The 288,358-nt window shown below is 38.8% G+C and overlaps 3 protein-coding genes across 10 annotated transcripts; all 3 read right to left on the bottom strand.

Annotated features, from left to right (window-relative positions):
- Nucleotides 1–82,488: 82,488 nt before the first annotated feature.
- On the bottom strand, nucleotides 82,489–169,799 carry ZC3H13 (zinc finger CCCH-type containing 13). 8 transcript variants are annotated; one of them, XM_068526636.1, is made up of 21 exons: nucleotides 169,452–169,799; nucleotides 166,105–166,276; nucleotides 163,415–163,540; nucleotides 162,975–163,084; nucleotides 160,211–160,322; nucleotides 141,713–141,821; nucleotides 132,626–132,765; nucleotides 131,881–132,041; nucleotides 126,401–126,598; nucleotides 115,201–115,511; nucleotides 112,076–112,540; nucleotides 106,200–106,391; nucleotides 102,037–102,120; nucleotides 101,150–101,684; nucleotides 96,574–96,677; nucleotides 95,044–96,225; nucleotides 93,855–94,373; nucleotides 91,416–91,568; nucleotides 89,482–89,682; nucleotides 84,763–84,926; nucleotides 82,489–83,343 (listed from the first exon to the last, which is right to left on the bottom strand). In XM_068526636.1, exons 3-21 carry the CDS (start codon nucleotides 163,529–163,531, stop codon nucleotides 83,173–83,175), a joined length of 5,028 nt encoding a protein of 1,675 aa, XP_068382737.1. In that variant the 5' UTR covers nucleotides 163,532–163,540; nucleotides 166,105–166,276; nucleotides 169,452–169,799; the 3' UTR covers nucleotides 82,489–83,172. The 8 variants fall into 8 exon arrangements, with proteins under 8 accessions (XP_068382737.1, XP_068382736.1, XP_068382740.1 ...); XM_068526635.1 differs by lacking the exon at nucleotides 166,105–166,276; XM_068526639.1 differs by lacking the exon at nucleotides 166,105–166,276 and having other exon boundaries at nucleotides 91,416–91,565.
- A 658-nt stretch (nucleotides 169,800–170,457) lies between these two features.
- CPB2 (carboxypeptidase B2) lies at nucleotides 170,458–216,674 on the bottom strand. Its single transcript, XM_068526474.1, has 11 exons — nucleotides 216,481–216,674; nucleotides 203,574–203,649; nucleotides 201,819–201,943; nucleotides 200,211–200,319; nucleotides 196,754–196,855; nucleotides 194,349–194,453; nucleotides 186,014–186,124; nucleotides 183,461–183,554; nucleotides 177,604–177,806; nucleotides 174,781–174,868; nucleotides 170,458–170,803 (listed from the first exon to the last, which is right to left on the bottom strand). The coding sequence occupies exons 1-11, from the start codon at nucleotides 216,552–216,554 to the stop codon at nucleotides 170,619–170,621; spliced, it is 1,272 nt and encodes a 423-aa protein (XP_068382575.1). The 5' UTR covers nucleotides 216,555–216,674; the 3' UTR covers nucleotides 170,458–170,618.
- A 9,633-nt stretch (nucleotides 216,675–226,307) lies between these two features.
- On the bottom strand, nucleotides 226,308–264,085 carry LCP1 (lymphocyte cytosolic protein 1). The gene is made up of 15 exons (XM_068526429.1): nucleotides 264,022–264,085; nucleotides 263,250–263,413; nucleotides 262,952–263,081; nucleotides 260,888–261,020; nucleotides 258,505–258,586; nucleotides 256,493–256,658; nucleotides 255,007–255,149; nucleotides 252,171–252,266; nucleotides 246,414–246,609; nucleotides 244,244–244,322; nucleotides 243,550–243,664; nucleotides 242,166–242,299; nucleotides 234,300–234,423; nucleotides 230,895–231,019; nucleotides 226,308–228,147 (listed from the first exon to the last, which is right to left on the bottom strand). Exons 1-15 carry the CDS (start codon nucleotides 264,083–264,085, stop codon nucleotides 228,015–228,017), a joined length of 1,884 nt encoding a protein of 627 aa, XP_068382530.1. The 3' UTR covers nucleotides 226,308–228,014.
- Between the last annotated feature and the right edge of the window lie 24,273 nt (nucleotides 264,086–288,358).

Raw genomic sequence — 288,358 nt, 5'->3', positions numbered from 1 at the left:
TAAGACCCGACGTAGCCAAATAAATAAATAATTTTTTTAAAGTGTTAAAAAAAAAAGAATCACCTGGAGCACTTAAAAAAAAAAAAATTCCTGAGTCCCAACCCAGGAATCTCAAAGGTGCAGCCTAAAATACCTTTTTCATAGGTATTATGAAAAAAAAAATCTTCTCAAGTGACTTTGTTATATAATCAAGGAGACAACCACTGGCCCATTGGAGAAAAAATAATTACAACACTATGTGATGTATGGACACAGAATGGTGTCAGCAAGGAGGGAACTACTAATTCAGTTGTTGGAAGGGGGTTGGTGGTCAGGGAAAACTTCACAGAAGTAATGCTTGAACTGGGTCTTGAAGGATAAATAGGAGTTTGCTAGGGGGTTACCAGGGCAGGTAAAAGCGGGATGGGGTGGGAGAGTCCCTTTAGACAGATATGTACACTTGAAAGGAAAATGGCTCCATGCAGCTCCACAGGGCTGGAATGGGCTAGACTAATAGGAAGTGCTTTGAGGAAGGGCCAGAGGGATGGCTGGGGCCAAAGGATGCTAGCTTTAGAGGTCTTGCCAACTCATTTGTATGTTTTCCCTGCAAGCCATAGGAAAACTTTGAAGAGTTTCAAAGAAGACACGATAGAATCACATTTACATTTGAGAAGGATAAACCAGGGGCCGCGTTGTTGAGGCTGAAGCAGGCAAGATCCGCTAGGAAGTTCTTACATTAATTCAGAGGACAGACCCGGCATCTCTTATGGCCCAATACTGTCAGGACAAGAGGGCTTTGTCAGACACCCAAGCAGGACCCATCAGATCCTTTACAGGTGTGTCCAAATTCTTCAGTTTCCATTTGTTCCCATGGAAACTTAGTGCTTTTTTTCTATTGCCCCATTGCACCATTAACCCCACACACCTGGTGTGAGATAGGGGTTTATAAGCCTCAACCAATGCCTTCCTTGCTTCTCAAAGCCAGGCCCAAGATGGCAGCGTGGATGGAGCCGTGGCCATGGAGCCAGTCTGGACAACGTTTACCACGGATTTGTTGATCAACTCTGGCAGGTAACAGCGATGGAATAAAGGCCTTCATTTTATGTGAAGGATGTTCTCAAGGCAGCACAAACTTTCGTTTTATGGTTAAATCAAAAAACAGCTAGTTAAGTTTGCTGTCTTGTGACCACATCCCCTACTTTATGTTCTTTACCCCCAAACGTATGGAACTGATAAAATACAAATGAATGAAACATTCAGAAGAATTCCCATAGAGTAGCATACAGTGTCCATAAGTCACTGCTAAACGGCCCAAAGATAACTTTTAAATCAAATGCTTGCTTAGATCCAAGAAATTTGAGTCTGCTCCAAAAAGCTTTGTGACCTAAAAAGTAAGCAAATGTAGAAAGAGCAGCTTCAAAACCTCAAATGAATGAGGTTAAAGCAATGTTTAAGAAAGATTCTAAATGGAAAAGCAGATGTAAGAGCCAAATACTGAGAGAAACAACTAAAAATTACAGGTCAGACCTTGTGATTGCATGTTACAAATGAATGCTTTAGAGTATAACAATAGATAGTGGTATTTACAATTTGTAAGCCCAGCGTATATTATATCTCCATGATTTTGTACTATTTTGTGTTGCTTATTGAAAAAACTTGTTGTGAGAAGGATTTAGAAGCCTCAACCAATACACTCATTGCTTTTCAAACCCCTGGTCCTGTATTTTAAATGGTATCAAAAAGCAAAAATGGGCTGAAAAATGCTTGGGAGACTTAACATTAGGCATGTGAGCCTAATTGTGATTTTTATATGCATAAACAATGATGAAATCATCAAAGAGGTCGGAACAAGCCACAAGACCCTAGAGAAGCTATTAACAATTTAGTATTTCCAGATCATGTGGAAATTTGAATTCCATTTGCCAAAGATACGTGCAGAAATGGTTTTCATGATGATGAAGACCTGTAACTGTAAAAATGTGAAATTTATAGTATCGTAAAAAGGTTCGTATAAAATGCAAATATCTCAGCTGAGGGTGGGAGTTGGCCATGGAAATCTCAGCTGGGTTCCTGTCTGAGCTCATTACCATTCCGAGTTCAGCATGGGCATTGGTTTTTTTTTTATGACAGCATGTTATTCTTAAGTAGCTTCTTTGATTATCTTCTGAGCATTGTGATGCCCTCTTCAAATAGTGAACAGCTGTGCAAGGCAAACACGTACACCAAAAGTGTATGAATTGGGGGTAAATTAGGGCGTTTTCCTGCGTTCTTATCACTATGAAATAGCTCGCTCAAGTTTCAGTAAACTAATGTTATCTGGTATGCAAGAGGAGCCAGAACCGCTGAGATCACGTGTTTATGGATGTAAAGGTTGGAGGAGGCATAGACAAGTACAAGATGAGAGAAAGTGGAAATGGAGAAAATAAAAAGTGGGGGTGAGGTTGCGTTCGAAGGAGAAGGGAAGGGAAAATAGGTGATCTGTGGGCTTTGATTTGAAAAGCATGGTGAGATACTGAGCACTGTCACTGGGGCCTGCTGAGCGAGTGTAATTGTCTCTGAGAACTCCTTCCACTGGCCCCATCCTTAGCTGATCTAACAGGCTGATGAGGCACAGTCCCCTCTCTGGGAATTATCCCTGCCCTCAGCTTCCACGGAGGGGACAGGTCTTGGCAGCCTTGCGCGTATCCTGTGGTTGTGATTGACCGTCACGTGACCGTTCACACTTCAGTCATGGCTGGGTGGACCAGGGTCCAGTTCAGTGGCTGCAGAGTGGTCAGTTTCTCTCCTGGGAATCTGAACTGAGACCCTGGCACTCTGTTGGAAGTGGATGCTACACCTATATTATCATGTAGTTGGGGGTGTTTGGAAATGCACGGAGGTATTTTAGGTTGTAACAATGAATAGGTAAGGAGGTGCTACTGGCATTTACTGGGCAGAGGCAGGAGATGCTAAATATCCAGCAACTCTGCACCAGACAACAGGCTCAGTAAAGAGCTGTCCCACCCCAAAAGTGCTACAAGAAAAGGCTTGGTGGAAGACATGGACTGTTTAAAGGGACAGGGAAGAAAAAGCATTCCGTATTAAAGGAATATTAATTGACCCACGTTGTAGGCCATGCCAAACCATGAACACATGCCAAAAATATCCTAGCATCCTCTCCTCTCTCCCTTAGTCCCATAGATTACTTAGCTTTCCCAAATTGCTATAAGCCAGAAATATCCCAGGGAATGCTCCTCTACTTCTCTTTTCACACCTGAGCCTAGAGCAGGCTTCCAGGTAGAGAAAGGGAAATGGGAAGAAATGACCTTTCATTGAGCACCTACTGTTTGCCAGAAACTTTTGGGTACTCTACAATTGTTGTAACATTCAATCCTCACAATAGCCCTGCCAGGTAAATATTTATTCCCCATTTTGTAATAGATGAAGAAGCTGAAACTCAGACTAGTTGACCTGCCCAAAGCCAAACAACTCACAGGCTGAGAAACTCTGATTTGAACCCAGGATGGTCAGAAGCCAAAACCAGGTCTCTGTAGGTAGCTCCACACTTGAACCATATTATTACCCAGCCATACATCAAGAAGTATCCGTTCTGTGAATGACTGTGAGGTTGTGAGCAAATAATTCAGCACCTGGTGGAGAATCAGCAAGTCAAGAAGATCTAAAGTAGATTTAAGCACCTAAATCACTGGGAAGGGAAAACAGGGAGTTTCTGTTTAATAAGTTGCAGCTACGCAAGACATAAGTTCTTGATGTGCTGTACACCATCGTGCCTATAGTAAACCACACGGTAATGTACACTTAGATATTTGTTACGAGGGTAGATTTCATGTTGTGTGCTTACCATAATAAAGCAAGCAAATTAAATCACAAAAAATATTACAAATAAAAATACACCGAAAAAAACTGTCCCACCCAAGCTGCCAGGGGTGTGCCCATAGGACAACCACAAAGTATAAAAAAGAATTGGTTAGGAGTCAGGGGTACAGGCATGGAGAGGAAGCAGCTGCAGAGAAGGGAGACAGAGGCACAGTGATGAGGGGACCGTGGGCTCGCGGAGTAGCAAGGGAGTGCTTCCCCCATTCCCATTGCACTCAGGCCTGCCTGCAACTCCTGTACTTGGTTCCGCCAGATGTTCCTGTAACCTTCAATAAGGCACTTTTCAACCTGACCTAGTTTGAGTTGGATCCTGTTTCTTGCAACTCGATGATTCCAGACTAAGACAAAAATACACGACATGATCCCTTCCCTAGAACTGGATGGTAGCTGCAACAGAGTGGGCCCCGTAAGTGAGGTCACAGTTATGTACCTGTTGTATCTGCAGAGTTATTAATAGTGCCTCCTCTCCCCATCTCAAACGCATCCCAGTTTAAACGCCACGGCCATGCTACCCTCGAGGCACGAGGACTCCAGGCTGCTCTTCACTGACTCAGAACCGGTAGACAGACTAGACGTCATGCACTAGGAAGGGTCTCTGGGCCCTGGAAGCAGCCATCTAGTCTTCATCTGATTAGTAAACATTTGTTTTCAGCTTAGCCTCAGGCTGAGCTGGGGGCTAGAGGACCATCAGAAGCACCCCTGCCCTTGTGGACTTAATTTCCAGTAGGAGACAGAGTAAACTATATACAAAATAAACTTGCATTACATGTTAGGTGATAAATACCATGCAAAAAAAAAAAAAATAGAGCCGGGCAAGGAGACTGTGAGGGTGGTGGCGTGAGGGATTCAGGTGGTAGGACTAAATAGGGTGGTCAGGGTAGGCCTTTCCCCTCCCCTGCAGCTGTACTGAGATATAATTGACATATGATATTGTGTAAGTTTAAAGTGTACAACAAAATGACTTGATACATGTATAGAGTAGACCTGATTCAAAAGGTTTTAAGTCATTTAGAAATCATCTCATTTGACTGTCCTATATGGCCGATGGGATGTTGGTGAGTTTTATGGTGCTTCTCAAACTGTAACGTCCATTCCTATCACCTGGGGATCTTGTTAAACTGGAGATTCTGATTCAGTAGGTCTGGGATGGGGTCTAAGATCCTGCCTTTCTAACAGGCTCCCAGCTGCTGCTGCTGCTGCGTTGTGTCTGTCAGGTCAACGTTTGTTAAGTGTAGAGCCACAGGGTGTCGATGGTGAGGTTCAACAAAAGACCGCAGGGGAAGTTGAAACAGAGAGGTTTACTACCCACAGGTCCTGGAGGAGGTACCCAGCATGCCTTGCCGGGCCAGGCAGGGGAGTCAAGGCAGGGTGTGGGCAGAGTGGCAGGACCTGGGCCACAGGCCTTTTTAGAGTGGGTGGGGGGAGTGCTTTGGGGTTCTGTGGCTAAGGCCAGATTGGTGAGTTTAAGCCAAAAGAGCAGGGATTTGGTAAGCTTCTTGGGGGTCTTACCTAAGGCGCACACAAGGGGAAGGCCCTGAGAGGCAGAGACACTGTTTATCGCAAGGGTCATCAGAGAAGTCACAGGGAACTTAAATTTACTTGTGAATCTATGGGCTGTAATCCAGGGCATGCACTTGCATGAGAGGCTGATGTCAATTTAAGGCCCCCGCGGGCCACTTGGCCACACAAGATGGAGGCCAAGGCAGCAAAATCACGGAGCAGTTTAGCTGAACTCTCCACTTGCTGGATCTCTGCTCCTCTTGGGGCAGCGAAGACCTACAGAGCAGACTTACATTTCTGTGCCGGTTCCCCAGCACCCGGCCCCCTGCATTGTTTAAACAGGTGCTCCGTAAAAACAAGAGGAGTAAATGAACTGAAGAAAGAGATGTAGGGTAGAAAATGTCAAGCAGTATTAATGAACAGCTAAGCTATGATGATTGACTCACTTCACAGATTCTTTTTCCCAAAGCAATGCCTCATCACACCTGTGTTCGTTTGCACTCCACTATAACAACATTTAAACCATACAGAATTAATTCAGTTTTAAATGGGGATGTCATTAGTGCTCCTGAAAGATTTCTTGCCCCGGACTTTTTTTTTTTTTTTAACTTTTGGGTTTATTTATTTATTTATGGCTGTGTTGGGTCTTTGTTTCTGTGCGAGGGCTTCCTCTAGCTGCGGCAAGCGGGGGCCACTCGTGCGCGGGCCTCTCATTATCGGGGCTTCTCTTGTTGCGGAGCACAGGCTCCAGACGCGCAGGCTCAGTAATTGTGGCTCACGGGCCTAGTTGCTCCGCGGCATGTGGGATCCTCCCAGACCAGGGCTCGAACCCGCGTCCCCTGCATTGGCAGGCAGATTCTCAACCACTGCGCCACCAGGGAAGCCCTGGACGTTTTTTTAATGAATTCATCATGAATTTAAATTTGTTCTATCTACAGCCCCAAGGACTGGCCCTGTACTTAGAAAATGACCGATGTAGTATCATTTGGGTGCCGGAATGGGCCATGTGTTCAAAAAAACTTCCTGCCCCGACTCCAGGAAATTCACCATCATAACTTCATTTAATAAATCAACAAACAATTTGATTATCAAGTCAGTACATATTTACAAAATACCTACAACTTGCTGAGAACTGTAGGTTGTACAAAGATGAATGAGACATAGTTCTGGTCTGCGGGGACCTCTCAGCCTGATGTAAAGATAAGAAATAGACATTGAAAGATGTATAGTTGGCATAAAATTATTTGTTAGAAGCCCTAAACTTCTATGCAAAGGAGTAATTGCCTAGTTCCCTAAGCTTTGCAGTCACCAGGGAGTTTAGCTGGGGAATGAGATAGAATATGATGATACGTAGAGTGTGATTATAGGGACTTTGGAGTTAGACAGTGGTGGGCGCTAACAGGGTGACTTTGAGTAAACTCTTTCCCTCTCTAAGCCCATTTCCTCATCTGCAAAAGAGTAATAATAACCTCTGCCTCTGTGTTGACCTAAGACTTACTGAAATAGCGTATTCAAAGCACTTAGGATAGCTAGGTGAGATTCCTGGAGTAGACATAACACAGGTGTTCGTTCCCTAGTCATCCAGCTGGAGTAGAATAAGCTGTGAGCGTCACCCTTCGCTTCAGCTCCTTCATCACTTACCGAGCACTCACTAAGGGCCCGACACCAGGTTAGATGCTGGGATCACATGACTGTGGCTTAACTAGAACTGTGTTCCTGCCCTCACACACCCCTCCAGACTGCACAGTGCAGTCGGCTCGGTGCCAGGGAGGGGCTGAACCTGAGTGGGAGGGTCAGAGCTGAGTCTGGAGGATGACCAGCGTTGGCCAAGAGAAGGCAGGAAGGGCACTTCACCAAGAGGGAACAGCATAGCCAAAGGCCCCTAAGCTGAGGAGAGCAAGGCACTACGGGGTTTGGCGGGGGCGGGGGGCAGTGGGAACAGGCTGGAGGCAGGGAGACCAGCTGGTAGGTACTTTTGTCATCCTTCTGAGAGGTGATTAGGACGGGAGGCCAACAGTGAGGATATTCCCCAGGTGGGCACAGGAGACACCCCAAGGAAGAGGTGAAAGGATCCTTGAGGGGGGAAGCTCTGGTCTTCAGCGCTGTCCAGACATCAATGCCTCTAACAGGAATAGCGAACTGCGAGGGGAGCTGGCTTGGGCAGGCGGCAGTGGCCTCAGCTTCAGACCCGCTGAGTTCGCAGTGGCCCCCAGGAGAAGACTGTGTTCTCCCAGACTCCCCCCAGGAGCCACCCGCCCAGTGCAGTATACCCACAACCAGTAACAGACTTTGTCCATATTTTTACCTTGTGCAAGAGTCTTTTCTCCCTTTTCTAGAAGGGAGAAAAGTGGGAGCACAGAGCTGTGGATGCCTGGGACCTGTTTTAATAGGAAGATGGGAAGGATTCTGGTCCCAGGTGTGGATATGCAGACAAAGCGAGGTGCCTACCTCCCTCTAAAGCCCAAGCTCACCCCGACCCCTGGTCTCTATGCTCTGCACCAGAGCAGAACAAGGTCATTTTTGAGGTCGCTCCAGGCTCTTCCCCCCTTCCTCCTCTCTACCTTGGATCATCTCAGGAAAGAAAGGGCCCTCTCCCCTCTAAGACCACCTCTCCCCGTGCTACTGACCTGTCCCTGTGGCTCTGGTCATTCTTATGAATTACTCTCCCCTTTGGGTCTTCAGTTTCACCCTCCCTATTTTATTCTTCTCTGTCTAAAATGGTGGTTTATTGTACCATCTTTAAAAAATAACCCCAAATCAAGCCTTGCCAAACATTGCTACCCCTTGAATTAGTTTTCTTTCTTTCCCCCATCCCTTCAACTGAACTTTTTTTTTTTTTTTTTTAATTAAAAAAACATAGTCACCATGCTGTATATTATACCACTAGGGCTCACTCATCTTATAACTGGAAGTTTGAACCTTTTGACCACCTTTGCCCGTTTCAGCCACCCACTCCAACCCCCTGTGTCTGCCAACCAATCTGTTCTCTGGGTCTGAGTACAGGTTTGTTTGTTTGTTTTTAAGATTCCACATATTAGTGATAGCATACAATATTTGTCTTTTGCTGTCTGACTTATTTCACTTAGCTTAATGCCCTTAATGTACATCCACATTGCTGAAAATGGCTTGAGTCCTTCATTTTTATGACTGAATAATCATTATATAAATATGCCACATCTTCTTTATCTATTCACTGTTAGTGGACACTTAGGTTGTTTCCATGTCTTAGCTATTGTAAATAATGCCGCAGGGAACATGGGGGTGCGAATATCTTATCATGACAGTGATTTCATTTCCTTCGGATAAATACTCAGAAGTGAAATTACTGGATCATATGGTAGTTGTACGTTTAATTTTTTTAGGAACCTCCATACTATTTTCAATAGTGGCTGCACAATTTACATTCTCACTGACAATGCACAAGTGTTCTCTTTTCTGTACATCCTCACAAACATTTATTATTTCTTGTCTTTTTGATAATAGCCTTTCTAACAGGTGTGAGATGATAGCTCATTGTGGATTTGATTTGCATTTGCTTGATGACTAATTATGTTGAGCATCTTTTCATGTACATGTTGGCCATCTGTGTGTCGTCTTTGGAAAAATGTTCAGATCCTCTGCCCATTTTTTAATGGGATTGTTTGTTTTTTTTGCTAATGAGTTGTGTGAGTTCTTTATATTTTTTGGATGTTAACCCCTTATCAGATAAACGACTTGCAAATATTTTTCCCATTCAGTAGACTTCCTTTGCATGTTGTTGATGGTTTCCTTAGATGCGCAGAAGCTTTTTAGTTTGATATAGTCCCACTTGTTTATTTTCTGCTTTTTTTTTTTTTTTGCCTTTGCTTTTGGCATCAAATCCAAAAAATCATCACCAACCAATGTCAAGAAGCTTACTGCCTATGTTTTCCTCTAGGAGTTTTATGGATTCAGGTTTTACATTCAAGTCTTTCATCCATTTTGAGTTGATTTTTGTTGTGTGAGACAGTGGTCTGGTTTCATTGTTTTCCATGTGGCTGTAAATTTTTTCCCACACCATCCATTAAAGAAATTGTCCTTTCCCTATTGTATTGTCTTGGCTCCTTTGTCATAAATTAATTGACCATATATTCATGGGTTTAGTTCTGGGTTCTTTTCTCTGTTCCATTGATCTGTGTGTCTGTTTTAATGCCAATTTCAAACTGTTTTGATTGCTATAGCTTTGTAATACAGTTTGAAATCAGGGAGTGTGATACCTCCAGCTTTGTTCTTCTTTCTCCAGACTGCTTTCGGTATTCTGAGTCTTTTGTGGTTCCATGTAGGATTAGGATTGTTTGTTCTATTTCTGTTAAAAAAAAAAAAAAAAAAAAAAAAAAAGTGCCATTGGAATTATGATAGGGGTTGCATTGAATCTGTACATTGCTTTGTAGTATGGACATTTTTACAATATTCTTCCCATTAATTTGTATCTTCAGTTTCTTTCATTAACGTCTTATAGTTTCACCTCCTTGGTTAAATTTATTCCTAGGTATTTTATTCTTTTTGGTGCAATTGTAAATGGGATTGTTATTAGTGTATAGAAATGACTAATTTTTGTATATTGAGTTTGTATCCTGAAACTTTATTGAATTTATTGATTAGTCCTAATAATTTCTGAGGGAAGTCGTTATGATTCTCTGTGTATAATACGTCATCTGCAAATAGAGACAGTTCTACTTCTTCTGTTCTGATTTGGATGCTTTTATCTATTTTTTTACCTAATTACCCTGGCTAGAACTTTCAGGACTATGTTGAATACAGGCAGCATGAGTGGGCTTTCTTTCCTTCTTTTTTTTTTTTTTGACAGTTTGACCATTACTTTTATTCTATATTCACAATGAACAACCAGTATAAAATAACTGGCAGGTTTATTACAAAATGCCAAATGTTGGGGTTTAAAAAAATTGTTCAAATTAAAAGTAGACCCTAAATTGATACTAAATTGAAGTATTATGTCAGCAAAAAAAATAAGTCAAACAATTTTTCTACTGGCAAAATCCTCTTGTAGGTATTGTCAACTTTCTGCTGGTTAGAACTTCATTTCTTGAAACAGAATTTATTGTTGGCATGGACCTTAGAAACAGCTAATCTAACTCCTTCAGGGAAAACTGAAGCTAGGAGAAGTTGAAGTGAGTCAAAAAAAAAAAGCTGTTTTTGTTTGGATTATGGCTCCAAAGTTAGTAGAAAAAAAATAACATGACCAAAGCAGGAAATGACTCACCTCAGTACCTAATGCACAGCCATGCTTTTAATAGAAATTTGACCAGGAAGCTTTTAAATACTATTTCCTTTTTTGTTAGGGTTGAACGTTTTGTGGCAATGTTTATTTCTTTTCTCTGAGAAAAGGACATGGTTATTGTTTAAAACAAAAAAAATGTAAAACGTAAGAAAACACAAAGAAGAAAAGAAGTCATCAAAAATAGTTTAGTATATTTCCTTCAGGCTTTTTTTTTTTTCTATACAGCAAGAGTAACTGCCATTTATTTTTTACATGGAACGCAACAGTTATTTATTTTTGGAAAACAATCACAGAAACAGCAGCGGTGTCGGGTTCCTCACCTAGAGGGTCATGCTGCAGTGATTCTCAGGAGGTGGTTGGAGAGCTCAGTAGCCACGGAACACAAACTGCCGGCAAGCAAACTGTGAGCCAGTGATGGGTAGGTGCCGCTGACAGTGGCACTGGGAACAAGGTCTCTGTATGACCTTTTTTATTTTTCCACTTTATAACATAAACCCACCAGAGCAGGAGCCTGGATGTGGGGTGGGGAGGGAGAGTAGAAAGAGAAGTAAAGGGAAAGGTCAGAGTGACGCTTGCTGGGTCTGCCCGGAACTGAGACCATTCTTTTGCACAGTCTCTTGGCTTCCTCTTGAAATGAAGGCTGATCTTGACTGGTCAGGGGCTCTGATTTGGCCTCTCTGGAATTGCAGGACTACCTCAGACAACTTTAAACAATCTTGTGTAAATGGCATGGTGTATGGGTCCTTTCAGATTCTTTATAAGAACCTATGCTTGTTGTGGGACCCCCTGAGAATTACATTTCACCATAATCTTTAGTATCTATAGGCTTTTAACAAATATATAGGGGCACAAAAACCATCTCTCCCTATTAGGAACAATTGGCCACTTCAATACATTCCACGTGATCCTCCTCAGGTATGAACTGTTGGACTAAAGCCACCCACTCCAGCCAAGTCCTGATATAACCACTATTACTTCCAATCTTGGTTTGGTGACCTCTTAGGTACACCAGTGATCTCCCAAGTATTAAGAAATTCTGCATTTAGGAAAGCAATTTTCTTCCATTTAATTGAACTAAACCAGAAGGTGTTCAAAAGAGCTGAAAATTTCTGGTTCAAATAGCTTTTCTCACCACCAATGAGCTGCCATATTGGTTGACTAGTTGAGTCATTTTAAATTTTTATGTTGGTGATTATGTGTGTGCATCTCCTTGTCCTACAAGCATTAGGCAACAGAGAACATAGGTAGGGCTGTGGAATTCATGAGTGGGCTTTCTTGTCTGTTTCCTCATCTTAGAGGAAAAGCTTCCAGTTTTTCACCATTGAATATGATGTTAGCTGTTGGCTTGTCATAGATGGCTTTTATTAGGTTAAGGTACTTTACCTTTATACCCAGTTTGTTGAGAGTTTTTATCATGAATGGGTGTTGAATTTAGTCTAATGCTTTTTCTGCATCTATTGAGATGATATGATTTTTAGCCTTCATTTTGTTAATATGGTATATCATGCTGATTGATTTACAGATATTGAACCATCATTGCACCCTGAAATAAATTCCACTTTATCATGATGTATGATCCTTTTATGTATTGTTGAATTCGGTTTGCTAGTATTTTGAAGACTCTTGAATCTATGTGCATCAGGGATAATGGCCTATAATTTCCTTTTCTTGTAGTGTCCTGGTCTGGTTTTGGAGTCATGGTAAAGCTGGCCTCATAAAATAAGTTTTGGAAATGTTTCCTCCTCTTTTATTTTTTTGGAAGAGTTTGAAAAGGATTGGTATTAATTCTTCTTGAAATGTTTGCTAGAAGTGAAGCCATCTGATCCTGGACTTTTTTGGGGAGAGATTCTTAGTTGATGATTCATTCTCCTTATTAGTAATCAGTCTGTTTAGATTTTCTGTTTCTCCATGATTCAGTCTTGGTAGGTTGTATGTTTCTAGAAAATTATCTATTTCTTTTAGGTTCTCTAATTTGCTGGTATATAAGTGTTTATAGTAGTCTCTGATTCTTTGTATTTCTGTGGTATCAGTTGTAATATCACCTCTTTTTTTGTGTGAATTGGGCTGAAAGTTTGTCAATTTTGTTTTTTTCAGTAAACCAGCCCTTAGTTTCATTGATATTTTCTATTGGCTCTTTGGTTTGTATTTCATTTATTTCTGCTCTGATCCTTGTTATTTCCTTCTTTCTACTAACTTTGGGGTTCATTTGTTCTTCATTTGCTAATTCCTTAAAGTGTAAATTAGGCTCTTTTATTTGAGATCTTCCTTGTATCTTAATGTAGGCATTTATTGCTGTGAACTTTCCTCTTAGAACTCCTTTTGCTGCATCCCAGAGGTTTTGATATGTTGTAAATCCATTTTCATTTGTCTCAAGATATTTTTTGGTTTCTTTATTTCTTCTTTGGCCCATTGGTTTTTGAATAGCATGTTGTTTAATCTCCACATATTTGTGAATTTCAGCAGTTTTCTTCTTGTAATTGATTTCTAGTCATACCATTGTGATCAGGAAAAATGCTTGACGAGATTTAAATCTTCTTGAATTTATAGACACTTAGATAACCAACAAGAACCTACTGTATAGCACAGATAACCAACAAGGACCAAAAAGTGTAGCCCAGGGAACTATACTCAATCTCTTGTAATAAACTATAATGGAAAAGAATCTAAAAAAGAATATATATATATATATATATATATATATATATATATATATATATATATATATATATATATATATATATATATGACTGAGTCACTTTGCTGTATACCTGAAACTAACACAATATTGTAGATAAACTATATTTCAATAAAAGTTTTTAAAAAATAAAATATAAATACTTGTTTTGTGGCCTAACATATCACCTATCCTGGAGAATGTTCCATGTGTGCTTGAGAAGAATGTTCCTTCTGCTGCTTTGGGATGGAATATTCTGTATATGTTTGTTAGGTCCATCTGGTCTAACATGTAGTTTAAGTCCAAAGTTTCCTCATTGATATTCTGTATAAATGATCTATCCATTGATGAAACTGGGGAACTGAACCCCCATACTATTATATTGCTGTCTCTTTATTCCTTTAGGATTGTTAATATTTGTTTTATATATTTAGGTGCTTCTATGTTGGGTACATAAATATTTACAAATGTTATATCCTCTTGTTGGGTTGACCCCTTCATCACTATATAATGACCTTTATCATCTATTATTACAGTCTTTATCTTAAAGTCTATTGTCTGACATAAGTATAGTTACCCCAACTTTCTTTTGGTTTCCATTTGCTTGGAATCTCTTTTTTGATCCATTCACTCTCCATCTGTGTGTGTCCTTTAAGTTGAAGTGAGTCTCTTGTAGGCAGCATATGGTTAGGTCTTATTTTCTTATCCATGCAGCCACTCGATGTCTTTTGGTTGGAGACTTTAGTCCATTTACATTTAAAGTAATTATTGATAGGTATGGACTTACTATTGCCATTTTGTTAATTGTTTTCTGGCTGTTTTGTAATTCCTTTGTTCTTTTTTTCCCTTTGTGATTTGATTTCTGTAGGGGAACACTTAGATTCCTTTCTCTTTATTTTTTGTGTATCTACTATAGGTTTGTGCTTTGTGGTTACCATAAAGGTTACATAAAATATCTTAGAGTTATAACAGTCTGTTTAAGCTGCTAATAACTTAAGTCCAAATGCTCTGCATTTTTATTCCCCCTTCTACCCACATTTATTTTTGATGTCACAATTTACATCTTTTATCTTGTATATTTATGAAATTTATTGTATAGTTAGTTTTTACTATTTTTGTCTTCTAACCTTGATACTAGATTTATAAGTGATTTTATTCACCATCATTACATTAGGTTATTCTGAATTTAATGATATATTTACCTTTACCAGTGAGATTTATACTTTTATATGTTTTCCTGTTACTAATTAGCACATTTTCATTTTAGCCTAAATAAGTCCCTTTAACATTTCATGTAAGGCTGTCTAATGATGAACTCCTTCAGCTTTTACTTGTCTGGAAAACTCTATCTCTCCTTCAATTCTGAAGGACAACTTTACCAGGTAGAGTGTTGTTAGTTGGCAGTTCTTTTGTTTCAGCAGTTTGAATATATCATGCCACTTCTCTCTCATCTGCAGTTTCTGATGAAAAATCTGCAAATTATCTTATGGGGCTCCCTTGCATGTAACAAGTAGTTTTTCTCTTGGTGCTTTTACGATTCTTCCTTGTCTTTAAATTTGCAGTTTAATTATAATTTGTGTTGGTGTGGATCTACTGGATTTATCTTTTTGGGAACTCTCTGGGGTTCCTGGATCTGTATATCTTTTCTTCCCTAGCTTAAGGAAGTTTTTCAGCTGTTATTTCTTCAAATAAGCTTTCTGCCCCTTTCTCTCTCCTTTTTCTGAGACCCCTATAAAGCAAATATTGGTCCACTTGATATTGTCTCATAAGTCCCTTAAGATATCTTCACTCTTTTTCATTCTTCTTTTTGCTGCTCTGATTGGATGAATTCAACTGCTCTGTCTTTGAGTTCACTGATCCTTTCTTCCACTTCACATAGTCTGCTGTTAAACTCCTCTTTAAAATATTTCAGTTGTTATCATATTCCTCAGCTCTGTGCTTTTACATTGTACTTTTTAATATTCTTTGTCTCTTGATGAAATTCTCACTTTGTTCATGGATTGTTCTCTTGACCATGGGGAGCATCTTTATATTTTTAACTCTTTATCAGGTAAATCACTTATCCATTTCATTAAGGTCTTTTTCTGAAGTTTTATCTGTTTCCTTCATTTGAAACATATTCCTCTGTTCATTTTCCTTCACTCTCTGTGTTGGTTTCTATGCAGTAGATAAAACAGCCACCTCTCCCAGTCTTGATGGAGTGCTCTCATTTAGGAGATAACTTATCATTCATGGATAAACAACAAGATCCTACTGTATAGCACAGGGAACTATATCCAATCTCCTGGGATAAACCATAATGGAAAAGAATATTTTTTTAAAAAAGACTGTTTAGGGAATTCCTTGGCAGTCCAGTGATTAGGACTCCATGCTACCACTGCAGGGGGCATGGGTTCAATCCCTGGTTGGGGAACTAAGGTCCTGCAAGCCATGAAGCATGCTGAAAAAAAAAAAAAAAAAAAAAATGTTGAATCTGTTAAGATGTGAGCCCTCCAAGTTATTCTTCGTTTTCTAAGAAGATATAAAAACAAACATCGTATTTTAAAAAAGATTATATATATGTGTATAACTGAGTTACTTTGCTGTACAGCAGAGATTGGCACAGCACTGTAAATCAACTATACTTCAATAAAAAAAAAAAAAACTTATTCAACCTTGCCCTAGCTCTTGGTTGTCTCTCAAACCTTTGTGATGGTCTGAGCAGCCTTCTTTGTTCTTAATGGCTCCAGTAGTTGAGGGTATGCCAAGATCTGTCAGTGTACTAAAGGGGAGGATCTCAGTCACCACCTAGATGCAGGCTGATTGGAAGCTAGACACTTAGGTGGCAGCTTTTAAAGTATGCTAATATACTTCTGTCAGGAGAAGACTGGGGATGGATGTTTCTGTTTGCTGTCTCTGCTGTGCCCTGGGGGTGAGGGGATGGCCAGTTAAGTACTGTTTCTCTGCTTGTTATAGTCCAGTGAGACCTGAGAATGTAAGCCCTGTTGGCCATCAGAGCCAGGCAATCAAGGGGTATCCCTCAAGAAGCAGCAGCAAAAACTAGGGTACCAGACATGTGCACAGGCTTCTTTCCAGGAGATACTGATGACCTGGAGCAAGGCAGAGGGGGAGCACAAAGATGGTGCCTACTGGCCTCTCCAGTCTCTGGAGAGTGTTGTGGTGTCCCCTAAATGTGTGTTAAATTAGAAGCCTTCCCCTCATGCTTAAGCTTTTTTTTAAAATTAATTTTTATTGAAGTATAGTTGATTTACAATGTTGTGTTAGTTTCAGGTGGACAGCACCTGAAAGTGAATCAGTTATACGTATACATATATCCCTTCTTTTTTAGATTTCCTTCCCACTTAGGTCACCACAGAGCATTAAGTAGAGTTCCCTGTGCTATATACAGTAGGTTCTCATTAGTAATCTATTTTATACATAGTAGTTATATATGTCCATCCCAATCTCCCAACTCATCCCAGCCCTCCTTCTCCCCTTGGTATCCAAAAGTTTGTTCTCTACATCTATGTCTCTATTTCTGCTTTGCAGATAAGTTCATCTGTACCATTTTTCTAGATTCCACACATAAGTGATACTATACAATATTTGCTTTTCTCTTTCTGCCTTCACTCTGTATGACAGTCTCTAAGTCTATCCACGTCCCTGCAAATGGCACTATTTTGTTCCTTTTTATGGCTGATTAATATTCCATTGTATATAGGTACCACATCTTTATGCATTCCTCTGTTGATGGACATTTAGCTTGTTTCCATGTCCTGGCTATTGTAAATAGTGCTGCAGTGAGCATTGGGGTGCATGTATCTTTTTGAATTATGGTTTTCTCTGGGTATATGCCCAGGAGTGGGATTGCTGGGGCATATGGTAGTTCTATTTTTAGTTTTTTGAGGAACCTCCATACTGTTCTCCATAGTGGCTGTACCAATTTACATTCCCACCAACAGTGTAGGAGGGTTCCCTTTTCTCCACATCCTCTCCAGTATTTATTGTTTGTAGAATTTTTGATGATGGCCACTCTGACCAGTGTGAGGTGATACCTCATTGTAGTTTTGACTTGCATCTCTATAATAATTAGTGATGTTGAGCATCTTTTCATGTGTTCATTGGCCATCTGTATGTCTTCTTTGGAGAAATGTCTATTTAGGTCTTCTGCCCATTTTTTCATTGGGTTGTTTGTTTTTTTGCTACTGAGCTGCATGAGCTGTTTGTATATTTTGGAGATTAATCCCTTGTCTGTTGCTTCATTTGCAATATTTTCTCCCATTCTGAGGGTTGTCTTTTTGTTTTGTTTATGGTTTCGTTTGCTGTGCAAAAGCTTTTAAGTTAAATTAGGTCCCATTTGTTTACTTTTGTTTTTATTTTCATTACTCTAGGAGGTGGGTCAAAAAACATCTTGCTGCAATTTATGTCGAAGAGTATTCTGCCTATGTTTTCCTCTTAGAGTTTTATAGCGTCTGGCCTTACGTTTAGGTCTTTAATCCATTTTGACTTTATTTTTGTGTATGGTTTTAGGGAGTGTTCTAATTTCATTCTTTTACATGTAGCTGTCAGGCTTAAGCTTTTAAGATGAGCAAGCAGGTCTCTTTCACAGAAAGACTGGCTCATTTCAGTCTCCTGCCTCTGCCCTGGGTCCTGGGGGGTTAGCCACAGTGTGTTCACAGGAGCCCTTTAAGAACTGTGTCTTAGTTCCGCATGGCTTTGTGTTTTATGGGTGCAAGCCGCACTGGCTTTCAAAGCTAGATGTTTTGGGAACCCATCTCTCAGGTGGCAGTCTGAAAAGTTTGGGCACCAGATGTGGGGTCCATACCCTTCACTCTTTAGGGAGAAGCTGTGAGTTCCCTCTTAGCTATGGGTCACTGCATTTGGGGTGGAGTTTACGGTGAGACTGTTTCTCAGCCTCTCCTACCTAAACCCTACTGTGGGTTTTTCCTCATTTGCCATATGTGTAAGAGCCACTAAGCTAGTTTCCAGATTTATTTCAGAGGAAATTGTTCCATATGTAGCTGTAGATGTGGTGTTCCTTGAAAGGAAGTTAATTCAGGAGCCTCCTATGTTGACATCGAGTCAAAACCCTCTTGTCTCTTCTGAACTTTTTAAAAGATAATCTTCATTCCTTCCTTCTACTTCCTCACCACAGTCTCATTCTATTTTTACAGCAAACTTTTTACAGTATCCCTGAGTGTAAGCATGACTCATAATTAGTACAGAAATCTGGAAAATACAGAAACTATAAAAAAAGAAAATGAAAATCACTTATATGCCCACAATGTAGATATAACCATGACTACTAATGTTCTAGCAAGTTTCCTTTTTAGTCTTTTTATCTATGAGACTAGGTGCCTAAGTGGTAGGTATGTAAATTGATCAATAGATACCAATTTTTTATTTTACAAAATTTGACTCATACTAAATATGTTTTCTATTCTGAGCTTTGATTAAACATGATGTTGTAATCCTAGGTGATTAAATGTCCTTTGTACGCATAATAGTGGTAACAACTAATATTTCATCTTTGATATCCAATTTTGGACATTTAGGTAGTTTTCATTTTCTCATGGTTGTAAGTACTGTTGTGATAGACATTCTTATGCCTGCATCTTTGTCTATAGCCATGCTTAGAAACGAAATTCTGAGCCAAAGGGTGTGAATATTTTTAAAGCTCTCAAGACATGGTTACTTAAATTTATACTTGGTGAGCTGTGTTTGAAATCTTACAAGATACCATCCTTCGTTCACTTCCTAATGCCTTTTAATCTAGCTTTTTCTTGAAACTATGCCAAAATTGCTCTTCAAGTTCTCAGGTGAGTTTCTAATTCTTGAATCCAAAATCCCCTTTTTTGTGCCTTTCTCTGTCTTCTCTCTCTCTGTGTGTGTCTGCTGTGTTTGATTGCCTCATCTCCCCTTGAAGCCCTCTTCTTCCTCAGCATCTTTCACTCTCTACTGCTCCAATTCCCCATGACCCCTCTGGTACTTTACTGAATACAGGAAGGGCTTATGAGGAAGTGGAAGAGGCAGATACTGTCCTCAAAGAAGTCAGGCCCATCTTAAATAAACATATGGGATCTTAAAAACCTGAAAAATAAAATCACAGAGGGAGTGTGGTAATCTAAGTCAGATAGATTCATTAGAAGGGGCTACTTTGGAGGGAGCATATGGCTTAGTGAAGAGGAGGGGGGGAGGACAGACCACACTGAGAAAGGAGGTGTGATTGGCAAGTACCGTCCTAGTGGCACCAGGTGGAACCGCTGCAGGGCCACACCCTGGTCCTTTTGACTGACCTCCTCTGGGCTGGATCTCTTGCCCCTTCTTCCTGTCTAATCCCACTGCTACTGCGGGGAAGGTGAACAGCTGAGCCTGGCAAAGCACAAGCAACTCAGCCACAGTAGAGCACAGGAAACTCAGAGACCAGGACATAGTTTGTGTGTCATGTGTAGGCTTTGGGAACCCGAGGGGAGCTCCAAGCCACAAGTGGAAATTCCTAGTTCCTGGGTCAAGCACCATGAACCTGAGGGTCTGTGTCATATGGCTCATGGCCGTGCTTTCCTGTCCCCCCTCCACCCCCACCCCTCCAGTTAGCTCTACTTCAGTCTCAGGACAAGGTCTCACCTTTCTCTGTTCAGTTTTCAACCAGTAGACATGAAAATAGTAAAACCATATGTAGCATTCCTAGAAATTCTGCCCCCATTTGTGGTGTGTTCCTATGAAAACATCAGGACCAAGGACAGCAACGCTGATTGGCCTCTCACCCCATCTATGTAGTCAAGCTCCTCTCTTTTTCCTTTCTTCTCACTACCTAGAGCATTTTTTTTTACACCAGGAGAAACCATTACTTAGAAAATCATAGGGCTTTAACATCTTAATGGAAAGAAAATTACCAGTGTGATCACAACCAGAGACCTTGGTTAATGGAATAGTAACCCTTCCCTGACCATCCCAGGACTGTGGAAAGGGTGGAGAACCTGGCATTTGCAGAGTTAACATCTGAGTCTTAGACTCTCTGCAAGAACTGGTGAGCCGGAGTCAGTCACTTAGCGAGCATCTCAGTGTGACTTTGTCTTTAAAAAAAAAAAAAAACAAAACTGTTTTTATGGGGAAGATAATATGCTTAGGAGAATTGTGAAGGTCACAGAAGATTTCTTACAAATATCAGAGTTATATATACATCCTTATAGGGTATTTATATTTTATTCAATCAGTCAAATCGTCTGAGTGCCTACAACTCAGTGCCTACAATGTGCCAGGCATAGTTCTAGATGCTAGGGCTGGGCTGTGATTAAGACAGACGAGGTTCCTGCCCTCACTTAAGTCTACTTGGAAGAGAAGGAGAATAAACAAGGAGACAAATACGTAAGGTAACTTTAGCTTATAATGTGCAGAAAGTAAAACAAGGCTAGAAAATGATTAGGGGAAGGGGTGGCCAGGGTCTCTGCGGAGGTGGTGTTGGGCTAAACCCTGGGGAGTGAAGGGCCAGCAAAGCTCACCTCTCTCGGCTACAGCCTGCTCATCTCATAGAGTGAGGGTGCTGCGGTGACAGGGCCATGTTACATAAGGAGGTTGGTTACACCACTTCCAATAGCAGTTCAGGGCAATAAGCCCCTTGCCAGAGGCCGGCCTCACATCCTCTGTGGAGGATACTGGTGAGGTTCTCAGATCCCTGTTCTTGGTGAACAAATCTTAGGTAGATTAAAGTCTGGAAAACCGTATGGTGGTTCCTCAGAAAATTAACATTGAATTACCATATGCTCCGGCAATTCCACCTCTGGGTATATAGCGCAAGGAATTGAAAGTACGGCTCAAACATGTATTGGCACAACGCTGTTCATAGCAGCAGCATTCACGGGAACCAAAAGGTGGAAACAACCCAAATGCCCAACAACAGATGAATGGATACACAAAATGTAGTACATACATCCAACGGAATATTATTCAGCTTTAAAGAATAAAGTTCCGACACATGCTGTAACACGGATGGACCTTGAGAACATTACGCTAAATGAAATAAACACAAAAGAACAAATACAGTATGACCTCATTTATATGAGGTACCTAAAATAGGCAAACTCATAGAGATAAAAAGTAGAATGGAGGGGAGTGGAATGAGGAGTTACTGTTTAAGTACAGTATTTCTGTTTGGGAAGATAAAGTTCTGGAAATTGGTAGTGGTGATGGTTGCACAACCATGTGAATGTACTTACCGCCATTGAGTTGTACACACTTTAAAATCAATCGAAATGGTAAGTGTGTGTTGTGTATATTTTACCACATTAAAAAAAAAAAAAAAAGCCCATGGGAGACTGAGAAGAGACTGGTCAGGCAGTGGCAACCTTGCTCTTAGATGTTATTTCAAATAGTCCGGAGGGGTGTGGAGGCTGAGGGGAATCACACCGGGTCTCTGCAGGCAACTCTCAGGGTGCCTCCTATTCCACACCCCTGGTACCTGCAGGACAGACCTTGCAGCCCCCATCAGAGTAGAAAAGGGGCTTGGGGCGGGAGATAAACCTCAGGCTGAGTCCCCTACCCACCAGTGTGCCAGCCCTGCAGACCAGGAAGAGAACCGCTCGCCCACCTGCCACCTCTGTCAGCACCTCCAACCCCTTCTGGTGGCTGGTGTGGCTTTCAGGTAGAGGAAGTCAGTACTGAACCCAGTGGGTCTCAAAGGGTGGTCCCCTGGGAACGCTATAGATGCAGATTCTTAGGCTCCACACTGGACCTGTTGATCCAAAGCACCAGATATGGGGCCCAGCAGTGTGTGTTTTAACAAGTCATCCTGTGGGAGATTCTGATGTTGGAGAACCACTGTTCTCAACTGTTACAGAAAGAGCTGCTCTTCTGGGCAGTAACTCAGTGCACTTAGTGATCACCTCCTGAATGCAGAGCCCCAGGCTGTGCAGTAGGGGACACAAAGCAGGCCATCTCGGGGAGCACCATTCCTATGTGATGCTAGGACCCCAAGGGCATCAGAAGGCGTGAGTGGCTGTCAGCCCAAGTAGGTGACATGGGCCTGCGTCACACCCTCTCCTGGTGTGGGCACATCTGGCAAGGTCTGCCAGGGCCCCTTCGTCAAGGGTGCTGTGGTGCTGCCGTGTCAGCGTAATGATCTCAGCTCAGCCGCCTGTATACATAAAGCAGATGTGTCTTTCCTCCACTTGCTGCCCCAGCCGTGCTATGTGGACGCTCACCGTACCCCTGTTGGGTAGAGGATTCCTTCAGAGCGTCCAGGCCAGATCCCGCCGTAACTTTCAGGTGACTGTAGATGTTGATTACAGCCCAGTTTGAAACTTCCGGTCTCACGGGCATTTCCTAGCTCACCTTGTCCTCTCCCCGGAGTGCCAGGACCTGCGGTGGGAAAGTAGGAAAGGCAGCATGATCTGCCCTTGAGTTGCCTCCTCCACCTCTCTTCTCAGGAATGCAGGGAGTGAAGGGAAGATGGATGGAGTAGAGGGGGAGGCAGACTGCTCTGCACTGGGATTCAGTTGCAGTTCCCTTCTCATCGGGGTCCAGCACTACTTCTGTTGATGCCCTCGGTGAGGTAGACGTCCCATCCATGGCCCTCTCACAAGGCACATGAAGACTTTGAGTTCCTTGATCCTGTAGGGCCTCCCCATGGCTCGGTTCCCTGGTGTAGGGGGGTCTGCTAAGCCCAACATCGTTCCCTAGTCCACTTCAGCCTCCACCATCAGGAGGCCCCAGTTTTCTTGCTGCCAGGGTCCCTTTGCATGGGGATGGATTTCTGTTAGGATATCAGCAAGATGGGTTACTCTTAGCTCTCTATCACTGTGTCTCCTTGACCAATGGAAACCCATATATCCTTGCCACCTCAAATGGAGGGAAGTACTGGGTGCCCTAGTGCCACCCTTTCGGTCCTGACATCTCTCTCCTGTTCATGGAGGCACAAGGATAGACCAGCAAGTTCACTGCCTGGGCAATGTCCCCATAGAGAGTGGATTGCCCTCAGGATGGGCCCCTTAATTTGCGGGACCCAGTGCAAAACTGTTGAACTATTAAGAATTCCAAGATGGTGACAGCAGAGCATTAAACCAAGTGTGGCACCCTCCTGGGTGCTGGCCCTGTGTGACTGCACAGCTCCCACACCCACGAAGCTGGCCCTGAGTGCCAGGCTCCCATCCTCGTTGGCCCACCTCTCCAGCATGATTCTCTCAGAACCTCCCTTCTCCCTTGGCTTGAGGGCAGGAAAGCACCACTCTCCTTGAATCATCTCACTCCATACAAGGTCTAAAGCCCCTCTGTCTCTCTCCAGTCATCTTACAGGGGTTAGGAGGGCCCATCTAGCATGATGGTTGGGTCAGCTTGGCAATCTCTTGGATATGCCCTGGAGGTGACGCTCTTCACAAAGTGTGAGTACTAATGCCTCCTTTAGAAACAAAACAAAAAAAAAACCCAAACAAGTAAACAAACAAAAAAACTGGAGTTGAATTCACCAAATCTAGGCAACAGGAAAATTCTCCTCAACATCCTTTGACACTGGAGTATGTACTGTGACTTCCCAGGCCCAGCCACGATGATTTATCCAGGGCAGGGCACCCGGGCGAGCAGGGCCAAAGAGGCCCCCAAGTGGGCTTCTAGAATTTGGATTCGAGAGTTGTGCCAGCCTCCCTCTGGTGGTTGAAATGGAAGCTCTAAAGCTTGGTTACGGGTGGCTGAGTGTTTACTGACACGTGGCTCAGAACGGAGAAGAAGCTGGCCTGGAAGGGGTGGGGGAGAAGGAGATGGTGGAGGGGACAGGACAGAGGGGGCACAGGGAGAGAGAGGCGGAGAGGGGGAAGAGACAGTGTGGCCGGCCTGGTTCTGGCTGTGCCTGACCCTAGTTCCATTCTTGTCCAGGGTCTCCTGCAGGGTCCCCTGCGGTACTTTTGCAATGAGTTCTCCTTTACACCTAAGGAAGTCAGAGTTCAATTTCTGTCATTTGCCCTAGAAGTCACGAACTAACACAACTCCCCACTTGCAAGTGGCCCTTCCCCATCGCTCAGTAAGAGTCTGAGCTGCTTGGCTCCGATTTCCCTGGAACTGCAGGAAATAAAAGAAGGACCCAGAAAATAGGATCTGAATGGGAAGGAGAGTGGCTTCAGGCCATGTGTGATGGGAGCGCATCAGGTTCTGTGGAGATGCAGGACTTAACTTCCCATCACCTACTAACTGTTTGGGCTGATTTGCTTATGCATGGGCAGAATCACCCACCTCCCCGCCCCCCCCCCCCCGCCCCCGCCAGCTGTCCTTCAAAGATTTAGTGTGATTCATGTCTTCTTTCAACTGAGAGCTATGATAACTAGAAACAGTAGTGAGTAAGATACACTTCCTGCCCTCGTGGAGCTAACGGCTTGGTGGAGGAGTCAGATTCTAAACAACCCATCCCAAAACGTATAAATGTGGTAATTACTGCTACAAGGAGTTATTTCAGAGACAGGAGATTCGATGACAGGAATCCTAACCATCTTGGATTTTCTCCTTTTGATTTTCTCCAAATTCCAAAATCCCTCCCTCCCTCTTCCCTGTGACGCGTCCAGACAACTAGTACCATTACTACCACTATTTCAGGGACATAGAACTTCTCCTCTACTCTGTATAAACTTCCAGGAGGCCCAGGAAGTCAGTTTGTTCCAATACTAGCCGCATGTGTTTATTGAACACTTGAAATACAGCTGGTTCAACTGAGGATCTGAAGTTTTAACTTATTTAGATATAAATTCAAAAACTGGAGCAACATAAAATATTTTTCCATTAAACACCAAACACAACGTTATTTTGTTAGAACCACGTTTCACTTTATCTGTTGAAAATCTTGCGTCTGAGCAGATGTGCTGTGAGTGTAAAGACCCAGATTTCCGACATTTACCATGAAAAAGAGCGGAAAAGGTATCATTACTGATTTTTATATTGATGATGTTGATGTGACCGGAATTCGAATATGTTAGATTAAATATATTCCAAATTGATTTTTGCCTGTTCCTGGCCTTTTTAATGGGGCTGCTAGAAAATGTAAAATTACATCTGTGGCTCCTGTTGTGTTTCCGTTGGCCGGTGCTGAGTGGTGGGGACGGGATGGGGGCAGCCAAGCTCCTGCAGGATCTCCCAGGCTTGAGTCGCCGTAGAAAGGTCTGGTCCGGCTTTCATTTCTCCCCTTCCTCTTTTTCCTGCTTCCCAAACACCATGCCCACTGACTTGTGGGGTGGTGTTGAGCTCTTGCCAGGGGGAGATTTGAAGCAATCAGTGTGAACACCCACTCCCTCCATCACCATCCGGTACTAAAGAAGGGCTTCTCTCACTACCCTCCCTAGTCCAGGCGCCAGAAGGGGCCTCCCCATCTCCCTTCCCTTCCTGCAGGGACATGTGTGACATCCCTAAGATCCCAACGCCGACTCCCCCCAGGGTGTCTTGATGGCCGAGGCGGTCACTTTAATACATAAGGCTACTTTCGTCCTATCTTTATCTGAAGCCTGCAGACAGATCGTGTTCACAGATAAGACTGACAGACCGAAGAACTTGGTGAGATCCTAGCCTGCTGGACTGGGGGCAGCTAATGCTCCTGGGTGTGGATGGTAATATGAGGCAGGTCTGAGATAAAATCAGGAGCAACGTGATCGAAGGAAGGCTCCAGGGTCTAGGGAAAACCCAGGTTTTGGGGGGGCCCAAAGCTTATACAATTTTAAGGATCTGCTTTAAGAAGATAACACACAAATGTCTTGTATTCTTAAATTTTGCAAAAATATGTGATCTTATGAACACATTTTTAGGAACCTGTGTGAGGGAGGGAGCTTCACTATGTGGCAAAGGGTCCCCAGACCAGCAGCATTAGCAAAATCTGGGAATTTGTTAGAAATGCCAGTTCTTGGGTCCAAAGCTACTTAATCAGAAATTCTAGAGTAGGGCCCAGATATCTGAGTGCTTCCCAAGCCCTCCAGGTGGTTTTGATACCCACTCATGTTTGAGAACCACACACATGGTGGTTAAAAGCATGGATTCTGGATTAAGGCTACCTGAGCCCAGTTTGGCTGTTTATTATCTGGGTGACCTCACCAAGGTACTCGATACTCTAAGCCTCAGTTTCACCGTCTGTAAAATGGGGGAGTGATAGCACGGATCTCAAAAGTTTGTTTTGTGGATTAAATAAGATAACAGAAGTAGTGCTAAGCATAGTACCTGTCATGCTGTATGCACATAAAAAATTATATAGTGTTATTCTGCAGAGTGTACATGTAGTTGTTGGCGGGAGGGTAAGGAGGAGAGATGGGGATGTAAGAGGTCCTCTTTAGGCGTAATCACAAAGAAGTTCAAATGTGACCTTGACCCCTTTCCCCGGGGTCTGCTGTGTGGTCCTCCAACTGGTTTGCCCTTCCTGGCAGCCCCTTCTTTCCGGGCCACCTGGTGGTTGTCTCTCTTTTTTAGGGTCCTGGGCTAACCTTTTAAAATGTCAAATACAACAAATTTAATGAGTCTTACCCTTTGGGGAGTCGTGGACCTCCTTGAAAATACAATGGGAGTTAGAGACCTCTCTCTAGAGGGCTATGTGCACATAACACATGCACTGAAGTGACAGACCTTGTCAGGAAACCACTGAAGGGCAGGCCTGGGACCTCAGTTAAGAGCCCTTTTGGTCTGTTTTGTTAATGGAATTGACTTTTAGCAGATGCCTTCTGAACTCGATGTCATATCCCTTTAACTGTGGGAATTTCAGTCACTGTGGCAATGAAGAAGGTCTGGGATAAGGGGGTGCCTTTTAGCACTTTTCAAATCACATCATGAAGCTCCTTCAAACTCTTCTGATACATCAGGGGAGTTCTGTGTGGAAATGTTCACTTCAAAGACATTTACAATCCCATAAGGACAATTTAGTGGCTGAAGATTATCTAATGCTGATAAAAGCATAAGTGTGGTTAAATCAGAAAAAACAGACAAGTCAGAGATGTGTGTGTGACAGATTAATTTTTCAGCCTGTTTCTGTCATTCTCACTGCGCTTATGAGGTGTGTGACATGTTTGTGTTGTATTTAGCTGTCACCTAGCTGCAATTTACAATGTTCCTTGGAATCATACTTTGGGTTGACTGGGGCAGAGAGAGATTCATAATGACAGCCTATGTGGCTTTGGGCATTTCAAGTCCCTCTGATGATATTGTTACTTGGTTTGAAATCAGATTGGAAAGAAAATGACACCTGTCTCTAAACAGAAAGGCAGTGGGTCAGGAGATACGGGCAAGATGTAGCCTTGGACTTGGGAAATTTCTCAGGATCTCCCCAATGTTCCAGTTGTCTCCTCGTTCTGGGTGCACCAAGCAAAGATGGAAAGAGTGAGCCTTGGAGCAGAGGACGCCAGCCTGCCTGACCTCCAGCCCGCTGTGTGCCGGGGCTGCCCTTGGGCCAGTTCATGGGAGGGGAGGTCAATTGCCAGTTGGTCATGGGCCCAAGCAATGGCGAGACAGGAAGAGAGGAGACAGACGGAGGTGAGGGCTGAAGCCTGGGGCAAAGCAGGAGGGGCAGGGAGAGTCCTTGACAGAGTAGGTAGACCTGAGCAAGAAGGTTCCGAGTTCCGCTGCCACCTCCCTGCCCATCACACACACACCCACCGCCTAATGGAATGGGGCGGGCCTCCCCAGCCTGAGCGTGGTCCAGGGCAGTGGAACTCCGAGCCTGAAACACTCGGGCCTCCCTGGCGTCACAGCTACCGCCCTACCCCTCTCTCTCCAAACGCCAGGGACAAACCTCTGCATGGCTGCCTGGGGCCCAGTGGGTGCCCTCAGGCCAGCCCTGCCCCCCTGTCCTGTGACCGCTTTGTGAACGTGGCCTGCCGTGGCCCTGTACTTGTCCGTGTACTTGTCCCCTTTGCCTCTTTGGGGGTTGATGAAGCGCTATCTTGGGAAGTCCCAACACCTTCCCCCATGGAGGGTCACCCTCAGCCATCCTTCTGCCAGGCCTCGTTCCCAGGAAGAGCCCTTGAACACTGACCCTGACTCTTGGCTCTGGAAGAAGAGAGAAAGGGAAGGGGAGATCTAGCTGAAGTGTTGGCCGGTCGTGCTGTAAGGTCCCCTGATGGGGCCGCTGCTTTGCAGCCAGCGGGTGCCGTGGCTTCCTGATGCTGGGGGGTCACCTGACCTTTCTGAGCCTCAGGTTTCTGCATCTGAGAAGGCCTGGGGTGGAGAAGACCACATGACACGGCAGGTGTGGCAGTGCCTTGCGGATGATGTATCATGATGCGGGCCGCTGCCCCTTCATCCTGTCCCCCTGGCGATGAGAAGGTAGCAACATAGCTGTCGGTGGGCAGTTTGCAAGCAGGAAGTGGAGGATGGCTGGGACAGCCCAAGCCACCATGCAGACAAAGCTAAGGGTCCCTGGCCACCCCCTGGCCCTGCCTGTCTGCCCTCCTGCCCCCTCCCTAACGTACCGCCTCGTTTTCTTCCTTCTCCCTTTTTAAATGAGGCAGAGAGAGACAATGGCTCGCTTACTGTATTCTGTGGGTTGGGACCTGTGTGTATTATTAACTAATTTAATCCCTGTCCAAACACAGTTTTTTTAGCTGATGAAATAGAGGCAGAGAGTTTGAGGACCTTGCTCCTGGTCACAGAGGTGGTGGTCACAGACCAGGACTCGCACACAGGCAGTCTGGTTCCCAAGTCTATGCCATTAAACTGACTAGTCTATCATCCAGTGGTTCCCGAAGCGTGGTCCCTGGAGCACCAGCCTGACCTGGGAATATAGTAGAAATGCAAATTCTTCCCCCCCCCCAACCCCACCAACCCCACCAGAACTACTGAGTCTGAAACTCGGAGGTTGGGGCCCATCATTGGTGTGTTCCCAGGCTTTCCAGGGCATTCTGAGCACATGAAAGTTCGAGAACCACTACCCTCATATCTTCCAGCAAGCCAGTGTTTCACTTCTCTAACGTCTGCATGAACTCGGCTACAGCTGGGGCTGGCTGGGGAAACACAGGTCTGTCTCCAGGTTCTGGTTGAGAGAAGAGGAACCACCGGTGCCAGGGAGAAACCTGACTCTCCAATTGGCCTTCTTCTGGCTCCTCACCTTTGACCTGCTCATGCAAAATGACTTCTTAAAATGTCTTATTTTGCTGTCTCCCAGGCAAGGCCTTCATGATTAATCGTGCAGCTCAGCACAAAGAGCCTGGAGGTGCTCATTTTATTTTATTTTTATTCTGTTTCTTTCATACTTACATAACAAAAGATCCATGTATATGTGTATGCAGGCATGTGTGTATTCTGTCTCTCCGCACGGCCACCCCCGACCCGCCCAAGCTTGACTCAACCTTATATTTCCAAAATCTATTTCTGGAAGTTTCTGAGCCAAGTTGGTGCTTCTCAGAGCTGCCGTGTATGGTTGCACAGGCTGTGCAACCTTTTGGCTGGTATTTCAGTCCCTGCAGCCTCTAGCTCAGGGCTGGTTCTCAACATCCACAGGCTAAGTGTTGATTGTCCAACATGTTTTAGAGAACAAACTTGCCTCTCTTTTTTCTCCAAGTCAATGTCACTTGGCCGGAAAGGCCTTCTCAAAGAACCGCCCTCTGGTGCCGAACCTTGCCCGTGTCCGACTGGCTTCAAAGTGAATCCTTACATGGAGGAAAGGCATTTGGCTTTCGGTTTGGCTCTGCCAACCAGTTCTGTGTCCTTAAGAAAACATTTCTGAGCCACTTGGTTTCATCCCAGGTTTTTTTTTCCACCTGTCACTTGGAAATAATGATAGTAATTGCTATTTGCCTCCTGGGATTGTTTAAAGCAGGGCTGGCAAAACCTTTTCTGTAAAAGGCCTCATAGTAAATAGTCTAAGCTTTGCAGACCATAATGGTCTCTGCAGCAACTGCTCAGCTGTGCCATTTTGGGGAAAGCAGCCATAGACAAAACATGAGAGAATGGGGTTGGGTGTATTCCAGTAGCAAAAATAGGCAGCAGGATTCTGCCCACTGGCGGTAGCTTGCCAACTCCTGATTTAGCAGATGAAGCAAGAAATGGATGTGAAAATAAAGTGTAAAGTGCCATCAAAAAGTAAGGGATGGTGAGGTGAAGAGACTGCACACAGCAGGGTCAGGTGTACGCCAGGAGGCCTCACTGATACAGACTGGAATGACCAGTGGAAAGGCCAACCGTCGTGCATCCCTGCCCCTTGGCAGCCTGGGGGGAGGTACACTGGGAGTCAGGTGCACAGGTGAGGTGGTCAGCGGAAGATACTCCTCCCACTAACGCACTCCCTTTTCATTGGAATAAGCCTGAGAATGGTTTTGCCCTGAGCTTCAAGTCCAGTCTATGTTTGGGCAGCAAATGATCTGAGCTTGGGTACCAGCTATTTACAGCCATGCTTGGGAAAGTCACCTGCCCACATCTGGAGACCTTGGGGGAGCTTGGCTCAGTCCATCTTTCGGGGAGAGAAAAGCCTCTGGTATCTGCTGGCTCATTGCAGACCCCCCGGGAGAGTCCTAAGGCTCTTTCCAGGCAATCCTGTTTGTTTCCAGAGATGGCAAGGGCAATTGTGCCACAATTCAGGGGGGCAGCTTGGAGTCCTGGGGAGACCAGGAGCTACAGAACCAGCTAAAACTGGATTCCCACCAAGGCCCATTCCCACCATATAACAGAAGGTCAACATTTGGTGCCACTTAACTATAAATTAAGTAACTTCTCTGAAATTCTTCATTTGTCAGAGTCAAGAATACTACTTACAGCTGTTATGATTAAATTAGATAATATACCTATAGTATGTAGCACATAGTTATCCTTCAAGAAATCTTAGCTCCTTTCTTTGTATAAATGTGTCTATCAGATGACTTTCCACTGTGAGGGAGGCGTAGTGATCTTGGATGAACAGGAAGGCTGAACAGGGAAGCTTGTCCTACTTTGCTCGAGGTGATGCTGTTATAATACTGGGGGCCATGATAGGCTGTTCTCTCCCCTCCACTGAAGGTTATACAAAATTTAATGGGCTCACATTTCAGCATGAACAGTTCAAGGCTTCCTGTTCGACCTAAGAATTAATGACTTTTGGATGAAGGAAGACTTGTAAAATTAGGTATCTGTGAGGAGGTAGCATTTTCTTACCTAGAAATATGAGTCCTCTGATCAGGGCCAGAACCACTGTCGGTGGTCAGTAAATGATATTGTCTGTGCTCCACCTTGAGATTCAGATTAAAGACACTAGTACCAGTTCTCAACTCAGTTTAGTGGGGACACGTTTAGGTAAACCGTGATGGTTGGTTCTATGTGTCAACTTGACTGGGCCTCAGGGTGCCCAGATATTTGTCAAATGTTATTCTGGGTGTTCCTGTAAGGGTGTTTTTGGATGAAGTTAATATCTTTTTCGTCAACTGATCTTTGTTATTTTTTTCCTAAAACCATTTTATTGAGGTATTGTTGATATTCAAAAAGCTGCACAAATTTAATGTGTACAACCTGATGAGTTTGGAGATAAGTGTATACCCATGGAGCCATCACACAATCTATGCCATAACTGTATCTATCACGCCCAAACTTTTCCTCCCACCCCATCATTATTATTGCGTGTGATTAGAACACTTAACATAAGTTCTACCCTCTTACCACATTTTTGAGTATATACTACAGGATTGTTAGCTATAGGCACTTTTGGTGGAGTAGATCTCTAAGACTCATTCATCTTGCATAACTGAAACTTTGTACCCTTGAATACTTCTCTGTTTCCCCCTCCCCCCAGCCATTGGCAATCACCATTCTTCTCTGCTTCTCTGAGTTTGACTATTTTCAACTTCTCATACAAGTGGTGTCATGTATAATAGTATTTGTCCTTTTCGTGTTTGATTTATGTCACTTAGCATATTATCCTCCAGGTTCATCCATGTTGTTGCAAATGGCAGGATTTTCTTTTTTATGGCTGAATAATATTCCGTCATATGTATATGCCACATTTTCTTTATCCATTCATCCATCAGTGGACACTGAGGTTGCTTCCATGTCTTGGCTATTGTGACTAGTGCTGCAGTGACTATGGGAGTGTAGATATCTCTTTAAGATCCTGGTTTCAATTCCTTTGGGTATATACCCAGAAATGGGCTTGCTGGGTCATGTGGTAGTTCTACAGACAGACCTTGTTTTTACTGTGCTTTGCTTTATCTCACTTTGCAGATATTGTGGGGTTTTGTTTTGTTTTTTGTTTTTTTACAAATTGAAGGGTTATGACCACCCTGCGTTGAGCAAATCTATCAACACCATTTTTCCAACAGCATTTGCTTACTTCCTCTCTCTGTGTCACATTTGGTAATTCTAGCAATATTTCAAACTTCAGAATTTCAAAAATTTCAAGTATATTTGTTATGGTGATCTATGATCAGTGATCTTTGTTCCTATTGCAAAAAGATTATGACTCACTGAAGGCTCAGATGATGGTTAGATGTATATGTGTGTGTGTGTCCATCCTCACTTGTTGAGGTGAAATCTCATTGTGATTTTGATTTACATTTCCCTAATGATTACTGATATTGAGCACCTTTTCCACGTACCTGTTTGTCATTTGCATGTCTTCTTTGGAGAAATACCTATTCAGTTCCCTTGCCCATTTAAGAATCAGGTCATTTGTCCTTGTTTTTGTTTTTTTGATTTTGAATTGTAGAAGTTCCCTACTGGTGATGGGCACCGACACTGGGGCAACCAGGGCCTCTGTGAGAGGCACACCCAGCCTCTATGAAAGAGTTTTAATAACAAGAACATGTACTGAGCTCTTACTATTTGCCAGACACGGCAGTAAGTGCTTTCCAAGCAGTTCTCAGTTAAGTCCCCCAACAAATGAGGGAAGTACCCTTATCACTCTTTCAGAGAAGTCAACGGACTTTCCTAGGATGACCAAGGTAGTACAAGGCAGAACTGGGACTCGAAGTGAAATCTACCTGATTTCAAAGTGCATTACTCTACGCGCTGTAGGCTCTCCATTTTACCAGCATCCAAGGCACTGGGCTCCCTTGGTGTTATCATCTATTTCTACCCTGCTGCTGGCCCTCGTTCCCATTCACCCTTATAGATCTCTAGATACCAACTCACCCTAATCTTTATTAATTCATTTACTCACTAAGTATCGAGTATGTACTAGTGTGCTCAGGCATGAGCTAGGCGCTGGGTGTAGAGCAATAAACCAAACGTACATAACCTACCCTCTTGGAGCCCACAGTCCAGGGAGGAAGATAGTTGCACAGGCAGTACCATCTGTGTGATGAAGGATGGGAAGATGGGAAGCAGAATGCAGGGAAGCACAGAGCAGGTGACATCTTGGCTATTTGGAGGAAGGGCCACTGCATCTGAAACCTAAAGAATGAGAAGTTGTTTGGGACTTCCCTGGTGGCTCAGTGGTTAAGAATCTGCCTGCCAATGCAGGGGACACGGGTTGGAGCTCTGGTCCGGGAAGATCCCACATGCTGCGGAGCAACTAAGCCCGTGAGCCACAACTACTGAGCCTGCGCTCTAGAGCCTGCGAGCCACAACTACTGAGCCCATGTGCCACAGCTACTGAATCCCGTGCGCCTGGAGCCCATGCTCCGCAACAAGAGAAGCCACTGCAATGAGAAGCCTGCGCACCACAACGAAGAGTAACCCCCGCTCACCGCAACTGGAGAAAGCCCGCATGCACCAATGAAGACCCAACACAGCCAAAAATAAAGAAATAAATAAAAAAGAATGAGAAGGTGTTTAAGAGGCAAAGACTCAACTCTTCTGAGTCAAGAGGGGCATGACTAGGTTTGAGTGATGGTTTGTAATTCTGTCAGATGCAATATGCCATTTTCTGTTTAAAAAAAATTGTGTGCAAGACCCCTTTCAGTTGTAATTTATCTACACGCATAATTTTTTAAAACCAATATAAAGTCCTAATTATAATACAGAAGAAAGGGAAAGTAGTCTAAATGAAATGGAATGCATTTCCGTTTACAAGTGCTCAAGCACTAGGAGATAGAGTGAAGCAGGCAGAAAATTACACCTCTCCGTGGAATGACAGTGAATGACCAAGACGATCGTGTTATGTCGGCAACTCCAGCACGGTGAGCGGTATTGCCAACAGTGCTGGGAATTTCTAACACATGAGGAACGGCGTTTGGTAATGTTCCAGCTGAAACAAAGTGCAATCTTTGTTTGATTTACACAGTAGCTGTGTCCTTGGAAATCTTAGTTTGTGCAAAAACCAAATACCTGTGTTTATATGTAAAATGGAATTTGGTTTAGACTCAGATCATTTTAACCAATTTTTCATCTATCTCATGTCTGGTGGGGCATTCAGAATGATGTGGAGTCATGAATAACTCTTCTGTTGCATCAGACTGCTCTGGTAATTACGGGACTCACCCATTCCTCATGCCCAGCACACTATATGTCAGGAGCACCTCCCCAGCCAGTGTGACACCAAAGATCCTCCAGAGTTTCTAAAAGGCCCTCTAGGGGTGACAGCAGCTCCCCACCGCCCAAGAAACACCAAGCTACAGAAACTCTAGAGCAATAGTGACTTATAGAAGTGTGTGAGCCACATAATGTAGTTTTCAATTGTCGTAGCTCTGTTGAAAAGAGTAGAATGAAACAAAGTAGTTGACTTTTTTCCAAATTTATTTTATTCAAGTGTAGTTGATTTACAATGTTGTGTTAATTTCTGCTGTACAGCAAAGTGATTCAATTATATATATATATATATATGTATACATTCTTTTTCATATTCTTTTCCCTTGTGGTTTATCACAGGATATTGACTGTAGTTCCCTGTGCTATACAGTAGGACCTTGTTGTTTATCCATTCTATATATAATAGTTTGCATGAAATTGACTTAATAATATATTTTCTTTAACCCAGTTTAGCCAAAATATTATCATTTCACCAACATAACATAAAAGATAATTACTTTTTTTATACTAAGTCTTTGAAATCCAGTATATATTTTATACTCAGAGTGCATCTCAGTTCAGACTGGCCGTGTTGTAGATACTTAACAGCCTCGTATGGCTACTGACTGTCCTATTGGATGGTGCAGCCCTAGAAAGCATTACGTCCCGTTCCTTGGCACAAGGACTTCTTTTTTGAATCCTCAGTTTCCAGAACTCTGACACTTGGGGAAATCCAGACTCAGGGTTTTCAGACGGGTGTATAGAATCCTACAAGCAGAGCCGGGACCCTGAACCTCGGTGGACACCCTGCTTGGATCGAGCCACAAAGCACGTGAGTGCAGTGGCTGGGTCCCACCATCCACTCCCAGCTCCTGGACGCGGCACTGTGTGAAGTCACAAGCAACTGCTCATAACCGCGTGGCTCAGTGCTGCCTGCAAATTGAAGGCCCCCTTGAAAATGCTGGAAACAGATGTTCGGAAATCTCTGACCTCTCATCACTCATTTCAGAATTTAAATGCCTGTTAATTTCCCCCTTTTATTGCTGAGCTCCACACAGCGGCATGCTCAATGTCAATGGGAATATCCTTTGGAGACGTTCAATATATCAAATCTGAAGGTCGCTGGAAATCGGGGCACTTGGAGGAGAGGACTGGGAGAGAAGGGAGGGGGCTCTGGGGGCACAGAGCGAGGTCGAGAGGAGGCTTCTCTGGCCAGAATCGAGGCCTGAGCAGAAGACCTGAACACTCACCTTCCTGCCCTCGGCCTGGGCGCACGCCAATAAGGCCTCCGGGGAGGAGACATACATGAGTGTCGGGAAAATTGAAAGCAGCGATCTGGGGGAGACTTGCTCCCTCCTTGTGTCTGACAGCTGCCTTTCCCATCTGATCAGCTGAAGTGGCTTCCCGGGAGCTGTGCCCGGCAGTGGACGGCAGGCAGACCTGCAGTCAGGCTGACCCAGGTTCAATTCTGTTGCCTTTGCTTTCTAGCTGGAAGATCTTGGGCATGTACCTTCACCTCCATTTGCTTGGTAGAAAATGGAGGTAAAAGCCCACATTGCAGCTGTGAAATAAAATTCATGTTTTATGGCAAGACAAGAAAAATTTAGACATAAAATTTTTTCTCTGCCCTTTGACATCATCTCTCCCCCACTGTGCATCTGCATTGTGCATCAAGCAGACCTCTCCATTGGTGGAAATACCTGCTCAACCATAAAGAACACCACTCTCCCGGCACCAACAAGACAGCTCCTTAAAAGAGAACATTCCTTCTTAATCTTGTAAGAAGCCATGATGACCTACTACTCGCTAGATTGTGTAAACTATCAGTAACACGTCACTTAATGTACAGTCCTGTCACCACAACTTATAACTATCCTTTGACCTCTAACGGGTAGAACTGTTCTCGGAGCTTTCTGAGAGGCTGTTCTCGAGTTATAATCCTCAGTTTGGCTCAAATAGAATTTTCCATTTCTTTCCTAGGTTGACGGATTAATTTTTCATCAACACAGCTTTATGAGAATTTCGTGCTATAACAGATACTGCACCGGGCACTGTGCCTGGCACACAGTGAGGTCTTAAATGTCTGTTCCTTCCCCTCTTTATCTCCCGTCCTCAGAGCCTTGGTTGATGGCACTGATGGCATTTACAGTGACACGTGATGCCTTCAGAGAGCTGAAGTTTTAACCATCTAAGGCATCTCCCAGTACTGTGCTCTGGGAAATGGAGGTGTTTTGAGCCCAAAATCTCTGGGAGAAAAATCAAGGCAGTTCCCGCCTTAGACCAGAGGCCCTAGAAAAGCGCTGTAGCTGACACCAGACTGGTACCTAGTGTGTCCCGATGATAAGCCCCTGAGCTCTTGGCTGATCTGATGCAGACCCCGCACTTCCACAGAGAGTGAGGGGAGGACAATCCATCGAGAACAGAGAGAGCATCTCGATCATTGCCAACAAGGAGAGGAGACCCCATGGGGCTGCTCTGGGCCACCCCATTGCATCTGCCTGACGAGCCTGTTCAGGATCACACACAGCCTCACCTTGGGATGGGCCCTGGGAGGAGCCGTGACCTTGACCGCCCGGTCCTCCAAGATCCTCGGTCAGGAGCTCCCCCCTCCCACCGTGAAATCACTTCTCATCTGAGGCCCTCCTGGGCTTTCTTTTCTTTAGACTTTTCTCTGCAGTGCCCTAGTTTGGCCTTGAGTTTTCAGCCAATTTTTTGTGAAGGAAAACGATTACACTTTATCAGTACTTTGGAGAAAATAGTGTTTCCTTCACAAAAGTAAGACCCCTGGGGCTTTTAACTTCCCTTCTTTAAGAGAGGAGGGAAAAAGCTCTCAGCAGCCTACAGGGTGTCAAGCAAAGCTCCACCTCCATTTTCACCTTCACATTGTCGTTTTTTTACCCTTGTAATTTTGCCCGCTCCCTGGGGGCGATGGTGGGAAAGGACACAGACTCTGGTAATGCACCGCAAGAGCGCCTCCTGAGCTTGGGTGGGGGGGTGACCTCCAGCTGCAGAGCTTGCTGGTGCGGTGACCTCACCGGATGGGCCTTGGGTCACCTTTCCTGCCCTCACCGGTGCTGATGAGACCACTTTCCTCTGTTGAATGGGGGCAGCAGTTACCAGACTCCCCAAATTTGTGGCCTTGCCTTTGGCGTTTGCGCCCCTGTTTTACAGCCACCTTGAGCCCAGACAGGGTCAGGGAGGCCAGTGCCTCCCAGTGTTTGCTGGAAATGATCCTTCCTCCTCTACCACCAGACATTGTCTCAAGTTCCTTGCTGGCCAGGAGGGAGGTACAGCAGAGGAGCTGGGGACCCAGTCTTTCCTGTTTGCCAGGGTCTGTTTCAGGATTGACATTCAAGACATTGACATGCAGAAGTATCTCATCACAGTTCCATGTCCCGATGGGGTGCTGGTCATACAGATCTACACGTGTGCTAACATTCCATAGTACCACGTGCTTGTGCACACACACACACGTGTGCATATTAAAAGTGGCGAAAGCTGAATGAGACCTACAGTTTATCTTTTTTAAAATTTATTGAAGTATAGTCGATTTACAATGTGTTAATTTCTGCTGTACCGCAAAGTGATTCAGTTATACGTATATATACATTTTTTCATATTCTTTTCCATTACGGTTTCTCACAGGATATTGAATATATTTCCCTGTGCTATACAGTAGGACCTTGTTGTTTATCCATCCTGTATATAATAGTTTGCATCTGCTAACCCCAAACTCCCAATCCATCCCTTCCCCACACCCCTCCCCCTTGGAAACCACAAGTTTGATTTCTATGTCTGTGAGTCTGTTTCTGTTTCACAGATAAGTTCATTTGTGTCATGTTTTATATTTCCAAATATAAGTGATATCATATGATATTTGTCTTTCTCTGTCTGACTTCGCTTAGTATGATAATCTCTAAGTCCATGTTGCTGCAAATGGCATTATTTCATTCTTTTTTATGGCTGAGTAGTATTCCATTATATATATATATATATATATATATACACACACCCCACATCTTCTTTATCCATTCATCTGTCGATGGACATTTAGGTTGCTTTCATGTCTTGGCTATTGTAAATAGTGCTGCTATGAACATAGGGGTGCATGTATCTTTTTGAATGAGAGTTTTGTCTGGGTATGTGCCCAGGAGTGGAATTGCTAAACCATATGGCAAGTCTATATTTAGTTTACTGAGGAAACTCCATACTGTTTTCCATAGTGGCTGCGCCAACTTACATTCCCACCAAGAGTGTAGGAGGGTTCCCTTTTCTCCACCCCTCTCCAGTGTTTATTATCTGTAGACTTTTTAATGATGGCCGTTCTGACCGATGTGAGGTGGTACCTCATTGTAGTTTTGATTTGAATTTCTCTAATAATTAGCAATGTTGAGTATCTTTTCATGTGCCCGTTAGCCATCTGAGACCTACAGTTTAATTAATAGTATTGTACCAATGGCAATTTCCTAGTTGTGGAAATGTACCATGGTTGTGTAAGGTGTTATCATTGGGGAAAAGCTGGGGGAAGGGTACACAGGAACTCTCTATGCTTTTTTTTTTTTTTTTGCAACTTCTTTTGAACCTTAAATTATTTCTAAATCGAAGGTCTTCCCCAGAAGGTCCCTCAAGTCCTCAGGGGAATAAAGCCCTGGAGGCCTGCCCCCACCCAGCCAGGGAACGGTTCCTCGGGGGAGCAGCATATCTGGCCTCTCTTTGGGATGTTGGCTGAGGAGCACTTTCCTCACTGGGCACGAGATAGTGGTTCATACTCACGGTGCCTTTGGTTCTCAGGTCTATTCTCTGTTTCTTTAGCTATTGGGGAAAATGTCAATTAAAAAAAATTTTGCTTCTGGTCTTTTTCTGTAGGGGTGCAGTGGGACTTGACAAGGAGACGTCGGTGGGTCACACACTCCCCAGCATACTTTGTCACGGCCACTTAGAATCAACATCATTCAGACCATCAGCCTGTGAGTATCACCAAAATAGGAACAGTGAATTGCTCCCTCCCCACTCCATCCTGAAACCACTCAACTTCTTCCCTTTGTTCTCCCTACTTACCACTGTATCCCGTGCCTGGCACAGAGTACGTGTTCAAGAAATGGGTTTTTGAATGAATGAGTCCTAAATAGAATCAGATAAGAACCAAGGGTGCTGGGTAGATCCCTGAAGTCAGGCAGTTTCCTCCTCCTTTTGGCCAGCCAAGGAAAATTTTCCTTGCATTTGATTTGTGGACCTCAGAGGAGAGGCATGACGGCTAAATTAAGAATGAGCCTGGGGCTTCTGAAAACATCTCTCCTGCAACTGCAGAGAGCCTGCAGGCAGAGCAAAGACTAGCAGAGACAAGCAAGACCTCAGTGGCAGGTGTAGGGACGGGGGAGCTGGAGAGAGAATGGAAGAGAAGAGAAAACCCTGATGTCATTGCTTGAGTTCCTGGATCCAGCTGTGCCTGAACCTTCCTTGTTGAGTGCACAGAGTTGCCTGCCTCTTCCCCTGGCAAATCCACCTGGAGCAATTCCTGCTTTTAGTCTAGCACATGGATCCCTTGCAGCCTGGCCTAACTTGCCTGGAATCTTCCAAAGCCTAAGTGAGCCTGGAATGCAGTGTCCATTCCCCTCAAGCTCCCCAGGCACACCGTTCTTCTCCCCTTCATCTCTGCACTCGCCCGGGGTTGGTGCAGCAGCTGTTGTGAGCTGCTTACACACTACCAAGATCCCTCTTCTAGCTGATCAAAAATGTGTATCTTTACCCAACTCATGGGTCCTCTAGGCTTCATTGCTCATCCTCACGCACTTGAGCCAAACATGTCCAACATGTCACAGATGCTCCAACAGCACAGAAAATTGCCATCTAAAAATTTGGTCTGAGGTAGTGATCCCAGGAGACTTCTTGGATGTGGTGCATTTTGAAAAATAAGCATTATTTAAAGTATCGGGGAAGTGACGTCAGGCAGAAGGGTGGCATGTGGGAAACCACCACAGGGCTATGAAAGGGGCCACGGGTAGCATTTGAAGGATGACCAGAGGGAAAGGCGTGTGGAGGACACTGGGGGGCGGCGGGGTGGGGGCAGAGAGTGAGGGCCTAGGATGTTACATCAAAAAGTGAGTTTGTCCTGACAGCTGTGTAGAACCGTGGAGAGTTTCAGGCAGAAAATGACTTCAGAACTGTGTGAAAAGAATTATTCTGGCAGTCGTGTCCTCAGGATTCATCCCACTCAAGACAAAGAGATCCTTTGCTGGGGTCGCTGAATGGCAGAAGCTTCATTTGACAAGCAGAGGAACCACACACAGAACACCTCTGAAACCCTCAGGTGTGCATAGAAAACACAGGGCAAGGGTGTTTGAAGGAGCAGTAAACCCAATGGTGCTCCTTGGATAATAAAACGGGAGGCAAAGGTTCCGTTCAGCAAAACGAAGTCCGTCCGCGTGTATGCTGGGCTCACAAATGGACGGGGCAGGTGTGGGTTTATTCCTGCATGAAAAAGGCAGTTGGCAGAGTATATCTGCAACCCCTGTGCCCAATCAGTGCCCCGCTTGTTCGAAAGATTATATAGCTCCAGTGAGAACTTTTTTTTTTTTTTTTTTGCCGCGCAGCATGTGGGATCTTAGTTCCCCAACCAGGGATCGAACTCCAGGCCCTCAGCAGTGAAAGCATGGAGTCTTAACCAGTGGGTTGCCAGGGAAGTCCCAGTGAGAACTTTTAAAAAGGTCGTCTAGAGCAAGAAAAAAAAAAAACAGTCAGGGAGGGGCTGTCGCATCCATCCAGGATTAGGGACTTTCCTTTCCTCTTTTCCAGCTTTGGCCTCAAAGGCCAAAACTGTTCATCAGACTGTTAGATGTAGAAGCCCTGAAGCTACGTCAAGGCATCAGTGACGCTATCAGTCCCCAGATGCTTGTCATTGTGTGTCAGCCCACGCAAAATAAACCCTGCTCACCAGAAACACATTTTGAGATTATTCTTGTTCTGAATAATAGAAATGCATCCTTAGGGAACATCCAGCAGAGTGCTTTTTTGATTGGAAATTTAGATAACTGGTAAGAAATCCTGGGAGAGAGAGAGAATCTAGCAAACAAATTTCTTCTGACTGTTGGACCACCCTGCATGCTAACAGATGTTTTCATTAGTTAATGGGTCTGTCCAAAGAACTGATAAAGCTGGTTAAATATCGATCATCTAATCAGTCTTATTTAAAGAACTCAAGGGACTGCACTAATTGAGATGGCTTTTCTGACTGTGGAGAAAGGCAAGAGTTGAAAGCAGCAAGGCCAAAAACAAACAAAAAACAAAAAAAATCCTATTGAAAAGCAAGGAGAATAACACACAGGAAGATAATGCCATTTTTCTTCAATACTAAACTAATTGCTCTTTAAGCTGCTTCCAGTCACAAAAGCATTTTACAAAGTTACTGAAATGTGAGTCGCTATTGACTGTCGTTTGTTGGTGGCTCCAAAAACTTCAGTCTTGAGTTTTTAAACTCTACCAAAAAAGAAGTGCTATTCAAAAGGAACCTGTTGGCACAGCTGGCTTCCTGGAAACACTGGGGTCCTTTACAAACATGACCTAATCCAGTCCTCAGACTAATCTTACTGCCATTTCTATCCCCACTTTGCAGCTGAGGCATATAAAGTTTCAATAACTTAGCTGAGGTCGCACAGCTGTAATTCAGAGGAAGGGGGATGTAACCCGTCTCTCAAGCTTGCCAAGACAGAGTGGTATTTTCAGAATTATACACTGACCAGAGACTGGCAATCAAGTCACTTTTAAAGGACAAAACATAACACTAATATCAGAGTTTTGAACTACAATGTTTTATACCGGAAGGTAAGGGGTAGGAAATTTAAAACACCCAAGGAAAGAAAATGAAAGCCAAGGACTGTATATTGAGACAAACTAGCCTTCAAGTATAACATCCACAGACACATTGTTATGAACATATTAGAATTTTGGGACTATCATTCCCATGAGGAACCTTTTTGAGAATAAGCTTGAACCAACCAAGAGGATGGGTGAGACATAGGCATAAGGACTGATGGTGAATATTAAATATATATTTATGTATAGAACTAATTTTAAACGATAGAAATATGGGAGATAGTGTAGTAAGAACTATGATTTGACAATGTGTGTGTAGCCCAACCATCAAAATATAAAGAGAGAAGATGGAGAGTATATGGAAGCTAGAAAAGCTAATTGACAGCTCTATAATATTTACCGTGAGTAAAAATAATATTCAAATTAAATGCTGTATGATAGGGAAAGGAGGAGAACGAAGAGGTTACTTTGCTACTGTCAAGATTGGGCAAGGTAAAAAATAGATGGTATCCAAAAAAGTGGAATAAGGGTATTAAAAGGAAGCGTTCGTTTAAAGGACAAAAAATACAAACCTCCCTAAACACAAAGATACATCAGAGAGAATAAGACAGGAGGTCACATAACCAAAGAATATGAGGCAAAATATATCAATCATACCAATAAAAGTAAATGAGCTTAATTTACCTATAAAAATAAAAAGACCTGGACTTCCCTGATGGTCCAGTGGGTGAGACTCCATGCTCCCAATGCAGGGGGCCCAGGTTCGATCCCTGGTCGAGAAACTAGATCCCACATGCATGCTGCAACTAAGAAGTCCGCATGCTGCAGCTAAACATGCCACAAGGAAGGTCCCACATGCCACAACTAAGACCCAGCACAGCCAAAATAAATAAATAAATATTTTAAAAATAAATAAAAATAAAAAGACCTTCAGATTGACTAACAAAGCAAAATAAAAAATTATGCTGTATTAAAGAATTTCACTTAAAACAAAGATTCAGATAGGTTAAAAATAAAAGGGTGAAAACTGAAAAAACATTGCAACCCTATTTTAGTAATCATGTTATTGGTAGTAGTGTTTGTATCAGTATTCTGAGGTTATTACATGAGCTACTGGGGGTGGGGAGTAAATGACTAGTTATGTTGATGTGAGTAGTTATGCTGATGTTGGGAAGCAGAATTTTTTATTGAGATATAATGGGCATATAACATTGTATCAGTTGCAGGTGTACAACGTAATGATTTGCTATATAATCTATATTGTGAAATTACTACTACAATAAGTTAGCATTCATCACCACACATAGTTACAATTTTGTGTGTGTGATGAGAACTTTTTTTTAAAATAAATTTATTTTATTTATTTACTTTTGGCTGCTTTGGGGCTTCGTTGCTGTGTGTGACCTTCTCTAGTTGCGGTGAGCGGGGGCTACTCTTCGTTGCGGTGCGCGGGCTTCTCGTTGCGGTGGCTTCTCTCATTGCGGAGCACAGGCTCTAGGCGTGTGGACTTCAGTAGTTGTGGCACATGGGCTCAGTAGTTGTGGCTCGTGGGCTCTAGAGCACAGGCTCAGTAGTTGTGGCACAAGGGCTTAGTTGCTCCGTGGCACGTGGGATCTTCCCGGACCAGGGCTCGAACCCGTGTCCCCTGCATTGGCAAGTGGATTCTTAACCACTGCACCACCAGGGAAGCCCGAAAACTTTTAAGATCTACTCTTTTAGCAACTTTCAAATGTACACTACAGTATCGTTAACTGTGGTCACTGTGCTGTACGTTAGATCCTTGGGACTTATATTTATCTTATAACTGAAAGTTTGTGCCTTTCAACCACTTTCACCCATTTTGCCCACCCCTACCTACTCCCTGCCTCCGGCAACCAGCAATCTGTTCTCTGTATCTATGAGTTTTTTCTTTGTTTTAATGAGTTGTTTTTTTTTTTTTTTTTTAAAGATTCCACATATAAGTGAGATTATAGAGTATTTGTCTCTGTCTGACCTCATTCACTTAGCATAATGCCCTCAGTGTTCATCCATGTTTTTGCAAATGATGAGGCTTCCTTCTTTTATGATTGACTACTACTCAGTTGTGTTACATATATCAGTTTCTTTGCCCATATATCCACTGACGGACACTTTGGTTGTTTCCATGTCTTGGCTCTTATAAATAATGCTGCAGTGAACATGGGGGTGCCGATATCTTTTCAAGATAGTGATTTCATTTCCTCCAGATAAATACCCAGAAGTGGAATGGCTGGGTCATACGGTATTTATACTTTTAATATTTTGCGGCTGTACCAACTTACATTCCCACCAGCAGTGCAAAAGGGTTTTCTTTTCTCTAAATCCTAGCCAACACTTGTTATTTCTGGTTTTTCTGATAATTGCCATTCTAATAGGTGTGACATGATATCTCATTATAATTTCGATTTGCATTTTCTTGGTGATTAATGTTGAGCATCTTTTCACATATCTGTTGGCCATTTGCATACCTTCTTTGGAAAAAATGTCTATTCAGATCCTCTGCCCATTTTTAAATCTGATTATTTAGGTTTTTTGCTATTGATTTATATGACTTCTTTATATTTTTTGGATTTGAACCCCTTATCCGATATATGATTTACAAATATTTTCTCGCAGTTGATGGGTTGCATTTTCATTTTGTTGATGGTTTCCTTTGCTGTGCAGAGCTTTGTAGTTTGATGTAGACCCACTTGTTTATTTTTGCTTTTGTTGCCTTTGCTTTTGATGTTAAATCCAAAAGGTCGTTGCCAAGGCTCATGTCAAGAAGCTTACCCCCTGGGTTTTTTTCTATGAGTTTTATGGTCTCAGGTTTCACATTCAAGTCTTTTAATCCATTATCCTTTCCCCACTGGCTCATTTTTTGTAAATTAATTGAATATATATGCATGGGTTTATTTTTGAGCTCTCTATTCTGTTTCATAGATCTGTGTGTCTGTTTTTATGCCAGTACCATACTATTTTGATTACTATAGCTTTATAATATAGTTTGAAATCAGGGAGTGTGATGTCTATAGCTTTGTTCTTCTTTCTCAAGATTGCTTTGATTATTCATGGTCTTTTGTGAGTCCATACAAATTTTAGGAGTTCTATTTCTGTGAAAAATACAATTGGTATTTTAAGAGGAATTGCATTGACTCTATAGATCACTTAAGGTAGTATGGACATTTTAGCAATATTAATTTTTCTAATCCTTGAGCATGGAATATCTTTCCATTTGTGCCTTCAGTTTCTTTCATCAATATCTTATAGTTTTCAGTGCATATCATAGGTCTTTCACTTCCTCAGTTAAATTTATTTGTAGGTATTTAATTTATTTATTTGGCCACACCATGCAGCTTGCAGGATCTTAGTTCCCCAACCAGGGATTGAACCTGTGCCCCTTGCAGTGGAAGTGTGGAGTCCTAACCACTGGACTGCCAGGGAATTCCCTATTTTATTCTTTTTGATGCATTTATAAATGGGATTTTTAAAAAATCTATTTCTGATAGTTTGTTATTATCTATATTATTATATATAAATACAACTGACTTTTGTGCATTGATTTTGTATCCTGCAACTTTACTGAATGTATTTATTAGTTCTAACAGTTTTTTGGTGGCATCTTTAGGGTTCTCTATATATACTATCATGTCATCTGCAAATAGAGGCAGTTTTACTTTTTCCATTCCAATTTGGGTGCTTTTTATTTCTTTTTCTTTCCTAATTGCTCTTGCTAGGACTTTCAATAATATATTGAATAAAAGTGGCTAGAGTGGGAGAAAGCAGAATTTTTAATGTGAAAGAAAAAATATACTGATGTAAGATAGAAAAGATTAAGTGAAGACTTCGTAGCTCTGAACTGAATTGTAAACATCAGTTGTACCAGCATGAACTCGTAATTTGTTTTATCTTAACAAAGAAATATATGTATTTCCTGTATCTCTCCACTGAAAAGGCCCAGAGGCAGGATCTTGGCCTTAAATACGCCCACCCCCTACCCCCAGTAAAAGAAACAGGGATCTTTGGAGAAATGGCTGATTCCAGATCTTCGCAAGAAATGTACAAAATAATTGGGGAAACATCTTATACCAGAAAATAGGGAAACTTAAAAAAAAAAAAGAACCGAGTTGTGTCAAAAAAAGTTTAGGAGCCCATTTGAAAAAGATTCCCTTTGGCCAGAGATGGTATAACTGTGGCATTAATAGGAACACTATCAATAACTGCATTGGAAATGCATGAGTATTTGATTATATTTTTAAAACCCTCAGAAGTAAGCTATTATATATAGAATGGATAAACAACAAGGTCCTACTGTATAGCACAGAGAACTATATTCAATATTCTATGATAAACCATAGTGGAAAAGAATATATATATAAAAAAGAATGTGTATATGTATATATATATATATATATATATATATATATATATATATATATAAATAACTGAATCACTTATCTGTACTTTAAAAAAAACCCCTCAGTTACCTTTGGGGGAAAGGGGTGACTGGTGAATAGAGGGAAAGAATAAGTGCTTATCTTGTTTTCTCCTGTATGAATTGTACCTTATTGTAACCAAATAATTGATGAGGAAAGTTTCTCCTTATAAAAGGCTTCCAGTTTATAAATGGATAAAGAATGATAGAATGTAATTAAATCATTATATTTGCAACATATAATGAAGTAATGGATGTAGACAATAATAGTCAATAGATGGTACCATCACAAAAAGAGATAAGCAGATAGTACATGCTTCCTCTTGGAAGTACACGCCACCACCCATGAAATGTTTTTGCCAAAATAACCTTATCTCGTATTCAAGCCTCTATTCATCAGAGAGGTTACTACTATAAAACGGCACCCCTGCTCTTTACCCAGCTTCACTTTTCATCATAGTACTTATTATGGTAAAAATGTATTTTATGATGATTTGATTGACTTGTTCATTGTCAGTTGACACTACTAGATTATAAGCTTTCATGGACAGGGAATTTGTCTTTCTCCTTCAACATTTTATTCTCAGCACACTGAATACTGCTTGGTACTTAATGGGCACTAAGTAAATATTTGGGTCAATGACTTCATGACTCCCAAAGGATCAATCTATCAGCTAATACCTTATGGAGGATTAGTTGATAAACAGTTGAGGGTATAATTCTGCAAGCGTGGAAAAAGGGAGGCAGCTGGAAGTTTGGAGTAAAGAAAAGAACTGTAGAGGGTGAGTGAGGAAAAAGGGAGGTTTGGGGAGGGGCAAGAGAGGAAAGAAGAGACTAGCTTCAGAATTTGAATGGCAATTTCACAAAAATGAATCCTTTTAACATGTGGATTCCTCTTTTCAACACTGGTTTTGCTTTGATGGTGGCATATTTCATGCATGAAGTCTGCATGGCATAGTGGTTGAAAATATACTTTGAAGTCTGATATTGTCGCTCTTTGACCTTGGGCAATCACGTAGTTGTTCTGAACCCTCCTTTCTTCATGAGAAAACTGAGGTTGATGACATCTTTCTTAGGGGTTTATAAGAATTCAATGAACAGAATGGGAAAGGGCCTGGCACATAGCAGTCACTCAACCCATGACAAGGCTAGTCACTCTAGCCTTGTCATAGATAAACAAAGGGGTCATCCATGAGTCCTTTCTAAGTCTGTGGGGAAGGGTGGTTCTTTGCAGTAAGCCATTTCTGGGACACACAGGGCAAGGCTCAGTTCAACACTGTCAACTGAATACCAAGAATTATGTAAAATGCCTATAATAATAGGAATGTGGGGAAGAATAACAGTTGGCACCAGTAGTTAACTTTCACTTCTCTGATCTATTTTTTTTTTTTAATTTATTTATTTTATTTATGGCTGTGTTGGGTCTTCGTTTCTCTGCGAGGGCTTTCTCTAGTTGTGGCAGGCGGGGGCCGCTCTTCATCGCGGTGCGCGGGCCTCTTCACTATCACGGCCTCTCTTGTTGCGGAGCACAGGCTCCAGACGCGCAGGCTCAGTAATTGTGGCTCACGGGCCCAGTTGCTCCGCGGCATGTGGGATCTTTCCAGACCAGGGCTCGAAGCCGTGTCCCCTGCATTGGCAGGCAGATTCTCAACCACTGCACCACCAGGGAAGCCCCTCTGATCTATTTTAATACACCATAACGCTAAGTACTAGATACGGTGTGCATCTAAGACAAAGTGCATCATGATTAGGACCATTATATCTGAGTTATGAAACAATAATATTACATTTCAGTGTTATCCATAAAGCCTCTGGCATTTGGGATTTTCATTCAAATAAAAATATAATTTCAGCCCGCTTGTGCTTAAGATTAGGTTGAAATCTTTTTGATTCAATGCAGATGTTTTTAGTTCTCAATTTTCTTTCTTTTTTTTTTTTTCTGAAACATTTATATTAACATATTTCCATACAAATAACCCAATGAAAGTTTAGTATTAGTTGTTTTGTTTGTTTTTTTATACTGCAGGTTCTTATTAGGCATCAATTTTATACACATCAGTGTATACATGTCAATCCCAATCGCCCAATTCAGCACACCACCATCCCCACCCCACCGCAGTTTTCCCCCCTTGGTGTCCATATGTCCATTCTCTACATCTGTGTCTCAACTTCTGCCCTGCAAACTGGCTCATCTGTACCATTTTTCTAGGTTCCACATACATGCATTAATATACGATATTTGTTTTTCTCTTTCTGACTTACTTCACTCTGTATGACAGTCTCTAGATCCATCCACGTCTCAACAAATGACTCAATTTCGTTCCCTTTTATGGCTGAGTAATATTCCATTGTATATATGTACCACAACTTCTTTATCCATTCGTCTGTTGATGGGCATTTAGGTTGCTTCCATGACCTGGCTATTGTAAATAGTGCTGCAATGAACATTGGGGTGCATGTGTCTTTTTGAATTACGGTTTTCTCTGGGTATATGCCCAGTAGTGGGATTGCTGGGTCATATGGTAATTCTATTTTTAGTTTTTTAAGGAACCTCCATATTGTTCTCCATAGTGGCTGTATCAATTTACATTCCCACCAACAGTGCAAGAGGGTTCCCTTTTCTCCACACCCTCTCCAGCATTTGTTGTTTGTAGATTTTCTGATGATGCCCATTCTAACAGGAGTGAGGTGATACCTCATTGTAGTTTTGATTTGCATTTCTCTAATAATTAGTGACATTGAGCATCTTTTCATGTGCTTCGTGGCCCTCTGTATGTCTTCTTTGGAGAAATGTCTATTTAGGTCTTCTGCCCATTTTTGGATTGGGGTGTTTGTTTCTTTAATATTGAGCTGAATGGGCTGTTTATATATTTTGGAGATTAATCCTTTGTCCGTTGATTCATTTGCAAATATTTTCTCCCATTCTGAGGGTTGTCTTTTCGTCTTGTTTATGGTTTCCTTTGCTGTGCAAAAGCTTTGAAGTTTCATTAGGTCCCACTTGTTTATTTTTGTTTTTATTTCCATTACTCTAGGAGGTGGATCAAAAAAGATCTTGCTGTGATTTATGTCAAAGAATGTTCTTCCTATGTTTTCCTCTAAGAGTTTTGTAGTGTCCAGTCTTATATTTAGGTCTCGAATCCATTTTGAGTTTATTTTTGTGTATGGTGTTAGGGAGTATTCTAATTTCATTCTTTTACATGTAGCTGTCCAGTTTTCCCAGCACCACTTATTGAAGAGACTGTCTTTTCTTCATTGTATATCTTTGCCTCCTGTGTCATAGATTAGTTGACCATAGGTGCGTGGGTTAATCTCTGGGCTTTCTATCTTGTTCCATTGATCTATGTTTCTGTTTTTGTGCCAGTACCATATTGTCTTGATTACTGTAGCTTTGTAGTATAGTCTGAAGTCAGGGAGTCTGATCCCTCCAGCTCCATTTTTTTCCCTCAAGACTGCTTTGGCTATTCGGGGTCTTTTGTGTCTCCATACAAATTTTAAGATGATTTGTTCTAGCTCCGTAAAAAATGCCATTGGTAATTTGATAGGGATTGCATTGAACCTGTAGATTGCTTTGGGTAGTATACTCATTTTCACAATGTTGATTCTTCCAATCCAAGAACATGGTATATCTCTCCATCTGTTGGTATCATCTTTAATTTCTTTCATCAGTGTCTTATAGTTTTCTGCATACAGGTCTTTTGTCTCCCTAGGTAGGTTTATTCCTAGGTATTTTATTCTTTTTGTTGCAATGGTAAATGGGAGTGTTTCCTTAATTTCTCTTTCAGATTTTTCATCATTAGTGTATAGGAATGCAAGAGATTTCTGTGCATTAATTTTGTATCCTGCAACTTTACCATATTCATTCATTAGCTCTAGCAGTTTTCTGGTGGCAGTTTTAGGATTCTCTATGTATAGTATCATGTCATCCGCAAACAGTGACAGTTTTACTTCTTCTTTACCAATTTGGATTCCTTTTATTTCTTTTTCTTCTCTGATTGCCGTGGCTAGGACTTCCAGAACTATGTTGAATAATAGTGGTGAGAGTGGACATCCTTGTCTTGTTCCTGATCTTAGAGGAAATGCTTTCAGTTTTTCACCATTGAGAATGATGTTTGCTGTGGGTTTGTCATATATGGCCTTTATTATGTTGAGGTAGGTTCCCTCTATGCCCACTTTCTGGAGAGTTTTTATCAGAAATGGGTGTTGAATTTTGTCAAAAGCTTTTTCTGCATCTATTGAGATGATCATATGGTTTTTATTCTTCAATTTGCTAATATGGTGTATCACACTGATTGATTTGCGTATATTGAAGAATCCTTGCATCCCTGGGATAAATCCCACTTGATCGTGGTGTATGATCCTTTTAATGTGTTGTTGGATTCTGTTTGCTAGTATTTTGTTGAGGATTTTTGCATCTATATTCATCAGTGATATTGGTCTGTAATTTTCTTTTTTTGTAGTGTCTTTTTCTGGTTTTGGTATCAGGGTGATGGTGGCCTCATAGAATGAGTTTGGGAGTGTTCCTTCCTCTGCAATTTTTTGGAAGAGTTTGAGAAGGATGGGTGTTAGCTCTTCTCTAAATGTTTGATAGAATTCACCTGTGAAGCCATCTGGTCCTGGACTTTTGTTTGTTGGAAGATTTTTAATCACAGTTTCAATTTCATTACTTGTGATTGGTCTGTTCATATTTTCTGTTTCTTCCTGGTTCAGTCTTGGAAGGTTATACCTTTCTAAGAATTTGTCCATTTCTTCCAGGTTGTCCATTTTATTGGCATAAAGTTGCTTGTAGTAGTCTCTTAGGATGCTTTGTATTTCTGCGGTGTCTGTTGTAACTTCTCCTTTTACATTTCTGATTTTATTGATTTGAGTCCTCTCCCTCTTTTTCTTGATGAGTCTGGCTAATGGCTTATCAATTTTGTTTATCTTCTCAAAGAACCAACTTTTAGTTTTATTGATCTTTGCTATTGTTTTCTTTGTTTCTATTTCATTTATTTCTGCTCTGATCTTTATGATTTCTTTCCTTCTGCTAACTTTGGGTTTTGTTTGTTCTTCTTTCTCTAGTTTCTTTAGGTGTAAGGTTAGATTGTTTACTTGAGATTTTTCTTGTTTCTTTAGGTAGGCTTGTATAGCTATAAACTTCCCTCTTAGAACTGCTTTTGCTGCATCCCATAGGTTTTGGGTCGTCGTGTTTTCATTGTCATTTGTCTCTAGGTATTTTTTTATTTCCTCTTTGATTTCTTCAGTGATCTCTTGGTTATTTAGTAACGTGTTGTTTAGCCTCCATGTGTTTGTCTTTTTTACGTTTTTTTCCCCTGTAATTCATTTCTAATCTCATCGCGTTGTGGTCAGAAAAGACGCTTGATATGATTTCAGTTTTCTTAAATTTACTGAGGCTTGATTTGTGACCCAAGATGTGATCTATCCTGGAGAATGTTCCGTGCGCACTTGAGAAGAACGTGTAATCTGCTGTTTTTGGATGGAATGTCCTATATATATCAATTAAATCTATCTGGTCTATTGTGTCATTTAAAGCTTCTGTTTCCTTATTTATTTTCATTTTGGATGATCTGTCCATTGGTGTAAGTGAGGTGTTAAAGTCCCCCACTATTATTGCGTTACTGTCGATTTCCTCTTTTATAGCTGTTAGCAGTTGCCTTATGTATTGAGGTGCTCCTATGTTGGGTGCATATATATTTATAATTGTTATATCTTCTTCTTGGATTGATCCCTGGATCATTATGTAGTGTCCTTCCTTGTCTCTTGTAACATTCTTTATTTTAAAGTCTATTTTATCTGATACGAGTATAGCTACTCCAGCTTTCTTTTGATTTCCATTTGCATGGAATATCTTTTTCCATCCCCTCACTTTCAGTCCGTATGTGTCCCTAGGTCTAAAGTGGGTCTCTTGTAGACAGCATATATATGGGTCTTGTTTTTGTATCCATTCAGCCAGTCTGTGTCTTTTGGTTGGGGCATTTAATCCATTCACGTTTAAGGTAATTATCGATATGTATGTTCCTATGACCATTTTCTTAATTGTTTTGGGTTTGTTTTTGTAGGTCCTTTTCTCCTCTTGTGTTTCCCACTTAGAGAAGTTCCTTTAGCATTTGTTGTAGAGCTGGTTTGGTGGTGCTGCATTCTCTTAGCTTTTGCTTGTCTGTAAAGCTTTTGATTTCTCCATCAAATCTAAATGAGATCCTTGCCGGGTAGAGTAATCTTGGTTGTAGGTTCTTCCCTTTCATCACTTTAAGTATATCATGCCACTCCCTTCTGGCTTGCAGAGTTTCTGCTGAGAAATCAGCTGTTAACCTTATGGGAGTTCCCTTGTATGTTATTTGTCGTTTTTCCCTTGCTGCTTTCAATAATTTTTCTTTGTCTTTAATTTTTGCCACTTTGATTACTATGTGTCTCGGCGTGTTTCTCCTTGGGTTTATTCTGTATGGGACTCTCTGCGCTTCCTGGACTTGGGTGGCTATTTCCTTTCCCATGTTAGGGAAGTTTTCGACTATAATCTCTTCAAATATTTTCTCGGGTCCTTCCTCTCTCTCTTCTCCTTCTGGGACCCCCTATAATGCGAATGTTGTTGCGTTTAATGTTGTCCCAGAGGTCTCTTAGGCTGTCTTCATTTCTTTTCATTCTTTTTTCTTTAGTCTGTTCTGCAGCAGTGAATTCCACCATTCTGTCTTCCAGGTCACTTATCCGTTCTTCTGCCTCAGTTATTCTGCTATTGATTCCTTCTAGTGTAGTTTTCATTTCAGTTATTGTATTGGTCATCTCTGTTTGTTTGTTCTTTAATTCTTCTAGGTCTTTGTTAATCATTTCTTGCATCTTCTCAATCTTTGCCTCCATTCTTATTCCGAGGCCCTGGATCATCTTCACTATCATTATTCTGAATTCTTTTTCTGGAAGGTTGCCTATCTCCACTTCATTTAGTTGTTTTTCTGGGGTTTTTTCTTGTTCCTTCATCTGGTACATAGCCCTCTGCCTTTTCATCTTGTCTATCTTTCTGTAACTGTGGTTTTTGGTCCACAGGCTGCAGGATTGTAGTTTGTCTTGCTTCTGCTGTCTGCCCTCTGGTGGTTGAGGCTATCTAAGAGGCTTGATGGGAGGCTCTGGTGGTGGGTAGAGCTGACTGTTGCTGTGTCGGTCAGAGCTCAGTAAAACCTCTAGTTCTCAATTTTCAATGCTTAAAAACTGTTTCCAACTGAATAAGTCTTTAACCAGCCTAAGTTACTTACAGCTTAAAGTATGTATGCACTTAGATTTCAGAGAGTTCATTATTTAAACTTATATTTTATAAACTCATTGTTAGTCATTAAAGCCTGCTATTACTTACGCTCAGCAGGTTTATTTCAATTCCCAGTATTTAAGCTCTTCTCGCAGTTAAAATAACAAAAAGGCTTTACTCTACATTATGTACCAACAGCAGGAAAAAAACACATTTTCATAATTGAAGTAACCCTCAATTTATGAATACAAAACACGTTCAAGATCAAGGAAGTGCCTCCTACCCATCCGCTGTATCATACACAGAGGAATTTTCTCTTCCCACACGGACAAAGAGGAAAGAAGTGCCCACACAGATGGTTTTTGGAGTGTGGGTGGGAGAAACGGGAGAATGGTATTAATGGCCAGCAATTACCAGCCCCTTGAAAAATAGGCATCCCAACCTTAACCTGTGCTTATAGTCTCCCTCCCTGCACACACCCGACCCTCGAGGCAGGGTCCTTTCATGTTTCCATGAATTAATGTTATTTCATTCACATTTCGCAGGGGAAAGAAAGCCAGCACAGCAGTCCTGGGACACACACTAGGGATTAACTAGTTACCGGTGTCCATGGAGCGCACCTATAAGCCGTGACCAACGGGGCTGCTCCTGCCCACACGTGAACCCCACGTGACAGGCCAGTGCAAAGTAAACAGGACTCCCCTCATTAAAAAAACAAAACAAAAACCCTATCCAACAGGACCTTCCTCTGGTTTAATTATATAAAGTTTTGGATAGAATTTTTCTAACCTAATGGATTCCTGATTGAACAGTGACACTACCGGCACGTGCTATTTTCCCATCCCCACCGAAGTCTGCTTGTTAAAGATAAGTGCTCCAAGTTTAATTTATGCCTTTTCCTGTGGAGTCCGATGGAAAATAAAAGCCAGTATCTATTTAAGAATTGTAATAATGAGATTCTTTTCCAAAGGAACAGGCAAAGATCTTCAGGAGAGGTGGTAGTAATATCTCACATGTAGCCACTAGAAATGTCATTGACTTATTATGAAATTATCTACTAGCCCTTTTAACTTCAAAATGACTAAAAGAGCTTCTTGGTTGAACAGCTGACTTTAACAGGAAATCTGTCCACATTTGCCCTTTAGGGAATTCACATTCTGTCTGAACCATCCAATTCAAGAATGAACCTATTTAACATTTTCATTAGCACAATACAAAGATTAATTAAGCAATAATCTCTTCAAGGCTGCTCACTAGTGGTTGTAACCAGGTTTGCTAGTTAACTTCCTGAAGCTAAATCCATGATGGTGAATGTCCTAGGCAGCTGGTTAACCACAGTAACAGTTTTGACAAAGTTTATTGCTGCCTTCAATTGCCCTTGATGGTTTGGAACAGTTGTAATGAATTTATAAATATTACACATGAGACAGCAGTGCAGATGGAAAAAATTGGCATTTATCCACAGGGGGGGCCTGAGACAGAGCAAGAATGAAGATAATAATTGAAATGGGATTGCTGCCACAAATGTAAAAACTGTATCCTAGTTTTCATTTTAAAATAATTATTATTTTTAATCATTTTGTCCTTTTTCCCCATCACTTACAGATGAAAATGGCATGGAAAAATAGTGCAGAGAACTAAAGTCTGGGAACTAGAGAGTAAAAATTAATGAGGCCTAAGAAATCTCCATGACCTATATTTGCATGTTAATATGAAAAAAAAAAAAACCTACACTAAAAGGATGAAAATTTTAAGTGGAATTAACTAGAACCTGACCAAGTATAATGGTTCTATCACAAAACTCCTGTCCTTACTTAAAGGAATAAATCCAAAGGAAAAAAAATTGTATGACAGGGTAGAAAATTTTAACCTACCACAACTGGATTCAGTAAACATCTGTGTTCACTATTGTTAAAAGATAAACTGAAGCATGTTAAGAATCTTAAGAGTTTCAGAAACAGAATCAGGGACATTGAGAATAGACTGGTGGTTGCCAAGGGGGAGGTGGGTGGGAGAGGGATGAATTGGGAGTTTGGGGTTGGCAGATGCAAACTATTATATATAGAATGGATAAACAACAAGGTCCTACTGTATAGCACAGGGAATGATATTCAATATCCTGTGATAAAGCACAATGGAAAAGAATATGAAAAAGAATATACATGTATAACTGAGTCACTTTGCTGTACAGTAGTAATTAACACAGCACTGTAATTCAACTGTACTTCAATAAAAAAAAATAAATTAAAAAAAAGAATCTTAAGAGTTTCAAGTTGGGCAGCACCAAACCGGAAGTGGTTAGGAGCCCCTTCTCCAAGGGGAGCTGCAACGTGACTTTTATAGAGAAGAGGAAGAAGCAAAGCAAGGAACTTATTTGATTGGCTGTAGCTTAAGCGGTTGCCTCATCTAGGAAAGCTTCATTGGCTGTTTGTGATTGGTTGTCCTTAGGTTTGTTTGTTTTTGTTTTTGCTGTTCCTTTTTTTTAAAATTTATTTTATTGAAGTATAGTTGATTTACAATGTTGTGTTAATTTGTGCTGTACAGCAAAGTGATTGTTACATATATTCTTTTCCATTATGGTTTATCACAGGGTATTGAATATAGTTTCCTGTGCTATACAGTAGGACCCTGTTGTTTATCCATTCTATAAATAATAGTTTGCACCTGCTAACCCCAAACTCCTAATCCATCCCTCCCCCATCTCCTCTCCCCTTTGGCACCTATCAGTCTGTTCTCTGTGAATCTATTTCTGTTTCGTAGATAAGTTCATTTGTGTCATATTTTAGATGCCACATATAAGTGGTATCATATGATATGTCCTTAGGTTTTGATTTCTTAACCTTGAAGCATTTCAAGCTTATGCTTTGGTTTGCCTGCATAGGCTGCTAAGGCGTTAAAGCCGCCTCAGTCTAATGGCCTCCTTGTTAAATTAATTTAACACTATGTTCAAGTGAAAAAGCACTGGAACGACATGGGAATGGGGACTAAAATGTTCAGTTTAAAATGGTCTCTGGGGGGAATTCCCTGGCGTTCCAGTGGTTAGGACTCCATGCTTCCACTTCAGGGGGCACGGGTTCGATCCCTGATCGGGGAGCTAAGATCCCACATGCCGAGCGGTGTGGCCAAAAAAAAAAAAAAAAAAAAATCAAAAGCAAAAAATGGTCTCTGAATACAAGTTGTTCCTAATCTGGAAAACAATCTGGGCACGTATCCAACCAACTAGAATATAACTGCAGAAGTGACATAATAAGGACTCTAATAATGTACAGTGGAGATGTGCTATGATAGACCAAAAAAAAAGTGCAGAGAGGAGAGAGTGTTTAATTTGGAACAGGAAAAGAAAAAATTCACCGAAGTGGCATTTGAACTGTATCTAAAGGATAAATACAAATTTGATAAATAATAAAGGAGGCCCTGGAGTGATAAGTAGGCAGGTGGTATTCAGGGCAGAAGCAACATCCAACATTTATTAAGAAAGTATTTCTATGTCTGGCACTGGGATGTAAGGGAGGAAAAAGTTTTCCTCAACCCTCTTAGGACCCCTGGCTAGGTCTGAAAATTAAACTGATAGATTAACAGGAGAAGAGCATTCAGATTTATTTGATATAAATTTATATGACACCGGAGCTTTCATAAGAAAATGAAGACTCGAAGCAGCAGTTAAACTTGAGTGTTTTTCTGCTAGGTTTGATGAAGAGTGGGAGGTTGTGGAGAAATATGATGGGGCAAAGGGGGTAGCAGCTAAATGTAATAAACTGGGGGGAACTCTGCAAGACCTGCTTGCTTGGATGCTTCTCAGTATCCCACCATCTTGGAGATAAGGGAGGGCACCTCTCACATGAGGCTCTTGTGACCTGTTTCAAGGGAAAAGGGTGGGGGAAGGTCAGAGATCTTTCTGCTGCTGTTTTTCTCAAATTCCTTCAGCTTAAAATAGCACACCAAGGTGCCATATTTTGGGGTAGCTTGTTCTTTGGCTGTGCTGGGTCCTTGAAAGCTGCGTGTGGGCTTTCTCTAGTTGCGGCGAGCGGGGGCTACTCTTCGTTGGGGTGCGCGGGCTTCTCATTGCGGTGGCTTCTCTTGTTGCAGAGCGCGGGCTTCAGTAGTTGCAGCACATGGGGTCAGTAGTTGCGGCACATGGGCTCAGTAGTTGTGGCACGTGGACTTAGTTGCTGCATAGCATGTGGGATCTTCCCTTACCTGTGGACCACCAGGTAAGCCCTGGGGTAGCTTGTTCTGAACCCTGTCAGTGTCCTACATCGGACACACAAAGGTGGATTAAGACACAATATCCAAGATGCTCAGAGTCTCACAGAGGATGAACAAGCACACGGAGCCATTGGAGGTCGTGATGGGAGGGAGATGCAGCTAGAAGGTAGATTGGGGTGAGACTGTGAAGGGCCTTTACAGACCAAGCATGTGTTTGGATTTTGTTCCATGGAAAACAGGAAGCATTCACAGATTTTTAAGCAGAGGAGTGACAGAGAAATTCCTGGAAACTTAAAACAGCCTACAACCCAACTCCCTTACTTTATAGCTTGAGAAAGTGACACTCAGGGAGACTAATTGACTTGCTTAAGGTTATTATTTGACAGTGCCAAGACCCCAGCTAGAAAACAGGTCGATCACATCTGTATTTTAGGGTAACTTAGAAAGATTATTCTGGTGGCAGTGGGGAGAATGGATCTGAATGGGGGGGTCTGAATAATAAGCAGCATGGTCCAAATCAAGAAATGAGATCGAGGATTTAGTATTAACGGATGTTTTTGTGTCGTTTTGATGTTTTTGTTTAGTTTCCAAACTTAATGTGCTTTTAAATCAGAATCATCCTTCATATTCATTTTCATATAGTTCTCCCGATGCTTCTTATCACGTGTTAAATAAAGTGGAATTCCCCGTTGCCTGCCTGCAAGTGCTAGGAATCCTGTATAAATGGCAGGGTGTTTTGCCCTAATTTGTTGGCTATGCAAGAATGAACTACTGTTGGGCTCAATTAATTGTAGATAGATTGTTGTATGGTGTACTTAATGGTTGTTATTGGATGCAATTTGCAATGTTTAATAAAAAACTTTATTCTTTGAGTATTTTAAAGATAATGACGTGAACCTCCTATACTTGAACTGTGGCTATAAGGATGTACAGGATGGAGAAGGGACCAGCTGTATCCATTTGCTAGGGCTGCCATAACATGGCACCAGAGAGTGGGTTAAAAACAGAAATTTATTTTTTCACAGTTCTGGACGCTGGAAGTCCAAGACCAAGGTGCTGGCCGGGTTGACTTCCTCTCGCCTTGGTGTGCAGATGGTTGTCTCTCTTGCTGCCTCTTCACGTGGTTGCTCCTCGGTGTATACACACCCCTGGTGTCTCTTCCTCATAAGGACATCCGTCATATTGGATTAGGGTCCCATCCTGTTTCATTATAACTTAATCACCTCTTTGAAGACCCCATCTCCAAATACGTTACCTTCTGAGGTATTGGGATTTCAAAATATGAATTTGGTGAGGGGGACGCAATTCAGCCCATAACATTATTCTATAAAGAATTGGTTAGATGAAAATGATAGCTGCAGGTATCTTGCATTTGTATAGTAAATTACAGTTTACACAGCAATTTTAAATGCTTATCTCATTTAATTTGAATAGACTTTTGTTATTTGGTCCAATGTTTTCTTGGATATAGCTGCACCTACAGAAGAATTCTGCTGATAATTAGAGTTTATGTGGAATGATTAAAGGATGCAGGTTGAAAGATCTGCAAATTATATTCCAGTAATCTTCAAATCCCAGCTATCTCTAGATACAGCTTATTTTGCAGATAATATGTAAACAGACAAATGTAAAAGGTGTGATTTAAATGACATATCTTTTACCTCTTCTGATGAAGGAACAAATCCAGTTTAACAACACTGAACTAAGCTAAAGAATTAGAAGGAAGGCTTGAAGGCTTGACTGGGGCTGGGGGATCCGTTTCCAAGATGGAACACTCAAATGGCTATTGACAGAAAACCTTCCTTTGTTTCTCACCACATGGACTTCTCCAAAGAGTGGTTGGAAATGTTCTTGTGAACATGGCAGCTGGCTTCCCCAGGGCAAGTGATCCAAGAGAGAAAATAAGAAGCCAAAATGCCTTTTATGACCTAGGCTTGGAGTCACTCACCTTCACCATCCATGCTCCTCCATTTGTTAGAAATGAGTCATCAAGTCCAGCCCATGTTCAAGAAGAGTTCCCTTAATTATTTATTTTTTATTTTTTTATTGAAGTATAGTTGATTTACAATGTTGAGTTAATTACTGCTGTGCAGCAAAGTGATTCAGTTATACACATATGTACATTCTTTTTAAAATATTCTTCTCCATTACGGTTTATCATAGGATATTGAGTATAGTTCTCTGTGCTCTACAGTAGGATGTTGTTGTTTATCCATTCTATATATAAAAGCTTATATCTGCTAACACCAACCTCCCACTCCATCCCTCCCCCAGGCCCCACCCCCTCAGCAACCACAAGTCTGTTCTCTATGTCCATGATTCTATTTCTGTTTCATAGATAGGTTAATTTATTTCATATTTTAGATCCCACATATAAGTGATATCATATGGTATTTGTCTTTCTCTTTCTGACTTACTTCACTTAATATGATAATCTCCAGGTCCACCCATGTTGCTGCAAATGGAATTATTTCATTCTTTTTTTATGGCTGAGTAGTATTCCACTGTATATATGTACCATATCTTCTTTATCCATTCATCTGTCAGTGGACATTTAGGTTGTTTCCATGTCTTGGCTATTGTGAATAGTGCTGCTATGAACAATGGGGTGCATGCATCTTTTCAAATTAGTTTTTTCTGGATGTATGCCCAGGAGTGGGACTGCTGGATCATATGGTAATTCTATTTTTAGTTTTTTGAGGAACCTCCATATTGGTTTTCATAGTGGCTGTACCAATTTACATTCCCACCAAGAGTGTAGGAGGGTTCCCTTTTTTCCACACGCTCTCCAGGATTTATTATTTGTAGACTTTTTAATAATGGCCATTCTGACTGGTGTAATGTGGTACCTCGTTGTAGTTTTGATTTGCATTTCTCTAATAATTAGCGACATTGAGCATCTTTTCATGTGCCTATTGGCCATCTGTATTTCTTCTTTGGAGAAATGTCTATGTAGGTCTTCAGCCCATTTTTGGATTGGGTTGTCTGTTTTTTTTGTTGTTGAGTTGTATGAGCTGTTTGTATATTTTGGAAATTAAACCCCTTGTAGTTGCATCGTTTGCAAATGTTTTTCTCCCATTCTGTTCCCTAAATTATTACTTGGAGAAGTAGATAGGTAGATAGAGCATCTGTCTGTCTGTCTGTTGAGCTAGCTAGCTAAGATATATTTAATCTATATTAATGTCAGGAGGAAAATCTGACCCAGAAGCCATAACTTTTTTTTTTTTCAGAAACCATAACCTGAATTAAAGTTTGTGATGTAGGAAGATTGAGAAGGATTGGAGGACTTTCATAGTCAAAATCCTGTCCTATTCCTCACTTTCATTGCTAACCATTGAGACCTTTTCCTATCCTGTGCTCTTAGTTCCTGACAAGCCAACTGACACATCTTTGGCCTGTCTCTGAGCCATTGTATGTCAGCTTTCTGTCTAAATCTTATGATTCTCTAGCACCTGCTTACTTGATAGATGGGAAAGCCAAGGGACAATGGCTAGCTCGAGATCCCATTGCCAGTTTGTGGCAGAAGTAGGCTTAGAACCCAGGTCTCTGGACTATTGTTAAGTTTTAAGAGGTTGGTATCAACAGGACTGAACCTGTGTCCATGTTCCTCCTTACTACTGAAATTGTGGAAGACACCATTTTTGGCAAACCTAACATCTATATCCAACCCTCATCTCCTCTGGTCATTTCTAATATAAGGGCTAGAAAATTGAAATACTCAATTTCCCAGCCTCCTTTGCTTCTAGAGTTGGCCATGTGTTAATTATGATAAAGGAAATGTGGACAAAGAGAGGAAATATAATTCCCACCTATCAGAATGACATCAATAAAATGAACTAACCTTCATTTATTTGGTCTATATTGATATAATAATTCCAAGTATTTATTATTGGTGTTCATCTAAGACAGAATGCATCCTGATGGAACTGTATGAGCTGAGAATTAATGTGCCCATTGGATTCAGTTTTGGTTTGGAGAGGACTTCAGTAGGAACATGGTGGCATAAATCAATACTGATCCCGATTTTCCTCCTATAAGTTGTACTGAAGCAACAAAGTGATTGTAAAAATACTCCTCAAATTCTATTTCCCATCAAATTAGGAGACCGATATGATCTTCAAATGCCAAAGCAGACGTAAGGGCTTCCAAAAGGGCTGAGATTGAGCAGAAGTGTGGGGAGAAAGTGAAAGGAGGCAGTGCAGTGAGTCAACAGGGACCTGACAGCACCAGATCTCAGCAAAAACTACTCTTTCTGGACATGACACGTTCCCCTCTGAAAAGCAAAAGCTGTGTCCGTTATTTGTAACAACCATTTAGGAGATGCAGAAGAGCAAGACTGGCTGTGGAAGTCCTCCTGGACATGGTCTGGTTCAGAGAAAGAGGAGGTAGAGCCCTATACAATTCCATTATCCCTCTCAACGTTCGCCTTGAGATAAAATTCTAATTTCGTATGTAGCCTGCACTTTCTAAACTTCAGTTATTTGAGCACCAATAATTTTTGTCCTATCTCCATACCACCTGTTCTACTTAATTTGTTCAGCCATTTATCCTAAAAGGAAATGTCATATTGCTACAGTTAATTAAAAAAAATCTGTACCACTTGCCCAAAATAGAAATAACAAACATTAAATATAAAAGTTGCAACAAAAAGTTCTTGTGTACCGCTTTGGGAAACACTTTAATACTGTCCAAAATGGTAGCCACTAGTCACACATACTTGTTTAAATTTAGTTAATGTTGCATAAAAGTTTAAAAACACACACTGGCTACATTTCAAATACTCAGTAGCCACATAAAGCTATTATATTGGGCAGTGCATATACAGAGCATTTCCATTACTGTAGAAAATTCTGTTGAATAGCACTGTCCTAGACCCTCCCTCTAGCATTTCCCCCACCCAATTCCCCCCACTCCATCCAAAGATGAGCTACAGTAGGATTTCAGTTCTTGTAATGGACCAAAGCTCTTTTCCTAGTTCAGGGCTTTGCACATTGCAATCCCTCTGCCTGAAATTCTCTTCCCATTCCTTGTCCTGCTAGCTGCTTTTTAGGTTTAGGTCTCATTATATACATAAAACCTTCTCCGACCATCAATCTAAACTAATACCCTACCCCAACCTTCACTCCATTATTTTCCAGCTGACTGGAACTATGGTTTTTCCTTTCATTGCAATTATTGCAGTTTACAATTATTTTATTCATATGTCTCTTTACTTCCCCATCTTTGCCAAAGCTACTCCACTTATATTTCTAACACAACCAAAAGAGCGTTAGTTCGGAAAAGAATGTGTCTGAGTTTTCAAAATGACTAAGTCCACAAAAATGCATATCAAGACAATATGATAGGAAATATGAAAGAAGAAACAGTTCAATAAAGTTGGGAAGTTATATCTATAGATCCACGTAGGTTATTTTTAAAAATCTTATTTCACATCTCCAAGTACAGGTTTCCCCTAGAGTATGCCATTGCTTTCAAAATACTCAAATAGATTTAAAAAACTAATGAATAAATGCAGTTTATTATATAGTTTAGAAATTTTTAAAGAGAACTGATAATAAGGCAAGAAACTCAAAACGGATTAAAGACCTAAATGTAAGGCCAGACACTATCAAACTCTTAGAGGAACACATAGGCAGAACATTCTATGACATAAATCACAGCAAGATCCTTTTTGACCCAGCTCCTAGAGAAATGGAAATAAAAACAAAAATAAACAACTGGGACCTAATGAAACTTAAAAGCTTTTGCACTGCTTTGGCTATTCGGGGTCTTTTGTGTCTCCATACAAATTTTAAGATGATTTGTTCTAGTTCCGTAAAAAATGCCATTGGTAATTTGATAGGGATTGCATTGAATCTGTAGATTGCTTTGGGTAGTGTAGTCATTTTCACAATATTGATTCTTCCAATCCAAGAACATGGTATATCTCTCCATCTGTTGGTATGTCTTTAATTTCTTTCATTACTGTCTTATAGTTTTCTGCATAAAGGTCTTTTGTCTCCCTAGGTAGGTTTATTCCTAGGTATTTTATTCTTTTTGTTGCAATGGTAAATGGGAGTGTTTCCATAATTTCTCTTTCAGATTTTTCATCATTAGTGTATAGGAATGCAAGAGATTTCTGTGCATTAATTTTGTATCCTGCAACTTTACCAAATTCATTGGTTAGGTCTAGTAGTTTTCTGGTGGCATTTTTAGGATTCTCCATGTATAGTATCATGTCATCTGCCAACAGTGACAGTTTTATTTCTTCTTTTCCAAATTGTATTTCTTTTTCTTCTCTGATTGCCGTGGCTAGGACTTCCAAAACTATGTTGAATAATAGTGGTGAGAGTGGACATTCTTGTCTTGTTCCTGATCTTAGAGTAAATGCTTTCAGTTTTTCACCATTGAGAATGATGTTTGCTGTGGGTTTGTCGTATATGGCCTTTATTATGTTGAGGTAGGTTCCCTCTATGCCCACTTTCTGGAGAGTTTTTATCATAAATGGTGCGGAATTTTGTCAAAAACTTTTTCTGCATCTATGGAGATGATCATATGGTTTTTTTTTTTTTAAACATCTTTATTGGAGTATAATTGCTTTACAATGGTGTGTTAGTTTCTGCTTTATAACAAAGTGAGTCAGTTATACATATACATATGTTCCCATATCTCTTCCCTCTTGCGTCTCCCTCCCTCCCATCCTCCCTATCCCACCCCTCTAGGTGGTCACAAAGCACCGAGCTGATCTCCCTATGCTATGCGGCTGCTTCCCACTAGCTATCTATTTTACGTTTGGAAGTGTATATATGTCCATGCCACTCTCTCACTTTATCACAGCTTACCCTTCCCCCTCCCCATTTCCTCAAGTCCATTCTCTAGTAGATCTGTGTCTTTATTCTCGTCTTGCCCCTAGGTACTTCATGACCATTTTTTTTTCTTCTTAGATTCCATATATATGTGTTAGCATACGGTATTTGTTTTTCTCTTTCTGACTTACTTCACTCGGTATGACAGACTCTAGGTCCATCCACCTCACTACAAATAACTCAATTTCATTTCTTTTTATGGCTGAGTAATATTCCATTGTATATATGTGCCACATCTTCTTTATCCATTCATCCGATGATGGACACTTAAGTTGCTTCCATGTCCTGGCTATTGTAAATAGAGCTGCAATGAACATTTTGGTACATGGCTCTATTTGAATTATGGTTTTCTCAGGATATATGCCCAGTAGTGGGATTGCTGGGTCGTATGGTAGTTCTATTTTTAGTTTTTTAAGGAACCTTCACACTGTTCACCATAGTGGCTGTATCAATTTACATTCCCACCAATAGTGCAAGAGGGTTCCCTTTTCTCCACACCCTCTCCAGCATTTATCGTTTGTACATTTTTTGATGATGGCCATTCTGACCGGTATGAGGTGATACCTCAGGTAGTTTTCATTTGCATTTCTCTAATGACTAGTGATGTTGAGCATCCTTTCATGTGTTTGTTGGCAATCTGTATATCTTGTTTGGAGAAATGTCTGTTTAGGTCTTCTGCCCATTTTTGGATTGGGTTGTTTGGTTTTTTTGATATTGAGCTGCATGAGCTGCTTGTAAATTTTGGACATTAATCCTTTGTCAGTTGCTTCATTTGCAAATATTTTCTTCCATTCTGAGGGCTGTCTTTTCGTCTTGTTTATGGTTTCCTTTGCTGTGCAAAAGCTTTTAAGTTTCATGAGGTCTCATTTGTTTATATTTCCATTTCTCTAGGTGGTGGGTCAAAAAGGATCTTGCTGTAATTTATGTCATAGAGTGTTCTGCCTATGTTTTCCTCTAAGAGTTTGATAGTGTCTGGTCTTACATTTAGGTCTCTAATCCATTTTGAGTTTATTTTTGTGTCTGGTGTTAGGGAGTGTTGTAATTTTATTCTTTTACATGTAGCTGTCCAGTTTTCCCAGCACCATTTATTGAAGAGACTGTCTCTTCTCCACTGTATATTCTTGCTCCTTTATCAAAGATAAGGTGACCATATGTGTGCGGGTTTATCTCTGGGCTTTCTATCCTGTTCCATTGATCTATATTTCTGTTTTTGTGCCAGTACCATACTGTCTTGATTACTATAGCTTTATAGTACAGTCTGAAGAGAGGGAGCCTGATTCTTCCCGCTCCATTTTTTTTCCTCAAGATTGCTTTGGCTGTTTGGGGTCTTTTGTGTTTCCATACAAATTGTGAAAAAATTTTTTCTAGTTCTGTGAAAAATGCCAGTGGTAGTTTGACAGGGATTGCATTGAATCTGTAGATTGCTTTGGGTAGTAGAGTCATTTGCACAATGTTGATTCTTCCAATCCAAGAACATGGTATATCTCTCCATCTATTTGTATCATCTTTAATTTCTTTCATTACTGTGTCTTATAATTTGCTGCATACAGGTCTTTTGTCTCCCAGGTAGGTTTATTCCTAGATATTTTATTCTTTTTGTTGCAATGGTAAATGGGAGTGTTTCCATAATTTCTCTTTCAGATTTTTCATCATTAGTGTATAGGAATGCAAGAGATTTCTGTGCATTAATTTTGTATCCTGCTACTTTACCAAATTCATTGATTAGCTCTAGTAGTTTTCTGGTGGCATCTTTAGGATTCTCTATGTATAATATCATGTCATCTGAAAACAGGGACAGCTTTACTTCTTCTTTTCTGATTTGTATTCCTTTTATTTCTTTTTCTTCTCTGATTGCCGTGGCTAGGACTTCCAAAACTATGTTGAATAATAGTGGTGAGAGTGGACATTCTTGTCTCGTTTCTGATCTTAGAGGAAATGCTTTCAGTTTTTCACCATTGAGAATGATGTTTGCTGTGGGTTTGTCATATATGGCCTTAATTATGTTGAGGTAGGTTCCCCCTATGCCTACTTTCTGGAGGGTTTTTACCATAAATGGGTGTTGAATTTTGTCGAAAGCTTTCTCTGCATCTATTGAACTGATCATATGGTTTTTCTCCTTCAATTTGTTAATATGGTGTTTCACATTGAATGATTTGCATATATTGAAGAATCCTTGCATTCCTGGGATAAACTCCACTTGATCATGGTGTATAATCCTTTTAATATGCTGTTGGATTCTGTTTGCTAGTATTTTGTTGAGGATTTTTGCATCTATGTTCATCAGTGATATTGGCCTGTAGTTTTCTTTCTTTGTCACATCTTTGTCTGGTTTTGGTGTCAGGGCGATGGTGGCCTCGTAGTATGAGTTTCAGTGTGTTCCTCCCTCTGCTATATTTTGGAAGAGTTTGAGAAGGATAGGTGTTAGCTCTTTTCTTAGTGTTTGATAGAATTCGGCTGTGAAGCTGTCTGGTCCTGGGCTTTTGTTTGTTGGAAGATTTTTAATCACAGTTTCAATTTCATTACTTGTGATTGGTCTTTTCATATTTTCTATTTCTTCCTGGTTCAGTCTCGGAAGGTTGTGCATGTCTAAGGATTGTCCATTTCTTCCAGGTTGTCCATTTTATTGGCATAGAGTTGCTTATAGTTATCTCTCATGATCCTTTGTATTTCTGCAGTGTCAGTTGTTACTTCTCCTTTTTCATTTCTAATTCTATTGATTTGAGTCTTCTCCCTGTTTTTCTTGATGAGTCTGGCTAATGGTTTATGAATTTTGTTTATTTTCTCAAAGAACCAGCTTTTAGTTTTATTGATCTTTGCTATCGTTTCCTTCATTTCTTTTTCATTTATTTCTGATCTGATCTTTATGATTTCTTTCCTTTTGCTAACTTTGGGGTTTTTTTGTTCTTCTTTCTCTAATTGCTTTAGGTGTAAGGTTAGGTTGTTTATTTGAGGTGTTTCTTGTTTCTTAAGGTAGGATTGTATTGCTATAAAGTTCCCTCTTAGAACTGCTTTTGCTGCATCCCATAGATTTTGGGTCATCGTGTTTTCATTGTCATTTGTTTCTAGGTATTTTTTGATTTCCTCTTTGATTTCTTCAGTGATCTCTTGGTTATTAAGTAGTGTATTGTTTAGTCTCCATGTGTTTGTATCTTTTACAGATTTTTTTCCTGTAATTGATATCTAGTCTCATAGCGCTGTGGTCGGAAAAGATACTTGATACGATTTCAATTTTCTTAAATTTACCAAGGCTTGATTTGTGACCCAAGATATGATCTATCCTGGAGACTGTTCCATGAGAACTTGAGAAGAATGTTTATTCTGTTGTTTTTGGATGGAATGTCCTATAAATATCAATTAAGTCCATCTTGTTTAATGTATCATTTAAAGCTTGTGTTTCCTTATTTATTTTCATTTTGGATGATCTGTCCATCGGTGAAAGTGGGGTGTTAAAGTCCCCTAGTATGATTGTGTTACTGTCGATTTCCCCTTTTATGGCTGTTAGTATTTGCCTTATGTATTGAGGTGCTCCTATGTTGGGTGCATAAATATTTACAACTGTTATATCTTCTTCTTGGATCGATCCCTTGATCATTATGCAGTGTCCTTCTTTGTCTATTGTAATAGTCTTTATTTTAAAGTCTATTCTATCTGATATGAGAATTGCTACTCCAGGTTTCTTTTGATTTCCATTTGCATGGAATATCTTTTTCCATCCCCTCACTTTCAGTCTGTATGTGTCCCTAGGTCTGAAGTGGGTCTCTTGTAGACAGCATATATACAGGTCTTGTTTTTGTATCCATTCAGCCAGTCTATGTCTTTTGGTTGGAGCATTTAATCCATTTACATTTAAGGTAATTATCGATATGTATGTTCCTATTACCATTTTCTTAATTATTTTGGGTTTGTTTTTGTAGGTCTTTTCCTTGTCTGTGTTTCCTGCCTAGAGAAGTTCCTTTAGCATTTGTTGTAAAGCTGGTTTGGTGTGCTGAATTCTCTTAGCTTTTGCTTGTCTGTAAAGGTTTTAATTTCCCCATCAAATCTGAATGAGATCCTTGCTGGGTAGAGTAATCTTGGTTGTAGGTTTTTCTCCTTCATCACTTTAAATATGTCCTGCCACTCCCTTCTGGCTTGCAGATTTTCTGCTGAAAGATCAGCTGTTAACCTTATGGGGATTCCCTTGTGTGTTATTTGTTGTTTTTCCCTTGCTGCTTTTAATATTTTTTCTTTGTATTTAATTTTTGATAGTTTGATTAATATGTGTCTTGGCATGTTTCTCCTTGGATTTATCCTGTATGGGACTCTCTGTGCTTCCTGGACTTGATTAACTATTTCCTTTCCCATGTTAGGGAAGTTTTCAACTATAATCTCTTCAAATATTTTCTCAGTCCCTTTCTTTTTCTATTTCTGGGGCCCCTATAATTCGAATGTTGGTGCATTTAATGTTGTCCCAGAGGTCTCTGAGACTGTTCTCCATTCTTTTCATTCTTTTTTCTTTATTCTGCTCTGCAGAGTTATTTCCACTATTTTATCTTCCAGGTCACTTATCGTTCTTCTGCCTCAGTTATTCTGCTATTGATCCCTTCTAGAGAATTTTTAGTTTCATTTATTGCGTTGTTCATCACTGTTTGTTTGTTCTTTAGTTCTCCTAGGTCCTTGTTTAACGTTTCTTGTATTTTCTCTATTCTACTTCCAAGATTTTGGATCATCTTTACTATCATTATTCTGAATTCTTTTTCAGGTAGACTGCCTATTTCCTCTTCATTTGTTAGTTCTGGTGCTTTTTTGCCTTGCTCCATCTGCTGTGTGTTTTTCTGTCTTCTCATTTTTCTTGACTTACTGTGTTTGGAGTCTCCTTTTCACAGGCTGCAGGTTCGTAATTCCCGTTTTTTTGTGTGTGTGTGTCTGTCCCCAGTGGCTAAGGTTGGCTGAGTGGGCTGTGTAGGCTTCCTGGTGGAGGGGACTAGTGCCTGTGTTCTGGTGGATGAGGCTGGATCTTGTCTATCTGGTGGGCAGGTCCATGTCTGGTGGTGTGTTTTGGGGTGTCTGTGGCCTTATTATGATTTTAGGCAGCCTCTGTGCTAATGGATGGGGTTGTGTTCCTGTCTTGCTAGTTGTTTGGCATAGGGTGTCCAGCACTGTAGCTTGCTGGTTGTTGAGTGAAGCTGGGTCTTGTTGTTGAGATGGAGATCTCTGGGAGATTTTGGCCGTTTGATATTACGTGGAGCTGGGAGGTCTCTGGTGGACCAGTGTCCTGAACTTGGCTCTCTCACCTCAGAGGCACAGCACTGACTCATGGCTGGAGCACCAAGAGCCTTTCATCCACACGGCTCAGGATAAAAGGGAGAAAAAATAGGAAGAAAGAAAGGAAGGAAGGAAGGAGGAAAGGAAGGAAGGAAGGAAGAAAGAAAGAAAAAGAAAGGAAGAAAAAGAAAGAAAGAAAGAAAGAAAGAAAGAAAGAAAGAAAGAAAGAAAGAAAGAAAGAAAGAAAGAAAGAAAGAAAGAAAGAAAGAAAGAAAGAAAGAAAAAGAAAGAAAAGAAAGAAGATAAAGGAAGAAAAGTAAAACAAACAAACAAAAAACCGGACAGGCAGAACCCTAGGACAAATGGTAAAAGCAAAGCTATACAGACAAAATCACACACAGAAGCATACACATACACACTCACAAAAAGAGAAAAAGGGAAAAATATCTATATATCTTTGCTCCCATAGTCCACCTCCTCAATTTGGGATGATTTGTTGTCTATTCAGGTATTCCACAGCTGCAGGGTACATCAAGTTGATCGTGGAGATTTAATCTGCTGCTCCTGAGGCTGCTGGGAGAAATTTCCCTTTCTCTTCTTTGTTCACACAGCTCCCGGGGTTCAGCTTTGGATTTGGCCCTGCCTCTGCGTGTAGGTCACCTGAGGTTATCTGTTCTTCCCTCAGACAGGACGGGGTTAAAGGAGCAGCTGCTTCGGGGGCTCTGGTCACTCAGGCCGGGGGGAGGGAGGGGTACGGAGGCGGGGTGAGCCTGCAGCGGCAGAGGCCGGCGTGACATTGCAGCAGCCCGAGGCACGCCGTGCGTTCTCCCAGGGAAGTTGTCCCCGGATCACGGGAGCCTGGCCGTGGCGGGCTGCACAGGCTCCCGGGAGGGGAGGTGTGGATAGTGACCTGCACTCCCACACAGGCTTCTTGGTGGCGACAGCAGCAGCCTTAGCGTCTCATGCCCATCTCTCGGGTCCGCGCTGATAGCCGCGGCTGACGCCCGTCTCTGGAGCTCGTTTAGGCGGCACTCTGAATCCCCTCTCCTTGCGCATCGTGAAACAAAGAGGCAAGAAAAAGTCTCTTGCCTCTTCGGCAGCTCCAGACTTTTTCCCGGACTCCCTCCCGGCTAGCTGTGGTGCGCTAACCCCTTCAGACTGTGTTCACGCAGCCAACCCCAGTCCTCTCCCTGCGATCCGACCAAAGCCCGAGCCTCAGCTCCCAGCCCCGCCCGCCCCGGCGGGTGAGCAGACAAGCCTCTCGGGCTGGTGAGTGCTGCTCGGCGCCGAGCCTCTGTGCGGGAATCTCTCCGCTTTGCCCTCCGCACCCCTGTGGCTGCACTCTCCTCCGTGGCTCCGAAGCTCCCCCTCTCCACCACCTGCAGTCTCCGCCCGTGAAGGGGCTTCCTAGTGTGTGGAAACCTTTCCTCCTTCACAGCTCCCTCCCACTGGTGCAGGTCCCATCCCTATTCTTTTGCGTCTGTTTTTTCTTTTTGCTTTTGCCCTACCCAGGTACGTGGGGAGTTTCTTGCCTTTTGGGAGGTCTGAGGTCTTCTGCCAGCGTTCAGTAGGTGTTCTGTAGGAGTTGTTCCACATATAGATGTATTTCTGATGTATTTGTGGGGAGGAAGGTGATCTCCACGTCTTATTCCTCCGCCATCTTGAAGCTCCCCCTGATCATATGGTTTTTATTCTTCAATTTGTTAATATGTTGTCTCACATTGATTGATTTGCGTATATTGAAGAATCTTTGCATCCCTGCGATAAATCCCACTTGATCATGGTGTATGAACCTTTTAATGTGTTGTTGGATTCTGTTTGGTAGTATTTTGTTGAGGATTTTTGCATCTATATTCATCAGTGATATTGGTCTGTAATTTTCTTTTTTTTGCAGTATCTTTGTCTGGTTTTGGTATCAGGGTGATTGTGGCCTCATAGAATGAGTTTGGGAGTGTTCCTTCCTCTGCAATTTTTTGGAAGAATTTGAGAAGGATGGGTGTTAGCTTTTCTCTAAATGTTTGATAGAATTTCCCTGTGAAGCTATCTGGTCCTGGACTTTTGTTTGTTGGAAGATTTTTTTATCACAGTTTCAATTTCATTACTTGTGATTGGTCTGTTCATATTTTCTATTTCTTCCTGGTTCAGTCTTGGAAGGTTATACCTTTTTAAGAATTTGTCCATTTCTTCCAGGTTGTCCATTTTATTGGCATAGAGTTGCTTGTAGTAGTCTGTTAGGATGCTTTGTATTTCTGAGGTGTCTGTTGTAACTTCTCCTTTTTCATTTCTAATTTTATTGATTTGAGTCCTCTCCCTCTTTTTCTTGATGAGTCTGGCTAAGAGTTTTTCAATTTTGTTTATCTTCTCAAAGAACCAGCTTTTAGTTTTGTTGATCTTTGCTATTGTTTTCTTTGTTTCTATTTCATTTATTTCTGCTCTGATCTTTATGATTTCTTTCCCTCTACTAACTTTGGGTTTCATTTGTTCTTCTTTCTCTAGTTCCTTAAGGTGTAAGGTTAGATTGTTTATTTGAAATGTTTGTTGTTTCTTGAGGTAGGCTTGTATTGCTATAAACTTCCCTATTAGAACTGCTTTTGCTGCATCCCATAGGTCTTGGATCATCGTGTTTTCATTGTCATTTGTCTCTAGGTATTTTCTGATTTCCTCGTTGACTTCTTCAGTGATCTCTTGGTTATTTAGTAATGTATTGTTTAGCCTCCATGTGTTTGTGTTTTTTACGTTTTTTTCCCTGTAATTGATTCCTAATCTCATAGCATTGTTGTCAGATAAGATGCTTGATATGATTTCAATTTTCTTAAATTTACTGAGGCTTGATTTGTGACCCAAGATGTGATCTCTCCTGGAGAATGTTCTGTGTGCACTTGAGAAGAAAGTGTAATCTGCTGTTTTTGGATGGAATGTCCTATAAATATCAATTAAATCTATCTGGTCTATTGTGTCATTTAAAGCTTGTGTTTCCTTAATAATTTTCTGTTTGGATGATCTGCCCATTGGTGTAAGTGAGGTGTTAAAGTCCCCAATATTACTGTGTTACTGTCAATTTCCTCTTTTATAGCTGTTAGCAGTTGCCTTATGTATTGAGGTGCTCCTATGTTGGGTACATATATATTTATAATTGTTATATCTTCTTGGATTGATCCCTTGATCATTATGTAGTGTCCTTCCTTGTCTTTTGTAACATTCTTTATTTTAAAGTCTATTTTATCTGATATGAGTATTGCTACTCCAGCTTTCTTTTGATTTCCATTTGAGTATTGATTTCCATGGAATATCTTTTTCCATCCCCTCACTTTCAGTCTGTATGTGTCCCTAGGTCTGAAGTGGGTCTCTTGTAGACAGCATATAGATGGGTCTTGTTTTTGTATCCATTCAGTGAGCCTGTGTCTTTTGGTTGGAGCATGTAATCCATTCACGTTTAAGGTAATTATCGATATGTATGTTCCTATGACCATTTTCTTAATTGTTTTGGGTTTGTTTTTGTACGTCCTTTTCTTCTCTTGTGTTTCCCACTTAGAGAAGTTCCTTTAGCATTTGTTGTAGAGCTGGTTTGGTGGTGCTGAATTCTCTTAGCTTTTGCTTGTCTGTAAAGCTTTTGATTTCTCCATCGAATCTGAATGAGATCCTTGCCGGGTCAAGTAATCTTGGTTGTAGGTTCTTCCCTTTCATCACTTTAAATATGTCATGTCAATCCCTTCTGGCTTGTAGAGTTTCTGCTGAGAAATCTGTTGTTAACCTTATAGGAGTTCCTTTGTATGTTATTTGTCATTTTTCCCTTGCTGCTTTCAATAATTTTTCTTTGTCTTTAATTTTTGCCAATTTGATTACTACGTGTCTTGGCGTGTTTCTCCTTGGGTTTATCCTGTATGGTACTTGCTGTTCTTCCTGGACTTGGGTGGCTATTTCCTTTCCCAGGTTAGGGAAGTTTTCAACGCTAATCTCTTCAGATATTTTCTGTGGTCCTTTCTCTGTCTCTTCTTCTTCTGGGACCCCTATAATGCGAATGTTGTTGCGTTTAATGTTGTCCCAGAGGTCTCTTAGGCTATCTTCATTTCTTTTCATTCTTTTTTCTTTATTCTGTTCCACAGCAGTGAATTCCACCATTCTGTCTTCCAGGTCACTTATCTATTCTTCTGCCTCAGTTATTCTGATTTTGATTCCTTCTAGTGTAGTTTTCATTTTAGTTATTGTATTGTTCATCTATGTTTGTTTGTTCTTTATTTCTTCTAGGTCTTTTTTAAACATTTCTTGCATCTCCTCGATCTTTGCCTCCATTCTTTTTCTGAGGTCCTGGATCATCTTCACTATCATTATTCTGAATTCTTTTTCTGGAAGGTTGCCTATCTCCACTTCATTTAGTTGTTTTTCTGGGGTTTTATCTTGTTCCTTCATCTGGGACATAGCCCTCTGCCTTTTCATTTTGTCTATCTTTCTGTGAATGTGGGTTTTGTTCCACAGGCTGCAGGATTGTAGTTCTTCTTGCTTCTGCTGTCTGCCCTCTGGTGGATGAGGCTATCTAAGAGGCTTGAGCAAGTTTCCTGATGGGAGGGACTGGTGCTGGGTAGAGCTGGCTGTTACTCTGGTGGGCAGAGCTCAGTAAAACTTTAATCCACTTGTCTGCTGACAGGTGGGGCTGGGTTCCCTCCCTGTTGGTTGTTTGGCCTGAGGCGACCCAACACTGGAGCCTACCTGGGCTCTTTGGTGGCACTAATGGTGGACTCTGGGAGGGCTTATGCCAAGGAGTACTTCCCAGAACTTCTGCTGCCAGTGTCCTTGTCCTCACGGTGAGACACAGCCACCCCCCGCCTCTGCAGGAGACCCTCCAACACTAGCAGGTAGGTCTGGTTGTCTCCCATGGGGTCACTGCTCCTTCGCCTGGGTCCCGATGTGCACACTACTTTGTGTGTGGCCTCCAAGAGTGGGATCTCTGTTTTCCCCAGTCCTGTCGAAGTCCTGCAATCAAATCCCACTAGGCTTCATAGTCTGATTCTCTAGGAATTCCTCCTCCTGTTGCCGGACCCCCAGGTTGGGAAGCCTGACGTGGGGCTCAGAACCTTCACACCAGTGGGTGGACTTCTGTGGTATAAGTGTTCTCCAGTCTGTGAGTCACCCACCCAGCAGTTATGGGATTTGATTTTATTGTGATTGCGCCCCTCCTACCATCGCACTGTGGCTTCTCCTTTGTCTTTGGATGTGGGGTATCTTTTTTGGTGAGTTCCAGTGTCTTCCTGTTGATGATTGTTCAACAGTTAGTTGTGTGTGTTTTTATTTTTTTCGGATAAATAATTAGAAGTGTAATCGCTGGATCATATGGTAATTTTATTTTTAGTTTTTTGAGGAACCTTCATACTGTTTTCCATAGTGGCTGCACCAATTTACATTCCCACCAACAGTGCAAAATGGCTTCCTTTTCTCCACATCTTCACCAACAATTGTTGTTTCTTGTCTTTTTGAGAACAGCCATTCTAACAGGTGTGAGGTAATATCATGTGGTTTTGACTTGCAGTCCCCTGATGATTAGTGATGTTGAACACCTTTTCATGTACCTGTTGGCCATCTGTGTGTCATCTTTGGAAAAATGTCTGTTCAGATCCTCTTCCCATTTTATAATGGGATTGTTTGGGGGTTTTTTTCTGTGTGAGATTTTTGGTTTGAGTCCTGTGAGTTCTTTATATGTTTTGGTTGTTAACCTCTTACCAGATACATGATCTGCAAATATTTTCTCCATTTGGTAGGTTTCCTTTTCATGTTGTTGGTTTCCTTTGCTGTGCAGAAGCTTTTGGTCTGATATAGTCCCACTTGTTTATTCTTTTTTTTTTTTTTTTTTTTTTTTTGGCTTTTTTTGTCTTTGCTTTGTCGTTCCAAAAAATTACTGCCAACTGATGTCAAGGACCTTACTGCCTAATTTTTCCTCTATGTGTTTATTGGTTTCTGGTTTCACATTCAAGTCTTTAATCCATTTTGAGTTAAATTTTTTTATGGTGTAAGATAATGGTCCAGTTTCATTCTTTTGCATGTGGCTGTCTGGTTTTCCCAGCCTCATTTATTGAGGAGACTGTCCTTTCCGCATTGTATATACTTGACTCCTTTGTCATATATTAACTGACCATATATGCATGGGTTTATTTACGGTCTCTATTCTGTTCCATTGATCTACATGTCTGTTTTTATACCAATACCATGCTGTTTTAATTTCCATAGATTTGTACAATAATATTGTTAGAAACCAGGGAGTATGATGCCTACAGCTTTACTATTTTTTTTCCAAGATTTGCTTTGGTATTTGGGGTCATTTGTGGTTCCATGCACATTTTAGGATTGTTTGTTCTATTTCTGTGAAAAGTGCCATCGGAATTTTGATAGGGATTGCACTGAATCTGTAGATTCCTTGGGTAGTATAGACATTTTTACACTAATTCTTCTAACTGATGAATGTGGATTATCTTCCCATTTATTTATATCTTCAATCTCTTTCATCATTATCTTATAGTTTTCAGTGTACAGGTCTTTCACCTCCTTGCTTAAATTTATTCCTAAGTATTTTATTCTTTTTGATGCAATTATAAATGGGATTGCTTTCCTTAGTTTCTGTTTCTGTTAGTTTGTTGTTAGTGTATAGAAACACAACAGATTATTGCACACTGATTTTGTATCTTGCAACTTTACTGAATTCATTTATTAGTTCTAATAGTTTTTTGACGGAGCTTAGGGTTTTCTCTATATAGTATCATGTCATCTGCAAATAGTGAGTTTTACTTCTTTCTGATTTGGATGACTTTTCTTTCTTTTTCTTGACTAACTGATCTGGTTGGGACTTCCAATACTATGTTGAATAAAAGTGGTGAGAGTGGGCATTCTTGTCTTGTTCCTGATCTTAGAGGAAAAGCTTTCAGTTTTTCACCATTGAGTATGATAGCTGTGGGCACATCATATATAGCCTTTAGTATGTTAGGGTATATTCTCTCTATACCAACTTTGTTGAGAGTTTTTATCACGAAGGGATGTTGAATTTTGTCAAATGCTTTTTCTGCATCTATTGAGATTATCATATACTTTTTTATCCTTCATTTTGTTAATGGGGTGCATCACAGTGATCGATTTTCTGATGTTGAACCATCCTTGCATCCCTAGAATAAATGATTTGGTCAAGGTGTATGATCCTTTTATATATTGTTAAATTTGGTTTTCTGATATTTTGCTGAGGATTTTTACAACTATGTTCATCAGGGATATTGACTTGTAATTTTCTTGTGGTGTCCTATTTTGGTTTTGGTATCAGGGTAATGCTGGCCTCATAAAATGCATTTGGAAGTGTTGCTTCTTGTATTTTTTTGGAAGAGTTTGAGAAGGATTTGTAGTAATTCTTTAAATGTTTGGTAGAATTCATCAGTGAAAACTTCTGGTCATGGACTTTTGGACTTCATTGGGAGGGTTTTACTTAATGATTCAATGTCTTTACTAGTATGAGTCTGTTCAGATTTTCTGTTTCTTCATGACTCAGTCTTGGAAAATTGTATGTTTTTAGGAATTTGTCCATTTCCTATAGGTTGTCCAATTTGCTGCTGAATAATTGTAGTAGTTTCTTATGATCCTTTGTACTCCTGTGGTATCAGTTGTAACATCTTTTTCGTTTCTAACTTTATTTGAATCTTCTCTTTTTTCTTGGTGAGTCTTGCCAAAGGTTTGTCAATTTTGTTCATTTTTTTCAAAAAAAACCCTCCAGCTCTTAGTTTCATTGATCTTTTCTATTGGCTTTTAAATTTATATTCCATTTATTTCTGCTCTGATCTTTGTTATTTCCTTCCTTCTACTAATTCTGGGGTTTGTTTGTTGTCCTCTTTCTAGTTCTTTGAGGTGTAAATTTAGGTTGTATATTTGAGGTCTTTCTTGTTTCTTAATGTAGGGATTTATTGCCATGAATGTCCTTCTTAGAACTGCTTAGCTATATCCCACAACTTTTGGTATGTTGTATTTCCATTTGTCTCAAGGTTTTAAAATTTTCTCTTTTGATTTCTTCTCTGACCCATTGGTCATCCAGTAGACTCCCTACACATACTTGTGAATTTTCCAGTTTTCTTACAACTGATTTCTAGTCATACCATTGTAAGTCAGAAAAGATGATTGATATGATTTTGATTTTTTTTTTAATTTATTAAGATTTTTTGTGGCCTAACATATGATCTATTCTGGAAATATTCCAAGTGTACTTCAGAAGAATGTTACTTTTGGATGGAATGTTCTGTATATATTTCTAAGTCCATCTGGTATAATATGTCCTTTTAAGGTCAATGTTTCATTAATTTTTATCTGTATGATCTATCCACTGATGGAAATGGGATATTAAAGTCCCCTACTATTATTGTATTACTGTCAATTTCTCTCTGTAGGTTTGTTAATATTTGCTTTATTTAGGTTCTCTGTCAGGTACATAAATATTGTAAAATATTATATCCTCTTGTTGGATTGACCCCTTTATCATTACACAGTGACCATCTTTGCTTCTTACTACAGTTTTTGTCTTAAAGTCTATTTTGTTTGATGTAAGTATAGCTACTTTTAACTTTGTTTTGGTTTCCATTTGCATGGAATATCTTTTGCTATTCCTTCACTTTCAGTCTGTGTGTGTCCACACATCTGAAGTGAATCTCTTGTAGGCAGCATATTAGATGAGTCTTGGTTTTTATTATCCTTTCAGCCACTCAATGTCTTTTGATTTCAGAATTTAGTCTATTTATGTATAATCTAATTATTGATAGGTATGTACATATTGCCATTTTGTTAAATTGCTTTCTGGCTGTCTTGTAATTCCTTTTCTTCCTCTTCTCTCTTTGTAATTTGATGATTTTCTGTGGTGGTATGCTCAGGTTTATCTTCTGTGAATCTACTGTAGGGTTTTGCTTTGTGGTTACCATGAGGCTTACAACACTTATTTATCATAGTCCATTTTAAGTGGATAAAAGCATAAGCATCAACTCAACCTAAAGCTCTACATTTAATCCCCACCATTTTATTTTAGTGTTAAAATTTGTTTTTTTATCTTGTATATCCATTAACAAATCATTATGGCTATAGTTATTTTTAGTAATTTTGTCTTTTAACCTTCATACTAGCCTTGTAAGTAATTAACCCATCACTGTTATATTAGATTTTTCTGAATTTTACCATACATTTACCTTTACCAGTGAGATTTGTACTCTCATATGTTTTCCTGTTAGTAATTAGCACCCCTTCATTTCAGATTAAAGAAGTCCCTTTAACATTTCTTGCAAGGCCAGTCCAGTGGTGATTAACAACATTAGCTTTTCTTGTCTAGGAAACTCTCTCTCTCCTTTAATTATGAGGGACAACTTTGTCAGGTAGAGAATTCTTGATTGGCAGTTTTTTCCTTTCAGCAGTTGGACTATATCATGCCACTCCCTTCTCGTCTGTGAAGTTTCTGTTGATAAAATCTGCTGATAATCATACAGGAGTTCCTTTATAGGTATCAAGTAACTTGTTTTTTTTCTTGCTGCTTTTAAGATACTCTCCTTGTCTTTAACTTGAACTTTACAACATGTCTCAGTGTGGGTCTCTTTATGTTGTTGTTTGCGGGGCTTGTCTCTCAGTGGCAAGTTTTAAAAGTTGGGGTGCAAAATGTGGGGTTCAAACCCTTCACTCCTCAGGGAGAACCTCAGGGTTGCAAGTTCCTTCTTGATTGGGGGTCTCCATACTGAGAGTGGGGTTTATGGTGAGATTTTGTCTCAGCCTCTCCTACTAGCTTAGATGTGGGTTCTTCCTTGTAGGAGTCTCTCAGCTAGTTTTGGGTTTTGTCCAGAGGAAATTGTTCCATATGTAGCTGTAGATTCAGTGTGGCCATGGGAGGTGGTGAGTTTAGGATCCTCCTATGTAGCTATCTTGTGCTGGAACCCCATACACCTTTTAAAATAACAAATTGAGGTTCAGATGCTGGCTCTTCTTTCTGAGATTTAAAAGCATCATTGACAACATAGATACTATTTACCTTAACCTTACAGTAAGGAATAATGTGGGATGTTCTGCTGATGCCACAGATTTTCAAATTAATAAGGAAAAGTCTCATAAGTGGTCATGGGGAAGGATGGGGACAGTAACCTGCAGTTACTGATCAGAATAAAGAGAAGTGATGGGTCAGATTTTAACATATTAAGGTACTACTTGAGTATAGTTACAAATTTTTGTGAAGAAGTTACCAACTATTATAAGTTTAGTATAAGACTTTACTGAATAGTGAGGACATCTGCCAAAAACAAAAAAAAAATCAAACAACTGACTCAACAAAATATAAGTATCTGTTAACTCCCATTTTATTTACTTTGGAAGGCAGACATAACTCTGCCTCTTCTATAGACAGACAACTCCTTATCACTAGCAGCTGGAGTCCACTTGTGCAGTTATGGCAAATGGACAAACTTCATCATCAGTTATGAGACAGAAGACCATTAACTGTACTAACAATTTATAGATCGGAAGATGTTTCCAGGAATACTGGTTTGAGACTTTATGGTCCAAGAGCTTTTATGGAAAATTCAACAAAATGATTTGCTTTAGAAGAACTTTATGGGTATATGATTAGCAATACACAGAATGTTTGAATTTTTAAAAATTATGAGACTTAACAGGACATTCCCACTGGGAGCATAAAGCTCTGAATACTGTGACTAAGCAAACAGTTTTAACATTTTCTTTTACAACCTAACAAAAAGATATTCAAAACTAAAATGGCAACAGATCTGACTATATGGCAAACCTACCTACAGAGTTTTCATTTCTGTAAAGAAATAACTTGTGAAATATTCCTAAAGTCAGTGCACAAAACAGGAAAACCATTATTTCTGTTATACTCCACAATTCTTGGAACTAATATTAGAGGTTCTATGACTTTAAATCTTTATGCTACAGAGAATGATATTATCCACTAAAACAGGAAGTAGTTTTCTAAAGGTTATTCATTCTCCAGGTCATTAAAGAATTTTATCTTTTTTTTCTTTATTCAAAACATTTACCAATTGGAAGAGGAAACACACCTGAATCTTTTTGTTTACAAGTAGCAAAACAAAAACCAAGAAGGTAATTTTCTTATACATGCTTTCCAGGTCATTTGGAAATAAGACTGTTTCCTTTGCTGGGTAAGTATTTTGTAAAAATTAAGTTCACAGTGAATGTTTCTTGAAATGAATATAACCTTTCAACCAGTAACATTAGGTTACCGGTAGGAAAAGGATACACAACTACTGAGACAGGTAACAGGATTACAGTTTTAACACAAACCTGTGAAAGGCAATCATCAAATTACAATTTTCATTGGTTTCCTTCATTATTATTATTACTGTCTGCCCACAAATTCTGCAGTTTGGAGTCCATTTCAAATCCTGAGATAAATATGTACATACAAAATAAAGCAGATATATTATAATTTATAAAAAGTAAATTGTTTTATATATTATTTTTCTTCTAGGCTCTTTAAAGGAAGAGTGATGCCTTGACCACATCTGCATTATAAAAAATATCTTATAAGTAAGTTGTGATACAGTAAAACTGGCTTTTTATGTATAGTTCTGTGAGTTTTCACTCATGTATATAGTCAAGTAACCATGACCACAATCAGAAGTGTCATCATTCAAAAAAAATTCCTCTGTTGTCTTTCTCAACTGGGGCTCCTTACCTGAACCAAACAGGAAATAATCTGTTTCAATTTCCTTTATTCTTCAAGTAAATGCTTATGTAAAATCACTTGTATTTATTTCCTCTCTTCAATTTGGTATATTCTCATAAACACTATATAATCTCCTCACCACTCTGTATCTGGAGGCAGGTTAATGTAATCAAAGGTTATAGCTCTGAAAAGTATGATGGTAGGATTTTAAAGCTCAGATTACATAGGTTGGTTAACTCTTGGTTTGTTTCAAGTATTACTGAGCTATACTTGAAGCACATCCTCAAATATTATTGCATTATTCACAGCTGTCCAATAATAACTTCAGCAGTAAAATATCTATCTGAAGTATGAAACATGTAATGTTGATGACAAATGTTTTAGAACATCAGGAGTAAGATTAATGAAGAGCACAGTAAATCTACAACAAGAAAAGGGAAGGTACATTTATTAAAAATAAAAATAGTCAACAGTCTCTGATAACAAACAAAACCATTCAGACTCGAAATATATCCAATATACACTGTAACAATGCACATATATTAAAAAAACCAAAGAGCCATTAAGTAGTTTTGTTACAGTTTTAGAAAGGAGAACAGGATTGTGGCTTGCTCCTGCCTACACACAGCATGCAGGCCCAGCCCCCCTTTCTGTGTCCTGTGCAGCACAGCAGTGCATGGCGTGTGTGTTCATTTGGTGAACACACTGTTTCTGGAGAAAATCGCAGTTTCTATAAGGATGATCCAGTACATAAATCAGTGGCTCCATTTCATAAAAAAAATCTGTGTAGCCTGGAAGAGCAGGACGACCGTTTTCAAAGTCTTCTGTTTTAACAAAAGGTACAGAATAAACTACTAAATCTAGATGCTTTCACATTATTTTGCATGAGTATCAATCAATCAATCATCAATCAAGTACTGTGTAAAAATTTTTGTAAAATCTTGTTAGCCAAACTAGTGTCTTTAACTTACTTAAAGTTTGTCACTCTTTTAGCATGGCTGATGTCTTTTCTGACTTTGTCACTAATTAATAACACTTGTCAAACCAAAGAACTTTGAAAAAGAATATGCACTGATGAAGGGAAATAGTACCGAAAATGTGCCTGGACTTCAGTCTTAAGACACACACAGTTCCTGTTGGATACTGGACTGTGAGAGTTTACTATCTTCAGTCTTTTCAGGTCCTGAGGCATGGCAAGTAGTCTTCCGCTTAAATAATCGAAGACTCAGTCGTAAGAGTTCATTGTCTACCATTGGAGCATTTGTATAAGCTTGTTTTATGGTGCCCTATTTGGAGAAAACAAAAACAAATTAAACATGTACATTATTAGTTGACAGTAGAAAAGACAGGTTAACTGCTAACAAAAATATCAGTTATAAGAAAAATTAGTTTGCAATGAATATTAAATTAGCTGTATTGGATATTTAAAAGCACAATTAAGAAATGTTTGTTTGTAGACTCAAGGAATCTTAGAAAAGAAAGCAATCTTTAGAGGGCGCCTAGTCTAACGTCTTGCTTAAAGTAGGAATCTCTTCAACAATCCCTGACAGGTAATCAAGTAGTTTTTACTTCATCATTTCCAATGACAAGACAAAACAATGAAAACCACACTGCACATTCTATTGTTGAACAGTACTATTTCTTCCACGTTTTGAAATAAAATCTCTTCTATGGAGCTACACACTAATTCAGTCTTACTTTCACATGACTGACAATCAATTCTCTGAAGAGAAGCACCGAACATTCCATACTCCTTACTGGTCTGTTGATACGCCATAAGATGTAGGCTCCAGAACTGAACAAATTCTCCAGAAGACAGACAGCTGATCAGTGCAGTCTACTGAGAAACTACTACCTCCTTTGTTCTAAGATGTAGATCTCTATTATTGGAACTTAAAGCTACGTTAGCAGTTTTGAAAGTTATTGTCATAAAATTTTGTTAATGTTCTCCAACCATGTGTATAATGAAAGAAAGATTTGAATATCTCCAGCATTCTGCTATTTCTCTTCTAGGATCTTTAAAGGAAGAGTGATGCCTTGACCACATTTGCATTATAAAAAATATAAGTTGTGATACAGTAAAACTAGCTTTTTATGTGTAATTCTGTGAGTTTTCACTCATGGATATATTCAAGTAACCATGACTGCAATCAGAAGTTTCGTCATTCAAAAAAATTCCTCTGTTGGCTTTCTCAACTGGGGTTCCTTACCTGAACCAAACAGAAAATAAGCTGAGTTTCAATTTCCTTTATTCTTCAAGTAAATGTTTACATATAATCACTTGTGTTTATTTCCTCTCTTCAATTTGGTATATTCTCATAAACACTATATAATCTCCTCACCACTCTGTATCTGGGAAATTTTTTTCCTTGACCTTCAATTTAAATAAGTTTCTAGTATATTTCATTATCTAAAGAAACTATGCAAATGAAAAATATTTCACAGGAATAGACTATTTAAAATTTTTTTCCAGTACCAATAACAATTTGTTATTCAAAACAAATGTTATTCAAAACTATTAAAGTAAAATAAAAAGTACTATAAATTCTAATAAAATTCTTTTATATGTGTAAAAGACTGGGAAACCAAACTCATAAAAGCAGATAATGAGACCTTAATTTCACCTTAAAGCAATCAAATGAAGAATATGTCATCCATACTACTCAACAAACATGTTCCAATTTTTCTAAGGAAACAAACAGTACCTTCTCATTTTTAACAAGCTGCTTTCGGATTGCAGAATCCCGCCTGAAGCATAATGCTTTACAGCATGGTCCAAGATTACTAAGAAGACTTGCTCTTTCCTCTTTTCGCAGTAATGCAGCCATGTTGAGAGCCCCCAATTCATGTTCAAAAAGATTTTCTGCATCTTTCAATAAAAAATAAACACACATTAAGGTTTCTGAAAATAGAAGTGTTATCAACTGCTTAGATGAATATTCCACAAAGTCTATCTATACTAAGTTTATCTATACTTTATCAAAGTTACCAACAGTGGTGAAAACTATTTCATATTAAAGGCAATAGATTCTCTGTGAGAGAACTCCAAAATGTAGTTTTGGTGCTAGGCTCAAACAAAAATAAATACTCTGATAGCCACTTTAAGATATAAGAAAAGCAGAATTGGGAGACAGAATTTAGACACAGATTACTAACTATGGGAAAAAAGTTCAAGTTAAGAATCAGTAAAGTCAAATTCAATATATTGCGTACCATCAACTACTAAAAGTTCTAGATTCAGGACTTCATTATGGCAAGATTCAAATGTAGTAATGTGACTACATTCCGTGAACCCTAAAAAACTTAGGAAAGTGATCTAGGTGTTTGTTAGATAACCTGCAAATTTTATCCAATATTTGGTCACTGTAAAAACCTGGGACAATGTATCAAAATCACTTAGTTTTAAGTCATAACATGCAAAGTAGGGAGAAAACACTTAATAAAAATAGAGATTGAGTTAAAAACAGACAAGAAATCAAAATTTACAGAATAGGGTCAGTCATTAATCTAAATAAATAACAGAAAGAGTAGTAACTTCAAAGTTAACGTTCCAGGAGTTGGCCAAGAGTATGAATGGTATCAGGTAGTGTTTCTATAGCAACATGATCAAACAGCTTATTGCTAGAGCCCACAAAGGGAAATAGTAAATAACACCTAGGTAAAAACAAAACAGACATTTGAGAATTAATGGAATTGCATTACATATTTCATTTCCTGAACTGCAGAGCATAAATAGTGAGATTAGATAATTAACAAGAAACCTGTCTCATGTAATATACCTAGTCAGTACGTTATACACCTAGTGAATAGGTTGATAACAAAAGCAAAAATAAATGTAAATAAAAACTCAAAAATAGTTCACAAACTTTGATGTCTATCAGAATCATCTGAGGAGTTTTTAAAAATACAGTGCCAGGGCTCTACCACCAGACCTACAGACTCTCCACAGTTGGAACTAGGATACCTTAGTTGGGGGAAAAGGCAGTTCCTCAGGTAATTCAGCCATACCCATGTTTGAGCCAACCAATGACACAGTCATATAATGCACACTATTAAAAAAAAAAAAAGCACCAAACATTCACCACCATTCTACTGTAGATACAAATAAAGAAATCTCCATTGAGTCCATGCACTTCCTTGACAATTGCTCATTAGGACAAATTACTTTTTATTTAAATCTTTTCTGCTTTCACAACAGTAGACTATAAAACACACTTGCAAACCTCCCTAGAACGTATAACATGGCTAAACTTAGTCTCTTCCTGGTTTTGAATTGACCGGCACCAAATAACTCGAGACAGATTAAACATGTATATAAGTACAAGTAAACCAAAGGAACTAAAATAACTGGGAAAGTTTAGCTTCAAAGAACTTAATCATACTATAATCAGAAAACCTGGACAAAAGCAATTTAAATTTCAGTACACATTCAAGTTTTCTGTTTTAAGCCTTAGAATTTAAAAATTACATAGGGAGTGGAGATATACTTTCTTCAGCACTAGGGCACAGAAACAGACCAAATGGATTAGAAAAAAATCACTATCAGTTATTTCACAAATATTTATTGAATACCTACTATGTGTCAGGTACTTTTCAAGGCAATGGCATAATTAGTAAGAATAGATCGTTAGACAATACAGCAGTAAACAAAACAAAGTCCTATTCCTTAGGGAACTTATATTCAGTGTCATATATTAGTTCTCTAACAAAGCTATCATACCACCAAAAAACAGGACCACTTGGTAAGGAACAATCAAATCCTTCTTTACAGTGTATGTTTTCATTGTTTAAAGTAAGTGATCATTAGTCAGGGACAAACTACAGTCTGATTTTGCTAACTATGCAATAGATTTTAACTTGAAATGCCATTATCAAGAGTCACAGGGGCAATGAAGAACATAGGGGCAAGACGGGAATAAAGACACAGACCTACTAGAGAATGGACTTGAGGATATGGAGAGGGGGAAGGGTAAGCTGTGACAAAGTGAGAGAGTGGCATGGACATATATACACTACCAAACGTAAAATAGCTAGCTAGTGGGAAGCAGCCGCATAGCACAGGGACGGTGCTTTGTGACCACCTAGAGGGGTGGGATAGGGAGGGTGGGAGGGAGGGAGACGCAAGAGGGAAGAGATATGGGAACATATGTATATGTATAACTGATTCACTTTGTTATAAAGCAGAAACTAACACACCATTGTAAAGCAATTATACTCCAATAAAGATGTTAAAAAAAAAAAACCCAAAAAAGGATGAATTGAAAATTAAAGTATAAGGCACTTCTCAAAGATTTTCCATCACACTATGAGTAATCCTTGCTTTTCCCATTCAAAAAGTGAATATGGAAAAAGGTTAGCCCCTAGTTTGAGAGAGAGAACCTTTAGGAAGATTTGGATAGACCTTGACAGAATTACCATCTGCATTTTAAAGTTTATTCATAATTTATGACTGGTACCCCTGCCCATTTTCCAAGCAAGGTTTAAACTAAGGGGGAAATATTTTTCTTCCTATTTTATTGTATGTGGATTGAAACAGTTGCCTTATAAAATTGAAAAGTACAGAGCAGAGTTGGATCTTTATTTTCTATGGGGACTGCTTATACATCCAAGGGAATGTTGTGAAGTAGGCTATAGGAAAGATGTACTGCAGAAGAAAAATCGTATTGATATTTTTTCCCAAATTTTTGTATAGTTTGGCGAAAAAAAATGATCTAGAAAAATAATGAAGACTATTGAACTCAGTACTGCTTTTCTAATCTGCTGACTTCTGAATGCAAGAGATTTTATTTTAGAACAAACCCTTCTCTGACAACTTTTCTTTCCTGATACATTTTGATGTGTGGTTAATTTTATAAATTCCTTAAAATAAAAAATAAAAAAATAAAAAAAAAGAGTCACAGGGGCAAATAGCTGTAGATGTGGATAAGACCTTAGGGATTTCATTACATCATTTTATGCCCACAAGAGTTACTTGCTTAAGATCACAGAACCAATCAAAGTAGGAAGAGTGGGGCAAGAACTCAAGACATTGGTTATCTGTCAGGTTAACACATATTCAACATTATAATTTATGTTTCTTACACATACATTCTATGTATACTGAGCCATATTAAAATCAAGAGTCTTACTGCTTATGCTAACAGTTGAAGAAAGAACATGGATCATGAAACATGTAAAACAATTTTTTTTCAATTTTATATTAGTAGAAGCTCAATTCTTTTTCCTAAACTCTTTTACTCTAATGAACGTGACATAACATTAAATAATCTTAGTGCTTTCACCTTTTACCTCTTTTCCTCCTTTTTTACACTCCTCCTCCCCATTAATAAAGTATTAATAAGCTGCCAAAACATAATAAGCTAGGTACCAGAGAAACAGAAAAAAAAGGACCCTATAAACTAAAAGTGTTCTGGAATAATGAATGAAAAGCTGTAGCAGTAAGGTCTAATATCAATGCGATAAAATATTCTAAACTAAATAGCAGTTCGTATTTACTGAACATCACTGTATGTCAGAAACTATTCCGTTTTACTTGTGATAACTCATGTGCTCCTCCTAACAATCATATGACTTGGTGGTGTAATTATTCCCAGCTTGTAGATGATAACAGTAACACATAAATTAAATAACAGCTAGTAAGTGGTGTGCCTGTTGGAATCCAGGCCATCTGGCCCAGAGACTAAGCTCTTAACCACTTTGTTAAAGGCTCAACCTAAACATCTGCATTTGAGTAGAATTCCCCATTTCCCAGGGGAAAGGGTTGCCAAGATAACCAATTTGCTTAGATATGAACAATATCTAGTTCACTTCCCCAGGCTCTACTTCATTTAGCCCTGGGTAAACCACTGAGCACTCTGATATTAGAACTTACCTGTTAAAAAGTAACTTTGATACAGTAAGATCATTGTGCTATGTTTACAACTTTTCTGTAGGCTTAAATTTTTCTCAAAATAAATTAAAACAAACTTTGACCATGAGGATTAAATACTGAAAATAAGTGAGTCCTCAAAAAAAAAAAAAAAAAACGGGACTTCCCTGGTGGCGCAGTGGTTGAGAATCTGCCTGCCAACGCAGGGGACACAGGTTCGAGCCCTGGTCTGGGAAGATCCCACAGGCCGCGGAGCAACTAGGCCCGTGAGCCACAACTACTGAGCCTGCGCGTCTGGAGCCTGTGCTCCGCAACGGGAGAGGCCGCGATAGTGAGAGGCCCGCGCGCCGCGATGAGGAGTGGCCCCCACTTGCCGCAACTGGAGAAAGCCCTCGCACAGAAACGAAGACCCAACACAGCCATAAATAAATAAATAAATTAAAAAAAAAAAAAGTTCTTATACTGTAACTGCTACATGAGAACAGAACAGAATCCTTTTCAAAGGCACCTTAATATTTATATTAAACATTATATAGTCAAAGTGGGACGGAATTACCTTTGGGTCTTTCTAAAAGTCTCTGACATGTTTCTCTGACTTTAGTAAAGAGTTCAGAACCAGCCAACTTTTTAGAGATCCCAATTCTCAGCATAACGGCTCCAGGCGTGAATTTTAAGAGTGCAGCCCCAGGCTCTCGTGGTTCTTTCGGATGCTTTGGCATAAGACCAGACCAGTCCACATCTATCACATCTAATGGATCTACAAAAAGTTAAAGAACAGAATTTTATTACACCAAGAAATACATTCTTGTTATCTGTAGAGAAATACAGATTCCAAGCCACAGAAAGCATTAAATAACAAGTAATATAAATCAAAAAAGGCATATTCTTGAAACAAAAGATTTTCTATCAAAACTAATATTTAGAATCTTAAGGACCTCTACAAATAACTTTCTCACCAAAAGAAAAGAGGCAAAGAGGTCACAGGCGAGTGCCTCCGCCCCCATTTCATTTATATGTGGAATCTAAAACGAAAAGAATCAAACAAAAAGAAAACCAAACTCATAGATACAGAGATTGGTGGCTTCCAGAGGGGAAGGAATGTGAAGTTTAGACAAAATGTGTGAAGGGTATCAAGAGGTACAAACTTGCAATTATAAATAAATCATGGGGATGTAATGTATAGCATGGTAACTATAGTCAATAATATTGTATTTCAACATTAAAAGTTGCTAGAAAGTATATCTAAAAAGTTCTCATCACAAGAAGAAAAATTTTGTAACTTTGCATGGTGACAGATGGTAACTAGACTTAATGTGGTGACTTTGCATGGTGACAGATGGTAACTGGACTTAATGTGGTGATCATGTTGCAATGTATACAAATGTCAAATCATTAGGTTGTGTACCTGAAACTAATGTATGTCAATTATACTTCAATAAAAAAACCCAAAACCAAAAAAAAAAAGGCAAGCAAACAAACACCTAAGCAAACCCATTCCTACAAATAATGCATTTAAATTGCTTGAGAGATCCTCAATGAAAGAACTCCATTATTTCAGTAAGATTAGGTCTGACATTTTGAAGGTTGGTACCAGAATCATTTCAAGGGTTAATTAAATCTAGGAGTGTATTTAGTTTGCATGTGTGCATGCATACACAGACACAGTTTACCTTTTAAAAACAAATGATTCATTATGAAATAACTTTAAGAATCAGGCAGTGGCTATGATTAAAATTGAGAATAATCTATCCACTGATAAGTCACAGTTTAGGAAATTAACAAAATAATGTTCTATTCAGAAATACCTAATAGCTGATAATAATAAAGATAACGCTCATATATACATTATACATGAGTAGAAAAAACTGTAAAATATAAGAGCAAATTAAGTCAAAATAAGAATTTAATATTCTGTATACCCAAAGCAAAGACCCTCACTATGATTAAAAAAAATTGTTAGTAACAATTAGACTAATTGGGATGATTCAACAAGAACACTGAAGGGGGCTGCTTCACGGTACAGTCACTGGAGTAAGCTCTGGCAATGAATAAAGTACTATAAATGGAGATAATTACTGAATTTAGAAAATTGAGAGAGAAGTATATACACAGTGTTCAAATATAACCTCAACCTTTGTAAATTTCTGAATGGTCATTTCAAAAGTTGGTTTGTGGCAGCACGGTTGTGACGCTCTGTACCATACACCTACCATCTAGAACACTGCTAGACAATCACTGTTTGATAGGAAATCTTACAATTGTGCTATTTTAAATAATGCCCTTTCCAATTTATAGGCAATGTCTACTTAAAAATGAGCAGAGCATATTAACTATAATTTTCATTTTATTGGCCCTTCAATGTTAGTTAAAACAGAAATGGGAAAATTCTAACTGCATTTTATCAATCCTTACAGCACGAAAGGGAACAAAGAATATCACAATACCATAATTAAACATTTCTTACATTCAACCACCTCTGCAAATGATTACCTGGCATCTTCTCCTCATCCTGTTGGTCCTCCCTCTTTTCAGCATCACCTGCCAGAATTTCATCTAGTTCATCATCACTAATTGGCTCATATCCTTCTCCAGCACCAGATCCTAACGAATGCACATCATCTAACTTGGATTCGTCATCTCCTGCTAAACAGAAAAATTAATTTCATGCCAAAGAGAGTGTTAAGGGAAAGGGATATCTAAGTGAAACCAAAGAGGAGAAGCTGTGCACACTAAAAAAAGTTGAAAAGCATTTTTTTATTTGAAAACTATATTTCTTAATTATTCAAAACACTTGATAACTCCAAAAGAAAACTTAAAAATTAAATTTAGTTTTAATGGCAAGAACACAATATGGACAGCAATATCAAAATAGGTTATAAAATTACAATTAAAATATGAGAAATAAAATCTACCACTAACATGTTAACGTTGATATTATGTTGTTAATTTTTTATAATAAAACTTTAAGTCCAGAGAAATCTAATTTCAAAAGGATGCATTAATTTCTTTATCAAAATAAACTCATTAATTTTAAAGAACTTGCAAACTAATTAGTAAAATTTATTTGAAACTTTAACCACTGGCGTACCTTCCATTTCTTTATTTACCAACTTTTCTCAACTACCTAGGCTAAAGCTTTGTCTCCTGGTGACTTAGCTGTGAACTTGAATTATCATAAAACTACACAGTACACTTAATATTTCTAATCAGGTGTTATCCATACACTTCACTGAGTTTACAACACTAGTTTTCAAAATGCAACAGCATGCTTTATAAAACTTACAGCAAATAAAATATAATATACTATGAGATGTTTCTAGTCATTCTAATAATTTTCTACTCTATTAAATTCTGTAGTAATCTCCTCATACCCCCGCCATTCACTTCTAAAGTAAACAATTTTAATAACTTCATTACACAGATATACATCTAAACATAAATGCAAATAATAGGATTTTTAACTTTTCAAGCTTTATCAAACTCATTGTCCTACTTTAAGTGGATAAAATTTTCCATTTCACAATAGGTAATTCACCTCTAAATTTCTATGCTGTGTTATCTGTGATCACAACCAATGAATGGTATATTTTAGGGATGAAGGGCACGAACTCCAATCACAAGAGAGAGATTACAATGACTGGTTACAATTATATTCAATTATACCCCAAGGTTGTACCTCCAAGAGTACTATGGCTCACAAATTGATGCCATTTAAATTCAAATTTGAGATAAAAACGTGAAGACCACTGAGGCAGAAATGTTTTTGTCAAGTAGAAAAAATATGTAACAGTTGGCGTATTGGAATATATCTAACCGAATAACCAAAAGATGTAAGGATGTTTATAGTTTTAAAAGAATGTGAATTTTATTCTGGGACTAGTGCTACAACACAGCAAATAAGAAGAATATGAACTATTACTGCTTATGTACTAAGTATCCCAGAAGTTTCTTGGGGGCTTGAAGTAGAGAGGTTATGTCAGAACAATGGTGTAAGCACCAGTATTAGAATTGGACAGTTCGTGGAGGCAGAATTTCCAGGAGAATTTTCAGGGGGCCCATTACTATTATTAACCTGGGCTATAATTCACCAAAGAATAAGATGCAGAACATGTATGCACAGGCAGAACATATTTTCATTCATCAGCCATTTATTGCATCCTTGCTAGAGTCTTGATGATAAAGAAATGAAAAGCTATGGTGCCTAACAAAGGAGTACAGTATAGTGGTGAGAAAACTATGGAAAAATAATTATAATATGGCACAGGGATGCTATTAAAGATGTATAAACAAGGTGCTATGGCGATTTGAAAGAGTAAGCACCTTTAGCAGAGAAGGCTTCGTAGAGGAAATAATGCATAAACTGGGACTTGCAGTTTGAGTAAGAGAAGATAAAAGGGAAAAGGTCTATCAGGCAATGGGAAGAGCAAGTACAGAGAAGGCTAGAGAAGGAAGCCCATTCAGAGTGCAGAGGCATAAGTCAGCTTGTATAGCATTATCAGGGGTGAAGGATTGGAGAGTGGATGTCCATACAGCTGAGGTTGGCTCTGAGTGGGCAAAAGGGTGGATGTGGCCTTCTCGGGGTCCCTCATTCTAGGAGCGGGAAGTCATTTTAATAAGGGATCTGAGCATCCCCAGATTTTACTATCCGTGGAGGGCTCTGGAACCCATTCCTGCAGATACTGAGGGACTGAGGGACGACTGTAATCATTTATTTCATTTAGGCTTATTTGAACCAAGTCTACCTTGATAGTACTAATGAGTGGAACACATTTTTTAAGTATCATAGGGCTTTTCCTTATAAACTCTATTTTCCCTAAAACAATGGAGTCAATATGCATATCAGATGACCTTTCAAAAGGAAATATTTGTTTGCTATGAAATCTGAAAAGGAATGGAGCACTGAAACAGACAAAAAGGCGTGACACTCACCTTCCATACTCTCTGTTCTCTCAGCTTTATTTGTATCTTCAAATCCCTGCAGAGATCCTAGATCTTTATCCATTCTTTCTTTATCCAAAGCTAAAGAGTCCCGGGAAGTGCCTTCTAGGTCTCTTTCATGTTCACTCTCCAGTTTTGCTTCACTGCGTTTTATGGACTCTATCTGAGGACTCTCAAAACTTCTGTCTCTGTCCCTGTCCCTGTCCCTTTCCATGGAATCAGAGATTAACCTCTCCCTTTCCCTGTCCAAGTCTCTCCTTTTGTCTCGTTCTCTCTCCCGTTCCCGTAGTCGATCTCGGTCCCTGTTCCGGGGCCAATCTTTATCGGCATCTCGCTCCCATTCTCTCTGCCGTGCATCTCTCCTCTCTCTCTCCCGCTCTCTCTCGTGATCATAACGATCACGCTCTTGAAGCCTATCTCTGCTATCAAACGACCCTGATCTTGAATGGACCTGTCGATCTGACTCAGGAGAACTTCTTCTTGAACTATGGCTTCTTGAATCCTGGCGATCTAAAATAAATACACCATATACAAAGAGTTAACACGTGATAAAATGGAAATAAAAGGCTTCATCTTTAAGGTCCTTTAAAACTGACAATTTATCTTTTTCTATATTTATTTTAAATTATCCAAAGGACCCATCTTGATGAAAAATTCCACCTCTCAAAGTGTTAATTAAAATATGTAAAAAGCATGTTTCCTTGTTTATTTCCACTATAACCACAAAATATCTTCAAAGAAATAAATACATAAAGTGTTTAAGCAGTAACAGAAATGATCATTTCATTATCTGACCTCTTCCTATCCCCCTACCTTATTTTCTGTGGTCAAAAGAGAAAGTACTGGTTGCAGGAAGAAGAGCCAGCAAGTTAAAATTTTAGGCATCAAGAGAGGACTTGAATACGTAAGCGCGTCCACCAAGATATACTACTAAAATCCTGGTATTAAACTGACTTCACTGAATGTACCTCTACTATAATGCTGCTAGTAATGTGATAACAGGTAACATTTTGGTGGGATGGTTAAGCTTTTAGGTTCCTTGAAATTTAAGGCAGCATATAAAGTAACCAATTTAGCATTTACTTTAAAATTATGATTTGCACAAAACATAAAACTGTACAAAATATACAAATATACTAACATAGGAAACAGTGGTTAGATTATAATTCATTCTTATTACCTGAAGAAGTACTTCGACTGGGTTCTCCACGCTTTAGCTGATCAATCCTAGATTTTCTCTCTCCTGTGATTTCTAGACTTTTTGTTTTTTCTCTGTCTCTTGAGCCACTATGCAGTACTCTCTTTCGACCACTTTGGTCATCCCCACTTCGATGTGCAGAATCATTGGACGGGGAGCGGAGACGGCCAGATGTATGACTACGATTACTCCGATTGCTGCCAAGGCTGCTACTCCTCTTTTGATCCACTGGCTTGCGATGTGGTGCATCCTCTATGGTAACATGAGGCGCCTCTACCTTTTCCACTCGTGTTCTGTGGCATTTTCTATGTGAGTCTTCATTGGTAAAAGCGTTGGTGGTGTTGGCTGGGGTGGAAGAGGTGGAAATGGTGGTGGTCAGTGTGTTGAAGCTGGTGGCAGCAGGAGTCGTCGTCATGGCAAGAGGAGGAGGAGGAGGAGGAAGAGAAGACGGGGAAGGAGTCCTTCCGGGAGTAGCAGCTGTGGCAGCGTGCTCTGGTTCTGTCACCTCTGCGCGGTCAGGCACGTCCTCATCAGACCAGTCACTGAACGCTGTATCTTCTTTCTTCTGAGGATCCTCCATAGTGCCATCCTTATCACTGGGCATTTCAACCAATTCCTCCTTGGTTGTGATAGGGGGAGTCCGTGGGCCTCTCTTCTTCTTACTCTGCTGGACTGCTTCTTCATCAGAAATGTCAGAATCACCTTTGGACCTTTTACGCTTTTTTTCAACGCTTTTCTTCTTCTGTCCTTTTTTTGGTGAAAATACTTGACCATCTTCAGACATTGTCTCTGTGTTACCCCTGTCCATTCCAACATCATCTTCTTTCTTTTTCTTAATAGGTTTCTTTTGAATTTTTGCTTTTTTCTTGTTTTCATCATGAGCTCGATCAGATGTGTCTCGATCTTCAGATGGGTGGTGTCCTATCATGTCTTGTGAACGAGTTCTTGAGCTCTCCATGATTTCAGTCTGTTCTCTCTGCTTATCTACAGAAGAAACTTTCTCTTTGAACTCCTGCTCTTCATAGCGCCTTGAACTTTCTTTTCTTTCTGGTTTACGATCTTCCTCTTTCCACCTACCCTGTCTGTCTTCTGTAAGGTGGGATGGACTAAGAGAACGAGATTCTTGAGGTCGAACAACCTGGCTCAAGAGTCTGTGTTTTTCATCTATACAAAAAGATAAAAGTAATCACACTTTCACCATGTTAACAATATTGCATGCTACCTATAAATAATAAACCAATCTCTCCCTTTTCCTTTTAAAAGTTTAAAAATAACAACTTCAGTAAAAATAAAAATATGGCTTTACTACAACTAGTAGGAAATAACAGTGCCATTATGGTACAATGACTGTATTTCTAACACATACTTTAGTCACAATGGGAGATATTCAGAGACAGTAGAGCAAGAAAACATTTTAAATCTTAATTCATCATTTCCTATTGATGTGAAAGAATGGTCTCGTGGTTACAAATGAATATGACTATAGAGACGTGGAAAACAGATCCTGCTTACTTTTATCATCTCCACTGTTGTAGGCGTCACTGTCAGGAGAATGTTCTCGCCGGCGCTTAGGTGACTGACGAGGGCTAGGACTCCCTTCATTTCTATAGCGCTTCCTAAATTGGACAAATGTAATTTATAAAATTCCAGGGGATAAAAAAGATTTCTTTACCACATTTTTACTATTATTTTTTGCTGTAACTAGAATGTATAATTGTAGGATTATAATACTATCAGAAGCTAGTGGGAAGCAGCTGCATAGCACAGGGAGATCAGCTCGGTGCTTTGTGACCACCTAGAGGGGTGGGATAGGGAGGGTGGGAGGGACACACAAGAGGGAGGGGATATGGGGATATATGTATACGTATAGCTGATTCACTCTGTTATACAGCAGAAACTAACACACCATTGTAAAGCAATTATACTCCAATAAAGATGTTAAAAGAAAAAAAAAAAGAGTGACGGAGTATGGCAAGAAAGAAACAGAAACAAAATAGAATGAGAAAACGGTAGTGATGGAAATTCTATGGTAATTTTCTATTATATAAATGAATGAATATCCAGTAATCAATAAATTATGAATTTTAGGTCTCAAAAAATAAAGTGTGTATTCCTGCTTCATCCAGAACTTTAAATGTCCCATCACAATTAGAGATCTAAGTAAAGATAACACTCAAATGAACTTATTTACAAAATGGAAGTATAGTTTGTAGAAAACAAACTTATGGTTACCAGGGGACAAGGGTGGGGAGGGATAAATTGGGAGATTGGGATTGAGATATACACACTACTATATATAAAATAGACAACTAATAAGAGCCTGCTGTATAGCACAGGGAACTCTACTCAGTACTCTGTAATGACCTATATGGGAAAAGAATCTTAAAAAAAAAAAGAGTGGATATATGTATATGTATAACTGACTCACTTTGCTGTACACCTGAAACACAACATTGTAAATCAACTATACTCTAATAAAAATTAAAAATAAATAAATAAAGGTAACACTGGCAAAAAATAAAGAGAACACAATTAAAACCAAAAAAAAAAAAAAAAAAAAACAACCAATACTCTCAGAGCTATCTATATCATACAAAGGGTATTCAGCATCTTTAATAAAATTCTTCATTTGTTAAGACTTACAACTGTGGACTTAAAATACATGGCACCACCTCTTTTTTTTTTCATGTAGATGTAGAATCACTCACTGAAATTCACCAGATTTAACTACTGCAAAGTGGTAACATATAGCAGAGGAATCAATGTACCCTCTACTGAAACTTATTCATTAGTTTTACCTTTTTATGGTATAGAAATACCTTATGTTGGGAAGCCACATGAGAAAATCTAGTATTGGCTTTGGAGTCAAAAAAGACTTGAGTTCAACTTCTAGTCATGTTACTTATGATGCAACCTTAGGTAAATTCCTTGAAGTCATTCTTAGCTTTCTCATCTGAAAACAGCTGAAAAAATGGGGGTCCATCTCATAAAATTGCAATGAGGAATAAGTTAGTTATGTCATAAACCCAGTGCCAGTCATGTTGTGGGTACACTGTAAAAATCGATTTCATCTCATCTCTTAGAACTAAATCTTCTGCTTGATGACAAATTAATAAAATAATTCATATGTTAACTGTATTTCTTGGTCTTCAGTTAAACTTTAAATGACTAGTGATTTATATCTCTGGATACTTAAGTTATTCTAGTGTTTTCCTATATTTTTGTTAAATTTTGACCACTTTTTTTTTTTTTTTAAGCTAACAATGTTTGTAAATACTATGGCCAAAAGTTGAGAAACACTGCAGTACATGAGCACATTATCTCCTTGACAGCTCATTGATATAGATGAGCAACCAGGTGGAAAAGGAGACCCCAGATGTAGTATGACAACTCACAGGCCCAAGCTTGTGCAATTCCTTATCAAAAGCTCCTGCCATCATTAGGCAGTCTCTGTCCCCATTCTTTGAATCTGGGCTGGCCCAGTGACTTACTATGACAGGAAGATGTGGTGAAAAGGACAGTTTAAGTTTGGACATTTAGGACTCAAGAGGCCTTGCAGCTTCTGCTTTTGCCTTCTTGGTATGTTTCTACTATCATATGCAAAAGCAGAGTTTAGACTACTGGAGGATGAGAGGTCATATGGAAGAGAAAAGAAGATGCCCTAAGCAACAGCCAGCACCAATTGCCAGACATGTGAGTGAGCCCATTTTGGGTCATTCAGACCCAGCTGAACTGCCAGACTGACTGGAGAAACATGAGTGATCCCAAGTGAGACCAGGAGAAGAGCCACTCTGCTGAGCCGAAACAAAATTGCTAACCCACAGAATCATGACCAAATAAATGGTGGTTGTTTTAAACTTCTAACTTCTCATGTGGTTTGATACACAGCAAGAGATAATTGATAACATAAGAAAATATAAAACATGCAAAAAAACGAAATTTAATTTCAAGGAAGTATCTACAGAAACAAAATTAGAGTAAAATAAATACTACGACAATCCAACAAACCTTCCTCATAACCATGGTTAAAAACAAAAGTGCTGGATAAATTCAACTACTGAGATGACAATATAATTGATGAAAACATCAAGATGTTAACCTCATATAACTAGTTATTTTATAGAGCTGTTAACTCCTAAATTTCTGGGGCCCTTGTCAATGCTTGGAATGTCTAGCCACGAAAAACTAGAAGGAATTTTGGCTACTGTAAGCTGAGATCAGAAGCATGTAAAATATAATCAAAGCATAGGATTAAATAATAATAAATAACTAACAAAGATTTCAGAACTTTAATCTTAGAAGATAGAGAGTTAAAGAGGTCAGAGGAGAGAAGAGAAATAATATGTACTGTGTGCCTGCATGTGTTAAAGGTATTATCAATTTTATGTTAATGTGAGATTTTTTTTTTTTTTAAATGTGGGGAGAGGGAAGCGAGAGAGTGAACTACAGAAAACTTTGGCTGCAGACTGAAGGGAAGGCAAGACCTAATGGAAGAAGCCTCCATTTCTGTGCTACATTGTTGGTTTATAACCAAAATCCATAATAGCAATGATGAAAAAAGCCTAAAGCAGAGAGTGTATTCATTCACCATGAGGCAAATGAGGTAGAGGTAGAGACAAAGAAATTGAAGATATATAAATTATTTCCAGTTTGTCTTAACAAACTTAAATATACCCTCTATTCTAGTTGGTATTTAAAAAAAAAAAAAGCACTTAATTTTGATATGTTTGGTTTTATGTCTATAAAACCTCAAAATTGACCAGAGCCCAGATTTCTCATGGCTATAGTGATTGGCTTAGCTCTCTTATCTAACTCCTCTACTGATGAGAGCCCCAGCACAGAGAGGGCTACTGAGCTGATAGATATAACCCTGGGGTCATCCTAGCCATCATTTGGGTAAAAGCCTTCTGAGTCTAAAACTAATACAGAAAAAAAAAAACAGTGGAGATACACCACTCTATGCTTTGTTTGAGAATCTGGATATAGTCACATCAAAACAAACAAAAACTAACCCTGGACTTCCCAGATACCAGAGCAAATAAATTCTTATTGGTATTAAAAAAAAGAGAGAGAGAGAGAAAAGAAAGGAGAAAAGAGAAGATGCCCTCAGATATATAAGATAATAAGGACACATCTTTTTATTCCAATAACCTACTATAACTCCACAACCCAAGAGAGGATACCTCTCTATCTCTCTTCTAGCCATGCAGTGGTTCCAGAATTTCCTCAGTTCTCAGACACTGTGAATGCTTCTGCAGCCTGGGGGTAGTGACTCTAGACTTATACGTACACAAAACTCATAAAGGATTATCAGGAATAGCACACGCATTATGTCTTGGTGACAAGCCAACTCCATTAACTAGTTATAAAGTGGATACGATGGGACATAAACCCACTGATTCTACCACTTTTAGGTTGGATTCCTGTTAAAAACAAGTCTGTAGCAGTCAAATAAACCAATGTACCATCAAAAATGGCTGTAATTGGGCTTCTCTGGTGGCACAGTGGTTAAGAATCTGCCTGCCAATGCAGGGGTCACGGGTTCGAGCCCTGGTCTGGGAAGATCCCACATGCCGCGGAGCAACTAAGCCCGTGCACCACAACTACTGAGCCTGCACTCTAGAGCCCACGTGTCACAACTACTGAGCCCACGTGCCACAGCTACTGAAGCCCACGCACCTAGAGCCCGTGAGCCGCAACAAGAGAAGCCACCGCAATGAGAAGCCCGCGCACCACAACTAAGAGTAGCCCCTGCACACTGCAACTAGAGAAAGCCCGCGCATAGCAACAAAGACCCAAGCCAGCCAAAAATAAATAAATAAATTTTTTTTTAAATGGCTGTAATCAAACAGTAAACAAGAATTATTAACTATATCCCTTGGATACAGAAATAGTAGAATGAGAAAACTTATTTTTTTCTAGACAATTCAAAAGATGTTGAACACCAAATACATAAAGTAAAACTAAAATAAAGGAAAATGTAGAGAGGAAAAAGAATTAAGAGGATATCAGGGGCCCCTGAGAAGCATTAAATGGAACTTTCTGAACTCCTCACTGACAGGTAAAAAACTGGCTCACAATCACTTACTTTGATTTTCTCTCCTCGTGTCCATCTCTTGGATTCCTGTCTTCTCGGATATCTTCCCGCTTTTCTCTGCGGTCCTCTCGTCCTTTGTCTTTGTCTTCCCACTCCCTCTGGCGTTCTCGTTCTTTCTCCCTCTCTCTCGCTCTTTCTCGTTGTTCTCGCTCTCGCTCTCTCTCCCTCTCCCTTTCTTCTCTCTCCCGCTCCCGCTCTTTTTCCCTGTCTCGCTCCCTCTCCCTTTCCCTCTCTCGATCATGGTCCCGATCTCTCTCTCTTTCCCGGTCTCTCTCTTTCTCTCTCTCTCTCTCCCTCTCCCGTTCCCTAGCACGCTCTCTTTCTAGTTCTCTTTCTTTCTCTCTCTCCCGATCCCTCTCCCGTTCCCTCTCTCTCTCCCGCTCCCGCTCTCTTTCCCGATCTCTTTCCCTAGTCCTGTCGTCTCTTCTATCATCCGTTCTGTCTACTCTTCGTTCCTCTCTTCTTTCATCACGCTCAAGCTCGTCATTCCTTCCCTGATGTCGAATTGGTGAGCTTGGTCTTTGATCTACAATGAAAACCAAGTTTTGTCAGTGATTAATTTCACAGATAACCTATTGGTAAGACAGTATGGCAAATCTTACATTTTATCTGTGTATAGGGTCACACTGGCAACAAATATAAATCAGGTACTGTATTTACTTTTAATTTAATCATCCAAATAATCACCACTAGATGTTTAAGAATATTTCTTTTTCTTAAAGGTAATTTTTATTTGCCCTCTAACTACCATGTTTTCTGCTCCCCATCAACCCCCCTCCCGCCTCCCACTGATCCACCTTTGATCTTTCTCTGCATGCTCCCTACCCTGCCTCCAGCCCACTGCTCCAACCCCACTTTCTGCCATCTCTACCCTTCACCTCTGATCTTCTCTGTCCCCCCAGCAGGACCTGAGAACACTGGTGGCAAAGGATAGGGGCAGCAGGAGGTGTAGAAGATAGGAGCTGAAGGAAAAAAAAAATTTCCCTCGTAAGTCACACCTCTAATTTCAGGCCGAAATATATACACATCAAAGTGCAGCTATTATGTGAGGAAAATATAGTAGAACAAAACATCTGTCAATACTTGTTGCTGCAACATCAATTTATCATAAACTAGAATATTAAGGGTACTGATGCTTAGCAATCTTGAAATAATCAAATGTAAAAAGTGTTTCATATTAGTGATATATATTTATAATTAATAACTAACTACTAATCGACTAAAATTTTATTTAATCATATAACTGATTACTCAGATGAAGCGCTGTTTTCTTAAAATGTTAAATGATAACTCATCACATTTATGTGTATATATATATATATATATATATATATATATATATATATATTTTTTTTTTTTTTTTTTTTTTTTTTTAAATACATGACTCATATAAACACAAACTGAATGCATGCTACCTAGTATGCCCAGTTGAGAAATTAGTCTGGGATCAAAAGATGTCTAAGAAAATGGCATGAACTTTTCCAGAGATGGCCATTTTTGAAAGTAGGTCACTGTGCTATGATCTAGGCTACTGCGATGTCTCTATTTTCACACTACACAGTATTGTTTACTAGTTAGTCATAAAAGGCATACTACAATATGGCCAACAGGTTTGTAAGTGAAAACTCTGACATCAACTTATTAAGCAGAATAATTTTAGGATATTTTTAGTGAAGGGTTCAATCTAATAATTTGAATTTCCTTTCTTATCACAGATGAAAAAGATAAGAATTATCCATATTTATTAGATCAAGATATGAAAATTCACAGAATTTTAAAGCTAAAACAAAACAAAGCTAAACCTTGTCCAGCCCCTTTACCCCTTTTCTTCTTAGAATTTATGGTCAGAAGTTGATTTGTCAAAGTCACAGAGATGGTAGATACTTGGGATATCAGGACTAGAAGTCAATTTTCTTAAATCCTTTTTTACTTTTGCTGAAACCAGTTTAAATTTAAAATGGTTCTATTGTACTGCACTCTAGATTCCTGGAAGGCTGTACACTCATGTCTTAGACTGTCTGAATTCTTGGTTTGGGGATCATACTAATGTCACAATGATTACAAAACAACCTGAAACAAATTCAATACTGCAACTTATAGCAATTCATACTTGAAATTCCTGATTATAGCAGTGTTAGGGAACAGACTCCTTTACTCAGGCAAGCTTTTTTTGACAAATAAAAACTCTATTTTCCCAACCACAATGACAAGGTTACTTACTTCAGAGAAAATGGAAAGGAACACCACTTTAACACATCTCAACTATCTTCCCTATCTTTCCCCAAAAATGTGTTTTTCAAAAGCGTGCTTCTCTTCATGTATTTCCTTATTTTAATCAATGGTATACCCATTCATGACAGCTGGAAACCTCTGAGTTTTCCAAGTCCCGTCATATTCAAGTACCATCAATTTCACTCTCAAAATATTTCTTTATTCTATTTCCTCTCTCAATCCCTAAAATTAATATTGTTAACTTAGACTTTGATCAGCTCTTCTTAGATGCCCATGCTATCAATGGTCTAACTGGTGGGTATCCTTGTCTTCAGTATTTTTGCCAGACTCAATACCTTTTTTCTTTTTCTTTTTTTTGAGGAAAACTCTGTATTTTTTTCCAGCTGCTAAACAAACAAACAAAAACGCTTAAAAGCACTTATCTCCTAGGCAATGAAAAAGGCAAATAAATCCAAAATTTTTAGCCTGACTTTCTAGGCCATTTACAACGTGGTCTATAGTCTCTCACCCATCCTTCTTCCTAGCTTCTTTCCTTCCCTACCAATTATAGCACACCTCTACTCCAACCTCATAATTCTTTACTACTCCAAAGCATATGTTTCTTTTAGTCCTGTGTGTCTGCACATGCTGTACCCTCTCCCTGCAGTGTTTCTTCCATGGTTCCTTCTAGCCAACTCCAATTTATCTTTCAGGCCCTAATTCAGATGTCTCTTCTTTAGGAAGCTCTTATAGATTGCCTCAGTATTCTGTCTGCATCTTTGTCCTCTCACAGAACTTTATATAGTAGTAGTATTTATCATATTTAACTGTCTATTTGTACCCTAATTAGGCTGTGAAGAACTAACGGGAAGATTTAAATTCCTGAGCACAGAACAAGGTCCTGAACACATCTCTACCTTCAACCTTTATCTATCTCCCTTTGCTCACCACACTCTAGTCACAATGATCTTATTTCAAACTCTAGGACATACTAAGCTATTTCCTATCTCAGGGAATCGGCACACGTTCTTTCCTCTGCATGGAATGTTTTTACCCTCCAATACTTGCAATGCTAGCTTCTTCCCTTGCATTTATGCCTCTGCATAAATGTCATCGCAAATTTTTCATAAGCACACTATCTGAATAAAGTAGGTCCCTCTCATCCTTTATTTCTATCTGGATCCCTTGTATGTTTCCTTGACAGCACCCAACAATCACTTTTCTTTTTTCAGGGGGGATATCGTCCCCTTTATAAAGTTCTACAAGCACAAGTGTTGTACTCCAAAAACCTAGCAAAGTGCATGGGTACTCAATAAACATTTATAGAATATGTTATTATCAAAAATATATTTCTCTTTCAATCATACAACTGATATTTATTGAAGTAGTTACAGTAAAATAAAATAAAAAGGGAATAAGACTTATAGTCAGAAGACCTGAGTTTGACTTTTAGCTTTAGAACTTACTTCTCTAACACTGGAAAAATCACTACCCTTCTCTTAGCCCGAATCTCCTAAAATATGAAACATAGATTCTCTTATCATACCTAAACTCACGGATATTGAAAGATAAAAGGATTTAAAATATACATTCTCTGACTTAATATTATAAAGAATATTTGATTTAATTTGAGCCCACTGTGAAGCATCAATGCTCAATTCCCTACTCCATCAAGTCTTGTACTATATTAATCTCAGCATTACAGCAAACTTTACTTTAGTAACCAGGCAAGGTTAGTAAGACCTTCATAAGGTCATAAATGTTTAAAGGCCCTAATCTGTACAGAATAAAAGCTTGTTAAAGAAAGTACTTATAACCCTTCTTAAATGCCTTCTAGTATCTTGCTTCAAAACTGATTTAAGGGACTTCCCTGGTGGCGCAGTGGTTAAGAATCTGCCTGCCAATGCAGGGGGACATGGGTTCAACCCCTGGTCCGGGAAGATCCCACATGCCACGGAACAACTAAGCCCGTGCACCACAACTACTGAGCCTGCGCTCTGGAGCCCATGAGCCACAACTACTGAGCCCACGTGCCACAACTACTGAAGCCCATGCGCCTAGAGCCCGTGCTCCGCAACAAGAGAAGCCACCGCAATGAGAAGCCCCCGTACTGCAACGAAGAGTAGTCCCCGCTCGCCATAACTAGAGAGAGCCCGCACGTAGCAACGAAGACCCAACGCAGCCAAAAATAAATAAATAAATAAATTTATTTTTTTTTAAAAAAACTGATTTAAGAGATCATCTAGTAGAGCAACAGAACATTTTTAGCTTAAAATATACAAGAATTTAAAATGAGCTAAACCAAGTATTACATACTCTCAGAAAGGAACACGAATAAAACATTTCTCCAAACAACCCCCAGCCCTATCTTCATCAGTTTTTTCTTGTTTCTCCCTGGCAGTCCTTACAAGACTGTGTATCACAGCTAGTGAGTGAGTGGCCAGGATACTCAGATGAGAAACTTTACCTCCTGAATCAGAAATACCTGAAATGTCACCCAAGCATCTATATTCTTTAAAACGTTGTGAGCTGTTTGGTTAAGGTAAGAGACATACAGCAAGGCACCTTAACTCTTGCAGTATGCAAGTACCTACTAATTCAGTATCTGCTCTGTTACCAAGTAGGTACTGGTAGCTAGCTATTTACATAATCTCTCCTAAACTAAGTAAAAAAGGAAGATTATATGAATAAGTATAATAATTTAAAATGTGTCAACAAGCAAAAGTCTTAAAAGTTACTTTGTTAAAAAGTAAATTGATAATGGTTGAAAAAAAAAACAATTCTCCCAATCGATGTTGGTCACTATTTAATAATATTTCATTCAACAAACCTCTCTCTCTGTTGTCACGACGGTCTCTCTCTCCATGTCTTCTCTCAAAGGAAGAATCTCTTGCTTGATCTCTGTTGTCTCTTTCAGGATATCTGTCTCTTTCAGGATAGCTACTTCGAGTTTCCCAGCTGTCATGATAGTTGCTAGTACTACTGTGACTATCAATTTGAGAACCTCTTGTGCCTCGACTTCCTAAACAAAGGATATTCACACAAATATTTAACACGTACACTTTATTCAACAAGTTGTCAGTCACAATCTTTCCTCCCAAAAACATATAAAGATACGTGGGGTTTTTTTGGTTTTGGTGGTTTTCTTTGTATTTCAAAGTGTGGTATTCATTGTCAAAAAGGATATTAAATGTTGGATCAGAACACCCAAGGTGTCTAATGACTGACTTGGGTAAGCTAAGTCCCAGTTTTCCCTATCTATAAGAAAGGACATGTAATGGAATCATAAAGCAAAGAGACTCATTTCAATTAAGCCAAAAAACAACGAAACAAAAAATAAAAACTATTAATTCATATCTAAATCACAGAAATATCATAAAAATAATTAAGGATATGGATATATTGCACTGACTACAGTTTATAGTGAAAACATTCCAATACAGAACCAAGGTACTTTGTTGACAGTAGGTGGTACCTGAAATTTTTCATTAAAAAATTGGGAAATGAATGTTCACAGTAGTAACATTTTAGAATGTTCACAGTAGTTATAGCCCCAAACTGGAAAGTACCCAAATGTCTTTCAATGGGTGAAGGCTAAACAAACTGTGGTACATCCAGACCATGGACTATTACAACAAGGAGCAAACTGCTGATACACACAACAACTTGGATGAACCTCAAGGAAATTGTGCTGAGCGAAAAAGCCAATCTCAACAGCATACATACAGCAGGATTCCATTTATGTAACATTTGTGAAATAACAATTATAAAATGATGGACATATTAGTGGTTGCCAGGGGTCAAGGATAGGGGAGGGGATTTGAGTGTGGCTATAAAGAGGTAACACAGGGAGTCTTGTGATGATACAGCTGAGTATCTTGATTGTGGTGATGGTAATACAAGGCTACACAGAGACTGTGGAAAACAGTGTGGAGGTTCCTCAAAAAATTACAGAACTACTATATGATCCAGCAATTCCACTTCTGGGTATAGAGCCAGAGGAACTGAAATCAGGATCTGAAAGAGATATCTTTACTCCCATGTTCACTGCAGCATTATTTACAATAGCCAAGACATGGAAGCAACCTAAATGCCCAATGACAGATGAATGGGAAAAAAATGTGGTTAAAAAAAGTGGTATATACATATAATGGATTCAGCCTTTATAAAGAAGGAAATCCTGCCAGTTGCAACAACACTGAGGAACCTGGAGGATATTATGCTCAGTGAGATAAGTCAGACACAGAAGGACAAATGCTACATCGTATCACTTATATGTGGAATCTAACACAGTCAAACTTATAGAAGCAAAGAGTAGAATGGTGTTGCCAAGGGGCTCCGGGGAGGGGCAACAGGGAGGTATTAGTCAAAGGGTACAAAGTTTCAGTTGTACAAGATGAGTAAGTCCTAGAGATCTACTGTACAGCACAGTGTCTATAGTTAATAATACTGTACTGGAAACTCAAAAATTTGGTAAGAGGGTAGATTGTATGTTAAGAGCATTCTCATCTCACACACACACACACACACACACACACACACAAGTAATAAAGAGCGTGAGAAGAAACATTTACATGTTAATGGCACAGACTGTGGCGGTGGTTTCAAGGGTGTCTACGTGTCTCCCAGCTCAGCAAGTTGTACATATTAACGGTGTACAGCTTTCTGTATGTCAACACACCTCAATAAAGTGGTTTAAAAAACTGCATAGAGCTACACACACACCTTACATATAACAGGCTTTGAGCACTGAAAGAATTATAGCATAATTCTAAATATTTTAATGGGGGTATTTTAATAATCAATATATCTGTAAAGAATATTTTAGTAATTAAAGACCAGAAAGAAGAAATTTAAAACATTTTTAAAAAAGACTACAAATGGTCTACATATAACATCGAGGAATGAAAAGGTTAAATTGTCAGAACAGATGCTGCTAGGAGAAAATTAGTAAAAAAGTTATGTCTGAGGATACAACTCAGAAAACGAAAGAAAGATACAGAGATGGAAAATCTGAAAGTTAAGAATCAAGGAAGACACAGTGAGAAGATTCAACATATGTCTAACATATGTCTAACTATATGCTATTTAAATAGAAAGGTTGAAAGGATAGAATAAGCTATATCATACAAATACTAACCAAAAGAAATCTGTGAGTGGGATAATATTTTTAGACAAAAAAAACACCATTTGGGATAAAGAGGATCATTCTGTAATGATAAAAGGAATAATTTGCCTTATGTGTACCTACTAGCAACGCCTCAAAATATTCAAAGCAAAAATTGATCAAATTACACAAAATCAACAAATTCAAAATGACAGTGGAAGATTTAACTCACATCTCTGTAATGATAGAAAAAGCAGACTAGAAAAAAAATTAAATGTAGATTTGAAAGCATGGTTAACAAACTTGATCTTAGAGATACACCCTTCATATGGTGCAACCATTAAAAGCATATGCAGAATACATGAAAACTGACTGATGAGCCGCAAAATAAGTCTCAACAAAAACAAATGCCAAAAGACTGACTTCAATCTTCTCCGATGACAATTAAAATTGGGGTAGGGGATTTATTTTTAAAAGCATGACTGGAAATTTAAAATCCTATTTCTATACAACTCATGAGTCAAAGAAGAAATCATACTAAAATTCAGAAAGTGTTTAGAACAGATAAATATTATCAAACTGTCAAAAAACAGATAACTAGGGCTTCACTGGTGGCACAGTGGTTGAGAATCCGCCTGCCAAGGCATAGGACACGGGTTCGAGCCCTGGTCTGGGAAGATCCCACATGCCGCGGAGCAACTAAGCCCGTGCGCCATAACTACTGAGCCTGCACTCTAAGGCCCGCGAGCCACAACTACTGAAGCCCGCGCGCCTAGAGCCTGTGCTCCGCAACAAGAGAAGCCACCGCAACGAGAAGCCTGTGTACCGCAACAGAGTAGCCCCTGCTCGCTGCAACTAGAGAAAGCCCGTGTGCAGCAATGATGCAGCCAAAAATAAAAATAAATTTATATATATATAAAAAAAGATAACATCATTTATACATAAATTGTTCCAAATAAGAGAAAAAAAGAAGCAACACTTTCCAACACATTTTATATGGCTACTATAACTCTGAACTCTAAACCAAACAAAGACAATATAAAAAACAAAAGCTATGCAGTGGTATGGTGGAACCGGAGAGCCAACTGTGTGCACCTCTTCCCATGTCCACACTGAGTGACGTTAGTAGCTCAAAATCTGCTATGGCAGGAGTAATTTATACCATGGAAATTGGCATTAGCTACAAGCCAGGGCTTTTATCCTGAAGAGTAAGTTGTTAAATATTTACCATCATACCATTGATTATATGCCAATCTCAATTAAAAACAAAGATGCTTAATTCAAAATTAAATTTTAACACACCTATTTTAGAACTTTTTTAAAAAATGAAATGTGTATTTATCTTAGAAATGCAAGAATAGTTCTAAATTTTAAAAAATACATTAACATAAGTAACAAGGTAAAAGAGACTGACTATATGATCTCAAGATACAGAAAAGCAGTCATGATAGAAGCTGTCAGCTAAGTTTGGAAAATTAGGAGACATCCTTAACACAATAAAAAGCATCTGCTAAAAATTTACAAACACCATGCTTAATGGTGAAATGCCAGCAATAATCCTTTAAAATCTGAAACAAAGCAAAGACGCCCATTGTATCACTTGTAGTAAACAGTTCATTGAAACAGCTGCTCAGCAGGTTACTTGACAGTAAATAAATAATACTCAGAAAGTAAGAGCCAAATCTGTTCCCATACATAAATGTTTAAGAGAATCTAATTAGATCTACTAAGAAAATACAGCAACATCACAATGTAAGATTAGTATAAAAATATTAATTACCATTTCCATACACCAGCAATAAGCATCAGAAAAAATGTTTTAAAATATATTATTTGGTGCACCTGTACACAGTTATTCACTTAAGCAGTATTCAAAAACAAAAAAAAGATCAGAACACCTAAATATATAGGATTTATTAACTTTATGGTATATCCTACAACATACACTATGCACCCTTTCAAAAGGAGGTGGCTATTTACCAAGTTGACTGATAAGGAACCATCTCCAAGATTTTTTTTTTTAAATAAATTTATTTATTTATTTATTTATTTTTGGCTGTGTTGGGTCTCTGTTGCTGCACACAGGCTTTCTCTAGTTGCAGCGAGCGGGGGCTACACTCTGTTGTGGTGCGTGGGCTTCTCATTGAGGTGGCTTCTCTTGTTGCAGAGCACGGGCTCTAGGTGTGCGGGCTTCAGTAGTTGTGGCACATGGGCTCAGTAGCTGTGGCTCGCAGGTTCCAGAGTGCAGGCTCAGTAGTTGTGGCGCATGGGCTTAGTTGCTCCATGGCATGTGGGATCTTCCTGGACCAGGGCTCAAACCTGTGTCCTCTGCACTGGCAGGCAGATTCTTAACCACTGCGCCACCAGGGAAGTCCCCAAGATATTTTTTAAGTGAAAACAGCAGGGTATAGAGTATATAGTTGTGTGTTTTTTTTAAATAAAAATATTTTTTTAAACTATATTTGTAAAACCAGAGGAGAAAATGAATAGACACATACATCTGCTTGTGTAGAATATTCTTCAGACGGATACATACAAAATTGGTGAAAGAAGGAACCAGGTCAGGGATAGAAGGGAGGCTTTCACTATACATCCTTTTGCAGCTTTGAAATTCTGAACCATGTGAATGCATTATTAAAAAGAGAGAATTTTTTTTTTAAGTACCATTTACAATGGCAACAAAAATAGAGGGTACCCAGGAACAAAACATGTACAAGACCTTAACAGAAAAAGTTACAAATCAATAAATTTAATGTATGTGAAATAAAAATCCAACAGTTTTTCATGAAATTAAAAAAAAAAAAGACAACTCTTTTTTTAAATGTATATGAAAAAGCAAAGGGCCAAGAAAAGCCAAGACAACTATGAACGAGAAGGTGAGGGGCCTTCATCTTAACATGAAACTGTAATACTGACCAGGATAAACCAACAGGCCTCTGGAAAGAGCAAGAGTGGTCACAATTCTGCAGCAGTGTTTTGGGGAAGGGGAGTGAAGTGGGTGGAGGAAGAGAGCGGTCAAAGCTAACTCAGTTAAGGCAGTTTGGAGACAGTCAAGACCATATAGGTAGGTAGTTATTGATGATAATGGTGATGGCAAATGCTTTTTAGAGGAAGATAAGAAAAATGGCTCAAGATCCGGATAAATGATGTTTTGAGGTGGTTCTGAAGCAAGCACAAGTACTAATGAATACACAAGTCAGTCACTTCTGACACCATCAATTTTGAAAGCCCACGATTTAATCCCATTTTAATGATCATTTTATCTATATACCTGTTTATTAGAAATTATTTCTTTTTGATGCTACTTTTTTGCCTGATAGCAATTTTCTTAGTGTTCCACATTAAACAAGATGGTAGGCATGACTGGACATAGTTCAACCAGGAGGTCTAAGTCAGGCCCCATCTATCTTCTGCTACTGTAGCTAATAATTCCTATTCAGAGCTTATAGGGAAAATCACAAATTCAATTAATTGAAAACTACTTTGACAAAGTGATAATGAACGTCAGAAATAATATCTTTAGAAAACAAATCTTAGGAGGTTAATAATTTCTCTATGAACATACAACATACAGTTCACTGACAAGTCAAAAACCTTACCCTTTTCAGGTAACTCTGGACCTCTTCCCCTACTTCTGCCCATCCGATCATTCCTAATTTCACTTCGAGACTCAGTTCTGGACTCATTTCTTATTTCAGTGCGAGAACTTTCTTCTCTCAAATGGTTTCTGCCGTAACTTCGGGATTCTTCCTGATATGCGTCCTCCTTTCGATGAGCATCTCGACTTTCACGGTCCCTGTAGTCGTGGGCATCACGAGTAGACCGAGAATCTCTGGGATCGCGGCTCTCTTTGTTATCTCTGCTGTAATCTCGCATCTCCCTGGAGTCCCGAATGTCTCTGGAGTCTCTTAGTTCCCTTCGGTCTCTAGTATCTCTGGCATCTCTCCGATCCCGACCATCTCGAGGTTCTCTGTCATCTCTGTGGTCTCTAGAAGAGCTCTGATCCTGTTCATACTCTCGTTCTTCTCTTGTGTCCTTTTCTCTATCCCTTTTTCCTCTAGTCTCTGTAATGCAATTTTGGAAATACACTGTAATTCACAAAATTTTAGGAAACCAGACGATGTATTTAATACAGAGCTTTATATTTTTTAATACAATGGTAATTCATACTCTTTACAAAAAATAAAAGGAGAAAACATGGGCAAATGAGAAAAATAAAACTATCTGTAAGCTAAAATTCCAAAGGTAATTTTATTAACACCTGGATTATTTGTCTTGATTGGATAAACTTTGAACACGACCTTCTCGATCTTCTCACATCAACGTACCCATACTTACAACTCTTAAACAACTGAAACAAGTAAGTTGATCCTATCAATGATGGCCTACTTTTTAGAAATCACTTTTAGATCCAGAGGCACAAGTGACTTTAATCATCTCTACCAAGTATTAGGCCAGACTAGAGCACACATGACTACCTCCAATGTACTTAAGCACTTGAGACTAGCCTACAATTAGTATGCTGGCTGGTAAACACATACGGTTATTCACCCTTCTCTCTCTCTCTCTTATTTATTTTTTTGAGCTATTTAATGAAATCACACTCCTGTCTCTAAAGAGTTTTCTACTTAAGGCATTTTCTAACATTTCATAGAAAAATTTAAAAAAATAATTTCAGTTTTAAAAAAGCTGGAATGAACCTCAATAGTTATTTAATCTAAACTTGTCATTGTATAAATGAAGGAACAGAGGCCCAGAGCTTAAATGGTTTAGTCAGCCCCGTACATCATAGGAATTTGCAAAGATTAGAAACTATTCTTTAGAGATGCCTAGAAAAGTATAAATTGATTACAGCATAAATCTGATATGAACTGAAAAGAATTAACATGAGACCCTCAAAGAACAAACCCTGTACTTTTTATCAGATTCCTTCATAAATTGCTCTTACACTCTGGAACAGCCCCAAGATCTGAGGCTATTTTAGCAACTGTAGCAGCTCTTGGTCGAGGACATTATAAATTTACCTATGGCTAGGTCCACAGACTTTCTCTGCCCAGTATCCACAAGACCCCCTAGATTCTCATCAATAACTCAATAACTTATCTCCCCTGCAACATAACTGCCCATATGCCTACATCCATGAATGCCATATAAGGACAGAAGCGCTAGGCAAGAATCTGACAACATCCCCATCTCTTCTTGTGCACATCTATCCCTTCCAGTCCTCCTCCAGTACCAACTGTGCCTAGAAATTTGTACACTTAGTATTAGATTCTCTTTTTATGATACCCCCAGCTGTCTTTACGAATACATCTAGTTACTATATTTTGTTCTTTACCTACCTCCCCATCCTTTCACTAAAATTATTCTTATTTCAAAAAATGACCTCTAAATAGAGAGGAATATACACCTACTACATTTCTTGTATGGAAGGTTAGAGAAGCATCCTCCTTACAAAGAACCTAAAAATGTATGGTTTATTATTAAAAGGATTCCTCCTATAACATAAACCCCTCTTACTACAAAAAGCATTCCTATGAGACTCAACTGCATACTAAATTTCCCCTTCATTAGTGTGTTTAATAAATTATGTTTTGAAATAATAGTTTTCATTCAGTAAGTAGTCACGAAATATATACTATATTCCCAGTCAACTCTAGCTGTTCATAGATAGGTATGAGAATTTTCCCATCTTACCAATGTTCCATAAATACTGCCATGCTGATCTGATTCCAAAATCATGTACACAAGGAATAATTCTTTAAAATAGGTGCTCTCTCCAGTCCCTACCTATGCAGCCATCATTTCTTGAATAAAATAACTTGCACTGTTGATTGGAAGAGAAAAACTAACTTCGACACGTTTCATAGGTGACTGGTATACGATACTCAAATTGTGACTTTTTGTCAGTCTTGTGTGGGGTGCAGAAGCATGCTGTACGATGCTTTAAAAATGCATATTAAACAGAAATGTTGTTGCAAGTCAGCAAGTATTATATTTCCTGAGTACTCATTATGTTAAAAAACTAACTCAGGAGATGTTAGGAAAAAGACTTGTTAAGTTAAAGAAACAAGGACAAGGAGCTTAGATAAGAAATACAGAAAGAGATGAGAGCTAATAGATTGTATTGCCAAGTTTTGATGATAACAACATCTCAGCGTCAACAGAAAATAGCAAATTCAAAGTTAACATAATTCTCAGGGATCTAGAAAGGAAAACTGCTTTGCTTGACTTCTTTGTTGAGTTAGACCTGGAATACTGATCACTTGGTTCACACTGACTTTCTGAACATTCCCCCAGCCCTCACCTCTTTGTCAAAATATTTCTGATATGTTCAAACTCTGCTCCCTGGTTTGCTTTTCTTTCCTTCACCTCTGTTGTTTTTAAAGAATTAGCTAAGCAATTAGACTGATGCTCTAAGAATCATACCATTCCAAATTTCTAGAACTTGAAAGTACTCAAGTAAAACATCGTAACTAAAGAAAGGACCAACTTAGCATACATATAAATGCCCACTTACATCTATTTAGTAGCTTACATTTCCATGTCCTTCAGCACCTCCTATTGCCCTCAAGAGCTATCATCCATGTGTTACAGAGATGTAGTATAACACAGTTCTCTTCTGTCCTTATTTTAACAATAAATCTGAACGTCCATTTTTTTTAATAAAGAAAATATTCACTCAAAGAACTCTAAAAAAAAAAAACCACAATAGAGTATTTACCTTCCCTCCTTTCATGACGCCGATCATGAGACTGTGAAGTTCGTTCATGATCATGCCTCCCTTTTTCTCTCATTGGAGACCGATGTCTTGGGGGACTTTGCTTTCTCTGAGGAGAAGACAGGGAGTGTGAAGGATAGGGAGAAGCAGAGCGGCGTAAAGGTGGAGTTACTGTCCTCTGATAAGATGGTGAAGGAGTTCTTTTTCGGCGAGGAGAAGGAGAATGTCTTTGAATAGATGATCCTGATTGTGAGGAAGATGAGTGATGTCTAGAAGATATAGGAGAATGATGCTGTCCTGCTGGGGAAGTGGACCTACAAAGAAAGCAACAACAATAAAAAAATGTGTTCAAGAGCTTTCATTTCTAGCCAAAGGAAAATCTTCTTTAAAAACAAAGAAACAAACAAACAAAAAAACCTGAATGTAAAAGTTAAAGCTAAAAGTGTGAGTAATGATTCCAAGATAAATTTTAATTCACAATGATGTAAAATCATTAACAAGTTGATTTTTAAAGATCTGACTGATTTTGAAGTCAGCTTGAGACAACCGTTCTAGATGAGACATACACTGCCCTTCTCCTGAGTTTTGGCTCCAAGGCACACTCCCCTTTCCAGGTAACATTCTCCCTGAGCACAGATGGTTCTTACTCTCACGTAAAGTATGGAACTCACTCTTACCAGAGATAATCTCTGACAGTGTAAATAGGTATTGGAGGAGGGAACCCACAAAGAGCTAAAGAGAAAACATACTAATAAGATCTAGATAGAAAGTGGGTGTAAGAACGCCTATTATTCAGGGCTGTGGGAGAAGGGAAAAGCTATCACCAGCTACGCCAAACAAAAGTTTGCACTGCCTGGGCTGACATTTAGGATAGGGAAAGAAAGCTGGAGTTAAGGAAAGGACATACTGTCTATACTGTCTTTATCTTAAATAACCTGCCTTCACTCTTGGGCAGCACAAACTGAAATTTAGTTCATGAGCTTTGGTTTAACTGAGGCTTCCTCCGCTGCCTTCAAATCATCTTCTTTGACTGCTGCCAGACAAATAACTTATAAACTCATGAAGCACATCTGAATCACTCCTATAATCTGTTGTGTCTTGGGCTGGGTCTACAATGAATATGCAAAAGGTGTGTGTGACGGAGAGCTCGAATACAACACATTTGGGCAATAACTAAAAAGAAACAGGACTAATGTTTAAAAAATAACACTTCAGACATCACGTGCTCAGATAAGTATCATATTTCTCAAAGTAATCATTTTGAGGACAGATGTTTGTTCAAACAAATTATGAGTTCCTGTCAAACTATTTTAGAATTACCTTCACTGCCTATGATAAATATTTTTTTTAACTTCCGCAATGTTGGCAGAATCATTACTAATCCTAAACCAGGATTCCTCAATCTTGACACTACTGACATTTTGTATTCAGTAATTCTTTGTGGTGGCAGGCTGTCCTGTACATTGTAGGATGTCGAGCAGCATCCCTGGCCCCTACCCACTAGAAGCCAGTACCATCTCCCTCCCACCCCCATTCATGCCGATAAAAAACTACTCCAGGTATCTCCAAATGTCCCCAGAGAGGTAAAATCAACCCTGGTTGAGAATCGCTGCTCTAAACTATGCTGTTTATATATGATGCCTTAGTAGAACTTTTATCAATAAAAGGTTTAAATCTATAAAATACATGTTACTGAGTCAGGAAAGTGGTCAGATATATAGGAAAGAATTTTGCAAAACAAGAAATTAAGCAAATAAACACAATCACCTTTTGGATAACAGTTGACTTAAAAAATAAAAGTTAGCTAACTAGAACACCACATTATCCTAAACATTATAGTTATTTATGATTCTGCAGTACTTTCATGCTTTTAATAAAAATTGTTATTCCTTTCTCACATAAAAAAAAAAAAGACATAAACCACCATAACTTGAGTCTAAACTGAAATTTATTTACTAACAGATATGAGTACAAATGCTCAGTGGGTCTTGCCCAAATTTGGAAAACCATTTATGACCAATGGCTATTCAAATACTGAACAGAAAAATCACTGCAAGACTGAGAAATTCTAATTTGACTATCGTTTGGTGCTTTCCAATTTCCATTTCATTAGGTTCTAGTCAGTTTGGAAACACCTAAACTGAAAAAAATAAAGAATGTGGCTCTCCACTGAACTGACATGACATTTTGGTTAGTTTTGAGTTTATTTCTGGGGTATACTCAAAATTGTTTCAGGAATGTCTGCAATACCCTTTGGTGATTTGTTCACAAAACTTAAATAAAATAGTTCATAAAACTATCTTTTAAAAACACATTACAGTCTAATCACATGTCTATTCCAATTTGGTGTCTATAACATGGAAGAAAAAATTTCGGTTCAAGCTTACATAATCAAGCTATCATAGTAAGGACAGAGCACCAATGTGTTGTCACGTTACGGCTTCAGCATTTTAACCATATTATTCTTCCTACTTATCCTTCAGGGGAAAAAAATAGTTTGTTGATTTAATCATCCATTATCAAATGAATGTTTGTGTCCACCCTCCATCCCAAATTTATATGTTGAGGCCCTAACCTCCAACGGGATGCTGGAAGGAAGGGAGGAAGGGAGGGAGGAAGGAAGGGAGGGAGGAAGGAAGGAAAAGAGTCATTTTGATTCACTGGACAAATGTTAAGTGAGTACCTTTTATGCTAAGCATTATTTTTGACACTGAGGATACAGAAATGAAGAAGACAGACAAAATCACTAACAAAATAATAATGATGATTATAATAATATTAACAATAGCAGGTAACATATGCTGCTACTATGTCCACAGCATTGTTTTAAGTGCTTTACGTATATTAACTCATTTGGTCTTCATGACAGCAACCCTATGAGGTAACTGAGACAGAGAGGACTGAAAAACAGTCTATCTTAGTTGCAGAGTCCAGGAGTAGCCCACCAACAACAAAGAAAGCCAATTTCAGCTAGTTAATGCAACATACAAGTCTATACAACAGAGTAATGAAGTGTAAACTGTTAGGTCCAAACAAAGTACATCGGGGGACTACATTAGGTGCTTGGTAAGGAAAGGGCCTTTACTAAGAAGATGGCTTTTGAGCCAAGAGCTGAAAATTTAAGGGAAGAGCTTTTCACGCTGAGGACTCAGCAACCACAAAGGAGGCAGGAGGGATGGTGATATATAAAAAGAACAGAAAGAAGACAAGTATAACTACGATTCACGGGAGAATGAAAAGTTCATGAGAGAGGGTCAGAAAGCAGGCAGGGGACAGAGGATATGGAGTCTTCTAGGTCATGATAAAAGTTCAGATTTTATTCTAAGTATAAAAGAAATCACTGGAGTTTTGGGCAGGGAAGTGTCATTCAGAAATTGAGCAACTTGCCTAAATAACTATGTAAGACAGAGAAAGAAAATGCTTTTGTGTGATGAATTGTTTTAGACCTAGTAGCTTGCTCTCCCTTTGCAGCAGGTGATTAATACTCCTCAGAAGGGGAATCATTTCTAACCGAATGATCTACAGAAACTAGAAGAATACTTTTGTTGTGGGAATCTTTTGAAAGATGTCTCCTCCATAAATAAATGGTACTTGAAAAACAGATTTGATTCAAGCAAACTAGTAAGAAGTACATAATACAAGTAAATCTAAGCCAAGTACTAATAATTCTGGTTCAATTTCATTTTTGCATTTATGTAGAAATGAATTAATTTCAAAAACCTCAGTCTAAGAATGGAGAATAATGTTAAGATAAGCATTATTAGCACATTCTTCAATGATATTCAAGTCCAGAATTATGTGCCATTTAAATATAATAATTTTTCAGAATCTGGTTCAAGAGCCTTACATGAACTTGTTCAATCCCATGACTTGAGTGAGCTAAAAACTGTACCTATCGTTGTGACCAACAGTCAGAAGAGACAAATATCCAGTATCCCTGGCACATGGGGAGATTGTTTTTAAGCTCTAAGAGAGTTGGTATTCCAAATGCAATAAAGCCCAGAAACAATATACACCAGCATAACAAAGATTGTTTTTAAGCTCTAAGAGAGTTGGTATTCCAAATGCAATAAAGCCCAGAAACAATATACACCAGCATAACAAATATTAAGACTGCTGGCTCCTATCTTCTACCTGGTGGGACAAGTTAAGCTTATCACTTTCTCCTGGGACAGGATGGGGTGATGAGGAGATGGAGAGGCCCAGCCCCTGCCAAGAAACAGCAAGCAATCCAGTCTTGGGAAAGAGGTAGGTAAAGAACGGTTCTCAAGTCCCTAGTCCGACTTCTCAGACCCAAAATCTCCTCAGCTCAGGCCAAGAAAATGGATGTCAAAGAAGGGAGATTCTTGAAATCGCTACCACTGTCCTGGAAGTTCGATCCAGTCACAGGTCATTTAACTGTCAGTAGAAAATTACCACCAGATAACACCAAACCACAGCCAGACAGAGACGGATTTTGATAGTGTGGCTGGGCATCTGTTATTTCATTAGTCTCACTACATACCACACAGTCCCACATTTTTACCAGATTAAATTTTTGGCCTTTGTATGCCGTGTTATGCATTTCTGATTGGACCAATTATTAAACAGGGCTAAACTTCCCAACCACCTCCTGCTACTGAAAACCTCCCCGAAGAACAATTTTCCTCTCAAGTCTGTAATTCCATCAAGCATGATAGACAAAGGGTTAAGAGCACAATTTTTAGGAACATAAATACCACTCTAGATTTTGGCTGCAAAACAGGAGCTTTTCTGAGTTCAACAGATTTTCCCAATATCACACCTATAAAAGGGAGTCCAAGCCTTGATCAATTGGACTAAATGTAAATGGCTTTTTTGCCCCCCAATGCAGTTATTTTGATATTTATAAAATGATTTCACTTTAAACACGTCTACCATGAATTCAGTGTATTATATAATTATGTTCAGCTATATTACATATTTCTTTAAGTGTCTTAATTTTATATCCCTAGCCTAAATTAGTATTCATGTAAAAATACTTTTTAGGTCTATAGACAGGGATCAATTAAATGCAGAAAGAAGACAATGCCTCAGACAAGCAATTCCCAATCTGAATACAAAGTTTCCACATTAATATTAAAAGATTTGCATATCCTTCATGATATTATTTGTGCTAATGTCCACTAATTGGGAAAATATTATAAAAAATATTACAAATTCATCAATGCTTTTAAAGTCTGAATTTTAAAATTACATTATTCTCCTTTTTTCCTTTTAGATGGGATACTGGTATAGTGATTGTATTTTTTTTTTTTTAAGTATGGTTGATTTACAACATTGTGTGAGTTTCTGGTGTACAGCAAAGTGATTCAGTTATATATATATATATTGATTGTGTATATATAGATAGATATAGATATAGATAGTGATTGTATATTTTTAAGTGTCCTTCTCTTTTAGAGATATATACTAAAATATATACAGATGAAATGAAATAAGAAGTCTGGGGTTTGCTTCAAAATAACACTGGATGGGGGAGGTGGACAGGGGTACAGATGAAACTATGGATATGAGGGTCATTATACTAGTCTATTTTTATGTTGTGAAATGCTCCATAATAATAATGTTAATGTAACATTAACATGTAATTCTTCCATCCTCTATATATAACTGAGTAACACTGGTACACATTTACTCAAGAAACTATCGGGCTTCCCTGGTGGCGCAGTGGTTGAGAATCTGCCTGCCAATGCAGGGGACATGGGTTCGAGCCCTGGTCTGGGAAGATCCCACATGCCGCGGAGCAACTAGGCCCGTGAGCCACAACTACTGAGCCTGCGCGTCTGGAGCCTGTGCTCCGCAACAAGAGAGGCCGCGACAGTGAGAGGCCTGCGCACCGCGATGAAGAGTGGCCCCCACTCGCCGCAACTGGAGAAAGCCCTTGCACAGAATCGAAGACCCAACACAGCCAAAAAGAAAGAAAGAAAGAAAGAAATTATCAATTCAGTCTATAGAGATGCTTAGTGCACACATGGATTCCTCCCTGTCCTGTCCTTCATAGCCACAGAATAAGATTCACCAGTCCAGACCATGGTATTTGAACATGAATGGTAGATAATGAATAAATTAAAGAATTAATCCAATAGGTAATAGTCTTTGTCAAACATCTGAAACACTCTGATTTTAATTATTCAGATGTGTGCAATCACTGAAAGAAAATAAGACTGTCAATTTGGTGGTAATTTGCGTATTCTACTAAGCTGATGTCAAAGTCAGTAAGTTTTGAATGATCACATCTGTTTTTCAAATCTGAGGAAGACTCATGCAGGCATTTATACTCCTATCAAGACGTATTCAGGTAATTATAATAAAGTGATTTAGAAAAAATACAACAACTTACTATGCTCTTAATACTATCTTATTAAACCACAAAATTCTGCATTTTGATTAGTATTTTGATTAAAACATACTACCTATCATAAAACCATATTTAACCAGCAGAATGAACTATGTGCACTTGTTAGCTAACTTCTCTGGTTAACTACTATCCAAAAAGTTTCCGTGTTTCCTTAGGCCCTTGTTCTTAAACTACACTAATATACTGGTCGTTCCTAATTCAGCAAAGAATATAGAATATAGATTTTCATTGATAAAGATGATATTAGAGGTCCACTGAAACACTGCTGAAATATCCAGTTTAGGATTATCTAGATACAGTAGGTTAGGAATACTGATACAAAATATTCCCTTCACAAGTGATTTTCTGACTAAATACCTAACTCAAACTTAATTTTCCTGTGAGCTCATCTCTTCTAAAACAAATTACAGAATATAAATGGTTTAGTTGAGTTCCAAGTAATCAAGATTTTGCTGTTTTCTGTACCGAACAGGTCATAGAAAGTTTATTTTTAAAAATATTACAGGAAATTGCTACATTCTCTAAAAGCAGAGTAATAAAATATATCCATAAGGCATTTTTTTTTTTTTTTGGATAAACAAGTGGTATGCAGGTTTTGATCAATTTTGCGTAAATAAATCATTGCTGAGTAAAGTCTACCAGTCAAATTGGAAGACACTGATACAGAATTCCTTTAAGAACTATGGCCTGGAAACTATTCACTTCAAAAGCAACTACGTAACAGAATTTAGTGTTTTTCAAATTAACAAATATTCTGGGAAGAGAGTATATTCTTAACTAGGTTGACATGGCCAATAAAGGTTTGGGATGAGAGTACTGAAATCCTCGATGCCAGATTAGTGGCAAAGGCCTAAAGAATGATTAATAGCTCTTAAGAATTTTTGGAGAATGGGGAAATCATGAATTTTTCTGAGAGGATATGTACACTCTCCCCCCTCACGAAAACATACACGGGCAAATTTTAACTCACAAATCAGACCTCTAAAATCCAGGTTAGTAGCTCCTGGTGTAGAAAGTTGAAGAACTGAGACACAGAAGACAGGGAAAAGGACTTAAAGTCATAGGATCATGTGGCTTTGTTACATCATTTGTCTCACATGTATGCATATGCATTTGGGAACCACCCTTTAAGAAATGTAAGCAATCCCCTATATCCAATAGGCCTAGTAAGTCTTACTTTACTTGGAAGGAAGAAAAACAATCCATATTTGGAAAAATATTATTTTATACACACGATTACTGTATTACTTCCACCTGTAGTAACAAAGTTTCTGACAAGATTTTTGTTCACTGCTGCATCACCAATGTTTAAAGCAGTGTCCACCACACACTAGGTATTCAGTAACCTAATAAATAATAAATGTATTAGCATACTTTCACTTAAGCACAGCACATCCTGATAACCAAAATACTCCCAATAAACCCATTATAACATCTAAATTAATGTTAAACGGCAATTTTCTCCGAAAGGAATTTAGATACTCACCTTTAATTACATACCCCAGAATCTGAAAGCAGTGACAAAGATTCTTAAATATACTGTTTGGCTTTAGAATTATTCTTTATTCACAGTAATGGAGATAAATTAAGTTAATGAATCTGCCTTAAAAAAAAAAAACACCTGGAAATCAAATCAACTCCTCCTAAATCAAAATGCCCCCTTTCAACCTTGTCAAATATGGCTTTAGAACTCCAGCGACAATCAGGTACCCATGCAGTCCTTCAGTAATCTGCTGCTTAGTTTCCTTAGACAGAAGAAATAAACCAAGTTCAGATTTTTCTGTACACTGAGCAACAAGTGAATCCTAGGCATACCTTACTGCTCCTGGTAGAGACAGCCAGGGAGAAAAAAATGGAAAATGAAGAATCAACCTCTGTAATATTCAATTCCTCATAATACAAAATGTGTTACCATTTCAGTGGTGAACTACCCAGGGATATAAGTTAAGAATCACCTCTCAAAGATTTCTGGGTCAAAATAACAAAACAAGAGCACCAAGAACCATTAGAGAAGAATAAAGACTTCTTAAAATGTAAATCAGCAAGAACATTTAACATAATTTATATCTGATTTACATGTCATTTTCAAAAACAAACCAACCAGATTGAATAAGATAAAGAGTGTATTTTAGGAAAATATGTTCAAGAATTATGGATGCTCCAGTTAACCATTTTTTATTGCTCCAATAAGACATAATAATGTTGCTAGGTCCTAGCAACAGCTGACAGAATCATTCTGGTTCTTCTAAGTCACCACAGGGAGGAGAGAAAAAAAAATTGATTCATCTAAATAAGTTAGACAAGATGATCTCTTACCAAGACAATGAAAGGGCTAAGCTTATCACCAAAATCTTTTTGGGGGAAAAGACTGGGTTTTGTTGAACTTATATATCAAAAAACTATTATCAGCTACTTACTGGATGGATAATTTATCCTGAATGATCGCAACATAAAAAAGGCAATTAAGAAAAGTCCATAGCAAACATCATTCTCAATGGTGAAAGACTGAAAGCTTTTCCTCTAAGGGACAAGGCAAGGATGCCCACTCTCACCACTTCTATTCAACACAGTATTGGAAGTTCTAGTCAGGGCAATTAGTCAAAAAAATTTTAAAAAGGCATCTAAGTTGGAAAGAAAAAAGTAATTATCTCTACTTGCAGATGGCATGATCTTATATGTAGAAAACCCTATACATTCCACAAAACAAAACAAACTGTTAGAACTAATAAATGAATTCAGCAAAGTTGCAGGATGCAAAATCAGCCCACAAAATCAGTTGTGTTTCTATACAACAATGAACAATCTGAAAAGGAAATTTTAAGAAACAATTCCATCTACAATGGCATAAAAAAGAACAAAATAAAGCATAAAAATTACTTAATGTAAAAAATACTTAGGAATAAACCTAACCAAGGAGGTCAAAGACTTGTATACTGAAAACTACAAAACACTGCTGAAAGAAATTAAGACAAAATAAACAGAAAGACATTCCATGCTCAAGGACTGGAAGATTTAATATGGTTAAGATGTCCATATCATCCAAAGAGATCTACAGGTTCAATGCAATCCCTATCAAAACCCCAAAGATAGTTTTTGCAGAAATATAAAAATTCATCCCAAATTTATATGGAATTTCAAGGGACCTCAAATAGCCAAAATAATTTCAAAAAGTACTAACAAAGAGGATTCATGCTTCCTGATTTCAAAATGTATTATAAAGCCACAGTAATCAAAACAGTGTGGTACTAGCAGAAAGACAGACAAGCAGACCAATGGAGTAAAACAGAGCCCAGAAATAAATCCTTGCGTGTATGGTAAAATGATCTTCAAGGGTGCCAAGAACATTCAATGGGGAAAGGAGAGTTCCTTCAAAAAATGGTGCTGGGAAAAGTAGTTTTCTACACGCAAAACATGAAGTTGGACCTTTACCTTACACCACATACAAAAAATTAACTCAAAAGGCATTAAAGACTGAAATATAAGATCTAAGACTTTAAAACTCCTACAAAAAAACATAGGGAAAAATCTTCATGACATTGGAGTTGGCAATGATTTCTTGGATATGACACCAAAAGCGCAGGCAACAAACATAAAATTGACAAATGGGACTACCTCACACTTTAAAAACTTCTGTGCATCAAAAAGCACTATCAAGAGAATGAAAAGGCCACCTATGAAAAGGGACAAAATATTTGCAAATCATATATCTGATAAGGGGTTAACATCCATAATTATAATGGATTCCTATAACTCAACAACAAAAATCAAATGGACTCAATTAAAAAATGTATAAAGGATTTAAATAGACATCACTCCAAAGATGATATACAAGTGGCCAAAAAGCAATGAAAAGATGTTTAACATCATCAGTCATCAGCGAAACGCAAATCAAAACCACAGTATCAACTCATACCAGTTAGGATGGCTACTATCCAAAACACAGAAAATAAGTGTTGGTGAGGATGTGAAGAAATTGGAACTCTTGTACACTGTTAATGGTGTACAGCAGCTGGCATGGAAAACTGTATGAAAGTTCCTCAAAGAATTAAAAATTGAACTACCATATGATCCAGCAATCCCACTTCTGGGTACATTTCCAAACAAACTGAAAGAACGGTCTTGAAGAGATCTGCACACCCATGTTCATAACAGCACTATTCACAACAGCCAAGAGGTGGAAGCAACCCATACGTTCATCAGCAAATGAATGGATAAACAAAACGTGGTATACAGACAATGGAATATTATTCAGCGTTAAAAAGGAAAGTAATCCTGCTACATGCCACACATGGATGAACCTTGAAGACCTTATGCTAAGTAAAATAAGCCAGTCACAAAAAGACAAAATGATTTCATTTATATGAGGTATCTAAAGGAGTCAAAATCAAAGAAACAGAAAGTAGAATGATGTTTACTATGGACTGGGGAGCCGGGGGATAGGTGGGGGAGTGAAAAGGAGTTGTTTAAGGGTTACAGAGTTTCAGATTTGTAAGATGAAAAGGTTCTGGAGATCTATGTCATGTCACTGTGAATATACTGTATATGCATATATATAGTGTATATATATAAAAAACACTACCAAATTGACATTTAAAAGTGGTTAAAATTAAGAAATTTTATGTTTTTTAAATCATAATGATTTATATTATGTTTTATAAACATTAACATTGATTGAAGTATTCATATTTCAATATGGTAAGTATTAAATACTTACACATAGTTTAAAAACACTAAATAATCCATTGTAGTAACGCCTAAAAGCTTCTGAATAGTATTTTAGATTCTAAGAAAGTAAGATTATTAAAAATATACAATCCTACTTACCTTGGCTTGTCTCTTTTTTCTCTTTGTCTTTCAAAATCTCGTCCTCTGTCCTTTCCATCTCTTGGTTTTTCTTCTATCCTGTCTTTTACTTTATATTTTTCTTTATATTTTTTCCCCAGAGCAATATCTTCCTGTATAGGAGGGGGTGGGCTAGGAGTACGAGGTCCTTTCTTCTTACTTTGGTTGCTTTTTGAATTCCTGAAGGTAACACAAAGCTATCAGAAGTCTAAAGACTTTTAGAAGGTCAAATAAATATTATTTTCATTTTAACAAAGCACTTTTAAAAAATGGTAGCATTCCTTTCAATAACTTGCCATTTACTATTTTATATACTAGTAATCAATATCAAAAAAAAATAACACAGAAATGAGCAAAGATTTACTTGCTACCTACTTCATTAACACTGCTTATTATATAATTTTAAAGGGTATATTTCTGAGAAAAGATAAGAGGTGAAGTAGGAAGAGATTCTTTCAGCAAGGAAAATATCACAAAATAAAACAACTGCATGAACTGAATTTTTTTTTTTAAAGCTTATTATAGAAAAGTAGATGAAAAAGTAAAAATCACCTATAATTCCATTACCTAAGGATAGCCAATGTTAACACCTTGGATATATGTCCACACTTTTTCCATGTCTCTTTCCCTTCTTCCCTCCCTGCCACCCCATACGCACAGTCATAATACAATATTTTGTAAAATTTTTTGTACTAAATATAGCATGGGTATCTTTCTATAACAAAAAAGTGGATTTTGATAATTATTCTTATGGACTGTACAGAATTTCCTTTAATAGATATGCTCCATAACTTCTTTAAACAACTTCACATTGATAAGTTTTTCAGGTGGCTTCCATGTTTTCAGCATTATAAAGAACAATTACATCAACTATAAATGAAACCTTAAGCACTGTTAGTAAATATTCTTTTAAATCTTTGTTTTAAATCTTAAACATTCATTTAAATCTTTTCCAACTCTTAGATTACAGAGATGATCCTTTAAATTTTAGAATTTTGTCTTTCACAGTTAATCTACCTGGGATTGTTTTTTTGGGTCTAGACTATCCTCTTTAATTTGGCATTTAAAAACATTTTATCTAAATGCTGTAACTTTGAGCCCTTACACATTACAAATTGTCTGTCTTTACTTCATACCCTGACAACAGTTTGAGCATTTTGGTGTCATATCCTTTCCCCACAGAGCTCTATAAATATTGTTACAATACTTTGTGGCATTTAGTGTTTTGGATGAAAAGTCCAAAGAGAGTCAATTTCTTTTCCTATGCAGGTTACCCAGCTTTTCTGCCTGTATGCATTATTATATTATTCCTTGCAAACTAAAAATTTCATCAAGATAAGCGAAGGTTCTCTTTTTTTTAACCTTTTCCATCACTCAGTGTGCTGCTTCAATCTGAAACCTTAGTCTTTTACTCATTTTTTTTTCTATTTTTATTTCATCAATTCTCCATATGACCCAAGTCTCTCTGGTTTGCTTTATTATAGTTACTGCACCTCCTAGATCACTCCTCCATTATTTTCCATTATTCCATCTCTCCTTTTGCTTTCAAATATCTTAAAATATTGGAAATATCTTAAATGTGTTTTCAAATTCAGTAAATTTTCTTTTAAGTTGCACTCATTCTACTAATATTAAATTTGGCAATCTCTTTATTCTGCTATTTCCAGTTTTAAAAATCATTTTTCATCCAAACAAAATATCTTTGTTCACAGATTGCTTTTATTTTCACGATCAACTGCTATCAACAGATCAGTCAATATCCTCTCAAATCATATTAAAATTTTGAATTAATTTCTTATTTAAATTTGTTCCTGTTTTCTGCAATATTGAATGTTCAGTCTGGTACTGAGTTTTTAAGTAGCCCTTTCTCTTCACACATCTGGTAAGTTTTCACCAGCTACTTATTTCACTAGCTATTGATATTTATAAATGACAACTTAAGCCAAAATCCTAGAACTTACTTCCTGTGACCTAGAGTTCTCTAATCCCAAGATGCCTTAGCTGTAAAAAAGGTAATGGATAGTATCTTCCTCAAAATTGCTGGTAAGATTAAAAACAGATAAAAGCAACTGACTCATAGCGGGCATTCAGAAAATTTACCTTAGTCCTTATCCCTACTTTTTATTGTCATAGATAGGGTCAACCATCTAGCGAGTCAGAAATTATTAAAATATGACCAAATCTACTTTTCATCTTTGTCTTCTGCCAAAACAATTATTAGTTACATATCTCACTGCATATTTATGAAGTGACTCAAATTTTTAATGTATTTAACGGATAAGTGATAAATGTCTACATTTCTAAATATTTTTCCACTTAAAAGACACACACTAATCAACAGTTGGTACAGATAGTATCAAAAATTACTTAAAAAACCATTTTCAAGATAAAATGATAGAGAAGTTCTTGACACAAACTGTATTTTCACATTAGTGCCTGTGACAGAAACTAGCTAGGCGTTTACTACACTTTTGTCCTGGCCACACTGTTGAACCATACTGTCTAGACTTTTTTGAAGTTAGATGTGGCCGAATGACCGAGCTCTGGCCAAAAGAATGTGAGTGGAAGTGATGTACACCACTTCCAGGCCTAACTAATAAGACTCTCATACTCCAGGTAACTGTAAACTATGTAACTAAATAAGTGCAATACTCTAATTTTTTTCTTCACATATTGCATATTTTGGTGTCCTCAAAAACATAAGAAAGTGAAGCCATGGTCAGAAGGAAGCCTAGGTACTGAAGCTCCATGTATATAAGAGTCACCTATTAATCAGAAACACCCACTTCTTACTTGAGTGAGAAATAAACTTCTGTTGTGTTAAATTCACATTCTGGGATTAAGCTATTATAACAACCAGGATTATGCCAGTACACTCACTAAAGTGCAGAATTTCTTCAAATACCTTAAAAAATATATGTCTTAGTAAAACATAGTTGTGTTACAGATACAGAGTTTGCAAGTAACTTCCAACAGAATGGGCCAAAATTGATTTTGTGCATGCTGAAGTCAACAAGATCTTTCAACATTTTTTTTTAAGTCAAATGATTATCCTTTAGTGGCAAAGAGCCCACTTCCTATTTGTGGCACACAGCTCAATTATCTACTTCTAACACTTTTAGAGCCTTTCTCTCTCTCTCCCCAAAACTTATTTCTTTTGAATAGCTTTTGACATACTTCACATATCTCAGCTTAAAGCTTTCCATCAGGCTCTCTCTCACAATAAATGTCTAAGAAAACTGCCAATTTTCACGGAGAAGTGTGAGTCTTAATTTGTCTGTGATTATCTCTGCCTACTCAATATGATAACCACGTAAAACCAAAGAGTTTGTTTACCTGACTGTCACCTCAGTTGATTTACTGGCATTGGCTGCAACATTCCACTGAATTTTAACTGAAATTTCAATCCTTAACTTGTTGAATGTATTCAAACAGTTTATAGTATGATCCACAATGTAACTAAAAGTTGATGATCTGACCCACTCTAGGCAATGTAAACTGCACAACTACAGAAATGCTATACCCAATTCAATGCTTTCTTTGTACCTTTAATGTATTGTTCTCCAGATCCTTCTGCTTCTATTATTAAATTAATGGTGCATCTTAAAGTCAATATCTTATAATACAGAAATATAGTAGTTAAATCAATGTGAGTAATTATTCATGCTCAATATTCATCAAAGGATAAGTGAGTTACTAACAAAGCAGTAAGAGAAGACTACATGAAAACGAACAGGATGAAACTAACCCTTCATCTAAATAGTTATAGAAACTTTCTATGAAGAGATTAAGTTTTGAAGATTTTATAAATATTTAGAAAGGATTAGAAAATGAAAAGGAGTATTTCTGGTATGCTGGCGGTTTTTTGAGAAATGAATGGAATTGAGGGAAAGTTATATAATTGGTTAGTCAAAAGAATAAAGAGCAAGTGGGGTAAATCATATCACTCTATAGTTCAACTTCTTTCATATCCCTTTATTCAATCTTAGGAGCAAAGGAGAGAATCAAGTCAACTTTACAGAGTGCCTTATTACAATACAAAGCTCTTTGCAGAGTAGGTGCTGTGGGGAGATAGAACAGTGAACCATCAAGATTGCAATCTTCAAGGAGCTTAAATTTAATAGAGGTTGTAAAACATGTGTGCCACAGCTAAAATATAATGCAAATAGCAATTAGTATTAAGTGAGAGGTATAAATGAAATCTGATATATAAAGGGAACAGAAATTATGTTCAGTAAGGAGAAATGGGAAAACTTAATGGAAAGACAGAATTTGAACTAGACACTGAAGGACTGAAGGTGATGAGTGTAGGAAGAAGGCTGGATGAAAATATGGACAAGAGTGGAAAGATCAAAGTATGAATGCTATTCTAAAAAATCTGAATTTCAGTCAACAGAATGGAAAACTACTGAGTTTTTCAATGGCATAATAAATTAATTGGAATTGTTATTTTAAGATTTCTCTCACAACATCTGTAAAGTGAAGGGTTAGGGCAGCTGAATGAAAATGTTTATATGTGTGGCAGAATGGACACTAGATAAAGTAAATAGAGTTAGTAGGATGATATAATAAACTAGGTAAAAAGTAAATGGAATCTAGAAGGAGACAACTATGAGTTTCATTATGGGTTCAAATAGACAGTTGCCAACTGATCAAATATTGGGAAGAGGTTTTTAGTTCAGCCTTTTGCTTAAATAATAAATTAATGTATGTCCTTTAATAATATTTAAATAGTCCATAGTGACATTAAATGAAAAGGTATCTCCTGCCTTATTCTCAACCCCTCAGTGTAATTTATTTCTATCTTTATTCTTTCAATTGACTACTACAATAATTCTACATAATATATTCCTGCTTCATACATACTATAAAGAATTTAATCTCTTGATCATGTACACAAGGAGACAAGAAGAATGTTCATTGTGCATAATTTGTAATAGCTAAAACCTGGAATCAACTTAAATGTTCAACAAAAGAAAAGTAGATAAATACATAAATACTAATATGAAAGAACTACAGCTACATATATCAATATAGATAAATGTAAAAAAATGCTAAGTGAAAAAGTAAGTTGCAGAAGAAAAGTTATATCTATATTAAGATTAAATAGATGAAAGTAATACTATATATTGTAAGATAATACATATTATGGAAGTATAAACACACATGCATAGGTATCATAAACAACAAATTCAAGAGGGAAGGACCAGAAATATAGCTGTTTATTTCTTAAAAAATAAAAAGCTCTGAAGCATATATAGATGTGACACAGACCTTTGCTTTATTGTTCTCTATAATTTTCTTTTAAATGGAAACTTTTCACACTTTTTTCTTAGAAAAAAAAAGTTTACATTAAATACTGAATGTATTAAAAGTATCTTTATGTAATTACCAAGTAATTCTTTTGAATATCACTTCAGAAAAAGCTATTTCATTCTGGCACTATTTATCACCCTACTGACCTCTGCTGGTCCAGCAAGGGAGAAGATACTGCAGTTGTCTTCCTGTCTTTCTTGCTAGTTGAAGATGACGACTTAGGGCTTGATTTTCGCTTTGGAGATTTGCTAGACTTTCTTAGAGAAGGTGATGGAGATAACTTTGATCTAACCACTTCTGGTGAAACCTTCCAAAAGAATTCAGTAACTCAATTCAGAAACTCTTCCAATCATGGTTGTTATAATCAGACAACAAAGCACGTGTTTTTAAATTATACCAAACTTCAGATGAAGTATTAAGTGTTATGATAGCCACCACATATTAATATTAGTCTGGCTCCTGAACCTATGCTGTTAACCAATACTAACTGCCCCAGCATAACACTAATATCAATAAAGCAAACTAAAATTATGAAATTTCAAAATCTCCTCAGAAAAAACACAAATTATATTCAAATATATTGTATCTTTCTACTCTTTAAAAAAGAAACAAGTATTCTAGAAATAGCATGGGCCTAAAAACCAGATGTATATAGATTCAAGTCCCATTTTACATTAGCTGGTGACTCCAGGCAACAGACACTCAGTTTTGTTTATCTATTCAATAACAAATATATGTCCTATTTATCTAATAGAGAAATGTGAAGATTAATTAACATATGTGAAGTATCGATATCCTAATACAACTTAAGATGTAGCAAGCAGCTAATGGGTTCTCTGGTCAATACTCATTTTGATGTTAATTACTAACATATTTCAATAAATAGCATACCTCCTTTTTAATAATAATTTCTTCTCTTTTCTCCATGTTTTCTTGTTCCAGCTTCATTAATTCCCTCTGTATCTTTTGACGCTTCATTTCCAATGACAACTCATGAACATAATCATAATTAATATCTCCATTGTCAGAATCTTTAAAATAAAAATTCCATTACTTGTCAGAAACTATTATAATTATCTATACCAAAAATCAGAGAAAAGTTTTCAACTATTTTTTATACAAATTAAAATGGTAGATTCTTTAACAAGACCAACATACTTCAAAAAGATAAAAGAAACATATACTGTTTCTATAAAGAATTAAAATCAATATGGCTAATTTCTTTAGGAAAACAAACATTTTTAAGGTTCCTGGGTTTTCTGGAAGTGATTTTGGGCTGTTTGGGTTTTTGGTTAGGAGACGGAATTTTTAAAAGATACAATTAAAACACTCAGCTATAAATTCTAAGCATTAAAGACACCAAAGCCTTCAATATTTCATGCTGCATATGATATGATTCATTATCTTCTTCATTTTCTTAAAGACTTGTTAGTATTAAATTAAGGTCACATTAGGTGTGCAATACTGTTTCCATAGTTTTGTTGCTTTTTTAAAAATTAATATCCTAACTGATTTGTATCTAAAAATAAAGTTAAATAATTTTAATACTAATGTGTACATGAGCTAATTTCTGAAGGATCTATAACATTTTCATTATAAGTGATTTGTACTAGTTTCTTAGACTAGAACTGTCCATCTCTTCAATGGATCTGATAGCATGTATCTAATTTCTGTTCATCCTTTCCAATGAAAAGAATCCGAGGGTTGGTTTGGGCGGGGGAAGAGTGGTGTGCAGAACTATTTCATTACAACATGTAGTTTTCAGAGGCTCCTGGCACTGCTACTTATTTGCTAATAATGCCAAAGCCCGGAGGAGGAAATTTCACTGACTTCTGTTCTAACACATGAACACACTGGGCTTGACTGATTATAAAGTGAGGTGCCTTCTCAAGCCATACTTTTAGCACTTAAGATCATCACTTCTTAACCTGGGGTAGAGAAATAAAATGAAGAACTAAAAAACAGTAAAGATAAGGAGCCCTACTTGATTGCTTACAGCACAAAAAAAACAGATATCATTGTCATGTACAGGTAAATACATTAGAATGAAAACTATCCATTCATGCTTGGGGACTAAGAGGGTAATTATATATCTTATTATCTGTGTCACAAAACTTGATTACTCATCTTATATTGGTGTATGATGATAATTTCTCAGTAAATACATAACATTGACTAAATCATGCTTTTCAGTCAGCAAGCAACTACTAAATATTTATGGGCATGTAGTTTTTACTAGATAAAATAATTAAAGATACTGAATTTAATTAAATGAATAGTGGCTATCTCTAGTTACGATTTTACACTCCGTTGAGACACTTTACATCAGTGAATAGTAGGGTTCGATGATCCGGTTGTTGTGTTCTTAAATTATTAACAGATAAAATTTCATTACTAAATACTAAGGGTAAAACAAAGGAAAGGGTAATTAATTGAGAAGAATGATTTACAGTGTTTCTGAAGGTATTATCAATAATGTTCTGCTCATCTAAAAACTGCTATCTGGAAATATCACCCATACAGAACACATGTAAAAAAATGACAAATTGGCTTTCGGTCTTTAATCCCTAACCACTCAACCAAGGGGGAAGTGGGGGTAGGGATAGACCTGAGCAGTTAAAATATATGTCGAAGTCAAGGTACTATAGCTAATATATTTTGCTTAGAGGGAAAGCTCTCAAGTCTTTACTCAGAAACTACTTATTCTAACTTTATGCATATCTGTTATAATCAAACGTAAGATGTTTTCCCAATCTATAAGAGATGGGCTATGAAGTAGGCATAATGCAACTGATAGTATGACAAAAGAAGAAAAATCAGGAAGCACAAAACATTAGGATAGGACTCAAAAATAGAGTCTGAGGAGGGGAGGGATAAATTGGGAGATTGGGACTGACATATATACACTATTATATATAAAATAGATAACTAATAATCTGCTGTATAGCACAGGGAACTCTACTCAATACTCTGTAATGGCTTACATGGGAAAAGAATCCTAAAAAAAAAAAAAAAAAAGAGTGGATATAGGTATATGTATAACTGAATCACTTTGCTGTACACCTGAAACTAACACAACATTGTAAATCAACTATACTCCAATAAAAATTTAAAAAAAAAAGGAGTCTGAAACCATTTAATAAGTTTAGAAAATGTCTCTCATATCTTACAGCTTAAGGTTATCATTACAATTACCTAGGAATCATCTATAAGAATCAGCTGTTGTAAGTCATCAGGAAAATATTAAATATAATTAGAATGGCACATTTAACAGGCAGAGATTTTTTAAGACTATATAACAAAAATACATGCAGTACATAAGGTTGACATTCTTTATATATAAAGAACTCTTACTAATTAAAAGAACGGGCAAAGGACATGAACAGATATAAACACAAAAAGAAATGCAAGTGATATATAAATAAGCCTTTTTCATGTATTAAAGAGCCATTTTTTTCCTAATTATAATATTTGGTACTGGCAAAGGTACAGATAACAGGCATGTTCATTCTTTGGAGGTAGCAATGTAAACTAATATTTCTAGCCTGGAAAATAATTTGGCAGTATGGGTAAAAGCTTTAAGAACATTCATACCCTTTAATACGACAATTTTACTTCCAACAATCTACTGTATGCAAGTAATCATATTCAATAGATATAAAAATAAGCCTTTATAGTTATCCTCTTCTACACGCATTGTCCCATAGATTTTTCCATGTCATACACAAAGGTAAAACACCTTCATTTTAACATCTGCAAAGCATTTCATGATATGAACATATCATAGTTTAACCGTTTTCCTTCTGACATTTACTTTGTTTTCAATAGTTTGCTATTATAAGCAAGACTTCAATGAACATTTTGATACCTACCTTAGTTCACAGGAGCAAGTATTTTTTTAGAACAAACTAGATTTGCTGGACAAAAGATAAGTATGATTTTTATTTTTAATATTGCCAAATTATACTCCAAAGCAGCTTTACCAATGTAAACTTCCACTTGATAATACTAGTATTTTTCATTTCTGCCAATCTGATGGGTGAAGAATGCTATCTCTATTTTCACTGGCATTTCCCTGTAGTAAGGCTGAGCATTTCTATTTCCTCTATGAATTTCATAACCAATTTTTGTTTTTTACCCCCATTTTCCAACTGGACTATCTTTTTCGTATATATTTGTGGAACTTCATTATAAGTTTATACAGTGCTTTTATTATATGGTTACACATTACACATGTCAAATACTTTCTTATAGTGATCTATTTTTAATAGATCCCTTCCGTGTTTAGTTACACAAAAAAATTAAATCCTTATATAATCAAATCTTTTATAGCTTCTGGATTTTATGCTTTATTTTAGGAGGATGTACGTACCACCAAGATTGCCAAAATATGTTCATACATTTTCTCCTCTACTGAAATGATACTTTTGCTTTTTATATTATTACTACACTGGTCCTTATGGTAAACAAATATGATAAGTTTAGGGAACCAAATAAAAACAAAGACTTGGGAGTGGGGAGCTGGAAACACAGAAAGCAATTGGATAATGAAAAGTTTTGTAGGTACAAAAGAATTTGTACTTGATCCTCAAGGCAATGGGAAATCAAGAGAATTTTAAATAGGGGAATGAAATGAACCAATTTATTCTTTTAAAAGCTCACTCTAACTCAGAGAATGAGAGAGATATTTGCAATACATATATCTGATGAAGATCTCATATTCAGAATATATAAAGAATACTCAACAATTAAAAAAAACAGTAACACAATAAAACAGTAGGCAAAAGGCGAGAATAGAGTTTATAAAACAGGTTGTACAATGGCCAATAAATGTGAAAAAGTTCTCAATTTCATTACTCATTAGGGAAATGCACACTAAAACCACAAAAAGATACTACCACACACCTCCAGAATGGCTAAGATGAAAAAGGCAAAAAACAACAGAGAAAGGAGAATCATTTTTGACTTGACATTATCTACTAAAGATGAACATATGAAAACTCCATGGCCCAGCCCTACTCCCAAGCATAAACTCAAGGGAAATGGGTACATGTTTACCGAAGATATGATTAGGAATAGTAACAGCAACTTATTCATAACAGCCCCAAACTAGAAATTACTCAAATGTTTATCCACAGTAGAATGAATAAATTATGGTATATTCAGTGAAATACTATGTACCAGTTAAGAATTAATGAACTATAACTATACGCAATAATCTCACAGACATATTGTAAGCAAAAGAAGCTAAGCAGGGACTTCCCTGGTGGCACAGTGGTTAAGAATCCACTTGCCAATGCAGGGAACACGGGTTCGAGCCCTGGTCTGGGAAGATCCCACATGCTGCAGAGCAACTACGCCCATGTGCCACAACTACTGAGCCTGCGGTCTAGAGCCCACGAGCCACAACTGCTGAAGCCCGCGTGCCACAACTGCTGAAGCCCGCGCGCCTGGAGCCTGTGCTCCGCAACAAGAGAAGCCACCGCGATGAGAAGCCCGCACACAACGAAGAGTAGTCCCCGCTCACCACAACTAGAGAAAGCCCGCACGCAGCAACAAAGACCCAACGCAGCCAAAAATTAAATAAATAAATAAATTTATTAAAAAATAAAAAGAAGCTAAGCACAAAAAGAGTACATGCTATAGGTTCTACTTATATAGGGCTCAAAAACAGACAAAACTAATCCATGGTGGCAGAAAATCAGGACAGCAGTTATCTTTGGGAGATGGGGGCTGGGAGGCAGTAACTGGAAAGGGAGTACAAGGGGGCTTATGGGATACTAAGAATTTTCTATTTATTGATGGGTGCTGGTTATACAAGGCTGTTCTGTTCATGAAAATTCAGTAAGCTGTACACATGAATCATGTACTCTTCTGAACATATTATTATACTTCAGTAAAAAAAATTTTTGTGAAGAGTATTCTGCCTTTAAGTGAAGAATGATTTAGGCGACAAGGCTAATCTCAAGGCATGAGGTTAGAAGGTTATTTAGTAAAATATATTTATAGGCAACAAATATCTTAAGAACTAGAATATTAGTAGTAATTTAGAGAAACAGATGGTTCTGAAAGACATTCAGTAGATAGAAATGTTCAGAAATCCATAAATGTCTGGGTTGAGGGGAAAATGTAGTATCAACAATGACTCTCAGAAAAGGGAACCCTCTTGCACTGTTGCTGGGAATGTAAACTGATACAGCCACTATGGAGAACAGTATGGAGGTTCCTTAAAAAACTAAAAATAGAATTACCATATGACCCAGCAATCCCACTACTGGGTATATACCTAGAGAAAACCATAATTCAAAAAGACACATGCACCCCAGTGTTCACTGCAGCACTATTTACAATAGCCAGGTCATGGAAGCAACCTAAATGCCCATCAATAGATGAATGGATAAACATACATAAAATGGAATGTTACTCAGCCATAAAAAGGAATGAAATTGGGTCATTTGTAGGGACGTGGATGGACCTAGAGACTGTCATACAGAGTGAAGTAAGTCAGAAAGAGAAAAACAAATATTAAAAAAAAAACAAATATTAACGCTTATATGTGGGATCTAGAAAAATGGTACAGATGAACCGGTTTGCAAGGAAGAAACAGAGACACTGACGTAGAGACAAACGTATGGACACTAAGGGGGGAAAGCAGGGATGGGATGAATTGGGAGACTGGGATTGATATATATACACTAATATGTATAAAGTAGATAACTAATTAAAAAAAAAAACAAAAAATGAAACAATGACTCTCAGGCTTTTGGGAAACCAGTAGGAAAGTGGTGCTCTTAAGATATGGGACTCAGGTGGAGACATCCAGTTGGTAGATGCCTCAATTAAGAGCTCCAGATATTGGAGTCATTAATACACAGATGTTAATGATGCCCTGGGAGCATGATTTCATCTGGACAGAAGAATGGAAAATGAGAAAAAAAGAAGCCTTGGTAAAGGGGAAACAACTAAAAATTTGAGAAGCTGCTTCTAGAGACAAGTGGTTCTCAAAGAGTAGTCTGAGGACTCCTAAGGATTCCCAAGACAATTTCTAGAGTTCCAGGAGATCAAAAATATTTCTATAATACTACGTTATTTGCCTGGTTTACTCACTCTCTCTTGAGTATACAGTGGAGTTTTCCAGAAGTCACATGATATGTGATATCAGTAACAGACTGAATGCAGAAGCAGATATGAAAATCTAGAGGTCTTTCGTTAAGCCAGTTAAGAGTTTACTTTAAGAAGTTAAAAAGATTTTCAGGGAGTTTCCTGGTGGTCTTGTGGTTAGGATTTGGCACGTTCTCTGCCATGGCCCAGGTTCAATCCCTGGTTGGGGAACTGATCCTGCAAGCCTAGTGGTGTAGCCAAAAAAAACCCCAAAAATGTGCAAAAACATGTAAAACATTGCCACCGCCTCCAATTTCTATTTTTGCTTTGCAAAGCATAGCTATTTTCCATAAAAGTATATGTTAGGTTTACTGTTGTCATTGTTAAATAAATTAATAAATATTTCAAAATGTTCTCAGAACCAATTTCTAATACGGAGACTACTGAAACAGATAATCCACAAAACAAAAGTTCTTTGGGGTCCATAAAAAGAGTGAAAAGTGTCCTGAGACTGAAAAGTTTGACAACTACTCATACAGATCAACTTCTTCTGAGTCTAGCTAAAACTGCTATTCACTTTAGATTGAAAATGCAGAAGGTAAACATATTAAATGAGCTCAGTCTAACTCCATGCTTCAGTATTCCTTAAAACAGGAAAACCATAGAGATACACAACAATCAGAACCTCAAGAGAAAGAGTAAGAAATAGCAATGTATTTTGTATGTAAAACTACTATAAGAGACATTTACTCACCTTTTAAAAGAATTTCACATAAAAAGCCTCTTGTAGTAAAATCACTTTCATTTTTTAAAGATGATAGTCTGAGCAAAGCCTTGGGAATCAACATTTAAGGGCTAGAGAGCATACAAGGAGCCTCTATGTAAGACCAAAGGGCTTCAACAGGAGAACAGAAAACCTGACAAATGACAGATGGAAGCCAAGGGGAAAGTGTTTCAAGAAGACAGGGGCTCTGGGATGTGTCACATGCTGCAGAAAGGTTATAGAAGAAGGACACAAGTATGTCTCCTTTTATTTAGCAAAGAGGAGGTTACTGTGACCTTAAAGAACAGTTTTAGTGAAGACAAGGGTGAGAAGACTGAATAAATATGAGGTGAAAAAGTAGAATTTGGTTGTAAAGTAGGAATAAGCAGGGTGATGGCTCAAAATAATATGGGGAAAAGAGAAAATGTGCCAAGATGGATGTTAAAGCTGTAAAAGAGAATGCAAAATAAATGAACGAGACTGCAGAGGTGGGAGGAAATCAGGGCAATAGAACCTTATGCAGCAGGAGGGAGGCCCCTTGTAAAGAAAAAGAGGGAAGTAAAAAAGTTTAGATGTGAATGAAAGACTAGTTTATAGGTGTGGTGGCAGGAAGTTGAAAGAGTTTGTGGATAAAGAATTTCATCTTCTCTGTGTTGTAAATAGCAAGCAGGAGAAAGGGGCTGGAAGGTTTGAGATTTAAGGAGTTGGAGATTTAAGGAGAGGGTTTGAAAGAGCTACTATGAAGAAAAGGAGCAAACTAACTTAGGCTTTTCTGAACCTTTAAAATGGTCAACAATTAGCATGCATTATTGTAATGGGAATAGAAGTTTCTATTTTAAAAAATAAGCAGCCAATATATTTCAGAATGTATTTTATACAAAAATAAAATGAAAAAAAAAGTTGAGTGTGTTAAGAGTTAATCCCTTAGAATTTAGGAAAAGTTAGCCATTCATCCTTGAACAGTTAAGGCTTGTAATATTTTATTTACTGCTATTTTGTAGGAGGTATTAGATTTATTTATGAAGTCCCATGAAGTAATCATAGAGAAGTTTCCTACTTGTTCTTAGAAGCAATGTTTTAACAGACAATACTGTATAAAGATGGAATGGATTTCCTTAAAAAGTACTGACGTTCAAATTACTGGACAGCCATTTAAGGTACTTTTCAAGTACTAGTCTGTAAGTTTTCAGAGATAGTTCTTAAATATAGTAGTAAACATTTTAGGCTTGCAGGCTCTTGGCTCTCATAGTACTCAACTCATCTACTGTAGCTCAAAAGCAGCCACAGAAAATATGTAACCAACAGACATGGCTGTTCTCCAATAAAACTTTATTGCAAAAACTGGTGGCAGGCCCACAAGCTATAATTTTCTAGCGCCTGGTCTAAGTTTTCAGCTATCCGATGAGGAAGTTGCTTACATCCTTAAACTCTTTAGTTTTGTCATCTATAAGTAGAGTAACAAAGCTACTGATTTAATGAGGTAATTATATGTTATATTAAAATGCCCAGTACACCCAACACATTCAACAAATGTGAGTTCCCCTTCTCTGTATTTGGTAGTGTGAGGCTACAGTGCTCACATTCCAGAAGATCACAGAAGTAGAGAAGAGAGAACATTCATGGTGTGGAAAGTAAATGCTTACTTGTTAAAGACAATGACTCAAAGATAATTTTGCTAATTTCTTATGAACAAATCCCAGGTCTCAATTATCATCTGATTTCAATTTCTTGAAAGATGAAATCCAACAATTCTTTAGAAATAATTTTCCTAGGTCTTTAAGGTTTAAGAATCTCACTTTTAATATTTTATGCAAAACAATAAACATAAATTTAGACTCTTTTAAACCCTGGTACTGAGGAACTTAAAAGATTTACAAATGTCATAAAATTCCAAAGGACTGTGATGCTGTATAGTAAGTTCTAGGGAGAATAGCTTTCTCTGCTTTTGTTCTGCTACTATATGCCATTTTCTGCCTTATAACTCAATAAGATGGACACAAGTCAATTAGACAATTCTGAAACTATAGCTGGAAAGTGTTTTGAAGCCCACAGGAAGTCTACAAAATGAATAATCAATAAATTGACTATATAAACAAAGATTTTTTGAAACTCACCATCTCTATTAGTTTCCCATTCTACATTTTCTTCTTCACTTTCTGGAGTTCTCTCCTTAGTGATTTTTATGTCTTCCTTTTCCCTATGTCTCCCTCTTGAAGATTCTTTCTAAAAAGTACATACATACATATGGGTTATTATATTTATAAAAACTACATGAGGTAGTTACTATAATACAGAATATTTCTAACTTCATCTTTGTTTCATTAAAGAATCACTCTTGCAAATAATCACACATCCACTAAGTAGAGGAAGTAACACGTTCTAGAGCATCACGATGAAAAGACTGTACTATTATCTATTTTACTAAAGAACGGCAACTTGGTAAATGTTTGAAGCAACTAAGATTTTAAAAGATACAATGAAAATCGAGTACTTTAATAAGCATTTGGTTGTATACTACATACTCAGTTTCTACGTGAAAATTACAGGGGTAAAGTTTAAAACGGATAAAGTACAACTGGAGGAATTGTTAAGTGACTATATTTTAAAATGACTTAAAAAAGGTTACACCGTTCACAGTAGATTCTGAAATATGATTGCTGATCTAAGACTTGTCATATACTAACGTAAAAGCATTTACCTACACACCTAAAGATAAATCCAAACTCATCTAATAATTTTATAAATGCTTTAAAAGGGGGGATTTTCCCTATTTTGATGAAACCAAAATGGTAACTAAAATAGTTAGAAAAGTTATCTTTACATTGCAGCTAAAAACCAAGAAGTTTTACATTTTATTCCAGGTATAACAGTAGCCTATAGACAAAGCAGGACAATAGTAATTCAGCTCATAAAATTTAATTAAATACCCTGTTACATAAGATGAAGACTCTAAACCACATTTTACTAAGTGGTAAGAAAATAACCAGTGTCATGGAATTGTTATCTTCCCCCCACCATGTCTCATTTTTATTAACACTAACTCCTGACTAAGAAAGACACTAACACACAAGGACATTAAGTGCTGAGAGTTCTTTCTGGGCATTACCAGACATAAAATTTGGCTGCTTAAAACACAAATTAATGTCTCTTTGTCTTCTTTTTAAAGAACTCTAGCATATAACTGCCCCTAAATTTTACTTATTTAGGTATGAAGTCATGTTGTAAGTATTATTGCTAAATGACATATATAGTGGCTGGTACGACAACAGAGGCTGACAAATATCATTAAAAGATTATATAATTGTTATCAGCCATGACAAAACGGTAAAAGGTCAAAAAAAGAGAAAGAAAAAAGAAATGCACTCCTATTTGTACATAAGACAAAGGAGAAAAAGGAACACATCTATTTTTATTCTTAAAACACATTTTGTGGAATATCAATGAAGAGCTATTCTATATCCTAGGTAACTTTTGAATGTTCTGTAGATTATACCCACTATAAATATACATTAGTATGTGCTATATCAAAAAATTTTCATAGAAAGTTATCTCCAAATTACTGAATAATATATTCTGGGTTTTTTGGTCTATAAGGTATCAGACTACATTTATCTATATGTAGTTGTAATACCAACTACAAATGTAGTTGAAAAGGGTTTCAGAGCAGTAATTCTGGTACTGAAAAACAAAATAATCTGCAAATTTGTAATAGAATATTTTTAACAGATTTAGAAACAGATATAATAATCTCAATAAATTTCATTAATAATTTATGTAAGTATTTCATAATATTTACCCTACATATTGAAATTATATAATTTTTTATTACCTACTGTTTTCCAATATGACTCTAATACTGCCCCCAGAGATCACATATAACTTCTATTATTAAGTACTAGAGATTGAATGCAGGCTTCAATATGTGGTGGAATTTCAAGTTAGGAGATATATTTTTTCCTAATACTTTGTCACTATCCCACCTCAAATCATAATAGAGGAAATTATTTTGATAACACCTAAGGCTCATGTCATTTTTTTAAATGTTGTATTTCCTCATTTTTCCACTTCAACAGTGTATAACTTGTTTAAGCATGTTATTCCTTGTAAAATAAAATTATTTCCCTCTTTCTCTGATCATATTCAAATATAAAGGGTCTGGTATAACTTGTCCCATGTAGTACAGCATGGTCTGCTCTTTCACCTTCCTGTAATTTCTTGAATAGAATGGACTATCATCTTACTGCTCTTATACGCAAACATATTAATTAGAGGTACAACCATTTGATTATTACGTATTCTAAATTAATCATTCTGGAACATGTACATGTTGAAATACTTGTGAAAGAACCACAATATTTTAGCCAGTACCCATGGGATGAGATATTTTATGAATTCAGAATTATTTGGATTTCAAAATATATTAAGTAACAATGCCAGTAGGGTCTGGAGCAGCAACCTATAATCAAATATACTGATATTTTTGCAGCAAAACATATGAATTCACCAACTGGGTAAAGAATGTATAATAAGCTTCATGTCAATTAAAATCAGGTTTTGCTGCCACATAAGTCTATGCCTAACTTAGGAAAAATGTTTGGTTTTAAAAGTCTCTTACATTTCAGCAATGCAATAAATAATTGTGAACTTTACTTTCACTTTATTTCTACTTTATATTACATTCATATTTATTTCTTAAACATTATATGTATGGACAGATTATATTTATTATAAATTTTATTTTTAGCTAGTAAGGAGGCATTACCAAGAATATGATCTAAAAAGAAGTGTTGAGGCAAAAAGAATTGAAAACCAATATTATAATAACTGGATTAGCAACCATAATAATAAAATGTTAGGGGTCTTCGAAGTAATATAATTCAATTTCCTACCCCATGCTGAAATTTTTTTCCTAACTATTGTATAGTTATAGAAGTCCTCTAATAGAATAATTTCAGGGAAAAAAAGATTTACTCCCAAGGTCTCCACTGATAGCTCTCCACTGTTGCATTCTTTGCCCCCATTTTCAGAAAGTTCTAAATATTAGAAAATTATTTCTCATACTGATCACAACTCTTTTATACCTCTCCAGAATTTCTATTGATTGGAACTAGTTCTGACCTCTAGAATCGTGCAAAACAAATCTAATAATTCTTCCACGTGATGGCTATTTAAATATTTCAACACTGTCACTAAATCTCTTCAATATCTTCTTATATCAGGCCAAAGATACTCTACACACTGATCATACATGAACATTTCACAATTTTCATACCCCTCACTACTCTGTCATCTTCTCTGGGCATATTAATTTGCCAATGTTGCTTCAATAAAATGTGATAACTAAAATTAACCTAGTCCTGCCAGAGCAGCATAGAGCATATAGCTTCCACCTCTCCTAGTATAGAACTGAAATTATTCTTGTATTAATGAACTTGTTTGCGGGGGGGAGTTTTGGGTAGAGTTTAAATAAGAAATTATAATCTTATAAGCTATATAAATTCAAATTACAATCTCACATAAAATGAAGTCTAGAAATAGGGTAAACTTCAGGGCTGGGTGATGTAGTAACACACTGAAATCACTGGAGACCAAATTTTCTTGTTGTTTTTTTCCATTCTTACAGCTCTGCTATTCCTACTGTTGACTTCACATTAAGGCATATTTCTTTTACCACGATGATAAGCAGTCTAGGTTCACCCAGTGTGTGCCTCTCTCCAATCACAAAATAATTCTTTCTTTCAGTCTGAGTAGGCCAACTTCAGTCACATGGCCACATCTGAATCAGTAACTGATATCAAGATAATAGCCACAGGCTAAATGAATTAGGCCTGGTTCCTGAATCAACAGAATTAGCAAGGAGAATGGGATTATTATGACCAGATTAGACTAATGAGGGTCTAGCAGCGAATCTGGGGTCAATTCCCCAAACCAAAATGCAGCTTCAAAATGAAAAAAACTGAATGCATTCTGGGGAGTTCAAGGTAATTTATACCATACCTTTGGTACCACACTTCACCTCCTCAGAGTACAATGCCACACTTCTGACAACTGCATTGGCCATAAAAAAAAATACACTTTCCGACCTAGTAAACGTTTTTTCTCTGTTCACCTTTACCATTGCATTTTGGACCTTCCTTCTAAGGTCATTTTTCCATCTTCCTGATGTATATCCTTTTAGACATTCTCTAAGTAATGAAGGTCTCCTGGTAGTCAACACTCTTAATTTTACCAGAAAGCTTCTTTATTATATCCTCATTCTTGAAAAGCAGTTTTTCTGGGCTCATAACTATGGGTTCATACATTCACCTCAGCTTTGAAAATATCATTCCACTGTATTTTGGCTTCCATTATTGTTACTGACGGTATCAGTCTATCATTCCTTTGTAGAAAGATCTGCCTTTTATCTCTGGGTGTTTCCAATATTCTCTCTATGCCTCTCATGTTTTGCAGTTATGATATAATATCTACTTGATATGTATTGTGCTTTCTGCAGACTTATATCATTAATTATGGAAAATTCTCAGCCACTATTTCTTTCAATATTGCCTTTCCCATTTTCTATTTTTTTCCTGGGATTCCAATTAGATGTACATTAGGTTTTCTAAGTTTTTCCCCCACATTTGTGAACCTCCTCAATATTTTCTATAACCTTGTTTTTATGTGCTGCATTCTGGATAAACTCTTCAACTCCATCTTCCAAGTCACCAGTTCTCTCTTCACAGATGGGCCCAAGGCTTAGTGTCTGAGCAGCTCTAATACCTGTAAAAGTCTTAAGGTCACTACCGGCTTTCACACTTGCTGCTCAATCCTTGGTTTCAATTCTGTCTTTGTTTTGCTGCTGTTTATGTTCTTGAGAAAGCACGTAAAACTCTTCTTTCAGCAGCTCGAGTTAAAGTTAATGTTAACCCAAAGTTTTCTTCTGTCATTTACTATCACATATTATATCAAAGCTATTAACAATTCAAAAAGCTATTATTAATATTTAAAAGATTATGGTTCTCACCTTAATGTTTTCAAAACTTTTCAACTGGACACTTCTGATCAAGGCTAAAAACTTTTAAATAATGAACAATCCTTATTGTGGTTTTTTGGCCTGAATATTAGCCCAGCAACTTAGCTCAGTATATAGCTTTTAGGACAGATATAACTGACATTTTGAAATTTTAAAATGATTCACAGATGTGCAATTTCAGATCCTTTCAACACTATAGAAACACAGGCGGTAAAGAAACTTAGATCTACACTTAGGAAACTGTAGTTTATTTTGTTTATACTATACTGAAGAAAAATCCCATAATAGGGTTATCAGAGATTTTCTTTTATGAAGTGGTCACAAAAATTATACTAGCTCGTCTCAGAATAAGCAGAGTCACAAATAAACAAATAAGATTATAAACTTCAAAAAACAGTCAACAGATAACAAAAATCAGGTCATCTCCAAGCACCACATTTTAAAAATTACAATGAAGAGAGAACAATTATTAATATTTCTGTATCTATGTACCGACTAATACAGCACTGAAGAGCACAGCTACAGGAGATAGGGAGTGAACTAGACAGAAGCATACTACTAACAAGATACTTTAAAAGACATTCTCAAACCAAGATAGATCAAGTAGACAAAGATATGAAAACTACAGGAGATCAAAACAACAGATGTTTCAGATATACTTTAGAATCTGAAAGCCAAAAAATAGAAGATATACCCTCTTTTTAAGCATATACAGAACATTCAGAAAAACTGACCATAATATCTTAGGCCACAAAGAAAATCTTACCAAATCTGAGAAAAAGAAATACAAAAAGCAATAATATAGAAGTTATTTTTTAAAAAATCAAAACAATACACACATAAAACAAACAAAAGACTCTTCAATCTGAAAAATTTTAAACATGCCATTAAGCAATTATTGGACCACAGGTGAAATACAAACCTAAAGATGAGAATTCCTTAAAAATAATGACAATGAAAGCATGATATATGAGATCCATGGAATTCAGCTAAAGCAGTTATCAGAAAAATGCTTATAGCATTAAATACGTGTGTGTATATGAAAATAAATAAATAAATGTTCCACCAATTCAAAAAAGAAAAGGAATACAATAAACCAAGGAAGGAATTAATAAAGAGAAATAAATGTGTTGAAAAGAGAAAGAACTAATATATAAATCCAAAAGCTGATGCAAATAAACCACTGACTAAACTAATGAAGGAAAAAGGGAAAAAGCAGAAGTATTCAAAATCCTATATGACAATGTGCAAATAGCCATTAGAACAGAGAAAACTGAAAAATGTGATTTCTTTGCACAACTCTATGCAAACTAGTTTAAAAACCTAGACAAAGTACATAATATTCTAGAAAAAAAATTAACAAAACTGACTTAAAGTCAAAAGTCTACTAATTTCCACTGGAAAAATAAATTACTTACACAACTTCTTCATAAAGTAGTATCAGACTCAGGTGGCTTCACATGGGAATTCTACCAAACCTTTCAAGAGCAGAAAATCCTGATACCACTTAAGATATTCCAGAGCAAAGAATTAGGAATATTTTGTTATTATAAGGTACTTGGACTACCTGTGAAGTGCTATAGTATTATTTGAAGGTAGACTTGAATTAATCGTAAATGTAATTGCAAACTCTAGGGCAACCACTAAAAAAGTAAAAATAACAAGTATAATTGATATGTTAAGAAAGGAGAGAACATGTAGTAGTATAAAATGCTCAATTCAAACCATAAAAGGCACAAAAAGAGTGGAAGACAAAAAATAGGAACAAAGAACAATGGTATAACAAATAGAAAACAGTAACAATTACAGTAGATATTAATACAACTGTATCAATAATTACTTTAAACATCAATAGACTAAACACACCAATTAAAACACAGAGATTGTCAGAGTGGATCAAAAAACAAGACCCAGCTAGCTGTATGTTGTCTATGAGAAACCAACTATAAAAATAAAGACACATATAAATTAAAAGAAAGGGGATGGAGAAAGATATACTATGCTAAAGACAGTGGGAGTAGATATGTTAATTTCAGACAGGCAGACTTCAGAATAAGGAAAGTTAGCAAGGACAAAAGGGCATTACATAATGATAAAGGGGACAATTCTTCAAAAAGACATAACAATCCTTAGTATATATGCACCTAACAACAGTGTCAAAATATATGAAGTAAAAACTGATATTACTGCAAGGAGATATACATGATCCACTAATACATTTGGAGACTCTAACACCCCTCTATCAGAAATGTACAGATCCAGCAGGGAGAAAATTAGCAAGAAAACAGTTGAAATCAAAAGCACCTTCAATCTACTGGATATAACTCACATCGACAGACTACTTCATCTGATGACAGTAGAAAACACATTCTTCTCAAGTTCACATGGAACATTCTGGACCATTTTATGGACTATATTCTGGACCATAAAACACACTTTTAAAAGAACAAAAATCATATAATGTCTAATCTCAGACCACAATGGAATTAAACTGGAAATTAATAACGGAAAGATAGCTGAATAATCCCAAAATATGTGGAAATTAAACGACACACTTCTACTTAATACATGGGTCAAAGAAGAAATCTCAAATTTCAAAATATTTCAAACTAAATGAAAATAAAATACAATTTATCAAAATTTGTGGGATGCAGGGCTTCCCTGGTGGCGCAGTGGTTGAGAGTCTGCCTGCCAATGCAGGGGATGTGGGTTCGAGCCCTGGTCTGGGAGGATCCCCACAACTACTGAGCCTGCGCATCTGGAGCCTGTGCTCCGCAACAAGAGAGGCCGCGACAGTGAGAGGCCCGCGCACCGCGATGAAGAGTGGCCCCCCACTTGCCACAACTAGAGAAAGCCCTCGCAGAGAAACGAAGACCCAACACAGCCAAAAACAAATTAATTAATTAATTAATTAAAAAAAAATGTGTGGGATGCAGTGAAAACAGTGTTTAGAGAAAAATTTATAGCACTGAATTCATATAGTAGAAATGAAGAAAGCTCTAAAATCAATAATCTAAGTTTCCACCTTAGAAAACTTGATAAAGAAGAGCAACTGAAATCTAAAGTAAGCTGAAGAAAAGTAACAGAAATTAGAGCAGAAATTAATGAAACTGAAAACAGGAAATCAACAGAGAAAAACCAACAAAACCAAAAGCCAGTTCTTTGAAAAGATCAAGTTTCTACGCAGGCTAACTAAGAAAAAAAGAGAGAAAACAAAAATTACCAATATCAGAAACAAAAGAAGAGACATCACTACAGACTCCAAGGACATTTAAAGGATAACAAAGGAATACTATGAATAATGTTATGCCCACAAATTTAATAATCTAGATGAAATGGACTAATTACTTGAGAGACACAATCTGCCAAAACTCACACATCAAGAATAGACAATCTGAACAGACTTGTATCTACGGAAGAAATTGAATCAATAATTAATAACCTTTCAAAACATAAAGCACCGGGTCCATATGGGTTCATGTGTGAATTCTATCAAACATTTAAGAAAGAACTTATACCAATTCTCTACAATCTTTTCCAGAAGGCAGAACCAGAGGGAATACTTACAGAATTATTCTGAGGCCAGCATTAAAACCTAAATATCTAATACCAAAACCAGATGAAGACACTACAAGAAAAAAAACAAAAAAAAAAGGACCAAGATCTCTCATGGGCATTGATGCAAAACTCCTGAACACATTAGCAAAATATAAGCAAATGAAATCCAACAATATCTAAAAATAATTATACACCACAACCAAGTGGGATTTATACCAGATATGCAAGGGTGGTTCAACATTCAAAAGTCAATTAAGGTAATTCATCACATCAACAGACTAAAAAAGAAAAAGATGACATGACCATATCAACAGACAAAGAAAAAGTATTTGACAAAATCCAACACTCATTCATGATAAAAACTCTTAACAGACTAGAAACAGAGGAGAACTTCCTCAACTTGATAAAAAACATCTATACAAAACCTATAGTTAATATCATAATTAATGGTGAGAAACTGTCTTGCTAACCCCAGGAACAAAACAAGGATGTCCCCTCTCACCATTCCTTTTCACCATCATAATGGAAGTCCTAGCTAATGCAATAAAACAAGAAAAGGACATAAAAAGTATACAGATTGAGAAGGAAGAAATAAGTGTCTTTGTTCACAGATGACATGATTGTCTATGTAGAAATTCTGAAAGAATCAACAAATCTGTAGGTTGCTTTGGGTAGCATGGATATTTTAACAATCCTAATTCTTCCAATCCATGAGTATGGTATTTCTTTCCATTTATTTGTGTCATCTTCAATCCCTTTCCTCAATGTCTTACAGTTTTCAGGGTATAGGTCTTTTACCTCCCTGGCTAAACTTATTTCTATGTATTTTATTCTTTGTGAGGCAGCTGTAAATAGATTTTTCTTAATTTTTCTTTCTGATAGATCATTATTAGTGTATAGAAATGCCACAGATTTCTGTATATTAATCTCACAGCCTGCAACTTTACTGAATTCATTTATTAGTCTAAAAGTTTTTCTGGTGGAGTCTTTAGGGTTTTCTATATATAGTATCATGTCACCAGCAAATAGTCATGTATATATATTTTAAAGTAGCGGGATAATCCAATAATTTAGTTTTTAGGTTATCTATAGGGAAAAAAGTAGAGTGATCAAGAGATAAAAGGTAGACTTTCCTGAATGTAACCTGTTCTGTAGATTTAACTTTGAAAACATAAGGTACCTTATTAGCCCAGCAGGCATCAGTCTCATAACTTTGAAACCATGAAAATGTTTTATATACTTAGAAAACAAAATTATATTTTTAAAAAACCCCTAAAACTAAAATCAAAATGAAATGAATCAACCCAACTTCATCAGTTTTGTGGTTTAACCACATAGACAACTGTTCAAGTGACTTAAAATACAATAATTTGCACTTTGCTACAGAGCAGAAACTAACACAACACTGAAAATCAACTACACTCCAATAAAAATTAATTTTTAAAAAATACAATAATTTGACTATCTCTTCCTAAGAAACATATATCACAGATATTTCCCTCACGGGATATATCCTAAGAACTACAAAGACATCTTAAACTGTTCGAAGTAATCATATTATTAATACTATTGTTAATTATTATTCTGGAACTATTAAATGTAAGATAATGCAAATGAATGTCAACAGGGACTAAAATTTTCAGCATAAGAGAAAGTGATACAATTATAAAATCAAAGAATTAGGTAAAAGTCTTACAATTCTAAATTTGAACTATTTGAACTCATGTTTGTTTGCATGTTTTTAAAGAGAAGATACATATGTATTTCCTAGGTGAAATACAATGAAAAGCCCTAAAAACGACTAATCTAGTGGTTTCCAAGTAGTGGTCCTGAAATACCATCTCCCAATAAAAGAACCAGGGCTGTAGGTAGGGGAAAATGGCTGACTCCAAGTAGAGGATATAAAATATATACAATAAGCTGGGAACATCTTAACAGAAACAAAGAAACTATCAAGGACTACTGAAGCTGTGTCAATACAGGCAGGATATAATTGGACTTCATCAAAATTAAAGGGTATCTTTAAAGACACCACAGGGACTTCCCTGGCAGTCCGGTGGTTAAGACTCCGTGCTTCCACTTCAGGGGGCATGGGTTTGATCCCTGGTCAGGGAACTAGGATCCCGCATGCTGCACGGTGCAGCAAAAACAAAAAAAGACACCACAAAGAAAATGAAAAGGCAAGTCACATACTGGGAAAATATATTTGCAATACACATATCCTACAAATGACTGGTGGTATTCAGAACATATAAGAGCCACAAATCTGTAATAAGACAAACAGCCCAACTTATAAGCTAAAGACATAAACAGACACTTCACAAAAAAATATATAAAAGGCCAATAAACACATGAGAAGATGCTCAACATCACTAATCATCAAGAAATGAAAATTAAGAGACCTCCCTGGTGGCTCAGTGGTTAAGAATCTGCCTGCCAATGCAGAGGACACGGTTCGAGCCCTGCCAGGAAGATCCCACATGCCATGGAGCAACTAAGCCCGTGCGCCACAACTACTGAGCTTGCACGCCACAACTACAGAAGCCCTCGCGCCTAGAGCCCGTGCTCAGCAACAAGAGAAGCCACCGCAATGAGAAGCCCGCACACCTCAACGAACAGTAGCCCCTGCTCGCCGCAACTAGAGAAAGCCTGCACGCAGCAACGAAGACCCAACGCAGCCAAAAATAAATTAATTAATTAAAAAAAAGGAAATGCAAATTAAAACCACTATATACCCAGTAGAGCAATGCCAAGTGTTGGCAAGAATGTAGAGCAACTGAAACTCTCATACACTGTGGGTTGAGGATGTAAAATGGAATAACCACTAGGGAAAACTACTTGGCAGTTTCTTATAAAGTTAAAAGACACGTAACATACACATAACATATGACTTAGCAATTCCACCTCTAGGTATTTACCCACAGAAAACATATGTCCACACAAAGACTTGTACACAAATGTTCATAGCAGCTTTATTCATAATAGCCAAAATAACCAGAAAACCATATGGCCAATAGCCATAATAACCAGAAAACAACTCTCATGTCCATCAACTGGGGAATGGATAACAAATCTTGACATATCCATATAACAAAACACTAACCCACAATAAAAGGAACAAACTGTTGACACATACTACAACATGGCAGCATTTCAAAACTATTGTGCTAAAAGAACCAAGACCCAAGAACATATAATATCTGGTTCCATCATAGTGACAGATCAGAGGTTGTCAGGAGCCTGGCTTGAGAGGGGACTGACTCTAAAAAGACATGAAGATATGTTCTGGGTTGATGGAAATGTTCTGTATCTTCATTGTGGTGGTGGTTATACAGGTGTGTACATTTGTCAAGACTCAAATGGTACACTTAAAATGAATACATTTTGTAAAGTAAACTTTTAAACAGAGCTCAGGATCTAATATAAAGACCTCCCACAAGCTAAGGAAGGGACATTTGAGGAAAAAAAAACAAAGAAAAAAGAACAAAAGAATAATAGTGGTACTGAATTAGAGTTAAGAGACATCAATAAGAACTCATGTTTAGCTCAATACAGATAAAGACGGTTGCTTGTAATATTTATAGATATATGCATATACACCAATTAGTATACACACATATATTTCGTTGCTCTGTCAGCTGAGAGGGCCTAAAAAAAACACCACCCCAGTAGGAACAAGCACACCTAGTACCAGATTTTAGCGCGCTCTCTCCCTCTTTATCTCCTAGCCATCAGAGAAAAAGCCCGTGCTACCCATACAAAGAGGTCCACATAGAGAGAAACTGAGGCCTCCAGCTGACTTCCAGCATCAACAACCAGACATGGGAGTGAAAAAATCTTCAAATGATTCCCACCTCCAGCATCCTAGTACTTTAGCTGAGGTTCCAGACATAAAGGAAGAGATAAGCCATGCCTACTGTGCCCTTTCTGATTTCCTGACAGAATCCATGAACAAAATAAATGGTTGTTTTACGCCAAGGTTTGGCAACTGGAACTCCTTTTAATACTATCAAAAAATATTATACATTTGCAGATCATACAAGGCTAAAGACATATTTTTTATATAAAGTGAACATTTTAATCTACATTTAAAAATCACCGTAATCAATCATGTACTATATATACATTATCAAATTCCTACCAGGTGGTATATATTGTATCTCCACTTACACCCTTCCCCTTCTCTTCTAAACCTTTTCCTTTGAAATGGGTAAACAACACTCATCTGTTCTACTTAATCCCATACTCACTTCTCAAATTTTTAATTTGGTGACTCTCTACCCTTGCTGTTTTACATTTACTGTGTTTTATTCTTTCCAAAGAATTTTCACATGTACGTCCTCACTTGGTTCTCACTATAACTTGTGACATATTGGTGCAAGAGACTTACTCGGGATAGTTATAAAACTGTTAATAAGGCCTTCTAAGTTAAAGTCCTCCATTGCATGAGGCAGCTTTTTATAACACATATAGTCCTATCTCCTTCCTTATCAGTGAAACTTTTTCCTCATCTAGCCAGAAATATCAAGATGTAGAAAAAGAACAAGGGAATTTTTTTAGGTGGTGGGGGGAGGGAAATGAGGGACAGGAATAGAACTGGGTAGGGGACTATGAAGCAAAACTAATAATTATGTATCCATTCTGGGAGGTACAGTTCCCAGAGACAGAAAGCTTCATGCTAGAAATTAGTTCTCAATTCAGAATACCAGAGAACCAAGCACTAAGGGTAGGTCAAAATCAATTGTAGTGTGCAAAGTCAAAATCAATGGTAGCCTATAAAATACCTGAAAGAGGCTGGAAGTTGGATAATCAACTTGAGATTCAGCTAAAGACTGAGATCTGAAAAAGTAATTTGCATAGTAGTCATCTTAAATAGATCCAGAGTGGAGGCGAGGATAAATATCAAGTCTAAATAGATTCTCTGAAGATAAGTCATCAGGTTGAGGTGGGGTAGGAAATGATAAAAATGACCTTTGAAAAAATACTGGACAAGGAAAAGGGAACATCATTCTGAAGTCTCAAAAGAAAAACTTCTGAAAATGACTTATTATTGGAACCAGAGAAGGTCATTAACATGATAGATTAAGAAAAAATATTTTTAAATATATTACACAGATCAGTTGAAACATTATTCCAATGGTTTTAATTTCATATATGAGAAAGCAGATTGACAAAAAAGATTAAGACTTTAAAAACAAAGATCATGAAAAATACTGGAGATGGATGGTGGTAAAGATTGCATAACAATGTGAATATACTTAATGCCACAGAACTGTGCACTTAAAAATGTTTAAAATGGTAAATGTGTAATGTATTTTATAACTTAAAAAAGAAAAAAAATGTTTTAAAAGATCAATTCATACAAATAAACTCAGACCATTGCCCATCTGCTCTGAGGTAAGATTTCAGGTGAGCAAGGGATGCTCATAGGGCATCTCTAAATCCTCAACTATTAGATATCCTCCCACAACGAGGAATTATTTTATACTTCCTTGAATGTGGCCACAAAGCTTCTCTTAAGAGACAGAGATTCCCTATAGCACATGCATGCCCTAATCATCAACAAATGCTTGAATGTTCCTCCTGACTCTATATTCACAGGTCTAATTTTGCTTTCAAAGCTATTTTAATTTTGTGCTCGAATTATGTAAAATAACAAGTCTCTGTTATAGAAGAAGAAAACACAATTCAATTACTGCATTTGAAAAGTTCTATAGACTGGTGGAAAGTATCCAGTACCATAAAAATACGTTTATTATTTCACAAATGTTCTAAAATAGCATATTAGTGTTTGTGCAAATACAGAAAACAGTGCCAAAAGTTAGTAGTCCGTGATGCTATGAGTCTAGCGTACAAAAGGGGCCTTTCCATCTTAGTTAATAGCATGGAAAGCCTGTAGTTAGGCTGAACACCTCCCCTCCACTCATTCTTTTGGTCATCAAATCCTACTGACACTACCTCAAATTAGCCTCTCACCATGTTAAATTCAGTTCCATTATGTTAAGCATGGTTCTGATCACCTAGACCAGACAATATGTCCAAAATATTGCCAATGCAACATATGACCAACATAAAAAATTATTAATGAGATATTTGACTTTTTTTCATACTATGTCCTTGAAATTCAGTATGTATTTTACATTTACAGCACGTCTCAATTCAGACTAGCTACACTTCAAGTGCTCAACAGCCCCACTGGACAGCACAGACCTGAGACCATCAGGAGTTCTCAACAATGGCTGCACATCAGAATCACTTCTCATTTATTCAGTAAGTGAACTTACTAGTTCCAGGGTCTGGAGGTGAATTGGTAAACAAGATAGATCTCTTCAGCCCTCATCTCACATACACATGCCATTAATTCTTTCACTCTAGGCGCACAGCTTCACAGGTTCTCAAACACACTAGTCCTTTAAAACTCCTTATTGTTATTGTGTTGGGTTTTCTTCCTCTTCCTAGACTCTCACCCATTCCCTCCTTCATCCCATCTATCCTTCAACATCCAGTGCAAATGTCATTTTCCTCTGGTTCCCCAGGCAGTTATTTATTCCCTCCACTGTGAGCTTTGTTCATCTCTCTCTGACATACTACCACAGTCTATAGCATTACAGTTTACCTATTTATGAATTTGTCTCTCCACAAGTTCAGGGTTTATCAACCTCAGGCACATTGGAGTTGAGGTCAATAGCAGAGAAACGGTGGAATTAGTTTGTGGAAAATCACACACATCCTATCTTAGCCATGCTATGTTACCTATGCGATACTTGCCCCCTACATAAACTACATCTGATTTTCCCATAGAAATTCATTATGTGAAGATCAAGAGTCACACATGTTACAATAGGGAATGTACTGTAGAAATGATCAGCACGTGCCAGATATAGCACTCAAAATAATTAATACTTGGTATCCTAACTTATTAACAGTTTTCTCTAAGTTTGGATAGTGAATTCCCTAAAACCTGACTACTCTTGAATCTTGAGACTTTATCTCTTAGGTGTGCATGAAGCTAAGTGCCTTTGAGGGCTATCTCATCTATGGAAAGCAAGAATCAGGCTTTAAATGTCTTAACAAAATACCAACTTTGCTGTCTACTAACATGATATGCTGAACATATAAACCTTTACAATCAACAACTACTTACACTTTGATATCTGTTAAAAACCTCAATCTCCAATGCCGATATTCATCTCCTATTAAGAGCCTAAAACCAATTTATATTTGAGAAAAAAGGCTAAGAGCTATTCTAATACCAGTACATACCATTTATTAAGCTGTCACATTGGAAGAGTCAGTCATGATTCTTGTTTTACATATATTTTCTTCACAGCAACACGATAATATAGCTATCACCTCCATTTTACAGATAAGGAAACTGACAGTAGCATTAAATAACAATTCCTAAAGTAATGTGTTCAGAATATGAATTCCAGATGTCTGCCCTTTACATTAAGTACAGTCCACCTAGTGGCATGCTGGAGCCAGTTCACACTGACTCACAAGAGCTAACTGTTAAATTTTTAGGAACTGCACAAACTGTAACTAAAAATTAAATTATAAAAACTAACAATTAAATAAGTAATATTAAAAACAACAGTACTAATTATTCAAAACTCACTTCCCAAATATTTTAGTATACTTTACTCTTGTGGTTAATTACATTTATTGTGTGTGTGTATTCCCACACTTCCCAACTCTGTATTCAGTGATACCATTTTAGAAGCTTGAAACTGACCATGATGGGAGTATTTACACCAAAGAAATTGGTAAATCCTACAAAGTATGGCTTTCTTTTTTTCTGAGTGGTTGTTAAACATATACCAGCAAACCATGGAGTCCTTTCATTATTCTGAAATAAAAAGTTATTTCAAAATGCAATACACACGCTCGGCCCCTACCCAGAAATTCTAATTCAGTAGATTAAGGGTAAAGTACCTGCGTGTATATTTTGAAAAAGACCATTTCTCCTCCAAAAGGATTTTGATACATACTGCCAGCTGAGAACTACCATATGAGATTTCTAAAACGGTTTTATGTATCATATCAGACATTAGAAAGCTACATACTTAAAACTGCATTACTTTAAGTCCCCAAAGATGTCTTTACAAACTGTAATGTAAAACTGTGACACAGCTTTTCTTCAAGAATCAAAATAGCCAAAAGAAAGCTTCTATATATCTAAAATTATCAAAGAGGTTGCTGCTTATACAATTCAGTAACTTTCGTAAAAAGGTTATAACGAGACAACTAGCTATCCATATGCAAAAGAATGAGGTTGGACCCTTACCTCACACCATAAATAAAAATTAACTCAAAATGGATCAAAGATTTAAATGCAAGAGCTAAAGCTCTAAGATTCTTTGAAGAAAACATAGGCATAAATCTTTCTGACCTTGAATTAGACGACAGTTTCTTAAATGTGACACCAAAAGCACAACAAAAATATAGATAAATTGGATTTCATCAAATTAAAAACATTTGTTTTTTAAAGGACACCATCAAGAACATGAAAAGACAACCCACAGAATAGGAGAAAATTGTTGCAAATCATATATATAAGGGACTTGGATCCAAAATACATAAAGAATTCTTACAAATCAACAATAAAAAGACAACCCAATCTAAAAATGGACAAAGGATCTGAATAGACATTTCTCCAAAGAACAAATACAAATGGCCAATAAGCACACAAGAAGATGTTCAACATCACTAGCAATCAGGGAAATGCAAGTCAAAACTACAATGAGATTACCAATAGGATAGGTATAATCAAAAAGTTAGATAACAGCAAATTTTGGCAAAGATGTGGCGTATTGGAAATCTCACACACTGATGTAAAGAATTTAAAATGGTGCAGCTGCTTTGGAAAACATCCTAGCAGTTCCTCAAAAGGTTAAACATAGTTACCATATGACTGAGCAATCCCACTCCCAGATATAAACTCAAGAGAAATAAAAACATATGGCCACACAAAAACTTGTATACAAATGTTCATAGCAGCATTATTCATAAGAGCCAAAACGTGGAAACCACCCGAACATTCATCGACTGATGAATGGATAAACAGAATGTGATATCTCAATACAATGGAATATTACTTGGCGAAAACAAGAAGTGAAATACTGATACATCCCCTAATCTTTCACGAACCTTGAAAACACTATGCTAAGTGAAAGAAGCTAGTGACAAAAAGACTCACATATTGTATGACTCCATTTATATAAATAACCATAATAGGCAAATCTACAGTGACAGTAACTGGAATAGTGTTTGCCCAGGGCTGGTGGTCAACTGAGGGGCTAGGGAAATGACCGCTAAAGGTTATGGGTATTCTTTCTGGGGTGATGAAATTGTTCTAAAATAGACTGTGGTGATGGAAGCATGACTGAATATGTGAAAAGCTGCCCAAGTGTACACTTTAAATGGATGAACTGTATCTCAATAAATTCGTTGCAAATGCACACACAAGAGCACGATAAATTTCTTTAAAAAAAAAATTAGATCTGGGAAACTTCCATTCCTGACAAACATCTATGTTTTCTTTTAATCAATAAACTACATCATAAATTGTGCTTCTCTTTTGGTTTCACCACTAAATTCTGTGATCATATGTGCTTTCTAGTTCAGTTTCTGTCACCACCATGCCTTGCCTTCACTGTTTTAATTTAAAAGTGTTCTACTGCAAGGCACTTCAACCCTTCTTGGAAGCGGGCAGGAAACGATGGCTGGCCGAATTCTGAAAACTTAAGAATACATTTAAATACTCGTGATGTCCACCATGGCACAGAAACCCTATGAAGTTCAGCTGGAGCTCTGCCAACCAGGTCCCTTCATTTTAACTACCACCAAGAACTAAAACGGTTAAGAATTATGAGTTTTTCCAGAGGACTTTTTCCCTCTAAATTACATTATCCATATAGAACATTGTAATGCAACATTACACATTTACCATATATTTAGCACACAAGATAATATTTAAAATAGAACATAAATAATAAATCACTACTGAAATTTAACTTTGTTTTGGGAAATTCATTCCTACCCTAACAGGTGAGGATGACTCCTCTGTATTTCGTTTCTGGGACTCAGTGTCCACATCTTGGCGCTTGTTCTTCATTCTTTCTCTAAGATCCCCTGTAGGTCTTTCTGGTGACCTTTGAACCAAAAAACAAAAACAAAACAAAAAACAAAACAAAACAACAAAAATCTATATTTATATAACATTTTATAAGAATATATTTACAGAAATAACCTCACAAATCTAAATATAGTTTTCTACTATCCATGGCTCCTAAACTTCAGAAAAACAATTAATAAATTTCAGCTTATATATTAATATATAAAAAAAATGAGCATCACTTACAAGTTTTCTCCCAGTACCAATCAAAATGCATACATTAAAACTCCACGGGGTGGCAGGTACTGGTGATATTAATAAGAAACTACAGGTGAGCTGAGAGAAAGGAATTTATAATTAATAGCTTAATTTGTTTTCCTATGAATCACATAAATATATTAGTTATATTTGAAAGCAAAAAGTAGGAAGGTAAAGTTTTAACCCACAGCACTGCAAAATTAATCTAGAAACAACAGTATTATCATCTATACATGTATATGGCTGGATGCGACATCAACAACTGTGAAAATATTTTACGCATCTCAAGAATGAAAGCAAATACAGGAATTTTGAATGTTATTCTTACAACTCTTCTTAAATTTGAAATTATTTCAGAATAGAAAGTAGTTGAAAAATTCAAAGCAAGATTTTCAACAATGAGTTTATTCTCTGCTTTTACACTCTTGTTTTTAATTAAGGAAAAATATACATATTTATATTTAACACTGGTAAAGCTTCATAATTTATACTAGCAATTTGATAAATGGCTGTTCAATTATTTTCACACCATCACTAAGTGAGAAAAATAAAGCAGAGGTAGAAAACACACTGCCTTTATAGACTATTCCTAGAGCACCATTAAAAGAGGGCAATAGTTGTTAAGGAATGATATGTCCCTCTTTAGCCACCAAAAAAAAAGGTGTATAATGTTTTGAAAGGATATAAACAAATTACAAAAATATTCACATCTATTTCAAGTAATAGCTGTTCAATCAAATCGAGTCCTTTATCAATCATTAACACAAATCACATGATTAGTGAAAAAATAATTTCAGTCAATTCACTTTAAAGGATCTCATTAACATTTACATGCACATTTTATAGATCTATATTAAATGTTTTAACAGTTAAAGCTGAACTGGTAGATGGAACTTCTTATTAAGAACCAGCACTTAAATGCTTTAAATTATAATTATGATGCACATGTAAATTTTATGTGCCCTAGTCTCCTTTATATAATAAGACAGTTTATTATAAACTTGTTTCTATCCTAAACAGTACCTAACAGAATGCTCTACATACAGTGAATGCTCAGTGACTTAAATGATTTGTGACTAAGTAAGCATTTCTGAAATATATTACTTTTCTTTCCATCTCTGAATCACATTATGAACTATATTTTTCTTCCTTACAAAAAAAAGGGAAAATACACAAATACAAAGGAAGTTATTGGGGAAAACAAATGCACAAAATAGCAAAATTATAACAAAAAATCCTTTATTCTAAATCTAGTAATGACACTACTTTTTTCCATTTTAGACAACTTTCTCTGCCCATTTTCCTCACAACCATCTCTTGTATAAAAATTTTGAGTATGTTAATGTCACAGATGAAGTAAAGCATGTATTAAAAGTACAGTAATAATATAAGCAAAACATTAAAATTATTGAAACAGTTTCTCCAGGTATGTGTGTGTTTGTACAGGTATTAAACTTATAAAGACTAACTTTCCCACATTGACAGGAGGGACAGATGACAATCTTAATACAAATAAAACAGAGTATTCAGCATCACAAGTAACCTAACAATGTACAACATTTAAGTGAACAGAAAGTCAGCTAATGTTAAGGTTTTGAATTTTAAGTTCTGTTAAACTTCAAGATCTATACACATACACAAAAATTCACACAACTAAAAAGGAAATCTCCAAATGCTAATGTTCAGTTTTTACACTGTTGCTGAAGCCAAAGCAATCAGCACATTCAATTTTAGGACTAGGTAAATCAGTTGTTTACCCATCAAGTTTAAACTGCTTTTGTGACAATCTTTATGGATGTTACATCTTTAAACACCATAACAAAATCATCATGAGGGAGCCAAAAGAAAAATAAAAGATTTTTATTAGGAAAGTCTAATTTAGCCTTGCCTTTATTAAAGGAAAAATGATATTCTAAATAGGTAGTACATTTATCCACATATAAATACATACTTTCCTTTACCTCAATATATTGTGATAAGAGATTTGGCAAATGCATTTTAACCTACAGAGCTTGCATTAGATTATCTTTTGTAATTAAGATTTGAATTTACAACATCTTAAAAAGCTAAAATTATACTTATTTAAATTTTACTATTTTAAGAGTTGAAAGTAGTCTCTCCTCACTAAAAGCAAATCCATGAAATTCTGCCGTCTTAAACAGCACTTTAATATATAATTGGGGGGCAGGGCACGAAAGTAAGCCATACATTACAAAAACAAATTTTTGAGCAAATTAATTTTAAAGCAAACATCTTTATTAATCTTGCAATTAACAACTAAAAAGATCCTGTCGATCTTGGCTATTGATAAGACTACCACCAAAATAGAAAATCTGACCAAATATACGGTAGTATTTCAGATTTTTATACTAGATAAGTTACAAAAGCCATCTTCTAATAGTATATGAACAATTCAAAGTTCTCAATTTACCTTCTATAATTGCTGCTATAACCTTTACCACGGGGTGAAGGGCCATGTACGAATCTACATGTGTTTCCATAGAGGCAGTTGCCAGTCTTCAGCCAGTTACGGCACTGTGTCTAAGAGACAGATATTACTATGTAAATTTCATATTTAGTCATATTTATTTCTGGAAAAAAAGATGCTAGTGGGACAAAATTAAAATAAATGCTATCAAAATTCCAACTAACCTGAGATATATTACTCCCCAAATAATAAAAACATCAAAAAAAAAAAAAGCCCATAAACCCTAATGCCCATCTCACTCCTTTTTTATGAAACACATTTTAAAAAATTTACTAAACCAATATTCCTACAATAAAACAACCTATTCACTTTTGTGATATAAATAAGAAGTTGAAGAACAGGAATTCAAGAGAACCCCTGTGACTGTACTAGTGACAACTCACCTCTGCTGTACTGCCAGTGCTGGGTCCAAGCCTCTCAAATACACTGGGTCTTCGGGATGTGCTATCAGATATGGTCTTGGTATTTTCCACTGTGACCTTCCTTCTAATTTTTGACATTTTGTACTACTTTAACCAAAAAAGAGAGAGGCAGACTGTAAAATTCTTCAGTTTTAAATAACTGAGCCAATAACTTACAAGTAGATAAAATGGTAGATAAGATAACACTGCAAAATTACAGGGGATTTTTCTCAGAAGAAAAAAGCCATAGGAGAGGTCACAAGTAAACAGAGGTAAACAGAAACTATCTTCTAAGACATACCTTATTAGTGATTCAACAATTCTGAATCTTTTGGCTAGAATTTTACCTCTTCTACAGAGTGAGTAAGATTCTACTCACACAGTTAAGTTTCCATAGTACATTCAATTTCAGAAAACACACTATAAAACGTTTAGTTTCTAAGTTCCTTATAAAAGTTGTTTCAAAATTTAACAACTGTCTTTTAAAGAAAGTTGTGCTATCATTCTCCATCAACTAGTTAATGGTTAAAGAAAGCTTTGCCAAAAATAAAATCAGGTAAGAATTTTAGTCGGAGTAGAAATTTTGTTTTACACAGTTTAAGTGATAACATCAGCTATGTTCCAAAAATCAGCTTGGGAGAAAAATACTATTTAAATATTTTCTTTGTCTTACAGAAGCCAAAGAAGAACAGCATAATCAGGAAATTTATTTTGCAATAATACAAAAAACAAAAACAAAAAACAAAACCCTCAATGTTGATAAATGACCTTCTTTCAAAATATGACAGGCCGTAGAACTAGAAAAAGTGAAGGTGTTTTGATAATCTATACTGCATTGAATTGACATAAAAGTCAAAGGTGCTAAAAGAAATAAACAGGCTATTTACCATTATTATTAACAAGAAAAGAAAGACGAATTATAAAAATATTTTACAAAAGTAAATAAAACATTAGAAACTAAAATATACAATCAGGTGATTCAACTAGAAATGAAAATATCAGATAACAGCACTATGATATATGTTAGAAAACAATGTTAAATTCTAGACCTAGAATAATCTAGAGAGTACACTACTGTGGGAAGTGGGTAGGAACTGCCTAAGAGAAAGAAAAAGGAACTAAACCGTATCACACTTTATACACTAAATATTAGTTGAAATTTTGTTAGTAGTCAAAAGTTACTAGAATGAATGATGTCAACTAAAGAAGTAAAAGTTCCACTTGGTAAAGAACTGGTCTCTATAAAGTTCACAAATGCTCTTTAATGTGGTTTCAAAGTAAGGTCCTATCACTTAAAAGGAAATTAAATCATGGTAGTACAGAAGCAAAACTTAAAAAAAAAAATTACAATGTTTGGTCCAGTTAGATACTTCTTGTCAAGTCACACTTTGAAAAGGTCCAAAGAATATGGACATTTGACAAATTAACAGGTAATGAACCAAAAGGAAAATATGATATGATACAATACGGTAGTTGTAAATTGGAAAAATGTATATTCTTATTTTCTAATATACAATGTAATCATTAATTACGATTACAATCAATTTTTAGTGATTCAAAAAAAAGTAACTTTAAAGTAATTACAAATTTTTAAAAATTACAGAGTGTCACATAAGTGAACAAGAATTTGTGCAACATAAAATCACTTATGTATCAACTGTTCATCAAGTAAGGAACTATGAGGTCCACCCTCCATACTAGAATGAATATTGTAATATAATCTTTGATTTAACTTTTCTTGAGCTCATTCTCAGCCCAAATGTGAATTTATAAAGGAAAAGTTGGTAAATTCCACATGTACATTTGACTTACTGAACATAAATAAAAGCCAAGATAAGTGATAAGTGGAGCTGAGAAAGATCTAGAAAACGAAGAGCTTTGCTTAACTGAGAAAAACACTTTTTTTTATAATTTATAACTAAGATTCGATAAGAAGTAAACATGTAACAAAATGTATGGAAAAAGTTAGAACAAAAACAAATTTTTAAAGTCTCATTATCTGTTACTATAAAAACATACAGGTGTACATTGAAACCCTCATTCATTAATTCAATTTTAAAAACATTTATTAATAAACTTAAAAATGAATGTGTTCTAAAAGTTTCTTATTAGTTATTATTAGTTATCTACAACTTGGGAAACAGGCACACCATCCCACCACACTGCATCAAGACAAGTAACCCTAAGCTTACATTTTTCCTTCCACTATCAGTGCCCCCAAAATCTCTATCCCCAACATGCCCCTACTCCCAACACACCCTCCCTCCTCCAAAAAAAATCAACAGTAGTGTTTTCCACAATTGGGGCAACAAGCTATTTATTATTATACTTGAAACACTGGTCATGTATTATCTCTTTTCTTGTCTTTCTGAGGGCTCCGGGTATTATTAACTCTGTTTCTCTTCCCCACCTATAACCTGTTGCTTGGATCAGCACTCCTCTCCTCCTCTGACCTACTGCTGGAAAGCATGGTCTCACAGCTTCTCTCCCATCCTAGATCCCTAACATAAGCTTTGAAGACTTCAAAGGGTTTGGACTGCGACAGACAATCAAGTGAGGACTAATGATCCAATCTTATTCCTTTACTTGTATTCTTGACACTAAAAAAGTTCCTTCCAACAGAGACAAAGTAGCCTTTACAGGTGACATCAAGAACTACAAGATTCACCTACATAGTGATTATCCCAGGAGTCTTACTTCTGCTACTGTTGAGTCTTCCAACTTAGGGAAGAACAGCAATGAAGTAAAGACGTATTCTCCTCTTTTCTTAGAGAGTCCAACAGTGTCAGACCTTGGCCTAAAATGACACTGAGTTTCAGGACCAGGTCTAGGTTACAGGGAGGCCTAGACAGGAAAAAAAGAAGAAGAAAAAAAACCCTGAGGCCAAAAAAGAAAAAGCAGAAATTGAACTTTTCTAATTGACAGAAACAGGAATTCTTCTGATCATCTATCTAGGAACGTCTATCAGTAGTCAACAAATTATCTAAATATTATTATGAAACATTTATGATTTTTGCACAGATAAAATGCCTTACACTTGCAAATACAAAATATAATATTTTAAATCCCATTTATCTAAATATATACACATAACCTACAGTACACCAGAAAAACATTTGCTCATATATATTAATTTAAAACTATGTTACCATCTAATATGACGATTAGAATTTTCACTCTAAAAATTTGGGCCCAAAGAGAAAGATAAACCACAAAAGAATAAAATGTAGATTTGACTGAGAGGAGGACAACTTTTTCAATTAATATCTGAACAGGCTTCAATAAGAAGTAAATGCTTCAAAATATATGAGAAAAATTAGAAACAATAAGATAAAAATGTAAATATTAAAGTCTTCCCTATCTCAGAGACTTTGAAGGCTTTCCCTCAGTTTTCAATTTATTCTTTAGTTTTAAGTAACCATCACACTCCCACTCACATTATCATGTCTTTCCCAAACACGAGCATTAGCAAAGCCAGAGTGACAGTGTTTTGTAAAAGTCTGTTGAGTTATTCTCCTATTTCTCTTCTCCATTTGTAGAGTAAATAAATATCATAAGTTATAATACTTTTTCAACTGCAAAAGAAAATGAAGGGAATTCCCTGGCGGTCCAGCGGTTAGGACTCCGAGCTCTCACTGCCAAGGGCCCAGGTTCGATCCTCGGTCAGAGGAACTAAGATCCCACAAGCCGCGCGGCGTAAAGAAAATGAAAAACATGGGACACAAAGTTTAAATCTATTAAGACACAACAAAAAGTCTTAATAAATGGGAAATGTCCTCCTTCCCCTGGAAACTTACAAATATCACAATGTACTCATAGCTTCATGCTATAAATATGACTGAGAAGGGAGAAACACAGGGGCCTCTTTCTAAATTATTTCTGAATCTTGATTACTAAAATCTTGTCAATAAAACATATTAGTTCTAGTATTCTCACTGCAATCCACAATTACATCTTTTTGAGATCTCATTTTCCGGTAGCATAAATGAAAGCATAAAAGACTTTAATCTGGATAAGTAGCACCATCATATTAGGAAACTGTCAAATAACTAAGCAATTAAAGCTACATAATTACTGGTACTAACTGATAGGAGAATAAATATCCACTGGCATTCTAAAATTAAAAGTGCTATATTAAAAATAAGACCTCTTCATATTTATATTTCTTCGTTTTGAAAGAAAAACAGTTAAGTTTATTTGTTGCATAGTGTGAGCGATTTTTTTCTTAACACAATTTATTTTAAGAAAAAAAAGAACTTTCTTGAACAATCTTGCCGATTGCTCATATGTAGATAGACTAAAACAATTTCAAACTGAATTCAGAACAGAATCGTCAGAACTAAACTGACTACACAGGTATGAGGAAGGCAATATTATAGCATTGTGCAGAAAATACATTTTGTTAAAAAGACTATGCAGGGAGAATATCCCATGCTGGCAACTACTATAAAGCGAAGTAAACAGAACTGCAACATACAAACGACCAAAAAAAGAATAGAAGACACTTTATATATACCAACACCAGTTAACATTTCAACTGCTTCTAAATATCTGCTGAAAAAGCTCCAACTCAACTCTATATAAAAGCAGAGTGGGGTTTGGGGGAGGTAGGAAAGACTAAAATTTACTGAAAACCAATTCTATAAATAAATGTTAAACAACTGCTTTCTATATGTAAATGTCAGTGCATATTACAATACAAATTAACACCGATAACTTATTAAATGTTTGATAACTTGTACAGAAAGTAAAATAGCATCCGCCTGTGGGATTTTAGTTTTAATGTACAAATATGAAAATTAGATAAATTTGCATATCTTAAAACATGCAATTAATGTTCATTTCCAATCACCAATAGTTAGGAAGCGCGTAAGAGGCATGCACCTGATAAAACTAGATCCTCCCAGATTCCCACAGTTAAAGTCTTAGTTTCACAATACAACTATTTTTACAGACACAAATTGCTACATACCTGCGCCTACATTCTTAGTCTCTTTTTGAAACTGTCAGGTTATAATCGAAATATTTCATTAAATTCTAAATTATTCGAAAATCTAGAGATACGTCCACAAAACTGTCCAAAACATTGTCGTTTAGGTTCTAAAGTCAGTAATTTCAAACACTGCAGAACCAGACTCCGATAACCGGCACCACATACATACGCATGGATTGTACTGCATAAGCATTTGCACTTACTGCAACAGTATTTTTGGCAAAACTTTGAAAACTTGAGGTGTGAAGATTTTTCCAAACTTTTAAATTATTTCTTCAAAAAAAATCAAAAACCTGAAGAGGTTGCGTACGCCCATAATTTTCAAAGTAGTTCAAATTATCTGAAAACCTCGGAATATAACCGAATGGCTTGACACTACGCTCCACAAACACGATCCTACCGATATCATTCACGTGATATCGACTCTGAATAATTTTCCAGCCACATAAATTATTTTAAGCTATTTAGAAAGAGACAATGCCAAACATCAGAGCCTCTCCTTTCATTCCACCTTTCCGGGTTTCCGACAGCTGCCAAAAGTAACTACCTAGGGACTGTGAAGATAAAGTAGCACTCCTCAACTCCGAGGACCTGCGTCGTAATCACTGCCGGGAAATAACCAAGACCAAATATAACCAAAAGTAAGATACCTTTCCCTAACGGGTCTGGAATGTGTAAAGAGGGAGCTTCTCAATCTAAGACCATACTCCGGCACCCTTCCATCTCATACCAATGCGAATACCGCGCAAGAGTTCCCCGGCTCACATCAAATGGTAGTGACCCAGCAAAGCCTCCATTCTGAATCCACTTGCCCCCTTAGGTGAACTCGCCAGCATCAGAACCAGGGCAAGAAACCAGTCAGGAGCACAGGGATCTATTGCAGAGTTAAGGGTGGGATGCTCAAGGAGAGCTCAAAATTCCGGCGTGACCCAAGCAGGGATGGAGGACAAGCGGGGCCTCCCCATCCCGGGCCCACCCAACGCCTTTCCCCCGGTACCCACGCCAATTCACGGAGTTCAAACTTACCTCCTCGCCGAGCTCCTTTCGCAAGCGCAGTCCGGAGGTGGCACCGCCGCCGCCGCCGCTCCAAGGAGCGGGGGAGGCGACTCTCAGTCCCCGCGCCTGGCCCCGGGAAGACGACAGCGAGAAGGAGGTGCGCGCGCGGCTCCCGGGAACCGGTCCTCGGCTACCGGGGGACTCCGGGATGGCTAGGGAGCGGAACCCGCCCGCCGCTTCGCCAGGGTCAAGCGAGCCTGGGACGTATGAAAAAAAGGAACGAAGAGAGACTGGAGAGTAAGAAAAGACAAGGAAAACACTATCAGGCCGCTGGGAGGATCGCCTCAAAATGCCGCCGGAAGTCAAGAGTTTGCCCCGTTCCTCTGTAGACCGAGGCAGCTTCCGGCTGCCAGATTAGTCGTCAGCGCGCATGCACCGCCCCTTTGTGGACACGCCCCCTGGGCGTAACGTCGCCTCCTAGGCGTGCGGTCGAAATCGAAAAACCTGTGCCTAACGAGCGAGCCCTGGAGAAGAAACCGGGAACCCGGGAGAGACAAAATTCCCAATTAACAGTGAATTTAAGAGAAAGCGTTTTCTCCTTTTATTACATAATTTCTTACAATAGACAGCTGTTGTGAATATGCAAAAATGCCACGTTTGTTGTCGAAGATAACTGCATTCATTCGCTCAACGTTTTTACTGAGCAGCTGAACTGGAGTGACAGGCGGTATTTGTCCTGTTTTTCACACGCCTCTGCTTTCTCGGCCATCGCCTATTACAGTGGAGCAAACGGAATGCACGGGTGTGTTTTTAAAGGCGTTAGCAGAAACTTACTGTAAATTTGGAGCAGAAATCTTTAATGTACTTGTGACAGCCTTTCCTTTTCTTGTTCAGGATGCAATGCTCTGCGCGAAAGTAGTTATTACAATTGCTTGAGATGTCTAGTCAAATGTCGCGAATCAAAGAAAAAAATCGGTACCTAGCCTCTCAAAAAAAAAAAAAAAAAGGAAAAACAAATATGAACCCTTGTCTTGCCTTAATTTTAAGGTAGCATTTATTTTGTTCTTTGACAAAACCAAGGAATGGGAAAACCTTTTATGAAAACTGATAAAACTTAAAAAGAAACTGGTACAAAGATTTGGTTTGGTTGGAATCAGTAAATTAAAATAGGGGAACAGAGTGAAAAAATCAAGGGCATTAAACATTCCTGATGACATGCCAAGCTATTTTAGAGACAGCAGCGAAAGCTTCTGTACAAGTGGGTTTGATGTAACTCTCTGGCAGCAAGAATCCGTATCTGCCTGTATCTCGAAGTTCAATTGTAAATGAATATTTGATGCCCAAGTCATGGATCCAGTCATCTGAACCTCCAGGAGCTAGATCTACAAAAAGAAAAAAGAAATTACTTTTTGAAATACAGATGTTTCAAGTTAACTAACAAGATGGGATTTTTTTTCCTAAAAATGAAAATAGCTTTGCTTTTTTCTGATTATTAAATAATCTAAATTTGTGGAAGAAAATAGAGATTGAAGGAAAGCAGGTTAAGGAAGAAAATAAAAATTACCCATATAACCCTACCAAGGAGTGATGGTCACCATTTATATTCTAGTGCTTTCTTTTTCAGTGCATACTTTGACAATTTTTTTCCTACATAAATAAGATCATTCTATACAAGCTATTCAGGAACATTCCTAAACATAATCTATCCTGGTCAGCTTTATGTATTAATGAGTTCAAATCTACCTTATCATTTTTTTTTTCTTTAATTTTTGGCTGCATTGGGTCTTCGTTGCTGCGCATGGGCTTTCTCTAGTTGCAGTGCGCGGGCTTCTCATTGCGGTGGCTTCTCATGTTGTGGAGCATGGCTCTAGGCATGCGGGCTTCAGTAGTTGTGGCACATGGTCTCAGTAGTTGTGGCGTACGGGCTTAGTTGCTCCGTGGCATGTGGGATCTTCCCGGACCAGGGCTCGAACCCATGACCCCTGCATTGGCAGGTGGATTCTTGACCACTGCGCCACCAGGGAAGCCCTACCTTATCATTTTTAATGATCTCATAGCATTGCTCTGTAAAGCTGGATGTAAATAATTTTAATAATTATTTATTTGGAGAGCTTTACTTTTTTCTAATATAAACAACTTTACAATGAACATCCTTGTATATACATAATTGCTTCTTTGTTTCTTTAGAATGTTTTCTCCCAGAAACAGATTTGCTAGTCTAAGGGTATGTACTTTTCACAGTTGTGCTGCATGTTGCCAAATAGCCTTCAAAAGAACTGAACTAATTTATACCTACGTTAGCAGGGTATGAATATGCCCATGCTCCATTCCCATACCATCCATGTGAATTATACATTTCTGGCAATTTTGTGGGTGAAAAATAATATCAAATTGTCTTTATGTTTGATTATCAGTGAGTTGAACATTTTTTTGGTATATTTATTGACCATCTTTATATTTTTATCAATTGTCTTTGCTCATTTTTCTTCTTGATTCATTTTATAGATTACTTATAAAAGCAGCGGTAGTGTTATTAGCCCTGTGTAATATGTGGAGAATTGTTTTTTCTTATTTGGTAATTTAGCCTTCAACTTGGTTTATGGCAGTGTTTTTATATTAAAATATTTTATGTATCTGGAATTTATTTTGGAGAAAGACATGTTAGTAATCTAATTACAATTTTTTTCTAATTAACTCACCAGTTTTTCCAACCCTATTAATTGAACAATCTAACATTCTTAACTGTTTGGAATGCCTTCTTTATGAGATACCAGATCTTATATATTTGAGTGTCTTTCTGTACTCACTATTCCCTTCTATTGATGTCACTTCCAGGCTCAGTTCCTTTACAATGAACCTTCTCGTTTATCCATAATTGCTTCTTTGTGTCTTTATAATTAGTATAATTAAAAAAAAAAAGAACTGCAACTACGACAGGTTTATAATGTATTTTAATACTTGGTTGGAGCAAATTCTCTCTTATTAATCTTATTTTTCAGAATTTTACAAGCTCTTCTACCAAATGTATTCTTTCAAATGAAGTTCAAAGTCATTTAAGTGTTCATTGGGACTGCATTAAATATACAAACTAATTTAGAATGACTGGCACTTTTTTTTGTATTGCTTTTCCACTCAAAAACATAGTGGGCTTCTCCTTTTATTTGTCTTCATTTATGTACACCAGTAAAGTTGTCTAGGTTTTTCATAGAGATCATATGGATTTGTGTGCACACATATATACATTTAACAATGAATCTATATATGTATGTATGTATCTATATGTACACGTCTGCATGTGTATACATGTATATTGGGGGGGGCAGTAGTATCTTTTTTCCATTTTACTTTCTTCCTGATTGTTTTTGGTATATAAGTAAGTTATAGATTCGTATGTATTTAGTTCATAGTCAGCCACATTACTCAACTCTTTGTTACTAATATTTTTGTGTTTTCCAGGTAGACAATCATATAATATGCAAAGTGATCATTTTTCCTCCTTCCAATACCTATACTTGAATTAATGACAAAGGTGTTTACTGAAGCACTGTTTATACTGAAGTATTGAAAAATATCCATCAACAGTGGATTAGTTGTTATTCATTCAGCAAATATTTCTGATAGCTATTATTAATATTTGGCATTTATTCTTCCAGATATTTTTTTATACTTATGTACACGCGCGCACACACATACACACACACACACACAGATTTGTATTGAATGAATGCATGCCTGGAGATGGAATGATTTCGTCAAAACAGGAAGTTGTTCTAGAAGCGCCTCCAGCCCTGAGGCACTAGGGTCATGCTTTGGGGAACAATAGGAGACAGAGGATGGGAATCAAGAAAGCTCTGAATTAGGAAAGGAAGTTGTGACCCAGAGCAAGGACCTGGGTCGGCAAAGGCAGAGATAGACCAGTGACAGCAAGAGACAGAGATACCATGTGGACCAATCTGGGCTCAGTTTGTCCTGAGATAATTTGGGATGATTGAGGAAGAAGAGGAAGATTCTGGACTTTCTACTAATAGAGCCTTTGGTGCTCAAGTAATTTATTGAAAATAATATGGATGTGATTATTAATATGAATGTGTTTTTATCCCCCTGTAAATCATACCTGTTAAAGGAAACTCTGGGACTTGGAACATATTATCTCAAAGCCTTTTCACATGCCATTTCCTCTCCCTGGTTTTTTCCCACACCTTTGTTTGGCAGCCACTTACTGGGTAGGTCTCCCAGGCATGTCACCTACCAAGAAAGACCTTCCCAGGCCACCTGAGCTAAGTTGCCTCTCTCTCAGGCAGTCATTTTCAAACCTATACACTTATGTTGTTCACTTATCAATGGGATTACACTATATTTTACTATTTAATTGTTTACATCGGAGATTGGCCAACTTTTTCTGTAAAGGACCAGATAATTAATATCTTAGGCTTTGAGGGCCACATAGTCTATGTCAGAACTACTCAACTCCACTGTCCTGAAAGCTATATAGACAATATGCAAATGAATGAGTGTGGCTGTGTTTGAATAAAGCTTTATTTGTGGACACTGAAATTTGAATTTTATGTAATTTTCACATGTCACAAAATTTTATTCTTCTTTTGGTTTTCTTCAACCATTTAAGAAATGGAAAAACCATTCTTAGCTTACAGGCTATCCAAAACCAAGTAGTGGGCTGGATTTGGCCTATGGGTTATAGTTTGCTGATACCTTGTTACATGCTTATTTTCTGTTTCTCTTCCCCCATCTCCCCCTCCAGTTTCAAAAAGAGCAAAATTGTCTGTTATCCCACTGTGGATACAAAGGAGTCCCTCAATAAATATCTCCCAGCAGAAATTAATTTAAAATATTTGTTAAGAGCTTGCCACACACATGTTCCCATCAGTGTGATACAAACAAAGGACATTCAACTGTAGTGTGCCATGAGCTATACTCTTGGACACAGGTTGTCACTAAAAAGCATCTAATGTAAATGGTATTCCTAGATTTGTACAGTGTTCAACCTGCACAACCTTACATGGTGGCCCTGGGCATCTTAAACATTCTTTTGACCCTTTATGACTTTTTCTGCTTCACTCAACTAGTGTGATACTAATTCTATAATCCCTACTCTATAGCACTGAGCATAATTTCTTAAGTATCATTTTGGTTTCTTTTTAGTATATTTATGTATTAATATAGCCTTGTTCAGTACTGTCATAGCTATTATGCTTCCAATTCTAACTGTTATAATCCGATTGTTTTACATGGGACCATGTTTAAAGATTCCACTTGGAAAAATTAAATCCACCCAGAAAAACCAAACACAAATTTCTTTAGTACCTCACAGTCCCCTAAGATCTTAAGAAGAAATACTTACATAAACTTTCTGAACCACTGCCATGTGTATATCTCGTATTTTTATTAGTATTCTCAATAGCATGGACTGCTTCACTGGCCACTAGAGACTGAAATCAATAGGATATGGAATTTCAGTTAATGTACAGCTTTAAAACAAGACAGGTAGAAGTTTCTTAAAAATAAACAAAAACCCAATCATATATTTATTCAATCAAACTGTATATATGAAGAAATAGAGAGCAGAATGGTTGTTGCCAGGGGCTGGGGGTGGCGGAGGGAGGAGAATGTGGAGATGCTGGTCAAAGGATACAAACTTCCAGTTATAAGATGAATAAGTTCTGAGGATCGAAAATACAGCCTGGCGACTATAGTTAACAATACTGTATTATATACTTGAAAGTTGCTAAGAGAGTAGATCTTCAGTGTTCTCACCACGAAAGAAGAAACTAGTTATGTGAGGTGACGAACGTGTTAATTAACTTTATAGTGGTAATCATTTCACAATATATATGTGTATCAAATCGTCACATTGTACACCTTGTACTTACACAATGCTATAAGTCAATTATATCTCAACAGAGCCGGGGTGTGGGGAGAATTGTATATATGAAAAATCTGCATGTATCCAAGAGATAAATTGAGAAGAATAAATTAACTTTTAAAAATGTTTTTCTCTTTACGGAAATCACAGTTGGGTGGCTTTAGACACAGACTCTTCCAATATATTGACATTTTATTTAAGTTGAAGAAAAAAGAATTCTCATATGCCTTTTTTAGGAATTCATTTATTTTGTAAAACAAAGTATATGTAACCAAGTTATACTGTAAAACAAAGTATAACTATATTTCAAAGGCAAACAACTAGACAAAACTTTCACCAAACTTTAAACCCAGCTTCTCTAAACAATACACATATGTCAGCAATGTATGATTCCTTCCTCATCCTTCTCACAAACTCTATTTCCTTTTCGTGTAAAATGTCTAATACCTCCCAAAGACTCATCAAATAAAAAAGTTTATATCCCTGGTGTGCTGCAGGGTAGTAACTAAGTCCCCTGTTCCACTATTTTTGTTTCTAGCTTATGCACATCTTTTCTGAAATTGGCACTAGCATCATGGTATTCACTATCCCTCCCTTGAAGGACCTGAGGAATATCAGTGGATATGATGTTGTGCCATTCCTCTGCTCAAAACAAAAGTTTTAATGGAACCCCCTGATCTACAGAATAAAATGTAAATTTATTCTGACACTCAGACTAGGTGACCTCTTCTTCACAGGCTGACCTCATCTACTTTCTGAGGGATCAACTTCCTTTTTTTGCCCCTACATTCCCCTGAACATACTTCCTGTGGGGAGAACCTTGGCCTCAGCTTAGAAAGGTCTTCCCCTCCGGGTCCACTTACAGAAATCCTATCTTTCAGTATCTGGCTGAAATTGTGCCTGTTCCTTCACTTCACTGGCACTTTATCATTCCTTTTTCTTTACAGTATGTCACATCTTAATAGATTATAAGCCCTCAGGACAGGGACTTTATCTCTTCACTTATCTGTTTCCTTCTGAATGAATTAATGAGGCCACCCCTAGCTATCCCAGTCAGAAGTGAGTTGTACCATCTGTGCCACTTACTTAGTAGTTACTATACCTTAAGGGTACAGCTATCTGTAACAATTGCTAATGGCTGAGCTCCCTAAACATATCATATTCTCTTAAAGGGCAGGGTCCTACCTGATGCTTCTTTCAACGTCCATCAACACAGTATTTTACACATAATAACTCTCAACAAACACTTGTGATGATAGTGATCCAAAAATAATTCAAAATCACACTACATTTATTTCCAGATCATGATGAACATCCTCTCACTTCTTCAAAGATAACACCAATAAAGGAGCTTTCCTTAAAAGTTTTCCCTTGAGAGGAAAAAGGAATCATAAGTATCAAGGATGTTTCTGTTCTAAAGGAGTTATTCTTAGCAACTGCAAATAACTTTATATTTGTCATCAGGAATTGCTAGCCCCTAATGTGGCTATAGTTTATTCTGTTAAGAGAACCAGAGCAAAACAAGTCAATAAGAAACAAACCACTACATAAAGATCAGACCTTGGGCAAGAAGTGGACTGTTGCCATAGCACTTCCATTGTCTAGAGAGCATCTGGGATGAGGATTTGTCCAAACCTAGCCACAATCCATCAAGAACCCTTGCATCCTTTGCCATTAACCCAAGCATAGAATATTTGGGACCAAAAAGTGATGAGGGGATAACAGACTGTACGAGTCCTCTTTGAACTCACTGTATCATCCACTGCATTCCACAAAAGGAGGGAGGTCTTGCCTCAATGCTGAAATTGGAGTTGCTTTTAATAGGACCAAACCCCTGCAAGTTAGGAAGGTCAGTGTATAAACAATTCCCAATGCTAGTATCAAATCGATAAGTATTGTGCTAAGACTTGACCTGTGGTGGGCTGTTGTAGAAAGCTAGCACCTACAAACAGACCAATAATTCCAGAAAGTTTTGTCCTTGTCCTTGTTCATATGGCTTCATATGTAGATCAGGTCAAAGTAGACTGGTTCCCTCCTGACGTCCCAAGAGCTTGTCTGACATTTTCCTAGAGAGCCCCTCTGCTAGGCGGAAGTTCATGTCCTCAAAATAAGGCTCAGTTCTTTACAATCTCTCAATGAACCCTGACCTAGGGTGACTCTCAGAAATGTTAGATCAAGATATAAAGCATCTATCCCCCTTTGTCCTCTACAGAACATTTTTCCCCACAGTTTTTGATTCTTGAACTACGTATTATTTTACTTCTGAAATGCTAATGAGAAAATTAATTAAGCAGCACTTACTAGTTCCTCGTGGTCTTTGCTTTTGCTTCTGCTATAGGAATACGGAAACACTATCTTCTGGGAGTATGAATGCATGCTGACGTAAGCTTTAATGTGGTTGATATTTCTTCTCAAGAAATCCGCCACTGCCTTCACTTCTGGTTCCGACTCAGGGTAAAGTCCACAGTAGGTTTCCGAGCACGAGAAACTCGAGGCACCTTCCCCTGTAGTGAAATTGATGGAGTGGATTCATAAGTAGATACGCAACCTATTGTAATTTGTGATCTCCCTGACCATGTATTCTCCTAATATATAGGGTGTAACATTTTTCGATAAATGGATTCACTCGAGCTCTGTAAAGAACATATTTCTAATGTCCCCTAAATGTTGTTTATGTTTATTTTGAATTCAAATATTTACATGCCCTCATAGCAAGCCATCCAACAGTTGCTGCCTAAGGGCAGCCATCTTGCAGCCTCGAGAAAGTGGCTAAGAGAGTCTCAGAAATGCCAGCTCTGCCTCCAAACTTGTGGTTACAAGAGAAAAATAAACCCCATTTTCTTTCATCATTGTAAGTTTGGTTTTCCTGATATGTGTAGCTTAAAAATCACTAATTAATACAGCCCATAAAAGTCTCATTTGAGAACTCAGAATATGTAAGTCTGCATTCAGTGCTACTTCTAACTTGCTAAAGTGGTTTAGTAAGTAAAACGGAATGGTGATATTTGGTGCTAGACTAATATGTGTTCATTCCTTTGAGAAATTATACAAAACATCACTTCAGATGGTAGCCTGACTCCCATCACTTCTCTCCTCTGTAACTAATTCACAGTGGTAGAGCCCCAGGGAGCCACCTCTGACCCAGAAAGGTTCTTCCCTCCTGGAAACCGTTTATTAGCCCCAATTTGGGTCCCTCACTTGTCTTTTGCCATTCGGAATCCCTCCACTGATAACTTGAAATCAAGATGCAGATTCTAGTTTCAGTCAAGCTGCTCTCTTGAAAACAAAGAAGATAACAATAATAACATCACCAGCTGACATCCAAAGAACACAAGCTATCTGTCAGGAACTCTGCTAAGACTTACAGGCGATATCTCATTTAATCTTTACAGCAAACCTGTGAAGTAAATGCTCTTATTTTAGGAGACTCAAATTGGGCACCATTGGTGGTAACCATTCTTTACAGTAAGAGGCTATGTATCATATTGTTAATCACCCCATCACTTGATTTCAATCTTGTCTTTGCCATTTAATAGCTATATGGCTTGGGTAATTTTTTTTAACCTGTGAGTCAAAAGTTGATGTAATCCAAATTAGTCCTATATAGGAATGAATAACGGTAATGAAAGATGAGGCCTTAAACTGGACACTACTTTTAGACTTCCATTATAAGGACTGTTTGGAATCCCCATTCTATGTAATATCAACAGAACTGTTGTGGCCCAGCAGGAAATTTGAATACCCATATGATCTCTGGCTTCCCAAAGCAACCAAGCAAGACAAATTCTTTTCACTCAATGGGTATTTTACATTTTAAAAAAAACACTTGTGGCACAAGATGGGCATCTGGCACCGTCAACTCTTAACATGTTGGAAATTTTCGTTTCAAATATATTTCTGTTTTATTTTATTTTTTAAAATGCCAGTAAGGCACTGCTAATTGTTAAGACTCAACAGTAATTTTTAAAAGTTCTAGTCTTCTATTTTGGCATTTAAGCTGTTTATCACTCACTTGCATTTCAATCAATCTTCTAGAGTGGTTGAGGAAGAGTAGAATTATTGGGCATGCCCTAGGAGGCAAGTCAATCTTGATTTTTTTAAACCTATCTATACCTCAATTTCCTTATCTACTAAATGGGTAAATTATAAAATGCTTTTCCCAGTGCTGGCATATACTGAGTGTTTAGTAACTTGTTTATCAGCATTATCATCATCATCATCGTCACACGGATTGGGACACAGAGAAGGCCAGTGTGCATTGCAGAGATGAGATGGGGAGAGAAAGGAGCCATTGACCTCCCTATAGCGCTCCAGGCCCAGTTCTAGTCTGTTTCCGAGGTCTGCCTGCATCCCAGTCCTTCGGTTCCATGGGCTACTCCATGATCCTTACGATCCTTACAGAGCCTGCCTTCCTCTTTTTTTTTTTTTCCCTTCAGTACTTTTATTTTTTCATTTATTTATTTATTTTTGCCTTGTTTAAAAAAAATTTTTTTTATACAGCAGATTCTTATAAGTTATCTATTTTATACATAGAGCCTGCCTTTCTTACTTAAGCTTCCTCTATTTTCTTCCTTTTATTGCAACAGAAACAGCCTTAATGTTTGTCAAACATTCCCCCCGCCCCCAAGAAAATGCTGTGCTGAACACCCAAGGCCTTTCCAAGTATTTGTGTTAATTCTGAATCAATAATGTTATTGGACAAAACATTTTTGATAGTTTAGTTACGTTTGAATACTTTTAATTTATTTAACCCCATATGTACAGAGTTTATCATTTCAAATGTAAGCAATAAAAAAATTATTCATGAGATATTTTGTGTTGCTTTTTCATACTAAGTCTTTGAAGTCTGGTGTGTATTTTATACTCATTGCACACCTCAGTTCAGACAAGCCACATTTCAAGTGCTCAATGGCCACATGTGGGTAGTGGCTACTGTACTGGACAGTGTAGCCTCAGATTCTCATTTTGTGATTGTGATTCTAGAGATTTCAAACTTTTGGTCGAAAGAGCCATGCGGAGTCAGGAGACTTGTGTTTGAGATTCTGTTTTGCCATTAAACAGGCATGTTAATCTGGGCAAGCTACTTCATCTCTTTCAGCCTAAGTTCTTCATCTGTACCAAGAGGTGCTTGGTCTTCCAGGTCCCTTCACACTCAACCATTCTTTGATCTATAGGCAATGAGATCAAAAAAATATCTAGAGTAGGCACACTCATAGAGACAAAAAGTAGATTAGAAACTACCAGGGGCTCCTATGGGTGGTGAATAAGGTGATACTGCTCAATGGTTACAGAGTTTCTGTTTGAGATGATGAAAAGTTTTGGGAATGGATGGTAGGTAGTGATGGTTGCACAAGATTGTGAATGTACTTAATGCCATTGAACTGTACTTAAAAATGGTTAAAGTGGCAATTTTATGTTATATATGTTTTATGACAATTTTTTTAAAAATTGAAAGACCATATGGTCTCTAGGAAAAGAAATAAAAGATTTTTCCACCCCATGCCAGTTGCAAAAACTGTGTAGTTTAACTTAATATTTCAGAAAATGAGTGGAGCTGTTTTAGGAAGTTTGAGATCAGAGGTCCTCATAAATACCCCCTGTTATGGACTGAATTCTACCCAACCCCCCCCCCCCCCAATTCATATGTTGAAGCCCTAACCCACAATGTGCTATATTTGGAGATAGGGCCTTTAAGGAGGTTAATAAAGGTTTAATGAAGTCATAAAGGTAAGGCCATGATCCACTATGGCTCTTGTCCTTATAAGAAGAGACAGACACCAGGGATGCCTGCACACAGAGAAAAGGCCATGTGAGGACACAGCAAGAATGCGGCCGTCTGCAAGCCAATGAGAGAGGCCTCAGGAGAAACCCACCCTACTGATAAACTTGATCTTGGACTTACAGCCTCCAGAACTGCAGGAAATAAATGTCTCGTTTGAGCCTTACAGTCTGTGATATTGTTTTACGGCAGCCCTGGCAGACTAAGATACCCCTACACCTATTCCCATCTCCAGCACACACACACACACACACACACACACACACACACACACACACACACACACACACACACTCTTTTAATACAGAGGAAAGGTAAAATGAACATAAAATGAATAACTAGGCTTGATATATCGCTTCCTATTAATAAGTGAGGTGCTCTTTTAGATCCTTTACAAAGTATCTTAAAGGCACATTCTAGGTGTAGGGACAAGGAAAAGATTAGATTTAATTCTTTTTTCGCACTGTCTTACTCACATATTACTGAAGAGATGCTGGGGCACTTGGCAGAAAAAGAGTTCCTCACTGTTATTTTTTGTTTTCTGTGAAACTCTCTTTTATCCATATGCTTACCGCTTCTGTTTCTGCTTTTAACTCTTGTGATATGTAATAATACAAAACCAGGCCTAATCGGGACCTGAGATATTTCTTAATGGCAATAACAGGATACATCTTGAGTACATGGCTATTCAAATTAGGTAATGCTAGTTTTACCACGAAAAACATTAAGTAAAATAGAGCAGCAAAAGAGCTTGCGGATGAAAGAAGTTCCAAAAGGGAACTTACAACTGAAGAGTGATTGTCAGACGTAGAAGAATTTCAACAAATTTGGAGTTAGTCAGCCTGGCTTTATAGCCCAGCTCTGCCACTTCCTAGCTCTGTGCTCTTGAGCAAGGGACTTAACCTTTTAAAGTCTGGGTTTCTTCATCCATGATGCGTAGATAATGAAAGTCAGGGGATGGAATATATAAACTGCTCAGCACTTAGCAACTGTCAGCTCTATTTATTCAGAGGTCTTTTATATCAGCTGCCGTTTCTCTGGCTCCCTGCCCAATTATCACTGCTGTGGCAGTCTTTACACCTCCGTGGGCACTTTTATTGAACAATCTTAACAACGGAAGAAACCACTAAGTGATTCCCTTGAGCCTGAGGCAGGATCAACTGTTCTCTCCTCGGTTTACTTACCGTATCTGTAGCTCTCTTAAAACAACTAATTTCATGCACGTGTTCATTTGAATAGCTTTCAGAGACCCCTCGGTGTGTCAGGTACTGCACTAGGTAATGGATAGTGGTCCCTGCCCTCATGGGGTTTCTGACTTAGAGGAAGGAGGAAATGAAGAAAAAAAGTAAGTACTCTACCGAAAAGTTTTCATAGCTACTCTGGGATAATGATGAAATGTTCAAAATCATGAATTTTCACTTCTTTTTTTAAAAGGAAATACAGAAGATCATGTACCTAGGACTATGTAGAGTAAAGGAATGGGAGGAAGAAGATGTATCTGTGGTTTCAATAGCTGTGCTCCCTTGTCGTCACATGCTCCCACCTCCAAAAATATGGGTGATTCCAGCTCGTCATTAAGTTTAGTGTTGTTTTGTAGTTGTTTCTCAAATGCAGTAACTATGAAACATAGTGAGGGGGTGGTGAACTAACACCTACCTCCCTGAGAGCAGACAATATCCCCGAATGCCTAAATCAGTGTTCAACGAGGGTCTTAACTCATTGGAATCAAGGAACAAGGAGCTCCCACAGTGCTGGACACAAGTTTCTCTTTACGATATTCATGAAAGAAAGAACTTAAGAAAGTGAATAGTGAATACAAAACAAAATGTTCTGGGAATTCCCGGATGGGCCAGTGGTTAGGGCTCCACGCTTCCACTGCAGGGGGCATGGGTTCAATCCCTGGTTGGGGAACTAAGATCCCACAAGCCAAAGGGGAAAAAAACCCCACAAAATGTTTTGCAGCACTATAGAAGTCAATATTTTCCAAAGCAATTGAAAATAAGAGGTACCCACCCAACCCTAGCCTTTGATATCTTCATAATGAATGTTATTTGTTTATGAAAGTAGGAAATTTAGTGGTCACTTCCTTATGATTTTAGAGAAATAGAATTTTAGAATTTTGAAGCTAGAAGGGAGCTTAAAGAACTAGTCCAACTTCCTTCTTTTAAAGGTATGGATGTGGCAGGGAGGAACAGGGTAAGGGTGTTTTGCTGATTTGAGTCAAACTTCATAGCACTACGTTTAACCAAAAAGTTTCTTATTTAAATTATCTTCTGATTCAGATAGGCCTCCCCTCTAATCAGTTTGAATTAATGGGCTTTTAGGAATACCACCTTTTAAATGAAGAGACATTTGCTAGAAATAAAGCAAACAACCTACCACACCAGTGTTTGGAGTCAAAGTTCCTGTTCAGGTCTGTTCCGATGCAAGAATTGTTTTCATAAAAAGAACGGTTCTTTCTCCACATTCGATTCTAAATAAACAAAACACAGGTAACCAGGGCAGCCATGTTTGCAGTTCAGGAAAGACACGACTTTTAAAGCCTAAGTGGACAGTACTGTGTTTCTTTCCTTTAACCCCATCTCTTTATCCTGTCACTGTCTTCACAGTACTTCTTGCATAGCCCCTGTTCTATCCAGGTCTCAGCTGGGTTCACTCAAACTTGAATCAACTGAAATGGTGATATTTCATGAGCTTTGACCTATAAAAAAAAAAATTTCATTTGGTTTTGCTAGGCTGCTTACTGGCCTTCTTATTTGGCCTTGCTTCCTTTAATTTTATGCATTGTCATTTTAAGTTCCTTCTGCGAAAAGTAAAATAACTTGGTGTTTCAACTCAAATTAAAACTATGAGTCATGAGGTTTTTTTTTTAATTGAAATGTATTTGACATATAACATTGTATAAATTTAAGGTGTTCAGCATGTTGATTTGATACATTTACATATTGTAATATGATTGCCATTTTTGGGATAGCACCTCTATCATGTCACATAAATTATCATCTCTTTTTTGTGGTGGGAATAATTAAGATCAAGTCTTTTAGCAAGTTTGATGATTATAATACAAAATTGTTGAGTCATGAGTTTCAATGCTCTCTTTAGATTGAATTCAACACTCACTTAAAACCTATAGGAGGCAGAGCTGTGAAGACACCTCTAGCCTGATGGCTCCTTTGATTGTACCGATTCAACTCTGGTTTTTAAACGTAAAGCAAATACCCCATTGGGTTCTTGGGGTAATCTGGGAATTTGGTCATGTAAACAGTTGCACAGACTTTGTTTAAGTTCTGGGTTGGGGTGACATGGCACACTTTTCCCTATTCCACCAACACTTCTGCCAAGCCTCCCAGTCTGATTCCAACCCCAGCCCTGTGATTCTGGTAGCAACAGTTGTTCTGAGGAAATCAAGTTCTCATACTTCAGGGACTAATTGGCAGAGTTAAGATACAAAGGACAGTTGGGGAGTAAGAATATCTAAAAGGTGGCTGAATTCCACTGTGATTCCAGTGAAGGCATAAATTTAGTGTAATAGCAACCTACAAATGTGACCATTTATTGAACACCAATTTTGTGTTAGGTACTATACTAGGTATTTCTCATTTACTTAATTCAGGGTTTGCTCACTCCTACGGACCAACTTTTGCTCTCAGTATTCCTCTTCCCTGAGATGACTTTTTCATCAATCTCCTTCACTATTCCTATCTCTTCTGCTTAAATTACCCTCTACATAAAATAATTCCTGTATAATTCCTTATATATCTAATCACTGCCATTATTCTCATTCCCCTTAGTGTTTGTATGTGCTATTCAAGTAGGTTTTTCATATATGTTCAACTATGTTTTTATGTGCCCCTCATTAAATTAGAAAGGACTGTACTTCATATTGCTTGAGTGATTTTACATGAATCATGATGTTGATGGATTAGAAATAGTAATGGTTTCCAGTATAGATGAGACGGACCATGATATTCATACTTATGTTCATGATTGAGTTAAAGGGTACTAGGATTAAATTCGCATATTGGTTAGAATGCAATTCTGCTACCATGCACGTTCGGTTAGAATGCTGTTCTAATTCTTGCAATTCATGCTTTTACAATCAAAATACCATTCAAACGACTCCTAGCAAGAATGAATGGATGTAGGCACTGTGCATCAAGGTAGCTAACATCACAAAAAGAGATACAGCCAGACATTGTGCACCTCCTGTTGGGAGAACACACTATTACAATGAAGTAGTCTTGCCAAAAACGTCAAACCTGAATCTTATAAAGCTTCTAGAATCCAAATATCAAGTTTTAGAAAATACAGAGGACAAAGGAACATGGCAAAGCAATTAGCAAATCCAGACAACAGGAAGCTCTTTTCTTCAATGAAAAAATTGCAAGGAAATAGAGAAAAAGAGAGATGGAGAGAGAATCTACAGTTTAAAGTAAAAATAAAAGCTATAAACCAATCACAATATATTAGCCTTATTTGGATCCTGAACCAAAGAAATAAACTTTTTAAAAAGTTATGATACAATTAGAAATTTAAACACTGCTTGGAAATCTTAGGCTAGTAAATAATTATTGTTCATTTTTAGGTATAATTGTACCGTTATTTTTTTTAAGACCTCTTTTAGAGACGCATACTGAAATATTTATTGATGAAATTATATGGTATCTGAGATTTGCTTCAAAATAATATGGGTAAGATAGAAGGGAGTTGGGGATATAGATGAAAAAAGATTGGCTATGAGTTGATTGGCTGTGTGATGGGTACATAGGAGTTTACCATACAATTATTCCCACTCATATATGTTTGAACTTTTCTATAATGAATTAAAAATTTTTTTCATAATAAAACCATTACGCCAGGGTCCAGGATTCTATAAATAATTCAGCCTACGTATCCTGTATCCCCTGTTTCGTTTTCTTTACCTTCACCTACCTTTTTCCATGTGTAGTCATAACCATCCACGTTAACCACCGGCATAACATAGAAATCCATGTGCCTCAGAAGACTGGTAGGCAGATTTTCTTGCCCATGGAAACGAGTTACCTACAAATTAAACCAAGTATATCTGATGATATATCTTTTATGTCCTTCTAAACTTAGTCTGTATCTTCTTCTTTAACTGAGATATAATTGACATATAATCCTTGAACAACACAGGTTTGAACTGTGTGGGTCCACTTGTATGCAGATTTTTTTCAATAGTAAGTACTATAGTACTACATGATCTGCAGCTCATTGAATCCACAGATGCAGAACTGTGGATATGGAGGGCCGACTGTAAAGTTACGCCTGGAGTTTCAAGTGTAGGGAGGGTGGGCGCCCCTCACCCCTGCATCGTTCAAGGGTCAACTGTATTAATTTCAGGTGTATAATATAAAGATTCAAAATTTGTCTATATAGTGAAGTGATCACCACAATAAGTCTAGTTAATATCCATCTAGTTAACATCCACTAAACTTAGTCTATTTTTTTATTAAAAAAAATTTTGAGATGTTTAGATTTGCAGATTCAACTTTCAGGAAGAGTATTAATTCCTTGAAAAGTCTGAACTTAGGGTACTATGTTGCTAAGTGGTGGTAAATGCCCTGGATGTGGGACAATTGGTCTTCCTATTTATGGAGGCAGAAAATACAACCATCTATTTTCTAAAACTTCCTTCAAGAAACAAAAAGAATTCTTTATTAAAGCCTAAAGCCCACTACAAAGATTTAAGGAAACAAAAACCTAGATATATTTCCACTCTTTTCACAATAATCCGTTCTCAATCAAAGCTTAGACTAAACTTGTCTTATTCCCACACATGTCTAGATAATATTTTCTGCATTGTCCTTATAAGTTGTGAGCTAAATTTTTGCTAGAATCGAGTTTGTTTCCCAAGCATCAGATCATTTGGCTTTAAAGCCAGTGGTAGCTTTTCCTAGGTACTGGCTATGAGTTTCGTAACAGATACCATCTGACACTGCTCTCCTGTGCTTTAGACTCATACCCAGCTTAGGGTCACATATTTTAACATGATCCAAGGACATCCACATTCCAACGACTGAGAAGTTCACTCCAAAATGACCAAATATAGACGTAGCAGAACCACAAAGACAAATTTCAGCCAGTTAGATCATTTCATCTAGGACTAAGCTTTGGTATAAATTCTTCATTTGTGGCAACATTGTTACATTTTAATTCATGGATTAGTTCACAATTAGTTGTTGATTTAAACTTTACTCAAAAGACTTTGTTAAATATTTTTTCATTGTTGATAAAAAGAAAATGTCTTTTTTAAAAATTGAAGTATAGTTGCTGTACAATTTTATATAAGTTATAGGTGTACAATATAGTGGTTCACACACACAAAAAAAGGAAACCATTGACAAAACGAGAAGACAACCTACTCAATGTGAGAAAATATTTGCAAATGATATGACCAATAAGGGGTTAATATCTAAGAAAAATGTCTTTTAAATCTTACCTTTGCTATAGCTAAAACTTTACCATCTTTTCTTTAAATATTTAAAATATTATATCCATATTTTCCTAGAACAACCATAATAGTCAAATTTAAATTATTTGCCATAGATAACCACTTATTAAATATGGGAGAAAAGAAAGCAAAAGTACAAGTTACTTTTTAATCTACTATAGGTCAGAAACAAAAGCTTAATGAAAAGGAAGTAATTTTATAGAATGAAAGAGGCAATCTTTTAAATAGTTGAGCAACTAGTTAAATACATTTTTATGCTACAAATTTGCAAATTTATGTTAGAGTCATTTTTCAGCAATAATGTGGCATTCATTATCAAAAAAAAATTAGGAGATCTTATTTTCTTTCAAATAATAAAGCATTTATCATTTTTATTTCTACAATGTTTGCTGAAATTTTAATAGACGTGCTATGGTTGGTTTTTTTGTCCTTTTCACTCTCTTTATTTCTTTCCTACTTTAGCAATGGTTGGATGGGAGTCTTTCAGCAAAAAGTTAGTCTCTGAGAGATGATCAGTGTTAGTCTGAGAATTTCTTGTCTCATAAGCAGGGCTCCAAACAGAAAGGGTGAGTGAGGGCTGAAATATAGCCTATACTCTGTGTGTCAAGCCCTACCTTCATGTGTGGTTGCAGCTGAAATCCCAGAGGAAGGGGTGCCTAGCTTTTAACAGCTTTATTGAGATATAATTCACATGCCAGAAAATTCACCATTTTTAAGTGCACAATTCAGTGGATTTTATATCACAGAGTTATGCAACCATCACCACTATCTGATTGTAAGAATATTTTTATCACCCCGCCCACCAACACCAAAAACCAAAAACCCCTTAGCCATTAGGAATTACCCCCCTTCTCCTATCTCCTCTTCCCCCAGCCTGGCAACCACTAATCAACTTTCTGTCTCTGTGGATCTGCCCATTCTGGACATTTCATGTAAGTGGAATAATAAAATATATGGCCTTTTGTGTCTGGCTTCTATCACTTAGCATAATGTTTTCAAGATTCATCCATGCTGTAGCATGAATCAGTTCGTCATTCCTTTTCATTGATGAATGGTATTCCATTGTAAGGATATACAACATTTTATTTATCCACTCATAAGTTGATGGACGTTTGGATTGTTTCCACTTTTTGACTTATGAATAATGTTACTTTGAACATTTGTAAACATATGTGTTCAAGTCTCTTGCCTATACACCTAGGAGTGGAATTGCAGGGTCAAATGGTAACTCTATGCTTAAACTTTTGAGGAACTGCCAAACTGTTTTCTAAAGTGTCTGCAGCATTTTATGATCCCAGCAGCAATGGATGAGAGTTCCAATTTTTCCACACTCTTACCAATATTTGCTATTATCCGTCTTTTTAAAATTTTAGCCATCCTGGTGGGTGTGAAGTGGTATCTTATTGTGGTTTTGATTCATATTTCCCTAATGACTAATGATGTTGAGCATCTTTTCATAACGCTTATTGGCTATTTGTATATCTTCTTTGGAGAATTGTCCTTTCAGATATTTTGCCCATTTAAAATTGTCTTTTATTTGTCTTCTTACTGTTTATTTGTAAAAGTTATTTATATATTTTGGATATGAGTCCCTGATCATATATATGATTTGCAAAACTTTTCTCCCATTCTGTGAGTTGTCTTTTAACTTTCTTGATAGTGTCCCTGGAAAAGCACAAAGGCTTTATTTTGGTAAAGTCCCATTTATCTCTTTTTCTCTTTGGTTGCTTGTGCTTTTGGTGTCATATCTAATAACTCATTGCCTAATCCAAAGTCACAAAGATTTACTACTTCTATGTTTTCTTCTGAGAATTTTATAATTTTAGTTTTTAAATTTAGGTGTCTGACCCATTTTTGAGTTAATATTTGCATATAGTGTGAGGTAGGAGTCTAAATTCATTCTTTTGCATATGGATAGCTAGCTGTTTGATTCTGCACAAAGTCACCGTCTGGACTGGTGGTGAGCCTGTTTAGGTCCACAATTAAAGAAGATGAGGGCTTCCCTGGTGGCGCAGTGGTTGAGAGTCTGCCTGCCGATGCAGGGCACACGGGATCGAGCCCAGGTCTGGGAGGATCCCACATGCCACGGAGCAACTAAGCCCGTGCGCCACAACTACTGAGCCTGCACGTCTGGAGCCTGTGAGCCACAACTACTGAGCCTGCGCGTCTGGAGCCTGTGCTCCGCAACGAGAGGCCGCGGCAGTGAGAGGCCCGCACAGCGCGATGAAGAGTGGCCCCCGCTCGCCGCAACTGGAGAAAGCCCTCGCACAGAAATGAAGAACCAACACAGCCAAAAATAAATAAATAAATTTACTTATAAAAGTATTTTCAGATTTGACATTTATCCAGTTATTTATACTTCAAAAGTAGGCCATCTAGATATCTAATCATGTCACTGAAATAATGTAACTTCTAGAACTCTCTAAGCCTCATAATTCTGACAGTATATCAACTGTTTAAAGACATGATTTTTTAAAATAACATTTTCAACCAAGTTGATCATGTTCATGGATCTAATTCTTTACTATTAATTTTTGATCTCTGTATCATGGGGCTCTCCAAGCATGTGTTATCTGGTGAGTTTTCACAGTATTCTATAAATATATTTACAGTTATGGTTTTATATCTAGTGAATGAATCACTCTTCATGAGGCTGGTCGCTACAGAAATTATGCCTGACACACAAAGACAGTACATAAATATTTGTTGAAGGAATGACTCACCAGTAAGATAAGTAACAATTGAAATCACTGTCTTACTTTTTAACACAAAAACAAAAACAAAAAGCAAGAAGAAAGACGAGGACGGAGGGTGCCAGAGGAGAGCACAAGAGCAAGTGAGCACTTAGAGGGCAGGAGATAAAGGCTCGACTAATTCCTATCAGCTGGACCTGTGACAGATGATTACTCAGCTCTCTTTGCCTGGGGGACGCTGAGGCTTTGTCTTTCTTACAATCCTAGACAACGACAACAATGCCTGCCAACAAATTAACCAATAACCATTCGACAGAGAATAAATTAGTACATAAAGGCATATAAGACACAACGAATGGAAGATTTTGAAATAAACTGTAATTCTCATGACAATTAGAAACACAGCAAAGAGCTCTAAGTCCCAGTTTTCTCCGATCTCTGAGTATGGATGGATAATTTAGACCTTCCCCAATGGCAAGAAAGTAGCCCAGTAGTAGGCACTGTTTAAGTCCTCTCTGGACCCCAGAGTTGTATTTCAGCCTGAACCTGCAGCATTAATGTAAATTTCAAATACAAGAAGTGGATGTTGAGCGCTGATTATGTGGACCAAAAAATACACAGTTACGGGGAACCAAAAAAAAGTGACTTTAGAGATAATCATTGCCCTTAAAAAGCTAAGAAAAGTGTTAAGTTGGAAAGGAAAGAACAACAATTCAATGTTATAACAATTCAATGTTATAAGAACCAAAAAAAAAAAAAAAATGATTTTGGAGATAATCATTGCCCTTAAAAAGCTAAGAAAAGTGTTAAGTTGGAAGGGAAAGAACAACAATTCAATGTTGTATAATAGTAAAATTGGGATGTGCACAGTGGCCCAGAAGAAGGCTGGTTAATTCTGTGGGGCGTTTGGGGTTGGAATTCCTAAAGGGCAGATCAAGGTAGCAGGAAATTCAGGATACGGGTGAAGGGTGGTTTGTGACGGGATTCATACTAGTTAGGGAAGGAAGAGATTCCTGGAAAGGAGCTGATGAATTAGAAGGAAGCAGATATATCCAAGGACTGGAAATTTACTAAAGGGGGGAAAAAAAAGCATACACAGCAAGTGTGAGGAATGAGAAGAAATTAAGAAGTCAGTGTCTTCAGAGGCTCCCCCTGGCCTTCCTGGTCACTGTACATGGTCATATTCTGGATCTAGGATCAGAGAGAGAATTCTTTCTGAGCTCCAGATAATGGCCATGGGAGAAATTTACTAAAACAGAGTTAAGGTTAGGTTTAATCATGTAAAAGAGTTCAAGGAGCTGAGAAGATAATTTGTTAGATGAATCTCACATATGAACTTTTTTTTTTTTTTTAGGTCAAGGTGAGTTTATTGTCCAAATAGCATAACCTAATTGCGTCCAAAACCATTTTCAAATCCATCTTTAAGCTAGTCAGAAAAGCAGGTTATTATTTTTAAAAATCACTTCACACTGAACAGATAGGACATCTGAAAAGGCAGCTTGACTGTACCATGTTACCATCATGGCCAATACAACGTTTTTTCCCCATACTTCCTAAAAACCTTCCGTGTATACTGATCGTGTTACTTCAGCACTTGCTCGCATGCCGACCAAATAAATACCCACACCTCTTACAGAGTACATGGTGAGAGAATAAAATCGACTGGATATGGCATCACACTCATTTTAAAGCAAAAAAAAAAAATTATAGTAATAGTAAAAGAAAGTCCAAGACGAGAAACTGTAACACAGAGGGAGAGAGAGATCTGAGGTACATGGTAATGAACATAATGGAAAAAATCCAATGGCCCAGTGATCTGCCAGGGATTTCAGAGTAGGCCAGCAATTTAAAAAAAAACAAAAAAACAAAAACACGAGAACTTTTTTTTTTTAAAGGATAGGCACCTGTCAAAATACACTGGCTACTGTAATGGCTACAGTCAGTAAGGCACTTTTTTCCCCAAAGTAGGCTGCAGGCAAAGGGATAAATGTGGCAGCTCCAGCATGCGTGTGTATGTTTGCCGATGGCTTCTGGAAACCTAAGCCAAGAATCGGGTCTGACAAAAAGCCAAGTGGGATGAGGAAGCCATACACATACATCCTCTTGAATCTCCCGGCCCTATTTTGTACAAACGGGTGACAGGAACTGCCCCAAGCCCCCTGTGCTCCGTACCTACGGAGCGCCTGCTGGCTGAAGACGCTCTCAGCACTAATTACCGTCTCAGCACTAATTTCCCTTTTAAAGCTGTTCTCAGGGTCGGACTGTCTCAAAGATAAACAAAGAGGAATCCTTTTGGCTTAGAAGCCAGCTGGCTTACTCAGATTTCCTCCCCATTCTTACCTCCCATTTCCACTCCACCAATATTCTCTTCCTGAGCTAGAAAATCATTATTTGCATGAGCTAAGGTGCGAGTCTATTTCTTCTCCCAGCCCTGCCCCCTGTGGCCCGTGGAAGGAAAATTCCTCTGCCCTCTTTGAGAAAGTCATCCAATGCTGCTACCGTCCTAACCCGGCAGTCCCGGGGCTCCCAGGGCAGCGTGGACATGGCCTTGGGACCGGGCCGCAGCCCCTTCGGTTGGGAAGCCCCCGATGGCCGCAGCCGGGGTGGCGTCCCCTCGGAGCCACGCGTGCCCGCCTCGGATGCTGAAGGAGGCCAAAGGGGGACCAGGCTGGGGGACGCAGGGGGCTGCTCGGTGGGGTGGTGCCAGTTCCGGAGGACAGCATCCTCGGACAGAAGCCCCTTCTCTCAGCCTGGGGCGGAGGGGGGGCATTCGGCTGAGGCATCGGTCCCCTGCCCTCGCCTGCAGGCTTCTCGGCTGTTAGGGACCCGCATCACATACGGACTTTTCATTCATTCAGAACCGTGGCAAGAGTTGGAGGAGAAAAAAGAACCTCATCGGCAATTTATCATATTTGTGGAATAACAAACTTAATCTTACAAAGATTCAGCAGACGGGTGGAGGGAGAGTGTAACATGTAACCGGAGGGAAGAGATGTCAGGGTAGGAGGGACGGCAGCTAGGGACAACTTTACCGACATGCATTAGAGTCCCTACGAACCGGAGTTTCTTTCCAGTCCTTTTCAGGTTCGGTGACAGAATGCAAAAGAAATATTCTTCCCCTCTCGCTTTGCATGTTTCTCTCTCCACTAAGTGCCGCCCCCTTCATTATCTAAAAAGGAACAAAACTATCCAGGTTGGGGAAGGTTCCAGATCATCAAATGGTTGTGTTTAGGGTCTGGCGGTTGGGAACTTTTCAGTAGGCTCGGGGATTCTGCATTTCCATTGGTGGGAAGAGAAGATGGTAAGGCAAATAAAGGTAGGTAGAGATTTATTTGTCCGGATAGATACAGAGACATTTGTGTGGCTACAGAGACAACAAAAACCATTATCAGAAGGACACATACTTCAAGTTATTTTTCCGGTGGCAATAGCTCTTTGTATGAATCAGTGTAGAGGATATATATGCCCATTTTATCGGATCTGAAGCATAATTTTTACGGTTTTCATTTATTATAGAGGTTTACAGTCATTACAGTTTTTACTTTTATGGTGTACTCTTTGTCTCATATATGGATTTTTTGATGCCAAGGCCGCCTTCGGGGACAAAATTCCCTATTATGATATATGGGAAAATACGATCTGCTCTGTAATGTTGCTTTATGTACAATTTCTAAGGGCAGAATATGGCAAAGGATATCTGCATAATTCAAATCAAAAGAAAAAAATTCATTGGTACTCAATTCCGATAACTGCTTCAGTTCTTTCTTTTACTTAGGAAACATACCACAACGGCATACTATTTCTTAATTATGTTCCGGTGTTTAGCACCAACCAGAAATGTAGAAAGGATAAGACAGACAATCTTTAGGGTAATTTAAATGCTTAAAGTCTTGGTTCTCAAACTTAACATGCATAAAAGTCACCTGAGAAGATTGTGCAGATTGTAGATTCCCAAGTCTCACCTCCAGACATTTTAAGTCACGAATTCTAGGATGTGACCTGGGAAAATGCATCTAATAAACAGGCCAGTTGATTCTGATGCAAGTGGTCTTAGGCCACATATCAGGAAACTCTGGCTTAAGAGAATGTGAATACTTACAGAGCCTATGAACCACAAGCAGAAAGCAGGAGAGATCCACTCTCTGGCATGGATTCCACAGTCAATCCACATGGCATTTTTGGACTTTTGTTCTTTTCTAGAAACCTGCACAGAGAAAATCAAAAAACAGTAATAAGAGGCTTCAGGATAATAACTTCCATATATATAGTGCTTCTACTTAATCCTTTTAGCAAATCTATGAAATACCCATTATTCTCTGCATTCCTTTGAGACTTCTCAAGGGAAATTAAAAGCTGGTGTGATTAAAGGATAGTAGCTCAGGTCACATAGCTGGTGAGGGTTGGGACCGAGGTCTGAAGCCAGGACTCAATTTAAAACTCTTTTTTCTTTAACTTTTTTTTTTTAAATGTTTAAAATTTTCTATTGAAGTATAGTTGATTTAGTCTTGTGTAAAGCTCTTTTTATTCCCTCACAATCCCTTTGCGATACCAGAGCTGCATGAGGTGGGTGTAGAAGTAGACACCAGAGAGCTAGTGTTTCAGGCCATACCTTCACACTCTAGTCAGAATTAAGTGGTTATGTGTTGGGTGCGCAGCTTTCTGTGGGAGGGGTGGGACAGAGAAAGGCTTGGGAGAGGAAAGTCAGTGGTCCAAGATAAACTTGGATTCCCTCACCATTTTCCCCGGGTGCACACTCTTAATGTGTAGATTATTTCCCTATTTCACACAAAAATAAGCACACGTCTAGCTTCACACCAATTTATTACCAACAGGTCTGGGGACAGAGGCCTCATTCTGATTTACTGTCTGGGGGACTAGCGGAGCTTCCAGCTTTCTGGAATAAGAACTCCCAACCTTTCCTCCATGATAGGCTTTGATGTCTTTAGAAGAATTCTCAAAAACATCTCCAAACATAATGAATCGTAATTCATTTGCTCTTAAACATTAGTTAGGCACACATTTTAGAGTATGGAGGGAAGGGAGAAGAGTGTTGCAAAATCAAACAAATGTGTGGGGCTGGAATTCCAAAACAAGAAAAAGAGAGAGTTCGATTTCTAAATTGCCATTTACGCCGCTCAGGGAGGTTCTTCTGAACTAACCCGGAGCTAGTGATAGCCGATAAGAAGGCAAGTGAGAAAGTCAAATGGCTTTGGCCACAAAGGGTCAACTTGTACAAAGAGGAGAACGACCCAGCTGATTTAATCTACTCAGTGTAAAAGGAAATCCTGAGTTGTCTGCACTAGTTGCCTTACTAGACCTTCTGTTTAACTGTGCTGAGCAAATTCTCTTGGTGTTGGTCCTGACACTGGGAAGATGGAGGAATCCCAGAGACTCACATGATGTGCACATCCTTGGTTGGGTATGATTGGGAGTAATGCATGCAGAAAGCATGGTTTTCCAACATGTACATTAGGTCCCGGAAACACAAGTTCCAAAGAGTACACACAACACAGCTGAAAGTAAATGTCATGGGTGGGTAGGCCATGATTACATGGATCCAGTCTGGTTGACCAACTCGGCTGCCAAGAGGACCCAATTTTCCTACGTCTGCCTTGAGTTTGCACTGCAAGTTCTTGTCAGAACAGATGAAAACCCAGAAATCCTGAGTCAAAATCTTATCTTTGGATGATTGAAGAGGCCCACCTATCACAATTTAGATAATGTTGGGAAACTATGTATAAATTAAATGTTCCTAAATCGGATGTATTTTTCCAATGATTAAATTTTTTTCCAGAGCTTCTTTTTAATTTATTTTATTTTATTTTTTTTCTTTAGGGGAAGAGTGGTTAAAAAAACAGAACTGCAGAATTAGAAATTAACAGGCAGGAATTAGTTTGGTTTCATGGCTCCCAAAATTCTTCCTGTGGCCACATTCACTGACTTTACTAAGGCCTATTTATTCAACTGAAAATAAAGAACCAGACAGGTGGTGACTGAAGCAAAAGCTATCATATCAGCCCTGCTGCCCAAAATCCCAGCATTGCCCTGGTTCCTATCCTTTCCTAAGTTTCGTTGTTCAACTCTTTCTTTGGTTCTAAAAACTGTATCAATGTCAATATTTGTTCAATCACAGATTCCCCTACTCTTTTTTTTTTTGGCCTAAGTCAGTTAGTCAGAGGTGGTGGTGTTAATAAAACAGGATTTGAAATTTAATCTAGACCACTCCCCTCATTTTATGAAGGTAGGCATTGAAGCCCAGGAAGGATAAATGGCTTATGTATGTCACAGAGTTGATACTCTTAGACCAACACTACATTAGTAAAGGAAAAAAATTTAAAGGTAATAACCAATCCCTAAATAGCTGGATATTAAAGTTGAGGAACACTTATAATACACATATTTCCAGAACTCAAAAAAAAAAAAAATCCAAGTAATAACAAGCACTGCTGGAGAATTAACACATCCCCCAAAGTTGAAAGGCCAACGACTCTTCCCACAACATACCTTTAAGACATAAAGTGGGTACTTCTCATATGAGGATCCAATGTGGATTTTTTCAACCATATCAGGATACCACTCAGTCATAACTTCTATCCAAGAATAGATCTATCAGAGCAGAAACCAGCAGTCACAGAGCAAGTTCAAAGCATTTTCCTGCCAAAGGAAACAGACCACTTCTTCGAGGAAGGGCAATCCCTTGAAAACACTTGTATGTGGAGAGAATGAGGAACTAAAACACTTGGGGCAGGGTATTTCTTCTGCTGTTTAGAAAAATCAATAAAGCTAAAGTTTTGAAAAATATCAAGGTTTAGGGAAAAAGTACTAAGAAACTTACGACAAAGTAGGAAAAGATAATCTTCAAAGCAGCGCTCCTTAAGTTATTTTTAAAGGCTCATCACATTGAATCCCTGCCTCTGTGTATGAAATCCTCTTTACCATTCAAGAGTTCATTTCTATATGAGATTTTTTTTTTAAATATTCACTTTTCAAGAGTAACCTAAGGAAGTCCTGGGCACTGTCTTTGAACAGGATCAATCGAGGTGCCATTATTTCTTACTGAAGACCTGTGGACTCACAACAAGATCTGTGAAATGATGAGAAGCAAAGGGGAAAACAATCTGGAGAAAAAAATTTCTCTTCTACCCAGGGAAGGAGTTTGATTCTGGACCTCTCTCCTGGGTGGAAGTCTAGTGGCCTGTGATTCTGTCAAGATTATAATAGAAAGAAAAAACAAAAATATCTGGGTCTGACTTTAGGCTAGTGCCCACCTGGAAGCAGGCATTGAATGATGGAGCCTGGCCGTGTTTTAATGTAGACCAACTTCTCAGGGGCCATTTTTAAACTTTTACACCTTCTGCAGTGGGAATGACCAACCCATGGCCTATCTCTGGGAACTTTTCTAGAGGTAATTTCAAATAGCAATCCTAGCTGATGGGAACGGGAGCACCATTTACCCTTGGATCCTCTTAGAGGAACATAACTAGGGTGAGTGGTGTGTGGGAGTGGTTGTCTCGTGCCGAGAGTTCAGATGCTCCTGGAAGGCCTACCTGCTGCCAAGTACCAGTGCTGTCAGTGTCTGAGGTGCCGGAAATTTAACCATCAGGGATCTCCTCACTGGGCCTCTGTTTACTGTGTTACTCCTCTAAGGCATGCATACACCTGAGAGAACTACTACATCAAACTATTTTGTGTTACAGCATTGATGGTTCAGTAGAATTCCTCCAACAGGGAGGCTGTGTTATATAAAGGCAGCTTTACGGAAAACTTTATTCATTTCACAATCTGCGGTAATGATGGTCACATCCTTTGAATAACTCTCTTCTTTTGCCATTTGTTTTAAGTGATGTTTTTCAGTCATTTGTTTTTCTCCCCTGCAGGGGATCACTTAAAATTTCCTAGTGAGAGTCAATGACAAAAGAAACCCCTCTTGCCCCTCAAGCGAACGTGTGGTGAGGACTGAAGGAGAGATCAGTGTTGAAGGGGAAGAAAGGACTTGGCAGGATTTCCGGGGAGCAAGATTGCCATGGTTCCTACAAACCTCTTAGAAAGGATTGGGCGCGGGAGCGAGGAGAGGTCCAAACTGTTTTCTGGAACGTCATTGTGATGAAATGAATTGTGTCCCCCCTCAAATTCATATGTTGAAGCCTTAACCTCCAGCACGTTAGAATGTGACTGCATTTGGAGATAGGGCCTTTAAAGAGGTAATTAAGTTGAAATGAGGCTGTTGGTGTGGACCCTAATCCAACCTGACTGGTGTTCTTCTAAGAAGTGGAGATTAGCACGGACAAAGAGACGCCAGGGATGTGCACACACACAGAAATGGCCGTGTGAGGACACAGCAAGGAGGTAGCCATCTGCAGGTCAAGGAGAGAGGCCTCAGAAGAAACCAGACCCGCTGACACCTTGACCTTGGACTTCCAGCCTCCAGAACTGTGAGAGAGTAAACTTCTGTTGTTTAAGCCACTCAGTATATGTCACTTTGTTATGACCGACTAATACAGTGTATGACAAACTAATACTTTTTTCCTCGCATGTCTTTCCAACTCTTTCCTGGGGTGAGGGTAAGAAAAAACATAAGCCCTTTGAACAAAGTATTTAAAATATACCAGAAAAAAAAATTTTTTTAATGTTCATATCCTTTATTTATTTATTTAGGCTACACCGTGCGGCTTGTAGGATCTTAGTTCCGCAGCCAGGGATTGAATGTGGGTCCTCGGCAGTGAAAGCACAGTCCTAACCACTGGACTGCCAGGGAATTCCCAGAAAAATGTTTTTAAATACCTCTGTTTAAGGCATTCCACTCTTCCCACCAAACCCAACACAGCATTGACACAGTTAGTTTCTCCATTTTCAAACCGTGCCTACCCAGCCTCTCAACTCTGGACCTCAAGTTTGCTCATGCAGGGCTGATGTAGGAGGCTGGAGGGAGGTGGTCTAGGTAGAATAGACAGAGGCAAGGTAGGAGAGAGAAAAGGAGAGGGCTGCAATTTTAAGATCCCCGTCAAACAGCCAGGTACATCGATTCTAGAAGCACACTGAGTTCTGGTTTAACTAACTGGAAAAGAACAGATGTTTTTGAAGATTCAGTAGAAAACTTTCTCATTACTTAAGCCTTAGATGTCTTAAAAATATGGATATGGTTCTTAACAGTTTCTGGGTACCTAGCCAAAGATGATAAAAAATACTTATATTAAGGCATATAGCAGCAGACTCCTATGAAAGAATAGAAGGTATCAAGGGATTTGTACTACTTGGAGTATATTATATTGAAAAGAAAGTGCTCCAAGGGGTTCAACTAACAAATATGGGGAAATGGCTCTTAGAGTATGATGTGAGAGCTTACTGAGGCCAACTGAACATGGATATCTTGCTTAGGTTCCCTCTAGAAAAATCAGAACCTATAAGTACTAATAGGAAAAAAACCAATTTCTTAAATATTAAAACACAGGCATTATCAACATTATTATTATTACTATTATTACTTAAATAGGTTCCTTCTGAGAGGAATAACATGCACTTAAACACTTTATTGCGTACTAAACATAAGTGAATAAATTCCTTTAATTCAGTGAGATAATATGGCGATTATCCAGTAAGAGTACAATTAGGATAATGGTCTAAGGAGATATGATTAATTGGACTGTTAATTTTTTTGTGGCAGTTTCAATAGAAAGGCCCTATTTTCAATTTCCTGTTGTTCCTTAGAATGCAGTGTTACTCCTAACAGAGATACTCTTAGCTATGGACAAACAGGCTGCTTAGAGGCAATTTCCAAAATATGACACAATCTTCCCAGGGAAGATATCTACAAAAGGATGAATTACTTCTGTATAATCAACCTAATTGTGATTTTTTTTCACCCTCTTCCACCAATTATGATTCTCTAATAATTTCCCATGGCTGAAATGGCAACGCTCGTTAAACGAAAATGGGAATTTTCAAGAGAAACGTGACAGCTTACCTCATTTAGTGAGTGATACTGTTCATAGTAGGAGGAGGAGGCCCGGGGGCTGATGGTGTCATTGGAAGTCTGCTGCCGGATAAGATCTTCCACATTTTCCAACAAGACCCTGGGTTATGAAACAGGGCGTGAGCTGGTTTCCAAAGAGGGCTCTGATTTTCCTGCATGGCCCATTGCAGGCACAACAGGTGAGCAAGGGGGAAAAGTCACTAAGAAATCTAACAAGCACAAGGTGAAAACACCGCCAGCTAACATTATGATAAGCTGAAATACACAAGCCCTCTGGGTAGAGCCTCATGGGCATTGGAGGGATAGTGGCTCCTATGGGGTATGTTTTCAGGGCCTCCAAAATCTCACCCCTTCTCCAACATTATGAACATTTCTTGACTGTGACTCATTAATGTGTTCTAGGTGAACATACAGGTTAATGGACAATGTTTTCCAATCCAGAGGAACACTGTATTATTCTGTTTTCAGTTAAGGACCGAGGAGAAGCAGAAAGCCTTTTCTTTTTATTTTTCCCTGTGAGTCACTGACATACACCAGATGCATGTATAGGTATATATATATGCATGTATAGGTTCTGCGTGGCCAAAGTTGGTCAAATCTCTAGAGAGATAAGAGCACAGGAATAGGGAAGGTACAGGAAAGTGATCTCATTTAATTTCTCTTGCAAAGGATCACACAGTTAACTAGGCACAAACATCTTAATTAAGACAGACTGAAGCCATTCTGTCACCTGGGATGAACAATTGAAAGTTAGCTGTCATTCTAATAAAGCTTTATTTACTTTTACTTAGGTCAGGGGGTAAAAGCCAAGGCTTTGACATCAGAAAGGTCTGAGTATGACTCCTAGCTCTGCCACGTTCTAGCTGGCTGACCTTGAGAAATTCCTTTGAAAATGTTTTTCATACGCACAATGAGGATAGCATTTACTTCACAGGATTAAATAAGGATTAAATGATACAATGTATAGAAAGGCTCAGCACCTTTCCTGGAAGGCAGAAAACACCAATAACATATTATTAATAATAATCATAGTGTATTATCCAAAGGTTGCCCATTGATACATAGAAGAGAGCATGGCCTCCAGGAAGTGTCAGGGCATCAGAGGGACACTGGTGCTTGGGCAATGATACAGAAAGGAGACTCCAAAAGGAAGAAGGCATGAACTCTGAACAGAAATCATACCTAATGCAAATTTTAGTTTAGGGCCAGACATTCCAGAATGTTCACTGACCTTGTGAAGGAAGCAAAATCTCCTTCAGCAGCTGCTTTTTCAAGAGATACCACAAAGCCTACTAAAGTGAGTGACAATTTTGCTCCCCGAGTCCAGGCACAGAGTAGAGGAACTATAAGAAGGAAGGAACCGGGAGGAACGGTAAGAGTCCTTTTCAGATAAGGGACCAAGGTCATGAGAGGTAAACCACTTGTCCAGGGTCACAGAGCTAGCCCCTTGGGCTCCATCACCAATCCGTTCCAGAGATTTCCATGTTGCCATGTTTAATGTAAGTATTTATTTTTCCAGGAAGCAATGACACCATCCACTAGTAAAATGCATCATAGGTGCTTAGAATAGCTGCTCAGTAAATACGGAATCATGCCTACCTGAACGGAATTCTGCTCTCATTTAAATGGGCTTTCACGTTGCTTACATCAGACGCATTCACAAAAAAATGGACTTCTTTTCTCTTCGTAATAAATTCAGCTGTTACTGGCTGCCAGAGGACAATCTGCAGTTTCAAGGGGGAAAATTGATAAAAACAAAGACAGTTTTTCACATCATTCTCGTCTGTAGCTAAAGCCATAAAAGGGTTTTTATAATGGAAATAAAAATGACATTCCTGGTCACTGGTCCCCATTTACACATGTGGTAGTGTAAACATTTATTTTACAGAGGGCTTGTTTTATTCTTTTCTGTAACCCCAGTGGCTAAAGAGGGCCTGGAACTTACTAGGTACTCAATAAATATTTGGCGAGGCAATGAACTAATTAATGAATTCATGAATGAATATATTTATGGCCCAATGTAGAACTGGATGTGTATGTCAAATGTTTAAAGAGAAATGAAAGTTGGTCTAGAAAGAAAGTCGATTAAATGTTGCTTTTTTTAAATAAAAATTCCATATCCTTGATACTATTATGATGTTAGTGTCCCTTTCCTTTAATTTAATTGCCTTTGGGAAATGTCTTCCCATACATAATATTTACATTTTTTTCCTATTTTACTGAGCTTTTTTTAAAGCACTTTCACACTCATTGCCTTTGATCATTATAATAACATTTTGCCATAAACTAAGCAGGTGTTATTATTTTCATTGTTCAGATGAAGAAATTAAGGCTCGAAGCTAAGTCGCCTAAAATCACACACCAAGAAGTGGCAGAACAAGATCTAACTCCTGAATCTCGGATGCTTCCTCTGGCAGTATTTCCTCTGTCCACGGTGTGGTGGCTGTGAGGACGCGCCGGGCAGCTCTTCTGTTGGGAGAGGCTTAGTTCACTAACCTTCCCCGCTGTTGTCCCTCTTGATTCCCCCCCCCCCCGGCTTCTCCAGGGCTGCAGCCAGCCAATGACAGAGCACTGCGGGTGTATTATTGCAGCCCCGTTCCTGCTAGATTAGGGTTTCCTCTTACAGATGTCTTTGGCTTAAGGACTTATCATGGTCCAGCCAAACCTTCATTGGGACTGCCCTGTGGTCTAGAGGTTGTCCACGCACAACCCTCCTTTCTGCACACGTGTCAGAGCTGCTTGATGGTCTGTGGGTACTCTCTGCCACCTCCAGCTCCCTCCTCTTCATCCTTCACAAGCAGCCCCCCTAACAAGTCTCTCACATCTCTAATATAGTTTTGACCTCTGCTTCTCAGAGAGCCCTAACCCAACAACCATGGAGCCATCAATATTCTATCAGGATATTTTGTAATGCATCAGTTTTCTATTTTCTGCGGAGTTGAGTCCCAGGCATGAAAATTTTAATAAATTTTTCTCTGTGTTTTTTATGCTTACACCTTGGTTAAGTATTATTGCTTTTTAAACAAAGATCTACTGGATTTCTGTTACTGTAGCATCTTTGTAAGTACCCCCCCCCTTTTTTTTTTGGTGCTGAAACCCAGGAATGAACCAGTAAGTTCATACTTTCAATGCCTAGGTACTGTCATGTAATTGGCTGAAAAGCCAATAGTACAAATGAAGACAGTTTGATTTGGGGAACCAGTAAAATCATGTGATTATGGGAAGGAGGAAAACGTTACAAGGAGAGGGGTTTATACCAGCTGTATATAAGTCAGACGACATAGAGGAGAGAACATGGCACACCAGACTTGTATAAAATATAAACAATAAGAAGATAAATGAGGGAGAAGTTACCTCGTATGTTGTAGTAGTATTCTGCAGAATTTGAACTTGCCTGGAGGTTCTAGGAAGAGCAGATAAAACCTGGCCACTGGGGGAAAAAAATAAAACAGGATTTTGATATTAAATAAAAAGTGAAAATAAGATAAATTATATTGGGAGGGGCTTCTAGGAAATTGTAAAAAGGAAACAAAATGTTGAAAGAAAAGAGGACCTCACCACAGATTTCAAAATAACCTTAGATTTTGCTTCCAGTCAAGATGGAGAAACAGGGACCAAGTTTACCCTCCTGCCTGAAACAAATAAAACACTGGACAATGTATATAAAAGAATGTCACTCAAGAAATTGAACATCTGCAATATGATGAAACACTGTATCCTGGATTGGGTCTTGGAACAGAATCGTGGAAAAACTGGTGTAATCTATAGAAAGCCTGCAGTTTTGTTAAGAGTAGTGTACCAATGTTGGTTTCTTAGTTTTAACAAATATACCATGATAATATAAAATGCTAACAACAGGCGAAACTGGGTGCACGGTATAGAGAAACTCTCTGTAATATCTTTGCAACTTTTCTGTAAATCTAAAAATATTTCAAATAAAATTTTATTTAAAAAATAAGACAAAAACATGTAATGAGAACTCCAGAAGCACAAAAGGTTATGATAATTTCTGCTTGTCATTATGAGCAAAGGCTTCATGGAAGAGGTAACTGGGTAAGTAAGCAGTGTAATGGCAGACTGGCAGGAGACAAAAGAGCATTGTTGGGAAAATGGCAAGCTGTTTATTTTTGCCAAGTGTAGGATTTAGGTGTTTAGGGCAAGAGAAGAATGGTAGCCAAACAGAAGTGAGTTTGGAAACTTATGTTAGTTCTCCCCTAGAGAAGTTTTCCAATGCACGCTGAGAAATTTGGCCTTTATCTAGTAGGCAATTAGGAGTTAAGAAAGTGACATCATTTGACTTGTGATTTATAAGAATAATTTTGACACCAAGGTGGAGGATGGTTTATTTTGGAAAGCCTGATTAAAAGATTCTAAACTCTGGAAATAAGCCTATGGAGACTTGATTATCAAAAGAGAGAAAGAGGAGCTCCCAGAAACAATAGATTCAGAGATTTGGTGCCAATCATTGGTACCGTTAAGTGTAAACTATTCAACCAGTGATAAATGACATATGTCCAAGGATATGTATCACAAGATGATTCATAGTAACAATAACTGGAAACCACATGAGCGCTTATCAGTAACAGCATTGTTGAATGTTGGTGATGTCTCCACATTCTAGAATGTTTTGTAGCCATTATAAAGAAAGAGTTAGTTAAAATAGCTAACTTGGGGGAGATTTACATGATGCATTAAGAGAGAGAAGCAAGAAGTGAGTGGAGAATTGTAAGAAATATTATCCCATTTTTGTAAAAAAATAAGTTAGAAAGAAAAAGGAAACTTATAAGTGTTAAAAGCAGGAGAAAACAGCCTCATCCACGAGAGAGCAGACAGCAGATGCAAGAAGAACTACAGTCCTGCAGCCTGTGGAACAAAAAGCACATTCACAGAAAGATAGACAAGATGAAAAGGCAGAGGGCTATGTACCAGATGAAGGCACAAGATAAAACCCCAGAAAAACAACTAAATGAAGAGGAGATAGGCAACCTTCCAGAAAAAGAATTCAGAGTAATGATAGTGAAGATGATCCTGGACCTTGGAAAAAGAATGGAGGCAAAGATCGAGAAGATGCAAGAAATGTTTAAAAAGACCTAGAAGAATTAAAGAACAAACAAACAGAGATGACCAATACAATAACTGAAATGAAAACTACACTAGAAGGAATCAATAGCAGAATAACTGAGGCAGAAGAACGGATAACTGACCTGGAGGACAGAATGGTGGAATTCACTGCTGTGGAACAGAATAAAGAAAAAAAAATGAAAAGAAATGAAGACAGCCTAAGAGACCTCTGGGACAACATTAAATGCAACAATATTCGTATTATAGGGGTCCCAGAAGGAGAAGAGAGAGAGAAAGGACCCGAGAAAACATTTGAAGAGATTATAGTCGAAAACTTCCCTAATATGGGAATGGAAATAACCACCCAAGTCCAGGAAGCGCAGAGAGTCCCACACAGGATAAACCCAAGGAGAAACACACCAAGACACATAGTAATCAAATTGGTAAAAACTAAAGACAAAGAAAAATTATTGAAAGCAGCAAGGGAAAAACGACAAATAACATACAAGGGAACTCCCTTAAGGTTAACAGCTGATTTCTCAGCAGAAACTCTACAAGCCAGAAAGGAGTGGCATGATATACTTAAAGTGATGAAAGGGAAGAACCTACAACCAAGATTACTCGACCCAGCAAGGATCTCATTCAGATTCGATGGAGAAATCAAAAGCTTTACAGACAAGCAAAAGCTAAGAGAATGCAGCACCACCAAACCAGCTCTACAACAAATGCTAAAGGAACTTCTCTAAGTGGGAAACACAAGAGAAGAAAAGGACCTACAAAAACAAACCCAAAACAATTAAGAAAATGGTCATAGGAACATACATATTGATAATTACCTTAAACATGAATGGATTAAATGCTCCAACCAAAAGACACAGGCTCATTGAATGGATACAAAAACAAGACCCATCTATATGCTGTCTACAGGAGACCCACTTCAGACCTAGGGACACATACAGACTGAAAGTGAAGGGATGGAAAAAGATATTCCATGCAAATGGAAATCAAAAGAAAGCTGGAGTAGCAATAATCATATCAGATAAAATAGACTTTAAAATAAAGAATGTTATAAGAGACAAGGAAGGACACTACTTAATGATCAAGGGATCAATCCAAGAAGAAGATATAACAATTATAAATATATATGTACCCAACATAGGAGCACCTCAATACATAAGGCAACTGCTAACAGCTATAAAAGAGGAAATCGACAGTAACACAATAATAGTAGGGGTCTTTAACACCCCACTTACACCAGTGGACAGATCATCCAAACAGAAAATAAATAAGGAAACACAAGCTTTAAATGACACAACAGACCAGATAGATTTAATTGATATTTATAGGACATTCCATCCAAAAACAGCAGATTACACTTTCTTCTCAAGTGCACATGGAATATTCTCCAGGATAGATCACATCTTGGGTCACAAATCAAGCCTCAGAAAATTCAAGAAAATTGAAATTTTATCAAGCATCTTTTCTGACCACAACACTACGAGGTTGGAAATCAATTACAGGAAAAAACTGTATAAAACACAAATACATGGAGGCTAAACAGTGTGCTACTAAATAACCAAGAGATCACTGAAGAAATCAAAGAAGAAATAAAAAAATACATAGAAACAAATGACAATGAAAACACAACGACCCAAAACCTATGGGACACAGCAAAAGCAGTTCTAAGAGGGAAGTTTACAGCAATTCAATCTCACCTCAAGAAACAAGAAAAATCTCAAATAAACAATCTACCCTACACTTAAAACAACTAGAGAAAGAAGAACAAAGAAAACTCAAAGTCAGTAGAAGGAAAGAAATCATAATGATCAGAGCAGAAATAAATGAAATAGAAACAAAGAAAACAAGAGCAAAGATCAATAAAACTAAAAGCTGGTTCTTTGAGAAGATAAACAAAATTGATAAACCCTTAGCCAGACTCATGAAGATAAAAAGGGAGAGGATGTAACTCAATAAAATTAGAAATGAAAAATGAGAAATCACAACTGACACTGCAGAAATACAAAGGATTATAAGGGATTATAAGAGACTATTACAAACAACTATATGCCAATAAAATGGACAACCACGAAGAAATGGACAAATTCTTGGAAAGGTACTATTTTCCAAGACTGAACCAGGAAGAATTAGAAAATATAAACAGACTTAACACAAGTAACGGAATTGAAACCGTAATTAAAAATTTTCCAACAAACAGAAGTCCAGGACCAGATAGCTTCACAGGCAAATTCTATCAAACATTTAGAGAAGAGCTAACACCGATTGTTCTCAAATTCTTCCAGAAAATTGCAGAGGAAGGAACACTCCAAAATTCATTCTATGAAGCCACCATCACCCTGATACCAAAACCAGAAAAAGATATCACAAAAAAAGAAAATTATAGACCAATATCACTGGTGAACAGAGATGCAAAAATCCTGAACAAAATACTAGCAAACAGAATCCAACAACACATTAAAAGGATCATACACCATGATCAAGTGGGATTTATCCAGGGATGCAAGGATTCGTCAATATACGCAAATCAGTCAATGCACACTAACAAATTAAGGAGTAAAAACCATATGATCATCTCAATAGATGCAGAGAAAGCTTTTGACAAAATTCAACACCCACTTATGATAAAAACTCTCCAGAAAATGGGCCTAGAGGGAACCTACCTCAACATAATAAGGCCATATATGACAAACCCACAGCAAGCATCATACTCAATGGTGAAAAACTGAAAGCATTTCCACTAGGATCAGGAACAAGACAAGGATGTCCACTCTCGCCACTCTTATTCAACATAGTATTGGAAGTCCTAGCCATGGCAATCAGAGAAGAAAAAGAAAGAAAAGGAATACAAGTTGGAAAAGAAGAAGTAAAGCTGTCACTATTTGCTGATGACATGATACTATACATAGAAAATCCTAAAGATGCCACCAGAAAACTACTAGAGCTAATCAATGAACTTGGTAAAGCTGCAGGATACAAAATTAATGCACAGAAATCTCTGGCATTCCTATACACCAACAAGAAAAAATCAGAAAGAGAAATTAAGGAAACACTCCACTTATCATTGCAACAAAAAGAATAAAATACCTAGGAATAAACCTGCCTAAGGAGGCGAAAGACTTGTACTCAGAAAACTATAAAACACTGATGAAAGAAATCAAAGATGACATAAACAGATGGAGAAATATACCATGTTCTTGGACTGGAGAATCAATTTTGTGAAAATGACTCTACTACCCAAAGCATCTATAGATTCAATGCAATCCCTATCAAACTACCACTGGCATTTCTTCACAGAATTAGAGCAAAAAATCTTACAATTCGTATGGAAACACAAAAGACCCCAAATAGCCAAAGCAATCTTGAGAAAGAAAATGGAGTTGGAGGAGTCAGGCTCCCTGACTTCAAACTATACCACAAAGTTACAGTAATCAAGACAGTGCGGTACTGGCACAAAAACAGAAGTATAGATCAATGGTACAGGATAGAATGCCCAGAGATAAACCCATGCACATATGGGCACCTAATTTATGACAAAGGAGGCAAGAACATACAATGGAGAAAAGACAGCCTCTTCAATAAGTGGTGCTGGGAAAACTGGACAGCTACATGTAAAAGAATGAAATTAGAACACTACCTAACACCATACACAAAAGTAAACTCCAAACGGATTAAATAAAGCCTTAAATGTAAGACCAGACAGTATAAAACTTTTAGAGGAAAACATAGGAATAACACTCTTTGACATAAACCACAGCAAGATCTTTTTTGACCCACCTCCTAGAGTAACAGAAATAAAAGCAAAAATAAACAAATGGGACTTAATTAAACCTAAAACCTTTTGCACAGCAAAGGAAACCATAAACAAGACAAAAAGACAACCCTCAGAATGGGAGAAAGTATTTGCAAATGAAACAACAGACAAAGGATTAATCTCCAAAATATACAAACAGCTCATGGAGCTCAATATCAAAAAAACAAACAATCCAGTTAAAAAATGGGCAGAAGACCTAAATAGACATTTCAGCAAGGAAGACATACAGATGGCCAAGAGGCACATGAAAAGATGCTCAACATCGCTAATTATTATAGAAATGCAAATCAAAACTACAATGAGGTATCACCTCACACCAGTCAGAATAGCCATTATCAAAAAAGCTATAAACAATAAATGCTGGAAAGGGTGTGGTGAAAAGGGAACCCTCCTGCACTGTTTGTGGGAATGTAAATTGATACAACCACTATGGAAAACAGTACGGAGGTTCCTTAAAAACCTAAAAATAGAACTACCATATGACCCAGCAATCCCACTACTGGGCATATACCCTGAGAAAACCATAATTCAAAAAGAGACATGTACCACAGTGTTCATTGCAGCACTATTTACAATAGCCAGGACATGGAACCAATCTAAGTGTCCATCGACAGATGAATGGATAAAGAAGATGTGGCACATATATACAATGGAATATTACTCAGCCATAAAAAGAAACGAAATTGAGTTATTTGTAGTGAGGTGGATGGACCTAGAGTCTGTCATACAGAGGGAAGTAAGTCAGAAAGAGGAAAACAAATACCATATGCTAACGCATATATATGGAATCTAAAAAGAAAAAAAAATGGTACTGATAAACCTAGTGGCAGGGCATAGAGGTAGGTATAGAGAATGGACTTGACGACATGGGGTGGGAGGGCGAAGCTGGCGCGAAGTGAGAGTAGCATTGACGTATATACACTACCGAATGTAAAATAGTTGGCTGGTGGGAAGCAGCAGCATGGCACAGGGAGATTGGCTCGGTACTTTGCAATGACTTAGAGGGGTGGGATAGGGAGGATGGGAGGGAGACGCAAGAGGGAGGGGATATGGGGACATGTGTATGCATATGGCTGATTCGCTTTGTTGTGCAATAGAAACTAACATGGTATTGTGAAGCAATTATACTCCAATAAAGATCTATTTTTAAAAAAATGGATAATCAACAAGGACCTGCTGTATAGCACAGGGAACTCTGCTCAATATTATGTAACAACCTAAATGGGAAAAGAATTTGAAAAAGAATAGATACATGTATATGTATAACTGAATCACTTTGCTGTACACCTGAAACTAACACAGCATTGCTAATCAATTATACTCCAATATAAAATAAAAAGTTAAAAAAAATAGAGGCTGAATTTCAATTCCGCATAAAGGAAATCTTGTGTTGACTAGAAGATAAGATGCTTGGGCATTTTTCAAATGTATTAGAAGACAAGAAAGTAACAAAGTTAGTCAGCAGAAGGAGAAAGAAAATGTAAAGGTAAAAAACGTGTTATCTAAATGCGTCTCTTTCTTAAGGAGAAAAAAAATTAAGGAAATATAAAAAATAAATTAGGAAATGTGGAGGAGTAAAATTATGGGGATATAAATTTACCATAAAATATATTAATATGTCCAAGTTCAAATTGTGGTGAGCTGGACTCTTCCTATCTCAAGTATGACAAAAGTGCCAACACAACAGAATCAAATAATGAGATGGGGTCAGTCAGAGGCTATGCAGCCCAGGCACAGAAACTGGTTTTAACCACACAGGCTAGTTGGGTTTTATCAACAGGATGCTGCAAAGGCCCACAACAAAACCAGACTGAACCAGCTAGATCCTAGAGGGCAAAATAGGCTAAAGGTCACTGCTTTCCTGAACTTGATTTATCTCTGTGTTTGTTTCAAAAGTACCTGGTGTTCGGCAGAGATGTTTTGCAGCTGTACTTTGAGAGATATACAACGGTCAACCGCCCTGAACTGGCTCTGACTTGACCACAGGAACACACCTACATAGATGAAACCTGGAGTTGTCAGAGAATGCGCTTTGCTTCATCAGCATGCTTAGATCTCCGCCCTCAGGGGGGGATTTGTACTCTGCTGGCACAATTTGTGCCGTGTGCAGAGGACCATGGAAGACTGCGCATGCCTGGCTGCCCCTGGAAGTCTCCGCCCCCTTCCTCGAGCCCTGATGACCTCTCTGCCTGCTAACCCTTAAAATTCCCTTACTGGCCTCCCTTCTGGGAGAAGATGCCTTTAGAGCTCGAGCTCCCCTTCTCCATTCTCTGGCCATTGAATAAAAGCCTGTCTTGCTTGCCCCAAACAGTTTCATCATTGGCAGCACAAACCTGAGCCGGAAAGAGCTCCCTGACCCAGCCAGGGGGACTTCGGTTCAGCCGGGGCCCCAAGAGGGGGGCGCCTCACATCTCATTCGGGAACAAGATCACCTTATGTAGAGCTTACCATGTTTTCAAATCAGTTTCCTGGCTCCGTGCCCCCGTAGTCAGAGAGAGGATGTGAAAAGTGGTCAGAGGGGAGACGGGGGGAGAATTTGTGAGTATATTTCTTTGCATCAAATTGTTGCGATTCTGTGAATCCCCACTCTCCCAAAGGGGATGAAGTTTGGGGATGTTACTTCCTTCAACTCAGCCTAGTGGGAAGGAGGATGGGTGAGTCTAAGCATGTTTCCTCAAGTTTACTGACACAAGCACCGGTGCCTGACTTGCTCCTGAGAAAGCTAAACCTGCATGGGCTGGCCTCCAGTTGACTAGATTAGCCATTAATATCAGAGGAAAAGGCACTTCATGTTATGTATTCATTATGGCTCAGATGCCGTCCAATAGCGCCACCTAAAGGGGTGGAGAGCTCACAGCAGCAAGAACCTGGAGGTGAAGGCAAAATTCTTAGAAGGAAAGATGGGAGTCACAAGTGGCTACCTAGAAACAGCTGCCTCTATCCTGGTCTGCAGAATTCCCCGGCAAGGGAATCTCAGAAATCTCTAAGAAGTTAACACCCACGAAAAGGACTAATGAGAAAAGGAGTCAGGTGTGTGTGTGTGTGGAGAGGGGTGAGGAGTTGTTTTCCTACAAAGACTGAGATATTTGAATAATGCCTTGGTTGGAGTAGACATTCTAGTTTCTGAATTGAGGTTTGCATTTCAACATGACCCAAGGACCACCAATTACTTAAGAGTGGGCTAAAAAGCCATAGAATTTTCTAACTTTCCGTGCAAGGGCGGGGAAAGATTACTCTGCCACATAGAATATATTGGGGCAATGGGAGATGAAAAATAAAGGCGTGGGGTTTTTTTGTTTGTTTTAATTTTTATTGGAGTAAAGTTGATTTACAATGTTGTGTTAGTCTCAGGTGTACAGCAAAGTGAATCAGTTATATATATATACATATATCCACTCTTTTTTAGATTCTTTTTCTATATAGGTCATTACAGAGTATTGAGTAGACTTCCCTGTGCTACACAGTAGGTCCTTATTAATTATCTATTTTATATATAGTAGTGTGTATATGTCAATCCCAATTTCCCAATTTATCCCTCCCCCTCCCCCCCCATAAGTTTGTTTTCTATATCTGTATCTATTTCTGTTTTGTAAAGATGTGTTTTGATGATGACTCTGAAGGGATACAGTTACAGATGTAACCAATAACCATTTAGGAAAAAAAAAAGGCTTGCACCAAAAATAAAGTTAAAAATACAAGCACAGTGAAATAACAGGTCACTTTACACAAAAAGTAAAACGAGGCTCAAGGAGGGCTCAAATTGTTCAAGACTGCATGACTCCTAAGTAGCAGCTCTGAGGTTTCAACTCAACTCTCCAGCTCCTGAGCTTTTAATACCTAGGCAACATTTCCTCTGCTGCTTCCCCTCTAAGAATAGGATTGTGCTCCTCAAGGTCTGTTCCCTGCTATGGTTTACAGGGATGATTCACACTTGCCATAACTCTGAAAGATTATTTTTGAATTTAAAACGCTGGTGAGATGGCTCTCAACAATGGAATATAGCCCAAGGCTGCAATTTTGTTTTATGCATTACAGCATTTTAAAGCCACTAGTGTGCCCTGTTCTGTAAGATGGAAATAATATATCAGTAGAAGCTAAGTGAAAGAGAACAAGCTGGTCTCCAGGTGGCAGACAGAATATGAAGTCAACAAAAGGAACACTTCCTGTGGTCTATTAATAATTCAAAGGCCTCCCCCACTCTCCTCAAGCCTCCTCCACTCTCCAACTCCTTTTCCTTCTTTTCTTCCTATTTCATCTTCTTTCCAAATAAATAGCCTCAGCTGACTGGCCACACAGGTAATCAGAGCACAATTCAATTAATGACTGTTTACGAGATTCTTGCTACTATCTTATTTTTACCCTTTATAGTGTTTGGCCTTTAAAATCAAGTGAACATGGAGACTTTTTTTTTTTTTTTTTGGGGGGGCTGTCTTTCTCTTTGACATATGGTATTTATGCCTTTAAAACTTTTTTGTTTTCATTCCAGAGCATTTTACTGATGAGATTTATCAAAATGCAACTGCAGATCAGCCATTGATTGTCTGAACACAAAGTGCTATTAGGAAAATGATCATGACAAGAAAACAATAACAAAGAGCAGCTTTAAAAAAAGCCAGACCGGGCTTCCCTGGTGGCGCAGTGGTTGAGAATCTGCCTGCCAATGAAGGGCACACGGGTTCGAGCCCTGGTCTGGGAGGATCCCACGTGCCGAGAAGCAACTAAGCCCGTGAGCCACTGCTACTGAGCCTGCGCGTCTGGAGCCTGTGCTCCGCAACAAGAGAGGCCGCGATAGTGAGAGGCCTGCGCACCGCGATGAAGACTGGCCCCCGCTTGCCGCAACTAGAGGAAGCCCTCGCACAGAAACGAAGACCCAACACAGACAAATAAATAAATAAATAAATAATAATTAAAGGTGCTAATAATTAAAAAAAAGCCAGACCCTTAGCTGTTTTTAGGAGGGGTTATATTTTTTACCCCCAGAAATAATTCATCAAAGTCTGTCGCCCTGAATAAAATTAGATTTTTCTTTTAGCTTTGGTAATAGGCAATTCGTGGAAAAACAATGCTCAGAAACATTTGGTAAAAAAAATGTATATATTTTTCCTCACGGAAAGTAGAGTTTGCGATTTTATTTCTAGTGGAGGAATGGGACCCAGGAATCAGATATGCGTCTGCCCACAAAGGTGCAGTTCCCTTCCCCCAGTACATGGGGACCATTACGATAGGTACAAAGTGTTAAATGTTTTCAACATGATACTATTTGATTAAAATATAGTCATAGTCTCACCCCTCTCTTCAAGCATAGGTATCGATCTGACTTCAAAGCATATGCTGAAGCAAAAAATAGTAAGAAGAGCCATGCATGAGGGAATTTTTCTCATTCATTTCTTACTATTTTCTTTCTGTGTATTTCCTTTATTTGCGTAACGTCTAGTCCCACTGAACTGTTATAAGCTTATTCGTTTTGCAGCAACATGGTCAAGCTTTGGTATATCTTGCTAGTGGTTGTCTTATCAAGGATTTTAGTTTACTATATGATGCAGATGGTGGTCTGTAGGTGAGCCTGCTGACCTCTGCCACAGCCAGCTGTGACAATGCCTGTGCCAGGCTGCCGCTGAAGCCACCTTTAGACCTGCCGTAGCGAGGACATTGAGACCGGACTTGTAGCCCCGGCCTCTCTTCCAGGCTACCTTCCAGACTGCCTGTCTCTGCCAATTCACTGTGACTAAATCTGACCTCCCTTCAAATTGGCTCTCTTCCTAATTTCTATAATTTTTAGAGGCAGTGAAAAGAGTAGAAATGAGGTGAAAATGGGGTTGAATACAAACTCAACATTTGCTGTTTGATTTGGAGCCAGTGTTATTTTCCCTGAGGCTTATTCTCCTCCTCTGTAAAATGTCAGTAAAAAAGAATGGAGGATTGTGGGCACTTAACAGGTTAACATTTCTGAGTGCCTATCCCAGTGCCTGGGACAACACAGATGCTAAATAATCACTCACTTCCTCCCCTTTCCCTCTCTGGCAATGACACTGCCATTGCCTACAGTGTCCAGGTTGGACTTGTTGAGAGCAGTTTTTCTCCTTCCCTCTCCTTTACCCTTAATTAAAGCCAACTGCCAAGTAATTGGATATTAGAACTAGCAAGAACCTTAGAAATCATAGCCATCTGATTTATTGACAATACATAGAGACATAAGTCACCAATTCTCCTAGCAATTTGACTCCCGTGTCAGTTTCAGTAACAATCATTTGGTGATGAAATGTGTTACTTGATACTTGGCGATTATATTCAACAAAAAAGAATCAACCAACTATACTTAGTTTAGTAGTGATGGGCAAACACAGCTTCCGACTCACAAGTCAAACTTTTTTTTTGTGGCCGCACTGTGCAGCTTGTGGGATCTTAGTTCCCCGACTGGGGATTGAACTCGGGCCCTCGGCAGTGAAAGTGCCGAGTCCTAACCACTGGACCGCCAGGAAATTCCCAAACTCTATTTTCTTAAGTGCTGTCCTATGGCTCTTTATGACTCAGTTTCTTTGGCAGAATTTTCCCTGCCCCTGGTTTGTCCCTTCCCTCTTTGCCATTCACTGAGGAGAGGAATACATCTCAGAGGCAACTGGAGGAGAAAAGGATCATAGAAAAAAACAACAGGAAAAAAAGGTAATTCCAAAGGAAACAATATCAATTTTGAAAAGCCTAAAAGTTGACTAATCAATTACAATAATCCATATAGCCTCAAAACTATTTACACCATGTTTTATATATGCTAGGGCATGAGTTTGTTTGTGTTTTGTCAAGTGGTTTATAGTAGAAAATCCTAAGGGATTCACTCTACCAAGCAAAATAAGAACTAGATATGTTCATGTGTGTGTTCTTTATAACACAACTATTCTTCCTTTCCTATTCCATGCTGAACACCCATCACAACCCAAACCTCCTGTTTGATACCTTTATCCTCTTCTCCCTCCCATGTTCTATGTACAAGAAAAAAATAAATTATCCATAGTCAGTGCTTAGTATATGCGAAGACAAGAAAAACATAAATCACTTGAAGTGTTAAGGTGTAAATAATTACGTATTTTAAAAAGTCAAGAGTCTATTTCTTTAATTTTCATAACTACTGAATATACATATCATCCAGTTTTCTCAGTAATAAAACTAGAGCCAGAAAAGAAAAAAAGACCCTAGATCTAGTGAGCTCCTTATTATACTGACATCTACGATTTGGAAGGGCAACGTGGAAAGTTTCAGAAAGAGCTGACCTTCAGACTTGAATGTTTTGCTCCCCAGTCCAATGCACTGACTGGATTCCATGAGGGGCAAACAAGTGGGGGAAAAGACCCACCACCATCTAGGATTCTAGCGGGTTACCTCTGAAATGCGAAGGCATGCTGCTCACAGAACAGGATGGTGGCCACAAGGACTCCAAAGCTATAAAGCTTCATCCCCACAGCGATTTGCTATAAAACAAAACTCTCTGAAGAGAAGGGTCCAGATAGCTGATTACTTAAGAGCCTTCTTTACACACTGGTTAAAATATAATGGCATATTCCCTGTCGTCTCCGTGCTCAATCGACTTCGCTTACCATTCCCACCCTCAAAAAGAAAGTATGATGAGAGTTGTTATTCTCATTGTAGACTATCTAGAAAATATTTAACTCTTCAGGGAAGACGAGGCCAAGATTAAAAGGATAGTAATACAGTGGAAATGTGTCTTGTTTGTTGAAGAACCACAGCCATAGTGTATTGACCCATGGATCTCAGCCCATGCGGAGGAAGGTCTCCTGTGGAGTACTAACTCATTAGGTCTTCCCTTGCTTTTCTCTTTTTCAACATTTTCAACTTAGATGAAGACATAAAAGGTGAGTTTTTCAAATTTATGGCTGAGAAGGAGAGCTTATGTGGAGGATTATAGGATCTCCATTCAAAGAGAGTTTTCCTTGTCCATGTGGAATGATGGGTCCACCCCTAAGAGAATAGGAATGCTATGTGTGGGGAGCTCTTTCGAGAAGTAAAAAAATCAGGTCATTGTGAATCATGTTTATTTAGGGAAGGTCACCATAACAGCCATATCACCATAACAGTCTAAATCAAAGCCCACCACACGTCATTCTGAAGGTAGCACCATATAACATTTTGTCTGGTGTGAGGCCACATCTAACCTCTGTAAGTGAAGGGACCCTGGTCCCCTCCCTGCATTCCCACTGGTAAGTGCATTTGAATGCCCTTGAGGTCAGGGCAGGCAAATGTGCAAAATAAATCATCCTCCCTTCAGTGGACTTCTGAGAAGGAAAGGGTTGAGAGTTCAAACCTCTCTCTGGGATTCAAAGGTATTGAAACGTATTTAATGGATCGAGGTGACCGCCACTGAAACTACTGGGTTGGCCAGGAAGCTTGTTCATGTTTTTCCATTCCATAACATCTTATGGAAAAACCCGAACGAGCTTTCTGGCCAACCCAATACATTTTATATAAGAAAGAAGGAGACAAAGAAAATACAGGCGTTTCTGCTCGTTTGTGGAGAAAGAAACACAGGAAAGATAGACCAGAAATCAATGAGATAGGTTACCTCCAGCAGGTGAGTGAAAAACAGTGGGAATAAGAAGGGGGTAGAAGAGGGAATAAGAACCGGGTAGAAGAGATGGGGGGAGGGACATTTCTTCGAGTAAAACTTTTTGAATACCTCTGAATTTTAGAACCATGTTAATTTTTCACATACTCAAAACAAGCAGTCAAGTAAATAAAATGAATACAAACCAAACCAAATGAATCTAATTTTGTTTCAAATAAATAACATAACCACACTGAAGTGGAGAGGGGGAAAAGCTAACCAAAGTGAACTTTTTTAACACAAAAAGTAACTTTAAAATAACTTTAAAATTACAAAAAGTAATTTTAAAGTAACAGTTAAAATTTATTGACAAACTTTATCAGTTTTTGTGCTCTCTATTTATTTTGTATCCTATGGTTTTCCCTCTGGATTTAAAACCATTTCTTCTTGCTGAAGCAATCTTTTAAAGGCTCCTTTAGTTAAGATCCAACGGTGGTAAATTCTATTATGCTCTGTATATCTAACAATAACTTTATTCAGCCATCACTTTCAAAGACTAGTTTAGTTGAATGTAATATTCTAATGTGACAGGTCTTCTGTTGTGTTTTGGCATCTACTGTTGTGTGGTTGAAACTGGCCATCCAGGAACTGTTGTTTCCCAGCAGGTCAGCTGTCCTTTCTATTCAATGTCTTTTAAGGGATTATCTTTATTTTTGATGCTCCTCAGATCCATTACTCTGGTATAGATGTGGAATTATTTTTAATTATCTTGCTTGGTACACAGAATGTAGTTTTGATCTGAGGATTTAGATATTTCTTCAGTTTCGGAAACTCACTTTATTGTTTCCTCAGCTGTTGGATGGATCTCTGCTAGTCCCTTTGGAGATCCTTGATCTGCCCTCCATGTCTTGTAACTGTCCTTTCATGTTTTTAAAAACCATAAGCTTTGTCTCTGTAAGCTGAGTTCTGGGTGCGTTTCTCAGCATTATCTTCAAATACACTAATTCATTCTTTGTGTCTTGTTTAGACTACATAGTCAGTTGAGGTGGGTATTTTTTTGTTATTGTTTCAATAACTATATAAATATTTTCCGACATTTGCAACTGGCACTTTTTCACATTTATCCATGTTGTTTTCATATCCATATTTTAAAATAGCATTTAAAATATTTCATTGTTTCATTTTTTATGAGTATTGTTTCTTCAGAGCTCTTGCCGAGAATCCTCAGAACACTTATTTTTAAAGTCTGTGCCAGGCTGCTCTAGAAGTTTAATTGTATTTGGGCTGATTCTATGCACTGAGCTTTGGTTTTATTGGCTGCCTTTCTCAGCATTTGATTTCTTCTGTGATTTGGAACCTGGGTTTGTAAGCTCATTGGGAAGCCTTTTGTTTTCCTTTTCTATCTTTCTACCTCTTCGCTCACTTCTCTCCGTTTTGCACAAGGCTTCAAGCAGCCCCTGGGCTTCCAGTCCAGAACGTTGTCTTATTCTGGTTTTCAGAGTTTCTATGCCATGATAACACTGTGGCCTCCAAAGATCCAGTCACCAGTCAGATGACTTGACTTAGTTACTGGTTTAGTTACTCCTTTGTCTCCTACAGACCAGCAGCTATTATAAACCAGTCCTAGGCAGCAGTGGGCAGTGTCTTTTCAAAATTGAGATACATACAATGAAATGCACAGGTATTAAGTACACAGCTAGATGAGTTCCAAAAATATGTATACTTGAGTATCCCACGCTTCTATCCAGGTATAGAAAATTTTCATCACTCCAGAAAATTTCTGCATGTCCCTTCCAATCAGGTCCCCCCAGCTCCAACAGCAGCTGCTCTGATTTTATTACCACAGATTAATTTTGCCTGATCTAGAACTTCACATGTCATCCTAGTCAGTTCGGGCTACTAAAACAAAAATACCATAGCCTGGGTGGCTTAAACAACAAATACTTATTTCTCACAGTTCTGGAAGGTGAGGAGTCCAAGATCAAGGCACAGATTCAATATCTGGTGAGGACCTGTTTCCTGGTGCGAAGATAGCCCCCTTCTTACTGTAGCCTCACATGGCAGAAGGAAAGCTGGAGAGCTCTCTGGGGTCTCTTTTATAAGGGCACTAATCCCATTCATGAGGGATCCACCATCACGACTTAATCACCTCCTAAGGGCCCCACTTCCAAATATCATCACATTGGGGATTAGGTTCCAACAAATAAATGAGGGGCAGGTGGGGTGGAGGACACAAACATTTAGTCCACAGCATATAACATGTACTCTTTTGTGTCAGGCATTTTTTACTCAGCATGTTTTTTTTTTTTAATTTTCTTTAATTTTTATTTTTGGCTGCATTGGGTCTTTGTTGCTGCACACAGGCTTTCTCTAGTTGCGGTGAGGGGGGCTACTCTTTGTTGCCGTGCACGGGCTTCTCATTGCGGTGGCTTCTCATGCAGAGCATGGGCTCTAGACATGCAGGCTTCAGTAGTTGTGGCACATGGGCGAACCCGTTACCCCTGTACTGGCAGGCGGATTCTTAACCACTGCACCACCAGGGAAGCCCAGTATGTTTTTAAAATTCTTTCATGTTGCTGCATATGCCAGCAGTTCCTTCCTATTTATTGCTGAGTAATATAATACTATTTTTTTATCCATTATCCTATTAATGAACATCTGGGATGTTTTCAGTTTGGGACCACTATGAATAGAGCTGCTATGAATATACTTTCACAAGGCTTTTTTGATGGACAAACATTTTTGTTTCTCTTGGGTAGATATCTAGGAATGGAATTGCTAGGTCATGGAGATATTTAGTTTTATAAGCAACTCCTGTACCTTTTTTTTTCAAGGTGGTTGTATCATTTTACACGCCCACCAACAATATATTAGAGTTCTAGTTGGTCCACATCCTTGTTATCTGATGCAGTCTTTTTCATTTTAGCCCTTCTAGTAAGTGTATGGTGGTGTCTAATTTGGCTTTCATTTAAATTTCTGAGATGGCTAATAATGTTGAGAACCTTTTCTGTGCTAATTGGCCATAAGTATATGTGTGTGTACGTGTGTTCCAATTGTTTGCCTGATTTTTAATCAGATGGTTTGTCTTATTACTGATTTGTAGGAGGTATTTATATACTCTGGACATCTATATGACACAATAAAAGGCAAAATTACAGATACAGAAAATAGGTTAGTTGTTGCCAGGGCCTGGGGCTGGGGAGGAAGGGATTAACCTACAAAGAGGTACAGGAGAGATTTTTGGAGTGGTGGGAAAATTCTGTTTTGATCGTGGTGGCAGTTACACTGTGAACAGGCAAAATTCCTCAAACTGAACTCTTAAGCTGAATTTATTGCATGAAGAGAGAGAGAGAAGAACACAACAGCTTGATCAGATGGACGCCACCCTGGCTCACAGGCAAATCTCTTAGCTTCTCGGAGGTGCAGTTTCCCCTGCAGAAAAATGAGGTTAATGATAACCTACCTCTGAGGGCTGTTGTGGGAATTCAATGGGATAGCAGCTGAAAGTGACTGGCTAAACAGGTGTTCAGTATGTCCCATTCATTAAAAAAAAAAGATAAACCAGGAAGGGAGCTGAGAGGGGCCAATGTGTTCTCTTCCCGGAGGCTTACCCAAGTCAGGTGACCTTGGTGACAGCTGTCCTCTCCTTCTGCTGCTCCCAAAGAGTTAGCGGATGAGTCACTGCCTCAGAAGCCAATCTGGTCCTGGGGGATCGATCTCACTGAATCATGCCCCCTGGGGACCAGTTAACTTGTACATTTGCTCTCCAGTCAATTTGGAACATGAGGTGGCAAAAATAATATGGCAAGAGTTTCTTCAAGAGCCGTAACCCTCTGCCTTTATTAAGACGGTGCCTAAAAAGATAACCTCCCCTGTGAATAGTGGCTGCTTTGCCTTCTCTCAATTGGAGCGGACTGAGGAGAAGGGCAACGCCACCGTGATCTGGACTGGCCGGGACTTGGATATGCAGCTCAGGCTTACTGTTAGGTAAGCGCTGAGAGAGTCAGTCAATTTCATAGCATTTTGTCATGAGTTTAGGTGCAGCTCAATTTACAAGTTTTCCTTTCAAAATCTTTCAGCCATTAAAGCTGCATAATCTTGGGAGGTTTGGAGGACACATAATTGATAAATGTGTTTTCCCTCCACACACTCTCTCTCATGTTTATTCATTCAGAGCAAAGCAGTTTTAGAATTTGCACAAAGGTTTGGTGTATCCAGCCCCCTGTGTTTCTGAGGGGGGAGGCAAGATGATGCCATCTTGGGAGTCATTGAAGAGGGGGATTTGAGGCTCGAAGGCAGAGAACTCCAAGCCAGGTTCTCATGCCCTCGCTTTGGCTACAAATACTGAGCCTGGGAGTCATGGCACCAGGAAGGTTACTAGGCACCCAGAGAGGCAAATGCTTGTCGGTTGGATGGTTAAATTGTGAAGAAAGCAGGGTTTGTCCTTGAAGCACTTCCATCCCTTCATTCCCCGTTTCTAACCATTACTCCCTCTTACCGGTCTATCCGCTTTTTAACATGCTCCACCCAGGCCGCCCCTTTGAAGAGCACCCCAGGCTGTATCCCATTGGTGCTCAAACTTGACTGGTAATTAGAGTCACCTGCGCATCTTTTAAATCTCCAGCTGCCCTGGCCGTACATCGGATCAATTACATCAGAACCTCAGAGGGCGGGGCATAGACACCAGCTTCTTGTAAATCTCCTGAGATGATTCCATTGTGCAGCCAGGGCTGAGAACAGCTGGGTTGGACTAGTGCTTCTCCAGGGGTGGCCTGTGAGTCCCAGAATCTCTGAGAGTATTTGTGGAAAATGCAGACTCCTGCACCCACCAGCCCTCTAAGCACTGAATCTCAAGGTGGGATCTGGAAAGTCTGTGTTTTAACAACTTCCCCAGGAGATGGTGGGAGAAAAGTCAGTAGGTTTGATGGAGGTATTGAAGGGACAAGAGAGAAGACTTAAGTGATGTAGCACCCACTGGGTCGGATGCATGAAAGCAGCAGCCCTGGGCAGCAGGTAAGAGAAGGCAGTGCCAAGAGACACCTTAAGTTACCCAGCAGGACCAGGGACATGAAGCTTTTGGGGCCTGTGGCTGGCAGCGGTGCCACAGGGAAGAGAGGGGCCATGGGGGAGAGGGACAGCAAAGGACAAGGCTGGGTGATGGGGGATATACCCAGATGGAGGGCAGAGCCACTTTGGCTACCTCAAATGAACAATGATGATGGGGAAATGCTAGTGGAGGGTTTTTTCAATCTCTCAAGTCCAGTTTTACTGGGAAAGTGTAATCTAATTTAAAGTTGGTTCAAATGCAACTGACTATCAACTGCAGATCTTCTTTTAGGACAGTGCTTCTCAAACTGTAATGCGCACATGAATTAAGTGGTGATCTTATGAAACTGCAGATTCTGATTCAGTAGGTCTGGGGTGAGGCTGAGATCCTGCATTTCTAACCAGCTTCCAAGTGCCCCTGGTCTTAGCCCCAAACTTAGAGCAAGGAGGTTTGAACATTCCGACTCTTAACAGTGGGCCCGTGGTCTGGTCCAATCCAAAAATGCCTGCTGAATCATTAACTTTTATGTTGTATTGCACAGAGCTTTAGAATTAAATATTTGCATGCATTCTAATCCTCTAAAAATTACTGTTCCAAAAATTATACACGATAGCTCTTTATTAACCAAAACACTTATTGAAATGGAACTCCCCAATTTTGACATGCCAGATAATATAAAAATCCCTGCCATTTCGCCGACCTCTCTCCGAGTTGTTAAAGGTGAGATGGTGGGTACTGACTAGCTTACCCGTGCTTTTTTGTCTGACCTAAGGTGGGTTATTAAGTATATGTAGACTTTAGACATGAGAAAACATTTACACAATTTTCCTTTTCCTTTTTTTTTTTTTTTTTGGTCACCTACACACAGCCTCCGTTGGTAAACTCTGCCTTCTGGAAAATAGGGGGTGAGGACACCGTGGAAAGAGCAGTCCTTGGCAGCTGAGAGTTTAATTCCTGGAATTTTATTAGGAAACTGTCAAAGGAGATTTCACAAGAGGATCAGTCAGCACTGCTGACTTGTGCTGAGCTTCAGCTCCGGTTACTGGCTCGTGAGGCCGGCAGAGACGTGCCATGTCAAGCTCACTAAGAGGGCACTGCCAGCATTTCATCCAAGCGCACTGGTACACTGGGGCGTTGTGGGGGACAGAGAGCAAAGTCGATGATATCTCAGCAGCTGCTGAATGACAACAGGTACAGTAACTACAGGGAAGGGGGCCCTAGGAGCCGCCCAGGGACACTGGGAGCACAGGGGAATGTCTCTCGTGCATTAAGCATCAGTCTGAGATGGGCTGCTGTAAGGTGGGTTGAGTTTCCATACTTTTTATAATCGAGACCACCATTGTGCTCCACGGGACAGACTAGATTGTGTGTGTGCGTTTAGGTGGATAAAATCACTAGATTGGCTGAGACTTGAAAAGCCCATCTAGTCCTATGCATTGTCTCAAGACAGGCTCTAATGGCATAATTTCCAAACAAACAGGAATCCGTCCCCTTCTAAAAACTCTGCAGGTAGGTCTATTTCACAACTTTTCTCACAATGACTTCTCTCTGGCATCTCCCACAGTCAGGAAACATTTGTTCATGTCTAACGCAAATCGATTTTTCAGTTACCCAGCTCTCCTTAAAAATCGAGAAAGTGCTTGGCACTGCTGGAGACATCAACATGGTGAGGCATGATTCCTGCCCACTTCTCATTAGTCGGGGCTCAGATCTTTTGCAAAATGTTGCTGACCCTTCCTTCAGAATTCATCTTTCCCCTGAGCTCCCATACTTTATTGACAAATTTGTTATAGCATTTATCACATCCTGCTTTTGAGTACATTTTGCATGTGCCCATTATCTCCCCACTGGATTAACGTACTTTGGACGTGAAATGGAGAAGATGGGAGGGGCTCAAGGGCCCATCCCAGCTCAGGGCTCTTTGTGAAATACTTCAAGGAAACTTCAGAGGAGGACTGATGTGTGACTCTGCAGTGTTTAATACCTTTGCTAGAGCAGAAACTTAAGTACCTGTCACATTAAAATGAACATTCTGAGCACAAGAAGTGGACATAATATTCATTGTGGCTTTATATGCTGTAGCAAAGGATTGAAACAACCTAAATATCCATTTATAGGCCACTGGTTAAATACAGGTTGGCACATCCATTCAACAGAATACTGTGCACCTGTTGAAAAGATTGAGGCAGGTCTATATTTGGCAATGTGGAACAGTCTCCAAGGTTTGGTGTGAAGAAAATGGGATGCAGAATGAAGTGTATGGTATGCTAACATTTGCAATAAAAAGGTGTGTGTGTGTGTAACATGTGCGTAGACTATTTCTAGAAAGATACAAAAGAAATTGGTAACAGTGGTCACTGACGAGGGGAACTGAGGTTTTGGGACAGAGGTAGTGGTGGGTTGGTAAACCAGATCTCTGGGGATAAAAACCCCTATTTGTAGAGTTTGATTATTTCTATGGTGTAAATACGCCCACCATGGCCAATTTCAAGATAACAATGGTTTAACATTGGAGCCAGGTGGAGCCAATATGAGCTGGCTTCAAAGCACATCACTAGACACGAGGGTGGGAAGGTGGCCTGCTTTCCACTGTAGACCCTTTGGTACAATTTTACTTTCTGATGTCATACTTGGATGGGTTAAAATGTAACAGCAAACTTTTAAATTTAGAAAAATTATCGTGTTCAGATGGCTGTACTCCTTTAGCCTTCTCGTCTCCAAGAGTTTTAGTTTTCTTCCCTTGATAGTATTCTGCTTTCCTGTACCTGTTCAGTCTTTCTGGTCAGGACCTATCAGTGCAGTCTTATACACACAAAAACACATTTAATATTGGTAAGCTCTTGATATTGTAGGGCAGGCCGCTACCTCCTGAGTGTAGAAGCTGTAGGAATGCCGGGCCAGGAAAGAGCCATCTCCAAAGAGCTGCTGCTGGTGAAGCCAGGACACACAGCTTAAGCACAGAAGCCCAGCTTCCCAGCAGCTGTGTGGGCGAGTGACACCTGTGCAGCGCAGGATGTGATCCTGCCAAACAGACGCTTTTCTGTCCCAGCAGCCCACCCGCGGGAGCCGGCTGCAGCAGAATTCCTCAGCAAACACCTTGCCTCCCACCCCGTGCCAGCCAAAGTGAGGCCCAGCCAGGCTCGAGAGGAGACCGCCAGGCACCGCCAGCCCTAAAGATTCCTCCTCGAATCATTCTAGAAGCCGTTTCACACCAATTCCCAAGTCTGGCTTTTGTTCATCACTGGGTTCAATGTGTGTCTGAGATTTTGTGTCTTAAACCTTTCATTTTAGCCTCTTCTTCGTCCAACTCCCTCCAACTTCTTCAGCTTTCAGCTAAAATATTTCTCCTTAGATGGCTTCCTCTGTTGTAAGCCTGTCTCACCCTGCCCGCATCAATCACTCATCACAGCTGTCAGTGGAGTTGTTTATCATCAGTCTTTCCTGATCAGCTGAGCGCAATGCCTGTCTTATTTACAGGTGTTTTCCCAAAACCGTGCACAGTGCCTGGCACATTTCAGCCCTCAGTGCGTGTTGGCTGAATGAATGAATAAGTTAGAGTACACTCTTACGAAACCTTCAGAAGACGTCCAATACAGGGAACATTTTATTTGGAGAGAACTTGAACATTACTTTATCTTCATTGTCCTTTAAGGCAGTAACATTCTTCCTGGAGGCAGATGGGGGAGAATTGTCTGAGGCTACATGAAGTGCAGATTAAGACAAAGCCAGCCACTTTGCATTCAGATGCAGCAGAAACACAGGTTATGGGCCGGGAGAAGCCAACATGTCGGCTTCCTGAGCCCACTGCCGTGGAGCAGATCTGGGGCGATGCATTTCAATTGCTTTGAAAAATGGCTAAGTTCCACTACATACCACCCCTAAAGAAGATACCTCATTGATGAGCCCTTCCAGCACGATAGAGGGGGGTCTAGTGTTGGTGCCCGGTGCTCGGTTGCTATTTAGCCTTTGGTAAATTTTCAAGGAAATTGCATAGTCTATTAGAACTGCTCAAATTCACACTGTTCCTCTGGTTTTATTTTGGAATTCTTTTAACTATCCAGTCATTAGCTCTTTGCAAAGCAATGCAGCCAGTTATTACCCAGCTTGACACCTGGCTAGGTATGTGTGTATGTGAGTGTGTGTGTGTGTGTGTGTGTGTGTGAGTGTCTCTGTGTGTGTTGGGGTACGGGGGTGAGGTGGGGGTCACTGGTCATTGGCACATATGGCCCCTGGGAGCTTGAGGGTACCAAAAAAGTAAACGTCGGTCCTATGGCCTGGCAGCAATCACGTGCACTATGATCTAAGAGCAAATGAAATCAGAGCAAGATGGTTCCCAGTCACCAGATATTCAGCCATACCACAATAACTAGATCTAACACACAGAGCTAAATACACGGAGAGGCAGCACCCAAGAACAGATGCTTTGTTATGGCTCTGCACTGCCCCCTAGTGTCTTGCTGCTCAATGACACCCTCCTTGGATAGAACCTTCCACCAAGAGTTAAGTAAGAATCTATTTGAAGGCACAGTATTCAAGATGTTAGATCTGGTCAGAGCCCAAATCATAGGGTTAAAAACAGAGGGCTTCCTATTGGCTGAAAAAATAAAATCTGATGACATTTGGGACCCTAGTTCTGAGAAGAGGCTCTGATGATGAGTCTTAGGTCTTCAGTTTACCAGAGACTCTTGGAGATCCCAACAGCCTGACTGATTTGACAGATGATCCAAATGGCCCCAAGAGGAGGACGGCCGGCAGAGGTCGGCCACAGAGAAGGCAGAGTTCTGAGAGAGTGGAGAGCAAAGTCACAGGGAGACAGGGTGCAGAAGGGCTACACGAAGGAGGCTCGTAACAGACCAAACGCTGGCCTCCAGAAGCCGGTTTTAGGGCTGGTTTGATGATTCTCCCCTCCCGGTTCTCACCCTAAACAAGAAAGCAGTCGATTTAAGCTGGTTTGAAAGATCATGTTAAAATTAACAACACTGCAGCTTCTATACTTGACTATAGTGGCAAAAGCAGAAAGGGTGCCTGGAAAATAAGTTCTTTTTGTCTCTAGATTTGCAAAGCAATCAATTCAATAATAAAGAAAAAAATTTGTAAGAGACTGGGTCTTTTGCAAAGAATAAAGCACTTTTTGTTAAATACACGAAGGCTACTTGGCTGAACAGATGCACATTTTGTTTGGAACCTTGTAGAATGTCACCAAGTTGAAAACGTTGGAATGGTTTGACTTGTCCCCGTGTTTCCTGGGAGCACCTGGTGCTGAGCAGTCAGAAACGCATGTGCGCCTCCAGTCTCGCCCGCTGGGCCTTACACCCTCTTCATTCCTTTCCCCATGAGGCAAGCAAACACTGTCATGACCATCTTGGGGTTCACTTCAACCAAGTCTTCTGGAAGGGCATACACTCTTGCTCCAATTTTTCGGGCCATAGAGATGGCATACCTAAAAGAGAAAAGAGGAAGAATGAGGGGAGCCTAAGCAAGTATGAAGGGGACCCCTGAGGATCATAGTTACGGTCATTCTATATAATCTATACTATATACTCTCTACTCGGCACTATAAACTATCTACTATACAGAGCTCATTCCTGGTATGGCTGGAGCCAATCACTGGGTTCCTCCCGAGATTTGAGGGCAAATGCTGGCCTGACAAAGCTCCTGACTCCGTCAAACTTGCTGTCCAGCCTCGTGATAATTAGCAAATTTATTATTTGTCCTTAGAGAGTTTCCTAGCTAGCACCACTTTTGGTGCCTCTAGCACGCTTATTCGCTTGGGCTGTACAGTGGCAGAGAAAGTCATAGAACTGAACGAGAGTGTGTGCTAGGGAAAGTCTGTAGACACCATTTCAACTACAGAAACATTTTTACAAGGCAGAAAAAAGGGGAAACGCATCTGTAATACCGCGACCTTACCCATCAACTCCTTTCTTCCTTGTTCCATTCTAATTCTCGCCTCCATGTATGTGTATTTATTTATGATACTATAATAGTAGAATAACCAGAGTTTTATATTACACATTTTCATGTAAGATTACCATAGCTGTAGCAGAATATTTTTGCTCTGTTTATAGTTATATGAAGATAATTTTTATTAGTTGTAGTCTATTTTCAAATGAGCCCACCCTATTACCTGGCAGTTCTTTTCTTCTCCTCATTCATTATCTAGTAACTTCTTGCAGTGGCTACTCCAGTGATTCTCCATTCCACCCAAAGCCCCATTACTCCCTTTGCGCTCCTGAAATAACTTTACTCTTACTTTATTGATCAAATTAATTTAAGAGTATCGGGCCAGAGCATCCCCATTCTTTTTCCTTGTCCATATCTCAATCACTTCCTCTATATTAATTATTAATGAAATAAAATTAATTTTTCCATTATAAAATAGAGGAAAAATTATTAAAAAGTTAGAAAATAGAGCTTCAAAAACCAAACAAACCGTGCACAATCCTGTCAGCATAGCCACCTTTAGGAGTCTATATAATTCTTTTTACCCATTTTTCTAAGTAATTTTGTATCTTGCCCTTACAGGACAGTGCTTAGGAGCCTGGGCTCTGAAGTCAGACTTTGAATTTCAGTTGAACCACTTGATAATTGTAAAACCTGGGCGAGTTCCTTAAACTTAATCACATCCCTCTTGAACATCTATAGCTTCAAGGCCTTTTTTTTTTTTTTTTTTAAATTTCTGGGTCTTCGTCCATGTTCTTCCCTCTGCTGGAATATTCTTCTTAGCTCTTTCACCCGTCCAGCTCCTTCTTACTTGTCCTTTCAATCCGTCCCAGCTTAGATGTTATTTGGTAGAGCTTCAGTTCCCTTCCTGCCCCCTCCACAGCACCCTGGGATCCTCCTTCCATACCATCCCTCACACTCTACTGTAACTGCTGTTGAATTATTTCTCTTCTCTCCATTAGATTGTGCTAAACATCAGCATACCAGGAACACACGTCCCCACTTTCCCAAACTGGGCACAGAGAGAAGGGCGCTGCTGGGATTAGATACACAGCAGGGCTGCTGGGCACTAGTCATTCATTAACCCTGGACTTGTGTTATGGGTTGAATACTGCCCCCCCCAAAAACGTATGCAGAAGCCCTAACCCCTGGTACCTCAGATGGTGATGTTATTTGGAAAAAGTGTTACTTAAGGTATAGTTAGTTAAGATGAGGTCATGCTGGGGTAGGTTGGAGCCCTAATCCAGTATGATTGATGTCCTTATAAGAGAGGGAGAAGAGACACAGACATACACACACACAGAGACGACAGCTACGTGAAGTCACAGAAACACAAGGAAGGCCATGTGAAGACAGGGGTGGAGACTGGAGTGGTGCATCTATAAGCCCAAGGATGAGGGAGGTGTGGGACAGATTCTCCATCAAAGCCCTCAGGAGGAACCAACCCTGCCGACACCTTGATCCTTGACTTCTAGCCTCCACAACAGTGAGAGAAGAAATTTCTGTTGTTTGAAGTCACCTTGTTTGTGGTATTTTGTTATGACAGACCTAGGAACTAATACAGCCTGCTCTGAGAAAGGCACCTCTCTAGGGTAGAAAGGCACCTCTCTAGGAAGGCAAGCTTTCCATAAAGACCAGATAGCAAATATTTCAGACTCTGTGGGCTTTGTCACAACTATTCAACTCTGCTATTGTATCAGGGAAAGAGCTATAGAAACTATGTAAATAAAACCTGATTTATAAAAGCTGACAACAGACCAAATTTGGGTTCTGCTGACTCTCATTCTACAAGTAAAGCAAATGGCAGTTGCTCTCAAGCTGGTGAAGACTCTGGTCTTGAACCCCACCCCTGCCCATGCATATCCACAGATATTCACAAATAGAATGTTTATATTTGCACGCACTGTGTACAAACTCTATTCAGGAAGCCTCCCATAGATTATGATTAGGAAGTTGGTTTTATGAAATTACAGGCTTGCTTATCAATCAGAAGTCAACTGTTTTCAATTTCAATTGTTTCAATTGTTATCAATCGTCTTTGTCTTGTTCCCTCTAACACCTGGAGCCTTAAACTGCTATTGCCCAGTATTGAAAATAATGAAGATGGGACACAGTAAGTCATGAGAAGAAAAAGCATCAACAGTGAACCTAAAAGTGTTTGCACGAAGGCACAGGCACTAGAGTTCACAGCTGCCCAGATGCCGGCTCATCCTTTCCTCCCTGACCTCAGGTTTATTTACGTACTTTGCATTGTTGAGTTTCTCTTCATCGTTCAGGTTTTCTGTCTTCAGGAGGTCATAGTTAATGGAACCTGGTTGAATGGCATCAATGAGATCCAGGACGGGCAGACTTGTACTAATCTTTGGGTCCTGCAGAGAGAGAAAGCATGGGCTTTAACAATATGCTCCCAAGTTACTTCTGTTTGGCTCAAGGAAAGTGAGTGGTTCTTTCCTCTTCAATACGAATATATACATCCTGGTGTGGGAAATGCCACAGTGTCGCACATGGTGTTTCAAACCAGTGTTCATTTCTGTAGGGGCATCACTAGTAGCTTCCTGGTGGTTCACTAAGTGGAGGAAATCCACTGTCTGCCAACAGGCAGGGAGTCATTCCCCAATAGTGAATGGAAGGAAGTTAGAGCAACTAGAGAAAAGCAGAGAGGTTGATATATAGTATGTTTCATTCAAGTACTGGTTATTAGTAGAGGAAGGGATGATTTGAAAAAGAAACCATCAGAAAAGAGAGACTAAAGACATTAAGAGGAGCCCCGCTTCATTTTCAGGGGACATCCCAGAGGTGACAGGCAGGGAGAGTGATGTGGGCTCAGTTGGGCGGGATTCAGTGAATGCTCCTCTCCTGGGGACCTTAGGGAAAGAAAAGGGTCCACAGGTCCAGGTAGACAGTGACAGCAATTATGTGATCAAATGCAATGACTGCAACTAATATCCATTGGCGTCTCACAGTTTGCTCAGCACTTTTTATAGGTAATCTCACTTATTGCCACAAGGCTTGGATGGAGGCATCTAATCTTAATTTACAGCAAGCAAAGGGAGTTTCTGAGGTTAAGTGGCTTGCTAATAAGTGGTGGGGCTGGGATCTGAACCCAGGTATTCTGACTTAAAATCTTGGGCTCTTTCTTTGGCGTCTGTAAACAGTTTGATGGACACACGCAAAGCTGTGAATGCTTTTTTTTTTTAAAGGTTCTACCTGATTTTTTTTTTTTAAAGGAACATTATTTATTTATTTTTGGCTGCGTTGGGTCTTCGTTGCTGCGCGCGGGCTTTCTCTAGTTGCAGCGAGCGGGGGCCGCTCTTCGTTGTGGTGCGCGGGCTTCTCCTTGTGGTGGCTTCTCTTGTTGCGGAGCACGGGCTCTAGGCACGCAGGCTCAGTAGTTGTGGCTCGCGGGCTCAGTAGTTGTGGCTTGCGGGCTCTAGAGCGCAGGCTCAGCAGCTGTGGAGCACAGGCTTAGTTGCTCCGCGGCATGTGGGATCTTCCCAGACCAGGGATCGAACCTGTGTCCCCTGTGTTGGCAGGCAGATTCTTAACCAATGCGCCACCTGGGAACTCCCTGTGAATGCTTTTAAGGTGTAAATGCACAAAACTCTGCACCTGTGAGTACAGACATGCCGAGGCAACTGTGTGTCACCATCTGAGCACAGTCAAGTCCAAACACCTCATACCTTGCGGGTCCAAATCAGAATCAATTCTAACCAAGAAACAAGATACAGGACCCCCGCAAGATGCTAGGTCTCCAGCACTGGCCCTCTGTAGAGGTAGAATACTATTTTAAAAAATAGAATGGGTCCATTTTTATTTACTTCTGGGTTATGTAAGAACTACCACAAAATTAAGATCAATATACATATAATCGTAATCTAATTTCCACCATTAGCCTGAGCTTCTATCTCCATAGAATTTTTTGGTAAAGAAGCACAATGGAAGCAAAATGGAGAGATTTGAGTTTCACCTTCTTTCCTACTTTCTTCCCACAGTCTTGGTGGGCTGACAGGCAGCGAGACGGCCAGCAGCTGGCAGCGTTCATAGGCGAGGAGGGCCCAGGACTGTTTCTGCAATGGTTAATCGGGGTGCGCTGTGCTCAGTTTTTGAAGGGTTTCACTTAAAAGCAGTGTGGGGCTAATTTGACATTTTCCTTTTGTGGTCCTTTTGACCTAATCAATTCCGCAATGACTCAGTGAGAAGACAGGAGAAAATTAGCCCAGAGCATCACAAGGAGCAAAAAATTGTCAAACATTCCCAAGAGTGAATCCCCACAGGATCACCCCAGAAGCTGCTGGGTAATGAAATGGGATGCATTCCTGTAAAGCGGCAGCTGTTTTACAGAGAGACGCACGCCCGGGGCTCTTCACTTCATAGCCATGGTCATCAAGTGACCTATGGATACCCGCCGCTCTATAACCTCACCTCGCAGGTGAAAGGTGCTTTCCCCTCCCTGATGGACACCACCTGCAATTACTAGCTGTAACCTCAGGAGTTAAATGAGCCCCCAGTTTCCTCACTATAAAATCAGGAAAATGGTGGGACTTCCCTGGTGCTTCAGTGGTTAAGACTCCACGCTTCCACTGCAGGGGCCGCGGGTGGGATCCCAGGTCGGGGAACTAAGATCTCGCATGCCGCCCGAAGCAGCCAAAAAGAGAAAAAGATCAGGAAAATGGTAAAGCTGTCTTCATGATGTCTGTGAAGAGGAAATGACGAGCCCCCTGTTACAAACAAGGAGCCCCTAGTGCTCAGACCGCGCTCCATCCTCAAGCACCCCTCTACTGTACTGTTCGCCACCGCCTTCCCAAATCTCCTCCTGGAAGGACTTGCTCACGTCTGTCACCAGCCTCCACTTCGACCTCCAGACCAAACGGATGGTAAGCAGAGGCGGGACAGAGCTGGCCGTTTCCTGTGCTGAGCTCACAGCTACTGGGCACTCCTGGTAGAGCCCAGCCTAGAGATATACCTTCTGCCCCTTCTGGGAGGGGAGAGATTTTCATTTTTTTCTTGATTTTGAAGCAGAGGATTGATAGCATGACGAACTGCCTCACCCGCCCTGTTAATATAACTCTGAAGGGGTCCCTCCCCGCCATCTTGACCTTTAAGCCAGGAAAATGTAGTTAAGATATGATGCAGACATTATACTGTCGATCAAGTGCGCAGGGCCCTTGAGGAAGGATCCAGCTAATGTATAAAACATGAGTGAAGAAATGTAATAAAATATCATGCTGTTATTAATAAAAATGGGATTTGGATACAAGTAAACAACTGCTTTTTTTCAAAAAAAAACATCCCATGGGACATCTTTTAGCATTTTACATTTCACCCTCATTACGTTAACAATCTGAACCATGGAGCTATGCACATTTAAAAAACATTATATTTTACGTTATTTTGGAAGAAAAACGTCTAAAATCCGGTGTAAAAAACGATTGGTTTTTTAAAATTAATTATTACGGGAGAAAACGACAAGAAATTTGTCAATGAAATGGCCTATGAACGTCAAAACAATAGTGGGTCATTCAAGCAAAATCAAAACGGGAGGGGGAACCTCAAAGACCTCACACTGAAGGTCACTCTTGAAAACAGAGTGGAAGCAATAAAGATAAGCATAAAGGTCAGGTGGCCGCGAGCAGGAGACAAGCAGGTTACCTTGAAACTGGAGATGGATGAACTTTTCTCCGCTTCCTTCAATGTTTCATTCACCCAGTTGACAATAGTGTCATCGTTGACCTTCTGCCCACCTCCAAGTTCTTCAAGAATATTCAGTGTGTACCTGAACAAAATCAAGAATGATTGCTGGAGAAAAGTTGCTAAAGAATTCACTATTGTATAGCACAGAGAACTGTATTCAATACTCTGTAATGACCTGTATGAGAAAATAATCTCAAAAAGAGTGGGTATATGTATGTGTATAAGTGATTCACTTTGCTGTACAGCAGAAAGTAACACAACATTTTAAATCAACTATACTCCAATAAAGATTTTTAAAAAAAGAATTCACTATTCACAGAGAGTCGCCAGCATAGAAAAGTTTTTTGTTTTTCCTGTCACAGAAGATGGCCTGAACACCATTACATCCGAGGAAAAAAGAATATGTAATGACATTAGTTCCTTTTAGAATAACAAAATAGAACTTTATACTTAGAGTGAGTTGCAGAGCGAATACCACGGTCATTGTACAGAGAGAAAGCAGAAGAGAAGCAGGGAAAGGAAAATGAAATAAAGGATTTGAACCAGTGACGCTTTTCTTAAAGGAACTATGAAAATCAAGGAACAATTCAATGTTAGAAAAGCCCAAGCACATATATCCAGAAAAAAACTATAATTCAAAAAGCTACATGTACCCCAATGTTCATAGCAGCATTATTCACATTAGCCAAGACATGGAAACAACCTAAATGTCCATCGACAGATGAATGGATAAAGATATGGCATATATACAATGGAATATTACTCAGCCATAAAAAGAATGAAATAATGCCATTTGCAGCAACATGGATGGACTTAGAGATTATCATACTAAGTGAAGTAAGTCAGACAGAGAAAGACAAATATCATATGATATCACTTATGTGCAGAATCTAAAATATGACACAAATGAACGTATCTATGAAACAGAAACAGACTCTCAGACATAGAGAACAGACTTGTGGTTGCCAAGGGGGAAGAGGGTGGCCGAGGGATGGATTGGGAGTTTGGGGTTAGGAGATGCAAACTATTATATATAGAATGGATAAACAACAAGGTCCGACTGTATAGCACAGGGAACTATATTCAATATCCTGTGATAAACCATAATGGAAAAGAATATGAAAAAGAATGTGTGTATATATATATATGTATATATATATATATGTATATATATATGTATATGTGTATATATATATATATATATATATATATATATATATATATAACTGAGTCACTTTGCTGTACAGGAGAAACTAACACAACATTGTAAATCAGCTATACCTCAAAGCCCAGGCAGCCAACATAATAAAGAAAAAGTATAAAAGAGTTTCCTCTGTGTATCACAGAAGTAGAAATATTGGGAATACACATTAATCTCTAGTTAATCTCTAGTTTGAGGGTAAGAATTGCCTTAGATACATACTGTTATGAGAAGTGGGTTTTGCAGGGGAAACATTAAGAAGATGCTTCAAGCTCTTAAAATTCCATGGAGCAGAGAAGACTCACCACTCCCCAAGCTAATCTCTCTCAAAGGGTAAACACAGGGAGAGAGCCAAGCAGTAGAGCAGGTGGGCAGGTCTGCTGGCCTCACGGTTCAGTCTTGTAAGGGGGGGAGAGTCCAATTACCCACGAAAGACTAGAATTTCAGTGTGTGTTGTCCAAAATGAAACTCAAGTATCCTGCCATTGAGTCCTGTCTGGAGGGCCTCCCTAAATGAGGTCACCCTCCACTTGGGTGCCCAGGGTTTTGCTCATTACATAATCCATCGGGTATCTTCCTCCAGTTACTGCTTCTGTGCTAAACACAGATCTTCCACGGTCTCCCACGTGGTTTCCAAGTGTAATCTCGGAAATAGGAGCAATGCCCTGCTTCCTTCAGGTGAAAGCGCTTTACTATCACTGGCGATGGGGAGGAAAAGGGTTTCTGCAACTTTTCTTTATCAAAACAATAAAATCACGTGGACCAATCTGGCATCCAAGTCCTCTCAATGACACCTCCCCAGACTTCCTCACATCAGCTGGTTCCTCTTCATTCTGCCTTTTCTAAACTACTGTTCCGGTCATGTCACTTAAAGTAACTCTCCGAGGCCCAAAGAACACAGATCAAATTCCTTAGAATGGCACACGAGTCCTTTCACAATTTGACCTGAGTGTCCCTTTTCAGCGCCTCTCTCATTTCCTCCTTCCCCTCCTTCTTCAAGGCTTTATGGTCACACACACTCATGTTCTTCCCGCTGCACAGAACCATCGGCAGCTCGCCGACCGCACCATGCGTCCTCCTGCCTCCTGCTTCCATGACTCAGATGCGCGCTCTGCCTTGGATGGCCTTCCTCTCTAGTGAATTTCTAATCCTGAGAACAAGTCCCAGTTCAAGCATCATTTTTCTGACCCATGCCGTATATTAATCATTATTGCTACACTTGCTTCCAACCTGTTTCCCAGAGCTTTGGATGGAGTTGATATGCATGTCTCTCTGCCTACCTCGTGCCCTTGGACAGAGTCCATAGACCATATTCATCTCAGTGCTTTCAGGGGTTAGCAGAGTGCCCAGTACATACTGGGCATCTAGCAAATGAAAGAGTAGAGTAGTAGATGAAACGAACAGAATGACTTTCTCCCAGGAAGAGCAAGGAGAAAGTCAAATTGAGAAATGCTTAGTCTGGGCCCAGAGATGGGACCAAAATGCTAAGGAGTAACGAGTACAAAAGGGATAAGTTCCAGTTAGATTTTCAAAATATGACTAGTTTGGAAAAAGGCCTGAGGTTTGATCATATCATTTATGTCATAACCGGCTTGTTTCCTAACAGCATGTGCATGAAGTTACCAGCATTTACTATACCACGTAAGAATTTCTGCCTAGTCCACTCATTAAGAGATGGTGGGTTAGTGTTTGTTTCATCAGGTCACGTCCATAAATAACCTGAGAAACAGACTAGGTTTAATCTTCCAGCAGCCTCACTCATCTCAGGACCGAACTCTCACTTCCCTTTGCCAGGAGGCCCAGCCTGCTTTGTTGACTCTCTCCAGTGGACAGGAGCGGTGCCTTCAAGCCACTCCTTGAGTGAGGGAAGAAAATGGTGCAGAGGAGAAGCTCACCTTTATACAAAAGTCTATTCATGCAAATACAAAAGGCCACAAAGGGACAGGGAAACTGAGACGCAGAATATCCTGGAGGCAGCTGACTGCATTCAGGGGTCTGAGAAGAGCCCCTTGTGGTGGCACACCGTGCTAGTGAGCACACAGTTGTCCTGCCACCTCAAGGGAGATGCGGAGGTTTAAACGGAATCAGACACCTGCTTGTAAGGACATCAGGAAAACAAAGGGAAGAAAGGCACAAATTTAGGTTGGAGACTCCAGTCTAGAAAGTCCATGAAGCACCGAATGTAGATTCAAAATTGAAAACAAAAATCAATTTGGCTTGTGTCTTCCTGGGATTTCCCTTGTGAGATAATCACTCCTTATCATGAAACATGTTTTGGGGGGACTGTGCTATTATTAAATGGAACCCTCCAGACAAGATCCCAGTATCCCTGGTGTTTGCACACCACGCGGTGCTGAGAAGCCCTCTGTCAAAATGCAATGGCCCCATGAGCTCCAGCTTAAGCCAGGGCCTCATCCAACCACAGACGATGGATGGGGTGTGGAGCTGGAGGGGCTGTGATTATGACTTGTGTGCTTTCCTGCCATCAAACACTTGTGTTATTTATTTAACATGTGACCCAGAGGGACATACCTCAGTGTTTTGTTTTTCAAGGACCTATCCCCAGTTCACCAGCCACAGCCTGTTTGATCTGGGGAGAATTCCCTCCTTTGCCTGCCTCACACTCTTGATTCATCTGTTGGGGTCTAACTGTTGTGGCTGTCTGCCGGTGGCCTACTTGCCTCAGGCTTTTGTCTCCAAACTTAGACACGTGCAATTTGCCAGCTTTCCAATCTGAGAACGATTTCCAGGCTACTCAAGGGGAAAGGGAGGTTTAAGCTTTCATTTGTTTTTAGAGGGAAAAATGGCATGCCATTTATTGTCCAGATAAACGACCAAATTAGCACATCTGTGAAATCCAATGAAATAAAGTCCAGCTAGAACTGGCTCTAAATTTATTAGATCTGTTCATGTGTGGCACACAGAGAAAAAAAAAAATACCCTGCTGGTGGCATTTACATAATTATCAGTCATTTCATCGCCTTTCACAGTAATGTATTTCTCTGTCCATTTTCTTATAGGCACAATTCTTATATAGTAAAGACTCATGAGAAATATGACTTATTTACCAGGTAGAGACACAGCAGCAAACTAGCCCTTATCATATATATACTAGCCTTAAACTACGATGTTGGGTCACATTTTTATAAAACTTCCAGAACGAAGATCATATTACAAGGTGATTTTCAGATATTATGAAATTCAAAATAGAATAGAGTTGGACTGAGTTTTCTTTTTAAGTCACTAAAATAGAAAATATCAAAGATAATTTCATCTTCAAACCCATGAGTCAATTTAACTGTTGCAACTAAAAAGACTGTTGCTTTGGTTTTTAAAGCAATCAGTACCAAAAGCCAGTCTGTTAAGAATTAAAAACACATGTGAGGGCTTCCCTGGTGGCGCAGTAGTTGAGAATCTGCCTGCCGATGCAGGGGACACGGGTTCGAGCCCTGGTCTGGGAAGATCCCACATGCCGCGGAGCGACTAAGCCCGTGAGCCACAATTACTGAGCCTGCGCATCTGGAGCCTGTGCTCCACAACAAGAGAGGCCGCGATAGTGAGAGGCCCGCGCACCGCGATGAAGAGCGGCCCCCGCTCGCCGCAACTAGAGAAAGCCCTCGCACAGAAACGAAGACCCAACACAGCCATAAATAAATAAATAAATAAATATTAAAAAAAAAAAAAAAAAAAACACATGTGAAAGAAAATAGAGAGTAGTTCAGAAATCGTTTCTGAAAATACACCAGTGAGAACGGCCCTTAGGAACTTTCAGTGATGTTCTAGATACATGCAGTAAAATAGAGGCTAAAGTTGCTTTAGCTCTGGAGTTTTCTGTGCCAGAGAAGACTTATGACATCGGCCTTCAGTCATTAACGAGATCCCAGTTGAGAAAGGAGTAATGGAGCATTATACTTGATAAAGCAAATGTGAATCAGGTAGTTAAATTGATTATGATCATTTCTGATCACCCTACATCACCTGGAGACACTGACATGACTACTCCAAGGACCATTATAAATATTAGGATCTGCAGACAGTGGCCTGGGAATAAAGCGGCAGTGCTTAGGGACAAACCCTTGTCTCTGCCATTACCTTGTTAGACATAATGTAATGTGACATATGGTTTCTTGGGCTTCCTTCCAGGTAGAAAAATGAATTAAGTCATACTAACATAGGTTCTAATTAAGGAACGGAAGGCTTCTGCCTGGTCAGAGCTATCAGTAAAGGGGGAAAGAGCAAAGCATGTAAAAGTAAACCAGATCATGCTTACAGATTTGCTGTCTAGAATTCTTCCCAGACTCATGCTTTTGTACCAAAAATTGTTTACTTTTCTCACCATTTATTTTCCATTTGTATCTTATTATATTCTACTATTGCTTAAATAATATGGCCACATAGCTCTCACATTAATCGATCTTATGTTTGACTCTAAAAGGTATCTAAAGTTCTCTGTTAAGGAAGTAGCAGGAAATTCTGCTTTTGGTCATGATGGAATAACAGGGATCAGTTTACCTTTCCGCCTTAAACACATAAAACACAATGAAAAAATATGAAACGATGTTGTTCAGACATTGGACGACAGGAAGCACAAAACAGTGGTCCCTGAGAGAAGGAAAACAAATGTGGTAAACCCTGAGATTGTCCCGGATTATTGCATGGAGAGTTTCCAGGCTGCAGTGCAGGGAGAGAGAACTCCAACAGAGCATGACAGTGACCCTGAGCCAAGCGGACAGGGTTGAGAACTCAAGGAAGCCAGGGTGGTAGAATGTGTGGGGGGAGAATAGCAGAGAGAAGAGAGCTGCCTGGAGAGGACAGCCATCTAGAAAGAGAGCTCCAGAGATCTTCAGAGGGTTTGCCTCAAGTGTTCAGCTGAGTGCTACTTGGAGCATTCATGTGAGGAAATTACCAGAGGCTGGGAAAAGAACTTTCAGAAATGAATGGGCAGAACAATCCTTGGAGTTCACATAGGGCTGGCATACATTTGGTTCCCACCAATCAGAGTGGAAAAATCTCATGATATAGGGAGCATCAAGTAAAGTACTCAGAAGAGATTATCTCAGTGTTGAGAGACAAAACTAGCTCGAGATTAATTAAGATTTTAAGTAAGCCCCCAAAGGATCAAATTGTGCTTAAGTAACTTAACTGCATCCCGGGACAAAATTCAAGAATATTTAAAGGAACACAGAAATATCTAGCACACAGCAAGGTAAAATTCACAGTGCCTCACATATTATGAAAAATCAGTAGGCATGCAAAGAAGCAGAAAAATATGACCCATAATGAAGATAAAAATCAGTTAATAGAAACAGACCCAGAAATAACAGTTACTATAATTGTATTCTATATGTTCAAGAAGGTTAAGGAAAGAAATAGAGGAGATGTCAAAAAGACCCAAATCAAATTTCTATACACGAAAACTATCATGTCTGAGATAAAAAAAATTATACACCAAATGGAATTAATGGTAGACACTGTAGAAGAAGAGAGTGGTGAATTTAAGACAAGGCAATAGAAATTATCCCAAATGAAACAGAGAGAGGAAAAAATGAAATGTAAAGGAAAAAGATGATTTGAGCATCAGTGAATTTTGGGACAACTTCAAATGACCAAATAAATGTGTACCTGGAGTTCCCCAAAAACTAGAGAGTGGGTACAGGAGTCATATTTGAAGAAACAGAGGCCAAGATTTTTCCAAATTTGATGAAAACTGTAAGCCCACAGATTCAAGAAGCTCAACAAACCTCAAGCACAAGAAACACCAAAGCACATCATAACCAAATTACTTAAAATGAGTGATAAAGAGAAAATCTTAAAAGAAGCCAGAGGAAAAAAGACATATTACATACAGAGGAACAAGGACAGGAATGACAACAGATTTATCATTGGAAATGATGCAAGCTAGAAGACAGTGAACACATCTTCAAAATACTGAAAGAAAAAACTATCAACCTAGAATTCTACACTCAGATAATATACCTTTCAAAAATGAAAATATAATAAAGATTTTCTCAGACAGACAGAAGCTGAAATAATTCCTCGCCAACAGATGCGCACTGCTAGAAATATTTCAAGTAGAAGGCAAATGATATCAGATCGAAATCTGGATCTACACCATGGGAAGAAGAGCACCTGAAATGACAGATATGTAGGTAAATATAGCATATTTCCCCCCTTATTCTGAAAGTCCCTTTAAAAGATAAGTGACTGTATTTACACAAATCAGTTAAAAGTTAAAGGATGGAAAAAAAAATGTGCCACGCTAAACTAATCAAGAAGAAGCAGGAGTGGCTGTATTAATATCAGGAAAAATAGGTTTTAGAGAAAAGAATATTACCAGGCATAAACAGGGTCACTCCATAATGAAAAAGGGTGATTCATTAAGAGAACATAACAATCTAAAACACGGACGAACCTAATAACAGAGTTTCAAAGTACCTGAAACAAAACTGTCAGAACTGAACGGAAATAAAAAAAAAAAGAGGACTGCCCCGCCAACATTCCTTTGGTTTTAAGTTTAGCTTAAAATATAGTTTTATTAAATTAAATCACATCCCTGAAATTTGCAAGTATTTTTCTAGATAAAGAATACATTCAATAAAATGCCATTCCCCTGAGTTGCATTACCTTCTCATTAACTGCCAGACCAAGGCCAACGTCAGGGTGCGGTTTCCTTCATTGAGATCTTGTCCACCAATGCCAACCAGGGAAAATTTCGCTTGATTCTTCCCCAGTTCCACTGCATAGTTACAATTCTCAAGCTGTTAATGAGCAGGAAGGGAAACAATCTAATGTCATCATCTCTATGATGATAAATACCCGAGAAAATAAGATAATAAAGACACAAAATGAAATAATAAGGTAAGATTGATTGATCTCTCAAGTCTCGCCTGGCTCTGCAATTCTAGGATTCTAAGTTAGTCAAATAATTTTCTATCTTTTCTTAAATCGAACCCCTCACTCCCACCAAAAAAATATTCATAGTGTACTTTAAGTGCAAAACCAAAATGAATTATTATGATGAACATTTTCATGGCTATATCACACTACAGAACTAGAGAGCCATACTAAGTAACCTGTCTATAATATTCCTAAAATAGCTGAATTCATAGAGATTGACAGAGAACATCTGAATTCTCCATCCTACACGCACACGGTGGACTGACATGTGGGACAGGTATTCCTGTGGCTATGACTCACGGATCATTGGGTCACAGGCACGAGAAATGGTGGGAAATGTTCGTGCCAACCCCGTGGCTGCTTTTACAAAACAATCTGTTCCCATTACGTTGACACTAGACATACTATTTGTACAAGTCAAACTGTTAGTACAAGGCTTCGATTCTTTAGAAAATTACAATGATGATCTTGCTGGGGGAAAAGCAACCCTGCAGCTCTGCTTGCTCTAATTATCTTAATTAGAATTTTTACATCGTAAAGTTTAAAGACATCCAACGTGGAATTATAAATAAGTAATCAACTGAAATAATGAACTCACTTTAATAAAACCATTCAGGTTTCTGATTGCAGTACTCTAATTTGATCCATGGATAAACAGTTATCTAAGTTTGGCCTCCTGATAAAAGTATTCTCACAAGGTACTCTTGCAGGCTTATGACTTCACCTGCCTACCAGAACATCAGAAGAGTCAGTGTTTGGGACTTTGCTGGTGGCGCAGTGGTTAAGAATCCGCCTGCCAACGCAGGGGACACGGGTTTGAGCCCTGGTCCGGGAACATCCCACATGCCGCGGAGCAACTAAGCCCGTGCGCCACAACTACTGAGCCTGTGCTCTAGAGCCCGCGAGCCACAACTACTGAGCCCATGTGCCACAACTACTGAAGCCCGTGCACCTAAAGTCTGAGCTCCGCAACAAGAGAAACCACTGCAATGAGAAGCCCGCGCAACACAATGAAGAGTAGCCCCTCCCTACTCGAAGCAACTAGAGAAAGCCCGCGCGCAGCAACGAAGACCCAACGCAACCAAAAAAAAAAAAAAGAGTCATTGTTTACCTTCTTCATATTGCCCCCCAGTTTGGGGTATGGTGGTTTGTTTACTCTGTTCCAATCAACAGGGACTTTAATCTTTTCATAGAGCTGGAAGATGACCAGGGCATCTGATAAGTCACTGAACAAAAACAAACACAAAAGAATTCTCAGATACTCAGCATTTATGAAGCTCCTGCAGCGGGCCAGGCAATTCCTTATATATTAGCTCAAGGGACATTCCCAGCAACTTGGCAACACTGGCATCAGTAGCTCCATCTTTAGAGGTGAAGAAACCTCGACTCAGAGAAAGGGAGGGAATTTACTGGAGGTCTCCCCCAGGTGTGACCACCTTTGCCCCTTCAGCAGAAACACGCAGCCTCCAGAAAAAGAAATACGGCTCTAACAAATGGCATAGGAGATACAACCACAAGCTGAACATTTACTGTTTGGCCTGCTTCTGAGCAGATCTTGCGTTTACAACAGGGATTCCATTTGTCCTTTTGCTGCTGGGTTATGATTTTTGTACTAAATACACAGCAAGGTTGGTGTATGGAAGTGAGTTTCTTAACATCTGCTGCTCAGTGTGGCATTTCCCCCTTCTCACCGAGGTGCACACACTTTGTAAAGAGAATTGCACACCACAGTGGTATTTTAAATCTTGGGGATCTTTCCAGGTCTTGGTACCTCATATTAAGGAAGAGTCTCCCAATATTCTTACCTGTACAAATGATTGACTCGAGGGTTTACACCCAAGGAGTTCATCCAGTTCCTAAATGTCCGCTCTTCTCTTGTCTCACCTAAATGGATGAAGACCAGTTATCTTTCATGTATAAGACTAGTTATTTTTCATATCTAGAAAATATGCCTTTTTTTATGATCAAAGTTTAACTAAAGAGGCTGTAATAAACACTGGAAGTAGAAAAAAATAAAAATCCTAATGGATTTGGATGAGGGTTGCTATTCTGTGTTAATTTTTTTTTCCATTTCAATTCAATGAGTATCTCTAGAGCATCTATTAGTAGTGCCCAAGATCCTGTGTGGGGAAATTCTTCAGGGCTGTCCCTCAAAGGCTTACATTCTTTCTGGAAAAACAAGTATTTTAGGCATCAAAGAGGGATCATGCAAGCTAGAGGGCTAACATATGAGGTAGATATTTATATCTGAGTTGAGATAAAGGAGAGAATTTTATGGGCTAAATTTGGAGGGAGTGCAATTTGAGCTTTACCTTAGAGGGTTAGTAAAATCTGGATAGTCAAGAGGAAAGAGGAGAGGATTTGGGGGGATAAGTAAGGAGTGGAAGTAGGAGATTGTGTAAATATAAACATAAAGGGAGCGATAGGCAAGGTCTGTCTTAAAACCATTCGGAACTGATTTTTCAGGGATCTGTGTTGTATAGTCCACAGAGACAAGGCTGTTTAGTGGCTGGAACCAGAATCAGGGATCTTTGGATGCCAGGTAGCAGATTTTGGTTGATATATTAGACAATGACAGTCATTATGGGTTCTTTTTTTTATTACTATAATAAATTCTTGAGCAAGGCAGAGATATAATGAAAGCAGCACTGTGATGTGCCTGGCAGCAGTGTGCAGAATTACTGAAAGGCAATATGCATTTAAATTAAACACACAGAGGGGATAGTGTTTGACACCAGCACGTGGGCACATTCAAGTGCTTGATGGATGGAGGAATAGGCCCCTAAGACCTAGTGAAATAGTTGGTGTATGATTTAATGAGTCTGGAAGGGCTGAAAGGAAAAATAACAATCTAAAGCTCATTCTGTGGGAAGAATTATTAGTATTTGTTGATTCAAGAGATTTGGGGGTGAAGGAGAGGAAGATATCAAAGTGGAACCCAGAGTTTTGGTAACTGAAGAAAAAAAATGGCATGATTAATGGAAATGGAGAATTTCTAAAGGACAGTGGATGGGATGAGGGCAGGGGGTAGAGAGGCAATGGGGGAAGGGGAAATGATCAATTCTGTCTTGTATATGCTGAATTTCAAGCGATAGTGATGGACCCAAATCTGGATGATCTAGAGGCAGCTAGAAATGGGTGATTAGAGGGCTTGATACACATATTTGGTAGTCTACAGAATGCACAGACCCCTGATCACTGTTTATCAAATCATACAAATGCAGCAGTGCTGGAACACAGATTGATTTTGCACTTCCAGCTAGAGTAAAGCGTTGCAGAAAAGGATCAACCAGTTCTTTAAATCTGGATTTTCTTTCTTTGGTGATATTCATTTATTATTACTTTTGTATTGATTTTCTGTCTCAATATCGGGACAATTCATGATGAAAAAAAGAAAAACATCTCTGGCACTATCACCTATTAGAACTTGACTAAAGCTGTGTGATTTTTTGTCCAGTCTTAGGGCTTTAGCCCCCTAAATATAACGGTCATGGATTCTGCCTCAAAATATTATTTTGTGGCCCCCCATTATCCAAATCAAAGAAGCCAAACAAAAATCTCAGTAAGCACCTCTTAACATAAGTTAAATATCATTTTTAAGTGATGAGTGGCTGCAACTTCTTGCCCCTAGGAATTAACACTTAGTCCATTAAGTACATAAATTAGGTTTTTGGAACTCAGGATTTATTTCATCTGATAATTAAATGCATTGTCTTCCCTAAAACATTTAATTCTGATAATGGATGAAGCCTATGTATAATGGATGTGATATAACGGTATTTGATTATTCCTGTTTGTCTGTAATTGACTTGATTAATCTATTTATTCTCTTTGTTATGTACCAGAGAATTGATGACCTATTTGCAAATCTTCCATGTGAGGGGCTTAGGTTTGCTTAGGAGGTGATTTTGAATTGCCCTTGAATTAGAATTGTGACTGCTTTTCCGAACATTTAAGCAACCAATTTCCAGTTACCTTCAAGAGCCCCCCAGTCGATGTCCTGGTTCTCTGGTTTGTGCAGGGCAGGGTATTTGTTAAAGAGGTTGGCAATAAAAGCCAAGTTCAACTTGGGGTTCCCTCGGACAACATCTGTAGCTGTGACAAACTGCCGGCAGCCCAGCCTCTCCGCCTGCTGCAACATGCATTCTGCCCTCTGGATGTCATCCTTCTCCTGCAATGAAAAAGGACGGACGTCTCAAGGCTGGGTCAAAGCCTCTCTAGGCACAAAGTAGATGTGGATAACATGAAAAAGAGATGGAAATCTTACTGAAACCCTTAGTATTCAACCTTAGATAGACACTTAATAACAGCAAATTATCACTTGTATTTGCCTGAACCAAAATCAGAAAGTCACAAGTAAAAGGAATCTCAAAAGTTAAGTCATCAAGTCCTTCCATCTTTACACAGAACAGAACCATTTCAGATGAATAGCTGGTTGTCTTGCTTTTAAAGAGATTCAGTAGATTCTACAGTTTTATCATTTAAGTTCATCTTAATTATTTTCAACCATTAGGTTTCCTTTTTATTATCTTTTTGCATAGACCTCATGAAAAATGTTCATTTATTAAGTAATAAATTATATTCCTATTATCAGTTCATCAAAGATATTTACATCTGCCAACAAGAACTTCTGATTAGTTTAACCGCCTTTCCCACACTGAGTTGGTGTACTTGCAGCTCAGACAAAATAAATTTAAGCTACACAGTGTCATTGATAAATATATAATATCTATTTGGCTTCTGCAGACTTCAGATTGAGGATCACCCCCTTAATATATTAAAAGTCTATTCAAATAGTTCTAGAGAATCTCCAGTCATTTGTAAACAAACTCTTATCAGAAGACTAAAGTTTTGTTGAAATATGGTCCATTGCCCTTTAATGCTCTTCAAAGTGTACGAAACCACAAATTTTCAGACAACTGGAACTTATTAAAACTAGAATTATCTCTTAATATGATGTTTTGCTAGATAACACTATACATTTCAGGAGCTCTACTTCTCATGCAGGAATGAGTTAACTTTAATATTAACTCATTGGCTTTAACTCTAATGATATGAAATGAGGCACAAGAATGGGTAAGGCAACTTCTCTACATCAATACTAAAGTGCTGGCAAAACTGAAGTTTTAATCGGACCCTTGTTGTACCCTTTGTTTTCTTTTTCTTTTTTCTTTTTTTATACTGTATGGTTCTATTTATTTTTTTGTCAAAATCTTTTATTTTCTTTCCAAAGTTGTTTTTCTAAATAAGATAAAAACATTCCATCAAGATTTTCTTTTGGATTGACCCCAGGATTTTTTTTCTTGAGGACTTCAACCATACTGATTTTCTAAGATTATTCTCTCTAAATCCTACCTGTGTCAGATAATGTGGCCAAACAACAGATGAGACAACTGTAAGAATAAATTTTTTTGTTTTTTTGGATGACCACAACAAAAGCAACAATGATTGCAATTACCAAACATGAAACACACTCATACTATGTCATAATATTGACATTCAGTCCAGTAATCCTCCACCGTAACAGCTCCTTTACTCTGCAGTGAAAATTGATTTGTATATTTTTTGCCTCTGAGTCCCTGTGGGATTTTTTTTTTTTTATTCAAACAGAAAGTCACAAAAATTATAATCATCTTCATCAGTTCACTCAGTCCCATGTAATTAATTTTTTTTCATCTTGATCTTTTGTTAGCACTTTTATGAATTCATCAGTTTTCCATTAGAGTTCTGAAAATGCTTATTCATTCAGTTCAGCAGTATAGTCAGTTACCAGAAACCTGTACTTGTCAGAGTCTTTTCCATGAATTCCTTGAAGATGAAACCCTTTTATAGGAACATTTTTGCAAAAGCATCAGATTACACCCAGAACTGTCTGTAAATGACAAAAGACTTAAAAATGACCACGGTTAAAGATTTGATGAAAGTTCATAATAATGCAATTGACAAGGAAATTTAGTTATTTGTGAGATATACATTTTAAAGTAATAACTAGAATTACGACTTATAACATTATACCAGAACATATAAGATTTTTAGAAATTTCATGTAATGTCTGAAACATTTATATTAACATATTTCCATATAAATAACCCAAAGAAAGTTTAGTATTAGTGGGGGTTTTTTTGTTTGTTTTTTTATACTGCAGGTTCTTATTAGTCATCAATTTTATACACATCAGTGTATACATGTCAATCCCAATCGCCCAATTCTGCACATCACCATCCCCAACCCACCGCGGTTTTCCCCCCTTGGTGTCCATGCGTTTGTTCTCTACATCTGTGTCTCAACTTCTGCCCTGCAAACCGGTTCATCTGTACCATTTTTCTAGGTTCCACATACATGCGTTAATAAACGATATTTGTTTTTCTCTTTCTGACTTACTTCACTCTGTATGACAGTCTCTAGATCCATCCACGTCTCAACAAATGACTCAATTTTGTTCCTTTTTATGGCTGAGTAATATTCCATTGTATATATGTACCACAACTTCTTTATCCATTCGTCTGTCGATAAGCATTTAGGTTGCTTCCATGACATGGCTATTGTAAATAGTGCTGCAATGAACATTGGGGTGCATGTGTCTTTTTGAATTATGGTTTTCTCTGGGTATATGCCCAGTAGTGAGATTGCTGGATCATATGGTAATTCTATTTTTAGTTTTTTAAGGAACCTCCATACTGTTCTCCATAGTGGCTGTATCAATTTACATTCCCACCAACAGTGCAGGAGGGTTCCCTTTTCTCCACACCCTCTCCAGCATTTGTTGTTTGTAGATTTTCTGATGATGCCCATTCTAACTGCTGTGAGGTGATACCTCATTGTAGTTTTGATTTGCATTTCTCTAATCATTAGTGATGCTGAGCATCTTTTCATGTGCTTCTTGGCCATCTGTATGTCTTCTTTGGAGAAATGTCTATTTAGGTCTTCTGCCCATTTTTGGATTGGGGTGTTTGTTTCTTTAATATTGAGCTGCATGAGCTGTTTATATATTTTGGAGATTAATCCTTTGTCTGTTGATTCGTTTGTAAATATTTTCTCCCATTCTGAGGGTTGTCTTTTCATCTTGTTTATGGTTTCCTTTGCTGTGCAAAAGCTTTGAAGTTTCATTAGGTCCCATTTGTTTATTTTTGTTTTTATTTCTATTACTCTAGGAGGTGCATCAAAAAAGATCTTGCTGTGATTTATGTCAAAGAGTGTTCTTCCTATGTTTTCCTCTAAGAGTTTTATAGTGTCCGGTCTTACACTTAGGTCTCGAAACCATTTTGACTTTATTTTTGTGTATGGTGTTAGGGAGTGTTCTAATTTCATTCTTTTACATGTAGCTGTCCAGTTTTCCCAGCACCACTTATTGACGAGACTGTCTTTTCTCCATTGTATATCTTTGCCTCCTTTGTCATAGATTAGTTGACCATAGGTGTGTGGGTTTATCTCTGGGCTTTCTATCTTGTTCCATTGATCTATGTTTCTGTTTTTGTGCCAGTACCATATTGTCTCGATTACTGTAGCTTTGTAGTATAGTCTGAAGTCATGGAGTCTGATTCCTCCAGCTCCGTTTTTTTCCCTCAAGATTGCTTTGGCTATTCAGGGTCTTTTGTATCTCCATACAAATTGTAAGATGATTTGTTCTAGTTCTGCAGAAAATGCCATTGGTAATTTGATAGGGATTGCATTGAATCTGTAGATTGCTTTGGGTAGTATAGTCATTTTCACAATATTGATTCTTCCAAACCAAGAACATGGTATATCTCTCCATCTGTTGGTATCATCTTTAATTTCTTTAATCAGTGTCTTATAGTTTTCTGCATACAGGTCTTTTGTCTCCCTAGATAGGTTTATTCCTAGGTATTTTATTCTTTTTGTTGCAGTGGTAAATGGGAGTGTTTCCATAATTTCTCTTTCAGATTTTTCATCATTAGTGTATAGGAATGCAAGAGATTTCTGTGCATTAATTTCGTATCCTGCAACTTTACCAAATTCATTGATTAGCTCTAGTAGTTTTCTGGTGGCATCTTTAGGATTCTCCATGTATAGTATCATGTCATCTGTAAACAGTGACAATTTTACTTCTTCTTTTCCAATTTGTATTCCTTTTACTTCTTTCTCTTCTCTGATTGCCGTGGCTAGGACTTCCAAAACTATGTTGAATAATAGTGGTGAGAGTGGACATCCTTGCCTCATTCCTGATCTTAGAGGAAATGCTTTCAGTTTTTCACCATTGAGAATGATGTTTGCTGTGGGTTTGTCGTATATGGCCTTTATTATGTTGAGGTAGGTTCCCTCTATGCCCACTTTCTGGAGAGTTTTTATCATAAATGGGTGTTGAATTTTGTCAAAAGCTTTTTCTGCATCTATTGAGATGATCATATGGTTTTTATTCTTCAATTTATTAATATGGTGTATCACATTGATTGATTTGTGTATACTGAAGAATCCTTGCATCCCTGGGATAAATCCCACTTGATCATGGTGTATGATCCTTTTAATGTGTTGTTGGATTCTGTTTGCTAGTATTTTGTTGAGGATTTTTGCATCTATATTCAAAATAATTTTCCTTTTTTGTAGTATCTTTGTCTGGTTTTGGTATCAGGGTGATGGTGGCCTCATAGAATGAGTTTGGGAGTGTTCCTTCCTCTGCAATTTTTTGGAAGAGTTTGAGAAGGATGGGTGTTAGCTCTTCTCTAAATGTTTGATAGAATTCACCTGTGAAGCCATCTGATCCTGGACTTTTGTTTGTTGGAAGATTTTTAATCACAGTTTCAATTTCATTACTTGTGATTGGTCTGTTCATATTTTCTGTTTCTTCCTGGTTCAGTCTTGGAAGGTTATACCTTTCTAAGAATTTGTCCATTTCTTCCAGGTTGTCCACTTTGTTTTCAATGAGTCCTCATACCAGACACCTCTAAAAACTCAGACGATCTTGTCCAGCTCTTTCTCCCGTTACCCTCAATGGTGTAGTGAGGCAGGGCTGTGGCTGAGTGGATTCTGGAGCCATCCTGGGCTTAAATCCTTGCTATGCCACACACTGGCTCTGTGGCCATGAGGTGATTATTAACTTTTCTGACCTTCAGTTTTCTCAATTATAAAACAGAGTTATTAGCACTTACTTTAGTGATGTTTGCAAGGATTAGGGGCAGTGTAAGCAACATGCCCAGCATAATACCTGGCACATAGGAAGAACCTAGCAAGTGGGGTTTCCTCTTATTATTATTAATAGAGGAAAAGAGCCCCAGCCTTGGATCACATGACTTCCAATAATCTGTCATATGATCTTGGACATATGAATGAACCCTTCTGAATCTCATTTTGTTTTTCATTGTGATAGTGGGAATTTATTTATTTGTGTAAATATCCTGTCTATTTCTAGAAATAATATTCAGGTACCTAAAAATGGAAAAAAATAATCCTTCTTGGTGTTGTAGGGCCTATTAAACGATGGGACACATGCAGAAGTGCCTCCGATGGTGTATGGCATTTCATTATCATTCCTCTCTTTCCTTAATTTTAGTTCCAGATTCAATTTTCCACAGTTACAACCCAAAACTGTTAACAGTTTTTAACAATTTAACATGGCTCTAAGCAGAGATGTCCACTCATGGAACTCTGGGAGCCAGCATCACACAGGGCAGCATCTGGGAGCCAGCATCAACTCTGGGAGCCAGCATCACACAGGGCAATGGAACAGCCAATGCAGAGGAATCATCACATCTAACACGACTTGGGGCGTGGCCTTACCCTCAGTCCTGACATGTCAATAACAACAGCAGGAATACCTTCTTCATCTCCTTTTGGAGCCACCTGTTCAAGCAGGTGGTAATAAGCTTTTGAGTCCTGTGAGAAATGAGGAAATTACAATTTCAAAATGGCACAGCTAATTACATACTTAGCACGACAATAATTTCCCGAAAGCAAACATATTTCATTTCTCATCCAACTATCATTCAACAATGCAACTTAATTAACAAAGCTGGGAACATTCACTAATTTGAATTTTCTATTTTTCTCTTTATATATTATATTTGCCTTTCTTTTTAAAAGGAGTATAACAGTTAAAAATACAGGACATACATAAAAGGCAAATGCTATTCTATTGATATTAGGGAAGAAAAATAATTTGTTTACATGTATTAAATTGTATACAGGAAAATATATATACCTTTATATTGCTGTAGAAGTCAGCCAGCTAAGGTTTAATTAAAAAAAAAAAAGTGACAGAAAAAGGAAGCAGAAGTTTAAGGCAGAGTTTAAAAACACATTTAAATGGACAATCAGCAAAAGAAAAAGATTTCGAAGACAGAATATTGAAGCATTCACAAGCAGTCTTTATGTAAAGGGAGCAATATTAAGGTAAGTGCATTTACTATTTATCAAGAAGCTAGAAAAAGTGGTTTAGTTTAGCTATTGCAGAGTAGATATGGATATTGAATTCTCATGTTTTCTTAGATTCTGGAAATAGGCTTATTGACAAAAAATTTTCTGAATCATAGTCTTAAAATTATAAGTTTATTCTCATTCAGTGAAAGCATACAGATTTTCAGGTAATTTATTTAAATCATTTAAAGACATCTTAATTTCTCTTAAAGACTGAAAAATCAGCTGTCGCTCCGTTTGTCTTTAAAAACTGGGTAGAGCCCAGGGATCGCAGAGGTATGCTCACCTCTTGTGACATTAGAAAGATGAGAAGAGAGAGCACCGGCCATGCATGCTGCACCTGGGAAACTGATTTTCATCTCTTCTCTCTACCTTCTCCTTTCTCTTACTTTTCGCTGTAGGTATTTCGAAGTCAGTGAAAGTTCCATGCAGGGTTAGGCATGAATAAAATCTGCACATCATGTGTCACATCTGTTTAGCTTTGCTAAGAGTCACCTCATTTCACCAGACCCTAAGAAACTAGTCTCCTTCATTGTATTTTGGGGGTTCTCCCCTCCTTTGCTGACTTTGTGTGATTTAAGGGCACCTCCCAAAGTTGCCACATGCTCAGCCTTACATGTCACAGCACTGACGTTGGTGGTGAGGCAGCTACTCCCGGAGAACAGGCACAACCACTGTATAAGTGCTCAGCTTGACAGTTCCTATCTCATATTCTAAAGAACACAGCCTTTCAGTCATAGGAAATCAGGTAAATTTATGGCTCCAACCAATCATCCTAATTTTATCTGAAAAGTTTGAGAATTTTGGCTGAAATAATTGCAGAGCCTAAGTGTTGAGCACAAAGGGAGATAATGCTGTCCAGTTCCTGTTTAATCCCAGTTTGGCTGGTGGTGCAAGAAGAATGTTAATAAGCAATGAAAGTTGTGTAGTTAGAAAAAATAAATTTGGCATTATTAGCTTATGTCCTAAGGAACTGGGGACTTTCCATCTAGAAGCTTCACTCTAATTGGTACTGTGCCTGGCAGACCTTGAGTTCTAAAAGCCATTAAGTCCACAGCAGGGGGAAGTTGTCACTCAAGAATTACAAGCCTGGGTTGACTTGGTGAGTCATGTGACCTTTCCTCTGACTCTTCCTCTTTGGAGAAGATGTCTTTAACTTTTGAGAAAGTGGAGACTGAAATGTTTTTCTCATGTTGCATTCCAGCATCACATACCATTTCCTACTGGGACTGACATTCCTTCCCGCTCCTTAAGCTCTTTCTGTGTCGGTCCATCTGTTATCAGTGTTAACAAGCTGCTCCTTTCACCTTGGCATGGAACTTTTCACAAACTTGAAAACTACAGTGCATGCTTCCCTCAGCCTTTCCCCCTTTGGATCACTGTTGTAGGACTTACTGTGTCTTCTACATTTTCTGGGGTTAATTCTCATTGCAGATGGTTTCCAGAATCATTATCTTTTAAACATCACTCTGGTTTCTACAAATAATAAGCTTTCAAGAAATTTATGAATTGTTTTAGAGGAGCAGTATGTATGGTGGTCAAGTACCATGGAGGTCAACTGCTCAGTTTGAGTCCTGACCCCATTCCCCCAGCTATGTGAACTCGAACAAGTTACTTATATTCTCTTTACCTCGGGTTCCTTATCTGCAAAACGAGCAAATAATAATCCTTATCTCAAAGATTTGTTGTGAGGATTAAATGAGTCAATACGTGCATAAAGCAGTTAGAACAGTGCCTGGCACGCAGTACATACTGTTTGCTACGATTAGGATAATTAGAAGAGTAATCCTCGTTTAATTTTTTTTAAAGGAATCCCCGTCTGATGCTCCCGTTGATAAAATCAGAAAGACATTAGAATCCTACACAGACTCTCTTTACCTAAAAATCAGTCTTACCTCTTGCTCTTCCTCTGTCTCACCCTCATCCCTCTACGTTCTGATGTTGAAACTCCAGAGGACACCCATCTCGTTTGATGCGGTGCGGTTGCTAGGGCCTTGGGCAGGTCTGTACGTGGCCCTGAGCTGGAGCTGCACATGGACTCGAGAACAGCATGGGCTCCAAAACAGCGCCGGCCACTCTAACTAACACCAGAACTTCCGAAGAGATGAAGCCCTTTGTCTTTATCTTTGTCTCTTCTCTGTTAATGCCCAAATTCCCTTCACCCCTGTGGTTAGTCGTGTACAAAGTACACTCCTCCTACCTTGATGTCACTGCTGAAGTTGCTGACTTTGTTGCAGCCCGCGTTTTCCAGGTGGTAATTAGCCCATCTCAGCAGGAGCTCCTCAGGGGAGAGTTTCATCAAATCCTCCAGACTCTCCCCTTCTCTCAAAAGAGCGGCCAGTGCTGAAGAAGCGCAAAAAACGAAGAAAAATAAATGCGGGGGATATTTGGGGGGATTAGTTACAAATTAAACTGAGCCCTGCTGGGAAGTCAAAGATACCACGTTATCTCTCTGGGATAGAGGGACATAGAGCCTCTCCCATGGAATAAACACTTTATTATTATTCCCTAAAAAGAGGTGTAAGGTATTATAAGCCTATTTATTATCCCCATTTTTCGGGTGGAGAAGACAAGGCACCAGTGAATATCAGTGCTATGCCTAAGAATACAGGAGCAGAGCCATGGAAATAACCAAGACTATCGACTCAGAATACTCTGCTGGGTCTGTCAGCAGAGTTTGATATGATATGACATTTTTGCTTTTAAGAGATCATTTTGTAATAATGACAATGTGCTCTTGCTTATTCCCATAGGTGTTTTATATTTCAAATGCTTACCTGCATAATTATAGCATCTCAAAAAGTGTAATTAACTCTTTCCTCTGTTTCCCAGATGAATTAAGTCATTTTTGCTCAGCTAGAAGGTTTAAATTTAGCTGAGGTCATTATTTGCAAATCAATATTCTTTCTAATGTGTTCTGAGTTCCTTATTTGCTTTTTTCTTCTTTATATTCTGTTTAATATACTGGTTTTCAAATGGTACCCCAGGATTCTTCACTGGTTACTTTGATTTGGACATGTAAATAAAATATAAATATATATTAAAAAAAGGTTAGAATTTGGCTACAGATTTCATATTAGTAGGATCTGTACAGGAAAAATGAAAGGTAACCGTGTGTTTTGTATGATATTTATCAAGGTCTACTATTACTGTCTAAAGGACAGGCTGAATTGTTTAAATGCTTAGGACGCTGACAGCTGATGGAATAAGACTGACAGCTACAATATTTAGTTGAGAACTCTGAAACTCTAAATGTAATTTCCTATAATGTTGGTAAGAAAGAGACTGAGTTTCTACTCTGGTGCTATCACTGCAGTATATAAATGTGAATCACTTTGTAAAATCCAAGTTTAAAATAGCCTAATTTGTTACAAAGTGTCTAAAGGCAAAGTGAACTCAGAAAAGCTCTTGAGGTTGGGGTCTCAGACAGCTAGACTGAGCTATAGGTTCTAAACAAGCATTATGAGTAGTCTGTGGTCTTAAAAAAGCTTTTGCTCTCTTGTTTTAAAAAGTCTGGACAGTGTGGGTAGAACGTGTTACATTAATACAAAGGATTGGATATAACTGTAGTTTCAAAAACTGAGGATTCTGAGTTTGACAACTCCTGACGTCTTCCTCTCACAGCCCCCAACACACGCACTAACAAAAAGTCATGCCATTATTAACGTTGGAGGCTTTGCTGGTACCTTCGTTTCTGCTGAGTTCGATGTCGGCAAATAACCCAATCTTGATGACCTGCCACAGCAGTCCCAGGACCAGGTAAGGCTTCCCCTCCTTTAAGTCCTCAGCCCCGATATTAACCACGTGGCAGCCGATGGCTGAGGCAGAGTTCAGAGCCAGGTTCAGATTCTCCTGAAGGAGAAAAAGTATGCACGTTTTGTTTTTGACTTTGCAGATGCCAAATGATCATTCTTGATCGGCAGCAGCAACGTTTTGCTTCTAGAAAGTTCATAGGTCTAGAGGCATTGTCTTCACTAGATTTTTAACATTGAAAAAAAGCAGGGAGTAACACCTGGATTTTACTGGAGTAAAATCCAGTAACCCAGGCAGTGCCTAATCCATCAAGCCAGAGCCCTGAGTTGAAGGCTCATCCTGGTCAGGATGAAACTAACGAGTCTTCTTTTTCCATACTGCTCTGTGATGGAGCCTCCACTCTCAGCATCTCCATCAGCCAGCAATGAAGGGGCACATTTGAGGGCAGTCACTGTCTTGTCACTGGCTATTGTCAATAACCCCGTTGTTAATGTAAATCAAGGTCATGAAAGAGAATAACAAAATATCTTTTTGACATTCAGATTGGATATTGAAGGAATGAAAAAGATTCAAATGAAATTCCTGGAAAAGACAGAGGGGTTTTTACTAGGACAATTTATTGAGTATCTATAATATCTAGGGACCTTGAGTACACACACACATACACAAACACACACATGCATATCCACATACATACAGATTATATGTTCTTATAACTAACAACAATGTATGTAAGGTAACTCATATACAGTTGCAATAGGGTCAGTGAAATTTTCAGTCCAGGGTCTTTCTACAGTTGACCCTTGAACAACAGGGGTTTGAACTGCTGGATCCACTTATATGTAGGGTTTTTTCGATAGTAAATACTACAGTACTACATGATCCACGGTTGGTTGACACCATGGACGCAGAACAGTGGTTATGGAGGAACCAAGTACAGGAAGGGCAGACTGTAAATTATATTTGGATTTTGGACCGAGCGGAGGGCTGACACACCCCCTTCCCCCCATGGTTCAAGGGTCAACTGTACTATTATTTTTGAGTCCACAAAGAAGGAGATATCAGAGTCAAAGATGTACAGAACTTGTTCTTATGATAAATTAAAAAAACATAGGCCATCAGTGAATTGGGAAGGGGACTATCAGAAGAAAACTGAGTTTTTACCCTAATGTAGAGCTCAAAATGACAAGTAAAAAATATCATGTCCACCTACAGCCAAGACTAAAACTTAACATCAAGATTAAATATGACGTTAAGTGCCTTCATGTACATTTAATCACAGTTCTTGCTTTGATCACGGCTTCCATTTTTTAAGAACACAGGGTTGCTTAAATCCAAACAGGACATAATACATTGCTCATGATTTAAGAAGTGAGATGTGGCTTCTGAGCAAGAAGATTACAATAATGTGAAAATGCTGGAACATAAGACAGAAATGCAGCTTACTTACCACCGGTCACTGTTCCAGTTAATCAACAAACTGAAGGCATAAAAGCAAGTTATATTTATCACACTGGTGTCTGTGGCCAATACCACCATGCAGGCTGCCAGAGCACTTCCCGTTTTTTACCCCCTCACTTCTTAGAAAAGCTGATCTTTTCAGATAAAATATTGTGTAGTTGGCATCAGCTCCAAGATAAATTGCCAGGGAAAGTTTGAGTTAAATTTTAGCCAATGTGAATTTTATTCATACGTGGCCAAAACAAACAAAGTCTACCCCAACTACTAATACTCACTAACTTCCCTCACCCCCCCCCCCACTATATTAATACAAGACAAAATAGAAATGTGTCCCCCTCTCCCTACTAGTCATGACAGATCACCAGCCCAAAGCCTGGGCTTTGGAAATAATGTCTGAGCACCTGAAAAAGGCCGGCTCAGCAGACACGGCGACTCATTTCTTCAAAGCACAATCCTACGTTAAGGTAACACAGGGAAGACACACCTGAATGGTGAAAGGGGTGAGTTTCTTTTTGTTGATTGCTCTTTCATCAATTGTGTCCGGCACTGATAGGTTGATCATTTTACTGAAAGAGAAACAATTAAAGAAAGCAGGCTTCTAAATAAAAGAGCCCAGTGACACTGAATTTAAATTCTAGCAATGCCATAAGCAAAGAGGACAGCAACATCATTGTGCTACCCAGTGTTCAGATATAAAATCAATTTTGCAGTTTCGACTAGATTCAAACTATCTGTGGGAAAGGTTAATTTTCCTTGAAGTCAAACAATATATTGAGGCAGGAAATAAGAACCCTACTTCATTCACTCACCTAACAAGCTGGAAGATTATTCTGGTTCCCTTAGCACATTAGGAAATTCTGGGTGGATAGCCAAGGCAAATTCTCTATGAGTACTTCACTTTCTCAGCCATGAAAATGGCTCCACTATATAAAAGATTATCTATACACTTTTGAGCTTATATAATGTCTAAATTTCTATTTGACAGCTGGTCAAACTCTATACCTTCAACTGATCATATAATAAAATGTTTTACATTCTCCTGTAGGCATTATAGTATCAGTACTTTAGAAATGTCTCCCACTTAAGTATCTAACACATTGGTCAGACATCCAAAATAAGCAGCTATTATTTATGAAAAACTTATTTTACCCACTTAGCTTTGGGTTAACCTCCAATGGGTCATTAAAAATAAATTTCCTTAGGTCACTTCCATCTTATTTAAAGAAAGGAAGTTGGGAAAAAATCCAAAGGAACAACAACAAAATCAAAGAATAATAAACTTGAATGTGACTATTTCTTTTTTTAATAAGAGAAATCAACATTAACTTTTTTTCTAACAATTCTTAAGCATATAGATGCTTAAATAAAGATGTATTTCCACGACTTTGCTCTGTGTGTGTGTGTGTGTGTGTGTGTGTGTGTGTGTGTGTGTGTGTACATATATTGAAATAGAAGGCACTTTACTGCAATTTAGGCAAAACAAACCCCTAAATCATTATTTGAAAAATATGAAACTCTAGTGAACTAGAAGCTCTGGGAAACAGTAGGAGAGAGGGGTGGCTTAAAAAAGTATAAGATATCCCTGCTCTTGAAAAGCTTAGAGTCAAATTACAGAGACAAAATATATGGATATGAAAATTTACATAACAGACCAAAGCAGAACATGATAATGGCTCCCAAAGTCCTGCAAACAATATGTGCTTTAAGAATTCAGTGAAGGGAGAGATCAGTAGGAGTTGGAAGAACCAGAAAATTTTACAGTAAATGGATTTGTGTAGGAGGAGAGGGTGGGGAAGGACATTCTTAAAAAGGAAAATAAAAGGCAAAGCCAGAGTTGCACGTTGTAAGCAGGGCGTGTATGGGGAAGAGTGAGTATGGTTGCTCAAGCATCCAGTCAGTCATACAACCCTTCACTCGTACCCTGGGCTGGGTGCCTGAGTCATGGGGGTCTTAGGAGGTACAACTAGAAAGAGATTGAGGGAAGACCAGGGGGTGGTCTTAAAGAGTCAGGGCCTAAAGAGTCAGGACCTGAACATGCAGGCTAGGTTTTTGATGTCTTTTTTCAGCCGTTGAACTTTTTAAAACTGAAATCTCATGGTGAGCTCTGATAAACAAAATACCGAAAGTGGAATTGCTCTGGTCAGAGCAGGGGAGGGGTAGGAAGCTCAAAGTCTTGCCCACACATCTTTCCCTTCAATTCCCAAGCCCACCTGAGATTGGGCCTTTCAAGCCTCCTCATTCACGCCACATCTTACAATGACAGAGAGGCTGCCAAAGCAAGAGCCACAGAGGCATTTTCAAAGGCACCATCCTGAGTTGACCAACCGTGCTGAGAGGGCGCCCGTGCATAGAATACATCCCTCCTTTTCCAGGTGCTTGCAGCATTTGTGCACCACTCAATAGTTCTTTTTTTTTTTTTCACACAACATATATTTAGTTCATAATAATAGTTCAACATAATAGTTCTTTTGCTTGAGGATTTGCATTGGATGCTTCAATTATCATGCTGCTATTATCGTTCAATTCTATTTACTCTCACAGCGGGCCATGCTCAGATGAAGCAAAATGGCGTATATTCCAAAAATAATTGATTTTGACCTTGTGTTACTATATCTCTACGTTCATGTTTGTCTCTGTACTGTGCATCCCTCTCCTCCGCCCAAGTGATGGTAGTTTTACATTTCTCATTCTAAGCTGCTTTTGAAATCAGTTTGCTCTCCTGAACCTGCCACCTGAAAGTCTGGAAAAGCATTTCAGATCCAGCTGAGTACCAAAGGAAGTGAGCCTAAAGATAAACGCAGTGAATTGTTGGTATTCCAGAAAATTCTAGGGAAACCTTCAGAAGCCAAGAAGGTAGTGTTATTTACCAAAGGACAATGCCATCTCCAACAGCACTGAAGAGATCATTGGTGTTTGGATTCATTGGGATGACATGCCGACAATCGGGGTCATTTTCCAGGGCTTTGTTTATCCAGTTGACAAAGGCATACTTCTCTTCCTCTGCAAGTAAATGATTAAAATGACTTATTTGCAAAGTGAAAATCTGATGCAAACAAAATTATACACATGGATCTTAGATTCTTGTGCCCAGGAGAGACACTGTGAGGCTGATCTTGTCCATTATCCTATCATCTCACATTTATTGACATTTAAAAATCTCAAATGATTTGGGAAATAGGCACAGAATCTCTGTTCACTCCAATCATAAAACATATATATAGCAAGCAGATTTAGAAGCTACATATATGCAAATATATTATATTTAGAAGTAAATATATACGGACTTCCCTGGTGGCACAGTGGTTAAGACTCCATGCTCCCAATGCAGGGGGCCCAGGTTCAATACCTGGTCAGGGAACTAGATCCCACATGCATGCCACAACTAAGGAGCCCATGTGCCGCAACTAAGGAGCCCACCTGCCGCAACTAAGACCCGGCACAACCAAATAAATAAATATTAAAAAAAATAAAGACACATATTAAAAAAAAAGAAGTAAATATATACATATCTGTATTTTATACATGTAAATATATATAAATAATTAAATGTTTATTTATATTTATATAAAATTTAAATGTGAATATGGTTTAATGCTTAGCTCTAGCTCTGCTGATTTAAATGTGGGATGATCACAGGCAATCTCTGCAATATCTCTGAGCTTCTTTATACAATTACAGGTAACCCCACTTTTTGGAACTTGCTGTATGCCACTTCTCTTTTACAAAAGACCTACACTGGTACCTGTTTCCGTTAACCAAAAGAAATCCGAAGAGGATTTTTGCTTTTACGAGAAAAGGTTAAAAGTAAAAATAGCTCTCCGTGTTTGTTTTGCAGTGTTTGTTTTACAGAGGCAGTGGACACCCCTAGCAGCGAGAGTGGCCCTGCCCAGCTCCTTCCCTGGGAACCATACTCCACACCTCAGCATCAAGCGGCCATTGTTTTGAGCTGTGTCTGTGAGCATCTGTCTCATCTCAACTTATTCTGTGCATCTGTTAGCAAGATATGTCCTAAGGTAACTGCTTCTTTGCTTTACGCCATTTCAGCTTATGAAAGGTTTCATAGGAACACTCTACTTTCAGGTAGCAGGGGAAAACTGTATAATGAAATTGCTATGAAATGAAATCATTTGTGATATGTTATTTCTTTCCTATCAGTAAAGCTGCCAGAAGTTGATTTTAGAAATTGTAATAAAGCCTCCAGTTATGCCTTACAGCCCAGCACCGTGTTTCCCAAATTGCATGTCACTGAAAAAAACAGAGTCCCTCAGAAGAATCCTAAGTCACAAAAGTTTGGGAAACATCACACAGCATATTATTGTCTTGAAGATTCCTAATGCACGTTTACATAGTAAAAGGCTGTGAAATTTTCTTTGCAATTAAGAATCGTACTTAACCATGAGCTGATCGTTAAGATCAACTAATGTTTTGAAGACCTCAGTTTGGGAATTATTGGATTACTGTACTGTTCTGGAGAAGTTTCCACGAAGGCTGCTGGATGGTAGCCTTCAGAATAAATACACAACTTTCCTCCAAATCGATGAAAACACAATTTTTTTTGGACCGCTCAGCAGGCATTTTGGAGCATGAATTTTGGAGGTAGAAGCTTGAGTAGCTCTTTTTGTCCAGAAGATCTGCAAAGGAATTTTGGCAGCCTTTCATGTACTTTTTAAATGGTGATCCGATTATTTGGTATCGGACCCTACCTGGAGCCAGAACTGCTGGCCCACTTATACATAGGAAAATAGGCAGTAGTCAATAAACTCATGTTAACATCTGTCTTTCTTTGCACCCCTTAGGTTTGAATACTGAGTTTGGAATCTGTAACCCTAGAAGACATGGATCCTTCTTACATGGTTCTCTCTCCCTCTGCCCTCAGCTCAGCCCAACACTCTCTCCACCTCGGCTTCCCCGCCCCACACTGGTACACCTACCTGAATAGGAGTGTTGGGTCCCAACACTAGATTGCTCTGAAGTGCCCCCGATCGCACAAATCCCTTCCTTCTTATTGATTGCTTTTCTAAAGGTCTTGGCAACCTCTGTGCTTTTCAGGCCATGAAAAACCTGCAAAAACATAATTTATCTTTAGAAACCCAAGCTGTGATTGAGAAAACCATAAAGGAAAGAATAAGCAATGCCGAAGCAAGGAGGGTGGGAATGTATTTCTGGACGTTTTCCGAATTGAACTCCCACATTTCAAATGCATCTCCTTGGATTCTGCGTCATACTCACCTTGATAAACTCATCAAAGCTGATCTTCCCATCCTGGTCCAGGTCACCTGTAGCCAGCAGGTTTTCTGTAATTTCTCTCACTCTGTACCCAGGCAGAGGCAAGCAGGCAGCCTTGAACAAATCATTCAGCTCATTGCAGCTGATGTACCCATTGCCATCAGAATCTGTAAGGCAAACGGGGAGCTGAAGGTTTGGGGCGATTTGGGTCACAGCATGAAGAGAGGTGAGAGTAGGCTGGATTGGAGGGGAGCGGGCAGGAGAGGCAGTCATTCAGGGGTTGTGGCCTGACCCCATGCAAAGTCAGAATCTCACAAGAGGCCTGTTGCTATCGGATATGGGCATTAGCATCACTTCCAACATCCAAAAGTCATAATTTCAAAACAGAGGTTCTGACAGTTGAATCTGAAGAGACTCTCATAGAAACAGATGGGGAAATAAATCACAGGTTTGGGGCTACAGAGTAAGAAAAAGTATGGAATACTAGGAAAACAAAGGAAACCAAAGAAAGCAGACAAGCTATGAAAGATGAGACTTAGTTGGCCATTACCAGGAAAGGCTACAGGTGACAAAGGGCCCATATTCCATGTTTAGATAGAGAAAGAAGTAATTGTCTTGAAGAACGGCTTTCAAAAATGTTTCCCAGCTCCTCTAACCAATACCATTGTATTCCTGTCCCTTCTGCTATTTTGCTCATGTTACCATTCACCGAATCTGTCCTAAAGCTACTAAAAAAGAAGAGAATTGTGTGACTTGAGGTATCAGGTTTACTTACCAACTTTGGCAAAAGCTTCTCTGAGCTCCATCATTTCTTCATCGGATACTGATCCTCTGGCCATTTTTTATTGCTTTAGGCAACAGATCTGCAGAGAGGGGACAATATAGGGAGTGGTTGATGTGTATCTTCTTAAAATACAACACTGAGAAGCAATTCTCATTTATTAAGTAAAGAAACATTCCTCTGCATCCATCATGACTTATAATTATCTTCCCAAAATGTAAGAAATAGCCTTTTTCTTAACCCTCAATGTGGTGGTCTCCAAAGATGGTCTGCACCAATTTCTCTCCTCCCTTTGATTCTCTCCTCGCATCAGGAGATGGAGCTTATTTCCATCTCCTTGAATCTGGGCTGATCCTGCGACTGCTTTGACCATTTAGAAGGCTGGAGAAGCCATGTCTGGGGCTGGACACTTCTGCTTCCTGCCTTTTGGAATGCTCCCTCCTTTTGGAATGCTCATCCTTGGGCTGTTCCCTCTTGGAACATAACTGCTGTGCTGTGAGATGTCTAAGCCACAGGAAGAAGCCACATGAAGTATGAAAACTGGATGCTCTGGTTAACAGTCCCTGCTGTGCCCCCAGCCAACAGCCAGCATCAACTGCCAGCCAGTGGAGTGGGCCATTTTGGACATTCCAGCCCACTTGAGCCCCCGGATGAACACAGTCTCAGCCAACATCACATGAAGCAGAATTGCCCAGACTTCTGATACCAACAGAACTGAGAGATGGTAAAATGATGGTTGTTTAAAATCACATTTTGGAGTAGTTTGAAACACAGAAATATACAACTAAAACACAACTTTTATATAAATGTCTTTTTAAGAGATATCTTCACGTTCATACTTCAAATGAATATGTTTGGCCAAGCCAACAGATAAATTTTATAACTTCAAAGGGAGTTATCAGAGTTCTATAAATATTTAAGAAAAGAGGAAGGGAATCTGACATGCTAATAATTCATATATGGGAATTTGAGGGACTTTTTAGGTGTTCTCAGAAAGGCTAGTGTTGGCTGAGAAACTTAATGCTAATGATGGAGTATTTTCCCTTTCCCTGTGCCTTTTGCTGCCCTCTAGTGGGTAGAAAGAGAATGCAACAGAAAATGGATTATATTCTCTTCTCTAGCTAATTCACACGCCCATGTTTCAAATAGGAGTTCCATTAAAGCTTATGGGATTTCCTGGTGGGGAAGGGATAAGTGGGGTGAGAGTGTGGGAGAAGGGGTACTTCTATGTATAATTATATTCGGGGCATTTTCGTGAAATTACTGATTTTTAAAAATATTTAAAATTTGTGACTGGATGTTGTTTTAAATGGATTTCCTTTTCTATATTTGCACATCATTTTACAGTGCTGTACTTGTTCTCAGTGACAATGAACAACCTCACAAGAAAGGGAACAGTTTTAGCACTTAAACCTGTTGGCCAAAAATGCATTATGCTCAAATTTGCAAATCCTCATCCATTATCCACCAACTCACTATCCTGTCACATACCATTTATCACATGTATCAGTAGTTTCAAGCTTTTGGTTTCCTAAGCAACCCTCTGTGAATAGAAACCTTACATGTAAATAACAGCGAACAAATAAAAATAACTCTGGGGAGGGATAAGTTAGGAGTTTGGGATTAACAGATACACACTACTATATATAAAATAGATAAACAACAAGGACCTACTGTATAGCACAGGGAACTATATTCAGTATCTTGTAATAACCTATAATGGAAAAGAATCTGAAAAAGAATGGATATTTATATATGTATAACTGAATCACTTTGCTGTACATCTGAAACTAATACAACATTGTAAATCAACTATACTTCAATTAAAAAAAAAAACCAACTCTGAAAGCCTTTGGTTGAAAAAGACCCTGAAGATCACCTTACCTCCACTATCCCACCTCCTTGTCATCTATGCACGGTGGGAACTCCAGGGAGCGTGATTTAAAAATCGTGGAATTACATATATTGTTATTATTTCAATTCCTTTAAAAATATCTTTTATTATCAATGAAGATTTATTGTATTATTATTTGCCTTATATCTAAAAATGTACTGGTCCATTGGGTTCTCTGATGGAAGGCAGAAACTGTCGAGGGCTTAACTGCGTAAGGAGACGCAGTCTCACACATCACAATAACCCTCAGAGACAGCTACTGGCTTTCTGACTTTCTTGCCTTCACTTCCTTTCCTTCCTTTTTTGTCTGTCTGTTTCTCTCTCTGTCTCTCTCCCTCCCCCCTTCCCTCCTCTCTTCTTTCCTTCCTTCTTTTCTTTCTTCATTTTTTTTTTGTTTGTTTCCTTTCTTTCTCTTTTAAAAATCAAGCCTTGTTCCGAAAACAATCTGAGCCCAGTTACAAAGATCTAACCAAACCTAAGAAGTAAACCAATAAAATCATGAGGTCAGGGAGAAGGAGTAATTAGCTGAGGCGAAATAAGACGACAGCAAGCAAGGGCTTTCATATTTCAAACACACGGTTAGGACTGAACCTTTTGCCAGAAGTACGCTGAAAATCTAGCTCTGAGTTCTCTAGACACTCAATGAAAAAAGGACATATCAGTTACATTATTCACTCTATTTACATAAGACAGACCACTTTTCTTAGGGCAGGAGAACTGAGGTCTGAGAGCAATATCTTCACCTAGGCCTGGAGAAGAGGACACTTGTGGGATGTAGTAAACACAAGTTCTATGTTTCTTATAATGTTCCTCAAGGAAGGCTGACGGCATAGGTACATGTAGCCCTACTTTATAGAGCAGGAACCAGAAGCTCAGAGAAGATTCATCTTTCAGATCACACAGCCGGGTAGAGGAGCAGCAAGATTCCAGTTCTCAAGTCTTCTCTCCTCTCCCATGCTGTCTATTTATGTTCCTTTCATTTCTGTTAGACAGTCATTCCATCCACCCATTCATTCATTCATTCAGCAATTATTCATTAAGTATATAACATGCCTAGCCTATGGGAGATTAAAAAAAACTATAATATGAAGTGTCTATCCAGGTGTTCTAGCTTAGGAAGCTTTCGCTTTCATGTGTTAAGAAATCAAGGCTTGGGACTTCCCTGGTGGTGCAGTGGTTAGGAATCCGCCTGCCAATGCAGGGGACACGGGTTTGAGCCCTGGTCCGGGAAGATCCCACATACCGCGGAGCAACTAAGCCCGTGCGCCACAACTACTGAGCCTGTGCTCTAGAGCCCACGAACCACAACTACTGAGCCCACGTGCCACAACTACTGAAGCCGGCGCACCTAGAGCCTGTGCTCCGCAACAAGAGAAGCCACCCCAATGAGAAACCTGCGCACCACAACGAAGAGTAGCCCCTGCTCACTGCAACTGGAGAACGCCCACACGCAGCAACAAAGACCCAATGCAGCCAAAGATAAATAAAGTTATAAAAAAAAGAAATCAAGGCTTCTGTTGTAAGAAATCAGTATATAACTTTGTATACTTTACTAAATTCTTGTGACTAATTTGGCTTGACTCTTCTTTATACCCTCTACCAATACGCCATGGATGCATTAAGAGAAGGCTCTCCCCCATCACATTTTAGCAAGGCCTTTGGTAAAGGCTTGCCTTTCTTATTTTGGAGGCGTCTTATTTCTGGGTTCACAGATGTTCACGAGATTATGAAACAAATTGATTCACTTACAAATATTTATGAAAGCCTACTACAAGCCAGGCACTGTTCTTCATTTCAGGTGGGGCGTGCCTGCACTGCCCTAGTTACCCTGAAAATATGAACCAATGTTAAGGGTCAAGAGAATGAATGGGATCTCTGAACCTAAACTTGGCCTATCCTTTGACATAAGAGTTTTAGATTTGAGAGCACTGTGAGACACTGGTGAGAAATATATGTAAAGGCAGGGAATGAGACTGTATTTTAAGGATCAAGGGCAGGGCCAAGGAAGAAAGGAAAGAATTACAGTGTTGGGTAAGAAAGAAAATCTCAAGATCATGGTACAGTAAAAAAGCAGAGAAAATATTTTAGAATAAAGATTGCAGGGCCCATTCAAATAAAAGACCTAGGAAGGGAAAATAGGGTTATTTTAAAACCATGTGATTTTTAAACCATGGCAGGTAGGACAAGATGAAAAACCTTGAGCATCTGGTAAACCACATTTTTGTAAGAGATTTTCATAAATACGGAGGATCAACTGGGAGAAGCCAAATCGTGAGACAGCCTTCAAATTAAAAAAATCCAAAACCCTCCAGTGATTTAATAGCTAAAGGAAAAGAGAATAGATTGAATTAATGTAAGAGGTGAATTGGAGAAGAAGGCGTCACCAGCCTAAATCACTCTGATACCGTTTGTTGTTTGTTGCGCCCAAACACAAATAGATATGGAGAGAGAATCTCTTTTACCATCAGAGTGAGCTGTAAGTCCTGGAAACACAACCCAACTTTTAGAGACAGAGCAAGCTAAGAAATAATTTAGTACAACTCCCTCATTTTATAAATAAAGAGATTTAAGGTCCAATGAGATGAAATGCTTTGTCTATGTACAAGTTCTCAAAGCACTGCCAGGCTAGAGTTTGTAAATGCAAAGCTGAAAGAGCAGGGCAGGAAAAGGATGGAGTGACCATTAATAGGGCCATTAAGATCCAGAACTGAGCACAGACTCTTTAATTAAACTGAATGTGCAAACGACAGCATTTTCACAAAGCAGAGAAGCAGGAAGAGGAGGTAACTGATGGAAAAACATGCAGATCAGACCATTTCTAAGAAGGACATGGCTGGGGTTAGAATCAAATATTAGGTACTTTACGCAGTCTATTAATACGTTTACCTGAAAAAAACACCCATCTTAATTCACGCATGTTTGATGGTTTGGATTATAATATGACTAAGATTCTTAAGGAGAATTGACAAGGGCTTGTTTGCAAATTACTGGCACCGTATTGGCAGCTGACTCTAGAGAGGTCACTGCAGTAATGGGATGGGCTGTGGCTTTTCGATGCTCCCATTTGGAGCATTAAAAGAAGTGGCTGAGGAAGACATGTCCCTTCCAGGGCATGAATGAGCAGTTTCTTGGGCTCTGCTCTACTGCTCCTGCAGTAAGTGTGGCCCTTTTCAATGACTGCATCATCTAACTATGACTTGCCAAGAACCATCTTAAGGTTTTTTGCAAATCAGTGGTGAATTTTGGAACCCCATTTCTGAATCACTGCCCAAGTCAGAAATCTAAGAAGACACATCTCAAATCATTCATCTAAGTCACGTCTGGCTAGTTTCTCTGTAAGCACTTACATTTATTAAATCAATGATTATAAAATCCCAGGACATTTGGCCAAAGCAAAGTACCAGTTGTTCTTTTTTATAAGATTATTTTTAAAGTCATAAGAAAATCAAATAACCACCACCCCAAACTGCAAAAGCCACCAAACCTGTTCATTCCTTTAGGTCAGCCAGTTCTGAGTCTCTGTTTCAAGGAGGCTGGTATTTTCCAGATGGGTAGTGAAAGAGAATTTCTGAGAATGACTTCTTATAATAAAAGTACCTGACTCAAGTTCCCTGAAATCTGAATGTAGAAACAAGTTGTAGGAGTTTACTATAGAACACAGTGCTGTAGAATTTACAGAAGGAAATGCGTTCTTTAAAATAAGTGTAAAAATGTAAGCTGAATTTTCTCTGAGTTTCCTAACGATAATGAAAAGAAGTAGAAAGGTTGATAAAAGGTGACCTGGCAAAGTGAAATGGCTCCTGGGCTGGCATCATTTCTGAAAGGAGGTAATACTGTGTGGGTTGGTATTTTGATTCAATAGATTGACACCCACTTATATAACTGCCAGGATCAGAGAGGCATCTGTAACATGGCATCACATTGCCAAGGGACTCTTTTGAATGTGCCCTACTTTTCCTGCAACTTGACACAGTGGGGAAAGTAAAACTGGAAACTCAGGACCCAAATTCCCACCTTTACCTCATAAGTTCAGTACGTATCCAGGGGAAAACTGTACAACTTCCGAACACCTCACTGAGTAGTGAGTAACCCAAAACAACATGTCATCCAGAACATCATTAATCCTGTAATCTTTAGCGTTAGACTCTGATGATTAAAGAAGTGAAACATAAAATACTTAGGATTCCGAAGCAAAATAAAATCCCCATAAGTTTTTTTAAAAGCTATCATACTACAGTTAGATAAGGAAGGAGTTTTGCTTTCACTTAATTCTGTCCGCTTTCTTTTACAAAGTAGAACACTGTGCAGGGGCGGGGTGGTGGTGGTGATAGCCTACTATGTATGCTGGGGATACAATTTCTCTGTGGATACAGATATTCCAAACTTTCACACAAGGGACGATTCTCAAAACGTATTTTAAAAGTGCCTTTGTTTTCAAGAACCGAATAATTATAAATGTCCTCAAATACAGATGGCCACTTAAGGGGGCTCTTATGAATTCTTTTGTCAAGTCAAAATCTCTTTTAGATCGTCTTTTCTCTCCCTGCAGATACACTGATTCTCCCAAGGCTGCTGCAGAGGGCAGAATTCTTCTCTCTGCAGTCTTGGAAGGCTATTCCCAGCACAGGCTCAGAGGCTTGCTGTCTATCTCAGGGGATGAAAACACCCCCCGGGGAAGCCAGCAGCCCTGATTACTCCAAACCTGATGAACCTGATGTTTCTCTGGGGGTCTCTGTGGTTTGATCACTCAGTTGAGGGGCTTCTGAAGCTGTATTAGTATGGCACACAGAGCCCTACTTTGTCCCCAACTAAGGAGTGTCCAGCTCCCCGCTTCCTCCCCCGGCACCCCCCTGATGTCTGTTTTCTACCAAGCTGTCCAACCCCACTAAGGATGGGACACAGAGCAAACCTCTTGCAAGCAAAGGGATTGCTCCAGGCTGGGGTTGGGGAGGCCCTCATTGCCTTGGCCTCTCTCTCCTTCCCAGTGATACTCCTGGCGTTCATGTCTAGAAGATCCACAGCTACCCTTCATTTCACATGCAGCCACAAGGACTTAAGATCCAGACTTCCCCTACTGACAGCTCAGGGGACCCCAAAGATTATTTGAAAATAATCTTTTCAAAAAGCTGAATATTATTATGGGCTAGTTGGTTATCCACTGTGACACCATTACCTCAATATCAGATGTCATTCATTCATTCACTCCACCTAGAAGTCTAAGTGCAAAGCACTGCCCTAGTTGCTGGGCTACAAGCAAGGGGGCCACGAAGACTGGGGCTTCATGACACCCACCGTTAAACATCAAGTTTCAAATGCAACACAGAGATTACAGCTCACTTACTGCGAAATGGTTAATAGAGTGAAGAGAGTTCTGAAGATCAAAAATGAACAAGTGGAAAGGCTAAACACAGGGCAGCGGTGGGAGGAGGGGCAGGGAAGAGATTAGATAAGAGTAGGAAATTAGCACAGAAGTTTATCAAAAAGTAAAATATCAAACAACTCAATCAGCCCATGCGATACAAGTAATCAGATCATTTATACACACGGACATCTCCAAGGAAATCAGAATCAAATAACGAGCAGGGGGCGGAAGAGAGAGCCTGGGGGTCGGGAGACCCAGGATGCTGCCTGTCTATGTAACGTCAGACTCCACTTAGCCTCTCTGGGTCTCAGTTTCCTCATCTGTAAATTGAGAGATGAAGTCCCTTCCATGTTCAAAGTTCCAGAAGTCTGTTCACTAGCTGACAAGTGTATGTACAAGTTAGAGCCAGGGTAAGGTGTATTTCAAATGAGCCTAGAAATAGGGTCAGGGGCCATCAGGAGCCGTGACCATGGCCTGAAGCAGCTTCTGGGGAGATAACCTCCTCGGAAGTGGACCCAGCATCTCCCAGCCCCACCTTGTTCCTGCTCTTACCTCAGCAGCAGGTAAAGCTCTGTCCTCATGCATCCTCCTCACTGACCAGGGCAGATGCCCACTGCTCAGCTGCTTGACTGCTCAGCACAGAGCAGGGAAGTTTCCAGAACGGCACGTGAGATCTGCTTTCTGGGATGTCACTGCGTACATCTTACGTCCCGCTGCTCCAGTTCACTCCTAGTTTCTAGGCAAGACGGCATGCAAACTGCCCCAGAAAGAGAGCCATCTACTATTTTCTCAAAAATATCCAAATAAGGAAACCCTACAACCTCTCTGGTGTCTCATATCCCAACCCTGTAACCTAAATCTTTTCTGATACGATTAAAGCTCCCTCTCTTGGGCTATTCTCAGAGGGAATTACAGAAGCTGCTCAATTCACAAAAATTCTGTCACGTGCCTTGTTGATAGCCACTGGGCCTTCAAAAAAATTCTTTTAACCTGCTTTGGGAGGCTCTTTTTCTCCAAATCTTTAATAATTTCCTTTGCTATCTTCTGCATCTATGTCAAGTTCCTTAAATGATAACACAAGAAAAACAAGAGTCACAGAATGTAGAGGTAAAGGCACCAGATTTTCTATCTGGCCACTCTCTTCCTGTCACAGAGGAGTGAAATAATACCCAGGTTAGAGGATGTGACCAATGTCACCGAGCTCATTGGGACTGGAGTCCAAGGCTCCTTATTTCTCCTCTTTCCTTTATAATAAGTTTTCAAACCTAAGAGGGAATGTTGTTCTTTAAATAAGACCTGCTCAACATATGGTAAAGTATAATTCCCCCATGATTTCAAATATCTTATGAATATAATTTCATGTATGTTTCCTACACGTGAAGGAGAACTTAATCTAGGTATTGAGAAGGCAGCATCCAGGTCTGGGCTACAAAAAACACGTGCCCAATACTACACACATATCCTATTGGCACCTTCAGGGTTACAATGACCGAGGCAAGGTGAACGTCCTCTGTATTCATCCGTACATTCATTTTTGACTCTGCAGGAAGGACCTCTGATATTTCTTAGCAACCAAAAAGCAAACCACATTAAAATAACTCACGCTGAGGCACAATGTTCTTAAGACAAAGCACCAAATTCATAGATGAATATGAAAATGATACCCCTAGACTTCTGAGATCAGCAAGGTTTCAGACATTCTGTCCTCTGTTGGTTGGGTGGGGCTCTGTGAGTCCTTCCTCCTCTGAGCTCTGGTTCAGACCCCCATGTCTACATCTCCATTTCTTCCAGCAGATTATGAGATCACAAACTATATGAGATCATCTCACAGCACTGCCTCCTGGCTGGCACGCAGTATAAGTACGTAGGAAATCAGTTGTAGCCATGAACAAACAAACCCATAAACAAATGGTATACAGGGAGGGCTTCAGAAGTCTACTGTCGAGAATGAACGTATGGACACCAGGGTGGGAGGGCGGGTAGGATGGATTGGGAGATTGGGACTGATGTATGTACACTACTATGTATGAAGTAGATGGCTGGTGAGGGCCTACTGTATAGCACAGGGGAAAAAAAAGGAAGGTACAATCTGTTTGCAGGACATATATTAAGTTAACCTTAAAAATGCATTCCAATATACATTAGGTGCAGACAAACACTGTTTGATTCCACTTATACGAGGTACCTAGAATAGTCAAATTCATAGAGTCAGAAAGTACTCTGGTAGATGCCAAGGGCCAGGGGGTGGGGGGAATGGGGAGTTAGTGTTTAAAGGGGACAGAGCTTCAGCTTAGGAAGGTGAAAAATTCGGGAGATGGATGATGGTGAGAGTTGCACAACAATGTGAATGTACTTAGTGCCACTGTAGAGTTAGATACGGTTAAAATAGTATGTTTTATATTATATGACTTTTAAAAGATACATTTTTTATGACAATAAAAAAAAACGTTAAAAAAAAGAAGTCTACTCTCACCTTCTTTGAGGAGTTGAACAATAATACTCTTGTGTACATACTTATCATATCCCTCCCACTGAAAGATACAAACAACAGAACAAGGCAAGTGGATGCATCAAGTTTACATGAAACCACTTTGCAGGAAAAAATGACTTTGCAAGTGTCCCTTGGCAGTCTTTGAACTAGGCTGGGGATGCCCCCTGGTCCCCACCCTCCAGCCACCAGAGGGTTCTGGCTGGGGTAACAAAACCTGGGGCTGGGCAGTTTCTGTAAAAACCCTGCTGGCCGCGGCTGATGCTCAGGTCTCTCTACCTAAGTGTACAGTGTCTGACTTGGAGCTGAGTCCTGCTGGGAGGAAAGGGGCTGTGGTGTGGAGACAGAGCAGGACGGAAAGGAGGGTAAAATCAGCTGAGATGCACAAACTCAATGTACCAGGAACACACAGGAAAGAATTAGGAATGGGTGTTAGAGTTCATTTGAATGTAATTTGCATATCACTATCTGGATTACGAAATTCATCCTCTGGTAATTCTAAGTGTCCACCACTAAGCGGATTCATATATTTGTTTGTACATTTCTTCTTTCACTAAACACCTGCCAAGTAAGTACCTACTATATGCTAGGTCGTGGGTTAGATGCTGCCGACGCAGACATAAGATGTGGTCCTGGCCTGTTTAGTAGGGGAGAGAGACACCAGTCACTAGAATACAGGGGGACTTTTTAGATCCACAGGAATGGGGAAAACAGCTCTCCCCTGGGGAGCCAAGCGTGGTGCCCCGGAGAGAAGTGACATGTGACCTGGGTTTCCACAGATGAGGAGGAGACAGCTTAAACATCAGTCAGTCTTTTCCTTATTCATGTAGGATGATGAACCCATCGTCTTTCCACAGAAAGTTTATCTATGTTGGAGCCAGAGAAAACAATAGCTAAAGGACAAATGGAAGACGAACTAATGTCTACTGAGTGGTTACCCAACGTTAAGTGTTTTATATGCGTTATCACAGTTCATTCCACCACAACTCTATGGAGCGTTGTGATGATTTCCTCTTTACAGATGAGGGAACTGAGATTTAAGTAACTGGCCCAGGGTTACACCGCCCTGAACTGGGGAAGCCTCAGACAACATGGCCCTGCCACGTGAGAAAACGGGAAAATGGGAGTCCTGAAAAGTGAAGTAGCTCCCCAAAGTCTCAAAGGAGTCAGTGACTCCTCAGAAAAGAGGAGTAGAGCTTCTGGAATCTGAGTTTGGTGTAACCAAAGTATGGGAAAAACACAAGTCAATGAACATTTAAACAACTTAAAGGTGAAAAAAAACCCTGAGACGCACAGTCCATCAAATGCACTTTACATCTTCAATGTGTGGATGGAGAGAATGAGGGGAGGAGTTTCTTCCACTCGCTGTAAGAACAGCGCAGGCTTAGTTTACAGCTTCACCTGTGCTAGTACACGACCCACTTTCTCCCAGTCTAAGCAAGCGTGAAAAGGCATCATAGGCGTCTCACAAACCTCATTTGTACGTTAACGATCTTATCTTCCTTTATAAAATTAAGCTTGCTATATACATAAAAAAGAATGAACTAGGAAGCGACATGGTTTGGTGAAAAGATGCTGGATTTTCTGATGCAACAGCTTCTGGCTGTGTGCTTGAGTACACGTTACTTAAAATTTCTGAGCCTCAGTTTCCTCATATGTACGAAGGGGCTATTAATAATGCAATCACAGTGCTCACTCCATAAGAGTTGTGTTAGAATGAAATGAGATAAAGTGTTTAAATTGTATACAACAGTGCTAGGCGAGGGAAGGAAGGAAAGGAGGGAGGGAGGGAAGAAGGAAGGAAGGAGAAAATAAAAAAGAACCAGAACTTCTACAAAATTATCTTGGGGAACAAACCCAGTTTCCACTATAAACTATGTGAAATATTATATAGAGTCACTGTCTAAAATTCACACTTAATTGTATGTATGTTACATGTGTGGGTGGGTGTAAATCTAGATTTCACACCTATGCTTTATCTTCAAATGATCTTAGCTTGGTTGCTCTGGCTCTTGTACCACATCTCTCCTCCAGACTCCCTGAAGTCAGTTTCAAAAGCAACTGTGGAATTAGAAGATGATATCAACTGGAAGCCCACAGCATCGGTATTGGCTGATCTCATGCTGAGTGGTCAAGGGGCTCTGGGCTTAGTCTTGCCTGAAATACTTATCGTGGAAAGTACCTTCCAACAGTTGAGGAAGTGTGGCCAGAGTGGGAAAATGTACAGCAATCTTAAGAAAAGCCTGCACATTCATTGTGAGACATGAAATGAAAAAAGATCTTGGGTATCTGTGATGAAGACCATTGGGCTATGTGTCTCCTTGTTCTCAGACACACCAATGCTTGGGGACTGAGTCTGCTGGCCTCTTCTCTGCCTCTATCTCTTACCCACTCCGGAATTCTCCAGGCATTTTCTCTGCTGTGGTCTGAGCTGATGGAAAAACACTAAGACAACACGCAGCTGACATCTGTATACTAGCAATGACAACAGAAGCTTCTATTTACTCTCAGTAATGTGACCTCATTTTCTATGGGCTCCTTGGGGTAGTTCTTTTAGAATTTCTAAGGACAAGCTCATTCTCATAAAAAACAAAATGAGCAGTTACAGATAAACTGAGGCAGGAATTTGTATTCATTTGATGGACTAGATTTATCTACACTTTCCTGGAAGCCACAGTTTGGCTGGCAAATATTAACCAATACCAATTTACTAATGGGATATGCTATGACATTTCTTTTGTCAAAATTTTAAATAACTAAATAGCCTAAACGCTTCATAACCCTTAAGAACTCTGTACCATAATATCCTCAAGCATTTATTTGTTTGGTATAGCAGCAGACCCATCAAAAGCAGAGTTGGGATCTCCGCCTGATGGAAAATTAGGAATAATCATTGAATATTCAATCGCAGAAAGGAATATTTAGACTTATTAGAAAGTAGCCAGTGGATCATGTGAGAAAATACAATGCAATGAAAACAGACATGGTTTACATGTTTAAGAAACTGTGAATATTAAAATGGAAAAGAGGTAAGGTGTGAATCTCGGCTCTGACTAGCTCTGTAACCTTGGACTTAACCCTCCCTGAACCTCAGTTCGATCACCTGTTCTAAGAAGATGACAACATCAACCTCATGCAGCTTTTGTGTGGAAATACAAGAGCAAATGTATGTCAGGAGCTTAGCACAATGCCTAGCAAATAGTGAGGGCTCAATAAGTCAGCAGCGACGGTGAGTACAGCAGAGTGAGATACACACACGGACTGATGAAATCGGGAAACGGGAGGGGAAATGGACCCAAGAGCAGACCCAGCGGATAGATAGTACTTTTCCCTATTTCAGAGATGAGGGAACTAACTGAGCGTCAGGAGGCTTAAGAGACTTGCTTGGGCTCCAAGATTAGTAAAAGGCTAGAAAAGGAATCCAAATTTGCCTCCAAATTTGCTCTTTTCTTTATACCATACCTGTTTGTCTCATGCACAGAAACTGCAGACACTCAGACTCACAAGCTTTAAAAACTGACATTACATATGATATTTAATACATTTTATATTATATACATTATATTCAATCACCAGACAGCTTAAGAGTCCCAACCGTCTTCCTCTGTGGTCACAGGAAAGAAACAGAGCATCAGGGATGTTCTGATGAAAAATCTCAACTTGAAAGACAATGAGGGAAGGGAAAAAAATCTGAAAAAAGTCATCAAAGGTACCCATGATATTCCATCTTTCCAAAGGGAAAAAAAATTTTAATGTTATAAAGCATTGGAAATGAAGGGAAAGTTCATTTACATCTTTGAGATGAAGAAAACGGGGCTCAATAATGCAAAACTGCATACACGTTCCTCATTTTTTCTTACTTTCCCTTTGCATCTATTACGTAGCTTTCTCCATAAGGAATGTATTTTCCACTCTTCTTTCTTAATCTGGCCCTCCTGGTGAAAGTAATGTGAGCCCATGACATCAAGGAGGTGCAAAGGACCCACATTTTAAAATGTGACACCTGAGGTTAACAAAGATGCAGTTCTAATTCTAAATTTTGCCTGAGGAACGGCGAAAAGGAAGAGGATGCAAATTTTATACAGATGCATTTGTGCTCCTCTTTACTTCATTCATTCAGATACACAGTTTGGATAAATATTGGAGATAACTACCAGACTGAGGAATCAAAATGCAGGGTATTATTTAATTGTAAAGTAATTAGTCCATTCATTCACTTCCCTCTTGAAAGTGCAACCAGGGAAAAAAGGAAAAGAAATTATCTTCGAGATTGCAATTCACATGCAACATTAATTTGCCGGCCAAATTTGGCATCTTGGCTTTTCTGCCTGTGGAGAATGTAATCTCTTTTCCGTTTTAGCTCAGCCAGTCAAGAGGGTGTGTGTGTGTGTGTGTGTGTGTGTGTGTGTGTGTGTGTGTGTGTGTGTGTGTGTGTGTGTGTGAAAGAGAGAGATAGAGAGGTGGGGGGAGAGAGGGAGAGGGAGACACACAGACAGACAGACAAAGAGATGGAGAGAGCATGCAAGTGTGTCCATCTGTCCGTGGAACTGGTGCTAAACTAAAACAAGAATCAATGCTGCAACCACAAAACTGTGGCTTTCTTTGCAAGTTCCTCAATTTAATATCTTAGCTTTTCCTTCCGCCAGAAAAAACAACTGACCATATTTGAGAAACAAGCCTCCTTATAACTTAAAGTGGGGCTGAGGCAGGCGTGGCTCTGAAGTCGAGCAAAACTTATTTTAACTCAGTAAGTGGGTCACTTTTTACCTCTATTCTTCAGCTCACAATTAAAACAATCTTTCATTCTTCCACAGTTTTTAGGACACCTATATTTGGTCATTACTATGTAATTATAGAGATGTGTGCTTGGGTATAAATACTAAATTGTTTAATTTATTCGTGTCTATCAATCACAACAGTTAGAAAATGGGAATGCCACTTGACTCAAGTATTCTAATCTTCTATGACTGAGAACTTTTCAAAGCTTTTGAGGGTAGATATCATGTTTTGTGACCTATGCACAGGTCTATAAGTTGGTAAAAAGCAAATAGTCAAGTGCAGAGGGGCTGAGTAAATACTGATGATGATGATGTTGACAAAGAATAGTCTTTAATAAAAGCCATTAACGATACAGATGCATTTATTTCGGATAAATTATTATTATCTGCGTGCAACTTCAAGGGTCTAGGTACAAATAAGCACCATGGCCTGCTGCCTGTTTATTCCAGGAGGTTTCCCCTGGAATTCAGTAGTTAATATAAAATTGATTCAATTGTAGAAAATTAAAGTAATAAAATACTTGAATGGATTAACTTGCCTTCAAACATGAAGATAACACCAATACCTACCTCACAGGATTGTTGTGATGACTCAATGCATTAATATGGTCAAAACACTTAGAAAAACACTCAATTCAAAATAGTAGTATAGAAGGCTAAGCTGTTATTATTAGGATGATGAATTGAAATTCTTTGTTCCCCATTTGCCGCTTACAGTATCTTACAAGATGGAGTGACTATGAAATTGCTGGGAAAACTGATGTAATGACTGAAATTGACAAACAAAACAACGGGAAGAGTCAATAGCATAAGGAAGTTCAATCAGGAGGCAACTGAGGAAAGCAACGGGGAATTGCCATCTGGGGAGCCCAGTGGTCACAGCAGCTGTAGGGAGATGCTTCTAGAAGATGAATATCTGATTGGGTGGTAACTTCTTATACTTCAAAATGAAAACAATGTGAAACATGAACTCTTTTGATTTAACAAGTGCATTGCCATCTGGCAAAATAGGGAAACTTGAAACTCTTGGAGTCTGCTGACACTGATTAGTTTTATATTTTGGTGGACTCTAATTCTAATTTTTATTTCTGCAGGGTTCATATGCAGATGGAATAGAATCATTTCATTTGATGATATCTGTGAGTTGTAAAACTAGCAAACAAAAAATATCCTAAGAAGACAATTAGATGAATCTAAATAATGTCACTTTGCTATAAAATCTATTAGTCATAAAGTCATCAGATTTTATAATTTTACTTTATAAAGTTTTGACTCTTCATAAATATAATCTTAGGAGAAATTTTCTTAGTTTTATTTCACCTAACTTGATTTTAGAATTCATTTGCCATCTCTCCCGTATATGCAGAGGAGCCTTCACTTTTTTGGTAACAAGGAGAAGTTGACGTGAGAATTTTCTGAGAAGGGTGCAAAGTGAATAAGTAAAAGTTAACGGTATCTGTTCCTGGGCTCTTGGTCATCCAATATGCTTATTATCAGGTACATAATTTTGGTAAGGGTAGCTAAGTTTTAGCTCAATTAATGTTATTTAAACTAAAATAATAAGATTAATTTTGCCTGCTGGCTATGGTCATTGGACAATTTCTTAAATTCCTTGAAGTCAATGTCTATTTAGTGCTTTGAGACTAAAATGAAGAATAGTGCTTTGACAAAAAGGAAGCATGTTAGAAAGCAAAATACTGTACTAGTGTTATATCTCCATTCATAGCAGTCACTGGGGGAACTCAGTAAATATTAGGTTAACAAGTGAAATTAAAAAAAGACTTCTATGCATATCTAAGGAACTGAGAAAAAATTCAGTAAATATCATGAGCACCTACTACATGCCAGGAGAGACAGAGAAGGAGCTCAGGCTGTCAGCAAATTAAGGACTTGAAAGGAAAACAATATGATTACTGCTCTACTTACTCTAAACTCAAAGCATTAAGCAAACACACACAGAAGAATCAGTGGAGGCAAGAACCAGTAGGAAAGACCTGCAAAAGGACAGGTTTCTTGAAATAAGCCTTAAAAAATGACCAGAAGTTTCACAGATAAAGAAGAAAACACTTGGAAAGACAGTTGGAGCGAAAAGAAGTGAAAGAGCATGGAACTTTCTGGTGGTTTGTGGGCTTGGGCACTTGGCATGTGGGTAAGTGGAGGGGGGAGGGGGAGAGGTTGGAGGTGGCAGCTAGAGCAGACGGAAGTGACAAGAAATAAGGTTGGGAAAGTGGCTGAGGCAGGTTTGTGAAGGCACACAATTCTTGAGTAAAATTATGCATTACTTAAAAGAAAACACTTCATTCTATTATTATATGAAACCCACAATGATACCTCTTATTTATAAAAAAGTTTCTGGGTTTACTGCAAATTGTTGTCTTCTTTCTTTCTCTCTTCAAATCATGAATGCTAAGATCTCTTCAGTCAGCTTCAGAACAAAAAGCCTATAACGATGTACATCTGGGAAAAATATGCTGGTGGGGAAGATAGGCTCTGGAGGAGACAGATGCTTACAGAGAGGAAGAATGGAGCCTGAAATCCTGGCTACCTACCGCCCTTGCCCCTCACCCAGTGACCCTGGGCCGTGTCCTTCAACCATCTAAGCCCATTCCTCATCTCTAAAGGTAGTTGGGAGGATTAAATGAGGTCATGCATGAAGAGTGGCTTACATAGTAAGTACGTATCAATATTAAGTGTTATTACTACTTGTTCTGTCCTAATTTAAATAGATACATTTGAATGAGAAAGTTACTTGTTGGCCTCTCATTCCCCAAAGGGTTCAGCAAAAGAATTAGAAATGGCCTTAAAACACGGAAATTGTTTCCCAAATTACCGATTGTTTCAAGGCACAATTTATGAAGGAGACAAAATTTCAAATGTGACAAAAGAAAGCATCCCTGGGATAGCTAATGAAATGTCCCACCTCAGCAGTGCTTGTTCAAAGGGCAAGACCCAGAAGATTCTTCCCTGATGTTGCTGGGAGTGAACAAGAATGAAGAGAAATGGATATTTTATAACACATCAGGTTGATGCTTTAACAATCTAAACTTGATTCCATTTTTATTTCCTCCCAATGTAAGGAAAATACTGACATACCTTTGCATCCTAATTCATTTTATTCTCATCAATATTTTTACTTAAAATAAGACATAGCATATTTTTAATCTGTTATTTTTAGGGGTCCAAGTCCTCCCTCAACTCCACATTTTTGCTAGTTTAAAACTATTCAGGTGAGATGCGTCAAACAATATTGATGATCACATTTTACAAATTCAGAAATTCACATTTATAGGTAAGCAGTTAATTCCATTGAAATTTGCCTGTGTAGATGTTCTTTAAAGCATTTTATTTACTAGAAACCAATTATGATAAATTACGTAAATTCAAAATCAAGACGTGTGGATAAATCACCTTTGTTTAACGACAGTTTTTTCTTTTTTAAGTTGTCCTGAGGAGGTAATTTTAGAAAACAAGTTGCTATACTTGATTAAGAAAAATTGGGTTTTGATAAGTGTGCGGATAAATGAATCCATTTCCAGTCCGGGTGGCTTTTATGTTTATCATCTGTCAATGGTACTAAATATTGTTGAATAACGGTAATTAATAAAGGCTGATGCTACAAGTTTCAAAGTCTATGTTTCAATAAAGTTTCTGGAATAAATATCCCATATCAACTTTATAAGAATTTCGATTATAGACTGAAGCCTTTCTTCCATAACTTAATGGTCATTTGTATGATCATAAGGATATCAAATAGTTCAGACAATTCTACAAAACAGTACAATTAAGCAACACAAATTGCTTTTATTTTTAGAGAATAAATGGAGAAGAGGCAGCCTCTAATTCCATGTGGTTATTAAGCACACCCATTAAAAACCGTTGGCACCCAAAATCACTCAAATAACCAGGATCACACTCATTAACATACGACTCAAGATGTTAGTACATCCACTAAAGTACTGTAAAGGAGTTTTTTAGAAAAACAGAACCACAGGAGCTAAAGTTAAACTATCCCTATTAGGCCAATAAGCAGCACCATCTAAACGATCAATAACCACTTTCCTGAGAACATTTGAAAGTAGATCAAATCATAGTAAATAGCCTCCCTGAAATAAAGCAATAGAAATAAATCAGAACACAGTTTGGTTTAAAAAGGAAACAAAAATCATAGTTTTTTGGTGGGGGGGTGATAACTGCAGATAACTGGAGAAGAAGCCACCCCAGAGAGCGGAGGGGAGGGTCCCACTCTGAGCGGCCACGAGATGTGGCTGGAGCTTCGCTGGGCAGTTAAACGGTGCCGTGGCTCATAGCGGACAAGGGCGACAGGTGCTCAGATCTCTAGCCCCCTGCGGGCAAAATCCACGATCCACAGAACCAGAGCCGCCCAACAAGCAAAACATCATAAGCATTTAGAAATGACAAAAAGACAAAGGAAATTTACCTGGTAGCAAAACTGTTCTCAGTGGTACTGGTATGTGACCAGAAACCCCCTTCTTTCTGATCTGCAGAACAACTTTGTCAACCCCGGGTGTGTGGTCACAAGGCAGGAAGTGACTAGAATGACAAATCATCAGCCAGGAAAGAAATAGATTTTGTCTTTATAAGGACATTTTTACTTAACGTGTCTTTTTTTTTTTTTTTTTTCTCATGTCCCCTCCCCTGCAAAAATCACCTGACAGGTCACACTGAAATTCAGAAGCCTCTTACCACTTCCTCTTTATAAGCATTTTTCTCTCTCCTTCCCTTTCTTTCCCCTCTAGCTGTCCTGTAGGCACTGGGCTACTTAAACCTGTTGATTTCAGATAACGAGGCAAGGTCAGCCTGCTACCTTGACTTCTTGCTCTGCCCCTAATTGCAAACGCAATGGTCTGGTGCCTAGCTACTTACAGCAAAGATAAACAAATTATTCATTTTTAATGAACGAGCCAAGGGAAGAGGTGGCAGTGTCCCTGAAACAAGCTAAAAGGGAGTTCCTTGGGAAAGCCCCACCCCAGGTGAAACCAAACCCCTCTCAAAAGTCCCTGAACAGTGATCTTATTGGTGCAAACAAAACAAAATGACCTCTTTAAGGGGAAGGGCCCGAAAGGGAAGGTCACCATATTATTTACTCATTCTTTTATTTATAGAGCACCTATGTACTAGGGATCTCTTTAACCCAATTAAAGATTTCAATTATTTAGACGCTTCCTACAAAGAGCACCAGCGGATCACTTAGGCAGCTGCTAGAGTCCAATGCTGCTAAATTCCTTCCTACAGACCACACTTATTTTTTGAATGCACGTTTTATAAAATTAGCAAGAGAATTAAAATATCTCAGTTCTATGCCCAAACCCAGAATGCTCGTCCTGAGGGCTAATTCTCATCTTCAAATGGAAGCGCTCAAGCGCTCACAGCCTAACAGAGGATGTGAAGGTTGGATAGTATCCTGAGTAATGTTGACCAAACATTACACATAGTCTGTCTCCGTGTTGCCCAGAGCCTGTGTGCAGCTCCAGCGGCCAGCCTGCTATTGAGGAATAAGAATCTGAGCCTATGCTCCAGCTCTGATGGTGAGTTGAAGATGCCTGATTGTTCAATACACTTCTTTATTTGCGAGGGGCCTGGGACCCCACCAGTGGGTACTATGGTTGGGGGACTGCTCTTACACTCCTTTTGCTTCTTTGATTTCTCCTCTAGAAAGTTCCTGCTTCCAACCTCAAATATCAGACCAAGCTGTTCTGGTTTCTCTACTTCATTAGTCAGCGGTGTGGCAGTGTCTTGGTCAGAACCCTACAGGGGCCATCTTGGTGGAGAGGGTGGGCAGAAGAATAGGAATAGATGGTGGAGATTCAGTCCGTTCTAGAAGTGGTTCACCTCACAGAGAACTGTCAACTCTCTTGTGACTCCCCAGGGAAGACTGAGGGGGTGAATTGGACCACGTTTTCTCCATTGCATAATTACTCCCAAGTAATTCATTGCAGGAGGTGGGGTTCAAGAGGCATCTAAGTCCTTTCAGGACACCAGAGACACATCTGTGCATCACCGCGACAGGGCTGATCACACTACAAAGCAGCCAAATGCCGGTGGTTTTCACTCTGGGGTGAATAATCATCAGTCAGGACTCTGCAGCAGCACAGATACTGTCTTGATGGTCTTAAGGATGAAAATATGCGAGATACTGTGGATCTCCCTAATTGCATCCCTGTGGTTTCAGGACGCAATGGAGGTGTGGCAGAAACACTTCATAAAGAAGAACAGAGACTCATTTCGTTTACCTGGGAGGAGAGCAGCAGCATGATGTCTACTGGTGCCTGGTCATTGGACATCTGAGGAATCTAAAACAAGAGCAAAATACACTTGTGCATGGGTTCAGTAGGTGTCTGAGTGCCTGTCTGGAGGCACTGGTGATTCAGAAATGAGTAAGACACAATCGCTGCTCTTAAGGAGCACATAGTCTGTAGAGGAGAAAAGCATGTAAGTAAATAAATGCCATCTGCTATAAAAAGGGGTGAAAAAGGCAGTGGAACATTGAGGCAGATGCAGATGTGAACAGAGCTGATGTTTGAAGAGGGTGAAACGTGCAGTTATGCCTAGCAGCTGATTCAAGTCAAAAAAAAAAAAAAAGCTCGTCGGATTCCAGTCAACATCTAGATTCTAGGAGATGAAAGCCATTGAATTGTGCTGCTTGCAAACACCCACCTGAAGGAACCCTCCTCTCTAGCACCCGCTCAGCTGTGGTCCCCACCTCAGCCACCCACCACTGCCTCACCCACATCCTGGACCACTCCCTCCATCGTAATCTCTCTATCTGCCTCAAGTGGCACAAGGCTACCCGGCGGTGGCAGTCAATTGTTTAGGTCTTAGACCAACGCTTGTTTGGAGAGGAATACTTTATCACTGTCAGTGTTTAGAATTGCTTGTGCATCATGATAACAAACAGCAGACTGATTTTGGTTTTATTATTCTTACGTCCTCTATAGGTCATGCCCCCCTGATGGCCTACACCCAGAGAGGACTTCTCCCACTTCCTACCCCACCATCCACATGCCTCTACTGCCACCTCTGCCTTTTAACTGGCCTGTGCTTTGCCTTCCCTCTACCCCTACTGCCCTCCTTACTTTATCCCACCCTGGGCGGCTATGGAGCTCACAGCCTCAATCCCTAAAACTGCATCAGCTGCTACTTCCCGGCTACTGAATGTTGCTGAAGAAAGTCCCAGAAGCATAGACTTGAAATGCTATAAATTCAAACTGTTTGCCTTCAAATTACTTCTTAGAAATGCTTTTATTCAATTTCATTAATTCCTGAGAACAGGTATTCTCAACCTGGGGTCTATGGACCCCTAACACTTTATGCATGATTTTGTGTGTATGTGCTTTTTTCTGGGTCCATCATACTATTTATCATGGTATTAAAGAGATCACAGAACCCAAAAGTTAGACGTTTATTTCAAACTCTCTCCTCTTGCCTCTTTCTCCCTCTCTACCAGCCTGCGTCCTTTCCTGGCCCAATATTCCTGCCCCTTGTTTACTGAGATGATCCAAGTCATCTGGTGTGAGCTTCCTTCTCTAGCCTCCTCAACTCTCACAAGACCCATCTTTTCAATGGGAATAATAAATTGCCACTTTTCTCAGAGGGTTAATGTACAGATTAAATTAAATAATACTTGCAAATTACCTAAAATGATATCTCAATTTGTGTAGTAGTAGTAGCATTTGTAATACATATATAGGCAAAACCTATATGGAAAAAGTTATAAAATTCTATACATGGACATAAAATAATTGACCAAAAAATAGAAAAATATATGGATAGACATGGCCACTTTCTTGAAAATGTTGAATTTCCCCATTTTAGTCTATTAATTCAATTCATTTCCAATTAAAATGCCAACAGATTTTACGGCCCTTGAAATATTAAATCTAAAACATGTAAGGAAGAATAAATACATGAGAATAACCAAATACAGTTTTGAAATATATCAAGAAGGGTACTAGGAATTAAAGTGTATTACAGAGCTATAGTAGAAATACTACAAAGAGTATGTACTGGTTAAGGGAATGGATCAAGAACAATTCCCTGTGTACGTGTGAACTTGGCATAAGGAAGCCTTAACATAAATGAGAACCAGTTCTTCAATAAATGGGACAACTTGTTTTCCTATGGAATATTAAAAAAATTAAAAGAGCCATCTTTTCCTTCCCTTTCACTCTTAAAAGAGAAGGTGTTCTTCTATCTTCTCAAGGTCAATAGTTCCTCATTTTAATCTTAATCTTATATCTTCTACTTACTTAGATACCTTGCTCCATCAATTATCTCATGTTTTTCTAGCATCTTTAATGGCTTATACTATCCCCACTTCCCCTTCATGCACTGTGGGTTTTGTTCAAATGGGAAAATGCCTCTGCCTCACTCTACTGCCCATCCCTCCCCCTGATATCTGATTGGCAGGGAATAAGAGTAATTAAGGAGAGCACAATCTCCGCCTTTGCAGAATGTCCACTGTATTCAAGGATGCAGACAAGTGACCTCACAGTGGTACTCAGAGCCATGACAAAAGAAAAGCTGGGTGCCCGTGAGAGCACACAGCATTAACCCAGACTTGGGGTCTGGGAGGCATGCAGGGGGATCATAGCAGAGTGATTAAGAGTAAAGATGCTGGGCCATTTGTCTGGTTATCAAATCTCATCTCTACTACCGTATTAGTTGTGTGACCTCGGGCAAATTATTTGATTTCACTGGCCTAAGTTCCTTCATCTAGAAAATGGGGATAAGAACAGTGTCTGTTTTCTACGCTGTTGTGAAGGTGAGGTCAACTGATACATGTAGAGAACTTGGAAGAGTGTGTGGCACATAGTAAATGCTATATGTGTTAACTAGTCTTTTAATATTTATACCAGGCTCTGGACTAGACTGTTCACATACATTATTTTATTTATTCTTCACAATAATCCTATGAATTAGGTATTATTTTTATTTTCTTCCTTCAATTTTTAAAAATTATAGTTTCCAATTCTACACTACTTCTCCACTATAGAATTATACACTGACATCCTTGCTGTGAGGTGGCTCAGGACCTCCCACTCAGGCAGCTGGAGCGTGGTTCTCCTCCTACCTGAGCTTATTTCATGCTACTTGCTTGAGCTTTGGAATGTTAGCAGACAGGACACAAACAGAGGTCTTGAATATGCCTACATGATTCAACTTGGTCTCCTGGACTTCTGAGTACATTTACCATGAGAAAATCACATCTTTGTTCAAAGGGAATGAGGAGATGCATGAAGCCAACCTGAAACCAACCCACAGCCCAGGCCAACTCCAGCTCACCCATGTTCTGAAGCAGAGCCATCCCAGCTGACGCAGGAATCTAGGTTCGTTGTTGTAAACAACTGAGATTCAGGGTTGTTTACGAGGCAGCCGTATCACAGAAACAGATGACTTGCTATTTAAAACTGTACTCCTTGCCACGACCAGCTATTTAAAACTGTACTCCTACTCCTGTCGTTTCCAATCATCCTCACTCTGTTCTTCCACAGATTTAACACCTTCTAACATACATGTTAAAGATTAAGTTTACTGTCTCCTCCCAAAAATAAGCTCAACTTTGGGCAGGTCTTTACTGGCTCTTGGAGCAGTACCAGTGCCCAGTTATGGAATGGCATGAATGAGTGAATGAATGTTTACTGCAATTTTGCTTGACAGCAAAAATATGAAAATAACAGGAGAATGAATATATAAACTGTGGTTCAGTACAGTATCTAGAAGTTAAAATGAGTGAACTAGAACTAGATTGACTAAGTAAGAGTAAACTTTGAAAATATAAAGTTGGTGTA

This window comes from Eschrichtius robustus, chromosome 18 (assembly GCF_028021215.1).
Source record: "Eschrichtius robustus isolate mEscRob2 chromosome 18, mEscRob2.pri, whole genome shotgun sequence".
In the NCBI taxonomy this organism is placed as follows: Eukaryota; Metazoa; Chordata; class Mammalia; order Artiodactyla; family Eschrichtiidae; genus Eschrichtius; species Eschrichtius robustus.
The sequence above is the reverse complement of the archived record's forward strand: the minus strand, read 5'-3'. Positions and strand labels throughout refer to the sequence as shown.

What these genes read in the sequence shown, in the direction of transcription:
- ZC3H13 (XM_068526636.1), bottom strand. Translation starts at nt 163,531, where the DNA reads ATGTCAAAAATTAGAAGGAAGGTCACAGTGGAAAATACCAAGACCATA. An exon ending in CAACAGTGGAGATGATAAAA is followed by an intron (nt 96,226 to 96,573) that starts GTAAGCAGGATC and finishes CTTTTTGTATAG; the next exon opens with ATGAAAAACACAGACTCTTG. An exon ending in ACTTTTAGAAAGACCCAAAG is followed by an intron (nt 84,927 to 89,481) that starts GTAATTCCGTCC and finishes TTTTATTGAAAG; the next exon opens with ATGCAGAAAATCTTTTTGAA.
- CPB2 (XM_068526474.1), bottom strand. Translation starts at nt 216,554, where the DNA reads ATGAAGCTTTATAGCTTTGGAGTCCTTGTGGCCACCATCCTGTTCTGT. An exon ending in ACCCACTTTATGTCTTAAAG is followed by an intron (nt 194,454 to 196,753) that starts GTATGTTGTGGG and finishes TTCTCTGTGCAG; the next exon opens with GTTTCTAGAAAAGAACAAAA. An exon ending in ATGACTACACATGGAAAAAG is followed by an intron (nt 183,555 to 186,013) that starts GTAGGTGAAGGT and finishes TTGTTTATTTAG; the next exon opens with AATCGAATGTGGAGAAAGAA.
- LCP1 (XM_068526429.1), bottom strand. Translation starts at nt 264,085, where the DNA reads ATGGCCAGAGGATCAGTATCCGATGAAGAAATGATGGAGCTCAGAGAA. An exon ending in ACTTCAGCAGTGACATCAAG is followed by an intron (nt 252,267 to 255,006) that starts GTAGGAGGAGTG and finishes CATTTCTCACAG; the next exon opens with GACTCAAAAGCTTATTACCA. An exon ending in TTGACATGTCAGGACTGAGG is followed by an intron (nt 246,610 to 252,170) that starts GTAAGGCCACGC and finishes TTTTCATTGCAG; the next exon opens with GAGAAGGATGACATCCAGAG.